Source organism: Carettochelys insculpta, chromosome 3 (assembly GCF_033958435.1).
Source record: "Carettochelys insculpta isolate YL-2023 chromosome 3, ASM3395843v1, whole genome shotgun sequence".
Taxonomy (NCBI): Eukaryota; Metazoa; Chordata; order Testudines; family Carettochelyidae; genus Carettochelys; species Carettochelys insculpta.
In genome coordinates this window covers 19,442,415-19,730,772 of record NC_134139.1, presented here as the reverse complement: position 1 = coordinate 19,730,772, position 288,358 = coordinate 19,442,415, and the positions used below count along the sequence as shown (strand labels likewise).

Genomic DNA, 288,358 nt, shown 5'->3' with positions numbered 1-288,358 from the left:
AGTTTGGCTTCAGATACTATTTAGTCAAAGGTTAGTTTCTTGCCATGCCCAGAGTATATGATTTAAAAAAACCTGATCAAAAATAATTACTTAGGTCATCATAGCCATAAAGTTGGTTGTGATTGTGGCAGGCCATCCAGATGGTGGTTGAAACTAGACAAATTGTTACATCATGCCTTGATAAAAAACATGCTTTCCATAAAACTCTTTTTCTCCCCAGATAATTTATCTATATTTAAAGAAAGCAGTTACATCTGCATAAGAGATTAATTTAAAATTAATTAAATGGATTACAAATTGGCATAAGGACTAGAGGGGAAAAAAACAATTCAGGAGGAAAATATAATTACTGAGTTACCAAAAGAGTAAGGTTAGATACCTTTTATTTAAAAAAAAAAGTTTATACATAAATGCCTTAGGGAATTATTATAGAAGGGAATAAAATAGTTGAAAACAGTAATAAACAATAAGAAACAAAATTATTCTATAGTAAGCAGTATGTAGAAAACTGGGCTATTCAAAGGTGGGGAAATAGTTGCAGAAGGATAATACAAGGCAAAGGTCACTAGGCACAAAATATGTGATATTGAGAGATTGTGCCACCTTTCCTTCAGTAGGCCTTTACTACACAGATAGTTTAGCTGATGTAAATGCAGCCACTTGCAGCGTAAATTGCAGATAATATACTACTATGTGCATGAGGAAGGGTGGCCCAATCCAACCCATGATGAGCACAAAAGGAAGGGCTGGTGAAAGGTTGAATTAATGAAGGTAATTTATATATAAGATTTAACAGAAAGGTCTGAAAACTGACTTTCTCAGCAACTCGACTATTATGAAGTCTCTTGCCTACTTGAATTGCACTGTTAAGTAGCTCATGCTTTTTTCGCTCATAACAATATCTGTAACCTTGCTTCATTTTAACAAATATTGGCTATTCTGTTTTCTGGCAATACTTGCCTTATATGATCTTGCATTTTATGCTTTTTGCCTTTGTATAAGCCTGTTTTCTGTGAACTTTTTTATATTTATACAAAAGTAATAGAGAAATGTGGGGACAAAATCTAGGCTACTTCACTCTAGCAGTTAGAGAGATTAGGTTAGATTCACCGATACAATCCAGGTGCCTAGTGCTGCTCTAGCTATATAAAGTTGTCGTAAGTCCTCAGTATCTTAACTGGCTAGCTCAGCTGGACTTAAGAGCTGTGTCTACACGTGCACGCTACTTCGAAGTAGCGGCACTAACTTCGAAATAGCGCCCGTCGCGGCTACACGCGTCGGGCACTATTTCGAAGTTAACTTCGACGTTAGGCAGCGAGACGTCGAAGTCGCTAACCTCATGAGGGGATCGGAATAGCGCCCTACTTCGACCTTCAACGTTGAAGTAGGGACCGTGTAGACGATCCGCGTCCCGCAACGTCGAAATTGCCGGGTCCTCCATGGCGGCCATCAGCTGGGGGGTTGAGAGATGCTCTCTCTCCAGCCCCTGCGGGGCTCTATGGTCACCGTGGGCAGCAGCCCTTAGCCCAGGGCTTCTGGCTGCTGCTGCGGCAGCTGGGGATCCATGCTGCAGGCACAGGGTCTGCAACCAGTTGTCGGCTCTGTGGATCTTGTGTTGTTTAGTGCAACTGTGTCTGGGAGGGGCCCTTTAAGGGAGTGGCTTGCTGTTGAGTCCGCCCTGTGACTCTGTCTGCAGCTGTGCCCGGCACCCTTATTTCGATGTGTGCTACTTTGGCGTGTAGACATACCCTCGCAGCGCCTATTTCGATGTGGTGCCGCGCAACGTCGAAGTTGAACATCGACGTTGCCAGCCCTGGAGGACGTGTAGACGTTATTCATCGAAATATCCTATTTCGATGTTGCTACATCAAAATAAGCTATTTCGATGTTGGCTTCACGTGTAGACGTAGCCTCGGCTGCTTTGCATAACCATAGCAGTTAAAGTGAAGTGGGGAATTTGGATCCAGAGTTTACAAGCCTAAAGTTGTGACCAACTTGTCACCTTGGAAAAAGGCTACTGTAGAAATTAAAAACAAGACGTCCTGTGGTGCCTTATAGACTAACAGATATTTTGGAGCATAAGCTTTTGTGGACAAAGACCCAATTCCTTTTGGGCAAAGATCCCAAAACTTATGCTCCAAAATATCTGTTTGTCTATAAGGTGCCACGGGACTTCTTGTTGTTTTTGAAGATACAGACTAATTCAGCTACCCCTGTGATACTTGTGGAAATTAAGTTCTCTAGAGCAAGCACTGTTGTTACCATATGTCTGTGTGCACAGCACCAAGCACAATGAGACCTCAGCCAGAGGACTGTAGACTGGACCTCTATGCAAATGTAATGTAAAGATCATGATGAGGAACAGATCTCACCCTTTGTTTGTGGCTCTGTGGCTGTCTCAAAAACTAAAGTTCTAGGGTCACCACTGTCAAACAGTATCCTGTATGTCTAAACAGCTCCTGGAGTCGGTATTGCACCTCTTCAAAATGAGGCCGAACCTACATGTAGGGATCAGATGTCTCAGTCTGCACCCACACCACTTATAGGTACCTTCTTTTTCTCACCTTTAGCCTCAGTCTTTGCACTGCAGTCACAAGCTTCCCATACCAAAGTTTTTCTCCAAGTTATGCTGCAGCCCTCATGTTTTGTACAGATGTAGAAAGCAAGTATGTAAATCTTCAACACATAACAGTGCCGTGATCTTTGCCAGCAGGACTGACTAGCATTAGGAATTCATTCAGGAAAGGTGCATCTCCACTAGGAACTAAAGTCGAACTTCGCTTCGAAATTAAGCACTACATCGAAGTAGCCAGCAGAGAGTCTACACACCTCTTCCCCTTGCTTCGAAGTTAAGTAGGGAGCCCAACTTCAAAGTCCTTACTCCATTCCTGGGAATGAAGTAGTGCCCTACTTAGAAGTTTAACTTTGAAGGAGGGTGTGAAATCCCTCCACTCAAGCATCTGACAAGGCTGCTCTTTGCCCACAAAAGCTTATGCTCCAAAATATCTGTTAGTCTATAAGGTGCCACAGGACTTCTTGTTTTTGAAGACACAGACTAACTTGGCTGCCTCTCTGACACTTCAAAGTAAGCAACTTCAAAGCCTTTTTTGTAGTGTAGACACAGCCTTAGTGTATCAGTCAAATGGGAGTGATGGGATCCCTGGGTTACAGTCTGGAACTGTAGCACCACTGTGCTCCCTTAACTTGCCGTCTTGAGCTGTCTCTCACAATGCTATGCCAGTGACAAACAGCAAGTGCCTGCCAGTCACACAGCCAGGCCTGCTGATGGTGGATGTAGGGGGGCAAAAGAGGCAATTGACCCAGGCTGGTGATTCAAAGGGATCTGGGGCTCTGACCACTGCCACTGCTGCAGAGTGGTTGCCAGAGTCCTGGGCCCTTTAAATTGCTGCTGGAGTGCTGCACCAGAGCACAGGACTGCGTACTCAGAACAGTGCTGAGGACGTGTGTAGGGGGAGTGGGGAGACGCTCTGGGCAATGCTGAGGGTCAGCTGCCCCATCCCTCCCCCTTCCACTCTCAGCCCTGCCCTTCTGGTAGTGCAGTGCCTCTCCCTCCTAGTCACACACACACCTCGCCCAGGGGCCTGTGGAGGCTGTTGACTCCACTGCACTCAGCCAGCAGTATATGCAGACACATACCCGGTAAATCTGCATGAGTGCTCGCTGTCGGTTACGAATCATATAGAGAGAGGTACCAACCAGTCGCCCCCGCTCTCCACCTTGCGCCCCAGAAATACAATGTCATAGGCTGCTCAATGCTCCCTGGGAGAGCGCAAGCTCATTAGTTACAGTAAACCCTCAATTTAAAGGACTAATAGTGGGAAGGGAGGTCCATTAATGCCAAAAGTCCATTAAATCCAAATGGTTACACTGTATGACAATGCACTGACCTTCCCAGCCCATCACTCACTCTTGTCATCTGCCCCACATCTTCCCTTTCCCCCTCCTGCCCCAGTCTTCCCCTCACACCTCCATTTCCCTCTCCCAATTACCGGGAGAGGAGCTGCACTCCAGCCTGGCTCCCTCCACCTCCCACAGCTGCCGGCACACTCAGTGCTGCAGCACCTCTGAGCCTCTTGTACGAAGGCAGAACATGGCTGCCACCCCCAGCCTGCCAGTGGGCTGAAGCCTCCGACGCCACAGCCGCTGCTCAGTGCCACTGCAGGCAGCGGTAGCTGGGCACCGACACACTCCGCATACGGGGGTGGAAGAGAGATCCTGAACCCTGGCACAGCCTCCCACCCACGTGTCTCCTCCAGTCCTGGAAGCCCCAGCCGCTGTAGTGGCTCTGGCTGTTCCAGGAAGCGGCAGCTCCTCCAGTCCTGGCAGCTGTGGCTCCGATGGCTCTGGTGAGTTGCTGGCATTTATTTGTGGGGGGAGGATGGACAGGGGGCTTGTGGACAGTGACCGTTATTTCCGAAGTCTATTAAATTGGGGTCCATTAAATCGATGGTTTACTGTAGCTCGCCACTTTATGAAAGGAAAGTGAACATGCACCAGCCTTTGTAATTTGAACTACCATTCCCCAAGCACTTCAGCCCAAAACACACAGTTGTAGGTCATGGATAAAGCTGGATGCATTAACTACAACAAGATATATTGTAAGCATTGGTAAGTGGAAGGCACAGACAGCAGGGTTTGTTACATAAGGAATAAGAATAAATGCTCTCTCTAAATTCTACAGACCAAGCCAGATTTGAATCAAGCCATCTTACAACATAATAGAGGTTACAGGCAGGTCATGGTTCTCATTGCACAGGCTGGACTCCTTTCCCAGCCTGGGATCAATCACCCCAGTTCAAAGTCTGTCTTCCAGGTGATCTTCCAGGTGTTGAGATGGGGGAACGAGAGAAGCCAAGTGATGATGTCACAGTCTCTTTTTTGTACTTTCTTCCAGCTGTTAGAAAGAACCTTGCTGTGATGGGGGGTTGGGCAGCCCCCTTCTTCCACCCCCTCAACCCCCCCATACAGCCTATTCGCCCTCTCTGAGGAGTCGCTGAAACTATGGGTTCTGCTTGATAAGCCATCAGTATCTATGTGCCCATTGCCAGCTATAGGTGTTCCCAATCTCCTCATGTACTTCCGTAACCCATAAAGGAATACCTCACAACTTCACATGCAATGCCAGTACATACAATTCAACAAGATAGTAAAGTTCAACAAAGGAACCCATTTAAAATGATACCTCACAAGGGCTACGTCTACACGTGCCCCAAACTTCGAAATGGCCATGCAAATGGCCATTTCGAAGTTTACTAATGAAACTTACTTCAAAGTTTACTAATGAAGTGCTGAAATGCTCATGGGAATAAGGGGACTTCAAGGTAGGCGGGGTCCTTTCGAAAAGGAGCCCCGTCGGGACGAGCCGCGCCAATGTCGAAGTGCCGCGGCCACCCGCATGCTAATGAGGCACTGAATATGCATTTCAGCGGTTCATTAGTAAACTTCAAAATGGCCATTTGCGTGTCCATTTCGAAGTTTGGGGCTAGTGTAGACACGGCCAAGCAGAGCATTCTGTCCACAGGATGTTGTGGGGCAGTTGCCCTGGGCCCCAGGCTTTGGGGAATGCTGCTCTTTAGGGGGGCACATTGCCTGGCCAGTGTGAGGGGTGGCCGAAGTGCCACTAGCCTCACACCATGCTCCTGCTTCAGGGGGATGTAGGGCCTGGCAGTGCGAGGGCCAGTAGCAATGCTACCTGCCCTGCTTCACTCCACCTTGCCAGCTCCCAGCCCAGTGTCACTCAGGAGAGTAGGGGGCAGGCATTTGGGGAAGGGAGTGGGAAAGGAATTGGGTGGGGCAGGGTGGGAAGGTTCAGGAGCTTGGGGAAGGGGTTGGAAGAAGCAGGAAGGGGCAGGACAAAAGGTGGCAGGGGGAGGGTGTCCCAGGCTTGGCACCCACTAGGAAAAGGCATGCATTGTGCAAAACATACCATAATCCATGAAACAGTGGTGAATACGGGGGCTGTAGGAGCTACTTTGAGTTACAGAGTATCCTAGAGGTCAAAGAATATATTAGTGATGATCACTTCTGTATTTTGTATTAAACTGATAAAGCAGTGTTGTACAAGAAGGGCTGCTCAAAGTGATTGAACTGGGATTTGCTACAGTGTTGCTTCATGAACAGTAGGAAACACACCATAGCAAACAAATGACTGGAAAAGTAATAGCTCAGTGGTTTGAGCATTGGCCTGGTAAACCCAGGTTTGTGAGCTCAATCCTTGAGGAGGCCCATTGGGACACATACATGCCAGGGATAGTGCTTAGTCCTCCCAAGACAGCTGGGGAGTGGACTAGATGACCTCCCAAGGTCCCTTCCAGCTCTAGGAGATGGGTGAGTACCAAAAGTAACTGTGAGACTAATATGAGCCATACCAAGCCTGAGTATTCCCAGCAAACTTTGGAAAAGAGGGCTCAGTGTTCCAATTGCCTCAGAAGAACAGTTTGTGGTTTCACTCTTTGGACTACCAGCAGAAGGAGGAACAGAAGCTAGTCAGTGGAATGTTTGCCAGTGTCTTCAATGGGGTGGGGGTTGGGTTAGTCCAAAATCTGTGAAGTGAATGCAGTACTTCAGACATGAGCACTCACCATGCAAACATTTACACACAAACTCATGTGCTTAATTCTAAGCACCCAGGTTAGTGGCTTAGTAGAAAAACCCAAAGTTTCCAGAGGTGTAATTTACTTGTCTCCCTTTTGCCCCCTTAGAACGATATACCAATTTATCTGGACTCACCAGGGACGAGATGGATGTTTAACAGACTGCCTCATCCCTAGACATCATCAACAATAGCTCTTTGGGAAATAGTCTTACCAAACGTACAGACAAAAAAATGTTCATGGGAGCACAAAAGATTTTTTTTTTTAATCTTTCAGTTAAGGGTTGGTGATTTGACAAGGAAGCATCACTCATATTGTCAGCTTCCTAAAACATAAGGCTGATTCCTGAATTTTGATTTGAGGTTTCAGGAATGTCAGCATTAGCGGCTATGATGCACCTCAAGAAGTAATATAGGAAAGAAGAGCTCTCGTTCTTACTCTTTTAGGAAGATAATGCATGTGCGATGGTAAGCAGAGAGAAGAATTTGTGTCTCTCAGTTAAAGGGCCATTAAGTAAGCAGCTCTGTGTCTTGTCACTGCAAGATAATTCCTTTTGGACCATGCCCCACTTATTTTGTCCATCTAGTTTTAAGAGTTTCAAATGATGAGGCTTTCACTACCCCCCTTTAGAGCTGTAAGTCCTCCCTCATCAGACTTTTCTGATATTTAGGCTACTGTCCTTTGCTTAAATAGTGTTAGCTCAGTCTTCCTAGGTCTCAAACTGGCTCTAGGATTAAGTATTCAAAGTTCTTGTCAAGAGAATGAGTTCGTATAGCCCTGTAACAGAATTCACCAGCATATTCAGCATGTTTTGCTGCTGTTGTTCCTTTTTATCTAAATATAAAAATTGTAGTCATCTAACCTTTTGATTTAGCTCTTCATCTGATTTACCCAAAGAAATAGAGTAGATTATTTATGATCAGAGGTGACTGGGCATTCATCACTGCAGACAGATGTGTGTTTTAGAGCACTCGCCTTTGAAATATCCAGAATGCAAGCTGCTTGATCCTTTTGTGGATGGTAAATTTCTGGAGTTGGGCTTCTTTGATCTTCTTGCCTGTTGAGGAATGTTTTATGATCACTATCACGTTATCTCCTCCATAGTACTGGTGAACTGGGACCCTTTTTTCTGGTCTGGATGCTTTTGTTTGTTTTCATACCAGTAAAGAGGTTCTTAGGCCAGGGTTCATCTTCATAAGCATCTTGAGAATTACATCTGAACTAAGAAAAGTGCTTTTCCCTTTGTATGACCAAAAGCTCAGAATATCAAGCAGCCTACATGCTTTGAATTTAAACCACAGTTTACAGTCTAACAGCTTTTTTATCACTTTCCATCAAGCGAAAAAGCCTCCAGGTGGATTAAGCTGTGTATGTAAGAAGCTTAGAAGGTAGCAGGTGTCAAGTCTCAGTAAAGGTCACTCTATTAGGGCTATTCTCTTCCCAGACACAGCTTTCCTTGTGGTCTTCTGTAAGGTGCCATAGAGAGCTTAATACCCTGCTACACACACACACACACAGCATCAATGTTTTGCAAAATGCAGAGGTGTGCATAGTGTATTTGCACTGGGGTTAGAGGCTGTAGCCTATCTTTAAAGTGTATCAGAGTGGAAAGGCCACCGGGGTGGACTGGGAATGGGAACAAGTTAGAGGATGTGTCTTTCATCTCTACACAATGCATCTATCTTCATATGATTGGTTTTCCAAACAGGTCAGAAATATACATGGGCAACTAGCCACAGAACTTTCCTAGCATGACATTTCCCAGAGTTCACAAAGACTGTCTGATTGCAGTAGAACGATAATCCAGCAATTCAGGATATAACCTTGTGTAATAAGGCATCCTAAATCCTTGCTAAAAAGCCATGTTCATTTCAAAATACATCACAGTGTCATCTGAGGGAAGCTTTATATTTAAGACTTTACCTCAGACTTGCTTTTCACCTTACTCTGTGTTCACAGTTCTGCCTGTCTCCCTTTCACTGATTTACGTCACGTGCTTGCTGAGGTTCACCTATTGATTTACAGAAATTTGACAAGAGAACACTCAGAAAATTAAAGTTCATAAAGAAACCTGGCAGCAGTGTGGCCACAGTCAGGCTGTGGAATGTAGGGCAGTCAGAACACAACCCCACGGGTTTTTTCAGTTCTTTTGTGCCAATGGATTTCGAAAATTTGCCCATACTAAGACCCAGGTTTATGTTGTATGGAATACAAGCGATTTCTTTCCTGTATCAGTAATATACATCAATTGAAAGAAAACAAACGTTGATTCAAAGGAAGGAGATTTCCCCAAATGTTGGGCTCTGTAGCATGTTTTCTTTAAATAAAAGCCACTGGAGAAACATAAGACCTCCTCCCAAAAGAGGTTTATTTGGATTTCTTGAAACCTAAGTGATTCCAGGGCTCAGAGTAGGCCCAGTCACATCACAGAAATGATTCACTATTTTTTGTGGCTGTCATCTTATTCTATAGAATCTTTTACCTCTACCCCTTATGGCTATGAAACAAATTTGTAACATGTGAACTAAATATGAACCAAAGATGTGTTCTCTGCCTGAGTTAGCTGAGAGCCTAAAATATGTATATTTCCCACTGCTCCCCCCACCACACTCATCTCAGTGTTAAGTGAGATGTCAGTCAATGGTAATTTGCATCTCAATAATGTGAAGTGGCTGAATGAGCATTTGCCATGGAAAAAATGGAATTTGCAATGTAACATTTTATGGAGTAAAATATACAGTACAACCCCTTTATTCAAGCCTCCGTTATCTGGCTATCTGTATTAAGCAAACCAGGGCTGACAGACCAACTCCAGGGGCAGGGCTTGAGCTGTCAGCCCTGGGCAGTGGGACTGACAGCCTGAGCACACCCACCATTACACGCTCCTGGAATGACTGTGAACGACATTTGAGCTAATGTGGGGTTCTTTTCTGTACTCAGTGCCAACCTCAGGAAGATGGAAATGTGACTGGAATTGCACTTTAACAACCAGAACTAGCTGAGATGGTGAGTAGTGTTAATACAAAAGCAATTTGTTCTTTATTTTTTGTATGCATGTGTTTAAAAGAAATCAGTTTTCTGAAAATATAGAATACAGATTGAAATATATGGTAGATGTAAGAAATACAAATTGCAAATGGATTAATTTTAATGATTGATGGTACTGTTGGCGTCCTGCAGAAGTGACTGCAACAATTACCATGGAATCTCCCTCCTGAGTATCATTGGTAAATTATTCGCTCGTGTCATCCATGGCAGACTCCAGAAGCTCGCTGAGAGGGTGTATCCTGAATCCCAGTGCGGATTCCACACCGAGAGATCTACCATTGACATGATTTTCTCCCTGAGGCAGCTGCAGGAGAAATGCAGGGAGCAGAGGAAGCCACTCTATGTCGCCTTCATCGATCTGACCAAGGCTTTCGACTCAGTCAGTAGGGATGGACTGTTCAAATTGCTCCACAAGATGGGTTGTCCACCACGGCTACTCAAGATGATTCAGGCTTTCCCCAAAGACACGAGAGGAACTATCCAATATGACGGCACATCATCGGATGCCTTCAGCATCAGGAGTGGTGTCAAACAAGGATGTGTCCTTGCTCCAACATTGTTCAGATATTCTCCGCACTCCTCCTGAAGCACGCCTTTGGATCCTCAACAGAGGGCATCTTTTTGCACACAAGATCTGATGGGAAACTGTTTAATCTTGCAAGGCTGAAGGCTAAGTCTAAGGTGCAGGAAGTGCTCATTAGAGACAAGCCATTCGCAGATGACGCTGCTGTAGTGACACACATGGAAGGCCAGCTTCAAAAACTATTGGATCAGCGCAAGTGATCCAACCTAGAGAAGACATGCCTAGAGAAGACAAATGTACTTGGTCAGGACATTGCTGAACCTCCATCAATCAGCATTGACAATTACACACTAGAGCTGTGTCTACACGTGCATGCTACTTCGAAGTAACGGCACTAACTTCGAAATAGCGCCCGTCGTGGCTACACGCGTCGGGCGCTATTTCAAAGTTAACTTCGACGTTAGGCGGCGAGACGTCGAAGTCGCTAACCTCATGAGGGGATCGGAATAGCGCCCTACTTCGACATTCAACGTCGAAGTAGGGACCGTGTAGACGATCCGCGTCCCGCAACGTCGAAATTGTGGGGTCCTCCATGGCAGCCATCAGCTGGGGGGTTGAGAGACGCTGTCTCTCCAGCCCATGCGGGGCTCTATGGTCACTGTGTGCAGCAGCCCTTAGCCCAGGGCTTCTGGCTGCTGCTGCTGCAGCAGGGGATTCATGCTGCATGCACAGGGTCTGCAACTCGTTGTCGGCTCTGTGGATCTTGTGGTGTTTAGTGCAAGTGTCTCTGGGAGGGGCCCTTTAAGGGAGTAGCTGGCTGTTGAGTCCGCCGTGTGACCCTTTCTGCAGCTGTGCCTGGCACCCTTATTTCGATGTGTGCTACTGTGGTGTGTAGACGTTCCCTCGCTGCGCCTATTTCGATGTGGTGCTGCGCAACGTCGATGTTGAACATCGACGTTGCCAGCCCTGGAGGACGTGTAGACGTTATTCATCGAAATAGCCTATTTCGATGTCGCCACATCGAAATAGGCTACTTCGATGTAGGCTTCACGTGTAGACGTAGCCTAGATGTCCATGAGTTTACTTACCTTGGGTACACCATCACTGACACCCTGTCTCTGGAGACTGAGCTAAACAGGAGGATTGGAAAAGCAGCCATAACTCTGTCCAGACATAGCAAGAGAGTGTGGAACAACAAACTGTACACTCACACCAAAATGCAAGTCTACAGAGCCTGCATCCTCAGCACCCTCCTCTACGGCAGCGCATCTTGGACCTTGTACGCCCGTCAGGAAAAGAGGCTGAATGTCTTCCACTTGCACTGCCTCAGGTGCATTCATGGGATATCATGGAAGGACAGAGTGCCCAACAATGTCGTCCTCGAGCAAGCTGGAATTCCAGCCATGCATACCCTCCTCAGGCAGCGGCAGCTCTGCTGGCTTGGCCACGTCCACAGGATGAATGATGGAAGGATCCCAAAAGACATCCTGTATGGTGAGCTAGCCTCTGGCAAAAGACCTCCCGGACGCCCCCAACTGCGCTACAAAGAAGTCTGTAAGAGGGACCTCAAGGAGGTAGACATCGACCCATGTAGTTGGGAAGAGCTGGCAGACGACCGCAGCAGCTGGAAGCAGGAACTACACAAGGGCCTTCAGATGGTGAGATGAAGATCAGACAGCTGGCAGAGGAGAAGTGAGCCCGTACAAAGGACAGCAAGGACCTGCCAGACACCCACTACATATGCAGCAGATGTAGCAAGGACTGTCACTCACGTGTGGGCCTCCACAGTCACAGTCAACGCTGCAAATGACGATCTTAAATGGAGTTACAAAGGGCGCGACCCATTGTCTACACAGACTGAAGGATGCCTAGAACCTAGATGGTACTGGTAAACTTCAAATTTGCTTCAACCATTGTAAATATATATTGTGGCAGGCCAGAGGCAGCGGGTTGTAGGAGCCTAATAGAAGGCAGATACACCAAGAGCCAGGTGATTGGTTTCTGTTTCCTGCGTTTAAAAAAAAAAGTTGATGCTCAGTAAGAGCTGGCTTGCAGCAGCAGGCTAATTAGACACCTGCAGACAGTTAAAGTGGGCAGGCTGGGCTTTAAAAGCATCCCCTCAAGAAAAGGAGGGGGAAGAAGAAGAAGAGAAACAGGCCAGGAAGTGAAGCTAGAGAACTGAGGTTTTAGGGAAAGTGGAGAGACAGCCAGGTACCAGAGAGAAGGTGCCAGAGGGTAACAGTGGGAGAAATGGCCCATGGAAAGTCTGCTGTAATTGGGGTACAGGAAAAGCACTCATCAGCTGCTGCTATTTAGGGTCTCTGGGCCAGAGTACAGATTAATGGGCAGGCCTGGTCTCCCCCATCCTTCCTCTGGAGAGCAACACCAGCAGAAGGATAGGGAGTCTGGGCCATTTGAGGAGTCTTGCCCCAAACTAGTGACTTGCCTATGATGAGAGTGGCTTGGTAAGTGGAGATCCTTGCCTCTAGAAATACCAGAGGCAGTGGAAGGATTACCATGAGCAAGAAAATTTGTAAGGAAGCACAGGACCCAGAAGGCGTGACAGGAGCTATGCCACAATGTATATCAGTAGAACATTGCATTCAGCTGATACTTGTATATATAAAATCACAAGGGAAAATAAAGTTCAACAGTTCATTTTAATTGTGGCAAGTTTCCAATTTTTATGTTTTTTTTTATTGGAGAATTTTAGGGCTTTTTTAATTATGGAAAACAGACTCCCTGGTAATGACGACATACAGACTCGTGTGATACAAGGTTAGAACATTGTTGAAGGCATATAAAAAAGTATACTTCAGTGCATAAATCAACCTCTGACTGACAGGTGCAAGAAAGTTTTTTGAGTGAGAAGGTTATACCATAACTGTTAACTACGGGGGGTGGGGTGTGTATGCTTTGTCTGAAACTTTTGGCATTGGCCACTGTCAGAAACAGTTTATTGGGTTAGGTAGACCACTGGCCTCATCTAGTGTGGCAATTTTTGCATTTCCTCCATGTGTCATATGATCACTCTTGGTTGGATTGCACGTTAGAGCATGGGACCACGAATTACTTGCTTTCACTATTACTGCTCTTGACATTTCAGCAGCTTCCTTGGCTCCTACACATGCTAAATTCTGCATTCCCAGCTGTGATGGTGGTGCAATTTTCCATATTTCGTCTGCACTTTTCAGCTTGAGCCTACTTGGCAAATGGTAGTGAGCTTGTGAGCTTGAAACAACTGGCTGGAAAACTGTGAGCTCTGAGCCTTTTTTTGTTTTAAATATTTTATCTTCCAGTCTGGAATTATTCAGTAGATTAATGTGTGAGCTGCTCCCTTCAGAAGAGATTTGGTGTGAGAGAACTTTTTTGGTGTTCCTTTCTGAAAGGAGATTGTTTTGGCTAGGAGATGGCAAGGGTTGGGGGTACTGCCCTGATCTTACAGCATGACTGGTTTTGTGAGAGAGTTTTCTCCTGAGAGGCACTCCTTGGGTAGGAGCAGCTGCTTCCAGCAAGCCCAGCTACACAAGATCTTGTCTTGAGTGCTTTTGACAGAGAGGGGACCTTGTTGCTGGTAACTGCTGTCATTGGAATAGAGCCAGATCAGTGTGACTCTTTCTGTGCATGTAGCTTCTGTTGCTGGTGGCTGGCTGACTGAGAGCCCATCCCAAGTGTCTTTAATTGAGTAGGACTCCTGTGCTGAGAGCTTATGCTCCTGAAGAGTGTGTCCAATGGCATCTCTCTAGAGAGGGATTTAATTGCTGGGATTTGCAATAAAGACTGTGGCTTTGTGTGTGTGGAGTGTTTGTTTACACTGCCTAATGATGATTGGTATCTCACGTACATTATGTTTGATTTAGTTCAGCCTCTGTTATTGTTCTTAGTATTTTAGTGTTTTTAATAAACACAGTGACGTCTTCACTACAAGCTCCCTCCATAAGATAGCCTTCTCTCTTAAGGAACCAGTATAAGGGATCCTGAAGGTTTCCCATGCTGTTCTGTTTGACCTTCAATTAAACACCATCTCAGCTAGGATAGGATTTCGCTATTCCCTTGGGTAAGTTATGTACGACAGTTTTCAGTCTGTTTCAGTAGTAATTGTGTGTCAGTGGTTTGTTTCCTATTTACTGCTATTGGTGTATATTGCTGTGCTGTTTGAAGGGATTTGCTTTTCCTTGCTCATCTTACCTCAATGACTTTTGGGCATTTGCCCTTTGTTTTGTTTTCAGTTCTATTTAGTGGCCTATGCTAAGATTGACAGAGACCTCCTGTTTCTGGCAAGGATAAATAAAAATTTAGTGCTACCCATTCTTACTATGCTCAGCACTCTCTTATAACATTTTGTGTCTTGCCATGAGAGCAGGTCCTGTTTTATTTATCATCTTTGCTACAGCCATGAATTACATCAGCTTCACATTAGACCTTGTAGTCTTGGCTGTCATTGAAGACTTTGCATGATTGTGCATGATGGCAAATCTTAGCTTTCCCACTGGTGTTTATAAATGTATTCTTTGACTCCAGTAGGAGAGGTTTCCCTCAGATTGTATTATTACTACAGGAGTGCCTCGAGACCCCAGCTGAGATAAGGGTCCTAGTTTGCTGGCCACTGTACATACAGTGATGCTGCTCCTCCTCCACCTTGGTGGAGCCCATGCTTTTAGGCAGATTAATTTCCTCAGATGCTCACAGCAGCCCTCACTTTAGGCACTTTCTCTAGGGCACCAGCTTGCTCTTTGTTTAGCTACTTTCATCGTTAGCCAGCCTGGAGAAGAGGGAAACCAAATTCCATCGTTTCTGTGGCCCATCTAAGTGGTACAGGGCAGGACAACCTGTTTGCTGAAACCAGTCCTGTTCCTGTGCTGTAATGGGGAGAGGGTGGTGGGTGGAGGCCAGGTCCATCCTTTCCTCCAGATTCCAGCCTAGGGACCCTGTGAAAGAACTGCCTGCCAATGTCTCCAGTAATGGTCACATGATGGCTACAGTTCCTTGGACCCCTTCCCTATGGCCTTCCCCAGCTCCCTCCTTACCCACATGTCCTTTCTGGTACCTGCTCAGGCTTGCTCCTCCTAGTTCCTCTACTGCACTTTCTCTCCTGAGCTCCTTGCACACAGTGAGCCACCAGAAAAGGAGTCCTTTTTAACCAGTCTCAACCAGTTCTTAATTGGTTCTGATTAGTCTTATTCACTTGCCTCTGAAAACCTTCTAATTGGCTACAGGTGTTTTAATTGTCTTGCTTACCCTGATCGATTTTGGCAAGTTCCTGCTAATTCTAGATTAGACTCTTTTACATCACCCTAGAAACAAGGACCTACTTAATCTGGGGCTAATACATTTCCCTTCTACTGCTCTCCTTTAGCCCTCTGACCTGAGTCTGTCAAAATAGATAGTAAGAACCAAACACCTTCCTTGTACGTCATAATCTAAATACATAAGACAAAAAGGAGCTGTCATTCCTATCTAATAAACAGGAATACTAAGAAGTAGAGAAATTAAGTGACTTTTCTTGGGTCACACAGTGAGTTTGTTGCAGAGCTGGAATTTGAATTTGGATCACCTCTGTGTCAGGACAAGCATTAGTAATAGGCGCCTCATAACCCTTTTTGTCTGGTGTTGCTAGTTAGCTGCACACTGCTGTTCTGGTTTAATTCTGTTGTTTGTATCTGTCCTTACCAGTTTAGTCATTGCCAGTTTTAAAGAGTCATTGTTCATTTGTAATCTAGAAAAAGAGGAAAAGTAAAACTAATATTAAGAAAAAAATATCTCCCAATGTACATATTCAAAGTTGTAACACGAGGCATTGTATAGAATACAATATCAACTATAGATGGGACCTCTCTGGTCCAGGACTCTCTGGTCTGCTAACATTCATGGTCCAGCAGGATGACAGATGTTGCCAAACCAGGAAGGGAGCAGGGGCCAGCCAGAAGGGAACCACTTTAACCTTTAGTACAGTGACATGGCATGTTACAAAGAGGAGGGATCTTAACCTCTGAGGGTAGGACAAGAAGCAATGGGCTTAAATTGCGTCAGGGTAGCACAGATTGATCATTAGGATAAAGTTCATAATTGTCAGGGTGGTTAAGCACTGGAATAAATTGCCTCGGGAGGATGTGGAATCTCCATCGCTCTTTAAGAGCGAGTGAAATAAACACCTGTCAGGGAGGGTCTAGATGATGCCTGTCAAATAGGCAGGGATTAAACTAGAGGATCTCTCAAGATCCCTTCCAGTCCTGTGAGCAGGTTAAGATTCCAGTTCTGGACCCTCTTGAGTATTAAGCTGGGGGCTTGATTTTTGGATCTGATGGCACTTAATGGCTCCAAGTTGTCAGGGTCTAGTACCAATGTTGTGTTTTGTGACAAGTACTAGAGGAAAGTGGATTCTGATTCTTTGTACAGAAACAGCAACGAACATCATGGGGCACTGCATAAAGGTGATGCTCCATGTTCCCCACAGCTAATTAACACTGTGTCAACAGGGTGGATTCTGGTCATGCTACCCGGCTCCCTCACCAGTGTTTGTATAGCTCAAAAGCACATGGACTGGATTTTGCCTTTAAAGATGCTCATATGAATTTATAAGGGGCAACCCCAAACCAATTGCTCTAGTAAAGTTATGAAATGCTGAAAATCAGGGATAATAATAAAATATGGCCCCAATCCTAACTATTTGGCCATGGCCAGTGACACAACAGTAATAGAAAACATAAAATGGCATCAGAAATTACCTCTCCCCTCTCCCCTCCCTCTTGATCTACATTAAAGTAGCCAATAAGCCTCAAACCTGAGCATACCCAATGATTAATTTATGTTATTTTGTGCTTTTTTCCCCCTAACATTCTACCATTTTAGATTTACGGCACAGCAAAATTTCACAATGTTGCAATGCTGTCTTCAATTCAGCTGCTTCATATTGAAATTTCACACACAATAATTGGCTGACCTTCACAGCTATAGCAGAAACTAATTAAAGCTGTAAGGCTTTGCTCGCGATGCTTTTGTGTGAAATGTGAAGTTTGGTGATAATGAAATATGGGGTACAGATGTTATTGTCTCAGATAGACTATGCCCTTGGTTCACACTAATGAAGAACAGCAATTATTAAACAAAAAGTATTTTAACCATTAATTATTTGTGTTGTGACAGAGTAAAAACACAGCAGCATCTTTTACCCCCATTCTTTAAAAAAGTCATTTAATGTCATTTTACAAGCTGATTGTAGAGTCCCCAGGATGTTTCATGACACTTTTAACTTTATTGCTATGACTGGTCTTAGACAGAGTTTAAGATGCCTTGCACAATTTACCATGCCAAAGAAAAGGAAGTTTTGTGTTGGGAGGAAATTAAAGTTTTGGGCTTTCTCTTCACTACAAAGAGAAGACGTTAGTAAAAACATATCCTGTTACTCTTACATCAGTCCCATGGGCAGGGAGGATATTAGTGTTAGTAAGCAAGGATTAAGAACAAGGCAATATGCTCTGAAACTGATACAGACATTCACCTTGTGAATTTAGCGCTTGGTGTTCTGCCTTGTGGGTTAACAATATAGAGAAGGGTATCAATTATTCCTTGAAGATGGCATCATTCAGTTTTGAATTATGGTCAATGGGACAGGGTATAACTTTAGGACTATAGACTCTCCTCAGTCCACAACGGAATGCCCCTTTATGTCTATGAGGCGTTTTCACAGAGATCAAGGAAGGACACAGCCTTTATGTGGTATTTAAGCTCCTCATTACTACTATCTATTTGTTCAGTGCTTTATTGCCACATAAATGTGTTGATCCTCTTAAGAGCCATCACAGTTTCAATTCTTTGTTTCTTTTCCTCCCCTCTGTTTCTCTCCCTTTTCTCATCCTTTGTGTCTTTGCTCCCTTCAGCATTTCCTTCCAAGAGGCAATTTCCAGTTGCTATCCCTTATGGGCTTTTTTCCCACTCTTTCCCCATTCCATCCACCAAAATGCTGTGCAATGAAATATACAATACTGACATTTCAACTGTCACAGTGGTATTTGAGAGTTAACACCCCAGTGAGATTAATTGGGTGAAGGACTTCACACTTCTCAGAGCCATTGTGTCAGGCTGTCTGAAGACTTGGGAAGATGACATTGCCGTCAGTTTACACTTGCTTCACGTTTTGCAGGTTTTCTTTTCAACAGTGAAATTTACATACTTTAAAAGATAGCCAACAGTCTGCAGAACCGGAATGTGCCACAAGAGCCCACAAAATAAGCTGAATGGGCTGGATGTTTGACTCTCTGCATGCATCTGGTACAGCCATTTGGGGACTTATTCTCCACTCATTGGGGGATGCATAATTTGAATAACTGTTAATGGCAACAGTGATGTGGCTAGTAAGTGGGAACTGGAACACACACAAGACTACATTTGGCCAGTGTATACAATATACCCACAACTGAGACGATCATGCTGTAATACATGATAGGAAGGAGCCTAATGGGTGCAGTAAAACATAGATATTTACTGTATTCATGTATGAATAAAAGGCATGAGGACAAGTCTGAGAACTGCCATAAGAAGTGTTGCTGCCAAGGTGTTAATTGTAGTGGACGGAATTTTCCAGAGCATCTCAGAGGAGTAAGGGTGTCCAACTCCCAATGAATTTCAATGGGACTTGGGTGTCTTACACTCTACAGCTCCTGTGAGAATCCCAGCCCAGAGATTTTGCTGAACAAAGGGGAGACTCGGGCTAAAAACATACGGAAGAGTTTAATGATGTACTTGGCCGGAGACAAGTGACCTAGCACAATGATTTTCAACATTTCTTCATTTGCAGGCCTCTAAAAATTTCAGCTGGCAATGTGGACCCCTTTGGGAATGATAAACATAGTTTAAGACATGTAGCACATGTATGTTCAGCATCTCAGAGAACAGCTCTGGAGTGATGAAACAGTTCTGAAATGCGAGAACATGATATAGTCCTGCCTAAATAACATGAGATAGGAAGCTACATGTGATGCAAGGGCATACTGCACACTCCAGGTTTGCTTTGCAGTCCCAATAATATGGAAAGACTGTTTTTGACAGAAATGACCACACCTCAAGTGCAGATGTGTATGGTCGGGGGGTTGTCTGGGTTTTCTGAGGGACGGCAGCTTTGCTTTATGGTGGAAGGAATGAGGTCAGAAAGTGCCAGAAAAGGTGAATGGCCACTGGCATTGCATAGCCAACTTAACCCCTGGGAATATGAGGTCTGAAGGCCATAAAGGTGCAGGCTTTGGTATGGGAAGCCACTTTTTCCACACAGCAAGCAAGGTAGCTTCCCTCCCCTGGAGGTGGTGAATATCAGATTGGGTTGGGACTTGCTGTGGGCATTCTGCTAGTAGCTCTCCTTTAAGGGAAGTTGGGAGGGAATTTCTCCTGTATCACCAGATTGGCTTCAGTGGAGTAAGGATTTTTCTCCATCTTCACAGCAGGCATCAGTAAGCGTGCGGTGGACATCCAGTGTGAATAATTCATAGGAAAGGTATCCAGAGCCCAGATAAATAGCCTGGTAAAAGACTTAAAAGGAAGTGCTCATATGACAGGGAGCCAAACCCTGCCTCCCACTTCCTTTCTAATAGTCTGCCTTAACCCTCCTACGAGGGGGGTGGCTGGAAAGATCCAAGCCATGGGTTGGCAGCGGCAACTAGGATGGAAAATGAGGTGCGGCAGGGGAGGAGGTGGGGGCTGGTGGAAGCCCTAGATAATTATATGTATAAACATGGATTTGCTAAAACTCTACCCTCTATCTACCAGATAGTGCTAGACATCTGTATAATAAAGTTGTAGCTGATAAAACCCAGATTAAGTGTCTCCTGTCCTGCTGCTGGTATACCCAATGACTCTTAGCCACCTGCTGTGAAACATTCTGTGTTACTCTTGTGTGGGCAACACTATCTGAAGATAAATTGTGTAGTACCGATTGTATTGCATTTGTGTGCATTGTTAAATTATTATTGTAGTCTGGTCCTGAAAAGAAAAACCTAAAACCACCTTCCTCACACCATATTTGAGTCTGGTCAATTCTCTTCAGCAACTTTGAGGGATATATTCCCAGGGTAAAACTTGGAGTAGGCTTTGGTACATACATAGGTGGGACTTTGGTTTGGTTTTAGTTTAGTTTGGAAGAAGATATGGAGACCTCGAGAGAAACACGCATTATTGTTCCTAGCAAACACAGAGTCAGCTAAGGATTCTGGGTAATGTAGTCCAACTGCATTTCTTGTGCTAATAAGTACTATAATTAGAACTAACACTTGAGTTTACATTAGTGGGCTTTAAATCATGCCCTTTATGCATGTGGTAATATATTTATTATGAGCTTTCAGTGTTTAGCTTAACAAATATAAAGAATTTCATCAGCCAACTTCTATAGTTAAAAGAACAAAAGGTGGGTACAGCAGGATGTCAGATAGTATTGTTAGTTGTGCTTAGTAGATTTTTTGCAGTCATGTCTCTTTTAGCCAACTATTGTGTAAAAGTACAAGATTACTATATTGTCGAGGTGAAATTACATAAAAAGATAGTTTCCAGTGACCCTTACTTCTGATGTGTGCTGTAACGAAGTTAAAGCTAGCAAAACTGAAAGATAATATGTGGTATGTGTGGGCAAGAAGGGATTTTGTATGTTGATTTGTGAGGTCGACTGTATGACATTGATTTACTGCATATTTCCAAGTGGCTTTTTTTCTGTAAGAGTGTCCAGTCTAAACTGGAATATAATGGAATAAAGAAAATGAGTTACTTGCTGCTCCTTTTAAGAGAAATACTTCTTCAATCAAAACTGTGCAAAGCCTTTAGTTTTACATGAAGGCTACGTCTACACGTGAAGCCTACATCGAAATAGTCTATTTCGATGAATAACGTCTACACGTCCTCCAGGGCTGGCAACGTCGATGTTCAACTTCGACGTTGTGCAGCACCACATGGAAATAGGCGCTGCGAGGGAACGTCTGCACGCCAAAGTAGCACACATCGAAATAGGGATGCCAGGCACAGCTGCAGACAGGGTCACAGGGTGGACTAGCGCTTCCAGGGCAACAGCTAGCCGCTCCCTTAAAGGGCCCCTCCCAGACACACTCAGCCTGCACAGCACGCGGTCTGAGGAGCCATAGGCACATAGACCCTGGGCAACGCAGGCATGGACCCCCAGCAGCAGCAGCAGCAGCAGCCAGAGGTCCACCCAGCCCTCCCGGCAGGAGCAGGGCTCGCCCTGATCCATGCCATGCGGGAGGCAGCTAAGCACCTCCTTGCTACACCGGAGGAGGAGCTGCCCCCAGGGCAGCACCCCGCTCCCCCCCCCGCCTCACACGCCGGCGGCTGTGGAGCTACCCCACCAGCACCGACTGGTGGGAGCGGCTGGTGCTTGAGGAGTGGGACGACGACCGCTGGCTCAGGAACTTCAGGATGAGCCGGCAGACATTTGTGGAGCTGTGCCAGTGGCTCACCCCCGCACTCAGGCACCAGGACACTGCCATGCGGCATGCCCTCCCTGTGGAGAAACGGGTCGGCATCGCTGTCTGGAAGCTGGCCACTCCAGACAGCTACCGATCCGTGGGACAGCAGTTTGGTGTCGGCAAGGCCACCATCGGGGCTGTCCTCATGGAGGTAAGAGGACCCACGGGGGGAGGGCCCGGGCAGAGGAGGGCAGGGCAGAGAAGGGCAGAGGAGGGGAGGGCAGGGCAGGGCGGGGGAGGGCAGGGCAGGGCAGGGCCACGCACACCCTGCTCACCCCTCATTGGTGCTCTCCCATGTGCTTTCCCTGCAGGTTGTGCGTGCCATCAACGCCATGCTCCTGCACAGGCTCGTGAGGCTGGGGGACCCAGATGCCACCATCGCGGGCTTTGCCACCCTGGGCTTCCCCAATTGCTTCGGGGCTCTGGATGGGACTCACATCCCCATCCGCGCCCCGCATCACAGTGGAGGACGCTACATCAATCGCAAGGCCTACCATTCTGTGGTCCTCCAGGCCTTGGTGGACAGCCGGGGCCATTTCCAGGACATTTATGTGGGCTGGCCTGGCAGCACCCACGACGCCCGGGTTTTCCGGAACTTGGGCCTGTGCCGCCGGCTGAAGGCGGGGACCTACATCCCCCAGCGGGAGATCCCTCTGTGGGACACCACCATGCCCCTCTGCGTCGTCGCAGATGCGGCATACCCCCTCCGGCCCTGGCTCATGCACCCGTACACGGGCCATCTCTCCGCTAGCCAGGAGCGCTTCAACCAGCGCCTGAACCACGCGCGCCAGGTGGTGGAGCGCTCATTTGGCCGCCTGAAAGGATGCTGGAGATGTCTCCTGACCCGCCTGGATGCGGGCCCCAACAACATCCCCCTGACTGTGGGTGCCTGCTGCGCCCTGCACAATTTGGTGGAGAGCAAGGGGGAGGCCTTTTTCCAGGGCTGGGCTGTGGAGGCCGGCAGGGCCGACGTGCAGCCACCCGCTGCCCCCAGTTGGCAGGTGGACCCCGAAGGGACCCGGGTCCGGGAGGCCCTGCGGGCCCACTTCAATCATGAGGCCGCGGGGTGAACTCTGCCAGGCCCCCCACTGCCCACCCCTTCCTCCACAACACTCCCTGCCCCAACGCCCACACCATGGAGCACCCAACCACCCCCCCGCCCCAACTTTTCCTGGACAAATGACAGCACGCACTTGTGGCTGAACTTAAACTGCTTTTTCTTTTAGAACTTTTTTTTTTAACTATAAATAAAACAAGAACAAACTATATACAACGTGTGTAACAAAAGTAATGTGTACAAATAAAACAATAGTAATAAAAAAGTTTGTTCAGTAATAAAAAGAAAACCAGGGATGATAAAGGGGAGAACTATTTACATGGGGGGACGGGGCAAACGGGGGGCACAAATTAATAAGTCACAACTATATACAAGGGGGGGGGCCACGTCCCAGGCCCCTCGCCCCTAAAGTCCGGCACTGGGCATGGGCGGCCGGGAGCCCCGCCGCAGCCGCAGCCCTGTCCGGGGCTGGCTGGGGGCGGGGCGGACCAGAAGATATGCCCGGCGAGTCTCAGCTGGCTCCAGGGGTCCCTCGGCGCTCCGGCCCTCAGTGGTGGGTGGCGGGGCAACGGCAGACGGGACGGCGACGTGCGGAGCAGCTGGTGGTGCGGCGGGTGGAGCAGGCAGGGTGGGTGCTGCAGCGGCCGGCGCAGCATGGGGGGCCAGGTAGTCCACCAGGTGGTTGAAAGTGTCCATGTAGGCCCCCCATGCCTCTTGGCACCAGGCCAGTGCCCGCTCCTGCAGTTCGAGGCGGCGTTGCTCCACCCGCAGGTGCTGCTCCGCCACCTCCAGCTGCTGATGGTGGATGGCCAGCAGCTGGGGGTCCGTCGCCGTCGGCTGTTGGTGGCGCGGGGTCCGCCGTCTAGCCTGCCATGGGGCCGGTCGGTCCTCGGCCGAGGGGCTTGCCTGGAGCGATGGCCCCGGAGGGGTCTCCAGGAGCACTGATGCCTCGCCGGCGCTCTCTTCCGGTCCTTCCGATGGTGGAGCTGCGGGACACAGGGGGGGGGGGGGAAGAAGAATGGAGACAGGCGTTAGTGTGGGCCCCGAGCCGTGGCCTTTGTCCCCCCAGCCCTGTGCTGCAGGTTCCCCATCCCCGTCCCCGGGAGATGCTGCTGTGATGGATGGGGTTCGGGGTCCCCCTGCACTGCACCCCGTCCCCTGGTGGGAGCGACTCTCACTTCACTCCGCAGGGTCTGACAGGAAAGGTTTCTTAGGCCACAGATGCCCAGTTTCTCCCAGGAGTGACAGCACCAGCTGTCAGAAGAGACAGTCCTTCCAACCCGTCCTGGGGAGAAGACCCCAAGGGGGGCCCCTCTGGGATGCAGCTTTCCCCCTCCTTAGGCTGGCTGCCTTCCAGCTCTCCCTTCCCCTAGCCTCTACCTGCGGCCCCCGCCCCCCACCCCCGATTCAAAGCCAGCTTGGCTCCTCCCTCCTCTTTGTTCAGGGCAGAGGTGTCACCTGCCAGCTGTAGCCCCACGATCATCCTTTGCCCCGGGAGCTATTCGGCTCTTGTTGCTCATATCTAGCCTGAGTCTCCCTTTTGCACTCCCCCCACTCCATCACATGCTGCTGCTGCTGCTGTTGCTGCTGCTGCTGCTGCGGGGTGTCCCACCCCCTCCTCCCGGGGGCCCCTCGAGGTTCCGCTCCCCCCTGCCCCAGGGATGGGGCATGGCACTGTCGTGCGGGGTGGGGGCGGGCAGGGGCTGATGCACTGCTGTGAGGGACATGGCCCTGCTGTCCTTGGGGCCATGGCCATGTGAGCATGTTGGGGGCCCTGGACACATATCTATTACCCCTGCCCTGCAAGCCCAGGGGTGTACACCAGAGGGGGGTACATACCTGTCGGTCCACTCCCACGGTCCGGAGATCCCTGGGGGGCGGAGGCCTGACTGCTGCTCTGGGATGGCAGGAGGAGGATCTGCAGCCCGGATTCTGCGGAGGAGGAGCCCCCCTCCTCCTCCTCCTCCTGCTGCAATGGCCCGGGGGTGGGCTCCGGGGGGGGGGGCCCCCGGGGTGTGGGGCTTACCTCCGGGGCGGACTCTGGCTGAAAGGCCTGCTGGGGCTCGTCGGCCAAAGTATCAAGGGTGGCCGGAGGAGAGGAGGTGTGCCGGGGGCCCAGGATGTCCCTGAGCTCCCTGTAAAAGGGGCAAGTGACGGGGGCGGCCCCAGATCGGCCAGCCGCATCCCGGGCCCGGGCATAAACCTGCCGCAGCTCCTTCACCTTACTCCTGACGTGATCAGGAGTGCAGGCAGGGTAACCCTGGGCAGCCATGCCGTCGGCCAGCCGAGCGAACGCATGTGCGTTCCGCCTCTTGCTCCCCATTACCTGGAGCACCTCCTCCTTGCTCCAGAGCCCCAGCAGGTCCCACAGCTCGGCCTCCGTCCAGGAGGGGCCCCGCTGCCGCTTGCCAGCCTGGCTGCCCTTCTGGCTGGGCTGGCTGCCCTGGCTCCCCTTGGGGGGGCGTCCCCTGGGGGCGCTGGGGGAGCTGCCGGGTGGCCATTGATGCTCCTGTGGCTGCTGAGGGCCGTGCAGGCTGGCCGCGTGTCTGGGCTGCTCCCTGCACGTTCCCTCAGCTTCCTGCACAGGAAGGGAGGGGGAGGGGACCTTTAAGGGGCCGCTCCACACGGCCACCATTGAGCTGAGGGGCTGGAGAGAGCGTCTCTCAACCCCTCAGCTGATGGCCGCCATGGAGGACCCCACAATTTCGAAGTTGCAGGACGCGCAATGAGTACACGGTCCCTACTTCGACGTTGAACGTCGAAGTAGGGCGCTATCCCCATCTCCTGATGAGGATAGCGACTTCGACGTCTCGCCGCCTAACGTCGAAGTTAACTTCGAAATAGCGCCCAATGCGTGTAGCCATGACGGGCGCTATTTCGAAGTTAGTGCCGCTACTTCGAAGTAGCGTGCATGTGTAGACACGGCTGAAGAGTGTTAGACAACTAGTGATGGGAATCAGGGCAGCAAATGAGAATCAGAACTTCATATCTGACAAGCACATAGCAAGCTGTTTCCAGTAGCAGTTGTTTGAAAGGTTCAAAGATAACAGAAAATAGTGGGGAAAACTTCTGAGTCAATAAAAAAATGTGATATTACAAGATTTCAAAGTATTATCTTGGTAATGTAAGAAGTTTATAGCAGACCAACTGAAAAATAATATTTTAATTTTGGCAAATTACCAGCTAACATATACATAATTGAATCTTTGCAAAACAGCAGATTGCAGCTTCAGTATAGATATTACCAGTTATTTGTCAGTCAGTTTACATTTATGTATTTTCAAAGCAATTTCATCATTTAGTCTGTATGGCCGTGTCCACACTTACTAAAACTTGAAAATGGCCATGCTAATGGCCAAATCAAAAAATACTAATGAGGCCCTGAAATGCACATTCAGTGCCTCATTAGCATGCTGCAGGCCATGGCACTTCGAAAGTGCTGCGGTTTGCTCCTGCATGGCTCAGCTGCACTAGGGTCCTTTTCAAAAGGACCTCACCAACATCGAAATCCCCTTAGTCCTATAAGTTTTCGAAGTGCCAAGGCTGGCGGCATGCTAATGAGGCACTGAATATGCATTTCAGTGTCTCATTCGTGTTCTTCGATTTGGCCATTAGCATGGCCATTTCAAAGTTTTTAGTAGGTGTAGATGTAGCCTATGTGTGAATGCACACATGCGCGCGCGCGCATACACACACACACACACAGAGGAGGAAATATACATGGCTTGTACTCACACCTCTCTTTCTCTTTCTCTGTAGCTACGTCTACACAGAAGTTACTGTTGGAAGGTATCTTCCAACAAATCTTTCATCAACAGATTGCAGTCAGACAGCAAAACAGATTGAAAAAATGATCTGCTCTGTCAACAGAGAGTGGCCGGTCTGCCCGGCTGCTCTCTCAACAGAGCAGCCAACTGGAAGCACAGCAGACAGGGTTGCCCAGTGACCTGGAAGCCTAGTCTGTTGACAGAGGGCCCCCCTGGAGTGTCCACACTGCTTTTTTGGTGGACAAATTCTGCCAAGAAAGGCATTCTACCTCATGGGGGAGAAGCAGAAGGCTGTTAACAAAAATGTTGAATTTACTGTCGACAAAACACATTTTAGTGTGGATTCTCCGCGAGTTTTGTTGACAAAACTCTCTAGTGTACACGTAGCTTCTCTGTCTCACACACAGAAACTAATAACATAAAACACACGTGTATTTCAACATATATTTCAGTTTAAAAACGTGTTAAATTTACGTAGATATTACATAGTCCATGTTCACATATGGAGCACTATCTGATCATGGGTTTAAAACCTGCTTGACTACCTCTGTTAGTTCAATAGTTTCAATCACTTACTCTCTAAAATTCACAGCATCTCTCACTCAAAGAGTTTTTACAGCTGTGGAGTTAAGTAATAGTATCTTCAGAAAGCTCTGTTGCAATGCTGAATTTTAGTAATTGACACCAATAACATAACAACTTTAAATCATCCACATTTTTATAGTGGATAAGCCAGTGTGCTTGTAAATACGTTGAAGGATCGCATGTAGGTGGCAGAAGAATTATGCTACAATTTTAACAGCTAATAAATCTTTATTTAAACAAGGGACCTCTAAAATTTAATTAGCCATATAAAAGCAAAGATCATTCCGAGGGTAAAAATATGCCAGTTCTCACAAGAAAAGACATCTGCTTCATGGAAAAAAAATTAAGTTAAATTTTACTCTTCTGTACTGTGTCAATACAAAAGTTTTCCTTGAGGGATTGCAAGTGTCTAACTTAAAAAAAATCATGGCGCATGCATGAGTATAGAATAGCAGTATCCTGTTTGTGTGCCCTAATCTTAATTTCCTGGCTAACGTAGCCATCATTACAGCCGCATTCTTGCTCCAGAAGGAGAAATGTTGGTCCCAAACCAAGATGAGGTTTGTGAGTGAGGCTTCTGTACTGCAGTGAGCTCCTTGACTATATTTTAATGAGACTCAGGATGATGATAATGGTTATGATGTTAGCTGTGCAATTACATGTCCCATAAAGCAGGCACTGCTAATTTCAAATCTCATGAACTAAAGCTAAAACTTTACACAGCGGATGGAAAGTTTGAATGAATTTTTCTGAGGCCCACCCCACACCTCTGAGGATCCTAGAAAAACTGGGCTCACCATGTCTGCAGGACTATATGACACAAGATGGTCCTGTGGTTAAGGGCACTCTTGTATGAAGTCTGAGATCTTTTTGGTCATTCCCCCATGCCCTGTTGTCTCTGAAAGACTATTAAGATGTTATTTTTAATATCTCATTTTAATGTGAACACTAATTATTCATAAACTTTACTATGAAGATGGAAAGTACCATGGAGAGGTAATGTGGCCTAGTGTATGACATCTAATATGGCTTTCTGATTTCATTTATCCTCCTATTGTTTCTCTGCCTTGTCTATTTAAACTGAAAGCTCTGGGGGCTACTAAACTCTGTCTTACTATATGAATGTCATGTATCCAGCACAATGAACCCCAGATCTCAACAGAGGCATCTGGAAACCATCCTAATACAATTATTAAACAATAATATTATATTGTGTTGTTCAATTAGGGAGGATTTTTATTTAGCTTTCCCTCCTCTTCCCATCAAACTGACTCTGAAGCCCAGTTGAATCTATTTTAGATAACACAGTTAGATATTTTAGACATACCATAAAGTCCGTGTGCAGTGAGACTTGGAATGTCATGAAGTGATTAGTACAAGAGACATTAGTTAGCTAAAATCTCTGTTTGAGGAGAAAATACATTGATTGTTTTGCAGGGCGAAAGATACCTCACCAGAAAGTCCATGTCATTTAAATGGTTTTCATTTCTGCAGTGGATGGGTTTGAGCTCGTCTTTTGGAACCCTCTGGAATTCAACAGAGACTTACAACTGCTATGCTGGTTTCGTAATAATTTGATTCTGTAATGCGACTCATTTCTGCACATTCACCAGTTTACTCTTTTGGCAATATTGTTACATAGTATCTCGCAATGTTCTTCCCCTTCCCCATTCCTGCCCCCTAAAAAACCATATCATTCAGTGATCTGCCCTCTCTAGGGCTACACAGATGTGGAATAATTTCACATACTTGATGTTTCCAATGTTCGGGGAAATGAAAAGAGTTTATTAGTGATACTTGTAAGATTTATGTGTATTACGTGTAGTGAGGACAATTCTTTCATGCAGGTATCTCTAGTCTCTTTTTTAATATAAATTTTGTGTAGCACTTCAAGGACACTGTTATTCTGCTTTATTTTCCATTGTCAACTTATGGATTTAAATAAATTGGCAATAGTGGAACTTTGTTCCATCAAGTTTCTAATTTACTTATAAAGCCTTGTGTGTGGGGTAGGCTGTCTGTGACGGTAGACAAAAGAAGACGACATAACAAACACACTAGATATAATGGGTTCACTTCTGCCTTCAGGATCACCTGCACAATTCCACACTGTCCCACTGGACAGATGGTTTGGTTCTGACATGGTGGATTGCAAAGTTTCTTGGTTTTATAAAGCAGTTGATTTTACTTACCAGAGGATTTAAATCCGTAAAATGCTAGCCAGATGTTGGATCCAGAAATGGCTCATGTTACTGGGAGCCATTGATTCAACTGGGGACAATGACTATATCTCTTATGGCTGGCAGCAGGAGACTTTAATGGGACCTATTTTATTGAATAGTGTGTTACCGCTATTGTTAATGTACACTACATTGTCTTCCTGAACTAAACCAGAGGTGGATCTGAAATACTATGTTAACCAGTCAGACACATGTTCTTTTTAGCTATATTTTATTTCATTATCGCTTTCATTTGTTCCATACCTGCTCCCTTCACGTCTTTTCACTGTTCCTCCTCTCTGCATATTTACCATTAGGGGGTCACACTTTCATGTGTACAGGAACTATCCCATTTCTGCCCTCCTCCCAAGCCATTATGTCAGCCCAATCATTAAACATCACCTTTAACGCTTTAACTCACATTTAGTATAGCTGTAAGGGCAGTATGGAAACATACTGTGCAGCTGTTTAAGCAAATAAACTCTAGTTTCCTGCTTCCAAAAATGATTAGTTTCCTGGAAAATCCATGGAGCAATAACTGACTCTTCTGCCGCGGGACTGAATGTCATCCCAGCGCTTCTTTACACACAATGTCAGGTAGGACATGATTGCCAAGTCCTCTGGCAGAAGAAGTCTGCAGGTTAACAGAAGCAGAAGAAGGCTAGCAGGAGGATACCGGCCTGAGCATCAATATTAGAACATGTAAGTCCCTGAAAGATCAGTGTGATTTGCACCTAAGAGAAAGAGCTTAGGAAAGTTATCAAAGATAGGATCTGGGAATTAAGGCACTGGGGGTGATGAGGACTGGAGCCATTGCTGTTAGAATGGAGAGGCAGGAGATTGAAAGTGTGGGGAGACCCAGGAAAGAGGAAGTCAGGAGCTGAAGTGGGAAGGTCAAATCTGGTAATTTTGTGAATGAAGCCTGGAGCAGGAAAGGATAACAGAGAAGAGAATCTGGAATGGTGAATTTTCAGGGTTCAGGGATCTGACAGCATGGTCACCATGGCCTTGCAGTTATGTTACTGTCACTAGATGAGCCTGTGTGCCAGGAAAGGTTCCTTGCAGAATGTGGTCAGTGGTAAACAACAGAAGCCAAGCTGGGGTTTGGCCAGTGTGAAATGTTATTTGGTTGTAGTTTATAATCCTTTAATAAACACCTGTTTTAAAATATACAGTGACTCGATGTGTCACAGAATTACTGTGGTGGAAAAATTCCTTTTTGTCTTCCTCCAGAGCTTTGATAGATGAGCATTGGGTTTGGGTTTTACTTTTTACACTGCCTATCTTCAGCAGTGAATTTTCTTTTACAGGTTACATTTCTTGCTAGGAAACCAGAATCTAAATATAGGGAAAGAAAAGAGATTGGTAGGGTGGGTGTTAAGTAACACAAAATAAGCCTCACTCCCCTTTTGCTGACAGCCCCTGCTGGCTAACAGGCAAGCAAGATATCCTGCATGCCGTCCTTCCATGAGGTCTGCCTCTTCCCTCATGAAGGGCAGCTGACATAAATGACAAAAGCTGAGAGCAGGGCTGTAACTGTAGTCCAGTAATGTGATCCTTTTACAAGTGTGTTTAATGAATACTTCAGTCGTTTTCCTTCTCTAACATAACAGAAAAGTTTATGTTTGCTGCACAAGTTGCCTTTTGATAAAGGAACAGGCATTGACAGTGTCTTTTTTGGCACCAAAAATAAAGACTAGAGTCTAATTCAGCCTCTCATTAATTTGTTGGTAAATATAATTTTACTATTCCACTGACACTAACAGATGTTTTGAGGGATGAAGATTTGACATTGTTTCTTTATCCTTATGCTACATATAAACAGTAATTGCCTAACTGGCAGTCCTATGACTGGATATAAAGCCCCTGTTTATATAATTTGGATGTCAATTTCTTTTCTGGTTTGTTTGCAAAATAAACAGAACAAAAAATGTGTCAGGAACAAAATTTTGCAACTCTGAAAAGGCAATCAGACCACTACACAAACTGCGGGAGGGACACTTCAGTTTACGTGTTTCTGGCCTTTGTCACATACAGCTGTGTTATAGCTTATAACAACTAATCCTTTTTGTGAGTATTAAAGGAAACTTCATGCTGCTGGATACATTTTGCAGAATTTTTTTCCTGTTTTTAATTTCTTTATAGAACACACATATTTACAGTTTTCTACAAGGGCGATCTGTGCTGCATTTTATTTAAGGGGTGATTTCCGGAACAAATTGTGTGCGAAACATTTAAAATCTGTTCACCAGATTTACAAAATTTATTATATTAGAATCTATATTTGCTTTCCCAAAGTTTTAGGCTTGCCAGGAAATCATTTGTTTTTCTGCATTTTGATGGTACTGTGTTTGTTTTTGTTTCAAATGTGATTACCATCTACTCATAAACACAATCATAGCTCCTTTGAAATTGGTGGGCTAGATTATGAGCTTTGGGGACCTTTTAACAAACCAATATCTTATCTGCACATGAAGATACTGATAGCTTGATAACCCTTTGTTTAGTCTCAAATGACCAGCCAAGTCAATTTTAAATATTTAGCATCACTAAGGGTTCAGAATACCATCTCATTTAGAAAATTTGTGATAATAATTAGCTGTATGTGTTCTGTGCTGCCTTGGAGTGTATACCTAATGGCTTATAAAGGTCTGGGACTTCACAGCCCAGCAGGGGGTAGCCATGCACTGGCAACTAAGAAAAACGGTATGGTATCCTTCATTATAAGGACAGCAATACAGAGCACAGGCTTGGTCAACAGATTTTACTTCCTGATGGCTAAGATTATTTACCGTATCGTAGTCATAATGTGCTTCATTTACTAAGTAGAACCCATGGTTTGTGAAATCTCAGTATAGAACATTGCAGTAGCTTATTTTTAAAGTTTTAGAAACAGCTGTTTGCTGATACACAACTTACAACACATTAATGTGCACAGCTAAATTCACAGAAGGAGAAGAGGAGGGGAAAATGGAGGTCTGATGAGAAATGACAGGATTTTCAGAAATTCTTAACTTGTTTATCCTGATTTTCAAAATTCTTTCTCTGATGTGCATATACAAATTGCCATGGTCATTCATGTATATCACATAGCAGTACAAACAAACTCCGGTCATTTGGGGTACCTCTTGGCACATACAAAATACTCATTTGAGGTATAGTCACTAAAATTGGAAATAATGTGCTGAAAATCATGGACCAGACTCTTAGCTCATGTAAACCAGTGGATTTATATTTGGATCTACAATTATTTACATCAGCTGAGGATCTGGACTCATATTTTTGTGAATAAGGGGCCAGAGACAAATGATGAGGTTATTGATGGAAGATATGAAGAAGAGATTCAGCTATCTGTGCTTTGTTGGAAAGCTACCGAAAAACATTCACCAAGAAAAATAACTGAAGCAAACATGGAGCCTGGAAAATAATATTATCATTAATTGTTTAGCTAACAGTGGCACCTGGAGATCCCTGCTGAGATCAGGGCCCCATTATGCTAGGCACTGAAGAGGCACATAATAAGAGACCAGACCCTTCTCTGAAGACCTTACAGTCTAAATAAATACAGAGTAAGAATTCTTATCCTTGTTTTTCAGATGGCAAACAGAGATTAAGTGACTTTAGTAGGGTCACAGAAGAAGCCTGTGTGAGCAAGGAATTGTGCACAACTCTAGAAGTCCCTTTCTCTACTAAAATTAGAATGAGAAATATCAAGCAGTACATCAATTTTTTTTTGAAAGAAGACAAAGTTACTCACTAAACCTACTCATCAAAGGAAACAGACATTGTCAATGCCATTGTACAAGCCTTGCTCACACAGATGTCTTTGTGACCCTATGTAAGTCACTTACTGAAAAAAAAAAAGCAACAGGTCACATTTCTTTATTGTGTACTCATCTTTTTGCCATCCTACCTTTGCCAGTCTGATTTCTCTTTGCTTTTCATTGTTCTGTTTTCTTCAGTGCAATGAGCCCATATATTATGAATTTCTGCTGTAGTCTTAACTGCTAATATACAATCACTACAGCTTATCTTGTCTCCTAAATTACACTAAAATCCAATTATGAAATCCTCTTTCCTTCAGTAGAATGCAACTTGCCACGTTACTGAAATGCTGGAGAGCTTGTCTTTCTAAATTAACAGCAACTTCCATTTTCTGTCTGGTTTCAGCATGGAAGCCTTTTGTATTGCCACATTGCTTCTCTATAATATACATGATAGTTCTTTTTATATTTTGCTTGTGTCAGAAAAGAGACAAGAAAGGGCTGCCAGTCAACTACTGTGTATTCAAAAATCTGAAAAAGATGAAAATCCTTTGTGGAAAGATTTTAACTTAGTACATAAGATCATTGATGGGAATCTACTGTAGTAAAATGGCAACCCAGCATTTTCAAGTATTAATAAATATCTTTGTTGGAGGTGTTGTTGCTATTCTAAAATATAACTTATTAATTTCAAAATTAGAGTTCTCGAATAATATATCTGAAAGAAAAACACTGCTGTAAATCAGCGTAGTTCTGCTGAAGTCAAAAGAACTACTCTGGTTTACAAAAGCTGAGGATCTACCTGAAAACTCTTGTTAAAGAAGTACCGGAATGTCTTATCATGATGGCTGTCAAATCTCTGCCTGTCTTGTGTCACTTGTGTTTTAGATGCATTATGAAAATAAGCATTAAGTGATTTGGAAGTTTATAAAACATGTTTTCTGATCTTCCGGAATGTCCTGTGTCCCTTTGCAGAATGCCATAGTGTCGATTCCATGTTCTATATGTTAATTGATCCCGGTCACTAAATCTTTTACTGCTGGAATATTAATGGTGCTGATAAAACGGTTAGTCTGTTTTAATAGACTCTCTGGTATCGGGAGCATTTTCTGAAACTCAAATGAAGATCCAGTGGTAAAAAGAATGCACTGCAAATTATGATGCTCAATATAGTTTGAGTGAGATACACCAGAAAGGCACACTAATCAGTAAATAACATAATCACATCAACACAACTTCTTCCATCCTATAATCACAGCCATGCAACAATCAACAAAGAAAGGAGCCCACACAAATGAAAGAAGGCTGACAGGGTTAGAGGTGTTTGTTTATTATATATATATATATACAATCACATAATTATGAGGTAAGTAAATCACAGGCCCCTACTTTAAAACCATGTGCTCACATTGAAAGGCCAAACTAGAGTTGTGTGTCTAGAGCAGATGCCACAGTAGCAGATATTAAAGGGAGTTTCAAAACTTGTGAAACACTTGGAAACAACAGTGATAAGTCCAGGATAAGAACCTACAGACAGAGATCTTTCAACTACATGTATAGTGTGTGGCCCCTCCCACTCTGCAGTCCACAGCCATGAAACACCCTTTGACCTTCACTGAGTTCCTGGTATAGACCCAGTTGTAGCACTGGGCACAACTGAGTGGTATGACTTCCATGGTGCTGGACTTAGCACACAGAGTAGAATTTCCAGATGAGGATATTTAGACTACCCAGGCTGGGCCTGTGCAAGAAGTCCTGGTTCAAGAGGGTAATATCAGGATTGCACAGGCCAGAAGGGGCAACAAAATAATACTGAAAATACTAATCATGATGGACCCTCCCTCTGATTCTTCTCTGTGTTATGTGGGGGCGGGCAACACTCAAGTGCCACGGCGCCTGCTGCCTTTAATATTAAAGGAGATCATAAGTGGAGCACTGGGAATCCCCTGTTCAGCCACTTTCTTCAATCCCCTAATAAAAGTATATAAAATGGCAGTGCCTCCGCCTGGCTAGCCCCTGTACACACTTAATGGTGTGCCCTGGGAATTTGCAGGAATACTTATTCCAGTAATAATCTGGGTTTACCTCCAAAACAGCAATTATAAATAATATGTATCTAACTGATCAAATTAAGATTAGTACACACCTTTATTTAACAATTTCAGGAAACAGAGTGATAGATTAAACTTGAATAAAATCAATGAACAGAGTACACAGAAATAAATGAAATTTATGTAAGTGGCATTTACACTGCCATCAGTTATCCCACTGCGAACTGTACACTCCTCACGTATCAGAGCTGCAGGCACCTGCTTGTATTGGTGCACTTGCAGGCCTTCATCTGGATTAGAGACAGCTTGGAGCAGGTTCTGTGTGTCAGTCCAGGCGAGACAATAAGCTGAACTGCATCTCTTACACTGGACCTGGCTCCTGAAGCATTTTAACAGGCACAGATAATTACAGCTCCTTTACTGCAGGGTTCCCACCCCCCTGCCCAAGACAGCTCTCACAAGCAGACTCCAGCTTCCAGAAACAGTTCATGGACTGCCCTGAAGTGGTCTGTTCAATCACAGGCTGCAGCCGACAGCCTCAGTAACAGGCCCTCACTTCCCAAAACATGGAGGACACTGTCTTCAATTCCTGGCTGGAAGAAAATCCACAGTGTCCTTCTTTTTTTCAAGGCATCATGGGAGTTGTAGTCTCTAGAACGAGATTGCAACACAAAGGATCCTCTAAACAGAGGGAATCTACAGGAGTCAATGGCAAAATGCTCATTAACTTCAGCAACCATACATCAGATCATAACTCAGGTCAGTTTTTTGTACAGCACAGCTAGTGCCATCCTCTGTAAATCTGTGGTGCTGATAAATATTCAAAGTGATAGGTTAACACTTATAATGCATTTAAAATACATTGGTTTGGTTTGGTTTTAAAGTTTACTTACTCCTTAACTGATTGTTCTTTGAGATTTAGAAATATTTTAGTCTGTTAATCATGGATTAAAATAAATGAACCTCTATTAGTACATATCTAGAAAACATTGTAGAGAGTCTCTCTGTGTCTCTCTCTCACACACACACACATTAAAGTTCAACATAACATTGCAATGAACATTTACTGTTTTTTTGACTTACATGTCAGCAATCACATATTAGTACAAACACTCTCTGTTTTGAATGGCTCATTAGTTGCTTTGTAGGGCTATACTGGTTTTAAGATTCAGATTCAAAATCTCTTTTGGTTTTTGCTGTTCAGTTTTGGCAGTGGGCCAGCTGCAGATATGCATAATATTTCACTGTTAGACCTTGCAAACAGAATATCCTGCTGTGCTAAAGAAAACATTGTGTTTCTTACCCCATGAAAATAATCCATCACTTTTCAATCAGCACAAAAAAACCCAAACCCAGCAACGCTCTACCTGTTTTTTCCATCAGACTCAAGAAAAATTAATGGCTACGATGTGAAAGGTGGACTCTTTGTACATGATCCATTAAAGTACAAACTAATCAAAATATATCTTGCATCTGATTTGCTAAACAGTATGGATCCAGAGAAGCATGCTGCAGAAGTAAACCTTCCATTGACCTTTATGACCTCATTCTATCAACATCAACTTTTTTGTTTATTTTAAATATTACATAGAGCTGGAGAAGATAAATAAAAGGCCATCTAGAAGATCAAGATAGGCACAACTCACAACAGCTATTATATAGAGTGTATTGTATATAAAATAAGTATCTAAAAGAAAGAGAGAAATAGAGATTTAGATGAGAAATGCAAGATGCCCAATTTTATTTTTTAGTAAATATGAACTGAAGAGTCACCTCCCTGCTCCCAACTTGCTGGAATTAGACACACAATAGTATGGTTGTCTCACTATGGTCCCGGATCAGCACAACCTACACCTCCGTTTCCACTCCATGTGTGTCAGCTGGGTTGAATAAAGCGAGACATCATTTTATTGAATTTAATCATGCACTACTCTGCATTTATGAATTTTCACTATGTAAAATTCGGATATAGCAATTACATCTTTTTTGGCATCTGCAGTATTTCCGCTTCTAACTGTAAGGAATACAAAACATACTGATTCCTACTCTAGTAAATTGTACAGTTCATACCAGCTTTGATTTCTCTCGTGTTTATTTTTCATATGCATACACAGATATAGACACACCAAATGGATTAATATATGTGGTGGTTTTTTTTTTCAAGTTTTCTAGTGCTGGAAAACTAGTCCAGTAAGCTGTGCCCTTTAGGCTGATTACGTGATCACCAATGGGGTTACTTACAGTCATGTCCTAACATTAGTCGCTTTTTTCAACCCATGGGGCTTTAGCTTTCCACTATAATCTTCAATTCCAGCCAATATTTTATATAATGTTGGTGAACAAGTAAATACAACAGATGTAGTGTATGGTCTTTATTTATGTTTTTAATCTAAGTGTAATATTTAAAACAAATAAAAAGGTTAATGCAGATAGGTAAGGTCGTATAGGTCTTGGGTGACTTTTTTTTTTTTCCAGTAAGGTCTTACATGTATCTGCAGTCCATGTATGCCAGTAAACTTAAATGGAGGGTGTCAGGCCTAGCAGTTGAAAGGGGAGGTCTGGATTTGTGTATGAAAAATGGTTCTGTCAGTGTGAATTTGAGATGAAAAATCTGGGAATGACAGAATCGCCAAACTTTGCAGTACAGTCAGGCTATTGGTTTTTAATTGCTGAATGTTCATCATTGCTCTCCTTTGAAGAATTTTAATTAGTGCATTTGTAGACCATTGAATTTTGAACTTCTGATCACCCTTTCCCCCAGTTGTGAAAACAAGGGCTTGTCAGTGGAAGAATGAGTTCTCCACAGAGCTGTCAGAGGGTGATGAGTGAAGTGTCAAAAATGAGAGCTCTGCAATATTGTCATGCTAGCACTCGCTTAGGATGACTTGCCAGTCCTCAAGTACACTGAGTGCTTTGCCACTCACGTATATTCCTTTTTTCAATCTAATTTTTTAGAGCAGGCTTGGGATGAGGTAAATGGATGTTACACATCTTGTAAAATTGTGCCTTCCTCCCAGTGCTTCAGGATAGTATGAGAGGGAAAGCAAACACTGGCCAGCTTTCAGGCTGTCATTCTGTGACGGAAGTGACTTCTTTTGGGGGTCACATATCTACTATCTTTCTTTTAGCCTTTCTCTGTCTTTGACACATGGCAAGCTAGGATTAAAGACAAAAGTCAAAAAACCAAAGGAAATTACAGTCTAGTTTGGGGTATGCAGTCATTTTGATGGGGGCCATTCCTAGAATGTGGTAAGTGATCAAGGGCTGCACTCTGATATTAATAGAAGAGGTGCAGGGTCTGGGATGGAGGCTGGGTGCAGAAGGGAACTTGAGGTAGAGGTTTGGGGTACAGGAGGGGACGTGGGGTCGGGGAGGAAGTTTGGATTAAGGAGGGAGTTGTGACCTTCAGCAGGGTATTGGGGTGCATGAGGGGGTGCAGGGTCCAGGAGAGGATTCTGACCTGGAGAAGGGATGTAGAATGGGGTATGAGGTATGGGAAGGAATTGTGACCTGCAGCAGGGGATTGGGGTGCATAGTCTATGTTGGGGTGTGGGAGCAGGAGCAGGGCTGCAGAAAGTTGTGACCTGTGCTAGGGGTGCAAGAGGTGGAGCAGAGGGCAGGGGGAGAGAAGGGAAGGTGCTAAATGTCGGCTCTGTTGGTGATGTGCTTATTTTGGCTGGCTCCTGATGAGCAGCCCAGTGGGACATTAAGACAAGCTCCTGGCCTGCCATGTTCTCGCACACCACTGGCTGTGGGGGGGCTATGTGCTTCTCTGCATGCCACGCACCCCTGGGTAAGGGTGGGGGTTGTGCACTGCCAGCGCCACAAGCACATCCCATTGAGCTACCATTGGCTACAATTTTGAAGTACTGCGTCCGCCTGCATGCTAATGAGGTGCTGCATATGTATTTCAGTGCTTCCTTAGTAAACTTCGAAATGGCCATTTGCATGTCCATTTTGAAATTTTTGGTGAGTGGAGATGTAGCCTTAGAGATGGAGTCCTTATTCCACTAACTGAATACAATGAAAAACACAAGAAAGTGTAAGGTGCTGTATGAATAAAATACCAGCCAGCCTAGTTATCTGGTTTTAGCTCCATATCATACCATATATATCGGATCCAGCTGAAAGACTAACATGGTCCCTCACTTTCAGGTGGCTTGGGCTCAGTACACAACAGAAACAGCTTGCTTAGCCCCTGTGGAATAGCCCCTTTAGCTGATTCAGCATCAGCACTGACAGTCTCCAGAGGACAAAAAAAGCACTCACTTTAAAGACTAACAAAATAATTTATTAAGAGATGAGCTTTCACGGGAGTGTGGGGGAACATACCCACTTCTATTGCTTCAGCATGGCTTCTCGAAAGCAACAGTTAACATGACAAAAGGGCCCTTGGGGTCATTGAGGAAGGAAGTGGAGAAATTTGTGAGGATGCTTGGGAATTATGGTCACAAAAATAGAAAAAGAAAAAAGCAAAGAAAATGAGCATGCAAGGTTAGATTTATTGAGAAGAGAGATAAGGACGGCTGAGGTGAAAAGAAGACAGACCCTGGTAAAGCATAATGAGGTGAAGAAAAGGCAGGGACACTCATAGAGACTAATGGAGCCAGCCGCGGAGTTTAAGAAACGGAAGGCAGAGAGATGAGCCAAACATAACGAACATTAAAGCAAAATGCAAACTTGTCAAAGCACTACCACCAGTAAAAGGGAAAGAGCCAAGCACAGTCAGCGAGCTATTCCAAACATCTAAAGGTGCCAGCTGGCAACCTCCAGAGGAAGCATCCATCAATAGCATGATAGGGTTTTTTTGTTTGTTCCTTCTTCATTGACCATGGCAATATTTGTCCAGGTATTTGCAGTGTCTGTTCCATGAACATTCGTCAAAAAGAGGAAGGCAGACGTGTTTGAAAGTCTGTTCTAAATTGCCTCATACAAAGGCACTCTCAGCAGTGGCTTTGAGAAAAGAAAAAGGGTAGCGTAACCACAGAAGGGTTTCTGATTGGAGGAGGTTGAACTACCAAAAAGCTGTTGATAATGAGGAAGGAGTTGAGAAAGAAAAATAATTGTGAGGGATAGTTCAAGATTAATGTTCACCCTCAACTGTCCCATTTCTTCCATGAATGTTGTTACTGCTTAGTCATGTGGCAATACTGGTAAGAAACTCATGAAGCATTATTGTCACCGTTTCAGGAGACAAAAAAAGGATATTGCATATTCTTCACTCATGCCAGTGTCTCTTGTGAGCAATTCCATTAAATAAATGGAATACACCAATGTGAAACAACTAAGAATGAGGTCAGAATCAGGCCTAAAGGAAAGCACAGAGTTAAAGGGCCAGATTCTGCTCCTAGTGGTCCTGACGTCAATCCAGAATAACGCTATTAAAATACGTAGAGCTATGCCAGACGTAATATTGAGTAAATGAGATCAGGACTTTGATTCACGTATTGAATGTCTTTAAATGGTAATAATGTATTATGGACACAGGACAGTTATTCTCATGGATGAAGACTCTGATAACTTACAAACGGTATGACTGTAATCCACTGACTAATCAGAAGTCTGACGCTTTTATATAGTCAACAATATTTCAAAGGACCCTACTAGACAGGCTGCCAATAACATCTTTGTAGTGCTCATAACTGAGCTGATGACGCTCTAGACATGTGTCTTGCCCAGATCTTTAAGAAAAATGGATGGCTAGAATTATCCTGTGATAGCATGTGACCATCAGGGTTTTATTTTCAAAAAAGCTGCCTACATACAGTTGCAAATTTATTAACATATTTATTAATAAATGCTACCCATCTAAAGCAGAGGGGCAATCCTTTGGTTTAGAAATTACATGGGGTGAAATATTTATCCATTTTTTTCAAGTTTATTGGAAACAATGCTACATGGTTGTACCATCACATGTCAGATGTAATGTCTTATGTCATGTACTGAGCAGTGTTAATCGTAATTTTTAAGCTTCCGTGTGTCTACCTTAAGACTAAAGCAAGATCAGGAACTGAAAAACTAGTGCAGGAAGTAGCTTTAGATTGGCATGAAGGCTGGGAAGATGCTCAAGTGTAGCTTTCACTCAGTGATCATTGGTGGGGGGCAGTTTGGTGGTCCCCCACCACAGCAAGTCCCTCTGGAGCAGCCTAGAATACTCACTGCACCCACTTGGGAAGATGCAGCATGAGCCTTGCTGTATATCCAGCTATTTCCCATTCCTTTCTCTCTTTGGGGTAGTTGGCTTGTGCCCTGGGGGACTAGTAAAGACTGCAACACTGCAGGAAGTCACCAAAGGATCTTCATGCACCCTCTTCCTTTGGAGCACCAATGCAGAGGCTAGTAACAGTGTAGTGAATATTTATCCACCCAAAGTCACTTTTTACAGCATTATTAGTCTACAGAAGGTAACTCGGTTTTATTGGTTATACAGAAAGAACCGTGGAAATAGTTTTTGTGTTGTACTAGGGCAGGGGTCAGCAACCAAAAGATCAAGAAGGTCCAGTTTTTTTCAAATTCGGTAAAAAACTTAACAATTCAAGAGCTGCAATGAATATACATATGAGATGGTCCTTACTAAATAATGTCAGACCATACTTTTTGTAACCTCTGTTTTAAGAACAGTGCACACATATCCCACAATGCACCCCACATATTAAAGGGGTAGTTATCCAACGTTTTACGACCACCTACCATTTGCTCTTTAGATGTACGTTGTTCATTTGTTCAGCTTTTAGACATTCACCAAAACATCAAAAATAATCTGGAGTTTTTTTTTTTATTATTATTTTGCAATTATAGCTTCAGGAGCCACAAAGAAGTGCTTAAAGAGCAGCATGCAACTCCAGAGCCTCAGGTTGCAGACCCTTGTACCAGGGAAATGTTCAAAGACCATATATTGAGGATGACCATTTCACCAGCAACTTATGCATTGTGCTTTAGGATAAGAGAGACTTTATTTTCTAAGGCTCATTTCCAGGTGCTGCAATGGCTGGTTTTTGGTCATCTAGGTCATTTCCTTAGTCAGAGTCCCAGGGCTTTACAAAGAGGTGTCAATAACACTGGAATGAGAACGAAAGAAAGATCAGCTGATCAGCCTCCAGCTGGACATAGACCTAGCCTCACCATGTCCCTCCACCCTGTTCTGTTCTGCTATTTTCACACTGTTTGCAAGTGGCCAAAATATTCCTTCTACATTTGGCTTCATCTCTTTCTGCTGCATCACTCTCAAGTTTCTGAATGATCAAATTAAAGTTTTAGGAAGTACCCTGGGAATTCAGGGGGTCTAAACAGATAAATACAATGTTTTTATGGCTAAAATTTTTTGTACTTTTGAAGGGCTATGGACTGCTTGCTACAACCTCAGAGTCAAAGGTACACATGAGCTTTTTTATTTTTTCAGTAGAGAGGATGGTATGTGTTTTTATCTTTCCATATTTTACTTTTCTCGCTGCAGTGTCAGAGGAGATGATTTCTCTCTCTGCAGTTTATTTCTAAGGGTCCTCTCTCTTTGTCTGTACTGGGGGCGGGGGCGGGCAGCTAAAATATTGTTCTTGCAGGTTGTCTTGTTTCCTCAGATGGTGAATCTGGTAAAAATTATGCTGCTGCTGAGCTCCTTCATTTTTCATCTTACTTCTATCTTACTTCCTTGATTTGTTGCTATTTTGAGTTTGGATTTGGATTTTTTTCCTCTCCTGTATTGACTAATGTCTCGGCAACCTACCACAAAGATTAACGTATTAGCTTACTTGTCCCTGTACATGATTCATACTGCATAGATACTAAACTACAGTATCTGAGGGTAGAAATGACCCACATGCCGAGACCAACAAAAGGGAATCTAAAATTCCACTGAAGCCATCAGGTTTGTTGAGATTTACTCCAGATTTACACTGATGTTGGTGAGAGGAAAATCAAAACCATAATGTCCTGTTGATCATTTGAGATTTTCCACTAAGCCACATTGCAACGCAAAGCTCAGCCACATTATAATGAAAATAATTTTACACAAGAATGATAAATGCTTCCTTTCCCCTCCACCTCACCCCTGACTGCTGCAAGTTGCTCATGGGTTACATTTGTTGCAGAGTGGCCTGTTGAATCCCCAGGTTAATATGTCAGTGATATCAGTGTTTCATTTACTGATTTCAGTCCGCTGTTGGGCCCTCCTGTCTCCAAAATATTGTGAAGTCTTTTCTAGATTAGAGACCGACGACACTGGTAGTATCAGCTTCTTTCTCTTTCCATAAAGAATTTCATGATGTGTTGGTATATGAGGAAATTTACTTGACAAGGCTGTATGGGACAGAAATGCCAATACTTTTAAAACGTTTGGTGATGCAGTGCAAACTTGATATTATGAGCCATCACATGATCTTTTCTTCTACCTTTTGGTTTATGACCATGAAATCACAATATTTTGTTTATGAGGGTAGCTCATTCTATGGTACTACTGCAGCAAAAAGAAGTTCATACTGCTGAACTAAAATGTGCTCAGGACTCAGATTAAGGGGAGATGGTGGAATGCAGTTCCCCGATGAAATAATGCAGTTGGACTAATAAATAAAAATGGCAGCAATAAGCTTAACAAATTGAGGGTCCCCATCTTAAATGGCTGCCTCTCGCTTTCTTTTGTCTTTGCAGTGTGAATTAGCATGATTCTTAGCTTGAAAACATTCTTTTCCATTCGCCAACACTGACAGCTTTCTGCTTTGAATATAGCTAAGGTAGATTGCAAATCAGTTTTTTTTTAACTCACTTTGTTATTAGCTTCGCTTAAACACTGGCACAGTGCAATGAGGCTCCATGATTCTTTTTAGTGAAAGCATTGTCACGAATCTGAGCCTCCAATGTGCTGATAACAAGTAAAATGTACAATATTGTTTTGTCTAATATATTGACATACAATTGGCCAAATTCACCTTTACTGTTGTAGGGTGGTGCAGCCTTTCTCTTTCAGTTAAAATTCGTCAATACTTTTTTGTTTGTTTTCATATGGGCTGAAAAACACTAATTTCTGTGGATATCCTATAAATAGCTAGAGCACACATTACGAACCTTTTACGTATATTGGTTAGCATTAACTCACAAGAATAGTCCCACTGGTCTATTGAAGATAGCCGGCTGTGCCAATGGTGCCAGCCTCTTCCGATTTCCTTCTGAAATAAATTGAACAAAAGGAAGTGTGAGATGGAATGTAAAGCAAACATAAACAGTGTGGTTAACCTTTCGGATCAATGTGACCACCTCTGTGAGTAAGCAGCATTCACTGTTGTGACTATGAGGTTGAGGATCTAGCCCATGGAGATTGAGTCCAGGAAATTCATTTCAGTCCCTGTCTGTGGTGCACAATATATTTTGAGGGACTGCATGGTTCAAGGACTTCAGTGAAGCCTTTCATATCTAGGGCACTGGTTAAAATACATCCCAGGACAGGTATGAGCAAAAAGACTCATAATCTGATGGCTACTCAGTGATTGATGTGAAATGAATTGTTTTTTTCTGGCCAGTTTTGTGGGGAAAAAATTGCACACAAATATCAAAGTTAGGGTCACAAAATATTGCAAAAACCAAACAGCAGAAAGGCCAAGAGCTCCTTTGGTTGCAGATCTTGCGTCTCTTCCCAGCAGTGCTTTCTTTAGCTCAAGGTTCTCTCAGAATTGCAGAGTGAGAAAGGAGACTGCTTCACCACTGCACAGACCGATATTGTGTCGGTGACTAGAAATTTTCTTTCTACATTTCTCTCAGCCTAGAGTCTTTCTCCAATGCTAATGTAAAAGGGCAAAAATACACCAGGCAAGTTCTCTGTTTTGGAAAAGTGCAGTCCATGTTATTAGAATGGAAAGGAAGGAGAGGATTTGAGCGCACTTTCTCTGCTGGGTCCAATAAGTACAAATCTGATCTGCTGTCGATGTAGGCAAAGTAATTGTCTTCATGAAATATCAAGCCACAAGTTTCCATCACTGTCATTCATCCAGCAAAATTCTGCTGCCAGTTAACTTCTGGAAATCCAGAGAAATTCAGCTCAAGTCAGTGGTGTTGCACCAATGTAAAAATCATATCAAATAAGATCAGAGTCAGGTACATTATTTCTACAGATAAAATGATTTATTTTTAAACTATGTATTTTTGTGTTTTGAATACGTGTAGTGTATGGGTAAGTTTACAAAAGGTTCACTGTGAAGGGAATAATTTACAACAAAAACATAATACATATAATCAGGGTGACCATTTGGCCTGTTTTCACCAGGACAGTCCCATATTTTAGGCAGGTATCCTGCCTTTTTTTTAACAAAAAAGTGAATTGTCCCATATATTCACTCCTCCTGCCACGCTGCCTTTCCCCCAAGTCAGCGCAGCTGCAGGTAAAATCAGTCAGGAGCTGGCCGGACAGCATGTGAAGCATGGACTGACCAGAAAGTATGGGCAGCAACGGGAGAGGGAGCCAGGGGCCCTGCCACAGAGGTAAGGCAGGGTGTATTGGGAGGTAGGGTTGTGTGTTTTTGTTTTGTCCCCACCACAAGATTTTAATGGGGACCTGGTGCCCCAGCAGTGCTGAGCAGCACCTCCTTTGGGCAGCTGCTCCTGCAGCTGGGGAGACCACTGCAGGGAGGTAGCCCAATCCCTGATGCTGGACAGCCTCCCATGTAACTGGCCCTCCCCCTGTGGGGCAGCCGCCTCCACAACTGGGGGTTCCCTGCAGTTGGGGAGCTCTTCTGCAAGGTGGTAGCACTGTTGCCAACACCCCAAGGCGTGGGGCAGCCACATTGCCGGTGTCAGGTGTGTGGCAGCCAAGGAGCCACACTCATGAGGCAGCCACCCACCACAACCAGGGAGGCCTCCCCACACCCCCCAGCAGGGTGACAGCCGCATTCCTGGAGCCTGGCGGCATATGGCAGCTGGCAACCCCACTCCTGTCCACAGGACAATTGCTTGTGCAACACAGGAGTGGAGGCAGCCCCAATCTGGCGCCCCATGGCATGGGGCAGCCAAGGAGCTGCACTTGCTGGGGAGCTGCAGCTGGGGAGCCACTCCCTGCCCCCTGGTGTGCCATATTTGGAATGGGGAAATATGGTCACCCTAAGCACCTTCAGGACTTGACCGGTGCCAAACGAGAGAATTTGCTGAACCATGGGATGTCATTAATGTCTAGCACATGACCAACACTTCCACTGCTTACTGGGCTCTTAGAAGACACTTAGTGGAAATTACTGCTAAATAACAGCACAGAACACTGAGATCCAGGACGGGTGGCTGTGAACAAACTTCATGAGACCATGGGAAAGTTAGAAACACCAGTGATAAGTGGACTAACTAAAACCATGCCAGACTATGGATGTCGCTGGGTGAGAGAGAGTGCCAGACTACAGAGAGGTTCAACCTCTATATGTATTCATATACACACACATACAGTATACACATTTAAACATTAGATGTATGTTTTTATTATAACCCACTTTATAGACTATACAAAACATTTAAAAATTACAAATTTTGATCTTCAATATTAGAAAACAAAATATTACATCTCGAGCACTGTTTTGCATCATGTTTATATGATGTAACTGAAAAGAAACGAAGACATAATGCATTTTGATAATGTACTTTTCCCGTTAACATATAGCTCCCAAAAACACAGTTGTTCCATGGTCATGTATCCCTGAAGTTCTCCATCTGAGGGGTATGACCCAGTCACTAAAGGCCTGTGAAGCGTTAGATAGTCACATCGTGCTGGCTTTCCTCCTAATTTTCATCTGAGGGAAACAGAATAAGTGTGTGTGTGGAAGGAAGAGCAAAAGTGCACAGTGTGAATGTGGCTTTCAAATATGGTAAAAACACCACGCTAAAGACATTCTCATGTATCTGTTCCATGCCATCAGGGCTTTATAAATAAAAAAACCAATATCACCTGGACTGAAGCCACCAATGTATAACATATAACGACTAACGTCACCTGTTAATGACTTTCATTCTTTATCATAGGAGCCAGAATTCAAACTGACAACCCCACCATGTATGTCTTTGTATCCTACTGCCAATATCCCGTGTAAACCCATTCTTCTGATACCCACCCTTTTTACTGAACTTAACTGATCTTCACGAGCTCTACTTATTCCTTATCCTAACCTGCTACTGAATTGGCAACTGCACATAGAAGGCTAGTGGGGTATGATGTTGCCTCACTGTCATCCAATGTTTCACCTGGAAAAAAGGTGAAACCAATGGGGATGATTCAGAGAAAGACACTTGGTTTTTAATTTTTATAGAGAAGGTATTATAGAATGTGTCATGTGGTTTGAAGAACAGAGACACACATTATAGAGATGTGGCTGCTATAATAACCATTATCTCTTAACAAACAATAGTACCTCATCAAATAGAACAGTAATTTTAGTGAAAAATCATTAGAACTCTTATACTGGTTAAGGAGACAGCAGCACACTGACTAATGCATAAAGGAGCATCCCCCCAAACACAACTGCATTATGTCTTTACTATTTTGCAATGATGTGCATGCTATAATAAAGCTTTTACTGTTATTCGATATCATGAATTGTATTAGCGGTCTGTTCAGAGTTGCTAGCTCGAGTGGAAAACAAAACAAAGACTATAGAGCTTGAACTTTAAGTTCTCAGTGGGGCTCAATCTTTGTTTATGTTCTTTGTTGATTACTAGATAAGGCTGTAAATAGAAGAAAGACATGAGAGGGAAGAAGAGAAAAAAATCTGATCAAGCTCTTATATTTGGTCGTCGTATAAAGTAGGTTAAATGCTTCTAAAGGTAATTAAGATGTGTCCAGTCATATTCATGTGAATATAGTACAAGCAAACAAAATGTAGTCTGCAGTCACCAGTTAGCATTTTAAAATGTTCTGTGTTAGGGTGTAGAATATCCACAGAAATTTATGTGTCACTTTAGCTGTTGTGATTAATTTCTGAATCCAGGGCTATTGTTAAACATAACATGGTTTTCTTTTTCTTTGGCTAAAAACTGCATATTACACTTCTGTCACCAAAATACCGCACATAATTTCTAGGGCAGTGTGTCCCTATTTCCCTTTAGATATTTTGATCATCAGCCTCTACTGTAAAATGATCTTTCTCTCCTGTTTGGTACACGTACCCTGCATTGTCTTAAATGCTAGAGGATCATTGCTTTGATCTAATCAGAGTTTATAAGGCAAATCTTGGATGTAAAGGAATATGGTAAAGCACTGATACTCAGTAGGTGGCCCATGTGGCAAATGTGGCCCACCAAAGATTCCTGTGTGGCCCGCAGCTCACCTTAAAATAATGGTTATAATTAAATTCACAAACAGTGATGGGTTTGCCTAGCATCTGTCTACAACTCTTTAGTAAGCAATTTGCTGGCAGTGTTTCATCTGTAGCAAAAAAAGTGCTGGGATTCAGCCCTGGCAAGCCCTAGTGCAAATTAAGCACTGTCTGGAAAGCTGAAGAGTGGTGCTGGCTGGGTGCCCAGCCCTAAAGGCAGTGTTGCCACCAGCAGCAGTGCGGAAGTAAGGCTGCATGGTATGGAATCACCACTCTTATTTCTGTGATGCTGCTGCTGCAGACAGGGGCATTGCCTTTGGAACTAGGTGGCCAGAGAGCAGAGGCTGCTGGCTGTGAGTCCACAAGTTCTGGAACTATGAACTGCCAACCTTAGAGATGTTGGGGATCAACTTAAGGACTGCTTGCTGGATCTCAAGTTTTCATGGGTATTATCAGCTATGATTGAGCTGTTTGGCCAGGTTGTTGCCAATTTTTCATCAGTGATGTAAATAAAGCCAAAAGAACATGTGAATGGCAGTAAATGTTGCAAAGTTGATAGCAATAACTGAGCTTTTAACACATATTGGACTGCAGATTTATTTTTATTATGCCACTGTGAACCATATGAAGTAAGTACCCTTGTTTGATTCCATGGCAGTGCAAAGGCCTTGAGGAAGTTTACAAAGATTGTTTGTCAGCACTGCTTTCCAATTAAAAACAAACAAACAAAAAGCAAAAAAGCCCATGTACATGTTTCTGGCATTGGACAAATTAAGCAATTCGTAACTTATTACACTGCCCAGCTATTGCTCTTTGTTAGATATCATGACTGTGAAATTTTCAAGGAAGAATTTTTGTGCTTAAATCAATCATAATCCTGCATCACACAAGAGATCATTATTGAAAAGGTAGACTATTGTGAAAAAAAGGTTTAAATCTGCAGAAAGTTAACTCACTTGTTACAGACAGAGGTCCCTCCATGACAGGAAAAGAAAAGGGCTTTGCTTCACATTTGGCAATGATATACCCTTCATTAAGTGCATTTAACTGGATTGTTCACTAGACTGTCATGTGCCGTCAGTTGTCTGGAGACTTTTAAATACAATGGGTATTGTTGTGAGATTAGTGAACTAAGTATGTTCAACTTCTAGCTTGCAACATCATCTTTTTAAAGCTCTTTTATAAGATGTTTGAGTCAATACAGTGACGTGGCAGCACAACAACATTTGCTAGTTAAGCAGAGGGCACATAGGGAGATTTTCTACTCTTCAAAAAGAAATAGTAGGGGTTTGTTTTGTTTTTTTCAAACCATAAGACCAATAACTGTTATGAGTTCCTGGCATTTGAGCGATGTGCCTTCTATGACACAGGTAACTTTTCAGTGCAATATTACTGGTCATTTGAATTTCCTCAGTGTGAGACTCTGAGGCCGTTGAAGAGGTGTCAGGGATCAATTTAAAAAAAGGTGCAGTTTTCAGAGGAATTTTGACATATGTCGCATGGATATAATAGGAAAGATGTTGCACTTTGCCACTCTGTGGCTGCGTCTACACGTGCACGCTACTTCGAAGTAGCGGCAGTAACTTCGAAATAGCGCCCGTCACGTCTACACGTGTTGGGCGCTATTTCGAAGTTGAAATCGACGTTAGGCGGCGAGACGTCGAAGTCGCTAACCCCATGAGCGGATGGGAATAGCGCCCTACTTCGACGTTCAACATCGAAGTAGGGACGTGTAGACGATCCGCGTCCCGCAACATCGAAATAGCGGGGTCCTCCATGGCGGCCATCAGCTGGGGGGTTGAGAGATACTGTCTCTCCAGCCCTTGCGGGGCTCTGTGGTCACCGTGGGCAGCAGCCCTTAGCCCAGGGCTTCTGGCTGCTGCTGCTGCAGCTGGGGGTCCGTGCTGCATATACAGGGTCTGCAACTAGTTGTTGGCTCTGTGTATCTTGCACTGTTTAATGAAAGTGTGTCTGGGAGGGGCCCTTTAAGGGAGCGACTTGCTGTTGAGTCCGCCCCGTGACCCTGTCTGCAGCTGTGCCTGGCTCCCTTATTTCGATGTGTGCTACTTTGGCGTGTAGACGTTCCCTCGCTGTGCCTATTTCGATGTTGGGCTGAGCAACGTCGAAGTTGAACATCGACGTTGCCAGCCCTGGAGGACGTGTAGACGTTATTCATCGAAATAGTCTATTTCGATGTCGCAACATCGAAATAGGCTACTTCGATGTAGCCTTCACGTGTAGACGTAGCCTGTGTGTTATTGCCGCAGGTGAAATTTCAATAAAGAATTCCTAAACAAGCTGATCAAAACCACTAAAATGCCATTGTAAAATTCTTCAGGATTTGCTTTCGTGTTTTTTTCTTGATGCATTTGTTGTCTTTTCTGATGGACATTGCCTTGTGAAGCTAAGAACATTCTTGAATCAATTGGTGAAAGTGTCATTCAGTTAGAAATTGCAAGGATCCAGATGTCAGATGTCTTCAAGGAAAGATTCAGAGAAGTGGGACTTTGTGATTTCAGAACTCAGTGGCCATGTCTACACAGCCCTTTAGCACAGCGCTGTGCTAATGATGGTTCTAGAAATTGCAAATGGAGGTCCATTTGCAAACTCCTGCAGCTAATTAGCATAGCTGCGTAAGATTTCACTTTCGCCAGAGGCGGGTACCGACAGTACAGAGGCTGTGTGGATGTGCCTCTGCTGGCTAACCCCCCACCCCCATCCCCCGTCACCAGTCCCTTATCCCTGAAAAAAATTCACATGCACACAGCCTCCGTACTGCCAGCACCCCCCTCTGCTGACAGCGAAATCTTGCGCGGGTATGCTAATTAGCCGCACAAGTTTGCAAATAGACCTCCATTTGCAGTTTCTAGAACCATTATTAGCATAGTGCTGCCAGCAGCAGTGCTGTGCTAAAGGGCCAAGTAGACATGGCCCATATGTTGACCAGTTTCTGAAGAGCTGGAATCTAGCCATCTATCTTTAAAGGCTGTTTGGATCAATGTACCTCTGCAAATCTACAGCTGAATAAAGAATCCTGATACTTGCACGTTCTACCTGCAGATCAGAGTGAGGCTTGATTTTACTAAGAAATTGCATGTCTCCTTAAATTTGTGAGAGTTGTCATATCTGGATCTGCAACAGAGAGGTAGCTATGTAAGTCTATATTCTAACAAAACAAACAGGCAGTCATGTAGCACCTTAAAGACTAGCAAAATAATTTATTAGGTGATGAGCTTTTGTGGGGCAGACCCACTTCTTCAGATCTGGATTTGTCATTATTTTCAGAAGCAGTTTCATTACAGCGGTCCTTCAAAAAGTTGTTCATAGTAGTTGTTATCTTCACTTAAGTACTTCTGGTCAAGTTAATTGAACTGTTTGCATAAGTATTTGCAGGAGTAGGCATATTGCTTAGATTTACCAATTTATCTCTTTGAATGTCAGGATAAAGTAGCACAATGAATATGAGTGCCACTGTGACAAAAATGATGTTCGTGCTCTCTAAGCAATATGAAATGTTTGCTTTTTATTTAATATAACTTTAATATATTATGTATATATTATATTACATAATATAACTTTAATATAACTTTATGGCTGTGTCTTCGAAGTTAACTTCAAAGTTAGGCACTACTTTGAAGTAGCCAGCACAGAGTCTACACACATTTTCCCTTACTTTGAAGTTAAGTTAGGGAGCCCAACCTTGAAGTCCTTACTCCATTCCGAGGAATGGAGTAGTACCCTACTTTGAAGTTTAACTTCAAAGGAGGGTGTGTGCAGATGCTGAATTTCGAAGTTATTTTTGTAGTGTAGACACAGCCTATCAGTCTTATGTCATGTATTTGTAATACTAATTAAAATATAATTGTGGACTTTTCAAGGGCTTTTGCCTAGAAGAGGGCCAGCATGGTGCTGATTTCATGGGAAAATGCTGGGATTTGGGTAGGGTTTTGTAATTTTTTTTTGCAGAACTTCTAAAGCTGTTTGTACAATAAAAGTTCATTAAATAGCACACATCCTGAAACTTTGTCTAATTGGTTATATTTGCATTTATGTATTTAAATAAGAAATTAAAAATAATTAAATATAAAATGGACTGTTCTCAAATTATGCCTCTAATAGGCTTACCAAAAATACTCTTTTTTTCCTGTATAAAATGTAGCCCTCATTGTCTGAGCTTTAAGGTCAATGAAAAATATGTAAAAGACTTCACTTGAGCGTACAAAAGAACATTATATAAAAATCAAAAGGGCTTAAGAGTTTCCTAAGAAAATTAAAGCAAAATGCTGTAACTCTTCCCTGCTTGAGTTTTAATAGGAGTTCTGAGCCCTCAGTATGGAACTTACAACCTTAGAGGATCAAACCCAAAATTCTCCCTAAGGGATACTTTTTAAGAGGAAATCTGTTTTGAAAGCAGAAAGCATTTGCAAACAAGAATAAGACCAAGGTCATCATAAGTTTAGCTCTCTCTACCCCAAAATTGCCCGTAGTCATAGATAGGTTTGCTAGCTTTATTGTCTTCTGGTCCATGAGTAATAAAAATTTCTGCTTATAATGCAATCATGAAAATTGTTATAGCCCCAAAGAATGCTGGTTAAAACAAATAAGTGCTGTAGTTTCCAGATTCCATCCCTAATTAGTAAAAGGGTCAAGTGTTAGGTCTGTCAATAAGATGTAGTCTTTCAAAGTTTTCCATCAGCAGAGGCCATTCGTTAGACATTCTAGAAATCAGAGAGGCTGGGAATTTTCTTACTGATATTCTGGTTTTTTTACCTTTTCAGATTGTCCCTATTGCTTTCTTTGGGAGTTTATTCTATATTTTAGCCAGTCTCTGGGTAATATTTTAGTAGCCCCTAAATCATAGGCTTTTTCGGTTGCTTTCCGGTAGAGTTCAATGCTTGATTAACCCAGTCTCTGCGTGCTGTTGGTATCATTTTTCTCATTCTCCTTCTTCTCATTCAGAAAGTGTAGCACTGTTTTGCCATTTTTTTCCTTCTTCATTGGGACTCTTTTTCTTCAATGTGAGTGAAGTTACATCAGTCTCAGAGTGAAATAATTAACTTGTTTTAGTCCTATGGTTGTTTAATGACTTTACAGCTGTGTTGGACTGCAGTCCATGATGTTTCAGAAAGGGCCAGATCAGACTCTGAAGTGGGATACTTTAAGAAAAATGCAGCATACTTACTCGATCTTTGCAGTGAACCATACCCTTTCTGTGTAACTATAACTCTTCACGTTGTTCTTGCCATCATTGAATTTACAATCAAATCTGCATTTTAACCAACCCTGCATAAAATATTTTAATTCCAGCCACATATTGATTCATCTAATTTCATAGGTGAATAGTCATAATTTATCAGATTTATAGAGTTCTAGGTGTTCAATTTATATGGTCTATTTGTTTTATAGTAAGGATTTTTCTTCTTCTCCCTTTTTTCTCTTTTCTGTTCGCTAGGAATAGCGTAACCATCTAAGATTGTGTCTTACGTGCTACAACATTTCTGCAGGATTCATGGTGTGACATGGCTTTGTATGGTTTTAATTTAATCAAGAGGAAGATGAAAGTGGGTGTGCAATACTTTCAACTCGTTAGTCATTTTGCCATCCATCTTAGTCAATGAGTGGTTGCCCAGGACACAGCATTAATGATAGCTGTCAAAATAATAGTCTGTGGGTCAGAGGTCAAGAAAAATATGTAAAATACTTCAGGGTGAACCAGATGATAAAGTAACTCATTTAGGCCATTAAATGCTAGAATAGTATGGACTTGATGGGTTCAGGGGTTACTAGAAGCAAGAAGAGTAAATGGGGACATCTTCAAGTAGTTTACTCTTGTTAAAGGATGATAATAGCATTACCAAACAAGCACACTAAAGGCAATTTTCTTAATTACAGTGCTGACCCAGCAGTGCATGGAGAGTAGTCTTGTTATTAGAATGAGAGCTTTTACTTTCAAACAATATTAACCCTTCTTAGTACTGTATGTCTTAATTAAGTTTATTCCTGGAAGTTCTGCAGCTGTCAACATTTTTACATTTTTGTGTTTGAAAACCACTGGTTTGAGAAACAAGGTGTTGGAAATCACCCCATGTTAAAGTGAATTTTATTTCATTTAACGTATTTTCTCAATAAGGCCTTTAGAACTCTTCAACTTTTGTAACGTTAACATTTAATTCACCTTATTCACACACGTTCTTATGAAATATTGATATTAGTGAGAGAAGAGAGATACCTAGCTTTACCTCCAAGAGTGCTTTTCATAACAAAATACATGTAATCTGCCCCATGCTGGTCAGGAAAATACTATTAATATGGCATTTTGATAAAAAGTGATTCATGAAAAAAGTGTTTTATTTCCAATTTTCTAAGCTGTTCTAATTCATTATTGTAAAGACGAGGTAAAATATAAATGTGTGGGTTAAACTTTGGAGACTAACCTGTGTCTCTTATGAATAATAATAATAATAATAATAATAATAATAATAATAATAAACAATTAATAATAAAGTAAGAATAACACATCATGGTAATTATTGTAACTTTAAGGAACTGACTTTTCATAGAAACCTTTGAAAAATAATTATAGAATTAGAGTTAGAAATAATAAAGTGTGAAGTTTCTTAAACGGTAAATTTTCAAGTGTCTATGGCTGTGACAAGTACAAGTGTTATGAAAGTCAGTGGGAATTGTGTGTCTCACTTCCTCGGGCACTTTTTGAAAATTTCACTAAGCATGAGCGAAGGTGGAAGAAGACATTCCTTGATGCTGTCATTTTCTGCCTGTCGAAGATCAGTAAGAGATCCTGCAGGCCTCCAAGGTGTCGTGACACTTCAACAGATGGAGGCCAGATGCCCTCTGTGGAAAGGGAAGAGAATGTCTTGACTGCCTTCTTGAAACGTTATTTCCTTCTTGGTAGCATTACTTTGGTCTTGCCTGTATTTAGTTTGAACCAGCTGTTACTTAGGCCAGGCATTGCTTTCTTGCAATCATTGTGAAAGATTTGCCGTGGTTTTAGGTGCATTTGTCGAAAACAGATATGAAAATGGGTAACATCAGAGTGTTCCTGGCAGCACAGCGCTTCACATCCCTTAAGCTCTCCAAGTGAACCCATACTGATATAAAAGAGGAGGGAGACAAGAAAGATCCCTGTAGGACCCCATTGAGAATTACTTTGGGAGAAGAGAAGTACCTACCATACTCTGAGTCCTGTTTCAGAGGAATGACTGGAGTCATTTTTTTCTTTGTACCATATACTTCAGGTCTACTACATGAGTAGGGCAATGGCATCCTAAAGTCAACTGTGTTGAATGCAGCACGAAGGTCAAGTAGTCTTAACATGGCTTTCATTCATTACACAAGAAGGTCATTTATTAACGTTACTAAATCTACATCCAGGAGAAAACAAAAGATGCATATGGCTCTCATAACCCCCTCAAGAGAATTAATTCTGGGCATAGCAGCTCTGGGACCTCTTCTTAAATACTTTCCTTTCTCTTTTTATCTTTTCCTCCCATTCTCCACTTTCAATGGGTAGTAACGCACTCAGTAGAAATGTTTCAGGAATCCCCTCCTTGGTCAGGCTCAGGAAGCTGAATAAAGTATTTGGAGACAGTAAAGATGAGAGAGCTAGACACCAAGTTGCTGGGATATTTCTCTGTGGTACTATAAAATTGTTAGGGTTTTATTGCTGTTTATTAAGTACATTACAATAGTCCTTAGGTACCCCTCACCAGTGTCAGGGCCTCCTATTGTTCTTTGCATTTTCATATTGTTCTTTGTATTTACATATATATAACAATATGCAAAGTCCTTGCCTTCTGAAAACTGGCAATCTAAACATTTGTTAGAAAGAGTGAGAGTAACAGAATATAGTATTTTAAACTCATTTTATATTCACTCAGTAAAAGTATAAATGATTGACTAGCCATTTTATTGGATTCTTTATTTTCATGTGCCTATATGGGGAATTGAACGAGGGACAGCTGTATTTTAGTACAAGCACCACTACAGTTTGAGCTAAACCATTCCCTCTTTTGAAGGGGGGAAACTAGTTACAGGGAAATTATATGACTTGCCCAAGGTCACACCAAAACCCTATAGTAAAACCACGATTTGAACAAACATTGCTTGAGTCCTATGTCTCTTCCTTAACCAGAGGATTACATTTCATCTCCTGTGTGTAGGACCCAGTGTTCCCTGTAAACTGAGTGCTTGGGCAGCCATCCAGAAGGGATTTAGGTGCTGCCTATGTAATTAGCACAGCACCCGCAGCCACCCACATTAAGCAGCATGTGATTCTATTGGAGGTGCACGTCCTTATGTGCCTTGGTGCACATAACAAAATTTAATTCACCCATAGATGGAAGAAGTTAGAAGGAACACTGGTAGGACCATCTCTTCATCTAGTTTTGTATTCTGTGGAAAGGAGAAGTATTTCAACTCTAATCTGAACCAATACAAGCACGTGCATATATATACACGCACATTCACACCCACACTATAGTTGCATTTGAAAATGGTCTAGTCCAACATTAAAGTCAGTTTAAAATCACACATGTTGTGATGTCTGGTTTGCAAAAACTGCTAGCAGAGCAGAGAGAGAGAGAGCATCACAATGGCTAATGGAAATTTCCTCTTCAGTCTAAATGGTGCAGTTGTCTAATTTGCTTAGCTAAACTACATTAGCCATACCGAAAGTTTTATTATCATGGTCAAAAGCAGGAAACAGGGAGCAGACATGCTCTATTTTTAAAATTGCTTTAATTTTAAAAAAACAAACCCATTTTCTTATTGATTAGCTTACTTGTTAAATTAGAGTCTCGTTACTTTTAATAATAGGTTCCTATGGGCTAGAATAGCAAAGACCAGTTAGATGACTCAGTCCATCCCCATTGCAAGGGCAGGATAGAATCACATATAACTCTGGATGTATCAAATATTAAAGGGGTCCTACAGAGTAAATTCTTCTGTTTCCTTCACAGAGTGCTGACACGAAGAACTTTGACAGTGAGTAGTTTCCCTCTTGAAAGCTAGATTCCAGCCAGCCTTTACACAGATGTATAGCAGAAAGGGAAGCACAGTGACCTAAAAAGGGCGAGGAGAAATGGGGAGTGGCTGGACCCATAACTCTCCATTTCTCCCCATCACTGAGCTGACCAGCAATGCAGGGAAGAATGCTGGGGCGCTTAGGGTATGTCTACAACATACTCTGGCAGTGTAATTTCCAGCATGAGTATTCATACCTGTGCTAGCTCTCATTGGCTGTGTCTAAACTAGCAAGTTCTTTTGAAAACAAACAAACAAACAAAAAAAAACCCAGGTCTTTCTTGATAGAACCCACGGAGCATCTACGCACAAAATGTGCTCTTTCGATCTGAAATAGAAAGAACACAGCACTTTTGCTGGTGGCCCTCTTCCTCTCCCAGATGAGGAAGTGCGCCTTTTTCCAAAAGATTCTTTTGAAAGCGGAGTGCTCATGGCATCGGATTTTTTGATCCCTAGCCCGTTCTTTTGAAAAAGCGGTGGCTGTGTGGATGCTCTCTATTGAAGGAGCAAATCGATTTTTTTAATCTGCTTTTTTATGTGTAGATGTGCTCTTTCAAAAGAAGTTTTTTTCAGAAGTGATCATCTGGAGGAACTTCTTTCGACAGATTGCTGTAGTATTCATGTAGCCATTGAACTAGCATGCTAAAAACAGAGTAAGAGGCAAGCAGGGCTAGTTGCTCTGAGGACATGCCTAATGTTTGAGGTAGGTATGTACTTACTACCTTTTAGGTACGCAAGTTCCTACAACAAGGCACGATCTAGCCCTGCGCTCTATTTTAAGGGTGAGACGGCACTTCTGTGTGTAGGTAATTCTCATTGTAAACCAGAGAGACTGGGTTTCATTTACTCTGCTGAGAAACATTTGTTAGAAATGAATGTTTGCTGGATGCTTTCAGGCTTTTTCTTTCTGTGTTGTTAAAGGCATTCCAGAGTGGGCAGCTGCCCTCCTTTTCCGGCTGAGCTCACTCTGTTCCATGTTCTGTACCTTTATGGACTGACTACCCTTTACAGTTTTTGATTTGTAGCATGGCAGATGGAAGACTATGGGTACGTCTACACAACAGACTTATTTCAAAAAGAGCTATTTTGGGAGAACTATTCCGGAATGGCTTGTTTCAAAATAATGCTGCTACACACAAAATGCACTTTGAAATAGCATTTAGGTATTTTGAGATAGAGCGTATAACACACAATAGAGCCTATTTTGAAATAGAACCATTGGATGTGCTATGCCTTATTTTGAAATAGGCTCTATTCCCCATCTGCGCAGCCCCTATTTCAAAATAGCTCTTTCGAAATTGGCGGTTTTCCTTCTGGAACAGGGCTTAACTAGTTTGAAATAAGCCAACCGCTATTTTGAAATTATTTCGAAATGGCAGTTGTGTTGTGTAGATGCTGGGCTACTTACTGCGAAATAAAGGTGCTGTGTAGACCTACCCTTTGAGGTCTCCACCAGCAGCCCAGCCAGTACCACGAAATCATCTTTCCCAGAGGGCTAGGAAATGGCCAGTTATTCACTTGCTGGCATTTTTTGTGTATTTCTGTATTGGTTTATGCAGAACTTGTCAAGCAGAGAGCCCATCACAGTTTCCAGATGCTGCAGAAGCATCACTGTAACCAGAATTGGAGTAGGACGCAGCAGATGCTTTCCATACTAGTCAGTCAAAACACTATTTCTCTTAAGTCCTGCATCCTGCCTTAGTTTAAATTAAGGGTGAGATGTGTATATGTTCAAAGCAATGTGCCAGAGGAAGGGATGCCGGCATGCCACACCCTGGCTGGCTTGGGTTAGTCTACACAGATTTAAAAAAACACCAACAAACAACAATAACAACAACAACAAAACCTGGAGATGAGTCTCAGAGCTCAGATTTGAGTTCACAGGGCTTGTGCTGTGGAGCTGAAATTAATTACATATATTTTCAGCCTGACCCTCCCACCTCACCAGACTTCAGAGCCCAATCTCCATCCACGCTGCTATTTTTAGCACCCAAAAGTGTAGCACCCTGAAGCCCAGGGCAGTTGATTCAGGCTCTCAGGACACGTCTATATTGAAATTAATTAAATGCAAACGTGCTACAGCAATTAGAACGGAAGCCTCAGCCACATGCAGAAGGGCCAGAATGCTCTTCTGTCCTGGATTTTTCAAACTGCAAGACTTTTTCCAGACAGATTCTTCCTGCAATTGTAGGACCTCATGTGGTTCTTCAAAATTTTTCCACTGTTACTATTATAAAGTGAAATCTGCTTAAAAAAATCATGTAAGGGCCTAACAGTTTTAACTCACAATGCTCTGCACATGTCCAGACAAACCTTGATCACTTCCAAATTTAAGGACTAATAAAAATTGAAAGTACGCCAGTAATTTTAAATTACTTTGCACATTGAAGAGTGATTTAAAATCATTGAAGTGATTCAATTTTTTTATATATGCACTTCAATTTGGAAGTGAGTCAGAGAGACAGCATCGCATCGTAGATGTGCAAGATTCCATTGAACTAGTTTGAACATATTTAATTCAGGAAGAAAGAGGATGAGGACAATGCTAATAGCTGGAGAACCCCCACCCCCCCACAAGTCATTCTCATTGGTCAAGAGGAGGCCCTTTACCATCTGGAAAGAAAAACCGGGTTTAAGTGCTCAAGTGCAGTTAGTGCTCACTAATAGCATAGCAGAGATCAAGATAAAGGACCACCAGTACTGGTGGAGTCAGGGCAAAGCACTCTGATTGTGTTGATTTTTTGTCTAAGGCTCCGCAACGGCTCCATTTGTGTTTTTTTTCCTTTTGGTGGTCTAACCTAGCTTCTAGTAACCTAGTAGACCAGCATCTGATGAAGTGAGTCTGTGCTCACGAAAGCTCATGCTCAAAACTTTTCTGTTAGTCCATAAGGTGCCACAGGACCCTTCGTTGCTCTAACCTAGCTTGGTGATAGAGTTAAACTAGCAAACAGAGCGCTGATTGGTTTGAGGAAAAATACCACCACACAGACGCACACAGCATGCTTATGTTGGCATTATGTAGTTTTACTGCACAACACATTCTACCTGAGAATGCTGCGTATGATAAAACAAAAACAAAAACTGGCATATGGATCTTTTGCGAACAGGTGAGCCTGATTTCTACCTCTATGCATGTATGCATAACATTCAAACATAGCTACAGCCGGCTTTCCCTGCCCACCCTACCCAAAGCAAATACACAGGTAACTTCTACAGTCAAACTGGCTAATGCTTCACAGTCAACATGTAAATATTTGTATACACAAATTACAAAAAGAGATGACATTTTTCTGTCAGAGTCTAATGAAAAATTACCATGTTTCTGCACAGAATATTCAGTGAGAATAGGTGGTATTCTACCAATAGAAGAGGGTGTTTCCAATGAGTAACAAACTAAATTCCTCTGTATAGTTAGTTTGTGTACAGACAACAAAAGTAATACTATAAAGTGGGTAAAAAGGGGATGGTTTTTCTTGATTCTGAGAACAGATAAAAATGTGGCCATGTTACAGAACCAAGAAGGAAATGTCAAGACAGAAATGTTTATGGGTGACACAGGTTTGAACATAAAATCACCTTCTCTGGATAGGGTTTTATTGCAGGGGCCCTGGTTTAATCCAATCTGACATCAGTTTGGCAATGATCTCTAGCTGTATTCCTTCTATGCAGCTGTACATGCTGTGAATTTGACACTACTACAAAACATTCCAAAAGGGCAGGATTTTCAAAATCACATTGTCATTATACAACTCTGCCCTCAATAAGGGAGTTTCACTGTCGACTTCAGTGAGGGCAGCTAGGTCGGGGCATCCAACATGTGGCCTATGGACCAGAATCTAACTCATGGAACCTTTTCATCCCACCCGCTGAGCCAGCAGCAGTGCCATTTTTAAAAGGTGTCTGGGCGGCTCCAAGCCACAGGTGGCTCTTTAAGGAGCCACCTGTGGCTCCTGCTGTGACTGCCAACATTCCCTCCTCCAGCTCCTGTTCAGCTCAACAGTGGCAGCTCCCAGCACTGTGTCAGTACAAGGTCTGTGACCCTCAGTTCCTTTGTATGCTTTTTCCAGGTCATCAGAGTCGTAGCAATGTGAGCGCACATCTATTCCAGGTTAAGAACTAATCAAATTTATTTTCCAGATCACTCTTAGCAAACCTGCATCTCCTCTGTAAATTGCTTGATTTCCTTTAACAGGAAGGCACACATTCTGTCCTTGCAGGATGGAGATCCAAAGTTTCTCCTGGCCACATGCTTTGCGTTGGGCCAACCCATGTCTTCTCAGGCAGAGAGATCAAATCACCAGTAGCTAATATTGTTTCTTCTGCTGGCTGAGTGCAGGCATAAATAGGTCAAACCAGGAAGGATGGCTCACATATTGCAAGATCTGAGTGCAACCACAAAATCAGTGCAGAAAGGGCAGTATGCAGACAGGCAATCAGGAATGCTTGAATGATACCTTACCTTTGTTTGAAGAAGACTTCAGAAATCTATAATGCTGTTGTGCAGTCTATTTTTATTCACCAACGGTACAGTTTTTGATCTTTCCTCTTTTGTTGGAGGGAATGGGTGTTTTCTAGGTCTCTTTCCCATTTTTTGAGCCTCAAGGGGTTTGGTGATTTTTTTTTAATTTATATCACATTGTAATAGGATAGCTTCTCAGCCACTACCATAATTATTGACTTCTATAATGGTTACTTTACTTCAGGCCATTTGGGACTGTTGCAGTCCAATGCAATATAAAAGAATGACCCACTGGCAGGCCTCAAATATGAAGCATTTAATGGTGGGAATATTCCTTTCTTCCATTGTCTGTCTGGTAGATACATTATCCATACACCCACCAACAACTTACTTGGCTTTTATAGTAAGTATTCCTCTAGCAAATATTTGGCAAAATTGTTCTATTTGCTTACAACAACAAAAAATTACTACTTTATAACAAAATACATTAAAGTTTGCATAGACTCTCCCAAGCAAGACTATCAGAGTTGGAGTGTGAACACCTGTATGTTTGTGAGAGTGAACTTTTTTCCTTACTGTTCTACAAGCAATCACTTTTGTAAATAGCAGTTTTGGCTTTCTTTAAAGATGTGTTCTCTGTTGCAAAGACAGCAAAACAACGTAGATGATGTGGCAACTATTCATTTTCATTTAGTGGATAAATCAATACTCACATAAAGCCTGAGTAACTTGTTGGCACTAATGTAGGCTATACTATTTTCTAAATTTGTCAAGATTCAAATTTATGGTCTTTTTATTTTTAAAAAGGATACATATTTTCATGCATCTTTACATCAAATCAATGCTAATAATAGCCTTTAATAATCTAATTAGTAGCATTTATCATATATTGTTGAGGGAAGGATTTAAAAAATAAACTGGTAGAATCAAAGCAAGAAACCTTTACGTGTTACTGAGAGGGAGAATTTTCCCTCTCCCCACTTTATGTCTGTGCTGTACTGTACACACCGTCTGTAAGCACTTTAGAAAATCCCGGATGCTTAATGTAGTCTTAAATCAGGCATATTGCCAATTGTGGATTTAAGTAGAGGATAGCTGGGTCATTTTCCTATGAGTTCCTTTACAGTTCAGTCTCTTTTCTTAGTGTTAATGTTTTTAACGCCATTGGGTGAAGGGAGGGAGGCTTGGAATACCCTGCCCGAGGGCCTCCTAAACTGTACATCTGTCATGGATCATGTCATGGAACAGAAATGTTTGTTTTTGCTCCCATTCATTTTAGCTGGCAGCCCGTTATTATTAGAATGAAAAATTAAGCTATTATGCAGTGGAAGCCTTACTGACTCTATCAAATTTATGGAGTTAATACAACAAATTTATCCTCTATAGCTGGTGTAAGCAGCTGTATGTATAATGCAGACCCCTTCTTGATCAGTCAACATACAAAATGGCAGCCTTGCGTACATTATCAGAATTAAAGCTCTCCGACAATGCCTATGATTCAGAGATTTCAGGAGAGAAGTTACTGAGTTCACACTATAATATTAATGAGTTGGCCAGGCATACAACACAGTGCACTACCTTGGATTTAGTGGTGTTAGCCTGCTTAAAATATTTTCAGTGTGAGGAAAAGCTATCACATTTCTTGTGATTTTAGTAATGTATGTTCATCTCTCTACAGGTGCACTATATTAACATCAAACTTCTTCCCCCTGGGTGTTTTTTTTGTTGTTGTTGAGTATATAAATCAGTTAACTGACCCTTCTATAAAAATTGGTGGTGGGTGAACAAATTTTATGATGTTTCAAATCTACTTTGGCATTTTGGAGTTTCAGAGTTTGATTCCAGTTCATATGGTTGTAGGTTTGTAGTCTGCTTAAGGCAGTGGGGCAGAGAAAGGAGAATAGATGAAAATGTAAAGTAAACTGAAGCTGTCAGTTGAGATGGAAGAAAGAAAAAAGCTTGGAAAGATAGAAAGGGGAAAGAGAGAAATGTTCTAAAGAAACAGAGTTACACAGAGAAAGAATGGCATGAAAGTGAAAAATCAGTCTCAGACTTCAAGGGGGAAAAAGGGACATCTGAGGAAAGCAGCATTTTATTCCACAGAAAAAAGATTTGCTTGCAAACTCAGAGTTCTTAAAACTTCAAATGTCATAGAATTTGCTATGTAGTATATGCAGTAATATCCCAGTAAACCAATGAACAACCCTTAGACCTGCCATTTGTAGAATCCTTCACAGATAAAAAATTAGCATCCACATCTGCAAAAATGATCTGTGGATATCAGCATCCGCACCTCCGGCTGTGGGTATCGGTGGGTATAAAGTGCATATCCTCAAATTTGCACAATTCTTGATACAAAATTTGTTTCTGAATTCACATCCATATCCACAAAAATGAGCTGTGAATATCTGTAGACACATCTTGGATACAGACACCTGCAGATATAAAGCGGATATGCACAGATTAGGAGAGCTCTAGCCATTAGCTCCTGGAAATGGTTTAAATAGCATTTATGTTTAATACATACTATAATCTCCATAATAAATAGAAATACAGTAGCAACATTGTACTCTGATTGCCAATTAATTTTGCAATAAATAATAATAAACTGAAGAATAGGATTTTCAAGCTGGTAATGAAATAGAACGTTAGTTTTTGCTAGAAACAAAAATGCATGGGGGAAAAGTGAATAGTGCTAATATCAGAATTCCAATTTATAAATAAAGTGGCTTGAGGGGACAATCTTGAAGGAAGGAAATCCATGATCCAATGGTTACAATGAAAGATCATTTGTAAAAAAGGCTTTTGTGAAATTTTGACCTAAAACCCAGGCTCCACCTGACATCAAGTTTGATTAGATCTTTATCAAACTCACTGGAGTCTGGGATGTAGCTTGGGTGTAGGAAGAGGCTGGGGTGGGGGTCGAATGCTGGACCGGATTTGATGTATGTAGTCTGGGAGGGAGCTTGGGTGTGGAAGAGGGCTCAGAGCAATACTTGGAAAGGGATGAAGGCTCTGGCCAGGCAGCACTTACCTCAGTTGTTTCTAAGAAGTGACCATCATGTTGGGCTCCTATGCTCAGGGGCAACTATGCTGCCCTGTGCATTGCCCCTACCTGCAGATACCACCACCATACCTTCCACTGGCTGCAGTTCCTGGCCAATGGGATCTGCGGAACCAACACTCCAGGCATGAGGAAGATGCAGGAACAAGGTGTGGAGGGCTTCTGTCCACCTCTGCACCCAAGAGCCATATATGCCAGTTGCATCTGGGAGATGAACAGAGTCAATGTATGTAGAGAGCTTGCCTTAGCCCTGCTGCTCTGCTAGAACTTTTATTGGCCTAAAGTCTCCTGGACTGGCTTTAGTAACTTCTGGGAGACTCCTGGCCAATCTGAGAGGGTTGGAAATGTGGATAATTATTATTCATATTATAATAAGTTGTATTTCTATAATAACTTTCACACCAAAAGATCATGTAGATTTTGATTCTCATTTACACTAAATCTGGCAGTGTACATGGGCCTTAAATTGCACTTAGGCTCTTCTTGGAGACCCTGCATTGCCAGGACAACATGAAGGGAGCTAGTGTGAATTGTTATCAGGCCCAAAGTATTTATTAGATTGAAGTTCAAAGCTATGCAGAGAGATCATTTCATTTATTGGTGAACAACAACAATGATCTAACAGATCAGAGCAAACTACACAACAGTTTAGGAGAAGAAGTGAAGAGTATTTTATTCACTTTAAACTAGAGTGGAAAATTAGGTTTTGCAGTTATTAAGATGGCAGTCACTCAGGCTGCAGTGTGATCAGTACATTAAGGCTCACATCTTAAATCTTGTGAAAAGCTCAGTGAGATCTTAAATGAGATGTTGAATCAGTAGTGTCTTGGGGAAATGTCATCCACTGAATTACGGACATCACTTCCTACCTTATCGAAGAGTGTCTTGAAGGTGTCTCATCCAAACACTGATACCGCTTGTTCCTGCATACTGAAAGCTGAGAGGATCTCACACCACAATTTCTCTTATCAGTGAAATGTAATCCAGAATGTATTTAGATGGCTGTTCAAGTTAAAATTTCTTAAAGAAATGTAGCTAAATCTTAGAATTGGGAATTAGTGACATTCAAGAGAGGAATGCCAGTCTTAACGCATTTTTAGAAATACATAAATCCTAAAGATTATATTACTTCTGACCAAGCAGTTTTCAACTTCATGTCTTGTTGGGATATGTTTTCATTTTAACCTATTAATCTCAGTTTATCTTTTTTTTTACATAGTTCTATTAGGAATTCTCGGGTCTACATTATAGACTCCAGATGCTAGGTAGTCGTTCATCTTTGTGGTGCTCACTTTAACTGATAACAACTAACACATTTATTTTATGAGCTTTCACAATTAAGACAGTATTAATATTCTTCCTGGCAGTTTTTTAGAGCTTTGATTTCACATTGTAAGGAGGAGTGGTTACTTTGAACATGGTTTTTAGTCGTTTCCCCACATCTATACGAGTGACACTGTGTACATTTCAAAAGAAACACACATGCACAACTGTGAAGGTTATATCCTTGCAGTACACTGGGTGGTAAAAATGACATTTATGTGGTGAGGCTCTGACTACTATAATCTGGACTTTTATATAGATTGTCTACCCAAACTTCTTTATAAATGGCTATTAAGCAGCGATTCCCCTCCTAGTTACATAACCTTTTCAGCATCCACCAATAAAGTACAACACATTGATCAAATCATTATCTCATCTGAATATCTGCCTGGTGCCTGTAGTACACCATCCTTGTAAAATAGTTCTTTCATTACAATCCCCTTTCATGGCAATTGGTTCTGCTCTCTGGGATTTCCAACTATTTCCCTTGTTGTAGTTCTCTGCGCAAAATATGTGTCAAATTCTACTCTTGTGTGCACTGGTGTACCACAGTTGTTATTAGTACAGTTGTCCTGGACTTCAGCATTTTGGAAACGTCTTTCTACTATCCCCGCCCTCTCGACTGTTTTTTGTGTCTTATCCTACATGTGCAGCTGTTATAATTTCTGAACTCTGACTGTGTGAGTGACACGCACAAGGAAAAGCAAAGACTTGTACCCATCGCTGAGCTGAACAAATATCTTTAGGCTAGAGAGTCTAAAAAATGCTCGATGTGCTTCTCACTCCCTCCTGCACATTGAGCCCATCCGATGCTGAAATGAAATACATATCCAAAGGCCCAGTCAAGCCATAAATTCAGCAGTGACGATCTTGTCCAGTAAAGCTGAGATCCCTGCTGGTTTTTTTCAGCAGCAGTTTGAGCAGTGTTTTGGAGGGGAAGATGTTTATAAAGCAGCATTGAGGAGAGCCTTGCTCCAGGTGACCTTATTCTTTTCCCATCCATTGACAGAAGTGATGGCATTGCCTGAACTCTGGATGCTCACCGACAAGTAGAAGGAAGGGGACAGCCAAATAGTTGATACTTTTTGTCTCTATAGAATCATGTTTGGGGTAAGGAAGCACTGCAAGGCCATGCCCCTTTGACACTGGCTGGCAGACCAAGAGGCCTTCTGCCTAGGGTGTGCACACAGGGCTGCCCATTATTATGACTTAAGGTTACAGGGACAGCATACTGTGCCCTAACGCAGGCTCAGTGGGGCCAACAGCCACTGTGGTCCCAGGGGCAATGTGGGAGTGGGGCCTGGCTCCATGCCCCCAGAAGTGGCAGAGCCAACAACAGAAAGGGCAGGACCTTTGGCAATGAGCCCTTAGTGCTGCCCAGATCCCAGTGTCCCACCCCGCCCCGCAGTCACACAGAGCAGCAAAACAGCGCTACTCTGACAGGTCAAAGGGGCTTGTAACTTTTGAAATGCTGGGTCCCAATGCTTTGCCTGTCCCTGTTGGCAGGCCTGCCTAGGCTGTAGCAGTGGTCACCTGCCTGTGCCATCTCCAGACGCATTGCCTCCCAGTAGTGGAGCTAGCATGGGGCAATCCAGCAGCAGCCATGACTTTGAAGGTCACAATTGTTCCCGGGCTAGTACTGTGTTAGAATCAGTACAGGTCTGTGTGTTCATTACAGTTCAGCTCACATCCAGGGATGTGACACATGACGCATTCACACAATGCCACTATTTTGACAGGACCGTACAGCCCAATACTTGCCCACATCCCACCACAGCTTCAGCTCTACAAGCTAGTTTTATAATAATGAATGGTACTTAAGGCAGTGCAGACAGAGTGCTGTCACACATGAAGAATAGATAGAGAAGGTACTGAGAAGTATGGCAAACAGAACGTGAGTGACTTTTGTTCTGAAGCTACCTCGGCATGCCAGATTTTACCCTCAAGGCACAGTGGCAGAGCAAGGCTCCCACCTGTTATCTCTCAGGCCTGGGGGTGGGTTACATCCTTCTGTTTAAGTTAGCTTAAATGTTTCCCCTTTTCCCAGGATTCAGAGCTCATCAGGCCAGCTGTGGTGTACGGTCTCAAAACACAAAACAGCTGGAGCTCTGAGGTGAACAAAGTTCGCCTTTTCTTGTTTAGATTTTAAAGCTGTTGCACTGTTTACTGGATGATGCATTTGTTTAAATGAATGTCCAGCTATTATTGATTTTCCTCTACTCGTTTTCTGGCTATGTCACTGCCGTTCTGCTGCAAAGAGCTCTCGCTGACCCACACCTGCACCCACATGCACAAGAAAAAACGAGGCCATGCTTTGTCTTCGGTAAAATTGGTGAATCCCCATGTAAGTGTAGAGCGTCTACTGGTGTAATAAGGGACATGGGGAATTGGATCTAAAATTTTTGGAGAACTTATGGCTTTGTAGATTTTCAGGCCAGAAAGCTCCTTTATGATTGCCTATTGTGCAACGAAGTAATTCCTTCATCAAGCCAATATCTGTGGTTCAACTATAGTCTGTCATTTCAGAAGGACATCTTCTGTGGATTTAAACACTTTAAGAGCTTGTCTACACTTGCCCCCAACTTCGAAGGGGGCATGTTTATCAGGACAACAGCAGATTACTAATGAAGTGCTGTGGTGAATATGCAGCACTTCACTAGGCTAATTCTCCCCCATGGAAACTTTGAAGCTTCAAACTTCAAAGTGCCAGTGTGTTTGTAGCCACAGGCCTGAGCTACTTTGAAGTCCCTTTAGTCCTCAAAATTTTGAAAAGTTTTGAAGTAAAGGGACTTTGAAGTAATGCACTTCGAAGTGCCCATGGCTACACGCATGCCGGCACTTCAAAGTTTGAAGCTTCAAAGTTGCCACAGGGAAGAATTAGCCTAATAAAGTGCTGCACGTTCACTGCAGCACTTCATTAGTAATCTCCCATCACCCTGATTAACATGCCCCCTTCGAAGTTGGGAGCAAGTGTAGACCCAGACTAAGTGTCTAAAAATCAGCTACTCCCCTCTTCCTAAGCTGCTGCATGGTTAATAACCTTATTTATCATGTGTGTCTTAGGTCCAGTTTGAATTTCTTAGCTTCAAATTCAAGCCTTAATTCAGTAAGATATATTTTTTAGGAGTACAGCAGACCCATACCATACTCTCATAATTGTGTTTCTTTTAACACCTATGTAAAACCAGAGTTTTATGAACATCTTAAAATTTGCATGTGTGAAATGAGTAATGTAGGAATTTCAAAACTGCTCAATGCGTTGATTCAAAGGCCAGTAGCCATCAGTGGCCACGACCATAGGCTTTAGAAGAAGTAGCAAGAAGTCACAAAGCAGACATTTATATAATAACTTTCTCAGAAGGGAATTTTCTTCTCAATTGTATTATCTGGAAGTTGGCTTATGTCTTAAACCATGGGGGTCTTATTGTCTATCTAGAGCATTTGCTGGTTTTGTTTTTTTTTAAGTCTATCTAGTGTAACTATAGTTGGTCTCAATTTCCATAGAAATGCCCAATCATTTTGTGAATCCTGCCAAACTCTTGGCAGCCTCTTGTGTCCGTGAGTTTCATAGCCTAATTGGACCTGATATGGGAATGAACTCACTAGAGATAACAGTCACATCCATCTGGTGTAAAGGCCCTTGTGCAACTTCTCCAAACTACACAAAGTTTACACTAGCACGTGATGCATATACTTGACCTGTCTCAAGTTTTGCTTTTAAGAATTAATCCTGTTCACCCTTATGGCAAATCAAGCAAATGAAGATTAAGAATCTTAAATTAATATTTCATGAAACTGTGAAGAGACATAAATACATTTAAATGTTGTTGGTTTTCATTTCTAGAAGTCAAGTCCAGTCCAGCAGGACGTATATCTGTTTGAAACCCTGTACTTATGTGAACCCCCATTGTTACTCATGAGTAGATTAATGGAGCTGTTTGTATTTGCTTCACATGAGGATCCAACAGTCAGACTCATTCAAACCAAACCCACAGACATTCTTAGAGAGAAAATGAGGTATTTTACACTGCCCTAATATTAGTTGTATGATCTTTCTTAATACAGCTAATGAAATTTCATTAACAATTCCTTGGTAAGCTCATTATTCATTTCAACTGTGCAATGTGTTCCTAAGGAACACGGATAAACTCAAAGAAATCAGTAACAGAGAGTAAGCCGTGCTAGTCTATACACTATCAAAACAAAAAGCAGTCAAGTAGCACTTTACAGACTAGCAAAATAGTTTATTAGGTGAGCTTTCGTGGGACAGACCTATTTGGCTAGTCTTTACAGTGCTACTTGGCTGCTTTTTGTTTTCAAAGAAATCAGTATGTGCATTTGTACGTAAATTTCTCACATCTTTTTTATGCTGGTTGGAGCCATCTCTGGGGCTGAAATAAGGCAAATTCTGGATTTTTCACAATGCTTTATGCCACCAAGGAACTGAAATGTTGTGAGAGGCCCATGCTTTATATTATTCTGGCTGCATAAATGCCTTTGTGTGGTGTTAAGGAGGGAAAATGTCTGTGGGGAAAATAATACCAAATATTGTATCTGAAGCATTCAGAGAAGTAAGAAGTCACAGATACACCCTTTATTCTCAGTTGCATTAGTCATGATTAATTCCCATAGCTGTGCTCTGAATACAAGTTCTGATGAAGGAAGTAATATTTATTTGTGGTTATATAACGCCATTTTCAGATATTAGTTACAGGTACTACACATTTACAGTGGTGTATTAACCACATTTAATTTACATGTCTCAACATAGGTGTGCGTGAAACTGGCTCTTTGCCATTTGTTACAATCACTATAAAATCATCAGGTCACAATCATATTGGTCCAAATTTCATAGGAAATTGCACACACAAAAAAGTAACTTGTTGTTTCATATCTCATGGTTTTAATTTATCTGCTATTGCCTGGCAGAGAACAAGGTAGATTCTAGTCAGCAGAATTCTCAAAGAGCAGCACTAGTAGGTTAATAAATTATGTCTGAAAAAGAAGTCTGAGTTTTCATCTTTTAGTGTTTTAAATTAAAAAGAAAAAAAGGTTACTAGAAATATGCATTTGAAAAGTTGCATCCCTCTCTTTCCTCAGCCATTTCTGCGCCCCCCAAGCCCAATATGGCTGAAAGTATCATTGTTCAGAAAAGGTTATTTGACAATATTTTTTCAGTTTTTCTTTAAAAGCACTTTTATATCATATATTTTCTAGTAAGGTTTGAACTTTCAAGTTATTGTTTCCCTTGAAACAGCATTTAGAGGATACACTTTTATAAGAAGGCTCTTATGAATGAACTTAGTTAATTTCATAGAATTGGGGGAAGAAATCAATAAACCAGCCAAGGCATTTAAAGCTCCCTCTACTCATTCTGGTGGCTCAAAGACATCAAATAGTACTGAAAACAGTTATGACAAAATTCCTTATATTTTTAAATGTGTCCATAGGGACAAAGAAATGCACAGTGAGCATTTTTGGGGGTGCACTTGTTTTATATGTCACCTATGCACTTCCAATTAGATTAAATTTATGCAGAACTCAATTGGCTGCATATGTAGAAAATGGTTATTTTGTAAATCTGAAAATATAGGCTGTCACAAACAAAAATCTATGAGCTTACTCCAATTTTTCTTTTGAAGATCTGTCCTTCGAGAAAGACTGTTGAGAAAGGGCACTGAGTAAGGATGGTAACAGTTTGGTATGAGGAGGGTATTTGGGGGCATGTGTAATTAACTTTACAGTTTTATGTAGTCCCTTCATAAGATGCTTTGCCTACTTGACAGTAACTTTAATATGGTCTTCTGTGGAAGGTCTGGAATCATTAAATGAGATTTATTAAAGCTTGGCTGACTTATTGACAGTGTTTTGGGTAAAAATCCATTTTGTCTGCTTTTTTAAGACTTAAGGCACAGGTATCACACACTTTTATGAACGCTAGTAGTTCTGTGTTGCGTAAGTGTTTGCAGGATTAGGGTTTTATTTGGGAGAACTCACACTAGTATTGATATGCTCAAGCTATTAGTTATACTCTGAAAGGAATTTTTGTATATACTGATGTTGTCAGATGTCAATAAATATAAATTGGTGACGTATGCCACTTACTAGATTATATTTTTCATTATAAAGCCATGTGTCAAATGCATTTTTCCTTTTCAGTAGTCCACCCAATGGGATCCAAAAGGCAAACTGATTTTCTACACATAATACTTTTTTTGTACATTTTTGTTTTAAACATACACACACAAAAAACCTTACCTAAAAGAATATTAAGGCTTCAAGGTCAAGCAGTGAAATATGTTAGGAAATGACAGTCCCAGTGTATATGCAGTCTTTTTTCCCAAATAATATATGATCCGATATGTATTGTCTTAGCATGGCAAAAAGCACATCCCAGATTATTTGTTACCTCCTATTCAGATCTCTGCTCCAAAGCATGAAATTGCTGGAGCTCTTCAGGGAAATAGTTATGAGAAGTTTTTGTTTGTTTGTTTGTTTGTTTTTTTAACATTGGCAAAGTAAGATATTGTTCCTTAATCCTGTTCTGAGAAACAGCTGAATAGTTTTTGCACAATTCTTCCAAAAACTCAGACTCAGGCAGAAACCTAGCATGGAAAATTTCAGCTTACATGATTATAAGCAACCAAAAAGTAGATTTTTTAAAAAGGAAGGTGTCAGGCAATCTTAGCTATAGGAACTACAACCTGCACCATCTAGAACCAGGGCTCAAATTATGCCAGAATGCTGTTCTGGCACTCTTGGCCAAAGCTAAAACTATGTTGCACCAAGAGCATTATTGTCACTTAAGAATGATGGTATCTGAATTGTGTTCTGGTACCTCTTTTAAAGATGTGGGCACTTCTTATTAGAGAAGGATTAACTAAAAATACTATTGAACAGATCTTTAAACAGTGGTAAAGAGATCACTTACATGGGTCTTTACGTCTGTATGTAGTCAAATTGATTTCAGTAGGAAGTTACGTGAGACTAAGGATCCTCCTTAGCAAATCTCAGTGCAGGACTAAAGCCTAAACGTTTGCCCTCCCTCCTCCTCCAGTCCTTTTTATTGCACACAGTTGTTAGCTAGGCCAAAATACCTATTGAAATTTCATGGTTGGAAACTAAGTCCCCAGTCCTGCAAACATTAATACACGCCTGTAAATTTAAGCTCGTGGATGATCCCATTTACTTCAGGAAGAGAACTCATGAACATACATTTAAGTAAATATCTGAGTGTTTGTAGATTCAGAGCCTAAATTTTCAAAATCCGTCATGAATTTAGGTGCATCAAGTTTTAACCGCCTAACTGTATGTATTACACAGTTAAAAGGATTGATATTCAAAAAGAGCTGTGTATCCACATTCTGAAAATCTGGCCTGCTAAGGGGTCATCAACGTGAACATTCAAACAGAGGTACCCCAAATCACTGGCCCCTGAAGAAAATATAGTCCTTACAATCATAACTTTTCTCTAAGCATGCTAACTGCGTTTTTTTTGGATAGGGACCAAGCACTGTAGGGAAGTGTTGACTTTTGCCTAAAGGCTCAGACGACATGCTTTCTCTTTTAAGGTGGTTGGGGCGGGGGGTGGGAAGAAGTGGGGTCAGAAGGGAGGAGGGAAGGAAGTTCACATGATAAGATGACCTTGGAAGGTTTTTGATTACTTGATGCTGGGCCTGCTCATGCCATCCCCATCTCATGAGCATAAACTTCTAAACTAACTATATTCCCATATTCCCATAATCAATAGGAAGAATAATAGAATAATTTATTTTTAGAAACATTTAGAATCTGTATCTCAATGTGATGTGATTACACTTGTTCCATTCCAGTGTTCACTTTAAAATCAATCAATACCAGTTATCAGGATTTGTTCAAGGGATGGGAATGGGGAAAGGGCTGGAGGTTGTAAAATTGCTTACAAAACATATCTACCAAGTAATCTGGGAGCTGCCTACTAGGTGATTGGCAGACATGACCATCAAACTTGAAAAAATCAGTACAATATGAAAACAATGGGTGTTTATATTGTAAATCAGGTGGGAAACATATAAAATAAAATTATACAAATTTGAACAGAGTCTTTATATATTGATAATAATTGGCATCTTTTCTTGACAATGTCAGCTCTTTGAAGCAATCCTTCTTTAGGTCTGCTTGGCCCCCAAACCCGCACCAGTAATTATGTACGGGGGACATATTGAAATTCTCATGTAGTACCATGGAGATTTGTATTAAAAGAGAAAGGAGTAGAATGAAAATTGGTTTATGTTGATTCTTTTGAATAGATTTATTTTAACGGCTCGTTACTGTATAAAATGCAGGAGGAGAGTGTGACTAGCTCATGAGAGTAGTGAGATATGCAGTTCAAGTGGTTACTTTCTTATCACACTTAAAGTTAAAATCACATCTCCCCCTACCTACTGTTACCGGGTAAGGTACTTCACTACGAACACTGGAACATCACAGTACTAAGTAGCCTCATTTTAGGTAGGAAATACTCTTCTTAATGCAAGACGTGCACCATAAGTCCAGAGCATCAATTAGAAAAGCAGACATAAAAGCTGGGTCTACTGGTGAACACCCCGTTGAAAGGGCAAAAATCGACAAGGAGAGGTCGAAATCGTGGCTGTTAAAAGGGCGTGACTGCACGCTAAAAACAGATCAATGAGTTGATCCACCCTTTTGTGGTGCCGCTGTGGTCTTTCGAAAGGGAGTGTCCACAAGGCCCAAACACTCCTTCAAACGAAAGGAGGTAGGAAACGCCATGGATGGGCCAAAAAGCCCTTCCGGGGCCGCAGCCAGATGCTCCCTTAAAGGGCCCCTCCCTCCACTCTCCACCCCGCATGAGCTGAGTGCTGCCCAGCTGTCCCCACCCTGGCAGAGCCCACTCATGCCCCAGGATGGAGGCAAAGCAGCAGCTCCTGCATGAGGACACCCTCATCCTGGAGACTCTGCTGTCAGTGCTCTGCACTGTTGCTGAAGCTGCCCCAAATCTACTCGGGTGGCTGAGCAGCCCCCCGGGACTGCTGGGATCCCTCTGGACCCACCCCAGCAACACCGACTGGTGGGAGTGTCTGCTGCTGGGCGAGCGGGATGATGAAGGATGGCTGCAGAACTTCCACATATCGAGGCAGACGTTCGACGAGATCTGCCACTGGCTCGCCCCTCACTCCAACCCCAGGACACCCACGTGCGACTTGCTCTGGAGAAGCAGGTCATGATCACCATCTGGAAACTGGCCACCCTGGACTCCTGCCACTCCGTGGGACAACAGTTGCAGGTGGGCAAGGCCACCATTGGGGCCATACTCATGGAGGTAAGTCAGGCCTGGGTCACATGCCCCCCATGGGTGGGTGGGGGGCTGGGATGAGGTGAACCCCTGGCTGAAGGGGCCAGGCAGCCAGGGAGCAGGCTGGGAGGAAGTGTAGGGGCAGACAGGGGTCAGGCAAGGAGGAGGCTCAGAGGGGACAGGGGGCAGGCTAGGGTTGGGAGCCGGGGGGATGGTCTGCCATGCCCTCATGGGAGCACATGTTCTCCTCCTCCCCATTTAGGTCATCAGAGCTGTCAACACGATGCTGCTGCACAGGGTCATCCACCTGTGCGATCTGGATGCTGCCATTGCAGGCTTCAAGGCCCTGGGGTTCCTGAACTGCTCAGATACTTCAGTGATGACTGCCTCTCAAGAAAATAGACTAGAACAAAGAGAATGGGTGCTTTCTATTGAGCAGTGCAAAGGACAAGGAACAAAATAATTAAAAATAATTTTTTGAAAATCCATACTGCAGAAGCTTAAGACCTGGATTCTGCTATCTTTCTTGTGAAGAACAGTATCTCAATGAATGAATAGCTCCACTGACTTCAACATGAGTAAGGGCAGCAGCTTCTGGCCATCAGAACCTTTAATTATCTGAGCTTCCAGCTCTGTACCCCACAGTTTGCAAGAACTGTTCTACCTGCCCAGAGGGGAAAAGAGAACAGCTCTGTGACTCGTAAGAAAAATGTGATTGGTCATAAAAATAATAAGTTTTTATTCTTCACTTCGTACCAACAGATTAAAAACCTCCCTCCCAAAACAGACAGTAATTGTCCTCAGATTTCTATGGGTGAGTAAACGTTACATAGGCACTTTCTTGAAAAAACAGTAGTGGTCCTGCATTCCTCAGAACCAATATCCCGCTTTCAGTTCTCACATTTGAGTCTAATAATTGTCTGGGCCAGATATAAAACAATTGCCGTTGCCCAAACATTATTGACAGATATTATTTCTGGGAGTGCAAAATAATCTTAAAACAAACCAGAGGCCATTTGTGTCCTTTGTTTGATTTATTTTGGCATGAATTTTCAGGGAAGAAGAAACAATGTCCTATCTTCAGTATGGCCTTCTAATCTAATAAGGTTTGCTCTCCTGTTCATACCCAGAGATCAGCAGGCAATGGGAAAGTCTTCCTGACAAGAGGATTAGACTGAGGGGAGTGGCACTTGTTTGCCATTTATCTACTTTGCTTGTTTTGCTGTAATCTTTAAACAACTAACCACTCGAATCTGCAGAGAGAAATTGCCATTTTTATGGCAGATAATTTAGTAAAGCTGGAAAGAGAAAGAGAGAGGAGACAAAGAACAAACTGGCTATATTTTACAAATATCCAACTTGTGCTATCAGATCCATTAAATATTTATCAGCAAGCGTCTGCCCATTGAGTACTTTAGTATATTTAATTTTTTTTTTTTAGTGTTATTGTCTGTCTGGACTTGGAATTATCTTCTTGGCCAAGAGGAAAGATGATTTGTCTCTTGAACGTAGAGAGTGAAGGACAGCAGTAGCCTCTTTCTGAAATTCACTTAATGGAATGAAAAAAAAAAGGGTGCGGGTATAGGAGACCCACTTATCTGCATTTTAATTTTGTTCTATGTTCAAAAGTGTAGCTATAATAAAAGATGTTTGGTTACAAAGGGTACTCTGTCACATCACCACAAGTAGCTGTTGCTCATGGTAGAAAAACATTAAGGACAGCCAAATGTTTAGTGACTGTTTATTGAATGAATGGCAATGGGATCTGGGAGGTGTATGTTTTCCAGTTTGCCGAGGGCAGCAGAAAGCATGGAGCTAGTGCTGATAACAGGCAAATGATAACACTAATGCACTTTCACTTTTCTATAAACTATTAAAGCTGGCAAGCTGCAGACTGTTTGTGACACATGGTAATTTGTTGAAAATCACTATTTGCTAAAAATGAGAGTCCATTACATTAACGCGACTGACAAGAGAATAAACGTTTTTGAAAAGGAAGCACTTGGAACAAGGGAAGATAGATGCCATGTTGGCTATTATTCACCAAATCAAACTTATTTAAATGCACTGTCTTTGGTACTTAATAAATGTTATAGTGTGGCTTTTTCGTGGCTAATAAAACTTGGTTTACATTACACCCCTTGTCTGCTATGATTTGCCTCCTAGGGCTCACTTAGAGTGCATTAAGAAGCTGCACACAAGATCAGGGCGATTTGCTGCAAAACTTAAATAATTCATTTATGCACCACTGCTTTCAGACAGTGTTTTTACAAATGCAATAATGAGACAAGCTGTGAAATGTTTTACATGGGGAAGACACAGGCAGCAGCTGAAGGAGCGCCCTTCTGCCTGGTTTTTATTCTGTAAAGTTCACTGTAGAACTTTCACAGCATAGTTTGCTGTTGGTAAGTCTATTTACCCTACCAAATTAGTAATAGTATTTTGCACTTCCATCTGATGAACTGAACTGACTGGTGGGATAATGGGACCGATGGGGAGAATTACAGTTCTCTGGGATGAATAATACTATTGGGAGTCAGGATGTCGTAAAGCATTTTTTTTTGTAATTGTAACAAGCTGGTCTGCTGTGGTGTTATCCTTGTATAGTCTGTTAGCCTATTACACTGAGTTAATTTTTTAAGATAGGCACAGGAGGAGCATTTTCTACCTATGTTTTTTTTAAAAAAACTGCACTAAATGTATGCAACTAAGGCTGGAAAGTCAAACAATGCCAGAGTTAAGATTTCCAGTCTCTGTTGCCCACTTCCATGGCTTTTATTCCGAGTCTTGTGATAACTGATGTTTTTCTTAAAGCCTTGTCTCCTGGAGTCATGTTATTTGGTGAGCCTCTCACTGTTCATTTTTAAAAAGGGTGCCATTCCAGCTGTCATGGGCTATGTCTACACTTGCCCCCCTTCTTCAAAGGGGGCATGGTAATCAGGGTGATGGGCAATTACTTGGAAGTAACCGCAGCTACATGGCATGCCAGTACTTCGAAGTTTGACACTTCAAAGTTTCTGTGGGGGAGAATTTGCCTGATGAAGTGCTGCATATGCACTGCAGCACTTCATTAGTAATCTCCCATCACCCTGGTTACCAGGCCCCCTTCGAAGAAGGAGGCAAGTGTAGACATAGCTGTGATTGCAAAGCAAAACTTTAAAATATGACCCAAATATGCCTTGAGGACTCAAAAACCAGAAGGCCAATTAAAATAATATGTTTTAAATTTTCATAGTTAGCTTAATAAAATCTCACAATTTTTGGGTGTGTGCACGTGACTCATGATTTTATAATGCTTGTGGTTGATGATACTGTATAATCTTAACTCTGTTCCTTTTATGTGCTAATTATGATAAAATATTATTTGTTCTACAGATTCTGTTCCGGCTGTGTCTACACTACTACCTTCCTTCAAGGAAGGATGGTAATTAGGGTGTTGGGAGTGTACTAATGAAGTGCTGCTGTGCATAGGCAGCACTTCGTTAAGCAAATTCCTCCCCCGCCCCTGCCCCGCGGCAACTTTGAAGTTTTAAACTTCGAAGTACCAGCATGCGTCTAGCCGCGGTGCATCCGCCAGTACTTCAAAGTGCCGGAGCAACTTCCAAGTCCCCTTACTCCTCAAAATTTTAGTGTTTTGAATTTTGAGGAGTATAGGGGACTTTGAAGTTGCCCTGGCACTTCGAAGTACCAGTGGGTGAGCTGCGGCTAGACGTGTGCTGGTATTTCAAAGTTTTAAACTTTGAAGTTGCCACGGGAGGGAATTTGCTTAACAAAGTGCTGCCTATGCACGGCAGCACTTCATTAGTAAACTCCCAACACCGTAATTACCATCCTTCCTTCAAAGGAAGGTGGTAGTGTAGACACGTCCATTCAGTGCACAGAATAAAATCAGTAGAAGAAGACTCTTGCTATGAGTAGCTAAGAAAGAATTAAACTAAGTCCTCACTATGCCCCTAGAAGTTAAGAAGAGTGATTTGTTTATAGTATGTGGCTGACTTTACCTAGGAATAATGTATAAAACCTCCAATTCTGCATGAGTTGCTCCTGTGCAGAGCATTGCTGATTTCATTAAGACTCTGTGTGGGAGCAGGGACCCTCCCATATATGTCTCCACATAAGAAGTGAAGCTTAAGACAAGAAGCAGTGAAGAACACCATGTCTAATTGAAACTGTAGTATAGGTTTAGGTAGGCAGAATGTAATTTCTTGAGCTGGAATCTGGCCAGGACACTAGCATTATTTCTCCGACTCTTCTGAATAGGACTAAATAATTGCTAATGAACACAAGTGATTGAAACTTTCATTTAAGATCTCATTCACAAATGGTAACCAGAATTATTCCTGTAATTTTTTTTCAATAATATGTAGCCTTTTTGAAAAAAAGCCTTGTGGTGTTTTCAAAATGCTTTATTTTGTAACCACTTTTTATTTACTGGAATCTTGCAATGGAAAACTGTAAGTTTTTTGTTTGTTTGTTTTAGTTTTCTGATTTTGTTTTTTATATTACCACATCACAAACTTGGATTGGTCGTTCCTGTCAGAGATTGGGATTTTGTGAAAATCCATGAATTAAGGAGAAAAATTATTCCAGTGGAAAAGTCTAAAAACCAGAGTCCTGGAGGCTTACCAAACCCATCCTAATTTGCTTGTTTCTGTGCCTATTTCCTCCTCCACTCCCCACATTTCTTAACCAATTTTTAAAATGAAAGACTTGAGATTTGTGCAAAGATATGGCTAAATTCACCAAACAAACATTTGGATATGAAATATTTCTGCAGCTCAACTACTACTTCTGCGACACAACATACACGGGCCCAGATCATCTTCTGCTTACTCATCTGCAACCTTATATAATATATGTGTCAAATGGGAAGAAAGAGTATCTCATATTAAGTTCAAATTGTCCTCCACATTCTCTAGGAAACAATGCTCCTTTGTTCCATTCACCACCCGGTGAGCAGCTCAATCAGTCACATCAAGACCCAGAGCAAGTCTCCTTCCTCCTCTTTTTTCCTCCTATTAAATAGGACCCTGGCATGCAACCATATACTGCATATGAGTGACCTGGTCCATGTGCTGCTGAGTCCTTTGAAAGGACTCCCTTTGACTTCCCTGGGGCTTGAGTCAGTCTCAGTGCCCTGAAGTGGTTCAGACCCATTAGCCATCAGATATGTTTTTTCTTCCCTTGTGTAAGCCCATGATAATACATAATTGTTTCTGGGTTGCAATTGTTTCTGGGGTGGGGGTTGGGAGAAGAACATATTTCTGTCAGTTCTCATGTATTTGTGACTGGACATACATCAGTAACCACATAGGTCAACTGTTTCCACTAAGCAATGCAAGTGCACATAACCTGCAATTCCTAAACAGGTTCATTTGTATTTTTTCCATCTGGTTCATAGATTCTTTATTTTAAATTCAGTGTAAACTGCCAAATGATAAAGTCAGTCAAATTCTTTATTCTCACAGAAAGAGATTCTAGCAGTATTTTGTGTAGTAAATTAGGTTGGCTATTTCAAAGCCTCTGACAGCTAGAGGAAGATCTAAGATTTAAGAAAATTAGAAGATTTTACAGTATTAAATCAAAAAGTTGTGATCTGAATTATATTTGTTCTCTGGCAGGCTACAGAAATCTTCCGCTCATCAGTGTGGGAGAAAACTGTCATTGCAGGAAAGGCAATCCTCTGCATATTTTCAATGGGAAGGAGTTTCTTCTGCCCAAGTTTCACCACATCTAAATATAAGTCTGAAAGAGGATGGAGTCCTTCAAACAGAAGCTGACTAGAGGGTTCCTTCACAGAGTTGTGGGTGGTTTTTTTTTATTATTTTGTGACCTTAGAGGGCAGTATGCATAGAGAAGGAAAGTTGGGACCAGACCACGTCAAAAGATTCAGACCAGATTAGAAATTGTTCAGAAAATCAAAATATAGACCAGAGTGGAGCTACCTTTGGAGGCCTGGGAAGGTGCTTGAAAGTATCAGGGTGGAGAATGAGAAAGGAAACCTGTAGTGCAGCATGGCTGTAAGATTTTTGTGTGACAGGTGTGGTAGTATGAATTCTGCGTGTGGGAGGTGTTTACATTTAAAATTTAGCTTTTTTTCTTATGTTCTTGTAAGGCTGCACATATAATAAGATTACTTGATTTATTATTAGCCTCATTGAATTGTTAGTGGCATTTTTAGAGTGATTTCAGGAATTCTTGCTGTCTGAGGAATGGGTAGGTTATGCATATAAAATTAACACACATGCACACAAAATTGAAGAATTGCAAACAAATGTAAGAAATATAGGCAATCTTGTAAGTCAAATATTGGGCCTACCAACCTTTAAACATTTAGCCTTTTATTTCAGCACCTATGAAATCTTGCACTATGCTTTTTCTAGTGTTACTGGAGTGACACAGGAAAGGAGTTACATTTGAAAATGTTCATTTTTTTTATTAAATACCTCTTCCCATTAACATTGTTGAAAAATGAATCTTCCTTCCAGCAAACCAATTTGAGCCAAACACATATAAAACAATGAAATTGATTTTGTAAAAACAAGCCCAGAATATTTATGCCTTTCCTGCTAGTTATCATTCTCCTTTCCAACAGTGCAGTGAGTCCAGTAGTGGCAAGTGGACCAGAAAAGATATGGAGAACTTGAACTGCAAATAAGAACTTGGCCTGTTAGTGTCATTGATGACCTTGTTTTAAAGTTATATGGAATTATTTTTTAAACAGGCACCCAGACTTATTGTCCTTTATTTTTCTGGTTCTAAGGTCTGTTGGGAGCCAAGATAACGCACCAAATTGTCTACAGTTGGTGCACAGAGGAGTGAAATACATCCCTCTGGTATATCGTGTTCCAGCAAAACCCTTTGTACCAAAGGAGAGATCCATTGCTGTGGAGAGTATGTGGCGGTGCCAGCCCTTTCCTATATTTACACTGAGGACAATGTTAACTTACGCCAGGTTTCCAAATTAAATGCACTTCAGAGGGGTCTAGCCTCACAAATAAGTCTCCAGGATTCCCGGGGGGTTTGTACAACCAGCGCTGCTGGGGCTTCACTAGTGCTGGTAATTGCCCTTGCTCAGGTACGTCTACATCTGCAGGGTAGGCAGTGTATGTTCCATCTGGCCTGATCACTTCCTCTTTTGCTGTCTTCACATCTATACCAGTTCTACCCCATCTCCACAAGGGCAGATGCAAAACCACTTCTAACCAAAGAGCCTGATCTGCAATAACTCAGCTAATGACTATTTTCTCATAAATCACAAAGTCATCACAAACCTTTTCTACCAGAACACCACACCCTCATGCAGTCCCTGGATTCTATGTTATGCTCAGTGCTGCAGAAAAAAATAAAGGCGATCCTTAACCCAATGACTGACAGTCTAGAGACAAGACACAGTGGGAGTAGGGGGAAGATACGAAAGACACTGTTAACTTCATTTTTATTTTTCTTTCCTTTTAAGCATTCTCTCTATTCTTTTGTATGTTGTGGGGGGTGGAAAATTGCTTTGTCTCATGTGGGCTATTGTTTGTGACTTCACAGGAGTTGCTATATAATAGGCATTCTGACTCTGGTTATTAGAATGTCTTTGGTAACATCTACATTCAGTTTCCTCCAGCTTAAATGAGCATTAGACTTCATGTCAAGAAAGTCCTCAGGAAGGTGTGACTGAGAATGTAATGTATAGTGCATACACTTTCCTACACGACTACGTTTCCTTTGCCATATAAAAATGCTGTTTATAAAGCTAAAAAAATAAACATGGTAACAGTTGGCTAAAATGTTTGTTTTTGGAGCCAATGAACATGAAATTTATGAATGAGCTACAGCTTTACACCTTTTCCATTAGGAAAAAAAGAAAACCAAAACAAAACCAGAAGTATTTTCACTTCGATGCAGGCAAAAGATGTGAGCTAGTTTTTGCTTTATGCAATTGTGTCATTAGTTGTTGTTGCTTTTTCAAAAAATGTTTCGTTTCAGGACCTCTTTTTTCCATCATCCGCACATTCTAAGGCTGGAAGGACGCAGGGAAAACAGTTAGAAAACTAGGCTGAGTTGGGCCCCATTTCTAGTTTCAATAGAAAGAGATTTTCAAGTTTACTTTGCCAACTCTTTTTAATCAATATATAGGTAGATATGAATAGCCTGACCTTTGAAATCTGAACTGTGATTCAGACTTAAATTGTCAAATGATATTTATAAAGGGCCAAACCAAACATGAAGTTCATCTATCTCCTTACTGCTAGCATGTTTAGCATTCCAGTGCAGATTCATATGTAATGGCTTGGGCCTCTCTATAATTAAGTGATTCTGTTATCAGTTGTTTATATTTTCTTTTTAAACAGAAACAATTTATTTGCATGAAAAAGAACTATCAGCAGAAAGCTGAGGTTACTGTTCTTTATACACTTGCGGCGGCTGTACAAACTGAATGGGCTCTACAGGCATTAGTTTCTTTGAATAAGTATCTAGTTACTTCCAATAAACACTGTACATTTGATGTTGAAGTGGCTACTAGTAACTAAAGTGACAGCTGCTCAACTGCTAGCCACAAAAGGGAGCTTGTTAAACATGAAGATGTCGCATCATTTTCACAGCAATCTTCTAGTTCTAGGTGAGTGGAGTGCCCTATTTTCTAGACAGAAACAGGTAGTCAACTAGGGTGTTTATTCATTGAAGGTCAGGCTTTTGTGTTATGAAACTTCGAGCAGATGTGATAAGCAGTAAATTGCAGATCTATCACTTTTTTTCCCAGTGACCGTGTATGTGAAATCAGCAGAATACTGCCTGTATTTGATTTATGGCCCACTTTTGACCAACTCTTATCAGGTTCCCACAAGCCCGTTTCTGATGCAGCTCATGTCTGAATGACAATAGACAACCAGTGCTATTATGCTCCAAAATCCCTCTCTGCATTCTAGACACCTAAGATTACATCTAGGCTATTGATTTATTACTGCCTCTTTTCCCCCGCCCCCCATAGGGACCTGTTTGTTCAGCCTGAACAAGATAGACTATTATTAAACTGAACAAACAACTCCATGTGAACTTGGTAAAGAAATAATAATTCGCAGCCACCTTTATAACAACCTGGGTACATAACAAAACATAGGTGTTGAAATATTAACACTATTTATATCTGTGTCCCACCATTCATGTTTGTTCAGATTATATATAATTTATAAACAGGTAATGAGATACAGCAGACATTTTCTTGTGTCGGGCATTATAAGCCTATTGCACAGAGCATTCTGGCATTACAACTAATGTACCATACTTAGCTTCGAATAAAACCCAGATTATGACAAATGTCTGTTACAGTATGTATTTCTCTAACACCTACAGTATCTGCAGAAATTAGGTTTTATGATACCTTTTAGCATCTCAGCAAAATTTATTCCTTTCACATCTAGCTTTTTTTTTTCCTTTTGAGGGTAGATGGGGAGGAGGAAGCTATAAATTTTACAGTATATTAGATTTTTATATCTCCTAAAAATGTACTGTGTGAGATTCACATTAAATATCCCTCAGCTATAGTCATCTGTATACTTTAGTTTCTAAGTGAAAATGTACAGAGATGGTTTCTAGTTAAAATAATCATTTTTCTTCCTCTTTTGCTTTAGGAAAGTATTTCCTGATTTTGGGTGTCCAATTTGAGCTACGTTAGGACTTCTTAGAGTACCAATAACTTCAGTGGGAGTCAATGCATGCTGCAGTCGCTCAGCTTCTTTATAAAACACCATCTCAGGTGAGGAACCCAGAAATATATGCATCTAAGATCAGTGCCAATTTTTAAAAAGTTCACTGTCACGTCCTCTGTCTGCTGTGCATGGTATCAGATACATCGGTGGAAGTGTTAAAGCTCCCATAGAAGAAATTATGGATATGACCCTTCTTGACCTTAAGTAGGTTGTATTTGGCTTATGCAGGGCACAGTAAGGGTTAATATTTCTTGCACATTTTATTCAATATAATGTTTAATTATTCCTGTGTGACTATCTAATCATTATTTGAATTATATTAGATTCTTTGCCTCAATAATATCATGTGGCAGTGAGTGCCAGAGGTTAATTTATGTCTGGGTAAAAAAGTATTTTAGGTTAAAAGTTGAATTCATTACCTTTTAATTACCCGTGGTATTTCTTAGATCTTGTATTGTGAGCAAAACCCTAGGGCAGATTCTAAGCTGATGTTAATTGTTATAGCCCCATTCATGAACAATGTACATGAGCTGAGATTCCACGCTCATACAACGAGAGAAGGCCCAATTTCATGCATTGTTCCGTATCTCTCTATCAAGTCCTCGGTTAGTTAATAATCCTTGTTTTAAACAATACCATCTTTAAGTTTTGCCTTGATTCTACTAATGTAGGTGCCCTTCTCTAGGTTTTCCAGTTCTTTATGTTTTAGGTGTAAACACACTGGTCCTGATCCAGCAAAACACTTAAGCATATGCTCAACAGCAAATATTCTGGCACCTTTTAACTAACCGGGCCATTTAGAGGGTGCCCATCATGGTGGTTTCTGGGTGTTTCTTGTGCTGTTGTTCCCTTCTAAGATGACAATAAGGCTGCATCTAGACTGGCCCCCAACTTTGAAGGGGGCATGATAATTAGGGTATTGGGAGATTACTAATGAAGCGCTGTGGTGCATATGCAGCACTTCATTAGGTTAAATCTCCCCTGAAGCATCTTTAAAGTGTGAACCTTCGGAGTGTTGGCATGCATGTAGCTTCAGGCACCTCAAAGTGCCTGTGCTACTTCAAAGTGCTTTTAGTCCCCAAAATGTTGAGGATATGAGAATTAGCCTAATGAAGTGCTGCATATTCACCATAGCACTTTATTAGTAATCCCCCATCAGCCTGATTGTCATCCCCCCTTTGAAATTGGAGCAAGTGTAGACAAGCCCCTAAGGCTGTTTCTACACTACAAAGCATCTTCGAAGTACAGCATCTACCCACAAAATGCACCCTCCCTTACTTTGAAGTAGGCTCTCTCTTACTTTGAAGTTACACATCTACACACAAGTAGCCACTACTTTGAAGTAAGCAGGCAGGAAATGATGCAGGCATGGGGTCTCATGGCCAACAAGCCCTTCTGGGCTTGCAGCCAGCCAACCCCTTAAAGGGCCCCTCCCAACATCCACAGCCTGCATGTGATGAAGGCTGACGGGCTGCAGCCAGCAGCAGAGCACATGCAGGGGGGAACAGCTGGAGACCATACAAGCTACCAGCTCCCTCCTTCCCCAAGGACGATGCCCTCTCCACCCTGGTCAGTCTGCTGACCATGCTGGTCACCCTGCTATGCGCAGCAGTGTGGCCGAGTTGCCTGCATGGGACCCAGCCTTGAGGCCCTGGCCATGACCTTGCTGCCTCTCCCGTCTCCCCAACCCCCACGAGCTGGTGCCAGTGGGCATATGCCACCAGCAGTGAATGGTGGGACCAGCTGGTGTGGAGGATTGGGATGACAAGCAGTGGCTGAGGAATTTCTACATGACCCACCAGACATTCGAAGACTTCTGCCACTGGCTCATCCCAGTCCTCTAGCACCAGGACACCCAGATGCAGCCAGCACTCCCGGTGCAGAAGAAGGTGGCCATTGCACTATGGTGGCTGGCCACCCCAGACAGCCACAGATCCATCAGCCACCAATTTGGAGCTGGCAAGGCCATCGTCGGAGCAGTTCTGATCAAAGTATGGCCAGACCTCACCATGGACCCACAGGCCAACTCATACCCTCCTAGGAGCTGTTCAATGCCTGGCTCACCTGGGCCTGGTACCCAGCTGACTGCGCCTTCAGCCATCTGAAGGCACAGTTCAGATGTCTCCTCACGTGCCTCGATGTGGGGGATGGAGAACATCTCGTAGGTTGTGGCTGCCTGCTGCGCACTCCACAACCTCATTGAGGTGTGGGGGGCGGGAATCTGCCCCAGGGCTAAATGGTGTAGCCGGGTCCCAAAAGGCAGCTCAGCCGTGATGGGATCCACATCCGGGAGGCGCTCTGGGAGTCATTCACCTGGGAGAACTAATAATCCCCTCTCCACCACATGCCCCCCCACATGCCCTCCCCAACCCACTACCTCCCCCCACAATAATCAGGGGCATGGTGGGTGTCCCAACATCTGGTCTGACACGCCCATGGCCACTGTGCCATGGGGGCTGGGTCCGGTCCGGGCCTGGCTGATGGGCCGCTGAGTCCTCCAGCCTGGACAGGGCTAGTTAACCCCGGACTCCTCATTCAGCTCCCTGGCCCTCAGATGGTGCCACTGTAGGAGAGAGGGTTGGAGGGAAAGGGAGGGGAGTCAGTGCCCCATATGGACCCTGTGTGGCATAACCCCAGCTTCCCTGGGTGGTTACCCCCACCATTGACCCATGGGACAGCTGTGTCCTAGGGGATGCTGCCATGTGGGCTCCCACACACTCACCATGCTGACCCCTGGGGCATGGTGCTGGAGCAGAGGCACTGTCCGTGGTGGGCCCCCCAGCAATGGGCTTGTAGGCTGTTGGGGGCCAGCCATGGGGTGGGGTCCCTGCCCAGGGAGCAGATTGGCTGGGTGCAACCATGCCACCTGAGGGGCCCTCAGCATGCTTGGGGGCTTTCCACTGGGGAGGGAGCCGGATGTCACCCATAGGCATGGGCACATCCCGGGCCTTGAGTGGAGATGGGCCATCTGGGGTTGGAGCATGACACTGGGGTCCGGGTGTGCCCAATCCCGTGCGGCTTTGCCATGGTGTGCACTTACATGAGGTAGCCTCAAACAGGTCGGGTGATGCCTGACTAGAGAGGGCCTGGCTGATGGAGGAAGAGGGCAGCTCGATGACGAGTGAGCCATCGGACGACTCCCCATCGGATAGGAAGTCCTTGGTGGCAGGGCCCTCCTCCCCCTCTGGTGCGGCAGGGGGCTCGTGTGTGGCCATCTCCACAGTGACCTATGGTGGTGTGGCATCATCCTCAGCCAAGAGGTCCTGCAACTCCCTGTAGAAGGCGCAGCTGTCTGTTCCAGGCCCGCAGGTACACTTGCCGCAGCTCCTTAACTTTACACTGGCCCTGCTCGAGGGTTTGGGAGGGGTGGCCATGGGCAACCAGGCCCTGTGCAAGGCAGGAAAAGGTGAGGGCACCTCTTCATCACAGCAGAGCCCCATGAGGTCCTGGAGCTCTGGCTCTGTCCATGAGGTAGCCCTCCGTTTGGGAGACTGATTGGGGTCCTGGCTGCCTTTGTCCAGGTTCCCAGGGCTTCCCTGGCTGGTGTGGGGTGCTGGCGTGCTTGTCATCTCTATGGCTCAGGGCCTGTCGGCACTGCAGGGGCTCGGTGGAGTGTGGCTGGCACTTGTTGCCTGTCTCCACACTCTCAGCTTCCTGCCATGGGGTCTCCAGGTCCTTGCAGCTTTAAAAAGCCAAAGAACCGGGGACCATAGAGCCCCACGGGGGTCACCTAAAACATCTCCACTCTCCTGCAGGCTGCCGCCATGGTGGACTGCTTCTTCCAGAAGATGGTCCATGAGCATCTACACATGCTTTCTTCCAGAAGAAGGCACTCTTCCTGGTTCCACAGGGGAGTACTGAATCCTTCCAGAAGAGTGCCTGACATGTATAGATGGCACTGGTCTTCTGGAAGATCATGCATGTGTAGAAGCAGCCAGAGACTTTAACACCAGATTACAAAGGGAGATATCTGAATCAGAGTTCATTTTCAAGTTCGGTAATTTACACCTTGGTCTGAACAAAGATATCAATTATCTTACACATTACAAGGACAGTTTCCCCATCTTTGATATTCATAGTGATTTCAGGAAGCCCAGTTAGCTTAACATATGCTTGCAGTAAGTAATTTTCTTTCCCCCTCCCCACATTCTTCTGTCCTATGTAGCTGATTCATCAGTTTTTATTTCATTTTTTCTATCTTTCTATTATATTCTCTTTCTCTGAGTTTTCATTTATCAGAATTTTCTGGATCTGAAGAAGTGGGTCTGTCCCATTAAAGCTCATCACCTAAGAAATTATTTTGTTAGTCTTTAAACTGCTACAGGACTGCTTTTTTGTTTTGTGTAGAATTAAAAAATATATCCAAGCCAAGTGGGTTTAAGTCTCATTTTCACTTGTGTGACTATCATCAAAGGTTTGAAGTATTTTCTTTCATAATCCCTGAGTCTGTGCTCTGTTTGTCACTTCATTTCCTTCTTGGTGCCAGCATTGCTAGATGGAACCATGATAGGACCCCACTTCCTGGTGACTTCACATTTCCAACTCTTTTGGCTTCTTGGAGGACCTCTCATCTCCTATGCAAATGGACTGTTCATTTATTGCAGTTGACCTAACATCTTGATGTAGCTGTCTTAAGGCATTTCCCATGTTTTGGTTTGTTTTAGAGAAGAAACCCACTTTCTTCCTTTAGCTCCTGGTATGTTCTTAGCACAAAATACAGAATGACCTGAGCAAGCATTGCATTGCATAATGTGACTTCAAATAAAGGTCATAAATGCAATTTATTTGGAAATTAATCCAAATAAAATGAGTGTGCCAAATTCAACCCTCTGTGAGGCATATTAATAATGTCACTTGTTTAGAGAGTATAAGTTCATTGCCAGAGGACATGCTGAAGCATCTGCTGTTGCCGCAAGTGGCTGGCCTGGGCTCTCCCTTATTATGTAAGGATGGAGAGTCCAGAAGTCAAAAGGAGTCTTTTGGAACATGACTCCCTGCAGATCTTTGTTCATCTTCTTAGAGTCTGGGCTGGCTCTTCAAAAGATTGATGCTCTTAGGATTCAGATATGGAAAAAAATGCAGAGGACTAGCATCATTCTGGGAGTAATTCCAGTGCATCCATTGGAGTTACACGGGGGATTAATTTGCATGCACTGAAATCCCCAAGTTCCATTTTACCATAAGGAACTTGAAAGAAACCATTGCAATGTCAAAATATAGTGAACCTGTTCACGGACCCTGTATTTGGAGACTCTGCCAATGGGGAGCATTTCCTAGAAGAGCCTAGCACCAGGGTCAGTTAGTTCTCTGGCAGGTGTATTTATCAATTCAAATTCTGTTTTTAGTCCATATTGTCCAATAGTTGTTAAAACATGCAGTATTTCCATGAACATTCCTCCCAGAAACACATTTGCTAGAATGCTCCCAGAATGCAAACACAAAGTGGGGTACAAAGACACAGTCAAAAAGTGGCCATTTAAATGTCCATGATTATTTCCAGAAAACCGTTGCCTCCTGCAGCTATTGTAGCCTTTCATGCACCACCCCATACTCAGGACTAAGCTTGAAGTTAGAACCGAGCTCTTTGTAGCCAATGCCCAGTGCTACAGCTTGCCCTGTTCATTCTGAACAACCACACTGAAAAGTGCTTGACATATAATTCCTGTTTTTTAACCTAAACAAACAGGTAACAAAAGAAAATAATGAGAAGCAAAGAGCCAATTTGCTTAGGTCACAACCACATAGCAGATGGTTGCTTTAATTCTGAAATTAGCGGCAACCCAGTCCATTTGCCCTTGGAAAATGACTCTTTCTTTCTCTTACATAGAGTGAATAAGGAGCAGAGGATATTTAAATATTTTGTCAAAGTCGCCTGGGTTTAGTTATCAATGGAAAGTAGCATTTGTGCTCCATTTTGTATGCTTGTCAACAGCTCCTTGTGTCAGATTCTTTTTTAATACAAGTTGTCCTCAAGAAAGTAGTGAAAAGGAGCGAACTAGCCCTAGCTGTCATAAAGTGTTGCATTCACTTTAGTATAAATCATCATTCTGAAGTTCATTAACCTTAATACAATTTAGTCTTTATGTGTCATCACTTGAGTTCAAGCCTGCTGGATGAGTCATTCGCTATATATTGAATTTGTGAGAGCAAGCTAACTTTTGAACATAATGAGCATTAGCTAGCACAAGACTTGCTAATTCTTTCCTCCCTTGAGCAAATCTGTATTGCTTTTGTTGAAGTAGGAATATGTTACAGGAAAAGCAGGGCTGTGACAATCTAAATAAATATGAAAAGCTATGACTCTGGAGAAATCGCTTGGAGTTTGGATAGCAATATGACAAGGGTTCTGCTAAAAGATTTACTAAAGTTTCAGCCTGCATAAGTCAGGAGTAACTCTGCTAAAGCCAACATAATCACATAAGCGTAAACCTGGTGTGAGTATAGAATCAGAGCCTAGATCCATGTTCTGTTCAATATCCAAGAACTGTTTTTATTCCAGATAAATCATAATCTAAAACAGGCTGCGTTAGCACTAAAGAGCGAGCCTGCGTTGACCTCCAGATACTAATGAACCCAAGCAATTGAGAAGTTCTGATGTGGATCAGAAAATCTGTGAATTACACCAATTTCTTTGTAGCTGACTTCCAGTATTTCTCCTCCCATACATGGCAGGACTTAAGGGAAGCATAAAGCTAAGTGAGTAGAAGGGATCACCACAATCACCCAAAACTAAGTCAGTGGAAGGAATGAGCTTCAAAGGGGCAAAAAGTGGCAAACAGGAAGAGGAAATGGAAAGGAAGGAAAATAAAAAAGCACATATCAAAGCAGATAATCCATCTGTGGGAAATGTGGCTGGTTTCTGGGTTAGTGTAGTGGCTAGATTATTTTCTGTCTAATCAGTTTCATGAGGTGGTGGTGAGTGGCACCTCCTCCTGCTCCCCGTCTTTTAGCCTGGGAGTCACACAGTGAGGCACAGTCACAAACGTATGAACTACAGTATCATCATCATGCTGATGGCACCCAGGGATGCCCATATGATGGCTGCCCATGTGTTCTTCTTTTCATCTGACCCAACACAGCAGTCTCCAGTGTCACCCACCCTGTGTCTACACGTGCCCCTTCCTTTCGAAAAGGGCATGTTAATGAGTGGGTTCAAAAGATGCTAATGAAGCGCTGCAATGAATAGGTAGCGCCTCATTAGCATAATGGTGACTGGTGGTGATGATTTGAAAGTACCGCTTTTCGAATTCCGCGCCGCCCATGGAGACGGGACCTTCTGAAAGGACCCCCCCACAGTTTTCAAAAGCCCTTCTTCCGATCACCAGATAGGAAGAAGGGCTTTCGAAAACTGGGGGGGCGTACTTTCAGAAGGTCACATCTCTACAGGCGGCGCGCAATTCAAAAAGCTGCACTTTTGAATCGCCACGGCCGCCATTATGCTAATGAGGTGCTGCATATTCATTGCAGCACCTCATTAGCATCTTTCGAACCCTCTCACTAACATGCTCCTTTCAAAAGGAAGGGGCACGTGTAGACCCAGTCCCAGTGTCTGGTAGGAACAGGTAGCTGGATGAAAGCCATCTGGCTATATCTGAAACTAGCAGTTCTAATTAACAAGAAAAGCATGTGGAGAAATCAGCAAAACAGCTGGGAGCGCATGACCATGCATCACAATGGTGGCCCACAATCTCAGTGCTGGATTAGCTTCATCATCATCCGGGGACTCAGAGTGGTAATCTTACTTCTACAGCTTACAAGACTGCACCTTTTCCTGTTCAATGTGGAGCTCATTTCAATCATCCACGCTTTTGCGACTGCTTGGACTGACTTGTCGCTAACCATCCAAGCCACATCAAAGTAACAGCTGGTACGAAAGTCAGCTGCCTACTGCCAAAGTGGGATGGGCTGACAATAATATATTCCACTTGGGCTTCACTCTTTGATGTGATCTCCCTTTCAATGAAATGCAGAATGGTGGGAACTGTTTGCAGTGTGAATCAGGATTAAGCCTGGGTCACTCCAAAGAACATGCAAATTCAGCATTCCAAGCATGGGAGAAATGGAGGCTGGGCATTTTCAGTACCTTGACATATTCAGAAAGAAATGAGATACCCCTCTGTGCTGGGCCTTTCCCATGAGTTTCCTAGTAAGCTTAGCTTAGCTAGTGATTGGAGGAGACCTTTTCAAAAACACAGATGTTAGGTGGCCAATTCTCATTCATTTCCATGAGGACTGAGTATCAAACTGCCCTTTGGGCCTTGGAAAGTCTCCCAGCTAAACAGTATCAGAGGGGTAGCCATGTTAGTCTGGATGTGTAGTAGCAACGAAGGGTCGTGTGGCACCTTATAGACTAACAGAAAAGTTTCGAGCATGAGCTTTCGTGAGTTAACTGAAGAAGTGAGTTAACTCACGAAAGCTCATGCTCTAAACTTTTCTGTTAGTCTATAAGGTGCCACAGGACCCTTCGTTCCAGCTAAACAGGTCCATATTTGGCCTCCATCTTAGAAATGACACAATTTGCACTGTGGGGAGTGCATCCAGGTCTTACCATGATGCCTATCCTATAAATGCATGTATCAGTATAGTGTAAATAAAATCCCTTTCCTGATTATTTGCTTTTGCAAATGTGAAATAGGCAAATAAGCAGTGCACCTCAGTCCATCAGCATTGGCTTGAGGATGGGCATCTTGTCTAACTAAATTGCAATTTGGCTGTTTTCATGCTGGGGCTGAACTTGGTCCACAGCTGGGAAAATTTATCTCCCAGTTACCTGATATCTAAATGCATGCATCACAGCTGTCATGTACAAGCGATTACTCATTGACAGCATTCAGACAATAAACGCTTTACCATTGACTTCTGATTTGGCTCACGGAAATACATAGAACTAAATTAGTTCTTCTCTTCATCTGTCTCGTAGATGAAGCTCTGAACCCTGGGCAATAAATACCTTATTATTTGTGTTGTGGTAGCATTTGGAGGCCACCAACAAAGGATCAGGTCCCCGTAGTGCTAAATAATGTGCACAGATCTGACAATAAGACTGCCCTTTCCCCAATGTGCTTGTTATTGAGCATAGGATGAAAGACAAAAGGTAGAGGAATGCAAGGAGAGAGAGCATTGTGATTAGTTTAATAAGAAATGGTCTTGTCATATCAGCTGCTTAATCATCGACTTGTATTTTGTAGGCATAATGGCAATGGTGGGTTTTAGGGAGCGATTTAAAGGAGAATAGCTATGTGAGTCCTCCGTGTAGATTTTTACAAGGAGTTCATCCAGCGCATTTCAGGTGGCATGACAGAAAAGCACTTGTTGGAAAATTTGAGAGATTGATAATCTGAGCTGGCCTCATTTGTGGAGTGGAGGCAGAGGTGAATGTCTCAATTGTGGGTAGGAGATCAGTAATAACAGGGCAGGGATAGGTCAAGAAGAATATTAGTTGTTTTGCTCTGTCCCAATTCTGATAATCTATCCTTTATCTCCTCCAGAAAATAGAGGGCTACTGATATGACTCGGATCCATGTTTTTAAGCAGCACTAAATAAATGAACCACTTAGTAGGTTAAAAACTTCTGAGAAGTCTTCAAGTCCCTGTTCCTTTGGCCATATGAAGCCTATAAGATGACAGAAGTGAGCTACCTCCAGCTGATAGTTCTTCCTAGCCACACTCTGACAGTCTGTCATCTCCTTCCCTGATCTCTCTTTGAAACATTACGCACCAGGTTAACCTAATGGTTAGCAAGATTTGTAGCAATTCTGCCAGATTCTCTTTTACTACTTAACAAGACAGTTCTGTCCCACTGTACTATACGTTAAGGGCACAGTCAGGGTCTTGATTTATCTCCCTCCTACAATAAACTGCATGGAGTGCACCCTGGAATCCCACTGACTGCATTCAAAGTGCTTGAGTCAGACACTGCTAAGCTCAAGGCTCAGTAAAGGCATGAGCTGATCTAAACACATACGTCTTGTTCTGTTCCAAAAAAAAAAAAAATCAATGCTGTCTCTGGCTAAATTCCTAGTGGCGTTTCAAATGGCTGTTTCTTGGCTCACCTCTTCTCTCTCAAACATTGCTGAATAGCCACTCCACATTCCCTCTACACCAAAGTGCGTGTGTCCTTGCAAATGAAAATAGCGTTTGCTCTCTCTCTCTCTCTCTCTCTCTCTCTCTCTCTCTCTCTCTCTCTCTCTCTCTCTCTCTCTAGGCTCTAACACCCTCCATCTTTGATGTTGATTCCTGGTTGATTGGGTGCCTTCTTCTTCAACACCCAGCATGAGTGATGCAGCTGCACCAATTCAGCATGAATGAGAGCTGCAATATCCTGTGCTTATCGCCAGGAGAAGATGGTTCATATAGATTCTGTCCCCTACACTTTTGGGACTGGTGATAGACCTTTTTTACATAAACAAAAGATTACTACCACACACCATAGGTGAGATTTAAAGGCACACTGTCAGATTTGGACATAGTTGATACATATGTTTATTTTCTCTTCTACCCTTTTGAACTTTTTCTTACTCCATTAGGGCCACAGTTTAGCAAAACAGTTAAACGTGTGATTACTCACAGATTTAAAGCTAGACATGTGCTTTATCTGATTCTTTGTGCGTAGGTTTTTCTTTTAAAGCAAATGTGCTATACTCTCTTTCAGGAAAAAAAATGTAATTCTTGTCAAGTAAGCTTGGGTCCGAGCATAAACAAATAAAAGTCAATATAATGAGTGCAAAACTCATAAGCAGCCCTTCACTAACAAATCAACATGCACATATGATGAATGGAGAAAGAGAATCCATTCGTAAGGAATGTAATTGTAAGCTTCCATATAATTCTTATAAATCATGATGCCTTGTGTCTATCGCAATTTCTACTGTACTGAAACCTTTTCATTAACCAACTTTGACTCATTACTGATTTGGTGGAGGCACATAATGAGTCAAATCCCATTCTTGGTTACTTTAGTGGGAGCAAACAATGTCATCTTTGAAAGTTGTTTTGGTTTTTTTTTTTTGCTTTTTTTTTCAAGAAAAGTTTTCAAAATGCATCCTCAACTGTAACAGAGAAGCCATGTCTACACGTGCCGGCTACTTCGAAGTTGAAATCGACATAAGGGAGCGAGACGTCGAAGTCGCTATCCTCATGAGGAGATGGGAATAGCGCCCTACTTCGACGTTGAACAACGTTGAACGTCGAAGTAGGGCACGTGTAGCCGATCCGTGTCCTGCAACATCGAAATAGCGGGGTCCGCCATGGTGGCCATCAGCTGAGGGGTTGAGAGATGCTCTCTCCAGCCCCTGTGGGGCTCTATGGTCACCGTGGGCAGCAGCCCTTAGCCCAGGGCTTCTGGCTGCTGCTGCTGCAGCTGGGGATCCATGCTGCATGTACAGAGTCTGCAACTAGTTGTTGGCTCTGTGGATCTTGTGCTGTTTAGTGCAAGTGTGTCTGGGAAGGGCCCTTTAAGGGAGCGGCTTGCTGTTGAGTCCTCCCTGTGACCCTGTCTGCAGCTGTTCCTGGCACCCTTATTTTGATGTGGGCCGCTTTGGTGTGTAGATGCTCCCCTGCAGCGCCTACTTCGATGTAGGGCTGCCCAACGTCGATGTTGAACGTCGACGGCACCAGCCCTGCAGGACGTGCAGACGTTATTCATCGAAATAGCTTATTTCGATGTCGCTACATCAAAATAAGCTATTTCGATGTAGCATTCACATGTAGACGTAGCTAGAGGGAGCCGTGCTAGTCTGTATAGTATCAAAACAAGCAAAAGCAAAAAAAGCAGTCAAGTAGCACTTTAAAGAATAACAAAATAATTTATTAGGTGAGCTTTTGTGGGACAGAGCCACTTCTTCAGACCATAGCCATACCAGAACAGACTCAATATTTAAGGCACAGAGAATTGTCCTCCTTGATTACTATTTTTGGTTCTCTGTGCCTTAAATATTGAGTCTGTTCTGGTCTGGCTATGGTCTGAAGAAGTGGGTCTGTCCCACGAAAGCTCACCTAATAAATTATTTTGTTAGTCTTTAAAGTGCTACTTGGCTGCTTTTTTGTTTTGATACTCTCAGCTGTGTGAGGGAAAACAAAACATCGCAGTATTGTAGTGGGGTGGAATGGCTGCCCACTGACCCAGATGTGGAGAAGCCCCTCCAGGGGCCATTTTGGGCTGATCCTGACTCCCGCCCTCCCCCATCACCTGACTGGAAGTCAGTAGGCAGGGCCAGGACTACAAAAGCCCAGCCTGAGGGCTCAGAGACCCCAGAGGAACCAGAGATCTTCTCAGTGCTTCGTGCCTGGGAGTCTGAGGTCCTACAAGAACCACAGGACCTGCAGGCAGCTGCAGACTGGCCTGGACCCCCCTGGACCCCAGCTGATTCCAGATTACCTGGATGTCCCGAGGGACCAAGCCGAACCTGGGGGGTGACCTTGACCCTGGCCTGTACCCCACGTCTGGCTGGAACCCTGAGACCTGCAAGTGGCTGCAGATAGGATTGGAGCCCCTGGACACCTGCCAGTCCCAGTACCCTTGCACCTCCTAGAAACCAGCATGACTCAGAGGACTGGCCTGAACCCTGGCCCTGGCCTGCACTCCAAGTTTGGCTGAGGCAGTGAGACCTGCAAGTGGCAGCTGGACCACCTGGACCCCAGCAGACCCTGGAACCCCTCAAACCCTCGAGAGCCCAACCAGACACCAAGGTGTGTGCCAAGGGGGAGAATGGAAGTGGCCTAGAGGACAGTGAGGCCCATTAAAGGCCCTCAGGTCAGCATGTTGTGGTCCGGATCCCCACTGACCCTCACAGCAGGTTCTGCTCTGCTACAAACAGGGCCCTGGGACAGGATGCAGTAGAATGGGTGGGCCCGCGACACCCCTGCCACCCACCTATAGGGGTGGCAGTCTCCCACTCTCTGCCAACTCAGGTGAACCGCCTGCACCCCTCCTAACCAAGGAGACAGACTGTTGCTGGGCTCTCTGTAAACTGGGTTTGCCACCCTGGTCTGGGCTCCTTGAGCTATTATTTGTTTGCAGCCCTGTCCCGCCCTGCACTAGGGCCTGGGCTCCTTGAATTCTTGTTTGTTTACTGCCTGCTCTGACCGAGGACTAGGCCCCCCACCCTGGGCTTATTTCCCATGCTACCCACTTGAAGCAAGGACGGCCTTCTGAACTATTGCCCTGTGCCCACCTGAAGCAAGGCTGGGCTAAGAGAATAGTTGGGCCATGAGACTATTGACTTGGGGGGTGTTTGTTTTAGTACAGTAGTGGGGCAGAATGGCTGCCCACTGACCCAGAGGTGAAATAACTTGGGAAGCCTAACCAGCTACAACTATCCATGTTATTTAGCCACAAGTTTATAAGGTCACTCCTTACCAAGGTATCTGAGTGTCTTTCTTCTTCCCTTTAAGGATCCAGAGCAGGAATAGGATTCAAGAAGCACTGGAGAAGAGAGACAGAAATTAAGACATATGAAAAACAAACAAACAAACAAACAAAAGAGCTGCAGGTGAAACTATACAGTTGGAGGTAGTTTGCTGTTAGGAGTTATGCACAAACTAGAGTAAAAAGAATTTGTGAATTATAGGGAAGTAACAGGAATAAAAAACAGATGAGCCAAGATCTGACAAGTATATAAGCCTCAAGATTAAAATCACACCTTCAAAAACACTTCCTTTTAGTGAGTTTTCCTTGGGTAGTCTGGTTTTCAAAAGAAGTTCCACAAAGAGCATATGTCACAACTCTAACTTGTGGCAAATCTGATAAATTTCTCTTCATGTGTTTATTCAAAGAAAATTATCTGCAATCTGACAACTCTAAAGAGGATCTCTATACAGGATAGTCTTCATGCAAAAACAGCATGATGCAAACTTCGACTATAGTTGAAAAAACTATAGTTGTGGGGGTTTTTTTAAATAAAATACCTCAGTGATCATATTTGTGGATGCTCTTTCTGGGACACAATATACAATAAAGGCTAATGACTAGCAACAAGATCTGATAAAAAAGAAAAATAATGCAAAATTGGAATTCTCCTTTCCCTTTCTTTTCTTCAAAATGGAAGTAAAATTTTTCGTCCAAATTCTACCAGCTCTTTGGAAAACCCAAATCCTTTCAATTACAAAGAAGTGTGGGGCAGCAAAGAGGTTGAGTGTGCACAGTCATCATACGACAGGAATCTGCCATTACATCTGCAGCCTGTCTTGACTGGCTGGTTTGTTTTGAGGGAAGGGTTATTTCAGTTTCCATGCCCATTACATCTGTGACATATATTGAGATGTCTAGAGAGGTGCTAGTTGTGAGTTTGTTTATTCTGCAATGGATGTGCATATTTGGCAACTCCAGTTAACATCCTTAGCACTGAATGCCAGGCTCTGGAAAGGAGCAGGGTGAAAAGCCAATTGGGAATTTTTTGGTGCAGGCTTTTTCTGTTGGAAATGAGAAAAAAAAACAAATCTTTTTGTGGAATTTTTGTGGAATGTAGCTGTTCTGATGAAACTTTCTCAGGTCCAGGATGGAATTTCTGGTTAAAACAAGAGAGAACCACTGAGTAGCCAGGTGGCTGGGCCTGTGAGAATCCTGGGTTCAAGCTCCGTCTCTGCCTACTTCAGAGCAGGGAACTGAATGTGAGTTTTGCATAGCCCAGCTGAGTGCACTAACATGGAGTCATACACATCTTGTAGAACTGGAGGGGACCTTGAGAGGTCATTGAGTCCAGTCCCCTGTACTCACAGCAGGACCTATCACCATCACTGACTATTTTTAAATCTAACCTGCCCCAGACCCTTGGAAGGCCCCTTCAAAAGCTGAGCTCACAACAGGGCATTTACAAGGCCAATGCACTAACCACTGAGTTATCCGCGACCCACACTGAGCTATTGGCTGGTCTAGGGTGGCTCTTGTTGTCTGGTCTTTTATCAAAAGTTTAGTTTTCAGTACAATGGAAACAAAAACACCTGTTGAATCTAAAGCTTTTTTGAACCGCATTCTTGTTTTCTGAACTCTCTCTCGGTGGTCACTCAATAACAAGTAGGACATCTTCCTTTTAGTAAGTCCTTTGGTGGCTGACCAGCCTGATTCTGGAGCTGCTGATCTTATCACTTAAAGGACATGAGTTGATAGGGATTGGAGGGGCATAGTGCAGTTTTTGCCACTCTTTTCTTCTTTTCTACCTCTCCTCATCTGCACTGTGGCAGGACCCCTCAAATTGCGCCACCCCCTCATGGATTACCACTCTCCACTGGGAATGATCCAGGGCAAGGTTCCCCCAGGTGCCTTCAGCATGTCCTTATATTGCTTTCTCTGGCCAGCCATAAGAAGAAGGGAGAGAAGAGTGTGGTACAGTCGTGAAGTAGACATACCAGGAAACTGAGCTATTGAACTCCCTAAATTCATACAGGTGGAAACTGCAGCTCCTTGAAGTGAGGAGACGGAAAGCAAGGGTCTCTGGTGAGGTTACTTACCATGGGGAATTAAGTGTTTGTTATTCTGGTATGTCATATTCCTCTAAGAAATGTATGCCAATGAGCAAACTCCTAGTTACATGCTATTGAGGGGTAAAGAATTTCTGACAGTAGAATGGATGAGAAACTACTCAGTGTGCAGTCGATGACACTCCTTTAAGCAGCAATTTCCTCATCCCAGAGATCCTCCTTGAGGTTTGCAAATGACCACATATAATGATGTGGTTTCTTGTCACTAGCAATAGGTTTGTCGAGTAGCAAGATGTGCTGAAAGATGTTACTACTCAGTTAAGTGGAATTTAGCTGACCTGGTTACCCAAATGCTAATTTACTGGTCTATATATATCACCACACCTATTCGCAATCTAAAATGCTGTGGACCTCAATGAAATTGAAACCCCAAAAGCCAGATTCATCCTTGGAATAACCTCATTAAAGTTAAAGAGACTTACCCCAGGTATGAGTGTAGGCTTTAAGTCAATACTCTCAGCAGTGGGCTATGAGCTTTGGCAATTCTGCATCTAAGTTCTTTGCCTGTGAATACAGGCCCCGGTTTGGCATGATACTTAAGCATGTGGCCAACTTTAAACACGCGAGTCATCCCATTGAAATTAATGGAGTCATTCGTATTTTTCAAGTTGGCCACACATTTAGGTAGTTTCTTGACTTTGGGACTCACTTGCCCAATTTATGGTTGTTTTTTTTGTTTTTTGTTTTTTTTTAAGTGACTGGCTGAAGGTGTAGATGGTTGTTACAGGTAAATGAGTACATACACGTAAGTTCAGTTTTGGAGGCCAGCTTGGGAGTTTGGTCCAAAATTTTAGGAACCTTCCTGCTTTTGCTGGCACATGACAGTATTCAGCCAAGAATTTAATATTCTTTAATATATAGCTCCATCCTCTAAGCTTAAGAATTATTGTAAAAACAAACAAACTTGAAGATGAAGTTCAGAAGAGAGCCCCCTCAAGGTGAACATAGCAAAATGTTTATTTTCTAATTAAGAAAAACTCATTCAGTCATATGTGCTTCCTTCTTCCACAGAAGTAACTCCAACTGCTGACTATATTGATCATCTTGATTGTGAATAAGTACTCAGGACTTTCCTCTTGCCCATTAATTATGGAATTGTTTCAGAAAATTATGAAAATTAGAGATGGAAATTTTCTTCTTTATGAGATGACAATGTGTTCAATGTACGTTTTTTTTCTCTCTACAGTATATTCCCAAGTGCTTTGTCCAGTCTAGTTTTAAATAGATTAAATATGGTACTTTCTTACTGGCCTGTCAGAAACTGTCAGAGATGCTCCAAGTTAATTGACCCTGGCACCTTCTGAAGGTGCATTGTGGACCTCAGCCCACTTGTCATTCAGATCTGAATACAGCACTTTCCTCTGGCTGTCATGAGCAAGTTGGTAGTATTATTGTGCAGCCTTTTCATAATGCAGTCATACAAGTTTCTTGCAACATACGACCTTTTCACTTACCACCAAGCCTGAACCAAATAAATAAAAATATATTTTGTAGGCAGGTGTACACAAGGTCAATTTCTAACAGTGGCCTAGTGTTGAAATTCTGGGGTGTAGGTTTCCAGAACACTGTTGATGAAAACTGGGTTGATAGAAAGCTTTTGTTTATTTGTATTTTTTTGTTTTCAAAAATAGCATTTGATGCTAAAGGTATGCAGTGCTCCTGCAACAATACTGTAGATCTGTGTACACAAACACATTCATAGACACACAACATGTATAAGATGTGTTTTTCAAATGCTCTCCCGCTTCACCTGACATTGCTTCAACCGGAGTTTGGAGTTAGGCCAACAGTGAGTGCTTTTAAAAATCCCATCCATAATGTACCAATATAATCAAAGCAATAATAATAATGAATTGTGTTTATATGGTACCTTTTTATCTCAAAGGATCTCAAAATGCTTCTCTTACTTCACTATATACATGGTAATCATTTCTTCCAGAAATAAAGTGCAGCTGCCTCTGTGGTGAAATACTGCAACAAACTACACAATCTAGGAGCGGTAATATATATATATATATAAAGATAGATAAATAGATAGATATAGATATAGATAAAAATAACCAGGTGAATTTCTTTTGACTCATATTCTTAAAAGACTCCCCCGACCCCCACACCACCATTGGTGTTTTCCTTTCATACAGAAAAGAAAAGGTGTTAGTAAATATCTTGGCATGTCCTCCTCCTCCTCTTTATTGTTGCATCGCCACCAGACTCCTGATTTCTAATCTGACCAACTATAGTCCTGAAAGCCTATGAATCTCTGAATGCAATTTGCTCTTTGGGTCCCTCTCATTACTCATTTCTACAGTTTTAAAGATAGGGGAATACTCTCCCTCAGCACAGCCTTGTTACTTACGACTTCAACTGTACCTGTGAACTCTCTCTGAAGGTTCCTGAGACAGGTATTATTCATAGCACTCTGACTTGACGGTATCACTGCCACCAAGTTCATAGATCCCAAGCAGAGATTACTTCATGTAGCACAGCATTCCTTGGACGTTTAGCACCACATTAAAATGTCATTTTAAGCAATTAATATTTTATTTATAAATATTTATTATAAATGAGTTTTTAAACAGTAGCTCATGAGAAAACAATCTATTACAGATGTATTAAAATATGCTCAAATGTTTAATTATCAAAGAGAATCATTGGACAAGCCATGATAAAGGCATACCAGCTGAAAGTTCTTGGCCAGCTCATGTTGGGCTGCCACAGTGAGCTGAGAATGAGGGGTCAGTGCAGTGTCATGCCAAACAAGAGACAGCAAACAGCACTGTTGATGTGATAGCTGGGACTAGGAACAGGATTTGGCCCTGTGGGAATTTTGCCTAAGCAAAAAACATTGCTTGTGCGCCTAAACTAGCGTGGGGAGGGGGTGGTGGGGAGCTTCTTGCCAAGGTCTTTCATGATAATAGGAGTCTTTTCATTAATTTCAGTGTTCTCTGTATCAGGCTCTGGATGGGTAGTATCTTGCTTGGCCCAAAAGGTTGATGTCAGAAATCTGATTCTTAGCCAAATCTCTTGGATTTGGTAGGATTCGTCCGTGCCTGTTTCCGAACATACCCACATCATGAAGTATTCCCATTACACAGGCCAGTTCTCACTTTGAATATGATCTGTGTGGGAATGTACTACTGTATATCTTTTATGCCTTTAGACTGAAGCTGTTCTGGAAGGGATATGTTTGGTATGGATCAACCACAGCTCAGCACCATATTGCAAATACAACACTATATAAAATAAAATATCACTGACATAGTTTTTGTAACAGATATATCTTTACCTGGGATCAAAATGAACAAATATCTGAGATTAAGCATCCTACAAAACCATTTACATTCACTAGTTTTAATAGGTTTTAACAAATGTCATTGATAAGCTATTTTTTCAGTATGGGGGTCGGATATTTTTGGCTTATATTAATCTCTAGTGTATCATGTCACCTAGCCATATCCTGATCTGAACATGTAGTAAGAGCACTTTGTTATGATAATGTTGACTTACAAAAGGGTAGGAACTGGTGTTTACATTTTCTCATTTTATTGCTCTTAAGCTTGGTATAAGAAGATAGTGCAACCAAATTCTCTTAAATGGCTACAACTAATTTATTTCTGTCTAGGAGTGTTGTAGTGTACATTGATCTTAATTTTTTTTTCCTGGGTTACGTCACCATTTGATTGCTCTCTCTTTCTCTCTCTCTTTTACATTAAATCCACAGTATAAGCCCCTCTAAAGGACTGAAACATTTTATTTTTTTCTGCCTGAATTTAAGCAGAACAAATAATACACATTCACCAACAAAATAAATGGGTCTGCAGTGGTGTATTTCTGAGAACTTCTGTTCACAATATTTTGTGTTGTTGTAGCAACGTGTTCCTCGTCTACATTTAGTTTAATAGCTGCTTTTCAAATACTGTATCTGAGTATGGTATATTATCTGGTGGTTTTGAATGACATCATAACCTATGACTGTCTTCTCTTGTGGGTTATAAAATTCTCCAAAGCTCTCCATTTGTATTAATTCCCTGTAATATAATTTTAAACCAGGTATTATGGTTTACAGTATAAGGATAAAATTCATGCCTGCCTTGTGCTGTTGCAGTACAGCAAGAAGACGATGCGGAAAAGCTCTTTCCCATCATAGCTAGGCGGGACCAGGTAGGCATCTGGAGATAGTGCTTTATTATGTACTTGGCATGGGCTTTGCTCACAACGCTGATGATACTCAGTCTCTGACCTCTGTTATCAGCAACCAGCAGTGATGGGAGAACACGTTTTTCCTTTATGGGAGATATGTAAGAAGTGCTATGGTATGCATTGCCTTCTGGCCTCCATGAGCCATCCTGTGCAGCAGACTGGCTGGCTCTGGCACCCTCTGTATCTCTCCTGTACAAAGAGACTTGACAAAAATTACCTCAGTCAAGATGTGATGGATTTTTAGTTGTTTTAAATGTTTAAACCAGATCAGATGTCTTTCTAAAAATGAGATTGAGGCAGTATTTGCTTGGTGAAATTCCGGCGCACTAGAAAACCCTGACAGTTCCTTTTATCTCAAGCAATGTCTAGATTAGAGGCTTTTCTGTTGAAAAAATCCTGGGGAGCATCCTGATTCCCAAGCGCTTTCTGTCGAGAGTGAGTCAACAGAACCCAGCACTTTTGTTGACAGCCGTGTCCCACTCGCCACAAAGAAGAACGCCTCTGTTGACAGAGGTCTGGATGTTCTGGGGGGCCTTCTGTCAACGGAAGAGGCCTCCAGAGAGCCACGTAGGTGCCCCAGGGGACACCCTGTCCACAGCAATCAGAGCTCTATGGTTCCTGCCTCAGGGAGGGCGCCCAGGAGACCCTGTGGGAGGAAGCTCAGAGAGTGGAAGCTGAAGAGCTACCGGCTGCAGCCTCCCACACCCTCTCAGCTACTCCTTACCAGCCAGCATTCCTCATGGCACACCAGCGGAGAACCTGCAGCGCTCCTGGACCCTCGAGGGAATGGTCTGAGGAGACCCAGCAGCCACCCTGGAGCAGCAAGAAGCAGGGCCCCTCCTGGACTGGGGGTGAGGTCCAAGCCCTTTTGGGTCTGTGGGGGAGGAGGAGACCCTGTAGGACCTGAAGGTGAAATGCTGCAATGCCCATATATATACCTGGATGTCCACTGGCCTAACCAAATGGGGCCAACCTTCCTCACCATGGCACAGATCTGGGCAAAAGTAAAAGAACTGCCCCAGGGCTTTGTGCTGCCCCAGGGCACTGCCTGATGCTCAGGGACAGGACCCATCACCTGCCCATATTACCGGGAGCTGCACAGCATCCTGGGGAATGGGGGGCGGGATACATCCCTGCTGCACCACAGCATTGACATGATGCTCAGGGCCACCCCATCACAGCAGGAACCCTGGAGGAGGAGGAGGAGGAGGAGGAGGAGGAGGAGGAGACCTACTAGCCCCAACCCCTGCCAGAGCCAGAGAAGGGGATGGAGTCAGAGGCCAGCGGCAGCCTGTACATCAGCCTGGATCAACTCCCCACCAGCCAAGCATTCTGCTAGTCTTTGTCGAAGCTGGGCCAGGGTTCCTCCAGTGAGTACCCCATGCATCACACATCCCAGGCCATGGGAGGAGGATGCAGACAGGGCATTCTGCGAGTGCCACCTGGCCAGCTTGGGCAGTACCTTGCACTGCCGTCCTGCCATGTGGAACCACGTGCAAGGTAGTGTGTGCCACCCAGACCCAGCAGACAGCATCCGGGCATGGGCAGCATCCTGCTGCCAGCCTCACGGGAGGCCAGACAAGTCCCAGGCCCTGGGGCGGGGTGGTGTCTCCCAGCACCTGCCACAGCAGAAAGCAGACTAGCCACAAGGGCACCAGACTAACCCCAGACACACCGAGGAGTGCTGCACCTGGCACATGGGCAAGCCCACAGGCAAGAGGCAGCACCTGCTCCCACTGTCAGTGCCATGAGCCACAGGTGTGGGAGGCAGGGCCCGGCTGCTCCCGCCTCACCCATCACGCAGGAGGGGAACCCTCTGTGGCCAGACCCCCTCCTTGGCCACTAGCCCGAGGAGTCGAGGGGAGGTACTGTGGTCAGCCTGGTCCCGCAGGCACCACAGAGCCCGTGTGCAGAAGGGCCCATTATGCACGCCACACATGGCTTTGCTCCAAGGACATCCCTGTCCCTTGGACTGCAGGGGGATTGGCTGCTGGTAATGGTGGGAGGACAGGGCCTAAGAGGCTGTGTTGCATGAATGACTCACAATCCCTCATCCTTGTCTTCCTTACCATTGGACCTGCACTGTGTGAGGGCTGAGCCGCCCCCACCTTGCTGCCAGGCTGGGCCACAGCCAGGGTGAGTCTGCAGCTGGAGTGCCATTGGCGCATTTATGAGGCCCTCCAGTGGGACCACACTGCTGCCCTCTAGACGGTGATATGACTTATGGAGTGGTGGCTTCGGGCTGACACAGAGTGGTGGTTGCAGGGTGGGACCAGGTCAAGTCCCACTTTGACAGCATCACCGGTATCTGGTGGGATATGATGGCCCAGTTTCCCATGGCACCCCCTCCCAGTTCCTCTGCCGACCCTCCCGCAGGGTGTGCTGGACCTACTGCTGTGAGTGATGGCCATGGGCCCCACCTCTGCCCCTCAGCCCTCCTCTGACCCCCAGGCTCCCCTGTTTCCTGTTTCCATCCAGACCCTACTGCAACACCTCCTCCTCCATATGCCTCCTTTATCCCCGCCCCGATGGGGTCCCCAAACCTGTGGCAGGAGGGGATCCCAAGGCCAATGCCTTTCAGGGTCCTGCTCCCCTTCAGGTTCACAGACCCCCATCTCTGGCCTTGTACCCCCCCATTCCAAGCCCCCCATAAATTATTATGTACATCTTGTCCGTAGATAGTTTCTAATTCCACTGTTTTTGTTTTTCACTATTTTTGTTGAATAAAAGCCACTTAATTGTTCACACGTCTGTCTTCATTATGTGGGGGTCAAGGAGGAGAGAGAGGGTGAAGGGAAGGGTCACGGTGGGGATGGGGTAGGGCTCTGGGCCCGAGGTCCCACTGGGGGGCCACAGAGAAAGGTTACTGGGGTCTTTGGGGTAAGCTCTTCCTCAGGGCCTCACAGATCCACACCTCATCCTAATGGGCCTGACACATGGTGGCTGTGCCCGGCTGCTTGTAGGCATGCCGCTTGTGGATGGCATCCCCCTCCCAGAAGTCAGGCTTCCCCCGTCCCCTCCATCATAGGGTGTAATGTTGGAGGATGTTGTGCTCCCCCACATCGAGGCAGGTGAGCAGGCACCTGAAGTTTTCCTTGAGGCAGCCAAAGGCACAATTGACCTGCATCCTGGCGCGGTTCAGGTGGGTGTTGAACAGTTCCCATCTGGGGTTTAGCTGGCTGGTGTAGGGTTTCATCAGATGAAGGCATGAGGCCTAGACTGTGTCCCCCATGATTCAGAGGGGCATCTGCACATCCCAAACCACCAGCTTATGGTGGGAGATTAATGTGCCCACCTCCAACCTCCGGCACCAGTCAGAGTTGTAGACCACGAGGGTGTCATGTGCCCAGCCTGCCCACCCAATGTAAATGTCTGTGAAGTACCACAGTAGTCAACCAGAGCCTGCAGCACCATGGAGAAGCATCCCTTGTGGTTGATGTTTTTGACCACACCATTCTTTGGGGCTCAGACTGAGATGAGGGTCCCCTCGATGGCCCTGACACAGTTTGAGAACTCCAGGGTGATGAATCTGTCCATGACCTGGGCTGGGTCCTCCAGATGGAGGACCCTGTGCAGCAGGATTGTGTTGATGGCTGTCACAACCTGCAGAGGAAGGTGAATGAACATAGGAGGCCTCCGTGAGGCCACCCCCGTAGCAGCAGGATTGTGCAAAGGTGGGATGACACAGTCCCCTGGAGATGGGACTACCCCCCCCTTCCACCCCTCACACTCAACCCCACTTTTCGGGTGTCCCCCTTTGGTGGGGGGGATACACTGGGGGGTGTGGCATGCATGGATGTGACCATCCTGCAGCCATGGTGAGGTCCTCGCAGGTGTTCTCAGACTCCACCCATGGTGAGAGAGAGGAGGACTGCTCTCAGGAGGTTCAGCAGCTGCTTCAGCATCTCTATGTGGGGCCAACACAAGCCCCCTGAGGGCAGGTCCGGCAGCATATCTCCCAGGGACCAGCTATGTCACCTATCAAGACATAAAGTGTTGCTGTAACTGTCCTGTCCCTGGAGCAATTAGGCACACCCGCGGCATAGGCAGGGGACAGGTGTCTGGGGGAGGTCCCTTTAGGGGCACATCTCACCAGGGTTCCTGGAAGGAGCTGGTGACTTCAAGCCCTGTCTGTGGTGGTTCTGAATGGCTGTTTTGCTGCTTTTTCAATCCACTTTGCAGTCGGGACATGATCTGTTGGCAAATGTTTTGCCACAACATATTTTCTGACACAAATGTCTGCTGACAAATCTCTCTAATGTAGACATAGCCTTGGAGTCTATGGGTGAAACCTTGGTCCTTACTGAAGTCAATGGCAAAACTTCTATTGACTTCCTTGAGGATAGAATTTCATCTTATTGACCTATGAAACTTGTATTGCAAACGCATCACTGGACACTGATAAAACCTGGTAGGTCTGTCTAGTTTTTCAGGCTAATTAAAATCAGCATGGGCTGCTCAGCATCACACACAGGGGCTTCCTACATCCTGTCATGAGATGGACTACTGATGTCATTACTGGCCCCTTCTGCATGCCTGTCCCCCAAATTCCCTTCCTCCTTCCCCAGCTCATGGGGACACAATGTTCTCAATGCTAGAATGGAAAGTAGGAGATATTGAACATGGGTACGTTTCAGGTTAATTAAAAGAAAACCAGACTGTCATCTTGGCAAAAGCATACAGTACTTTGAGACAAGGTGGAAATATCTAAATTAAATTGTATACTACAGAATTATTTTTATCCTACAATGCCAAAGTAAATAGTGAAAATTAGCCATAGAGAAATGTTGAGGTCTGTAACATATCACAAGGCTCAAAAGCAGTGCTTCTCTTGTCTGTAGTAAAAACCTTGCCATATATTATATATATTTGCCAACATATTTGACCTGATCCCTGTGAAAATTTGAAAGCCAGCTTGGTCTTTTAGAAAATTATTTGCACATGTATATTTTTTTATTCCTGAGATGTTTGTCATAAATAGTTTATCTGCTGTAACATTCTGCCACTAAATACGATCAATAAAATGTTATTAAAATGTACAGTCCATGCATATCTAATGCCACTTACCCACATGTTACCTAATTACAGGTTTTAATCATTCTCCCTCCACTGCCCCCTCCCCTCCAAACAAAAAAGCTTAGTGCTATATATGTATGGAAAATGTGTGGGGGAAAAAACCCTTTAATTTTCAAATAAAAGAAAATAAAAGAGGTGTATTGTAGCTGTATGTAAGGTTAAATTTATCATGCTGTGAAAAGGAATCTGTATCAAAGAAGCTCTGGATATTTTTGGTATTCAACTTCTCTCTCACCCTCCTTCAATCACACCCAGAATGCAGTGCTTGTAAACTGTACTGATATGTCAACTATCCTCTATTTATTACATCTTATGCTTTAAATATCACCTCTGACAAACAAAAGAAAAGCAAATGTTCCTAAATTTCCTGAAGGGCTGAAACATCAAGCCCGGATTATTATTGTTTATGTCTCAGCTTTAGCAGCTCCAATGTCTCCATGGTCTGCTGTGCGCTGTGGCTGGCAATGATGGATGACCATTACGGCAGCTTATTGGAAATGGCTTGATTTATAACCTGTTCTCCCGCCTCAGTCTAATGGCTTCATTTCTTTCCCCTAGTGCGTGATGCCACAGCCAAGGTCGTTGAGCCAGTGGCCTTTTGTTGTTCGTTTGCTGATGACCAGCATGCCCGAGAGTCAGCACAGGAAAAAAAAAAGACCCAACCTTTACATTTTATTTTTTCCCCTCTCAGCCCCGATAACTGCAGAAGAACAGTAGATTAAATGCTGTCTTCTATTTGCTTCCCGCGTTGCCAGACAAGGGGCTGCTTTATGATCCTCACTGGGAAAGTCTATTACTCACATCTACTTTAAATGACCAACATCAAATATATACAGCTCCCATTAAAGCTGAGATCAATAAAAATGCCATTAAGATAGTAAAAGTTGCTGATATTAGTGAAGCCCCCAAACAAAATATTTGATTTTCTTTCAGGTTGTTAGTGAGATGGAATACGAACATATAAGAGAAAGGAGAGAGGGCCATGCCTGTGGTCAATAATTTATCTCTGAGATTCATTCAGCCTCTCACCCAATATTTCCCTCCTGTCTATTGATTCCTCATCATTATTTGTCATAAGCTGTCCTAACTCAAGGAGAAAATATGCCCTGCATGTCCAAGGGGAGTCATACCTGAAGAAATAGAAAGGAATTTCATTAAAAGCAAGAAAAGACTGCTTTGGCTTTGAGAAACTCCAGCAGAAACGTACACACACTTTTGTTATATGTGTCTGTCTGGGGGGTAGGGGGTGGGTTAAGCACCGTTTGTAGCTGATTAGACAGCAGCATGACAGAAACTGCCTGCACTTTGAAGAAAGTTGCTTTGGTTACACTTTGTTGTTGAGGAGACCCATTTGGCCCTGAATGAAAATGGTCTTTGTAAAACACACACACGGAGAGTGTGTGTGAGAGAGAGAGAGAGAGAGAGAGAGAGAGAGAAATTGTTATTCCCAGTACTGCAATCCTGAGCCAGTCCAAATGTGGAAGTGATAGGAAAATAAGTCTACTTCAGTAGATCACTAGTCTTTGGCACAAACAACATGGCCATCAGAACAAAATACTCATTGTTGTGAGATAGTCATTAAGATAAACTAGCCCAAATGGTAAAAGCACAAAAGTCTTGAAATAGAATTAAATTTGTAAGCATGGTTATTTGCTAATAAGCAGTTCAAACCGGGCCGTGTTTTACATTAATGAAACCCACATGTTTTATGGGATGTCATTCAACCTCTCTCTCTGGAAGTGGTTTGGAGCAATAGCTCTCATGATTACTTTGTGTCAAGAATCTAGAAAGGAGAGTGTACAGGGCATATTTGTCTGAGATAAACCCAAAAACTGTAGTGATGCATGTTGGTGACGTGTCATCTGTTCATTGGTATATTGGTACCTTGAGAAATGGTCTTAATATCTGGTAGAGACACCTCTAAGTGCTAGCAGTAGAGCACTTTTCTTCTCTTAGGGTTGGGAGGCTGTTACAAAAGCACATTATTTTAAGGGATGGGTTTTCCTAATGGAAGCTTTGCAAACCTCTCAAGTGATATGTTTTCACAAAAGCTATACATTTCAGAGTTGGAAGACTCCTTTTAAAGCTAGGGTTGCACAAATGGGATATTTATAAGAGTACCTCCATTAGAACTGGGTGAGAAATGGAGGGGTGGGAAGTTTCCACTGAAATTTTAGACACAAGACTGAAAAAATTCAGCAGAAAAAAAGGAAAAATTTTTAGTTTGGGATGAAAACTTTCATTTTGCAGGTTTTAAGTTCTCCGATAACCCCTATTACCATGCCTAGAAAGCTCATACTTCTTACAAAAATATGTTTAATGAAAAACCCAATTTACTGTTGAAAAAGATGTGATGAAAATTTTCATCCACTGCTGTTCCACACCTTGAAGAACAGAGCACTAAGTACTGTTTATTTTTTCACTACAATTGTTCTTTTCCACTCTACTGTTTTTGCTCTATCTCTCTTAATGGAAGGCATGCCATATAGCCTAGCCAGGTCTAGCCACCATGTTTGAATAGTTCTAAAGTTAGTTAAAATACTTTTGCTCATCAACAATATTAGAAGCAATCTGAATTTTATACATTTGGTCCCACCACCAGTTATGTCTCCATTATTTATGCTGCTTCATGACATAGCATAGCACCAAGGTCAGTTTTAACAGTAATTATTTATTCTCTTATCTGAAATGGATAGATTTCTGGTAATTTTTATCATTAATCAGGATACATTATTGTATTGCACATGGCTATTTTCACATAAATATTTACCTGTGACTTCCATTAATGCTTATCAATTTGAAATAGTTACAAAAATGTATGCTCTGGGAATACATGAGTCCAAACTATAATTTAGTCGAGGTTTTTAATGGCACATTCTTGACAGCATAATATAACTGGTGACAGAAGCAACACGGTTTGAATCCACTTAAAATTGTGATGCCACAATTCTTTTTGAGTCATTGAAAGACTGAAGTAAAAGACTACAGGTTTGTTTTTGTAAAATTTTCCCTTTCCATTTTGCACCCATGGTCAACTAAATGCGTAAAAATTGTGGGTGCAGATGATAGAATGCAGACATCTAAGTACTTCTTTGAGCACGATATTCAGGTAGCTAAATGTCTGTATTTTTGTTATTTTCAACCACAGTTGATGGAAGGTGCAAATTTATGGGTGCAAGATTAAAAGCGGACTGAAGCTTCTTTCAGAATATTCAACACACACTGAAGTTTCCTGTAGCCTGGATTCTGTGTGTAGGGGTAAACTGAACACTCTGCATTAGGACTCCTAATCTGTGTCATCTATTATAACTGAGATCTGCAACACACTGTCGTTCCTTAGCATGGTGAAGCACATGAATAAATATTAAAAGAGAGAGGGTAAGATATTCCTTTAGGATAAGTGGCTTTCATAGATTCCAAGGCCAGAAGGGAACACTGTGATTATTTAGTTCAGGAGTTTTCATGACACTTTTTGGTGGGCTCAGAGTTCAGTCACCAGCTCTTGCTGATGGCCTCTCTCTCACTTTTTGCTAAAATACGTAATTAGCTTTAGAAAAAACAAATATGCACATACACACATCAAAAGCATTGCAAATTACTCACTGGTAGTGTTACAGGTTCCCCTATTGGTCCCTAGTGGCAGTTCAGGTGTGCTTCAGAGACTCATGGTGGTCCCTTTTTTGCCTTGGGGCTTCCCACAGGCAAGGTCCTCTGCTCACTGAGCCATTCTCATCACAGGCAAGGTCTATGTGAGGGGCAAGCAAACCCCCCCTCAGCAGTCCTTGGGCTGCTGTTGTCTGTGCAGAAGGACAGGCTTCCAGGGGAAGGGTGATGGGAGCCCAGGCCCACCTGCTCCTCTGGGCTCTGGCCCGGGGACCCTAGGAGAGAGGCAACTGCAGGAGCTTTTGCCTCTGCCCCATGCAGTGGGCTGCTTCACTCACCACTTTCCTCTGGAACTATCCCCTGTACCTTGCTGGTGGTCTGGTCGTCCACATGCACCTCTCAACTCCTTCCCCTTCTGCTTGTGGGGTGTGGGAAACCTTTTTATGGTGAACCATCAGACCTTTCTCTGGCAACAGGTGTCTAATTGGCCCTTCCCTACAGGCTGGGCCTTAGTGAGCCACTGCTGCCTTAGCTGGCTGCTGGGCTGCACTCTGAGAACCTAGTTGAGAGGCAAGAAGGCATTAATCCAGTCCCCAAAATACCTCCCTTTGATCAGGCTGTTGCAGCCTGTTGGTTGTGGTCCTCCACACTAGCTAGTAAATGACAAGCAGTCCTGTAGCACCTTAACAGCTCACAAATTTATTAGGGTAATGAGCTTTCACGGGTAAGGCCCTCCTTCACATTAAGTGTGTTGTGAGAAGTTATCTTACCAAACATACTAGTATCAGCTTTCACAGCAGTCTTACTCAGCCCTGCCAAGACTAGGCACAAATTAAGGCCTGCATAAGAGGCCGCAGGGGGGCAGCAAGTGGCCAGAGCCCAAAGCCCTGTTGCTAAAGGAGACGCCCCAGAGACAAAGCTTCAAGCCATGTGGATGGAGCCTAAGACCCACCATTGCAACCCAGGGCTGGAGTCCAAAGCCCCATGACCAGAACCTGCTGCCTTACCACCCCTGCGCTGAAGCCCAGTGCATGAGCCCCCATCTCCACCCTGGGAAGGTGGGGAACGCACTGGTCACTGCTCCTGCAGCATTGTTCTCCAGGTTTCTTTGGGCAGGCGGGAGGTCAGCACCCAACCCCTACTGGTGCCTCAGCAGCCAAAAACAAGGTGATGCATCCAAGAGCACCAGGAAGGGAGATTTAAAAAGTTGTCAGTGATAAAGAATCAGCTATGACTCATGGTAAATTATAATCATTTTATACCAACTGAGGATCTGGCCCAGAGGGAATATTATTAAATTCTATATTAAATAACTGATACCCAAGAATGATAGTTTGCCAGCTGGGAGTGTGACTTCGATGAGTGTCACCTGTGGGGGGTTTCATCTCTGAGGAAGTATGAGGTCATATCACTTCTAGGCAGCAGAGCTGACAGTCACTGCAGGCGGTGGAGCAAGGTGGGAGAAGGGACTGGCTCTGCACCCCAGAAAGGCAGGGCCAAAGGCAAGAGGGGAGGGGCCTACGGCCATCAGCCTTTAGCACTGCTCAAATCACAGCATTGGGGGCCCCCTCCTTCCTTCTCAGCTGCATGGAGCAGTATTGCTCCCGCACTTCTAAGGGGCCTGGGACTCCAGGCCCCTTTGAAATACCTGGCCCTGGGACAACTGCCTTCCTTATGCCCAGCCTTGTCAGGCCTCTTTATAGGGAAGGTTGAAGGTCTTGGCACCTAAATGAGATAACAACAGAAGAAAACCTTTAGGGCTTGTCTACACTAGCCTCCTCCTTGGCATGTAAATGAGCCGAAGCAGAGAATAGCAAAGAGATTCTGTGCTGCACATGCAGCATCTCATCAGCTTAATTCTCGCTACAGGAGAACATTATGAGAGTAAGGGCACTTGGAAGTTGCGCGAGTACTTTGAAGCGCCTGCAGCTACATGGCTTGCCCGTGCTTCAAAGTTTGCAACTTCAAAGTTCCCACCGTGAGAGTTAAGCTAATGAGGTGCTGCATATGCACTGCAGCACCTCATCACTATTCTTCGCTCTGGCTCCTTTACATGTCCCCTTCGAAGGAGGGGGCTAGTGTACACAAGCCCTTAAGGTTTTGTAGGTGAAGAGGGGTTTTGTGACTCATATCTCTGGGTTGAACAGCTTTCATGGGTGTGAGGAAGTAAAATGAAGGGTTTCACAAAAAGCTGGAACTATTGGTACAGTGGGGCAGATAAGGAAACCAGAACAGCTTTTTGGGACTTTTGCTGATTTGCATGAGGCAAATTATCCTCTCAGGGGGAGAGGGGGAGAGCTCAGATTTGGTCTGATTTAGTTGCAGCTGGAATACTGTTTTAAACATAAAATATATTGTTTCTTCAGGTTTATATTCTTTGCTGTATGGTCCTATATATTGTTGGATTTCCCCAATACTTTGTGGAGAGCCCTTTTTGACTTCCTGAACAGAAATGGGTAGATTCAAAGATCAGCTGTTTCTGTAATGAAGTCAAAGAGACTCAGGTGGAAATGCCAACTCTCAAGACCCAGTTTCCATAAATGTGGAGAGCATATGAGCTCTGGCCATATAAAGGTAAAAGCAGGTGTTTCTCCTTGGTTGTGTTTGGCTTCTTTGAGACTTACACATGCAGAAGCAGCTCAAGATCAGTCTCTGTGTAAAGAATTATCAAAGCTGCCTACCTTATACATCTATTGTCTCGTAAAAATGAGAAAATAAAAAGTGAAAAGTATATGGAAAGGATTAGATACAGCACAACATGTTAGCAGAGAGCCATGTGGTAACTGTAGCATATTCCCTTACACTTCTCCCACTTTCTATCATTATCTTGTTTGTTATGTGTAGCTGAATAAGCGTATAACCTCTAAGGCTGGGAAACAGATCATTAGGAGTTACTGATTAACGCCACATTTCAGTAGCAGATCCTGAGTTCTTCTTTTTACAAAGTGAAGGGGTCTGGCTTTATGATATTTTAATTAGAGTGTAAATATTACAGCTCCATAAACTGCTTGATTTATTGCTGACAGGGAAGTTTGTACTTTGGATAAGGACACCAGGAACCTGAGGTTTGCATTTCTCAGTGCCCCAGTTTGCCTATACAAGTCCTACTGTTCCTTCACCTTTACATCCGTGTACATTTCCTAGTGAGGGTTTTGTGGATAATTATTTGGCATCAGTTTTGAAACTGACAAAACATCTGAAATTTCTTTTATTAATAATGGAAATTATTTTCAGAGTGTACATTTCTTACTAGAAGTCAAAAAGAGCTTTTCCATTGATTTCACTACCATCATTAGGAAACAAGGTGAATTTAAGTGTTCATGTCCTTTTTGAAGATTTTATAGACACAGGGCCAAATTTTTCACTCTTGTACTCTGGCATTCCCATTGTACAGTAAACTCTTTGATATCTGGCAGCCCCGGGACTGGGAGGTTGCTGAATATTCAAATATTCTGGATAATAGAGAGGTATACCTAGCCATGCATAACACTAAATAAAAACTAGATTCGACATTCAATAACTGAAAAGGCTTTATTTACCAACAACAGTACTATTGTGCACTGTAAACTTATGCTGTGTTTGCTGTATTTATTTGTATTTACTTTCACTTTGCTGTCCTTATGGAAATTGTAACTAAAATTTACTTACAGTTGAAATGACGGTTATTTGAGAGCTGTGGTGATAGAATGCCAGATATGAAAGTGTTTACTGTCAGTATCGTAGATGTGGCCCAGAATAGAAATCAAAGGCAGTAATGTTTTTTAGCAAACTTCTGCAAACAGCAGTTTGTAGAAAGAATTTGTTTAATGCTACTTCTTCTGGCTCTGCAATAGGCCCTTTTGCCAAACTCTCTCTCAGCTCCAGGAATCCACATAGGGATTACTCAGATCCTGGATATCTTTCTGCCTAGGAATCTGCTGGTAGCCAGCTTCTCCCTCATACTGACCACAGGAAGCTCTGTCTCCTGCTCCTCCCAGAAGGCCTCTCTCATCCCTATCATGTGCTCCCTCTGGAAACTTTCCAGTGTTGCCAGAACTGGCAGTGTGATGGTATCATGGTTTGGGGCTGTTTTTAGGGAGCACTCTCATGATATAAAGTGCCACCTCAGGAATTTTGCTCAAGACACCTATTGCAGCTCTAGGCCTGTGTCAAGTCCTCTAGGGACAACAGCTGCCTGAAATACCATGGCAACCCTCTGGGCTCTAAGCAGAGACTCCCTGGAGCTGGCGGATCATAGAGACCACCTCTCTCAGCTTGGGTCAGGGACCACACCCTACCAGACTGAATCGATCAATAGATGTTGGAGCCCAATTGAAGCCCCTCCCCACACGACTCCTCACAGCCTGTAGGTAGTTTGAGGGAGGGTTTGAAGATGTTACGTAATTTGCTTCCAAATGCATGGAGTTTAATGAATTTCTTTATAATAGATTTCTTTGTAGTTTACATCCACAGTAACAAATAATAATTACGCTATTAATGACTAAGCAACAAGAACAACATTTACTTCTGTGGCCAGGAAACAGGTATTGTATTGTCTCCTAATATGTAAAAATTAACCTAAAGAAAGACAGGCCAGCAGTTTGAACAGGTTGAACCTCTCTTGTCCGGCATTCTCTCATCCAGCGACATCTGTAGTCTGGCCTGCTTTTAGTTATCCAGATGACCACTTATCATGGGTGTGGTCAAGCGTCCTGTGGTTCTGTAAAGTTTGTTACCAGTCACCAGTCCTGACTGTGAGTGTTCTGTGCTGTTATTTAACTCTAATTTGCCCCTATTGCCTTCTTAGAGCCCAGTAAGCAGTGGAAATGTTGGTGGTGCTGCTAGACAATATTGACCTTCTGTGGTCCAGCCTAGAGAGCTTCAACATGTATTCACCAAAAGGCCCAGTACTGAGTGGTTCTGAGCTCTCAGATACTTGAATGAAGCACTTAGAACTTTGCAGAAATGGCTCCAAGGTTTAAAGAGGGAGAGAGGCATTTGAAATGCAGAAAGGAACCAGATTTGGGTTTTTTTAACTCAGCCACATGTCTAATTGTCAATAAAGTGAAAATGGAAAACTTTTGAGGGGAGAAAGTTCAGCAGTCTTTGAATAAGGTGATTTCTCGTCACTGAAATCCACTACACCATATATTTGTGGTTTATTTCCTTGGCATTGAGTGTTTTGAGGGAGATTCATTTAGCACTAGGTAATTTCACTGCCCTGAAAGGCAAATTTCTCATTTAAACTTTTTGGAGGCAATTTTCCCATTTAATACTTTTCCGCCACTCAAGCAGAGAGACAAAATCATAGGATCACTGTTACCAGTTCACCTCTTCAATTAGGCAAGAGACAAGACTTGCTTCCAGATGAACAGCAGATGCAGAAGAGGAAAATATGCTGGAAAAATCAAAATGGATTGTCTCTAGGATCCAAGCCAAAGTGTGACATATCCATACACCCCATATTTAGAAAAGTTGGGCCTTGGACCCGAGAACCAGAGCATGTTCATGATATAATCTTGGTAGCAGTATCAGAACAGAATAAATACTTTGCTAGAGAAAGTGACAAAGCAACATTTTGCCTCATTAAAATAAATTAATTTGTATGTATGTAAACATGCAGTTTAAAGTAAAATAAAAATATTAAAATAAAATAAAATAAAGTAAAGTAAAATAAAAAGTGTTTGCTGCCAGGAGTATTATTTGATACTACACAATTGATACTGCTACCAAGATTTGGATGGCAATCCCCTATACTGGCACAGATGAATATACAAATACACAGCAAAAATGTTTATAGAAAGTCACCTTTGGCAGCTGAAAGATTCTACAGTATTAAAATAAAACCTTAGTGGGACAGAATGAAGAGCTGTACCAGTTCCCAGATTTCTGTTGGGAAGACTTTCATGTTTGATTAATTGATTCCCAAAATACAGTAACTGGAGAAAATTGTGGTGTAATCCACAATAGAAACAATATGTTTCTTGCAAAGTAGAGGAAGCACTTTTAAAAAAATCCTTCCAGAACAAAACTTTTTTTTGTTCGTATCAGGTTTGCAAGGTTTTTGAATGTAGTTTAGAATGGAGCACTGTGTCTTCAGAATGTAGCTTGCCAAGACAGTTTCTGAATTCACTACATTGAAAGGGCCATACCATGCCAGGCCTTCCTGGTCTGTTGAGACCAGGAAGATAATTTTCTGATTCATCCCAGCGTGGGCTTTGTTTTTCTGTGAGTGGACAAGAGACATATCCTCCCTAACGCAAATGCATACAGCCAGCAAGGGTAAGGTGCGACCACACATAAGAGAGATTCAATATATGTAAGGGATAATCTTCAGTCTCTGTGTTGGCTTCCACTGCTTTCTTCCATTGGGGAGGGTATGAGGTTATTCTAGAATGAGGAGAAAGAAATGTCTGAAGTAAATCCAAAGTTTTGGAGACTCAACGGGCAGCCCTAATCTACCTTGTCACCAGTCATGACCTGAAACCATAGAAATGGAATACACTCATCCTAGAGAACTGGAGATGTAAGAAGTTCCTGCCACTTAGACTCAACTCTCCCATCCCTCTAATTGGGGTTTGGCCAAAGGAGCAAATGTTTCATTGTTTCGCTCCCTCTGTGGCAAAAGTCAGAGAAGATGTGAGCCCTTCATTTTCACAGTAAGTTGTCTTGGACATAATGCTACTTTTCTTCCCCTTCACCACACTGCAGAGTAACCAAGTGAATAAATTTTTTCAATCATATAAAAATAAAAAATTAACATTACTTTCATACTGCTAATTTTAAGGAACATTTGGGGAATATTCATGTAAAATGAATCTCGTGTTCAACATCAGAAGCACGCGTACCAGAAATATGATTCTAAGAGATCAAGAAAGCAAAAAACAAAAAACATAACATGTGGCTTATGAATTGGCTCCCTTGCCCCATTTTGGCTGCTTTGTGGAAGCATTTCGGGGTAGTGTACAGCTTCTAAGTTGATGTTACAAAAACTCTTGCAGCCCCTGGAATGGGGCACTGTTTGGAACAAAGATGGCAGCCCTCAGCCCTAAGGTAACATCTGTGCTTTCTTATCTCCAGCTGTACTTAATCTATTGTTTAATCTCACTGTACTTCAGTTCTCCACCTTCAAAATGGGGATAATAGTACTTCCTTACTCTATGGGAGTGTTGATAGAATAAATGTAATCAAGTTTGTGAGGTGCTCAGGTACTACAGCGATGAGGGGGGATAAATACCTCAGAAAGACTGATGAGATCTGCAGAGCTTGTCAAGTAATGAAAACCAGATATTCATAGGGAATGTATTGGAAGCAAGTGGGTAACATTGTATGGAAAATGTATTCCAAACATAATCCCATCAATTTTTAAAAGACATGATACTATTGCTGACAATTACATGGGGATAGACTGTGGCCAGACTGTTTCCCACTGAAGGGACAGTGTGTCTGGTACATTACCTAAAACAGCAGGGTCCTGACCCTATACCTGGGGCTCCCAGGCACTGGGCTAATACAGATAATAATGACGTATGACAGGGATGACCAAACTCACTGGCCCTCTGAGCCACATACAACTATCTTCAGAAGTTCAAGAGCCAGAGCATCCCAGCTTCAAGCTGGAGGTTGAAGCTTCAGCCCTACTCCTGCTGGGACCCCCAAGCCCCAGCAGGTGTGCTCCACAGGGATGAAGCCCTAAGACCCTCCTCCTTACTGGGCAGAACACCCAACACTCTCCTCCACACAAGGCTGAGAGAATCCCTTACTGCACCATCCCACTTCAGGGCAGAAGTCTTCAGCTTCCTTCCTGTCTTGTGGGTAGAGAATGCGAAGGGAGAAATGAGGAGCTCTCAAACTGTACTTTAATGACTAAAAAGCCACATTTGGCTGGTGAGCCATAGTTTGGCCGCCTCTGATGGCCACCTGATGCATGACAATAAGAAGCCTCCCTTATGCTCCTACTTGCACTAACAAATAAAGGAGTCTGGGAACACAGGAATACATGGGATTTCTCAACTGTATCCACTCTCCCTGGAGCTGGTAAGCCAAGAGGGCTTGGACACCAACAGAGCCTGGGCTCCACCCCTCACTCACTGATCAGGACAGCTTGACTGATGTGAGGGGTGTCCTCATTTCCCATTGATATATGCCAGCAGAAAACCACTTCCTCCCCAGAGCATGGAGAAAACAGGAAAGGCTGTAACTCAGAGGAGTGTCACGGATGACACTGCCTCTTTGGGCTATTCCCAGGATGTGAAGTTATGTTCCTTCCCTTGCCCAGGGCTGTGGCTCGTCATAGGCTGGCCATAACGATCTGAAAAGTTTGTTTCCAACTTCACAACTGAAACTAAGCTGTTAGTATAAGATTGAGGTATTTATTATTATATTATTATATTATTATTATTATTACTATTATGTAGTCTAAATTTAAAAAAAAAATCTGTATCTTTCCAGAGAAAGAAAGCTAGTGGTCTCACGTAACACTGTACTCACAGTGGACTGTACTGATGAAGCACAGCAGATAGAAATGTAGTAATTGAAAGATTTCATGTTCTTCAGTTGTAAATCCTTCTTCGTCAAGATAAACTGCTTTACAGTGATACCCTATTCAGTTATACTGTACTCCTGTAATATTTGCTTTAACTATGGTTTGCTTTGTGCAATTCATCTGCTTGGTGAGTTTCACGTCCTTGGTTAGTTGTACTTGCACAGATTAATGACAGTTGACATTTATATATACCTAGTAAAGAAAAATGCACTGTAGTCTGCTATATTAACTGAATGTGAAATAATGTGATGACTTAAAATAATGTGCAATAACATACATAAACAATAGGGTGAGGTTAGAGCTCCCTTGGTCCAGCAGTAGTGTGTGGCCAGATTCTCAGCTTGTGTAAATCACTATAGCTCCGTTGACATCAAAGAAGCCACACTGATTTACAGCAGCAGATCTGGCCCATAGTTTTCTGCATGTTTTCTAATGATTTGCTTAGTATCCTTAAATTATGAGCTCATATGTTGGCACTTATAACCACCTATGCCAACTGCTTAGACGATCACTTTTGCAGAGGTTAAAACTGCCAACTTGTCAGGTGTTTCCTGAAATTAGCTGCAGTCCCTTAAGTGTAGCAGAGCCACAGTATTCAGTGTGTTCAGCCACATGACTTACCTAGTTCTGATAGACAGCTTCTCTGTGTGGTGTGCACAATATCTCTGCCTTGTGCAGAACTGGCGTTATCTAAAGATCACTATATGTGCTCTGGCCCATTCACCTTTGCAAATGCTGTTTAAATATAGCATCCATAAATATATTTTAAATAATTCATGAACATAATTTTGTAAATTCTGCTAGGCCACACCTCTCTGGGGGCATATTTATGAACATGCGTCAGCCTAGAATCAATGCGTCTGCCATGCTCCCCCCGCTCCGAGGCAGAATTCCCACATCTCGCCCAAAATGCTGCAAACGACTCCGATTCCACTTCAGTAGTCATCCATCATGCTGTCACTTTAATTCAGATGCTGCTACTTGTTTTAATAACATACATCTTACACAAAGAATATTGCTAACACAAGAATCTTGAGGTAGATTTTTACAACCTCATAAAACGATATTAACCCTTTGATCCCTGATATTCTTTTCATGCTGCTTTTTTATGCTTATCAATAACCTGTGTTCAAGGGGCCCATTCATGCGGCAGAATCTGACATCAATCACTGCAGTAAAAATATTATTTCTCCAGAATTACCCTAAAGAATTATGGAAAGAATAAAAGTGTTATTGCAGGAATTATTTAGCAAACAATAGATGGATAAAGTGTATTATGGTAAGTGTTAAATTATATCACCTCATTATCAGGAAACTACCTGAGATAGCACAGTAGGTAGTTCAATATTTTTTTTTCTAAGTAGTTCAAGGAGAACAATAGAAAATCCCACAAAAGATTTAACTGTGAAACCCAAGACTGACAAGGCAAATGATGTATTACCAAATAAAATCATGGCTTAGAAAAAAGAAAATCTTTGCCTGCATATTTCTAATGTTGCATCTGGGGACTTTTGGGGGCAAAGCATGATCATTTACAATTACCCATTTAATATTAGATTATTTAAGAACAATGTGGCTTACATTTCTTATGTAGCTTTATAAATATATGTACCTACTTGTGATGAAGTTAAACATGGAGTTTGCCTTGATTTTATTTTGTTTCTGTTTTTAATGAGGAATGCATTTGTTTGGGCTTTTTTAAATGTATGCCAGCAATTTGCAATAATGTTGGTGAAATGCCAGATAAAGCCTTTTACTGTAGTCACACCCATTTTTTGAATATTATTAGGGGTACCTAAACAAGGTTTGGAATCGTGATTTCACCATTATTTCTTATCAGTCAATGCAGTTTTTTTTTTAAAGCATAATGTTACACTGAGCTCATGGGATTAATTTGATCAACATGATTAAATTATTTCCTTACTCAGCTAGAAGGAAATTACTAGTAGCCAGACATTATGTATCTGTTAATTACGTGCAGTACGGTTCTCTCCTATCACAGCAGTTTCTGCAGTCATGTTCTCTGTATTTTAAGGCATCATTTTTAAAAATTTAAATATTAAAAAGGAACCACTATAATTTTGTTTTCCCTATTTAATAAATACATAATTTGCTAAATCGGTTGTATGAAGCAGCCATATGTTCTTGATGCAATCAAAGGTGACGCTGTAGAGACTGTATATTATTTCACAGTTTTTACCAAAAGGATTTTTACATTGCCATAGTTGATTTTAAAAGCTGGGTCATTTATTATCACAGGGAAGGTGAAAGAGGGCTTGCCAAAAAAACTAATATTGCATGAAATAAATAGTTAATTCCCTATCACCTCCCCCTGTAAGTTTTGTTCACCTATGCATCGTCTTGCTACCAAATGAACATTCTGCTCTGATGCTGCTCAATCTAGGATTTCAAAAGCATTTTTTTTGTTAAGGAAGAAACAGCATATGGTAGAAGAAGGGCATTTTTTTTCTAATGAAATGATGTGCTTCTGTTTCACATTAAAGTGTTAATAGGTCTGAAATTAGGTCTCAAAAAAGAGAATAGTGCTTTTAAAATGCTTAATATGATTCATTATCTACAGTCAAAACCAGATGACATTTATTTTTATCAAAAAAAGGAAACTGGAAAAAAAATCCTGGATTCAGGCACTGATTTATTGAACAGAAAGCTCTTTAGAGTCAGAGCTTGGGCTGAAGGCTAGAGGTTTTGTTTGAGTTTGAGAACCTTCATATGTTTATGAAATCTAAACAAATATTTCAAAGAAGGCGGTTTCACATTGAAGTAAGTGATCCTATTAGACTCTGGGATATGGCTGCTTTGTTGAAAGACTGGGCAGCATTTTATGTATGATAGTGCTGTATGTACCACTAATATACCGAGACGTTACTTTCAACTGAAATGCCGATAGGACTGAACTTCTCTCATGCACTTTGGCTTTCACTATTAATAATGAATGAATAAAGTTCAGAGGATAGAAGCTAAATGGATATTGTGCTTTAAAAGAATGACTTAACTAACAAGATGCCAAGCTAGTCAGAAATGAAAGCTAGCCAACATGGTACATATATAAATGGGAAATGTGACAATACATTCATATGAATTACACTGTAATAATTAAAATACTGTAACAAGTTCCATGATTGACGCAATGGTGCACATATTTGGGGGAAGCTGGGGAGATATTTCCTACATTTCTTTGATTCAGAGATGTTGTCATGTTTACCTGCTAATGTAAATTCATGCTTCATTCACCCATAGGTGTCAGCTTTGCCTATCCATGCTCATGTATCACCTCCTGTCATCAACTGGAAAGCCCCTCTGTATTCAGGTAATCAATGCTACTCTCTTAAGGTATTTTTCTGAGAGGTAAGAGGAAGTGGAGGAACATTGGACTAACATCTGTGTCTTGCAAAGTAGACACAGTAGAAAATACTTATAGTCTGTGGTGGTTTTAGTGTTCCTGTGATATCTTCTGGCCTTACTTCTTTATCTGATAGTCACAAATTACCATTTGCTAGTGCACCTTGAATAATGGCAGCTGAGTAGAGGTCCAGATTCTCTATTGGTGTCAATCAGCTTGGAGGGAAAGGCACCAGTTCACTCCAGGTGTGAATCTGGCCCCTAACAGTAGGTAGCAGGATCATGCATAGTGGAATTGGGGCTAGGCCATGACTGAGTGGTAAATGTCATCAGTTTATGAACAAACTTGTCTATAGTTCTGACAATGTCATGAAAGAACTGCTCTCAGCACTTTTTGAAGGAGAGGAAAAAAATTATATAGTGAAGTTCTAATCCCAAAATGATGTGCATGTATGTGAAGACGTACTTCTGACATTCACATTAATACCAAATGAGTTCATCATGATTAATGTTATTACATTAAATATCAAAGGAATTAATAATGATTAGGCCATTAGTTTAAAGGGTTACCAACATGACACCAGCTCATTTTTAACAGCTGCAGACAGTTGATTTCAGATCATTTTTTTCTGTCTCCACACTTCCTATTTTCACATACTTCTACCACATAAACATTCCTTGAATTTATTTTAATTCCACTTCTGATGGCACATTTGTGCTTTCTGCAGGGCTCAGTCCTGGTCTCCGTGGCATAAATAGGAGTTCTGACATTGACTTCAGTGAGAGAGAGATTTAGAGCATGATCAAACACCTACCGAAATTAATGGGAGTATTTGGATATAGACCGTAACTCCCAGTGAAGAATGACCACTTGAATGATTTTTTTCATTAATTTATTTCAATATTTAATGTATGGAAACAAGTTCCTTTCTCACCTTGTGATAGATTAAAAGGAACAGTTAATCAAATAATGAATAAATTCAACATTTTGATACAGTGGCTCTCAAACTTTCCAGACTACTGTACCCCATTTAGGAGTCAGATTTTCCTTGCATACCCCCACTTTTCATCTCACTTAATAACTACTTGCTTACAAAATTAGACATAAAAAAACTGTGTCACAACACACTATTACTGAAAAATTGCTTAATTTCTCATTTTACTATACAAAGCAAACCCTCGATTTAATGGACTAGAGAGGGGAAGAGTGTCTCTTATACCCAAAGGTCCATTAAATATGAGGGTTTACTGCCTACCCACCTCTGCCAGGCTCCCCTAGCCCTAGTCCTCCTCCCATGAAAAAAGCCAGGGACTCACCAGACCACCACCACTGGCATCACTGGACCCTGCCGCATGGCTAGAGCTGCCCTGCCGTGTGCAGCTGGGATCGCACCACACAGCTGGAGCTACCCCACCATGCATGGCTGGAGCTGCCAGACCCTGCCTTGCAGCTGGAAGAGCCACTGCCACCACCACTAAAGCTATGAAGACAAAGAGCCATCACATTCTCCTCCCACCAGGGGTGAAGCGCATAACTGAGTGCCAGCTGCCCGCATATGTTCCCACTCCTGGTGGGAGGAGGGCATGGTGGCTCAGGGCGGCAGCACCACCAGGCCACTGTGGAAGGTTCAGCTACAGCAGGCCACAGCAGCTCGATACAACCTCCCCTCCCCCAGGATGTCCCTTTACTTTTTGGGGTGGTGGAGAATGGGCTTTCGGATTTTACAGGCCTCGATTAAGCAGGCTTTGGGAACAACAGGGGGGCTTGCAGAAGTCCATTGTTCCTGCACTCCACTGAATCAGGGTCCATAAAATCAAGGTTTTACTGTAATTGTAAAAATAAATCAATTATAATATAAATATTGTACTTACATTTCAGTGTACAGGATATAGAACAGCACAAACAAGTTATTGTACATATGAAATTTTAGTTTGTATTGACTTTGCTAGTGCTTGTTCTATAGCTTGTTGTAAAACTAGACAAAAGACTAGATGAGTTGATGTACTCTCTGGAGGACCTCTGCGTACTCCAGGTGTACACATACCCCTGGTTGAGAACCCCTGGTCTAATACACCAGCAGTCCCCTCAAAGCCAGGCCAAAGAAAACTTCCCTCCTCTCACAAAACTCACTCCCCCTCTTTCTGCGTCTTCCCCAGAAAGCATACAGAACTGCTAAACCTTGCAACACACACTGAATTTCAATGCACCATTTCCAAAGGTGATGGCCACACATGGAGATCACTCTGCTGCAAGAGTCTTCTCTCTCTTACATTGAAGGGGTGCTATCTTGAGTTCTGCTGATGATTAAGGCTCTGGTAGTATGTCATAAAGAATAGTCTCCCATCACAACCTGAGCGTAATTCCTTCCTAAGAGGCTTGTGCATAGCTGGGGAAAAGAGATCCCATGTTTAGTCTCTTAGATTCGCATTAGACCTGAAAGTTGATCAAGATAGGCAATACCAGCTACGACAATCATGTGGATGGCATCGACTTTTCTAGGATTGACTTACCTGGCTGTTCTCACTGAGGGAGGTTGACAGGAAAAGCAGTCCCATCAATCTACCTTACTTCTTGCAATAACAAGGAGTTCAGGGCAAAAAAAGCAGTCTTGTAGCACTTTAAAGACTAATAAAATGATTTATTAGGTAATGAGCTTTTGTGGGACAGACCCACTTCTTCAGATCAGGAAATTCAGTACAGGGGTTGATTGTGAAGCCCTGATAGTTTGATTTTGCACGTCACCTCTAGGTGCATGAAATCAAACCCTAGAAAATTAATACTGACCAGGTCGACCTCCCCGTAAGGGCAGACATACCCTGAGTTTCAGCTTTTCCATTTTTATATCAAACTTACTTTTATATTTTAAAACAGCTGCACTTGGTAGAACTACCTATAACTGCACATTTTTTTAAAAGTGATGCCTTTGTAAAAATTAATAACAAATAGTAATTATATATGTATGTTTTAAATAAGTTTGGCACTACTGGAAAAATCACTAAGATGCAGGCTCAGCAATTAGGGAAGTCTCTAAACCAGATGGTTGAGGGATGTGCATTTTATGGCAACGGCTGTCAAAGTTTGGCTAATTCACTGTTGCATGATCCACAAATAGCATTGTGTGCCATCCTACACTTATAACAAAATTAAGACCACCAAAAGTTCTCTTAAATTATCTATTCAATAAAAATCCCTAAAACCTACTAAATCTGTTTTGAAATGCAAATATATCATATGAAACATTTTAAAATATTGTATATCAGTATGTGTGTGCTTTATAGAGGAAAACCAGATATTTTTTTCCATTTCTAAGTTTTAATTCTCTTCATCATTATTTGGAACTTTGTCTTAGTACTCTTTAAAACTCTAGCCCATGATTATGATTTTGTCTTCATATCTCCATTGTTGAAAGTTTAGAATAATGTAAGCTTTAGAAAGGTTGCCAATAGCCTCTGTATTGTTAATGTCTGTAATCTTCAAAGAGTGTGTATCAGAGTCTGGATGAACTTGTGATACAGTTCCAAAACTGAGCTCAGAGTTAGGATTCATCTTTTCTGACTTACGACACCTGTGATCTGAGTTTCAGAAATGACAGAAAGCTTGGAGCAATAGCAATCAGTGGCAAGAGTTAATGTTCAGGATCTCTGAACATCAGGTCATAGGTGTTTAAAGTTGGACACCAGAAAATAAAGGCATTCAATTATACTCCTCTGTTTAGGTCAGTACGTGAGCACTTGCATACATCCAATTATGCCAATGAGTTATTAAGTATGTGCTTAAGTGCTGTCTTGAATGGGGAAAAGTTGGCAGGCATTAGAGCTATTCCAGAGGTGATTGGTGCTTTGAGGGAATGGGCTCCTAACTATGCTGGCCTTATGGATGGGACTCATGTGCCCATAGTTTGTCCTTTTGTGGAAGAGGAGTGGAGGTGAAAGAAGGAAGGCAGCACAGTTTTTAGTTGCCCTTACCAGCCACTTGTGAGTCCTGAATGCATGTTTTACCCCAACATGGAGATGTGCAAGCAAATGCTGGAGTCAGGCTACAGTGCAAAGTGAGCAGATTGTGGTGTGTGGGAGGCAAGAGAAGCCGGTATCTGGTAGCTGAAGAATTCAAATGTGCAGTGACTAAACAGCATGAAATGGTGGGTGGAGTGGGCTAGTCAGCTACCCGGGGACCTAGGAAATATGTTCTTTCCTGCAATGTAACTAAATAGCTTTTGTTTCTGCTTCAGGAGAATTTTGCAGATAGCAGCAGCCAGTACTGGGTCAGAATCTATGAGGGAATTAAAGTGATGCTGTTAGCTCACATGTGGATTACTGACTCTTATTGCTGCATCCAAACATGCTAAAATCTGCAGCTTTATTTCCTTCTGTGCCCAGCACAGTTCTGTGCAAAAATGACACCCCCCTTGTACTGTGGCAAAATGATTGCTTACTTCTCCAGATACCATTTCCCAAACTCATACACTCAGCTCACAGTTTCCAGGCAGCTCCATAGACCCAGGAGGCGTGATTAGAGAGTGCAAATTGCTTATTACTGAAAGGAAACTAAGAGTGACCCTAGCAAACATGTGTCATAACAGTTACAATAACCTCTATAGCTGCTGCTGAATGCTTGAAATTCTGAGTCCACATGGTGAGGAAGATGGGAGGAAGGAATGCCTAGGTGCTGCAATACAGACAACCATTAGTGACCGACTGCTGGTGCCTGGGGCTTATCATTTTTGCATTGCTTCTTACAGCAGATTACAGCCCATTGCTGTAATAATAAAGCTTAAATTTGAAGCATATGCTTACCAGGCTCATACACTTACTCTAACGAGTTCTCTGCGGGCTTGGGTGCAGGCTGATCACTGGGAGAACAATCAAACCGGTCTTCTCATGAGGGATCAAGAACTTGCTGTTGATCCTGATCCATAGGCTGCTCTGGGACTGATTTAATCACAAGAGTCACTTCATACTCCTCACTGGGAGCTTGCTTCTGCCTCCCATCTGTCACCATGCTGCATTCAGGAGCTAGCAAGGCGCCAGCCTGACTGACCTGTCCTCAGATCCAGAACCTGGTTCATGTCATCATAAAACGGGTATGCTGTTGGTAAATTGAGGTTCTTGTCTCTAGTCTTCTGGTACATGCTCTTTATCTTCTTAATGTGCTCCCTGAACTGATCACGCATCCAGGAAATGTGCAACGCTGTCAGCTTTTAGCTCTCTGCTTGTATGTGTGGTCATTCCTAGTGCTTTTACTGAACTCTGCAGTTTACAGACTCTGTACCAGATATCCACCACAACTCAGCTGTGCTCCCATGACCAAAAAGCATCTCTATTTTGAAAAGGTGTGATCAGTTTGCTTTCTGATTATGTGCTTGCCAACAGGTGATCAGAAGAGAACAGCTTAACCCTGACACAAGCTGCAGCTGTTCCCTGAGGCAAGGTGGCATGTGGGGATGTCTACCATTTTCAATAGAGTAGATTGCAGATTGTTGAGACAGAGTGAACTAAGCAGGTTGTCCCATGGAATTGGGGGATACATCTGGTTTTAGGCAACAAGGCTCAGGCCCTGAGTCCATTCTTAACTGAAGCTTGGACAATTCAGGCCTGAAGATTCCCAAGACCCTGGGTTCAAGCACTGGGTCAGTGCAACTGCAGTGTAGCTACAAGGATGGTTAGGCTTCAGCTTGGGCTAATGTTGCCATGCAGACTTACCCGGAGTGTCTGTGTGGATCCCGCTGCTTTGCACTAGCAGTTACTTAGTGCACTTTGATCTGTCCTGCTTTAAAACAGGAGTAGATTAAAGTGCACTAGGAAACTTCTAGGGTATTTTATCAGTGTCTGCACAGACACTTAGTGCATGGCAAGTTGGGGGTCGGGGGCAGAGATTTGAAGCTCCTTGTGTTGTGCAGAAAAGCCCTAAGTGTTTTCTATACCCTTGGTAAGTATAGAAATGCTATTTGGAATTGAAAGAGGTTAAAATGCATCAGTTGGAATCTTCACGCTCAGCTATTGTCTGAACTGGACTGTTGCACCTCCTCTGTTAGGAAGTAGGAAAACTCTTGCCCAATTCTTTCATTTTCTTCCTATTCACAATGAGTCTTTGGGTTTAAACCCAGGTCTCCTGTTTGCTCAGATGGCAGAGGGAGCATGGTGCATACAAGTGGCATGGCAGTGAGACTTATAGCTATCGAAACTGGGAGACTGTTACCTATTTAAACTGTTTTTTTCTGACTTAAGAATTTTTCGTCTACAGCAAGCCCTTTTAAAATATTGTCTATACACAAACAGTCATTCTGAATAATAGGCCTGCACGCAGTAAATGTCAGCTCTTTAAATCACAGAGGGCCTCAGAAGCAGAGTGGAGAATGCTTCATAACAGTTTAAACTTCAGCCTCACATTTATTATGTATGTGTTTATAAATCTCCAAGGGGTGCTTTTTTTCCTTCTGGGAAACCCAAAACAGCACAGTTGTTTATCAGCGTAACTTGCTAGAGTGGATGTACACTGGTCATTCTTTTGCCTACTGCCTCCATTTGCTTTCAAGGTTGGTATCCAATGTTGTTACCCAAGGAAATGTTTCTTTTCTAATGAGCACCATATGGGTCTTTGTTTCTGGAAAAGTAATACACTGTGAAAAACACAAGGAGGGAGTCAAGGGTGTGTTGTTGTGTTGTTCCATTTTCTTTCTGCGTATGAATGATCATTACCTTCAGGAAAGTGCTTTTGCTTTGTCACATGAGAGGAGTATAAGATATCTCACAGAGTTATGGCTCTGAAAAATTTCTTTGCCATTCCCATCTATCTTGGTTAACATTAAGTGGAGAAAAGGAGAATCCATCAATAGTTAATAACTGACCTTAAGATGGGAATTCAAAGTTCACTACAATTAAACCCAAGTGTCAGCAGAACTCGCAAGGGAGACTGTCAATATATTTGACTACACATAACTTCAGATAGCAAACTTAAATTCTATAAAAGAGAGAAGCATGCATTATTTCTAAGAAAAAATATTGTTATACTGTCTTGTGTCCCAGACAAAGCACAGAAGTTCTGCAATATGAGTGATAGAGGGAGAAAACAAACGAAAGAGCAAATGTTATTCTGGATGGAATTTCATCACGTGATTCTGTTGTAAACCAGATGTTTGTCAGATTCAGTGAGAGAATGTATCCATCTTGAAATTTTTAATAAGGTTACGTGGAAGATTAAAAGCAAACATTTATAATGTAAGGGATTTAAAGATAATTGTATTTCTGTTAAATTTGTTATTTGCTGGCTAGATCATTAAAATATTTACATAATCTAAGCCTGGTGCGATACACCTCGTGTCTGGCTTCCTTCATTACAATAGTATGACGTGCATCTCTAACATCACAAAAGCAAGATATGAAAGGGCTGTTGCATGGAAATAAACAATATTTTGTGATATAAAAGCATGCAGATAAAATATTTGTAGAGTTCAGCTGAGTTTGGAGACGCTGGGCAAGATTCCCTAGCGCTGGCATTTGGAGGTGTAAATTATACCTCCCTGCTCTAGCAATGCCTACCACACCACAGGGAAACTCACTCTGGCAGATGGCAGGTTCTGTCGTTGCTGCTGCTTCCCTCAGGTTTTCTGTAAAGATGGATAGGTTTGGAATGTAGCAGGGGGCTTAATATGAGGCGGTTGAAGGAATTCAGTGGCTCACCCTAGTTTTCTTCTGAAGAAATACTGGCAACTCTGGGGAATGCACTGGCCCTGCGTATCCCCAACTTGGAGCAACTAAAAATTCAACTATCTTTCACCCAGGGGCCTTTCTGTTGCTGGGAACACAGCACAAGGTTCTAAACCAGCATAGATCCATCAAAGTGTATCAAAGGCACAAATTATATCAGAGATATCACATAGGCAAAGACAGAAGGCAGCAATGCAATGGAATTAAACTAGTCTGGAAATGCTAAAAACAAGAGTGAACAAGCCTGCCAAAATGCTGCAGCTTTATGTTGCTTCTGTTGGTGTGGCCAATAAAAAAGTGATGGCTCACCAGGGTTAGTCCCTGCTGGGCTGCCTCTGCTGCATTTATCTTCACAGGTATCAGGAGATCGCAGCTGTCATTGGCTGCACATCACCATGTGTGGCCTATGGGAGCAGCAGGAAGTGGCACAGACTGGAATACCACTTCCTGCCATTGGTCACAGATGGTGATCTACAGCAAATGAGACCTGTGATTGCTAGATATTTGTGGAGGTGCCAGTAAATATAGAGGTGAGGACCTGCCACAGACTAACTGTGGAGGACCAGATCTGGTCCATGATCCGATATTTGCAAACTCCTGGTGTGGATGAATCCTACAGGCAGCGATAGAAGGTTTCATTCACTTAGCTGCGTCTGCACTGGGGTTAGTTCAGCTTGTGAATTTCTCACACACGAGCACTTTATCTATGTTGACCTTATGTATAAGTAGAGACCAGATCTCAGCCTCTCTTGTGGTGGCAGGAGGAACAAGCAAAGGAGAATTTAGTTTGTAATGCCTGAATATTCAGTACAGCCACTAGCTCAGGATCTGAAACGGGTATCTGTGTCATTTAAATCAATTCAGTTAACACTAACATTTTCAATACTAAAAGCAGAATGAATGCACTTTTAGTGGTGAGAATTCAAGGACTTGCATTTCAGGAAATTATAAAAGTTTACATTTTCCTAATGCAACATTACCTCGGCTGTATTCCATACTGCATCCATTTAACAAGGACATTGTGAATGTAATATATAGCAGAAGGTCAGTATGACCAAGTCAATGTTGTGGTAAAACCTTGGACCAGATTTTCTCCTTCTTCTGGCCAGTTTGCACCAGACTGATGGGACAAATTGGCTGGGAGCAGCTGGCTCTCACTAACTCCCTCCCCTGGTGGGAGAGTACTCAGAGATTACATTGATGTTCCTATATGAGCTCCTGCTCTTGAGTACAGGATGTGGATAGAGCACTATTGCTCTAGTTTTGGCTCTGCTTCCTTCTAGACTGCTATAATCTATCCTCAGATTGGGTCTGGTGTGGAATCAGGCCAAGTTTCAAGGAACCCTAACCAAGTCACTGAGTACTTCTGTTCAATGAGGCTACTCATATATATTAAATTAAGCATGTGAGAGGTGTTTGTAGGCTCAGAGCAATTAAAGATAATGCCCACTGCTAGATTAGTATGAAATTCCATCAGCTTCCAAGTTGAAGACTGCAAAAGCTATAATTTAGAATTTTGTGGTTTTTATAAGGTAGAACATCTCGATCCTTTTTAATCTTTACCTCCAGCTCTGTGTGTGTGTGTGTGAGAGAAAGAGAGAGAGGTGGATGTCATAGATATTTTTCAAGTTATGAAAATTTCAGCAAACTCTGAACTTTTCTTCATCTTCCCTTTCATAGTAGAGCTGGGCAGATTACTTTTCTAGTAAACTCTCTGCATTAAAATATGTGCCGTTATAGACAGTCATTAATAATCTGGATTTCATTTATATTTGGCAAATAACCCCAAAGTTGCCCATAGAAAAAGTATCTCAAAAAGCTGAGGCATGATGTGGCCTGACAAGTATTTCTTTTATCGAATAATGCAATTTTAAGGTATTGAGACAGTCTGAGAGAACAGTACTAAGTTAAAAATATGTCAACAAAGATCAAGGCACAGTTGAAAAATTTACCACTGAAGCACAGAATCAAAGCAGCAAGGTCTAGAAGACACCTCATAGGATGCCGTGTCTAAATGCTGCACTTAGTTTATCCCTTACACCATTCCCCTGAATGTGTTGGCTAAATCTCTTTTTGAAGATACTGCAGAGGAAAAAAATAAACAAGAAATAGCTAAATCTGAGTTATGTTTAGCATCTGCCAAGTTTCCTGTCTTTTAAGTTCTAAACAGAGTTCTGTACTACCATAAGCTCCCTGACAGCTCAACATAAATCAGAAAGCAGTTTGGGAAAAGGTGCTCTCGCAGCCAACTTGCCTATTTCATAGATTCCAAAAGTGCGTAGATAGTTGTGTTGGGTAACTTGAACTCAGCAATTACTACAGAGAGTCACTATTTTGTGGCAATTTCCCATCGGAGCTATCAAAAAATATTTACAATACTGACCAGATTTACAGGGTACAACAAAGCTTCTCGTCTATAAGTGAATAAATAAAAAACTAAATCTAAATAAGATGTAATCTTACCCGAGTGGGTGAAATATTCCAAGTTAATTTACCAGTAACAGGCCAGATGTCACAGGTGCCAGCCAGTCTTAGAATAGGGGCTCTAGAGGAGACCCTGGCAATTATAGACCGATAAGTTTAACATCAGTACCAGGCAAATTAGTAGGAACACTAGTAAAGAATAAAATTGCAAGGCACGTAGAAGAGCACGAATTGTTGGGCAAAAGTCAGCATGGTTTCTGCAGAGGGAAGTCGTGTCTAACTAATCTATTAGAATTCTTTGAAGGGGTTAATAAACATGCGGACAAGGGGCACCCAGTGGACATAATATACCTAGATTTCCAGAAAGCCTTTGACACGGTCCCACACCAAAGGTTTTTATGTAAATTAGGTGGTCATGGGATAGGAGGAAAAATCCTTTCATGGATCGGGAATTGGTTAAAAGACAGAAAACAAAGGGTTGGAATAAATGGTAAATTTTCACAATGGAGGCGGGTAACTAGTGGTGTTCCCCAGGGGTCAGTCCTGGGACCGATCCTGTTCAACTTGTTCATCAATGATCTAGAAAATGAGGTAAGCAGTGAGGTGGCAAAGTTTGCAGATGACACCAAGTTGTTCAGGACAGTCAAAACCAAAAGGGATTGTGAAGAACTTCAAAAAGATCTCAGCAAACTGAGTGACTGGGCAGCAAAATGGCAAATGAAATTTAATGTGGGTAAGTGTAAGGTAATGCATGTTGGAAAAAATAACCCAAATTACACGTACTACATGATGGGGTCAAATTTAGCTACGACAGATCAGGAAAGGGATCTTGGAGTTATAGTGGATAGTTCTCTGAAGACATCCATGCAGTGTGCAGCGGCAGTTAGTAAGGCAAATGGGATGTTAGGAATTATTAAAAAAAGGATCGATAATAAGACAAAAGATATCATACTTCCCCTATATAAAACTATGGTACGCCCACATCTTGAGTACTGCGTGCAGATGTGGTCTCCTCACCTCAAAAAAGATATATTGGCATTAGAAAAGGTTCAGAAAAGGGCGACTAAGATGATTAGGGGCTTGGAACGGGTCCCATATGGGGAGAGGCTAGAGAGACTGGGACTTTTCAGTTTGGAAAAGAGGCAATTGAGGGGTGATATGTATATAAAATCATGAATGGTGTGGAGAAAGTGAAGATAGAAAAATTATTTACCTTTTCCCATAATACAAGAACTAGGGGACACCAAATGAAATTGATGGGTAGTAGGTTCAAAACTAATAAAAGGAAATTTTTCTTCACACAGCGCACAGTCAACCTGTGGAACTCCTTGCCCGAGGAGGCTGTGAAGGCCAGGACTCTATTAGGGTTTAAAAAAGAGCTTGATAAATTTTTGCAGGTTAGGTCCATAAATGGCTATTAGCCAGGGATAAAGTATGGTGCCCTAGCCTTCAGAACAAGGGCAGGAGATGGATGGCAGGAGATAAATCACTTGATCATTGTCTTCTGTTCTCCTTCTCTGGGGCACCTGGCATTGGCCACCGTCGGCAGATGGGGTGCTGGGCTGGATGAACCTTTGGTCTGACCCAGTATGGCCATTCTTATGTTCTTATGTTCTTATCAATGCAATCTATCAATATTTAAGCATGTAAAAGAGAACTGATATGCAGGCACTGGTAAATATTCATTGAACAGCATGTGATAGAGATGATGGGTGGATGTCTAACACTTGTATTTGTGAAGGGCTTTTAAAATATTATATGCTTAGCTTTAATTTCACAGTGACAAAATAGAGTAGTTTATATTCAGAAAAACTATGACGAATGCAATTTAGAATCACTTACGTCAAAAAGTACTATGTTTATTACTGGTGGCCTAGTTTTAAGAAAACAAAGGTCCTCTAGTACTTTTAGAGTCAAATTGGACCTGTGTCAACTTATGGCATCACTTACTACACTCCGTGAATATTTCAAGAAATATCTTTTTTTGGTTCAACTCCTTTTGGTGAGAGACAAGCTGTAGAGTCACATAGAGCTCTTCTTCAGTTCAACCACAAGGAGATGGAGAAATCTATTGTATGAAAGGTATTCTTGGAAGTGAGGACTGTATGCATCCTTTGCCCTACAGTATCGGATTTTAGACTGAGGTTGTTTGGGTGATGGAAATGTTTGAATGAGTTCTGTTCTCAGTTACTGTACTGTCAGTCCAGAGTAACATGGATTTACACCAAAGTCATGGAAGAATATGAACTTTGTGAAGTTATGCTGCCATCAGTGTTAGTGCTGGGCTTACTCAGGGATTCATTTTCACTTTGTCCTGCTAAACTTTGTAGTTCAGCCACCATAACAAAATGACACGTGGGGAAGAAATATTCAACCCCATCACCACAACCAAACACACCCAGTTTTTTTGTTGCTTTCTCAAGCCCCATGTTATTTGCTTAGTTACATTCTACTTCCAGGGATATGGTAGATAGCCTGAGCTGGGTAGAATGCTACAGAAGTTTCTTCACTACCACCTCATTTCTCTTCCCAGCTTTTGTCTCAGATGTCCATTTATATTTTAAGTTTGTTTCTGCAGTGCTTATCTCCTACTATGGGTCAACATAGTGCCCGAAGCAAGTTTCACTGGAGCCTCTAAGTGCCATCATCATACAAATTACAAATAATTATGCACGAAAACCATCAAAAAGAAAATTATTAAGATTGCAAAGGCAAGCACACATAAAGATAGGAAATGCAAGAATTAAAGTTGTCAACACAAAATTAATTTGCTCTTTGTGTTCCTTTGTGTTACAATTCAGCATTTAATTACAAGATTACATGTATGACACACACTGTTTTTACTATAGGGGTCTTGCCTTACTAATGTCCTGTAGTGTAATGAGTTATTTTCATTATGTGTGTGTGTTTTTATATGTTTTCAAAAGAGCAAACTGAAAAACCCAGGTATTCTATCATGTGGCATCATACTGACACCCACATGTTTCATCAACACAAGTAAAAGTTTCACATCCGCAGTACAGATCACTGCCTCTTCAGCTAGTAAAGTAGCTAATGACTGTAGTAAGTTGTTATTTGCCATGTGGACTGGATGGAGATGAGACAAATACTTTCCCATGGGTTTCACAGGAATTTGCTGATAGCCCAGGAATGGTGAGACTCAAGATTCCTGGGTCCTATTCCAGCCTCCAGAAGGGTGTATACTTTAGTATCTTGTTTGTTCCCGCCAAACTTGACCACTTCTTCCATGTCCCCTCAAACCTGTCCTGGTCTCTGTCCTGCCTGTTTTCCACTCTAGCTCCTCATTCCAGCCTCATTCCCTTCAGCTATCTAATCCCAGTCTCACTCCAGCCCTAGTCTTTTTGCCCAACAAGTCCTGGTTCCTTCTTTTGAACTTCCTGTCCAAATCTTACAACTTCCAGTCCCATCCTTCCCCTCCCCTCACTCCCAGGCCCAAGCTCCGTTCCATACAATGCCAGGTTTTCCCCACCCAACTCCCAGTTGCCCCCTTCCAAGCCTCATTGTCTCGTTCCACTCCCTCACTCCACCCCAGGCCTAGCTCTCATCCCTTATGCGTTCAAATCTGGTAGCACCCTCCACTACGAAGCCTGGGTATAAGCATGGGGTTAGTGGAGGCCACTGAGCACACAGGTGGGACTGGCTCTCTGCTTTCAGTTCCAGAGTCTGGACCAAGTCCAAACACTGTAGCTATATTAGCCCTGTCCAGGCCCTTGCAGCTTCAGGTGACTGCTCGTTCAATTCAGATGGAATCTTTGAAGATTGTAGCGGTGATTGTCTAACAAGTATGTACTCAGCATGCGTGAAGTGAAATTTCAACAGCTCCTAGTGGCTAGATTTGGATAAATCTTCACCAAGCCAACAAGAGACACATCCTTGACGTTAAAGCCGCACACCCTCAAACCACCTTGATGCCAAATTTCAAAGCATGAGAGTGCTAGAGCTTCAGAGACTTAGCTTGCCAGACGTTTTTAACACGGCAAAATAGCACATGTTTCTGAAGCCTTGTTCTCAGAAATGGCTGAACTGATTTGGTTGAAATTTGTCAGTCAACTTTAACTTGAGGCAGACATGCAGCATGCAAAATCTCACCCCAACAGTTAGCATTTGGAAAAATTTCTGGCAACTGAATACAGTGTTTTATAATGGGAAATGTCAGAAACATTACTATAATAGACAGTGTTACTCAGACTCAGTGGGTATGGACAGCAAAGGTTTCTGTCACAGCCCCTGTTACTGAGAGTCCCCCACCTAACTGTGTATCTATAAAAGGTTCCCTGTGGGCCAGCCTGCCCAGAGGGAGGGCCATGGTTCAACTGTCCTCAGAGAACTGGAATGGCTTTGCCAAGTAATCTGATGGCCTACTAACTGAATTACAATCCACTGTTGTTTGCCAGGTCCCTCTAGTCAGGTAAAGGACAGGGAAAAGTGGCTAGTGGGACCAGTTCCCTTGCTATCAGGTCCTAGCTGAGGGTCCAAAGTGGGAGGGGTGAGGACAGTCTCAGCCCCTCTAGCTGGTGAATCACCCCAGCCTCCACAAGGTCAATCTCTGCTCCCTCCTTTCCTCTCTTCAGTCTGGGTCACAGTCATTGTGCTCAGCTTCCCTCTCAGTGGAGGATTTCTCCCATGTCCTCAAAAGGTCAAGCAGTCAGTTGGGTCTTCCCAGTTTACTTTACATTGTTTATTTGCTCCCCCTTGTCAGGGAGAATTAGGTTGTGAATGGGGGGTAGGTCCATGGCCTCTGGGTTGGGCCTTACCCACAGTCCAGACTCTTCCGTTGTAGATCCCTCTGTAGCAGAGCTACAGCCTAGCTGTCTGGCTGCCTGCAGCTACACTCTCCTTCACTCTCCCTCACTTTCTCTCAGTCTAGTTTTAAGCAGGCTTGCCTTCCAGACCATGCTCTGCAGCTTTTGAGAAGTGGGGCTTACCCTTACAGCTCTGTCTTAGTGAGCTATCTTCAAACCCTGTGATGGTATCATACAGCCAGATAGCATCATCATGGGGTTCATACTCTGAAGAAAGCTTTGAGATGTATAACTGTTCTGAAAGCCTGCAAATGGTTTATTGTTGCAGCCCCAATTATGGCTGGACGTCTGATCAGGCTAAAATTAGTACTTACCATTAGCCAGACTGATGTTAGGTTGGATTTGGTAGCCCAACAAGGTAACTATTACCTTTTCTATCTCTTTTACTTCTCCCTTTGTGTTTTTTATTACAAAATTTAGGAAGCTAAAGCTGACAGACATTATTTTAATTTTATACTGTGTTTTTCTATACTTGCAATTGTGAAAACTGATAGAACTTCCTCAGGAGTCCAGAAGAAATTTTTCTAAACCTCCACACTTTCAAAAGCTAGAAATGTTTTTTCTGCCTCTCTTCTTTCCCAGCCAACTTTTGTTGGTCTGATGTATGTAGAGATCATAAACTCTTCAGGGCAGGAACAGGCTCTTATTGTGCTCCTAGCCCATTGATCATCTTTCAGGCTGCAGTTACTATTCTGTAATAATCTCTAATCCAGAAGTCTCTCCTCCAGCAGCAGCCATAATCCAGTATGATTTTATTTATCTGGATGACCACTTATCATATGTGTGGCCAAGTTTCCTATGGTCCCATAAAGTCTGCTTACAGCCACCAGTCCTGCCTCTCAGTGTTCTGTGCTGTTAGCTAGCTGTAATCTACCCTTAAATGTGTTCCAAGAGCCCAGTAAGCAGTGGAAGTGTTGGTAATGGACTGGACAATATTGCCTTTCTGTGGTCTGGCAAATTCTCTCATTTGGCACTGGTCCTGTCCTGAGGGTGCAGGATGACACAGGTTCAGCCTGTAGTAGCAATTCTTGTAGATTTGATACCTTACACTGCTTCCTTTTAGGAATAATTATTGAGGTAATAGTTCTAGCCCAGCCCTTCACTTCTTAGTCAATGAATTTCCATGAAGACAATGGAGCTACTCACAAGAGGAAAGGCTGTTCACATAAACAAAGTTGAAGGCTCAGACACAAAGTAGCCAGCATGTAGTCTACACGTGCCATGTGCTATTTTGACGTTGAAATCGACTTTAGGCAGTGAGACGTCGAAATCGCTATTCCCATCTGAAGAAGTTCAATGTCGAAGTAGGGCATGTGTAGATGATCTGCGTCCCACTACTTCGAAATAGCGGGGTCCTCCATGGCGGCCATCAGCTGAGGGGTTGAGAGACGCTCTGTCCAACCCCTGCAGGACTCTATGGTCACCGCGTGCAGCAGCCCTTAGCCCAGGGCTTCTGGCTGCTGCTGCTGCTGCTGCAGCTGAGGGTCCATGCTGTGTGCACAGGGTCTGCAACTGGTTGTCGGCTCTGTGGATCTCATGCTGTGCAGGCCGAGTGTGTCTGGAGGGGGCCATTTAAGGGAGCGGCTTGGGGCTTTGCTGGCCCCTTATTTTGACGGGGAGCACTTGTGTGTGTGGATGCTCTGCATTTCCTTCTGGGGCGGCTCCTTTTGACGTTCTCTGTCACTACTTCGACATTGAACATCGATGGCACCAGCCCTGGAAGATGTGTAGACAATACGCGTTGAAGTAGCCTATTTCGATGTTCTTACTTTGACATAGGCTACTGCGACGTAGTGTGCTAGTGTAGATATAGCCAACATTAGTCATTGGGACAGTGGTAATGGGTCAAAATCAGAAAAGGTGGTGGCAGGAGGTAGTAGAAGTAAGGCTGGCAGCTTTACTCCCAGTGATAAAGGCCCTTCTGATTTTTCTCCTCTCCATTTGTGGTATAATGCAGGGAATAGGTTGGACCAAAGGACCAGACTTGGCTTTGTTAGGTGATGTACATTCATAAAACTCTCTCCCATTTTTTTGCCCTTGCTTCCCACACGCGCAGAGATGGATTTCATGCTAGGTCTGCCTACTTGTTTTGCCAAAGTGACCAATATGGACACAAGGCAGAAGGCAAAGGAGACTTGCAGAGTGGATAACTGTCTATGAATGTAGTTTTTTACATGGTTGAATTGCAGCATGGCTATGTTCTGGGTCTTTCTACCATCACATATAGAATAGCTTGATTATGGTAAGTGTTATGTATCACCACTCCAATGAAAGAGGATAATTCCTTTTACATTTAGACAAACACCTATGGTAGTCCAAATGGTGCAAATAAATAGTCTTACTTGTATTAACTGCAGTTACCCAATGTCAAAAAGTTCATCTCTTTCTGGGCCATCCATTATTTTCCTCTACTTACAAATCCAATGAGCACCAGGATAGCTCCCCAGGATGAATCTGATGCTCCAAATATCACAAACATTTCTGGATGACTGGCTAAGCAATCTCTAACTTCCCTTCCACTAATCTGTCCACGATAGTTCTAACTCACCCTCTGCCTCTCTCCACTAGTATGAATCTGAAACTCATTTGCAAATAGAAAGGGCTTGGAATCCCACTTAAAATCATACAAACCCCACACAGCAGTTCTCACATGTGACTAGTCTGTATTTTTTGGTTCTTGAGCTTACAGACCCATTGCCCCAGAACCAAATGAGAAGGCTCACCCTAGCTCCATTCAGTCCTGAGACAAGAGCAAGCCATCTAGCAGACAGAAAAAAAGAGGGGGGGTTCTGCAGGGACTTGAGTAGTGTCATGGATTCAGGTTTACAAGCACGCTGCTCTTTTGGACTTTATTTGAGTTTCCTTTAAGGACAAACATACACAGCCATGGAAGGTATTTTTAATCCCATAATGTTCTTAAAAGTTAGACAAGTAGATTAAACACTAGATCTAGCAAGTTTGTTCCCACATATCTGCAAAGTTGTCAGGATGGTATGGAAATAAGTATCTGCACTGTGGCGAGTGACTCTGTAAAAAATATCTTCATTAAGTAACCATGTTTTATTTTATGGCTGTTTCATTTGTAAAGCTGTTGTCTTTCATCAACTCATTTTTGCCTTGAGTTTTGAAAAGCTGTTCAGAATTGGCTAAATATGTGAATATAATTGGCTTTCCAATTACACAGCTTATCCAAAGCAAAAAAAAGAGGAAAGCGGGTAAGAAACCCCTTTTATAAGAATATTTCAAAGACAATAAGTAAATTTAATGTAATGGTCTATGATTTTGTCTTCTGTTGTTTAACCCAGGATTGAGAAAACAGATGGTAAGATTTTCTAGGAAGCTTAAAACAGAAGCCAAGCTAATACAAAACTGCTCAGCTATCAGACAGGGTAATCCATTCTGTCGCGTTCTTTTTTCCAAAGCACAACCCATCAGAAGAAAGGTTTAGCTTCATAAAAGGATATTTACCAGGAAGCTTTGTGCAGAGGAGAAGGGCATGCTTTGTTAAGCCAGATGCATTTTATTTTTCCTGGAACCAAGATTTATGGAAGCAGTATGCTCATATTTCTCCATACACAGTAATTGGAACTCATTATGCTAATTGTATTTCCATTATCACTAATTAACAATCATAGTGACCTGGCCCACAGTCTAATTTGTCTTTAATCTGTTTTTGTATAGGGAGTTTTACCCTGTAATTTCAAGGTGATAATTCCATTCAGCACAACTTTATTGAATAGAAGAATGTAATACTTTTAATATTTGGTGGTATTCCCATTCAGCTAGTTCGGAGGAAAAGGGACGTGAATTTATATCTGCTTATTTAGTTGCATTATTATGTCTGTCTTTATATTGTATTTTGCAATGTATTTAACCTGCATATGTTATACTTAACCTGTGTTCTGTTTAACTGGAGAAAATGGAAGTGGGTCAAAATCTGCTCTGAGATTTGTGAGGAGAGAAAGCTGGGAAGGGGTGTTTATCGATGGATAAAATTGAGGACCTATAATTTTTCATTTCCTGACTATTCACATGCAAAAACCGGGATTTTCTTTCAAGTGCAGTTTTCTAGTTATAAGAACCAGTCACCTGTTTTGAGGGCAAAGCCGAGCTCAGAGCATGAAAAGCATTTTGTTCGTTTACTTCGAGGCACTAAAGGCACGTTTTGTTTGTTTGCTTGTTTCCCCAGAGTTTGGGGCAGTAAGATATTGTTTTCACACAAATTTAGTGCCAGGAGAGGAGCAACATGGCAGAGGCCACAGGTTTCATCATTGAGCTTGCACTTCTTTGAGCTTTACAAATATACCGTCAGTGTTTTATGTTAGACTACCCTTATGGGTTTCCTTTTCTGTATCTTCCTGCCACTCTTCTAGGCTACATCTACACTTCAGAGATCTTTTGGAAAACGCCCTTCCAGAAGATCACTTCTGAAAGAACTTCTTTCAAAAGAGTGTGTCCACACGCAAAAAAGCGAATCAAAAGAGCAATCTGTTCTTTTGTAAAAGAATGTCCACACAGCCCCTGCTCTGTTCAACGAATTGGTCAGGGATCGAAAAATAAGGCCCCATTAGGACTGCTCTTTCAAGAGAAAGGGTCTGCAGAGCGTCTACACGTGTTTTTTTTTGAAAGGGAGCGCTCTTCCTGAAATGGGAAAGGAAGAGTGATTTCAAAAGGAGCATCACATTCTTTTGATTTACTTTCAAAGGAACACTTTTTGTGTGTAGACGCTCTGTGGGAGCTTTCAAAAGAGCTCCCTTTAAAAAAATCTTTTGGAAGAACTTTCTAGTGTAGATGCAGACCTACTGTTCTTTCCTTTTCTGGCATGTTTGCTGCCTCTTCGAGGCTGTGTCTACACTAACACAAATCTTCAAAATGGCTGTGCAAATGGCCATTTCGTGGATTACTAATTGGGCACTGAATTGAATATTCAGTGCCTCATTAGCATGCCGCCAGCTGCGGCACTTCGAAATTGCCACTTTTTGCTGCTGCACAGGTCGTCCAGACGGGGGTCCTTTTCAAAAGGACCCCGGGAACATCTAAATCCCCTTATTCCTATCAGCAGATAGGAATAAGGGGATTTCAAAGTTGGCGGGGTCCTTTCTAAAAGGACCCCTGTCTGGATGAGCTGCGCAGCAGCAAAAAGCAGCAATTTCGAAGTGCCACGGCTGGTGGCATGCTAATGAGGTGCTTCATATTCAATTCAGCACTTCATTAGTAATCTTTGAAATGGCCATTTGCATGGCCATTTCGAAGATTTGTTTCAGTGTAGGCATAGCCCTCGTATCATATCATGTTACCCATTGACACTTTGATACCTATAATCGCGTGCCCTGCAACTCTTTTCTCTGAATTCCTGGGCGTTAGTTCTCGGCTTCTCATCTGCAACAGGTGGCATCATTTAATTCAGTAGTAATTGAAGGTACTTTGATAAATTTAGTGCTGGATGGTCTTTGCATAGTTCTTACTCACACTTATTCTTCACTGGTTTCACGTCTATTATTTAGCAGTCCCTTAACTTCTAATCTGATTCATTAACACCACATTCACTTCTCCCCCCTCCAGCTCATATCATTTCAGTAATGGGCCAGGTCCTCGGCTGATGTCATGTGGCATAGAGTGAAGTCATGGGATTATATGAATTTACACCAGTTGCTGATCTGGTTCCACGTCTACTATTTTTTGGCAGAAGTGATCACTTACACTTTGCTCTTTAATTGCAGAATCTCTCCTCTTGTTTTGAATGGTGTTGCTGCTTTCAGGTCTTTCCTCACAATTTACCAGTGTCCCCACACATCCTGCTTCCTGTTTTAGAGAGATGTGAATCACTGCACTGGTCTGCCACAAATTGCAGCAGTTTCTTCTGCCTGGAATGTGAGGCCTTCCTTTTTCCATAAGTGACCTCTGCTTCTGCTTAACCCTTCCTACCAGCTTCATGAACAGAATTTCTGCAACTCCCAGGTTCAGACTCAGTTTCGACTTCCTGCTAAATGCAGTTCTTGCACTGGAATGTTAGCTGCTCTTCTTTCACCAGCAGATAAATCGAAGAGTACCACCTAATCAAGAAAATAATCTTAATCAATGCTTTCACCGTCTGGTTTTCTCTAGCAATTCTAACTCCCTGTTGACGTTTTCCATCCTCCCTTCTGTTATACCAGATGGCATATGTTCCAGTCTTTTTATGATCCTTTCCTGACCATGACTCTTCACTCAGCCCTGAGATCTCTATACAGAATAACTGAGCTCATTCATCAGCAGCTCTGTCCTGCCTTCTGCATCTTGATGTCTGAAGCATGTTGCACTAATTTTCCCCCTCTTTGCATTGATATTTTCAGCAGTAATCACTCCTATAAACTGGGCAACAGATTTCTGTTAGAACACATGTTGAACCATCACACATCCTAAATGACCTTCCTATGCCATATTAAAATCAGCAGTATACAAGCTGCTGGTATTTTTCTACATGTTATATCTCATGTTAATTACCCTAATCTTATTGCCCGATGGGATAGCTTAATAACAAAAGCATCAGATTATAATAGCTAAGCTTCCTGGATCAACAGGTTTGACTCACCCCTTCATCTTTCATGAGTAGTTAATCTGAGAACTGAGCTGCATGTGGTTATTTATTATAATACGGAAACTCAGAGGCACCAAATTTCTGGAAAAAGGTCACAGTGAATTGGAACTGAGTATTAAGTGGAACACATATTCTGCATCACTCAAAATATACTGCAAACCCTGACCCAGCAAAGTTAATAAAAGTGCTATTATTCCTGCTGCTGATGTAAAATGCTTTTGAGCCAATTCTGATCTGGTCACTCAAGTGCTATGGTGATGTAATCCCATTGCTTAACATATGTATATATGCAATAATAGATATATTTTAAGTCAGTGGAGTTAGACCATGATAATACTTGAGTCAATAAGGTTATATGTGGCTTCAGAGCCTTTTACAGCAGCGGGAATGAGACCTAGACTCAGCTAATACTTTGGTTACAAATTCCAAATAGCTCCAAATCCAACCCCAACAGCCCTGGTTCTAAACATTTCAGTAGAGAAACACAATCTCCCTGGGCTATCTGGTTTTCTAGGTTGTAATTCCGGTCTCCCCAAACACATGCTCCCTTAATACAATTTGTAGCAAATGTAATAGACATGTAGAGTTGAAAGAGAGGCTGAGTATCTAAATTGCAAAGAACACAAATCAGTCACTGAGTGGCTAGATATGCTGGGTCGATGTCATTTTTCTGTAGTATTTGGCAGAAGTGGAAATCACAGAGCAGAAAGATTTTATCACAGAGGATTTTCAATTTGTTGTTTAGAAAAATAGGTCAGTAAGCACCCTCTTTATCCTTAATGACTAAAGGATGTAAATAATCTTGTTATGTCCATTTTTCATGTAAATTTTGTATCTGGGTAAAGTAGATTACCTTCTAAGTACTTTTTTTTTAACCATTGAGCATAAGATTTTTTTTTTGGTCCGTCTGTTAGAAAGAAGCAGAGCAGTCTAACAACTGTTTCATTTGTCATAAAGGTTGGTGTATCATTTTCAATGATGTCATAGACCAATCATACTTAATCCCATTGTTTGGGAATTCCTGTGTAGAAAATACATTTTCTTCCTAAAAGCAGCCTGTAGGAAAAAGGTAAAGATGATTTAAATGTTAATCCAAAGCACAGATTGTACATCAGGTACGACAAGAGTTACACCAGCTATTTATTCTAAAATAAAAGTCTAAACTTTTCCTTATAACTTGGCATGCTTCTTATTTAGTTTATGAAGATATTTGTGCTTGCTCTGATTTGTCTCAAATTCTAACTCATGGGTTCTTAATCAGGGGAGCAGAGTTTCCCACTCTTTCTTTGTACTAGATATGAGGGACGTTCTGATGTATTTTTGTAGTGGAGAAAAGAAAGAACCACTGGTCTAAACAGCACTGAAACTGAAGTCAATTTAATTGATTTTGAGGCCAGAAGGGAGGATTGTGATTGTATAGCCTGACTTTCATCATTACACAGGGCATAAGATTTCCCCGAATTAATGCCTATTTCAAGTCCAACAGCTATGGTTGAAGGGTATATCTTTTAGAAAAATATCCTATCCTGACTTAATTGTCAGTGGTGGAGAACCCTTGATAAAGTGTTCCAAGGTTTAATTACCCTGTCTGTCAAAAATATCCATCTTATTTCTAGTCTAAGTTAGTCTAGCTTCAACTTTCAGCCTTCCAGTTATAACTTTGTTGGCTACGTGAGACGCGCTGTACGATCAGGTTGCCTTCCCCCATCATGAACAGAGAGGCTGTGTAACTTTGCAAACTGTGATCAAGTCATCCTTTAACCTTCTCTGAGTTAAATCAATTGAGTTCTTTGAGACTGATATATAAGGCTTTTTTTCAGTCCTTTATTCATTCACATGGCTTTTCTTTGAACCCGCTCAAACTTTTCTTGAGAAGTGGACACCAGAACCAGAAAAGCAGCAAGCGGTAGTGGCACCACACACAGAACTTCCTGCCCTGGCCCAAGCCCCTGACAGAGCCAAGGGCTGGTTTTGGCCCCCACTTGCCTGATTTGGCATGCGAGGTTTGGGGCTCCCCAACATCCAGACGACTGTGGGCCAAATGCTGGGGAGGGAAGCCCTGAGCCTCAGGGTGTGGAACCAGCAAGTGATGGTCTGGATCCACACTGCATGCCAGGGGTTCCCCACCCCTGTTATATGGTTTGCTGAATCACAGATATAACCACTGGTGCCTTGATGTCTTGGGCATCCACAGGAAAGGCTTCTGGGTGGGATGAGATTCTTCAATGGCCCATTGTGGCAACTGAGTGTTCTTAATGGGCCATCAACATCCAGCTCTCTAAACTTGATGTATCTAGGGAGTGTCATCAAGGTTTTCTACACAGGGTTTGTGACACATAGCCAGTATTCATACCTTCAGATATACAGGTGATATATGCTTATAGAAAGGATAATCACACCTAGCAGATCATAACTTTTTATTGATACCTTACATGATATACTTTGTACAACATTTAAGGAACTTGTGTTACAGTAGTAATAACAGTGATATAAATGGTCAGCTTTTTTACATGAAAACATCATATTGCATGTGAAGTGTGAATTAGTGGTTATGCTGGAAGACAAGGTTTGCCAATTGGAAGTACAAGTACTGAAACTGCAGATCATCAGTGAGGCCAATGTATACTTGGACAATCAGATTCAGGAAACATCCCCACCCTAGGTTCAAGAAATAAAGGTACTGCTAACCAAGGAACTATTGGGAGAAGAAATCAGAGAGCTGAGTCTTGTCAGCTCATTATCATAAGAGGGAAAAGCATCAGGTAGCATTTTATGTGACTTGAAGCAGAAGAAGGTGAGAAGGCTATGCTCAACAGCGAAAAATGTATACGGAAGTATCCACAGAGCTAGAAGTATCCACTCATCTTCAGATTATCAATTTATAAAGAGCAGAAAATGGTTCTGAAAATCTAGTTGATTGAATGAAACAAGAGGTTGTAAAGGACATATCTGAGAATGGTTGTTTGGCTTAACTCACAAGACTGTCAGGCATACCTTATCAAGGAGTGCCAACTATTCAAAGGACCTAGATAGTAGTTTCTGGGGATTGTATGCTAAGAAGAATGGAAAGAATATTCTGTCGGGGACAGGTGTTCTGTCAGGATGGTGTGTTGTCTTCCCAGGGACATGACACAAGAAGGGACTGGAAGATTGGATAGTCTTCTGAAACCAACAAGGCTTTGCTGATGCTGATGCATATTAGCCTAACAGCACTATTTCACTTGTTGCCTAGCAGATTATAGACCAGCGGTGTCCAATAGGAATGCAAAGCTCACCACACTTGTGGCCATCATCTTTCCACATTCACCACATTATATTATACAAAATTTTATTAAATAATATTAGAAAATAAATACCCTCTGGCCTTTGACTTCGCACAAAACTGTGAGGTGATATAATAATCATAGACACAAGTATGGCAACATGACTCGTTGCTGCAAAGAAAGGCTAGCTACAGAAAGGCTTTGAACCCCACGTAGCCTGTAACTACCACCCACCCCCTGGCTCAGCTTGGAGTGGCACAGCTGCAGCTATTCCCTGAGAGTAGCACTCAGACAGCAGTGCTGTCCCCATGCGTTAGAGGGCGTGATACCAAACCCCCATACTTGCCATGCCCTACAGGGCTGTCTTTCAGCACGGTTGGCAGGCTGCCTCACCTGTATGAGTGCCTGTGCTAAATATCTTGAGCACGTGTGATGAATTTGAAGAATTATTATTTCTTATGAGACAGGTATGCATGCATTCATCACAATGCAGTGTCCTATTCGCCACATGTGGTGAGCGGTGAATGTATTGGACATCACAGTTATAGATGTCTTCAGAAAACTCTGTAGGGGTTGAATGAGAGACTCTCCAAGCAATCTCAGAGATGGCTCATGTCCCATAAGTGAGGGAAGACAGAAGATTCTGGATGTGAACTGCCAGCTAGATAAGTGATTTAAAGTAAAAAAATGTTTTTGGCTTTGTGGAACATTGACAAACCTACTTTGCGTAGAGAGAGCTGCATAGTTTTTTGCTTCTATCTCAGTCAAGGCAGGACAGATCTTCTCAGCGACAGGTTGGACAAACTAGGAGGGCTTTAAGCAAACCACAAAAAATGTGTGCAAAGGGGGAACAAAGGAATATTCATTTAGTATAAAATCAAGATGTCAAAGAACAAAATTAATCAAGCCCAAGAGAAATGAAGAGAAGATTTTTTAATTGTCTATAACCCAATGCAAGGAGCCTTGATAATAAACAAGAGGAATGGAAATTGCTTATTTATGAGGATAAATTCAATCTAGTTAATATTATTGGTGGAGAGATTTACATTTTTGACTGTCAAAATCATTGGTTATCACCTATTTAAGAAGGATTGAGTGCACAAAAGGAGAGGGGGAGTGGCACTCTGTCAGAAATTATATTACCTGTTTCCAACTCCCTGACAGCAAAGAAGCAAATGATGTCAAATGCTTATGGATCAATGTTCTAACAGATAAGGCACAAGATGAAGTACTAGCCAGTAATTGCTAGAGACCACCAAATCACACTAAAGAACAGGATGGCCATCTCCTTACAAACCTTTCTATGATGTTGAAGGGAAAAAAACGGCATATTTATTGGAGACTTCAATCTCTGTGACATATGCTGTAGGTCTCATGCTGCCAATACTAAAACATCCACGGAATTTCTAAAAATTATAGATGACAATTTCCTTACTCAAGTGTTCTGTGCAGCACAGGGGAATTCTATATTAGACCTCAACTTGACAGATAAAGAGGAATTCATCATAGGACTAAAAGTTAGTGGTTTCTTAGCTGCAAATGATCATGACTTGGTTATATTTTTTGTGTGCAAACAGAATAAAATCCCAACTAGTAATATGTATGTATACTTTGTGTCTTACAAGCATCATTTTCACAATGCTGAAAACAATTATGAGCCACATATGCTGTGAGCATGAATTTCAATAGAATAATGTGAATAATTTTAAATATTTTAAGAATATTTTACTATGTGTCCCAAATCATCAATCTCATAATCAAGAAAGAAGGCTGAACTAGTTAAAAAATGTGTTACTTAATGGGGAAGTAAAAACAGCAATAAAAACAAAAGGCTGTCTATAACAAATGGATGAGGAGAAAGTTGATAGTAAGGAATACGTGTTAGAAGCTAGAATAAAAGCTAGAAACGGTAGAGAATTGCTAAGAAAAGTACACTGAAGAAGAAAAAATTCTATGGTGAGAATGAGGTATTTTGAAATGTATCATAAGCAAAAGAAGCACTAACAATAGGCCCATTCCTTAATGAAAACAGTAGCATTATCAATAATAATGCAGAAAGAAGCAAAAGCGTTCAATAAATAGTTGTTTTGTATTCAGAAAAAAGCCAGATGGCACATCATATAATGTTGACAAAATAACTTTCATTCCAACATTAATGTCTTCAGATCAGCAGGTCTAGATAACTTACATTGAGGAGTTTCAAAAAAGCTGGTTGAAGAGATCACCAGGCTGATGAAGTCATTATAGTTTCCCAAACTGCAGGTATCTGCTTATTCTACTGCCCTACTGCACATTTTGAGGCCAGACCCTTAACTAGTTAAATCAGTATGGTTCCATTGACACCACCAGCTTATACCAGCTGACGATCTAGCCCATTTGTCATGAATCCCGAGGCACATATACTGAAGACGTCTATTCCACTTTTCCTTTCCATTTCTTGGGTTTTCCAATCAGTTCCAAGCCTGTATATTATTTACTGGATTGAGCCAATGATCACATAAGATGATCCAATCAGTCCAAATATAGGCCTGGTGGCAATATAATAAAGTATAAGAAACAAGAGCTTAGTACTCTTCTGATTGGGCGTTCTAAGTATTCAGCATTTTTCTACTTCCATTGACGTCATGGGAAAACTCTCATAGACTTTGAAGGGAGCTGAATTTAAATTAGCTTGAAAATCAAACCCTCTCACTCTTATCAAAGATATGACAGTATGGTCCAGTGGATGAGGAATTGGAGTCAAGGAGACACCAGAGGGTACATTCTTAGTTCTGTCACTATCCCACTATATCAAGTTAGTCAAGTTTCTTTGTATCTTCCTGATATTGTTCTTTGTTCTGCCTGATATTTTACGATTGTAGGCCCTTACAAAGTGTATATTCCTGTAATACAAGTTGATAATAATGCATTAGAATCCAAATACAGCAATATCTCATTATCTCAGACCATCAGCATTCACAAACTACAGCATATGTAGTATCTTTGGTTCTCAAATATAACTGATAAATAAATTCCAAGTTCCTGCCTTTCCTAAATAATGAAATTATGATGATTTTGATATGTTTAGAGGAGTTAGTTTTGCTCTGTTTTTGCTTGTTTTCCTCTACCATTTAGAGACAATTTGCTAACAGAAAGGAACTTCTGAGAATATTATACAAAATTCCTTAAACTATGCATCTGTAACTCTGGTACACACTGCTGCACAGATATAGAAAGCACACATCTAACATCATTCAAATTTCCTGTTATCATTATAAGTTTAGCGGAGATTAATAAAACTTGCAATCTACACTGTAAAACTGTGAGGTGAAGAGAGACTTTCAATGATTTCCACTATGTATGGTTACTACAGACACACAGCCTGATTTTTACCATTTAAGAGGCAAGTGCCTGGATCTTTCTTAGGGCCAGGTTGCCTCAATTTTATAATCAGCTTGACTTTAAGATGGTCCCAAGGAAATAGTTGCCAATGAATCAGCAAAGAACTCTGGTATGCAAGCGATCGGGGAGCAAACTAAAAAATGTTTCCCTGCCCAGAGCGCCATGGTTAGAAAATACATTACTGGGATCTGAATGCAGATGGTATCCTAGCTGCCAGTCTGGAGTGTTAGTCACAGAACTAATTGGTGTTTGGGGAAATATTTTCCAGGATTTTGAATGTAAGTTTTGTGGCTGCCAGACAACTAGTTGTCTTTTGACCAAATTGTTTTTGGAAAATATTTTCCAGAGCTTTTAATAGTACACTTATAGTACCCACCAAAAATTAGCTGCAGTCAGGGATGCCCTACTGTTACTGGAAAATATGTTTCAGAACATTAGATGTGAACTGCTTGTGTATAAGGAAATGGGCCAGATTCTGGTCTCCACAGAGGCTGATTTGCCCCAAACTGGAGTCACAAAATCAGTCCTAAAGTTGGCTTCACTGGCTTTTGGACTGTTATCTCTTTGCACCTGGGACTAGACTTTTGTATCCTAAAAGACCTCAATGTCAGAACAGTTGGAGGATTGCAAGGATAATGCTACAGCAGCTATGAAGATGGATGAAGGCTGCAGTGGACAGAAGACTCCCAGTCATCATGGATCCCAAGACATTGGACCCAAGCCCTCTAACTGTCAAGAACCATGTGGTGGCTGCAGTGCAACAGTCCCCCCACCATTAAAAGAAGTCACACACAGGCATCTTCCTCTGCATACCACTTTCCGAAACTTAAGCCCTACAGCAACTGGTGAATGGTAGTGGGAGCAGGATTGTGAAATCTGGAAGCTTTTAGTCATGGACCAGCATGCAGGTGATGGATGTATGTATCACTCATTCCATTTCACAGACAGAGGTGGTAGAACAGTCCAGCTGCCGCAGCCATGACTGAGCAGCCCTATTTAGGCTCCATTGTGCTCACCCTATATAGGGAGGGGGCTAGAAAAGATGCCCTAAGCATAGTCCATCTCAACCCCCTGACTGGATAGCTTTATCCAGTGGGTTCACCTCTTTCTGGTCAAAATCAAACAGTAAACTTTGGGACTCGAATGGACAACCCAGACAGTGAGCAACCTGGAAAATGTATGGTGATTATTGCCCATGAGCTGCGATGATTCAACATCAATATAGCTGCCCTGGCAGAAAAGTGTAGACCAGAAGAAGGACATCTAAGAGAAGAAGGCAGGGGGTAACACATTTGTCTGGAATGAATCCCCAAAGGAGGAAAAACAAATTCATGGAGCAGGATTTGCCAACAAAAACAAACTGACAGAGATCCTATCTGAAGTCCTTGTTGGCATCAATGAGTGCCTCATGACTCTTTGCTTATGCACCAACTCTAGATGCCAAAGATGACATGAAGAAGAAGTTCTGCACCCAACTGGACACAGTCCTGACAGACAATCCCAAAGAAGACCAGACTATTCTCAGGGGATTTCAATTCCAAGTTTGGAAGAGATGCAGACCTGTGGCAGACTACCATGGGGGAAGAAGGAGTCAGCAACAGCAACTCCAATGGAGTTGTCCTCCTTATGAAATGTGCAGAACTTAAGCTCATCATCATGACCACTCTCTTATACCAGAAAAACAAATTTAAGCCCTCAGGGTAACATCCTTGATTGAAGTACTGCCACCCTATAGATTATGCCATCATCTGGGCTTGGGATCAACATGATGTCCGTCTCACATGTGCAATGACTAGTGCTGATGGCTGGTGGACTGATCACCAACTTATTCAATCCACAATGGTGATTAGGATTGTCACAAAGTGGAGAAGTCAGAGGAAACAGGTCTCACAAAAGATCAACATACATGGCTTGAAGGACCCCATCAGAGTAAATAACTTCCAAATAGTGCTCCAAAGGAAGCTGCCGACAGTACACCCTGAAGATGTGAAAGGACACTGGTGTCAATTGTCAAATGCCATCATTGGTGCTTGTGGAGAAACCCATTGGCTACCAGTCCAGGAAGCATCAGGACTGGTTCGATGAGAATGATGTGGAAACTGAATGTCTGACTGAGGCAAAAAGGAATGCCTTTAGGGCTTGGCAAAGCAAAGAGAAGTGCATACCAAGGCAGAAGTCCAACGTAAAACAAGGACTATGAAAAACCAGTGGTGGACTAAGAAGGCAGCAGAACTCTGGAATCGTACAAACAAGAGATTTCTTCAATGCTACCAAAGCTGTTTATGGACTGAGAAACCATGGAATCAGTCCCCTGAGATCAAAGAGCTGGTACCTAACTCTTGAAGGACAATGAAGCCATTGCTGATCACTGGAGGGAGCACTATAATGAACTCTTGAACTGCCCCTCCAGCTTGGTCCTAGAACCCCTTGACCAAATCCCTCAGCAACCACCTAGGGACAATCTTGCAAGACCTCCTACCCTGAGTGAGGTCCAAGCTGCCATCAGATCAATGAAGTGCGACAAGTCAACCAGACTAGATGGAGTCCCCACCTAAGACTTCAAAGAAGGTGGGCCAGAGCTCCACCAACAAAAGTTGAATTTTAAGCCTACCAACCTTGACCATGTCTCTTTAATAGAAAGGAGGATTGTACATTTCTTGAAAAACCTGTAAAGAAAGTGTGTAGGTTTAGTTATTTTCGAGCTGTAATTTTAGTGCTTCTTATAATAATAGTTCTGCTCTAATCTACACTGATTAGGCCTCACCTCAAGTACTGTGTCCAGTTCTGGGCAACACATTGCAAGAAAGAGGTGGACAAATAGGAGAGGGTGCAGAGAAAAGTTAAAAAAAAACTGATTAAAGGTCTAGAAAACATAACCTGTGTGGGAAGATCTGAAAGAATTGAGTTTGTTTAGTCTAGTCTGGAAAAGAGGAGACTGAGTGGGGACAGTACACCAGATTTCAGGTACCTAAAAGGTTGTTATAAAGAGGGAGAAAAATTATTCTCCTGAACACCCCAGGATAGAATAAGCAGGAACAGGATTAAATTTCAACAGTAGAGGTTTAGGTTGGGCATTAGTGAAAACTGAACTTTCAGGGTGTTTAAGCATTGGAATATATTGCCTAGGAAGACTGTGGAATCTCCATCTCTGGAGATTTTTAAGAGCAGGTTAGATAAACATCTGTCAGGGATGGTCTAGATAATACTTGGTCCTTCCAGGTATGCAGAGGACTGGAGCTGATGCTTGTTAATGTATGTCACGTAACTCTCTAGGCAATCTGTACAGTTTTAGGAATGATCCTTATATTGAACAGGGATAAAAAACAGCAGTGTGTGTGCTTGATATATATTTAGCCTTGAGCTCTGCAATGACTTGTGTTGACTCTATTGGCTTCATGAGGTGCACAGTAAATTAGCCAAGTTAGTATGTTACACTAGCCTTTCAGCATGACTGGAGTTGGTCATCTTTTCATAAGGCTGAGAGGATTGCAATTTATTTTCAAACAAAAAGTTGTTGGAGCCAGCAGAAGTGCTATCCAGATGCACCAGAGTATTCTATGACCTACGTTTGATGGGACTATGTTGGGACTGAGCACCTTGCAGGAGCATATGCATATGTCTTGCTGTGCTAATGTGACTCAGGCCTTGTCTACACTTACCAGCACTGCTGATCTACTTCCACTATTCAAATAAAGTAGCTGAAGTTGAAATACCTACTGTGGCATCTTGCATGCGATAAGGTCGACAAGGATTGCTCTCCCGTCAATGCTGGTGTGTAGACAAGGCCTTAGATCTCAATCTGTATTTTGTGCAGAGAACTATGAAATAAAGGCCTGGATTCATTTACACAAAAATAATGCTAACAGGATCAGTAAGACTACAACTCCCTTAACTTCTTCTGGTCTGATCAGTGAGAATTCCCAAAATATCCTTAGATTTCTTTACCCTGTCTCTGATATCCTAAGAAATGTGCTGCAAATTTGCCAGTGCATTAATGACACTTTGTATATGTTTGTTGCTCCTGTCTGTCAAATCAGTTTGCCTGACTCGCCTCTCTTGTATGCCATTGATGGCAGTGGATTTATTCACAACTGACACTTGTTAAAGTGGAAGAGGCCTGTGGCAAGTGAGAGCTTTAAAACAGTCCCAGGCATTTTACATTGTTAAATTAAGCAATTGCCTCTCTAACACATTCAAAGACCTCCCAGAGTCAGTCATTACTGATTAGATCAGCTGCACTCCTTTGGCTTCAGTGCCCAGAAGGCACATGCTGGAGGCACAGACAATCTGTGCAATGGAGGTATTGCTGTAAGTTTTTTACATATGGTAAAAAACAGTTAAATGAAATAGAAATGTGACATTTGTTCCATCTATGACTAAAGCTATATGTCTACACTAGCCTGGAAAATCAACCCACTCAGTGTTAATCTTCTGGGGTTCAATTTCACACATCTGGTAGAGACATGCAAAATTGACCTTTTAGGGGTTGCAGCTCAACCCCTGCACTCCTCCTGAGACATGAGGAGTAAGAGAGGTAGCTAGGAGAAACTCTCCCATTGACTGACCTTCCTCAGTAAGCACAGCCAAGTAAGCCAAGCACAGATACATTGATTCTTGCTATGCAACTGCCTTGGCTAGAATTGTGTATCTGCAATTGATTTACTTTGCCTAATGTAGTCATGGCATAAGGCAACTGGCAAACTAATCAGTGATTCAGCTGATAGTGGCCTTCTGTATGTTCCAGATCTGTTTATTGAGGAATATATTTTCAAAAGCACTCTGGATCAGCTAGCTGAGAGGTGCTAAGGCTGCTGAAAATCTAGATCAAATGTGTGTAGTTCCAAGTAGGCTTATAAAAAAAATAGGATATTTGTATGTAAAACCCTTTAATCTTTTCAAAGGGATTTAATAGTTTTTCAATTATATTTGTTTGAAAAACTATATAGATGAAATGCTCCATTTTCTACTCTCTTCAGTGGCCACTTATATGCTAAACATATACCTCAGTTTTCCCACGCAGGGCTCAGACTCTCCTTGGCAGGGCCAGATATTGAAAGGAGTGTGGGAAATGTAGCCCAGGGACCTAGGGTAATGTGGGTAGGCTTAGTCTGGCGCCCTAAGATGCGGTTACTAAAGCCTCTTCACGCTGCATTCCTGGCCAGCCCTGCCTGGTGGGGACAAAGAGAGGAAGGGAAGGAGCTCTTCAGGCTGCTGTTCCCCTTCCCTGCTCCGTGCTAGAGCTGCATCGCCATGAGTGCAGGGTAGGTCTCTATTCTTGCGCTCACATGCAGCCTTTCCCCTGCTGCTCCATTGGCTGGGAATCACAGCCAAGGGGAACAACGGATGAGCCACAGGGCAGTGCAGAACCACCTGTTCTCTCCTGCCAGATGGGAGTTATGCTAGGTAAGCACCCCAGTTCCCTGCACCCTCTTGCTCCCTCCCTTATTACCTCCCAGACCCTGCACCCCCAGCCCACTCCTACACCCTCCTTCCGTCCCAGACTCTGTACCACCACCCCATCCTCTCCTGCACCCTACCTCCCACCCAGGCACCACACTCCATACCCCCAAACCTTTCCTGCAGCCTAACTTCTCCATAGACCCTGCACCTCTCTCCTGCTCAGTGGCAGTCCATGCTGCACCCTGAACCCCTCATTTTTGGCCCCACCATGGAGCCTAGGAGTGCTCCACAAAATCTAATAGCTTTGGGCCCCCAGAAAAGTTACTCTGGCCCTGGTCCCTGACTCTGCTTTTAGTTTGCTGGATGAACTTGGGTAATATATTTCACTTCTCTGTGCTTCGGTTTCTCTAGCTGTAAAACGGGGCTAATGATATTGTTCTTTGTAAAATGTTGTGAGATCTACCAATGAAGAGCAGTGCTTAAGAACTCGATATTATTGCTAGGTGTTATTTATTTGAGCAACAGCTTTTCTCATCTTCACAGTTAATATGTGAATAAATATTGCCTTGGATTGGAACTGGATTTTTTTCCAGCTATGCCCTTCCAATTATTTTATAGTTTCTCAGAAGCGGATTCTCCTCCTTAGATCTCCTAGAAATGTATATTTACTTAAATCTCTAACCTAAGCAGAATTTCTATTAAACTATAAGGTACTTACTTTAGATATATGAGTTTAAAGGAACCATTAAATTTCATGGCTCTGTCAATACATAGTTATCTCCTAATGCTCTGTGTGTTTAATATATATGTAAATAAGTGTTATTAGCAGAGATTACATGTTTGGGTCTAACTATAGGTTTCAGAGATTAACCAGGGAATCCTTTAAACTATTCTGTGTTTTATTTCACAAGAGAGAGATAAGATTTTTATTGAACTGAATTTAGTTTTATCTGAATTATTTTGATATGCACCAAGAAACTATCCCTTTAAAGGCAAATATATATCATGTTTCAAAGGCTCAAAATTGATACTTCTCTTGGTTCAAGAGGGAGCACAAGAGGTACATATTTTTAATTTTGTTATTACTTTAAGTAAAAGCTGATTTGGAAAATATGCAGAGCCTTGTTATTTGATAAGGACTTTTCCCTATCTTTCAGAGATAGTCTGTACTGAGCTATAGCTCTTTACTGGTACTTGGCAAAAACCAGCATAGCTTCCTGGTACTGTCATTCATTTCTGTTGTCCTCAAATTATACTTTAAATCAAATGGGTGACTTGTGTCAATCTTTATTTCTTTGAATCAGTGAATATTTTCATCAACAGCTGGAACCCCTACATGAGCTACTGTGCCTGTGCTGGAAAGAGGGTGAGGTTCCACAGGATATGCGCGACGCTAACATTGTAACGTTGTATAAGATCAAAGGAGACAGAAGTGACTGCAACAACTACCATGGAATCTCCCTTCTAAGCGTCACTGGTATACTGTTCGCTCGCGTCATCCTTGGCAGACTCCAGAAGATTGCTGAGAGGGTGTACCCCGAATCGCAGTGTGGATTCCGCGCAGAGAGGTCTACCGTTGACATGGCCTTCTCTCTAAGGCGGCTGCAGGAGAAGTGCAGGGAGCAGAGGAAGCCACTCTACATAGCCTTCATCGACCTGACCAAGGCCTTCGACTTGGTCAGCAGGGATGGTCTGTTCAAACTGCTCCACAAGACAGGCTGTCCTCCACGGTTACTCAAGATGATCCAGTCGTTCCACGAAGACATGAGAGGAACCATCCAATATGATGGCACATTATCGGATGCTTTCAGAATCAGGAGCGGTGTCAAACAAGGATGCGTGCTTGCTCCGACATTGTTCGGGATCTTCTTTGCACTCCTCCTGAAGCAAGCCTTTGGATCTTCAACAGAGGGCATCTTGCTGCACACAGATCTGATGGGAAACTGTTTAATCTTGCAAGGCTGAAAGCTAAGTTTAAGGTGCGGGAAGTCCTCATCAGAGACATGCTGTTCGCAGACGATGCTGCTGTAGTGTCTCACACAGAAGACCAGCTTCAAAAACTGCTGGATCAGTTTTCCAAAGCGTGCAAGGACTTTGGGCTTACCATCAGCCTAAAGAAGACAAACGTACTCGGTCAGGATGTTGCTGAATCCCCATCAATCAGCATTGACAACTATACGTTAGAGGTCGTCCACGAGTTCGTTTACCTCGGATCCACCATCACTGACACCCTGTCGTTGGACACTGAGCTAAATAGGAGGATCGGAAAAGCGCCCACAACTCTGTCCAGACTTAGCAAGGGAGTGTGTAATAACAACAAGCTGTACACTCACACCAAAATGCAAGTCTACAGAGCCTGCATCCTCAGCACCGTCCTTTATGGCAGCGAGACTTGGACCCTGTATGCCCGCCAGGAAAAGAGGCTGAACGTCTTCCACTTGCGCTGCTTCTGGCGCATCCTTGGAATATCATGGAAGGACAGAGTGACCAACACCACTGTCCTCGAGCAAGCTGGAATCCCAACCATGCACACCCTCCTCAGGCAGCGTCGGCTCCGCTGGCTTGGCCACATCCACAGGATGAATGATGGAAGGATTCCAAAAGACATCCTGTATGGTGAACTAGCCTGTAGCAAAAGACCTCCTGGATGCCCCCGGTTGCTCTACAAAGATGTCTGCAAGAGAGACCTCAGAGAGGTAGACATTGAGCTGGACAACTGGGAAGAACTAGCAGACGACCACAGCAGATGGAGGCAGGGGTTACACAAGGGCCTTCAGAAGGGCGAGATGAGGATCAGACAGCTAGCAGAGGAGAAGCGAGCGCGCAGAAAGCACACTAAGGACTTGCCAGACACCCACCACATCTGCAAGAGATGCAGCAAGGACTGTCACTCTCGTGTGGGTCTTCATAGTCACAGTAGATGCTGTAAATGAAGTCCTCAATTGAAACTATAAAAGGCGCGATCCATAGTCTATGCAGACTGAAGGATGCTACTAGCTAGGATATATCCTGTATATCCTAAGCACTCATAATTCAGAAAAATATTGTCACTCTTGCACTCCTTGCAAATATAAGAAATGGATTTTATGAGTTAAGCACTGCTTACACTGCGCACACAGCCTTCATTTTGCTTTTACTAAACGGAGCCAAAGCACAGAAGTGTCTATCCTCAAACAACCCTTTATGGGGTGGTCATGGACAAGAAGTATACCGTATTGTGTAGCACAGAGGTATTTCCAGATCAGTTTCAGACATTTACATTTCTGTTGTCTTACACTAGTGTGAAAAGTGCATAAGTCTGATGGCAAAAGTACACAAACGATCCACTGTAGTTTTTGCATTATTCATAGTTTTACTTTAGAAACTGATTTAAGGAGAACCTGCTGTCCAAGGCTTCTCTTTCAAAGACGGGTCATCTCTATTATTTTTGTCTTCTGGCAGGATTTATCTGAGGTTCTTAGAAACTCCGTACAAAAGGATGTTTTGTAAAATTGCAAGAGACATTAAAAATGACAGGACACAAAGCTCTCCCACCCCCACTCCCATATTAACAGCTATATTTTCATATTCCAAGTAGCTGAATGAAGAGTAGATCACACTCTAGGTAGTGGCTGGGAACTCCAAATATACTGCTCAGTAATTTGTTAAAGGGGATATCACAGAGGTCCAAATGAATGATGCTCCAGACAACGTTTAACTGGGACTTGAGTGTTGCATAGGCCTTGTGTGGCCCTCTGCAGAGAGGTGAATTTCACTCATTGACTGGGAATACAGGAACACTATTACCCTTGTTAAAAATCATATGGGATACTGATTTACAGTTCATTGGGTCTTATTTTTGTGCTGCAGAATACGTGTTCCTTCCAATGAGATTTACATGTTTCTTAGATGGTAGAACAAGGTCCCCAGTGTTTTTTCTCTTAGTTTATTGTGTCTTACCCACACACTAACAGTTTGTTTGAACTATGCAGAATGTTTTGAGAGGTCCCACATCAGTGTACATATTTCCATAGCATTCATGGAAAGGAACAGCTGGGGGGCTGATTTTATCCTTATAGTTTCCCATCACTTATTGGTAGAATTCTGTTAGCATTCAACAGTCTCTTATTACCCATCAATACCATTCTAGATATTTTCTATAAGAAAAACCTGAAAACATTACTTCAAAAACCCAAAGTTTTTATAAGATCAGTTTTAACCTCTTAAGTAGTAAAATTCAGTAACAAAGCCAACTTATGAAATATTTAGCCATTCAATGGCCAAGTTAGGTAATATTCTTCTAGAGTAACTTGAACCATTTTACTGTACTTGGACTGGAACCATATCTGATTTCAGTCAGATTCATGGGCCAAGCCAACTCATTGTATAATTCAGCTGGCCAGCTCTTTTTAATGAGGTTAGTGTTTCTTTTAGCTTGTCAACATTGGTTGGTTTTAGTTTCTTCAAAACTGGATTTTTCCCCCTTTATTGGTCATGGGACATGTCTGTGAACTTACTGAATCCTAGAGAGAGCAGATCAGAAAATGGAACTTCCATTGCAAAATTTGCTTTATTTGAAATTGGAATAAAACTGAAATTTCTACATGTACTGCAGATTACACATACCAAAAAAAAAAAAAAAAAAAAAAAACAACAGTAGCGCCTGCTACTTAAGTCCCATTTAAAACATTACAGACAAATTTTACTCTGTTTATTACTAGTTTATGGTAGTATAAACTGCATAATTCTGGGTACTACCATGGGTGTGCATAGATATAAGGCTATGTCTACACTAGAGAGTTTTGTCAACAACCACACCACCCATGCAAGGTCCCCTCTGTGGCCAGACATGCCCCCTTTGTCCACTAGCTCCTCGAGGGGGGATGGGGCCCACAATGATCAGCCTAGTCCCTGAGACACTGCAGAGCCCCTATGTGCCAGGGCCAACCATGTAGTCCACACATGTCTGTGATCCCAGGACATCCCCGTCCGTTGGCCTAGAGGGGGTGATGGTTGCTGTTCACGATGTGGGGCAAGGCCTTAGGGGCTGCATTGCATGAATGACTCACCATCTTTCCTTCTTGTCTTCCTTGCAGCTGCACCTGTACCATCCAAGGGCTTGTCCAGCCCCACTTCTCACCAGGACCAGCCAGCCCCCACCCCAGCACCAGGGTAAACCAGCACCCCACCACCACAATGCTGGGCCCGTGGCCAGAGGGGATGTTGCTGGGCAGAGGACGACCTCCAGAGGGCCCCCACTGCTGCTCTCTGGAGGCTGACCAACCTCCTCAACCAGCGGCTGCAGATGAATGGGAGTGGCAGGTGTGGACTGGGAGTAGTAAACAGGGCCCTGGGATCAACTGATATTCCACTTTGATGTTGCCACTGGCATCTGGCATGATCTGTTGGCCCAGCCACCTGTGGCTGCCACCTCCACTGCCCCTGCCGCCCCCACTGCCCCTACTGCCCCCGCTTTTCCCTCCACCCACCCTGCCCTCCCCATCCCTGACACACCAGCCATCCTGCAGGCTGTGCTGGATCTGGTGTGGTGGGTGCTGGCCATGGCCACCCCCTCAGCCATGCCAGCCCCTCTGCTTCCCAGGCCCTGCCTGCTTTCCCTGCTGAACCAGACCCCACTTCAGCCCCCCTACCTTTGTACCTTCCATACTCCCAGCCCCAACAGGGACCCTGAACACATGGTAGGAGGGGATTCTGAGGCCAACACTGCTCAGGGTCCTGCTCCCCCATTGGGTCACAGGCCCCCACCTCATCCATGGATTGAGGCCCCCCCATACCCTGTCCCAAGCCCCCCCCCCCCCGCCCACACACAGTATATCGGTAAATAATTAACTTTTATTATACCTCGTAAATAGCTTTTCATTTTGAACACTTTTATCTTTGTTAAAGTGAAAAACTTATTTCTATACCACCCCCATGTCCCTCTTTGTTGGGGAGGGGTCAGGAAGGGGCCAGGGGGCAAAGGGAAGGGTAGTGGTGAGGTCAGGGGAGGGCTGAGGGCTTAAGGGCCTGGGGATGCCCTGGGGAGGGTCATTGGAGGACATGGGACAAGGTCTCCCTTTGAGTCTCCCAGATCCACAACCCACCCCTGTGGGCTTGCTGCACCAGAGCTGTACTTGGCTGTTCATAGCCATGGCCAGTGTCAGCCCCCAACCCCAAGACAAAGGCCTCCCGCTACCCCTCCACAGGGTTGTGGAGGGCACAACAGGTGGCCACTACATGGGAGATGTTGTGCACCCCCACGTCCAGCCAGGTGAGGAAGTACCTGAAGTATGCCTTCAGGCAGGTGAAGGGACACATGCCCTGCAGGTGTTCAGCTGAGTCAGGAATTGAAATGTTCTTGGCTCAGGTCCAGGTTCCTTGTGTAGGGCTTCATACACCATGGCATGAGGGGGTAGGCGACATCCTCCACAATACGCAGTGGCATATGCATGTCCCCGACTGCCAGCTCCTAGTGGGGGATGTAGGACAGAGAATCCAGCCCCAGCCATATCCCAGTCTGCAAGACAGATAACCCTCTGCAGCAGAAGCATGTTGATGGCTGACACGACCTTCAAACCTTGTCTTAGGTAGGGAATGGCTGTCTGAGAGGGGCCCTTTAAGGGTGTGCCTCACAGGGGCTTCCAGAAGGGCTTGCAGGCCATGAGACCCTGTCTGATAGGGTTGCATGGGCCATTCTGTTGAGAAGGCAGCTGGGCAGTCTGGCTGCTCTCTTTTGACAGAGCAGATTGAAAGAGAAATCTGCTTTGTGTTTGGCCACGGTCTGGTGACAGAAGTTTTGTCGGAAGATCTCTTCCAACAGTAATTTCTGTCAACAGATCGCTCTAGTGTAGACATAGCCTAAGAGAACAGAATATGACCTTCAATATGAAACTTAGTGTGGAGGTCTTAGGTGTGAGCACTCTGCAAAGGGGTCGAGATCATCATCTCCAAAGTTCAGGTCCATTGTGAAACCCATCTTCACATAAATTTTGACTTCACAGGGACTTCTTTTGTATATAAATACTCAACAATACTTAGCAGAACTGTATAATGTAGTTGCCTCCGTACTAAACTATACTCATGTTTGTAAAATAGGAGACACCTAAGATAATTCAGAGGCTCATTTGGAGTCACATAAATGCCCAGAAGCTCAAATGCTTCTTGAGTCTTCACAATCTCAGTTAGAAATTGTGCACCAATAGCTCCTGTAGCAACTTGTTGACACTTCTGATTCTCTTTCAGCTGGATGCATTTTTCAAAAATGAAAAGTAATATGGGACAGTATGGAAGGGAGTGCAGGAGTGGAGGGACTTTTTCCAAAATTCTTTTACAATTAACAAGCTGTCCTGTGGCACCTTAGAGACTAATAAATCCATTAGGTCATTAGCTTTCTTGAGTAAAACCCTTTTCATCATATGAAGTAGGTTTTACTCCAAAAGAGCTCATGACCTAACAAATTTGTTAGTCTCAGGCTACATCTACGCTAGAGAGTTTTGTCGACAAAACTCACAGAGCATCAACACACAAAATGTGTTTTGTTGACAGAAACCATCAATAAAAAAACCATGTAGATACTCTGGGGGGACCCTTTGTTTGACAGAGCAGATTAAATGATAAATCTGCTTTTATGTGTAGAGGCGATCTGTTAACAGAAGTTTTGTCGGAACATCTCTTCCAACAGTAACGTCCATCGACAGATGCTTCTAGTAGAGAAGTAACCTAAGGTTTTACAGGACTGCTTGTTATTTTTGAAGCTACAGACTAAAGTGGCTACCCCTCTGAGACAAAATGTGTTAAAGTATTAAAGAGGTTCAGATTAAGTTTTATTCAAATTTTTCAATGGATATTTAGGTCAGTCTGTGTTTATCTGAATACTTCCACACTTCTCTTAAGTGTATAATTTCTTGTGCAAATCCATTTTACAGAAGCCAGACTTGGATGCCATCTGTGGAATAAGTTATCATTAAACTTGTTTGATGTCTTTTCTATTAGGTAAAGAAAATTTCAAAGCAAATTCACCAAGTAAAACAGTTATGGGGGAAATAAGGAAAGTTTTATTAATTATACTTTTAAATTATTTTATTCTGAAGATTTATTGGAACAAGAAAACCCCCTAAAGTTCTGAAGAAATATTAACATAACATGCCTGTAACTCAAGCTGTGTTTAATGAGAGGTGCTGTTTTTTTCTGCCATGAGGGCTATAGTCCAATGAATGATAGCAATGAAAGAGGTCACATACATATTCATCAAATTCGACATGCACATGTAAACTGGTTTTAATAGGCCATGACAGCAGAAGTTGTGTCAGGCAAATCACTGCACATGTGCTCATTCCCTCAACTGGCATATTTAGCCATTAACGCTCTGGTATCCATGGATGAAATATTAGCTTGTTAACTTAAGACCATCAGTTGTTGCTGATGCTTAGTGGCAACAAAAGCACAGATTCCCTCGGCAACTTTATTATGTGCAGAGCTAGAATTGAATTATTACAATTGTACCATAACATTTCCATTTTCCCTGCCTTATTTATTACAGTGGATATTTGCAAGTGATAAATTGGAATGCAGATATTTTATAAATAAAGGGACTATTGATTTTTGTGTATGGCACGATTGGGGCCTACTATTTCCAGGGATTCCTCATACCGTACTCTGAATGCACATACAATGAGGCAAATGTTTTTACAGCATTCATTTTTCCATAGGCATGGAGCAGCTTATAAGGAAAAAGTATAACAAAAGAAAATATGAACTAGCAGAACTGTTCTTTCTATTCTTCAAAGGATAAACTATCAATGTGATGCACCAGATCTTCAGTGGCTTCTAAATTATTATAGCTCCAGTGAAGTCAACAGAACTACGCTATTTTATGTCAGTCCAGGATCTAACCCCACAAGTGAATTCAGTGTGTCTCCTTTGTGTGTGCTGTTATAAAGATAGATACAAGGGCTAGTTAATAATGGCGTTTTCTTTTTCAAGGAATAACTAACACATTTTCCCATTTAAAATGAGGAGAGGCAGTACATAGGGAAGCAAAATACTACTTGTGAGAAATCTTTAAATCTTGATGGTGGAACAATGTTTATGTATTGCAATGGTGGTTCCCCATAAAAACTTTAAATGCCCACAGTGTTTGACTGATATATGATCTGGCTCTGAGCATTTCTTTAAGGAAGTGGTCCGGATCGCCAAAGCCGCATATTTACCTTTGGTTGATTTAGTTGCTGTGGTACTTCATGTACATGTTTTTAATACAAGGTTAAGAATCCTGTAAAGTGAACCCCCTGTGATTTTTCAAGTTATTTAGTCCGTGGTTGTAGTACATTGCCCAGATTCCTCTTCAAAAATACATCCATGTACTTCTTGGAGAGTTGGGAATGCATCTTTGTAAGTGACAGGGGGCAGTGAGGGCAGACATCATCAGTAGATTTAACCATGCTCTGGCTACTTCCTTATAATTGTAAAATAACAAAACTAGAAGTTGCCTAAAGGCAACACGTCTTGGCAGCTGAAAAAGATGGGGAGAAGAGCAGATCACTTCAGATACTGCTGGTCTAACTCTCTATTTCTTCATGTCTTCACTCTCCACTGCCCCACATTCATGCTCATATTCAGAAGAGTGTAAATATCAAAGCCACATCAGCTAAAACCCACTAGATCGAAATCATGAGAATGTACCCCTGGATGTGGAAGGCAGACATAGGGCCAGGTTATGTCCTGGCCAAGAGGATCCCAGAGCAGAAACTGGGAGGAGCCCATGTGCACTGTCCTGTATCTCTGCCCTGCACTTGTACCAAGGAACAATAAGCCAAATGTCAGCTAGTAGTATGCACAGTATTGCTGCCAAGATTGGGAGTGGAGAGTGCCATAGATGTTGGCTAAAACTGAGAATCACTTGACTCACTGGAGCAAGCCTCAGATGGCCGGTTCCAACCAGATTATGTTGCATGAAGGCATTAATTCAAGAGGAGAGGATCTGACTTTTAATAGTATTTCCTTCTCCTTTCTGCCAGCAAAGCTCTGCTCCCACAGTCCTTCGCCAGCTGCATAGCATGGACTGATAGTGTTCCACATCTATCATGCCACATGCCACAGGATCAATGGCATTGTCCATCAAGGAACCCAAGGGCAAGGAACAGCAGTGTGTTAAGCTGCACTCATTGGGGAAATCTTGAAGTGAGTTAGCCAGAGTAAGGGAAAGGAGCAACAATCTAACAGGATGAGTTTGTGTTGGATCTTGGTCTGCTCCACGTGGCACCTCACTTCTGCACATTGTACATGTTAGGCTATCTGCCATAACATGAACTCCAAGGCACCATCCAACATTACATTCCTTAAGTGACTTCTAGGCACCTAAGTGCTCTCACTTTCAAAAGTGCTCAGCAGTTTCAGCTACTGTTGTCTTTGCTGGGGAGGAACCCACATAGTTTTTTCCAGAAGATGCCCTTCCTTGATGACTTGAATGTCAGAACCCCAGAGACCCACCCATTAAGTGCAGAGTCTGTGATGACAAAGGCAGATGAAAGAATGTTGGAATCACAAATTAACAGGGTTTGGAGAACCGATGGGCACAAGTTGTCAGTTTGATGGTAGAGTTGTAGGCTAGAGCTACACTGTGGGCCGATCTCAACATAACTTACGCATTTTGCATTGTGCAAATTGAATAAGTTATTTGGAGGCAACTTATTTTGAACTTGGTGCTGGCCACACAGCACCAATATTTGCAATAAGTGCCTATTCTGAACTTCCCGCTATGTATCTCACAACGAGGAGTAATGGGAATGAAGTAGCCCTACTATTTTTAGCCTGGTGTTTGGCCATGGGATTTCTACAAATATATCCCAAAATAGAAACCTCGGTGTAGCCTTACCTGTAATGATTGACATAACTGAAATAGTGTCTTCTGTAGTATATCTGTGGCTGAAAATGTATAGTTAGGTAGTTAGTTGTTTTAAGACCATGAACTGCGTCCTTGTTATACTGTTGTTTAATCCACTGCCCAGTTAAAAAGCCTGACATAGGCTAGTTCATTGTAATTCATAATAGCACTCACACTTTAACAAATGGAAGTGTCTTTCTCATGTTGCTTGGAGAGCTAATATTGCTCCTGGTGTCTTCCTTTTGGCCCCAGTTTACAATGGCATGCCATTGACCATGCTTCCTGGGCAGTAAGTAAGGAGTTAAGATCATCCTTTATGTAGCCACTACACAGCTGCTGCTGGCCTGGCCCAGCCCAGCTCCAGCCCCAGCCCTGGGCAAAGCCAGGTAGGTCTTCTATTACCCTACAAATGTCCAGCGCCCTTATGCATCTTGCTATTCTTGTGTCACTCTGCTGCTGGTTTTTTGACTATCAGGCTCTGATCCCGTAATGACATCTGTAACCAATTGTTTTAGTTTATTATCCCTTTATTGTTTGATGCTATGATTAATCAACATATGACACCATATACCTTCATTGGATGTGAATTACAGTTAATTTGTAGGCTTAGAGAAGTAGAAGATTGATCAGTATTAGATATGCGTAAAATGAGCTGAAACACAAAAACCTGTAGGCTCAGGCCTGCAAGAGTTTAGCTCACCTATTTTACGTCCTACGGACACAAAATGATGGTGTAACTCAAAGACATAGAAACAGTCTGAAATACTGTGTTATGAAAAAAGAAGTATCAACTGGTAATATTGCAGCAGTGTGGCTGGGAAGATTACATTTGAATTATAACATGCTGTGACTACAAATATTGTCCACAACATGTGCTGTAAACATAATATAAAGCTGGTACATTAATGTTAGTGGAAACCTACACAGCCCATTAGAATTCAGGGTCCCTTGTGTTTCTAGGGACACAGACCAGTAAGAAAGAGAGAGCTGACACTTGCATGTGCATGCGCAAAATACAGGTAAATACAGATTCACAGTATTAGAAAGGGTGCCCAGAGCAGGAAAGTTGAGCTTCATATGAGAAACTTCAGCAAGAATCTTGTCCATATTGATGATCAATCCATGAGAAGGACAACAAACTCTAACATCATCCAAGAGGACGTGATTAATAAATCTGTAGGTATAACTGGCACATGGTACTTATCTTTCAGAATTGTATACTAAACTAACTGATTGGGCAACAACATGGCAAATTACTTTTAACGTTAATAAATGCAAAGTAATGTATATTGGAAAATGCAATTGCAACTATGCAAATAAAAGGATGGGGACTAAATTAACTGTTACCACTCAAGAGAGAGAGAGATCTTGGAGTCTCTGTGGATAGTTCTCTGAAAACATCATCTCAGTGAGCAGTGGCAGTCAAAAAAGCAAACTGAACGTTGGGAATCATTAGGAAAGGAGTAGAGAATAGAAAAGGGATACAGAACAAAACAGAATATCTTATTGCCTGTATATAAATACATGATACAACACACCTTTACTACTACATGAAGATGTGATCCCCTCATCTCAAAAAGATATGTTGACACTGGAAAATAATCATATAATCATTGAATACTCGGGCTGGAAGGGACCTCACAAGGTCATCTAGCTCAGCCCCCCTGCCTAAAGCAGGATCAACCCCAATTAAATCATCCCAGCCATGACTATGTCAAGCCAGGACTTATAAACCTCTAGGGATGGAGATTCCACCACTTCTTTTGGTAATGCATTACAGTGCTTCACCACCCTTCTGGTGAACTAGTTTTTCCTTATATCCAACCGACATCTCTCCCTCTGTGACTTCAGACCGTTGCTCCTTGTTCTGCCATCTGTCACTATTAACAGTCTCTCTCCATCCTCTTTAGAGTCTCCTCTCAGGAAGTTGAAGGCTGCTATCAAATTGCCCTTCAGTCTTCTCTTCTGCAAAGTAAATAAGTCCAAATCTCTCATCCTCTTCTCATAGGTCATGTGCTCCAGCCGCCTAGTCATTTTTGTTGCCATCTGCTGAACCCTCTCTACTGCATCTACATCCTTTCTGTAATTGGGGGAGCAGAACTGGACACAATACTCCAGATGTGGCCCCACCAGTGCTGAGTAGAGAGGAATAATAACTTCTCTGGATCTTCTGGAAATGTTTCTCCTAATGCACCCCAATATGCCATTAGCCTTCTTGGTTCAGAAAGGTGAACAAAAATGAATAAGGGAATGGAACAGCTGCCATGCGAGTTGAGAATCGTAAGATTGGGACTTTTGATCTTGGAAAAGAGACAACTGAGAGAAGATATGATAGAAGCCATTAAAATCATGACTGATGTGGTAAAAGTGAATGAAGAAGAGTCATTTACTCCTTCCCGTAACACAAGAACTAGGTGTCACCAACTGAAATTAATAGGTAGCAAAGGAAGGGGAAAACAGGGATAGAGTGTCAACCGCTGGATTCATGGTGCTCCAAAAGTGCTTGGAGGGTAGGGGAGGAGTAGGTAAATGCAGGGTTCCAGTGTCTCGTTTCTCAAGAATCCTAGGAGAGAAGGAGAGAGAGTGTATATGCAGGCCACAGGTTGCCCACCACTGATCTAATGACTTGCTGAGTTCATTATTTTTATGTTTTTGTTGTTGTTGTGTTTTGTGACTGGGTGGTTGTTGGTTGCAATTGTTATGGTACCTGAAGCTTCTTGTATAGGCACTTCTTATCTACCTCTAATGAAATCAGTATAAAAACCAAGTTACAAATTGTCTCTAACTTGCTTACTGCATGGAAAGTTTTTGTGCCAATGTGGCAAATACCCAAACCATTTAATTTGAATTTGGTAAGAAGCATGCTTTTCTGCATTTTCCCTCCACACCTTTAAGGGGATCAGTCATTTTTTCTCAAGTTTTGAATGTAAACCCCCTCAGAACAAAGCCATCTCTTTGTAACCATTATCAGCATATACATCTTCCCAGTCCCAGTGCATTGGCTCAAGTAATTGATGCGACAGTCACAAACAAATACGTACATTCCTGTAATCTAGTTTTGATCACTTTATGATTGGCTAAAATATGGTATGGATTTTCTTTAAATATAACGGGACCGGTTTCCAGGGAAATGACACTTAAAAATAGCCTTGGGCATCTTCCCCTGCATTACTGCTTCTTGGGGCTGAACAGACACAGGGTACTATACCTGAATTCACACTTTCCTGCCAAATGTGTCTCATACAGAAAATTTACTCCATAAATAATCTGTGCCTTGCACTTATACAAACAGTGCCCAAATGAACTTCAGTAACCAGAATACTTGGTGGTGGCTGTTACAAAACACTTGTACTGAACTGAGGACAGTCAAAATATATCGTGCAACTTTAATTCATGCCAGACCATAGCTGTTTTGCAGGGTTGGAGTCCTGATGGTGCGAGGTGCTCAGCCTCTCAATGCCCATTGAAATCAGCAGTGAAAGAGGCTGCTCAGCATCACAATTCAGGGAAAACACACATGTATTTCCAATCCAGGCAGGACTCCCCAGGATTCTATAGTCCCAGCTCAGGCCTCTCTTGGGCAGAGATTTGCATCTTCCATGGGGATAACAGCCACCACTGGCCCCAGGGCAAGATAGGAAGGGAGCCCAGGCGGAAAGAGTGGGGCCCAGGGCAGTCAGCCCTTCGTGCCACTTGTGTTGCAGTACTGCCCTTCCCCCAGCTGCATGATGCAGCGCTGCCAAAGCTGTTCAAAGAGGCCTTTTGCAACTGCCCCTTTTCCCTCCCCCCATCAGTGGGCCTGCATACCTTACTCCATTCTGACCAGGGAACATCTAGTCTGAGCAGTTCCCTATCTCCACTGTGTATTTCTCAGCAAAGAAAGTTTGCCTAAGCAGAGCTGATGGCTTTCTGTTTGGAAACTGGTATCAGAGTGGTTGCTACAGGTATAACGCACCACACAGATCTTCCTAAGCAAGCCCACCTTACTCTTTAGATAAAAAGTGTTACAGGAAAGAAAACATTTCAATAATAAGAATATCCACATGTGCGAAAACAGTCACCAGGTATTTCTCCATCCTAGAGAGTTCTTCATAACTGTGTCAGAGTTTCATCTCACAAGCACATAGTTTTCCGAGGAATAGGGAGGCCAAATTTCTAATCCTTCATTAAGGAATGGGGTCCTCTGCAGATCAAGAGTCCAAAATGGTTGCTAGACTAGTAAGGTGCTGAGCCTGTTTAAAACCCCACTTTCAATCCAAAAGTCTCTCCACTGTCTGTTGCTTTCCAGAGAAACCAGTTTGAACCAGTATATACATATCTCCCTGGGATGTGGCTTCAAAAGCTGATATTGGAGGAATTTCATTATTATCCCCCTCTCCCTATCAGGGAAGGTATATACAGTACCACAACAACACACACAAGTATCTGGATGGTTTAAACCCTTATTCAATAAGGTATAACTCAATTCAGTAACACTTATCTGAATTCCATAATATTCAGAATATTGTTAGGCCATGTCTACACTAGACTTTAAAGTTGATTGTAGATACACAATTCCAGATATGGCAGTTGTGCAGCTGGATTCAACTTATCTACAATTGACTTACTTGGTTGTCCTCCCTGAGGGAGGTCAATGGGAGAAACTCTTCCGATGACCTCCCTTACTCCTGGCAAGACTGAGGAGTACAGGGGTTGACTGTTGACACTGGTAGTTTGATTTCATACATCCCCACTAGGTGCATGAAAATGAGCCCTGGAGATGGACCCTGACCAGGTCGATCTGCCACAGTGATTCCCAAACTTTTTGGTATCATGCCCCCCTTTTGATTTTTTAGAAACCCTCATGCTCCCCCACCTCTTTTACCATCATCCAACCCCCCTTTTAACAAAAAATTCAATTCACAATTTGAAATAAACACACAAGCTTGATATAAAATGTTATTTAAAATTAAAAATAAGCACAAATAATTTTTCTTGGCCCCTTGTAATTGCCTGCTGCAGCCCCAGCTGGCCAGCTGCCTGAGCCCCATGCCAGCCTCCAGAACTGCCCGCACCAGCTACCGGCCCACCTGAGACCTGCTCTGCCAGAGCTGCCTGCCTGAGCCCCATGCCGCCAGGTCCAGCTACCCACTCACCTGCCAGCCACCAGGGCCAGCTGTCCACCCGCCCGAGCCCCGCACTGCCAGGACCAGCCACCCGCCCACCAGCCACCCATCCTAGCCACGGGCCAGCCGCCCGAGCTTCCCACCGAAGCCCCATGCTGCCAGGGCCAGCCACCCACCCCGCCATCTCAAGCCGCCCAAGCACCATTCTGCTGGGGCCAGCCTCCCAAGTCCTGCTCTTCTGGGCCCAGCCGCCTGAGCCCCACAAGTCCCACAAGCTGGTCAGCTGCCCAAGCCCCATAAACGCTGCAAACTGCCTACCTGAGCCCCTTCCCCTGCCCTCCTGCAAAGCCATGCACTCCCTAACCCCCTGTCTAATCCCATCCTCCTCCTCCTCCTCCTCCTCCTCCTCCCCTGACCAACCCCCACTCACTCTCATTTGCAGAAAGCAGCTAGCTCCATGTGGGTCTTCGCCAGCTGCCTGCTTTTTATAGTGGCTGTGCTGGGTCACCCATGTAAAATGGCAGGGGCTGAGAGCTGGAAGCAAAGGCCAGATCTTTCTTCAGGTGGGGGGAATAATGGGGGGACTGGGTCACCTCGTGCCCCCCCTGGAATTTCAGCACACACCCCTGGGGGGCATGCCCCCTTTTTGGGAAACTAAGCACCCAATAACCATGATCAGTATCTTGCAAGGATAACACTGTCAGCTGTGATCCTGCCCAGCACGCTTAGCTTTAAACACGTGAGTAGATTCATTAACTTCAATAGGATTATTCACCTGCATAAGTTAAAATTTAAGCACATGTGTAAGGGCTTGCAGGATCAGGCCTTCATCTATCTCTAATTTTTATTTGCATGTCGCTGTTTGACTATGTGTCCAATCCTAGTTCCTGGTTTATTTGAGGCTCAATGTTACTTAGTGTTTTACCTCATTCCCTGCTTGGATAGTCTTGGCTCTGAACATGTAACTAGTGCCTAGGATTTAAAGGAATTTATTTACAATGTTCAAAAGACTGTTTGAATTAAGTTAAAGTATGCACACAGCAAAAAGAGTTATTGGAAAGACTAACACAGCAGGTGCTGATATTCCCACAAATTCCCTTTGAAGGAACAATGATGAAGGGAGGAAGGGAAGGGAAGGGCCTAGAGGGGAGGCTGGAGGAGAACGGAAAAAGCAAATAAAAATGTTCTGAACTATCAGTACTTGGTCCCGGGGAGGGTACAAATCCTGCTTGAAACAGCCCTGGAGACACCTCCACTTAAAGGTCAGAGAAAGAGTTCTGGTGAGGTGACATTCAAAGCTTTAATAGTTGGCAGTCAGTTTTGACAACAGTAATTTTCCTTTGCTGATCAGTAACCTGTCCACAGAATTCTGGATGGAACAATAATCTAATCTAGTTTATTTTATTAGTAGGGGGGAAAGGCATCACCTGTAGGCCTCCCTAGCCTGCCTATAATTATACCAAAAGCAGCAGAATGCTTCAGGTTGCACATTAGGCCCTTGCTGAGATTAGTAATCATACTACCAGTTTCCTCCAAATAAGTCTGACAGAATGGCTTGGTAGCAGAGGTTACTCAAAGTTTGGTAAGTCTTAGGAAAAGTTTACTGTCTCCTGCTGCTTTCTGTCCCACAAATCTGGCCTCTCTAATAACCAGCAGTGGCCACTAGCAGTAGGAACCCTTTTCAGTCACTATTAGCAGCATTTCTTTTCTGTCATATTTGACCCCCTCAGGCTGCAGCCCAGCAAAGCACATTCCTTTCCAAAAGTAACCAGACATCCTAGTAGAATGGGTTTATTCTGTGACAAATGACATTTCTAGCAGCCTCTAACAAAACTTGGATGAATTATCCATTTTCAGGGCATAAATCTAGAAGTCTCTTCCCTGAGGAATCAAGGAAGGGGAAGAATGGAAGTCTGACTTCTCTTTCTTGTTGGCTTGAAGTAAAAATGACACTGCCCAAATACTGAAAGAATTGACATTGCTGTTAGCCCATTGGCAAGGATGGGTGAAGTGCTTCAGCTCCTCCCCAAGCCTTTCACTCATTCCTGGGCTTGAACTGAACCAGAATCATTTTTGAACCTGCAGAAAGGTTAAGGATCATCAACAATCTCCAAAGGAAACAGGGAAGGTTCTAGTATGGCCCTTACAGTATGGCTCTTCCATCTCTTTTCACTTCTTATGTGGCCTCATGTTTCCTGAGGGTTGGGGTGGGGAGAGAGATGTCAACCACCTATCACCCTCTTCAACTTCCACATCTCTTTTTAAAATGTCCTCAGGTGACTGGCCAACATTATCCATTTGTGCATGGGAGGGAGTACATTTTAAAATAATGATGCCTAGCTTGTATATAGTGCTTTTCATTCATAGGCCTCAAAGTGCTTTACAAAAGGGGAAGCTTTGTCCCTATTTTAGAGATGGAGAAACTGAGGCACAGAGTGCTGACATGACATAATGAACTCATACAACAAGCCAGTGGCAGATCTGGGTCTCCTAACTTCCAGTCTATCACCCTATTACTTAGAGACCACAAAAATTTACAAGGCTAGTTGAGTATGGTCGCATAACTGAAAACCTAGGGGCTCCAAGGAATACAGTACTCTTGTTTTTTAACGTCTTATGTAAGTGAGAGATGTGCCCTATGAAGTGCTGGTTGTTGTTCTGATTCTCAGGCTATGTCTACACGACAGCCTAAACTTGGCATAAGCTAAGCAATTTGCGCTACGCAAATTGTGTAGCTTATTTCGAGTCAGTTTCAAAAAAGGCTACTTCAGCATGTGGAGTCTAAATGGCACCACATGTCAAAATAAAGAGCTATTTTGAGGCACCCCTTACTCCTCCTGCGATGAGGTATACAGCGATGCCAAAATGCTGTGTCTGTTATTAAAAAAAATATTTCAAAATGATGGGCGTGTTGAATAGACACTAAGTAGAATATAGCCTCAGTAGCCTCTTATCAGGTTCCGCCTGTCAAAATCAGAAGCGTCTTACCCTGCAGATATCAGAGGAGTAGTTGTGTTAGTCTGTATCTGCAAAACCAAGAAGAAGCCCTGTGGCACCTTATAAACTAACAGATATGTTGGAGCATAAGCTGTTGTGGGCAAAGACCCGCTTCGTCAGATGAAGAGGGTCTTTGTCCATGGACGCTTATGCTCCAAAATGTGTTAGTCTGTAAGGTGCCACTGGACTTCTTGATCTTACCTTGCAGTGGCCTGAAATACAAATAGACTGAATTAAACTTTCACACAAGGCAAGACTACCATGAGGCTGTTTGTGACAGAACTAATTCAGAGGAAATGAGTAAAGCTGGAGCTCATGAGTGTGGTAAAGCAGCCTTAAGAAGCATGCATGTGAGGGGCAAATACTACTTTAGTCTCAGTGTAGGACTAGGAATAGGTTGAGTGAGTGTAATGTATATGCTAAGGAGCCAGAAGAAGGTATGGGAAGGTATAAATTAAATGAGGGATGTGTGCTTTAACATACAGCTTATTGTCTGTATAGATACTCAGAAGGGAGGGAAAAAGCAGGTAAGGTTCACTGCACATTTGTGTGTACTTCAGGCTGAAAGCCAAGCATTCTCCAGAGTCTTTGATCCATAACTTGGCATTTTACTGAAGAAGGCCAAACTACACTGATTAGGCAAAGGCAATGTGAGGAGGGACCAATTAATACTCACGTCATGCCACATGAGACTCCCTCCCAGACCTTGATATGCTCATATTCCAGAGAAAATAACCTAGGAGTGGTTTCCTTGATGATGGGACTGTACATATGGAATAAAAAGTAATATTGTGGCTATCAAAAAGCTTGCTTAATAGGGTATATAAATTTGATTCCATCTTTATGGCATCTGTGTGCATAAAAATATACAGAATCTAGAATAAAGCAAGAGAGTGAGAACTTTCTCAGGTAGGACTAAAAATATTGGCTATCACTAAGGCTGGTCTTGTGGCAAAAACAGTAGGCAAGGCCTTGTCAACTTTGAGTTCAGTTCTTGCCTGTGCTGTAGACTTCTTAAATGACCATGGGGCTGTCCTTTGGTATTTCTGTGCCTCAACTCCAATCTTCTGCTTGCATATTATACCTCTATCTCACACCCTACGTCTTCTCTATTTAGAGAGAAGTCTCTTCTGTGGAAGAATTTCTTCTTAATTACGTGTAATTTCTAGCAGAATGGGACCCAGATGTAGGTGGATGCCTCTGTGTATGTCAAGATGAAAGGATAAGTTTCAATTTGAGAGGACGTGTTTGCTGCCCTATGTAAGAGTACAGCATCCTGAATGGGCACATTCTCTCGGTCAATAGTCCCTCCTGCCACTCATAGTTCCCTGTGTCTATTTTTAACATGCTAGCTTGATTGTGGCTAGCATGAGTATGTCTCATTTAAGCTGTGGAGCTGCAATTACACCACAGGCTCAAAGAATGGACATACCCTATGGGGTACTTAAATATAAATAATGAGAAGGGAATACTGTATTTGTCTTGAACAAAGAGCTCTGCTTCCTAAGAAAATTCAAAGTATTTGTGTTTGTTAACTTGCTGCAGTGTTAATATTTATTACTGAGGGGAAGGAGGATTGTGTGGAAGTCTGCATCTTAAACCTTCCAGTAGCAGTCCAGTCCTGACAGAGTTAATAAAAGGCTGGGGCGGATGGATAGATGGCAACATGCCAATGTTAACAGCTAGGGTACCAGAGGTGACTCAAAGTTTAGCAAGACTTAGAGAAAGTTTACTGTCTCCTGTTGCTCTCTGTTCCACAAAATTGGCCCATTTAAAACCAACATTGGCCAGCAGCAATGGGAATCCTTTTCTATTGCCATTAGCAACACTTTTATTTCCATCATACTTGACCACAGCAGGCTGCAAACCCAGTGAAGAGCATTTCTTTGAAAAAGCAAGCAGACATTCAAGTGCAATGGATTTACTGTGTGAAAATCAGCATTTCAGGGGCTTCTGAAAATGTTGCAGTGAATGCTTTTTCTTCTTTCTCACAGCTTGACTGTCAACTTAAAAAAGCTCCTACATGCCAAACAATTTTGGAGCAGTGTATAGATCTTAAAGAATTAGGATGATATTCTGAGTGTACATAACTTATTGTTGTCGTTTTCCTAACCCCTGATTATGAGCTAAATTTAAATTGTTATCAATTTTGTTTCAAGTGAACAACTATGGTCTTCTGATACATATTATGTGCAAAATTTTGAAGTCAACTGCAATCGTTTTTGTTTGTGTTGAAAGCTGTATAAAATTTTGCTGTAATATTTTTAAAAAATCAGTTTCATAGTAAAGTCACCTTCCATCACACAGCTCTGTTAAATACTGAATCCTTGAAACTAGCAAAACTGCAAAGCTTTTCACACTTCCCCGATGAAAAGAATAATTTAAAGTCAGTAAAAGAGGCAGGCAAGTGACTTAACAGTAGAACCAGGTTTGTGAAGACAACCAAACAATACAATCTAAACTATATTACAGGGTTAGTGAGCCAGAAGACTTGATTGTTTTAAACAGAGTTACAATTTGTAGTATGGATGGAAATTCCCAGTGCCTTCCGAACCAGGTAAAAGTGGCTTTCAGGTTCCTTCGGTCCACACATATTTCTGGGGCTCATTCAGTGCTAACTGAAATAAAAGAAAGTCTTTCAATTTGCTTGTGTTTACTTGATCAGGTCCAGTGTTTGGTACTCAGGACCATGCATACAGTGCAATTATATGCCTGTGGAAATGGCTGTAAAATTTAGATTTTTGTTAAGTTGCCGCACAAATCTCTGTTTGTACTCCTGAATTTACAAACTGTTGCCACCTTCTTTTCTGGGGAAGATGAGAAATTTCCATGGCTAACTGAATTGAGTGCCAAAGCTGGATTTTTTTTGAAAAGCAGCCAGTAAACTTTGCATCTGTAGTTGTTCGTGTGCCATTTTGGGTGCTGAAATAATCCAAACCACAGCTGCCGACCTAAATAAACATTTCATGCACAAATGTAGCTCTCACAGATCTGAGATTATGGGGATGCAAAGGGTGTGTCTACACTTGCATTCCTCTTTCAAAAGAGGCATGCAAATGAGGTAAATCAAAATGCAAATAAGGTATAAATTTGCATATTCCGAGCCTCATTTGCATATTCTGATTTCAAAAGCACTTCTTTCAAAAGAAGAAAGCCAGTGTAGCCGCTGCTCTTTTGAAAGTAAAGCCCATCTTTGAAAGAATCCTTCTTCCCATTAAAGAAAGGGAAGAAGGGTTCTCTCGAAGATGGGTTTACTTTCGAAAGAGCAGCGTCTACACTGGCTTTCTTCTTTTGAAATTAGAATATGCAAATGTGATGCTGAATATGCAAATTTATGCCTTATTTGCGTCTTCGATTTACCTCATTTGCATACCTCTTTCAAAAGAGGAATGCAAGTGTAGACACACCCAAAGATATGTAGTTGCTTAAAATTGTGAGTGAAATAGAAAGATTGCATAAAGCTGTGGGTGTAAAGTCAATGACTGGTTATGGAAAATTTTAAAATCTAACCCCCAAATCTCAGGCAATGAGCAGTCACATAAGACTTTTTTTCTGACCTGTTTCAGTACCACTCTGAAAATACATAGATTTGTTATAGCATGTCATTGAAAGCATGGCTCATAATTTATGATTATGCATTCTGGTTGATCTATTGTCCCTAGCCGCTACCAAAGTAGACCAGACCTTACATCCACCGTAGAGAGCAAGTGGTGTGATAATCTCTCTCTGGTGTTTGCAGATGTCCGACTTTGATGTCCAAGTTTTGTAACCTGAGGATAGCCTCTGTATCAAAGGAGGCTAGGAGTTGTAAATTGCTCTCCAGATGTTCAGTTGCACACTCTTCCAACACATGAGTATTGTCTGAAGTGCTTCACAATGGGGGGAAGGGGAACAGGACAAGGCCTTCTGGTGCATAATTGCAGCAGTTCTGAATGACCTTGTGAGTAGCCTACAGAGCTTTGTGCAGGATCTGTAATCAAGTAACAGAGAGATAGCCGGGCTGGCCTATATACAATCCAAACTAAAAAAGCAGTCAAGTAGCACTTTAAAGACTAACAAAATACTTTATTAGGTGGTGAGCTTTCATGGGACAGACCCACTTCTTCAGACCATAGCCATCTGTTCTGGTAGGGCTATGGTCTGAAGAAGTGGGTCTGTCCCATGAAAGCTCACCACCTCATAAAGTATTTTGTTGGTCTTCAAAGTGCTACTTAACTGCTTTTTTTGTTTGTTTGTTTTGTTTTGATGTGTGATCAAGGATATTCTGGTGGGCTCCTGAAATTAGAATCTCTTTTCCACTGCTACTCCCACTCTGTAAAGATGTAGTTTTAAACGCCTAAGCAGCATTGATCATTTGTACGTGTACATGCCATTGCTTTAATACAAGGCTTAATGAAAATCAAAGGTAATATGCTGTCCCCGGGAAACCTTAAATGACATGCCCCAGCATGCGTCACATATGTCTGCCTACCCCAGATTAGAGTAACAGGCAATACTTAATGAATTGACTATTAAAGGAAGTAATTGTGTCACTCACTAGAAGGATATTGTCCCCACTAAATTTAAGATGGTGCTTGTGATGGACTCACATATCCAGTTTCTCCCTGTAAATTGTGCATGTCCAGTTCTGAAGAACAGAAAATAAAGGCATATCAAAGGCAGTAGGGAGATGGAGTTCAGTAGCTCAGACTCTGGTGGTTTCTTCTGAAGCAGGCGAATATTTACCTGACTATTACACTGATACCAAAGTATTTGCCATACCATTTGTGCAATTCTATTCACACCAATATTCTGTAAAATGGGCATCTGGATCTTGCTAGTACATCTAAATTAATGCATCCACATACTTTATAGATACAGTTTGAACTTGTAAAATCTGTGACTCTCTGGTCTGGTAACATCTGTGGTCTGACACGACCACAAATGTTGCTAAACCAGAGACTCAGTGGCCTGGAAGGGAGTCAAGCTGAGAGTCACCAGCTGGGAGCCCCAGCCCAGGCACACCTGAACTGGTGACATGGGGCATGGTACAAGCCAATAGCTGAAACCAGGGCTGCGGAGCAGCGGATTGTGATGGGGGCCAGAGAGTGGCAGCCAGGACGGGAGAGAGGCAGCCCTGGTGGGGCTGGACAACAGAAGCCAAGAAGTGGCGGCTGGAGCTGGATCAGGAAATGAAGGACAGGGAGCTGTGGGTCGCTGCCAGGAAGTGGCTGACAGCTGGGACAGGAGCCTGGGAGTGGGGCCAGAGGCCAACAGGGGTTCATTGACCTCCCCTGGTCTAACAAAATCCCTGGTTCAGGACCACTCAGGTCCCAAGTGTGCCAGACCTAGGAGCTACAACCTGTAGTAAGCTACTGTGCTTCATTGCCTATTCATTTCTTTAAGGGGCAGTCTAAGGAATTCCAGTGCTCAGGCTGCATATGCATTAGGCATTTGACATGGTTGCACATGATCTTCTGATCAATAAACTAAGTAAATACAACTTAGATGGGGCCACTATAAGGTGGGTGCATAACTGGCGGATAACCATTCTCAAAGAGTAGTTATTAATGGTTCTCAGTCATGCTGGAAGGACATAACACATGGGGTTCTGCAGGGATCTGTTCTGGAACCAGTCCTATTCAATATCTGCATCAACAATATAGATATTGACATAGAAAGTATGCTTATTATGTTTGCATATGATACCAAGCTGGGAGGAGTTGCAACTGCTTTGAAATATGGGCTCATAATTCAAAATGATCTGGACAAACTGGAGAAATGGTCTGAGATAAACAGGATGAAGTTTAATAAGGACAAATGCAAAGTACTCCACTTAGGAAGGAACAACGAGCTTCATACATGTAGAATGGGAAACAACTGTCTAGGAAGAAATACTGCTGAGAGGGATCTAGGGGTCATAGTGGACCACAAGCTAAATATGAGGCAACAGTATGATTCTGTTGCAAAAAAAAGCAAACAAGATTCTAGGATGCATTAACAGGAATATCATGAGCAAGAAACGAGATGTCATGCTTCCACTCTACTCTGTACTGATTAGGCCTCTGTTGGAGTATTGTGTCCAGTTCTGAGCACCACATTTCATGAAAGATGTGGAGAAATGGGAGAAAGTCCGAGAAGAGCAACAAGAATGATTAAAGATCTAGAGAACATGAGCTACGAGGGAAGACTGACAGAACTGGGCTTGTTTAGTTTAGAAAAGAGAAGACTTAGAGGGGACATGATAACAGTTTTCAAGTACAGTAAGGTCTCAGAGTGCACATACTCAGAGTGCACAACCCCCCTACTGGCTCACAAGCCGCGCCGCGCTTGACCCCCACCCTCAACCCGAGCGGCTCCGGTGTGGTCCCCCTGATGGCTCACAAACTGCCTACCAGCCTGCCTGCTCAACACCCCTCTGCCCCGTGCAGCTCTAGTGCAACCCCCCTTCCCCTGCATCAGCTCACCACACAGGTAAGGCTCTGCTTCCGGCTCAACTCCCCACTCCCCCGCAGCCCAGCTCATCACTGGTGCTCAACTCCATCCCTCACCTCCCTGCAGCCCTAACCCACCCCAGGCTTAACCCTCCCCAGTTGCCACCCCCAGCCCAGGATTTACCTTCTGTTGCTTCCCTGGCTGCAGAACCTGTGTTCTGCTGGAAAAAAGCCAGACCCCAACTTTCACGAAATCCAGGTTTACACGAGGGTGCATGGAACGGAACCCTCGCATACTCTGAGCCCTTACTGTACGTTAAAATGGGTTACAAGAAGGAGGGAGAAAAATTGTTCTCCTTGGCCTCTGAGGATAGGACAAGGAGCAATGGGTTTAAACTGCAGCAAGGGAGGTTTAGATTAGACATCAGGAAAAACTTCCTAACTGTTGGGTTTGTTAAACACTGGAATAAATTTCCTAGGGAGAGTGTAGAATCTCCATCACTGGAGATTTTTAAGAGCAGGTTAAATAGACATCTGTCAGGAATGGTCTAGACAGTGTTTGATCCTGCCATGAGAGCAGGGAACTGGACTTGATGACCTCTCAAGCTCTCTTCCAGTTCTAGTGTTGTATCATTCTGTTATTCTATTCTATGATTCTTTGATTCCATGAAAAAGTCATTACAAATAAGTCAGTCTTGTTTCTGCCAGATAACACTGTTCTTATTCTGATTTCTAGTGTAAGCACTCCTTACTAGATTACAGGTGTAAGAATCAGATGCTCAGAAAAGCTAAGCTCTCATTTAGGCTCCAAAGTCAATGAGATAATTTGAAAATCTAGCACCATCTGTGTTCAGCTTGCTCCTTTTGGAGATGTTACAGCTGTGTAACAACTGTGAAGGATTTACAGTTAGGATCTGATCTATAAAGCCACGTCTACACTAGCCGGCTATTTCGAAGTAGCCATGCCAACTTCGAAATAGTGCCCGCCACGTCTACACGTGGCAAGCGCGATTTCGAAGTTGAAATCGACGTAAGGCGGCGAGACGTCGAAGTCGCTATCCTCATCAGGAGATGGGAATAGCGCCCTACTTCGACGTTTAACATCGAAGTAGGGTACATGTAGACAATCCACGTCCTGCAACATCAAAATAGCAGGGTCCTCCATGGCGGCCATCAGCTGAGGGGTTGAGAGACGCTCTCTCCAGCCCCTGAGCTCTATGGTCGCCGCGTGCAGCAGCCCCTTAAAGCTCCCCACCCCCTTATTTCCTGTGCAGGAAGCTGAGAGCTCGTGCAGGCAGCATCACAGCCACGTGCCCAGCCTGCACGTCCTTCCACAGCCCCAAACCACCATCCTGCACCCCATGGCAGCCAGCCAGCTCCCCAAGTGCCCACAGGGCACCCCCCCAAGGGGACCCAGGGCTACCAGCCTGCCAGCCAGAGGGGGAAGAGGCAGCGGGGCCCCTCCTGGACGGAGGCCGAGATCCGGGACCTTCTGGGGCTCTGGGGCGAGGAGGAGGTGCCCCAGGTAATGGGGAGCAAGAGGCAGAATGCAGATGTGTTCACTCAGCTAGCCGAGGGCCTGGCTGCCCGGGGTCACCCTGCCCGCACTCCTGACCATGTCAGGAGTAAAGTGAAGGAGCTGCGGCAGGGTTACGCCCGGGCCCGGGACATGGCCACCTGATCTGGGGCCACCCCCGCCGCTTGCCCCTTTTACAGGGAGCTCAGGGAAATCCTGGGCCCCCGGTACACCTCCTCCACCCCGGCCACCCTTGACACATCGGCCGACGAGCCCCAGCAGGCCCCGGAGATGGAGTCCGCCCTGGAGGCCAGCCCTGCACCCCAGGGCCCCCCCAGGAGCCCACCCCTGGGACACCAGAGGAGGAGGGGGCCTCCAGCGACAGGGGGCTCCAGATTGCCCTCCCCTCCCAGAGCTCCAGCAGGGCATCCACCCGATGGCTGTCCCCCAATTGTGGGAGCAGAGCGTCAGGTATGTACTGCCCTCGTGCACACCCCCGGGGTTAAGGGGCGGGGACAGGAGACATGACCAGGGCCCTCCACACACCCAGATGACCATGGCCCCGAGGACAGCAGTGGCATGTCCCTCAGAAGAGTCCATCATCCCCTGCCCCCAAGCAGGACAGCGCCATGCCCCATCCCTGGGGATGGGGGGAGCGGAACCTAGGGTCCCCCGGGGGGGGTTGGACACCCAGCAGCAGCAGCAGCAGCAGCAGCATCTCTGGGGGACGGGGATGGGGAACCAGCAGCAGAGGGGTGGGGGGACAAGGGCCACAGGTCAGGGCCCAGACTAACAGCTGTCTCCACTCTTCTTCCCTGCTCTGTTCCGTAGCTGCACCATCGGAGGGCCCGGAGAGCACCTGCGCGGTGTCAGTCGTCCCAGAGAGCCCACCGGGGCCATCCCACCAGGCCAGCCCCTTGACGGAGCATGGACCACCCCAGGATGAGTCCGACAGTGGCAGGGCCATCTGCGGGCGTCCACGGACCCCCAGCTGCTCGCCACCCTCCGGCGTCAGCTGGAGGTGTCCGAGCAGTGCCTGCAGGTGGAGGAGCAGTGGCTCCACCTCCAGGAGCGAACGCTGGCCTGGCGCCAGGAGGCTTGGGGGGCCTTCATGAGGACATTCCAGGACATTGCGCGGCACTTGGCCCCACCCGCCACTCCGCCCGCCGCTCCACCCGCCGTCCCTCCACCATCGACCGTCCTGGGGCCTGCCACCGAGGGGGACCATGGGCCTTCGGACACCGCCCAGCCATGTCTGCCAGTTCTCCCGGCCCCCACGCAGCCTCCATCAGGCCTCCAGCTGAGACATGGGTCGCGCCCCCCCAACACCAGGTGCAGGACAATAGGAGTGCATGGCCGAGGACATTGCCCCCCAAAGCCCCCTCCTTTGGACTCATTCCCTCCATGTTGGTGTAAATAGTTTTTGTTCTACCCCGTTTTGTAACTGCCCCCCATGTACATAGTTCCCCCCTTATTCTTCTGTTTTCATATTATTAATAATACAAGGGTTGCAGGGTTTGGTTTAAAAAAATTCAATTTTTTTATTGTACAGAAGTGTGGTGGGGGGGGTGTGCTCTCAGGTTCTCTGTGGTGTGGGCGTGGGGCAGGGAGTGTTGTGGAGGATGGTGGGATGCAGTGGGTGGCTCACCTGCAGCTGGCCCTGCCAGCGTTCACCCCGCAGCCTGGTCAAAATGGGCCCGCAGGGCCTCCCGGACCTGGATCCCCTCAGGGTCGACCTGGCGACTGGGGGCAGCGGGTGGCTGGACGTTGGTCCTGCCAGCCTCCACAGCCCAGCCCTGGAAGAAGGCCTCTCCCTTGCTCTCCACCAGGTTGTAGAGTGCGCTGCACGCGCCCACAACCTGGGGGATGTTGGTGAGGCCTGCATCCAGGCGGGTGAGGAGACACCTCCAGCGCCCTTTGAGGCAGCTGAAAGTGCGTTCAACCACCTGGCGTGCATGGTTCAAGCGCGTGTTGAACCGCTCCTGGCTGGCTGCGACATGGCCCGTGTAAGGGTGCATGAGCCAGGGCCGGAGGGGGTATGCCGTGTCTGCGACAACACAGAGGGGCATGGTGGTGTCCCCCACAGGGATCTCCCACTGGGGGATGTAGGTCCCCGCCTCCAGCCGGCGGCACAGGCCCAAATTTCTGAACACCCGGGCGTCGTGGGTGCTGCCAGGCCAGCCAACATAAATGTCCAAGAGGCAGCCCCGACTGTCCACCAAGGCCTGGAGGACCACGGAATGGTATCCCTTCCTATTGAGGAAGCATCCTCCACTGTGCTCTGGGGCACAGATGGGGCTATGGGTCCCATCCAGAGCCCCAAAGCAATTTGGGAAGCCCAGGCTGGCAAACCCCGTGATGGCAGCATCTGGGTCCCCAAGCCGCATGAGCCTGTGGAGGAGCAGGGCATTGATTGCGCGGACAACCTGCAGGGGAAGGACATGAGAGAGCACCAGTGAGGGGTGTGCAGGATTTGTCTGGCCCTCCCCCCCGGGCTCCCCCCTGGGCTCCCCCCGCCCCGGGTCTTTTTACCTCCATGAGAACAGCCCCGACGGTGGCCTTGCCCACGGCGAACTGCTGCCCTACGGATCGGTAGCTGTCTGGAGTGGCCAGCTTCCAGACAGCGATGCCGACCCTTTTCTCCATGCTAAGAGCACACCGCAGGGCGGTGTCCTGGTGCCTCAGTGCAGGGGTGAGCCACTGGCAGAGCTCCAGGAATGTCTGCTGGCTCATTCGTAAGTTCCGGAGCCAGCGGTCATTGTCCCACTCGCCGAGCACGAACCGCTCCCACCAGTCCGTGCTCATGGGGTATCTCCACAACCAGCAGCGTGGGGGGCGGGGCTGGGAGGGCAGCAAGGTCTGGGGCTGCTTCCTCATCCCCCGAGGACAGCTCATCTTCCTGAAATAAAAGATGGTCAGCTGCCTCCTGCATGGCACTGAGCAGGGCAACCACTGCTCCTCTGGGGCGGGTGTGTGGGCCTCTGGCTGCTGCTGCTGCTGCTGGGGGTCCATGCTGCTTCCACAGGGTGTGCGTGCCTGTGACTCTGCAGACCGCGTGCTGTGCAGGCTGTGTGTGTCTGGGAGGGGCCCTTTAAGGGAGCGGCTTGCTGTTGCCCCGGAAGTGCTAGTCCACCCTGTGACCCTGTCTGCAGCTGTTCCTGGCACCCTTATTTCAATTTGGGCTGCTTTGGTGTGTAGACGCTCCCCTGCAGCGCCCACTTTGATGTAGTGCTGTCCAACGTCAACGTTGAACGTCGACGGCACCAGCCCTGGAGGATGTGTAGACGCTATTCATCGAAATAGCTTATTTCGATTTCGCTACATCGAAATAAGCTATTTCGATGTAGCCTACAAGTGTAGACGTAGCTTAAGAGAAAAAGGAAAAATCATCTTCGTATTACGTTAGGTGGCTTTATATTTAAAAAAAAAGCTTCCTTTATTTCTTCAATTTTTCTCCCTCACTGCTCTGTTTGACATGATGGGCATAAGGGTTTTCTTTTTACAAAATGTTGTAGGCTTTAGTAGCAAAAGCAGCCAATGCTTGTAGCCTTATTACTGAGCCAGTTTTTGCCTCTCCTTTAACTTTGGAATCATTGACCTTAACTCAGTTCCCAGTCAGGGGAAAAAGAGCATAACTGAATAATAAATACAAAATTTACTTGTATCACTTGTTGACATACAGAATATCTGGGGAGACCTACTCGTCTTCTCATAAACAGGAGATTCTAACTTCCACTCCTAAACAGCCCTCTTTTTTATTCTCCTACACACATCCAAAACCGATATGTCCCTCTCCCCATGGTCCTCCTAAACCTTGGCTTCTACCCATCCCCAGTCCATCTCTCTGCCCATCTTGTCACTGTGGCTGAAGTTTGTCGTCATTAAAATCAATGGAAGCTTTGACTTTTTATCTTTCTATAGCAGAATGAAAAGCGACTTGGCCAGTGATGCAGGAGGTATCAGTTTCCCTTTGAAATGCCACCACTTTGGTGCTACAAAGGAAAGAAAGTGCTGTGTCTGTCAGCCTAGCCAGCGTGTCCAACCCACATAAGAGAAATTGCTAGGCTGTGGGTAAAATTACTTGGGAACTGGCCTAAGGCTTGCCCCAGTTCTGTTTCTTTGGCCAAACTCTTTAACAGATGTGGGCTAGAGGAGCAGGAGATAGGCAAAGGGATAAATGGAAGAGACTAGAGAGGAGAAAGGAAGCTTTAAATGTTCCTCAGTCAGAATCCTAGCTAGCCTTTTCAGCGGCAGCTGCTGTTCTTCTGATCATTTTTCACTCACATTCAATGGAATATGCAACTTTTTCAGGTTAATTTTCTTCTTCAGTCAATAGAAAATAAAGTATATGACGCCAGTGGGCCTATAAACAGTTACTAAGAAGGATTCTTGTTCCCTGGGACAATGAAAAGTACCAAAAAAAGTAAGAGAGAAAAGTTTCTCTTAAACAATTTTGCAATAAATATTTGTGCATAATAATACCAACCACTTTCTCCCACTATTTTACCTGCTTTGAGCCACTCAAGACACTAAAAAGTCCAGTTACAAAACTTCTCCCCAGATTGATTTTTAGATTTTTGTCACATTAAAATTGAAGAGCTAAATACTAATAGTTTTTAGCAACATCAGGTTACGTATTGTCAGGCAACTTTTGAGTGCTTAAACACATGAGAAATATGTAACAGTATTTTGCTTATGCTAGTCCCCACTGTGTACTAGAGGGGCTATCTAAATAGGCAGGAAAGACTGCCCCTGCTCAGACAAATACAGTGTGGTTAGAAGTGGAACTGAAACAACAACTTCTAGAAGTCAACTAGGTTCAGTCTCCATCACATCAGCAGTGGGCTGTAGGAGATATACATATAGGAAGGGAAGGTCCTGATTGTGGTGCCAGAGATGGGGGATCTTGAAATGTTGTACAGCAGAGTTTCTGTGAGAAGCTGACAAACTTGTGTAGGAGGCTGGGAGGACGTGCAAAGCAGAGGGGATAAGGGAAGATAACTTGACTTTTGATGAGAGAGCATAAAAAGAGGGGCAGAATTGCAGAGGGTTTTAAAGTGAAGGAAAGAAACTTAACTCTATTGAAATAGCAGGGGAGTCTGGGGAGAGTTTTGAGGAGCGGAATTACTGAACCAAGTCAATGGCCAAGACAGATGGGTAGGGAGTGCATGTGTTTGGAAGGCCAGAAAGAAAAGAAGGAAACATGGAGCCGATGAGAAGAAAGAAGCAGCAGAATTCAGGCATGGTGAGGGAGGAGTCAAAAATAACCTTGGATTGTAAACCTAAGCAACAGGGAGATGGGTGGAGTTGGCATGATGATACAGAAGAGGGAAGATGAGTTTGGTTTGGTCATGTTCAATTTACAATGATGGCAAGAGGAAGCATCAGAAAAAAGGTGATGCTGGATGGAAGGAGAACAGCCCTGCAGGGAGGCTTTCAGGTGCAAGTCTTTGTAACATAGACAAGGTTACAGCCTATATGTTCAACAACTCCAGACCCTCACTTCCCTCCTCCTGCAATAAAACTGCACTAGCTCCAATATATGAGGGCCCTCAGTGCTTGCAGAGGAGGAAACAGGACTGGCCTTACAATGAGCAGCAGTCACCAGAGCTCCAATGTATCTGTAACTCCCAAATGAATGTTAATTTAATTTGTGTATTAATGGTTATGAGGCTCTTCCTCCACAGGCTATAAATCACATTTACAGTATTAATTCATGGGCAGTGATTAAAGACTCCTAAATAAGGATTCACAGATAATATTAGCAACTTGATTCCTGTCTCATTCTGATGTTATAGTATACGTAGCAATGAGTTCATTTTTAGCATTCTTCTTCATTAATAACCTCTTTCTGAGCCTCTCAAATCTTTGCAAGGAAAGGCAAGAAAATTGTTTGTCCTGAGAATGTGTAATTAATGATTAATTTTTTTTTTCTTTTAGATTGGGTAGAGCACTGCATTCTGCGCTTTGAGTGGTACTTTTGTATACTATTGTACTATCACAAAACAGGGAATAATCTGCTTTTGCCTTAGTTGGGGTTTATTTGTGGCCATGGCCACAATGTTTTTAGAAAAGTCAGGGAGCTGGTTTGCTAAGAGAGTATTGTTTTTTGTTTATTTATTTTGAATCTGATAATACTTTATGAATTTCCCATGTAAATAAAAAGAACTAGAACAGCTCTGTATAGATGTTTTAGTGCTACATAGAAAATACGGTGTGTACAGCATTTGTTTTATTTGCTGTTTCTAGTGTTTGTCAAATTTGAAAAAAAGATTGGTAATGTCCTTTCAACTAAAAATTTGTCAAAACCCCCCAAAACACTTCTTTTTTCATTTTTGATTCTCAAGCAGGTTCAGAGGCATGTTATGTTAGTTACTGCACAAGTACAAAGGAACTCAGTGCTTTCTGTGTCTTTCAATCTAAGAAAATGCGCTACATAGAATCATAGAAGTGGAAGGAACCTCAAGAGATCATCAAGTCCAGTCCCCAAGTACCATCTAGGCCAGTGTTTCTTAAACTTTTTGAGACCATGGAACACCAAACAATAATATTTTTAATGAGGAACACCTATGAAAATTTTCTTCAAAAATTTGTTGTCGGACCAAATAAAACAAAACAGCAACAGATAAACAAAACCAAAATGAAGTAATTTAATCAGGTATCAGTGCAATGAGGAAGTAACATTGTACAGTAAGTCTCAGAGTACGCGACTCCAGAGTACGTGACCCCACTCTTACATGGCTGACCCCGATTCCTACAGTAAACCCTGGAAATGCGTGATTATGAGTTGAGCTTATCTCACATTAATGCAAGTCAAATGCAACTCAAAATCTCGCTCTCCCGGTCCTGGCTCAGCCCCGCAGCCCCACTTACCACCCACACACAGCTCCAGTTCACCCCACACCACCGTCTCGGGCTTCAGCTCACCATCTTTCAGGCGTGGCTCCAGCTCAACCTCCCCAGCCCCAGTTCCACTCCTCTGGCAGCTCATCACCCATGCACGGCTCCGGCTCAACCCCCACCCTCACGCCCAGCTCTGGCTGTGGCTCACCACCCCTCATGCGTGGCTCCAGCTCAACCCTCCTCCACCCTGGTTCAGACCCCCCATGTGCAGCCCCAGTTCCATCATCCTGCCCTGTTTCAAACCTCCTGTGCTCCGGTTCAACCTCCCCATGGTCCAGTTCAACCTCCGCACGTGCAGCTCCAGTTCAACCATCCTGCGGCCTGGCTCACCTCCCAAGCAGGGCTCCAGTTCACCACCCCTGCGTGTGACTCTGGCTCAACTCCACCCTTCGCCTCCCTGCAGCCCTAACCCATCCCAGGTTTAGCACCCCTGCCCCCCGCATGGCCCCAACCCACCACCAGGCTTAACCCACCCCAACTGCCCTCAACCCCAGGACTTACCTTTCTGCTGCTTCCCCAGCTGCAGAATGTGCGTTCTGCAGGGGAAAAAGCCAGAACCCCACTTATGTGAAATTCGGGTTATGTGCGGGTGCATGGAACAGAATCCTCACATAAATCGAGGGTCTACAGTATGTGGTTTGAATAACAGAAAATATATACTACCAACACATAGTTTAAGAAACACTGATTTAGACCATCGCCGATAAGTTTTTGTCTAACCTGTTCTTTAAAATATCCAATGAGGGAGATTCCACAGCATCCTTAGGCAATTTACTCCAGTGCTTAGTCACTCTGACAATTAGTAAGTTTTTACAAGGGTCCAAACTAAACCTTCCTTTGCTTCAATTTAAGCCCATTGCTTCCTGTCTTCACAGAGATAAAGGAAAATAATTTTTCTCCCTCCTTCTTGTAACAACCTTTTAGGCTCTTGAAAGCTGTTAGAATGCCCTCTCTCTGTCTTTTCTTCCCCAGAGTAATCAAACCCATTTCAATTCAATCTTCCCTCTTAGATCACATTTTCTAGACCTTTAAACATGTATGTTGCTCTTCTCTGGACTTTCTCCAATTTGTGCACAACTTTCCTGAAATGTGGTGACCAAAACAGCTCACAATATGACAGAGGAGGCCTAATCAGTACAGAACAGAGTAAGAAAATTACCTGTTGTGTGTTGTGTATTGCTTACAGCACTTCTGTGAATGCATGCCAGAATATTTGCTTTTTTGCAACAGTGTCACACTATTGACTCATATTTCATTTGTGGTGCACTATGACTCCCAGTTGCTTTCCACAGTACTCCTTCCAAAGCAGTCATTTTCCATTTTGTATGTGTGCAACTGAGTATACTCTCCTAAGTGGAGTACTTTGCATTTGTCCTTTATGAATTTCCGCCTGTTTACCTCAGACTATTTCTCCATTTTGTCTAGATCATTTGGATTTATAGCCCTATCCTCCAAAGCCATTGCAACCCCTCCCAACTTGGTATCATCCACAGACTTTATAATTGTACTCTCTATGCCATTATCTAAATCATGTCTGTCCTACATCAGGGAATCTTTTTCTGTCCCAGCACCCCCCACACACAGCATACCGTTCTGTGGTGATCTAGAAGCCTATTTTTGCTGTCTGTGACTCAGGCAATATTTCCAACACACCACTTAATATTGCAACAAGATCCATCCTACCTATACAACTAGAAGATTTCTCTGTGGACTCTTCCTAACAGTCTGGGTTTGTACATATGTGCACAGGCTGAAATTGTGAACACACAGCATTGCATGCCCCGTAACCTCAGATGTGCAGAACACAATGGCATTCACAGCTTCAAAAACAACTCTGACACTATAATGAAAGAGGCCGACAAAGACGGTGTTGTAGTCATCATGGGCTTGTCTACACTACCACCTTCCAAATTTTGAGGAGTAAAGGGACTTGGAAGTTGCCCCGGCAAATCAGAGAATCCAAGATAAGAGAGGTTCAACCTGTATTAAAATCCTGGACAGCTTTAGATATTTAAAAAACCTGGCTGGCTGGAGATTTAAAGAAGAAACACTACAGCTCTGCATCTTAGTTTATTTATTAATAAAGCTATCGTACATAGGGCTATTAGTAACTTTAAAAAATATCATCAGCACTTGGACTGTACATAGAGGTCAAATTTGGGCACTCTGCCTCAGAAAAGTTGCTGAACCCTGATGTAGAAACTCTCTACATCAATATTCTACACAAGGCTGGGCTAGAAGGTGTCAGGAGCACTACCCCGAGGATCTCATGGAACACGTGGTGGCTAAGCTTTGTGACTTTGTCCTCACACACAATCATTTTGGATTTGGGGACAATTTACACCTTTAGATCAGTGGCACCACTATCAGTACCTCAGCTAAAACCCCTCTAATAACAATTGACAATGGACAATCTGTCCTGGGAAATAATCCCTCACTCTCACAAACCTTGAGATACAAGCCAGTCCTTGCCTACAGACAACTGTCCCCCCAACCTGAAGCAAAGTCTCACCAGCAGCCACACACCACAACATAGAAACACTAACCTAGGATTGTATGCCCTGCAACAAACCCCAATTGCCAATTCCATCAACATTTTTATACTGTCTATACAAACAACACCATCACAAAACCTAACCACATCAGCCCCAGGTTTCGGGGATGCAGGGAGGGAGAGACTCATCTACCTGCACATCTACTAATGTGATATATGGCATCATGTGCCCCCCTGCCATTGGTCAGACCGCACAGTCTCTGTGACGAAGGATACAGCAACAACAAATCAGACATCAAGAAAGGTAACATACAAAAAACAGTAGGAGAACAATTTAGCCTCCCTGGACAGTCACAAAACAACAACAACAACAACCACAACACATCACCACCACAAAGAGAAACAGCAGAGCTGCAGTTCATTTGCAATTTAAAGTGATTAAATTAAGACTGATTAAGGATTTAAAATGATTATCGCAATACAAGAGCAATTTTACCTCTTGGTATTCACACCTCTCCATCAAGGTTGGGACTGAGCCACACCCACCCTGACTGACTTGGCCTAGTTAAAGCTGTTCCTACACTTGATGAGTAACACCCTTTTTTGATATACCAGTACATATATATCACTACTTTTGTAATTTCCACTCCACGCATCTGACGAGGTTTTTACCCACAAAAGCTTATGTCTAATTAAAGTTGTTAGTCTTTAATGTGCCACAAGACTCCTCATTGTTTTATTTACATCATTAATTAAGATATTGAACAGATCCAGTGCCAGAAATTATCCTAGTGGAACTCTCTCCTTATGCCCTTCCAACATGACTGACAATCATTGATAACTACTTTACATACCACCTCTACTGCTTCCCCCTTTTACACAAGGCTGTTATAAGGTTTAAAAAAAAAGCTATCATGTTAGTTTAATTTGTTTTTGATTTGTTTCTTTAAAATCCATGCTGACTGTTACTTATCTTCTAGATGTTTGCAAATGGATTCCTTAATTATTTGTTCCATTGATTTTTCTAGCACAGAAATTAAGCTAACTGGTTTATAATTTTCTGGGTTGTTCATATTTACCTTCCTGTAGATGGGCAATACGCTTGCCCTTGTCCGGTTTTCTGGAATCTCTCTTGGATTCCACGACTTTTCAAAGATAGTAGCTAATGGCTCAGCTATCTCCTCAGTCAACTCCCTGAGTATTTTAAGATGCATTTCATCAGGCTCTGGTGACTGATTTAATGCATCCTAGAATATGTCATCAGGCCCTGGTGATATACTGAGAGTGAAGGAGGGAAATGCAAATATAAGACACTTATAAAAGTTTTATTGACATATTTAAATATTAAACATACTAATACAACTGTACACAACTTCTCCTCAGCCACTCCTTCACAAGAAGAAGTGGGTCTTGAGGCGGGATTTGAAGAACAAGGATGTAATGCCCTTAGAGATCAGTATAGCAAGTGTAGTAGGAACGGAGGAAGACAACATGGTTGTGGGAAAAACAGGCAGGTGCCTCCACTGAAGTCAATGCAACAGAAGAGCCAAACTATATTCTAATATCAGAGCGGTAGCCATGTTAGTCTGTATCCGCAAAAGCAACTAGACATCCTGTGGCACCTCATAGACGAACAGATTTTTTGGAGCATAAGCTTTTGTGGGGAAAGACCCACGTATTTTGCCAAGTAAGCAATCAATTGCTGTAGTTGATACATGTTGCATGACCTTGAATGGGACAGGAAATGATCTTGTAGATTGAATGTATCCCTATTAAGACGTAAGAGCATTTGGGAACCCGTGGGCTACATTACTCATTGGCCTCCCCTTCCAAATGACTCATTGATATGAAGTAAAATATTACAAGAGAGAAAGTAAAAATAGTGTGGTTTTATTTAAACTTTGAGAGGCAGTTCTAATATAGTGCTTGGATAATCCTGATGAGGCAACAGGGAGGAGTCATGTCTTACAGGAAATATAATTATTCATATATTATTGTAAAAATGAGAGTTTCAAAAAGTGACTCTACTCCAAGAAAATAAACAAACCCTGACATAATAGAGTGGTTGTTTGCTTTGAAAGCAGGCCACATTCACTCAATTAGGAGAACTTATCATGTTCCTGTTCGAGTATTAGCTTTAGGAATGCTTTAATGTTATTTTTTCTATTTTCAGATTTCACGCTCTAAGAGTATATGGGATTCTTAGTAATGATCTTTAATTTTGTCAGACTCTCCTTTCATATTTTTAATGAAAGACAGCATCATGACAGTGCTGGAGAGAAGTTTTATTTACACAAAAGAAAAATTTTAAAGGGCAACGTTAATTTTTGGACATTCATGGCAAATTACAAATAACATTCTTCTAGCCAAGAGATAGACTTCTCATTCGGATAATAATATTGTATTTGAGAAAAAGAAATGCTGAATCTTAAGTATGTCCCTAAACCTTTTGTTACAATATTGAGGTTGATTATGACTCTGTACAAAGCTGTCTTTTCTTTACTCCTATACATTCATCTATATCCATTTTTTCATCAGTCAATAAAAAACACAGTCGAAAACCAGTAGACCTGGTCAAGAATTTTTTTAGCAAAACATCTTTTCATTGAACTAATGCAGGTTTGTTGAAACCAAAACTCTTTCAGGAAAAGATTGAAGTCACCTAATTTCCAATTAAGTAAAAGTGTTTAGAGTTTTTTTAAAAAAAATTGTCTATACATCCTGTTTTGACATATTTGAAAATGAAAAGTTCTGGTTTCCAGGTTGAAACAACTGTTAATCTAGAATTTTATTTTATAATAACAAATGTTAAAAGGTCAAAACTGAAACAACGTTTTGATTAAATTTTCTTTGCCTTAAGGGCTCATGAAAATGTGAGAGAGGTTGACTTTTAGGATTCAACCTTTTCCCTCCCAACTCTAAAACACAGTGTCATTTCTGTCTTTGGATTCACACAAGTACCTCACATTGATTTCCTGGGAGTCAGGTATGCAAAACCAATGGCTGAATTTGCTCCCATATATTTGTTTTCGATGATGCATCAACATTCTGCCAAGATCCCATTGTGAGATGAGAAGAAGAAAAAGCCATCAGGACATAGGCCAGCCAAGTCCTACCTTCTGCAGGAAATTGACTATGTAAAATACTCCAAGTTGCTCTCAATGGCTACGTCTACACGTGAAGCCAACATCGAAATAGCTTATTTCGATGTAGCAACATCGAAATAGGCTATTTCGATGAATAACGTCTACACGTCCTCCAGGGCTGGCAACGTCGATGTTCAGCTTCGACATTGCGCGGCACCACATCGAAATAGGTGCTGCGAGGGAACGTCTACACGCCAAAGTAGCACACATCGAAATAAGGGTGCCAGGCACAGCTGCAGACAGGGTCACAGGGCGGACTCAACAGCAAGCCGCTCCCTTAAAGGGCCCCTCCCAGACACAGTTGCACTAAACAACACAAGATACACAGAGCCGACAACTGGTTGCAGACCCTGTGCATGCAGCATGGATCCCCAGCTGCCGCAGCAACAGCCAGAAGCCCTGGGCTAAGGGCTGCTGCCCACGGTGACCATAGAGCCCCGCAGGGGCTGGAGAGAGAGCATCTCTCAACCCCCCAGCTGATGGCCGCCATGGAGGACCCAGCAATTTCGACGTTGCGAGACGCGGATCGTCTACACGGTCCCTACTTCGACGTTGAACGTCGAAGTAGGGCGTTATTCCGATCCCCTCATGAGGTTAGCGACTTCGACGTCTCGCTGCCTAACGTCAAAGTTAACTTCGAAATAGTGCCCGACGCGTGTAGCCGCGACGGGCACTATTTCGAAGTTAGTGCCGCTACTTCGAAGTAGCGTGCACGTGTAGACACAGCTAATAGCTGCTCAGTTCACAGGTATATTGTTTTCCCGGCTCTACTTGGTAATCAGTTTAATTCTGAGGATGAGGGTGAGACTCACTGTAGCTCAGCGTCTAATTAAATTTCTACACTAAATTACTATTACTGTCCTGTTCTCCTGAATCCTTGTAAGGGGTGCTACCAGTGTCCGATTTCCATAAATTTCCCTGTGGATCATAAAAAGTTCTCCAATTTAATTAACATAAACCGTGGAGGATGTTTATTTTGTTTTGTTTCTTTCTCTCTCTTTGCATTAGAGGGGAGTCCTCATGATCACCTCTTGTGGCCTGCTTCAGTGGAAAGTCTCCCCTTGATTTTAGCTGGATTTGGATTAAACCTTTGCTTCTTAGTATGAATAAATCTTCATGGCTGCATCTACGCTTGCATTCCTCTTTCGAAAGAGGCGTGCAAATGAGGGAAATTGAAAATGCAAAGGAGGTGCAGATTTAAATATATGGCACTTCATTTGCATATTCTTTTGAAAGAAAAATAGCAGTGTAGACACCGCTCTTTTGAAAGTAGACCCCATCTTTGAAAGAACCCTTCTTCCCTTTTTTTATGGGAAGAAGGGTTCTTTCAAAGATGGGGTTTACTTTCGAAAGAGCAGTGTCTACACTGCTTTTCTTCTTTCAAAAGAAGAATATGCAAATGAGGTGTCAGATATGTAAATCTGCACCTCATTTGCATTTTCAAATTCCATCATTTGCATGCCTCTTTCGAAAGAGAAATGCAAGTGTAGACGCAGCCCATACATGTATTAGCACTTGGTATACAAGTAGTTGCACAGCCCTAATGAAAATCTCTTAAAGGTGCCTCATTTCTAAACAAAGTAGGTTGAGACTAAAGAGCTTACTGTTTCAGCTAAGACATCCTGTACCATTTTATCAGTTTAATAGCTCTTCATAACTCTCTAAACCCTCCAGAAGTAGGGTTCCCCCAAAGGAATGTAAGGCTGTGTGAGGCTACTCCATGTATATGATTCAAATCTCAGCAAACTCATTGAGAGTGCTTGCCTTGGTTTGTAGGGGAGTTAAAACAGTTTTTATAGCAGGGCATTGGTAGCCAGTCCCGCTGATGGTGGTAGGGGGGCACAAATGGGGCAGCATCCCCGAGGCCCAGCATTTCAAAGGGGCCTGGAGCCCCTTACATTGTGGGCCCCACCCCTCCCTGAATGCAGAGCCAGCCCCCACCCCCCACCTTTCCCCAGGGCTTGCAGCAGCCATCAGCACTGCTGCTGAGAGCCATTCAACCAAATTGTGAACCCTGCGTATAATGGAAACCACTTCAACCCAGGATGAGCTACAGCGCCCCCCATGCTCCTAATTCCAGCACCCATGTTGGTTTGTGTGGGCTTTGCATCAGGCTCTGCGCAATTACATTGTGGCAATATTCCCTGGTCATTTTTGAGATCATCTGTCTGTGCTTTATCTGAAAAACTATATTTCCATCTTGGTGTTAATGTTAAGTTGCTAAGTCCTTTTCATTATAGGTTTGCTCCAGGTTTTAATTAATCTAAAATTTTTAAATGACCATTTTTTTACATTTGCACACATTAAAATACAGCTGACATTTTGCAGACTCCTTTTTTTTTTTCTGAAAAATGCACACACATATATACAGTTTCTGTGGCTGGCATTGTCAGCAAATTTCAGACACAGCTCTGCCAATGTTTCCTCTAATCTCTTCCATCCATGTTCAGAATACGTTTTTATGTGTACCAATGAATGTGCAAAAGTGCACCACTAGTAGAAACAAAAAAATCTAGCTGCAGGCATTCTGCTAATCAACTGGGCAGCATTTGAATCTCTCCTGAGCAGCTACGCAAGTGTGCAACTTATAGAGAACACTGCTCTACTCTCCTGAATTGTTAATAACATTTTAAACACAAAGATCCTAACAGCAGTGAGTGCCTTCCTTGTAACTTCCTTCCACTCAGCTCTGTTGGTATTAAATGAGAAACCTGACTTCTTAAGAGAGGTACAGTGGAACAATTGTGTTCCATTCCCACCCAGCTATAGCTCTTGCCTTTCCTTCCCTATCATGGCCTGTTAGTTCAGATTCACAGGGAAATTCCAAACAACCCAGCACTGATCTTCCCTGCGTTGCCTTTTAGTAACTGGCAGTCAATCCCACCAAACCCGGAAAGAAGCTGCCATGTTGTGGTGCTTCATTGCTCCTTTTCTTACAACATGTTTCTTCTCATTTGCTTCCTGGAAGTTCTCTCTCTAAGTTTGAGGCTTTGAGTCTGTCTATTCCCCAAGGATACATTCTCTTGCAATTAATGGTGCTTTTGAACACATGTAAGCCAGTGGTGTACAGGTTGATTACCACCAGCTCTCCACTCTTTTGCATGAATTCTTCTGGTGGGCATACATATTCCCCAATATAATAATGTCCTTGTGCAGCTTTTGATCTCATTCACATACTGGTAACATTTATAGACAATGGGCTCAGCATGCTAGTTAGAACAGACTTTGATTTCACTTATCTGCAGCCAAAGTCCCTGGCCTGTGGTGCTCAGTTGAGCCATGTGTAAAAAGGTATTCAGCTCCGAATGAAATCACTAACATCTGTTTGCTGCACATTATATTTAATCTTCAAACATGAACAACAAAAAGAGAATCTATTCGGAACGAAGAAGTGAGGAAATATGGATGTGTGGAGAAAAGCTTTTATTCCTGCTACCCACGTTGATGCCTCGTGGAAATGGGGCCAAGTTCTCTTCACAGTTACAAGTGCAATGTTCATGCTTTCAGTGGGATTGCATAAGTAAAATGGAGAGGAAAATGTGGCTCACCTAACACTTGCACAGAAGAGCAGCACCAACTGTGACCAGATCCCTAGTATTTGTAGCCTGAATGTTCCATTGGTACTTCATAATCCTCTCACGTGCTTGTTCACCAGGCATGGATCTCTGTGCTGTAGTTATAACCTTATTCAAATGCTAGTGAATCAGAGAGATGTTGAACTGGTCAGTGTTGTGCCCCACCTGGGCCAGAAGGGGTTAAATCACACAGGAGGAGGCCTGCACAGAACCCCAGTCCATGAGAAAAAAGCTCCTAGGGAGCCAATCAGAGGACAGCTTGCTGGGGCAGCCGTGTTTATAAAAAGCAGCTCAGCAATGCAAAGGGTGGTTGGATCCTGATCAGGGAGGGTGCAGGACTGGTTTCTTGGATTCCTGAGGAGAAGCACCTTGCATCAAGTAGTGCTGGGCATGCTCAGGGGAACTAGAAAGAGAATCTCTGGCTTGACAATTGCCAGGCTGTAGGCCTTGATACAAGGGCAAAGTAGGTGCAAGAAGTCACGGTGAAGTGGCCCAGGGAACAAGAGGCAGTAGAGGGGAGTGAAGGATGGGAGGACAAGGCTGCAGCCAAAGGGTCAGGTTGGATCAGGACCCAGAGTAGTGAGTGGGCCTGGGTCCCCTGCTCAATCTCTTGCAATGCTTCTAGACACCACTGGAATATGAGCTTGACAAACTGCAGCTTGCTCCTGAGTTGAGGGGCCAGACCTTGTCAGCAGTAGGCCACTGTGAGATCTAGGTTTGAGCTGTAGGACTGCTAATACTCCTGAAAGGAGGCAAGAGACCATAATAGAGTGCACTGCCAGAGGGAAGATCCTGAAGAGGATGTATATGGTTCTGGGAGTGACGTGGATCCACAGCGAGAAGACGGAGGGAGCACAGAAGGATTGACAACACCCCCAAGCAACCAGCCTCCACTCTGTAACAGTGCAGATTGTTTGCTATTGAATCTAAGTATGGGCATGGAGAGAGGCAAGAACTTTCTTCACACTTGTGAAGAAAGTGTTGTCAAAGTACTGAGGATAAGTACTACATCTAGCACTACCAATTTCTGTCAGAAAAATTTATCTTGACACCCAAAAGTCAAGAAAACGAAAATCACTCAAGGGATTTCACACTTGCTCCCTCTGTCGACAAATTGTATTCATGCTGAGGCACCATTATCAACAGTGTGAACAATGCACTCTGAGTATGTATCCCACAGTGCAGTGTTGTGGGAAGCCAGAAGTGATCCCTGTGGCATCTTGGGATTCCCTCCCAGTTCTCCCAAAACATCCTCAGCTGCTTGAAGTGGCACCATGAGTAGCTCTGTGAGCTCTCTGTGCTGAGAAATATCAAACGAGCACAGCAGTATGTCTTCATCACTGTGCAGCAACAGCCAGCCTGCCACTGTCTTCCTAGTGCAGAGCAGGAGCAGTCCAATGAGCTACAGCTACACTAGCATTCCTCTTTCGAAAGAGGCCATGCAAATGAGGGAAATTGAATGAGGGAAAGAGCTTCTTTCAAAAGAAGAAAAGCAGAGCAGGTGTGGCTCTTTCAAAAGTAAACCCATCTTCAAAAAACCATTCTTCCTGTATTTTTTTAAGAAGACATGTTCATTCGCAGATGGGGTTTACTTTCGAAAGAGCCACATCTACTCTGCTTTTTTTCTTTCGAAAGAAGACTTTGCAAATGAGGTGCAAATATGCAAGTCAAAGAATCATAGAATACTAGGACTGGAAGGGACCTCGAGAGGCCATCGAATCCAGCCCCCTACCCCAATGGCAAGACCAAGTACTGTCTAAACCATCCCTGATAGACATCTATCTAACCTGTTCTTAAATATCTCCAGCAATGGAGATTCCACAACCTCCCTTGGCAATTTATTCCACTGTTTGACCACCCTGACAGTTAGGAACTTTTTTGTAAGGTCCAACCTAAACCTCCCTTGCTGCAGTTTAAACCCATTGCCTCTTGTTCTATCCTCAGAGGCCAAGAAGAGCAAGTTTCCTCCCTCCTCCTTATGACACCCTTTTAGATAGGTGAAAACCGCTATCATGTCTCCCCTCAATCTTCTCTTTTCCAAACTGAACAAGACCAATTCTTTCAGCCTTTCTTCACATTCTCTAGACCTTTAATCATTCTTGTTGCTCTTTTCTGGACCCTCTCTAATTTCTCCACATCTTTCTTGAACTGCGGTGCCCAGAACTGTACACAATACTCCAGCTGAGGCCTAACCAGCGCAGAGTAGAGCGGAAGAATGACTTCTCGTGTCTTGTTCACAACACACCTGTTAATGCATCCCAAAATCATGTTTGCTTTTTTTGCAACAGCATCACACTGTTGACTCAATCTGCACCTCATTTGCATTTTCGATTTCCTTCATTTGCAAGCCTCTCTCAAAAGAGGAATGCAAGTGTAGACACAGCCATGGTGTGCTCTCTGTTGGTTTCTCAAAGGTAGCAGCACGTCCAGCTGTCAGATACTTCCTGGAATTTTGAAGTGAGGCGGGGTGAGTCTGAGTATATGCTGGAAGGGCAGAGATCATGACACAGAGAACAGCTATCAGGTCAGGCATTGTGGGATATTGAAGGAAGGCGGTTCTGTTGATGAAACAAACATCAGTATCTACACTAGCTCATTTTCAACAATAAAGGGAGGGAAAAAGAAAAATAACCTCTGAAAGAGATGGAAGATTTTTTTTCTCTGAAACTGGGTATTTTCCTAACAAATGTCATGTTGCAGTGTGCACGTTCTCACTGTTTTGTCACCAAAAGGCAGGTTTTGGCAACAAAAACTCCATAGTGTGGGGAAAGCCTCATGTTACAGCTACCCAGAGTAAAGCAAAACAAAGCAACAACCACCACGGCAGAGTCTCAGGGCTTGGATCTACAGACTTGGGCTCATGCTATAATGCTAAAAATAGGAGGATGTGCTGGCTCATGCTGGAGCTCAGACTCCAAAACCTGGAGATGGGAGTGGGTTTCATAGCATGTATGTGGCTATTTTTAGTACCACACCACAAGCCCAGCCTGAAAATCCAGGCACTGAGACTCACTGTTGTGTGTTGGGGAATGGCGGGGGGCTTGCTGCTCTGTAGATAACACCCATAGTAGGACACCTGCTGAGCACCTTTTTGTCCACTCCTTATAGGAATGCTCCACAGAAGAGCTAAGCTACGACACGTCTGAGGAAGTATAGTGGCCAAAACTGCAGAAATCAAATTTAGGTTTGAATAAACACTAAACTGACGAAATTTGAATTGTCGCCAATTACTTCTTTTTAATGAGGCTCTGTGGAAACCAGGGCCTGGCACTACCAACCTCCAAACCTGAACAAAATGTCTTGATCCATGACTAACTAACTATAATTTTCAGTTGCATGTTTGACACCTGGGAGACAACTGTGATTCAACTCATGAAAAGATCTAGACAGTTTTAGAGATGTAAGTTTGTAACTAATTTTTGTCTCTCCTTGCCAGTGTAACAGTTTGAATGTTAATTTAATTTTGCAGAATATCATTTATGTAAATGTAATTAGAAGGGAAACATAATCGGGAGACACACAGCACCAAAGAAAATTTATTACTCCAAGGGGTATTGCTCTAATCATTCAACTGCAGTATTGAGTTTCCTCAGATTTAATCTAAAAGCAATAAATTACAAAAGGCTAATGTCCTGCCCAACAAAAAGCTGCCATAAACACAAGTTGCTGGAGGGGTGGGGGGCGAATTCAACGTCATTTCAGCAACAGGCTCTCCTTGTTTACTCATTCCTTTTATGATTCCAGTCAAGTCAAACTAAAGTGAATACAAATTTGAGACTTTCTAACACTTTCCCTGAATACGTATGCATGTCTGATGATTGCAATATTGCAATTAAATAAGTTGGGACTCTAATATCTCCAGCAGACTAAGAATGCAGTCCCACAAAGATATTACTACAAACTCTTCTCCCTACCTTTCAGTGACCCCTTGATTTATGGGGGTAAAAACTTGACTCTGATTAATGCCAGTACCCATATGAAAGTCTATTGGTAACATACCATGGTTTCCGTTCTCTTACATTCACTCCACTGCCAAAATGCATTAGGATGCACTTTTCCTGCTATCTCCACTTCCCTGCATATGGAATGTGTGTTGGTAAGATCCTGAGCTTTTTAGATCTATTCTATAGCTTTTCTGAAATCTATTGACTGTATATGGAGGTACCACCTCTGATGTTGGCCTAAAATTACTAATCATGTACTTACAAAGAATGGAATTAAGAATAAACAATTAAATGTGTCATACAATATTATTGTGCTTTTTTAAAAGCCCTAATTTGAATTTTTGGGGGACTTATGCTTGCATAGAGATACCTCTTCTTGACAAACAAGTAAATTGAAATCATTCAGCAAATAGATCCTAGGCAGGGAAACTGGTCATTCTTGAAAACCTTGGCTGATCTGCATGTTAAAACATTCCAATGTGCTGGTATTAAGCTGCACAGTTTGGAAAGAAGGCTGACTCCCACACCGGGCTTCTCCAAAAGGGGTGCAGTCAGAGCAGGAAATTGGTTTCTTATGCTTTATTAGCCAAATTCATCCCACGTGTCACTCCGCTGTAATTTCTGGATGTTCTTCTGCGTAGTTCTGGATAATTTGTCATCCGTCTCCATGCAGTGCAGTTTTGTGACATAATAAATAATGATACTCCTGTTTCTGGAAAAATCAAAAGAGGAATTTGGAACCAAGAAGTAGCCCTTCATGTTTACACATTGCAGGTGAATGCTTGTAAGGGGAAAGTTATTTCGAGAGTAATTCTGAGGTGACTTATGTGCTTGTACTGGGGAGCGAGTAAACACACATCCCTGTGTGGGCTACCTACACAATGGCTTTCAGTGTGGTGGAATGTATGTGGCAGATCCTGGGCTTCACTTCCACAATGCACTGCTCAGCCATCGCAGAGGTGGGGAAGGAGTTGTCTCAGTTACTACAAACATACAGCCAGGGTGAAAGCAAGTACTAAATTACACATACAATGTCTAATTTAGACCATATTGCAAGATACCACTCATCTTTCTTTCTGTCAAGGATACTTTTCATTGCTCCATTCATAACATCACATTCATCCATGATGTTCAATTCAATGTCATTGGCTTGCCTGTTAGGCAACAATCATACATAGGCAAAACTCTAGTATCGGTTGTGCTATAAATGAGAAATGTCCGATTTCCCACACATATCTGCAAAGGGCAAATTGGCAGATACATAAAGTGGCAAATACACACAAATGTAGTAGGCGTAAAGAGAGAGAAAAGCCTTGGGGCAGTGCTACAAAGTTGTGGAACCAAAAGGAGAAGAGGAACAACTTTTAAAACTACTGTGAAGGAATGAGAGGATTGCTGAAAACAGATACAAGTATTGGAAGCAGACTGTTAAGGCTTCCTGTTCTCTCAAGATAGCAGGGTTCTCTATTGTACAGCCATCACCTTCTGACAACAAAATAACCACACATACCTACAAGAGGGGGCTAAAGCCTGAGTCAAGGTCCAAGGGCCTCAGCCCTAAGCAAAGAATCTATAACCTGAACCTTGCCATTCAGGGCTGATGCTGTAATCCCCAGGTTGTGGGGTCAGTCTTCAACCCTGGGCCCCAGCACATCTAATGCCAGACCTGGCAACCAAAAGGGAGTTGTGTGACCTACTTTGTGGTGCCAACCCACAGTTTGAGAACAGCTGTTCCATGGGGTTTAATCACAGTTACTCTCTTCCTCTGAGAAGAACAGGCTCCAAGGATGGAGCTCAGGAAATAGTAGAAGTATAAAGATGAAGGGTGACAGAGACTAAAACAATTGGGCCCTTGGAACATGAGCAAACCCACAGGCCCATAAAATTTGGCAAAACTGTGAAGTTATAGAACCTAAACCAGAATCTATCCCTGCTTGCTAATCATGCTCTTAAATTGAGCAGCATAGACTACACATCCTGGGAGATACACAACTCTAGTTCCCAGGTTGAGGTCAATGACATTTTTAAGGCATATCTTCAGAAGACTAGACCAATAGGACATTGGCTGTCTTTGAAGAGCTGTTGGAGGCAGCCAATTTCATGGTATGGCTTGTGCTATAGAAATGGATTCCTGCACCATAGTGTGGGGAACTGTGACTTTATGAGTGTCTTTCAAGAACTGGTTGGAAGTGCTTGTTATGTAACGCAGATGCTCATGTTACACAACGTGGGCATTTAGAACTCAAGACACTGAATTAAACAGACCCCTGCCAGGTTCCTTGGCCCAGAGTGATCACTAAACACTACAATGGAGTCTTCCCTGACTAGTTTCCTGTTGCTGGTCTTTCTAGGGGTCCTGTCACAATTCTGTAAAGTTGTGTTGAATTTCATCCAACACAAAAATAATTTATAATCACTTGTGTGCCTCAAATCTTGGTAGGAGTGAAAGGGAGTCCAAATAAATAGGTTCAGAACAACAAAAAGAGTGGGCTGTACTCTGATCCATGGTAAAGTGGGGCAAATCTGCATATCATTGTAGTGCTACATATACAGGAATAGCCCTATGAGTACCGAGGGAGGCAAAAGATAAAGTAGCAAACCACAGGCCAAAAACAAGCACAGCAAATTTGTAATGACCTCTGAATGTATACGTAACTACACGCAATAGATCATGACTTTCTGATCCACCCCACTATTTGTAGTTGAGCTAAAGAAGCATCTCCATCCTCAGCTATGAGCAGCAAGGCTTATGTTGTCTTTGTAGGCAAGTCAGTGCAAAGAGAATAAATAATGGTGAGAGACATTTACAAAGAGTTTATATATTCTATCCTCAGAAGAACAGTGGCATAGGTATATACACTCTGGACAGGACATAAGTCTAGAAGATCTGTGGCACCAAACAGCGAATAGCCTGAGAAATAAATGTTCTAATTTGAAAATAGTGTTAGCAACAAACAAACAGCCAATCAAACAAACAAACAAAAGATATCTGGTTATAATTTAGTATGGGAATAATTCAAACTCAGTATTTCTTTTCTGAAACATTCCTTGAAACCATAAAACAAAAAAGAAGTAAAACATGAACTTTTTATTTTACCAAGTCTTTCAAGATCATTATTATGTATTACAGTTCTTTCATTATTCATTCCAGTCAGATTTGTAATTATAAACTGGTAATTAAAAAAACTCCATGCTGCAATTCCTTAAGAATTCCACTGTAAACTGACATTAATTAACAACCACTTATAAACTATGATATAACTTTTTTTTAAAAAATGGCACATGAATTTCATATCTCATTATAATGAAATATTAGAAGGAATTTTGCTCTTGTGCAGCTGCAACCCTGTTTCAGACTTGTCAGTTTTACAATGTATGATGTGGATATTTTCACATCTGAAAGAATGTATGGAAGAGCAGGTTGCACGTGCTAAGAGTGTGAAAGAGTTATCCTTATTGGAAGAGGCATCTGTCGATCAGAACTTTGACATTTTATCATGTCAATAAGTGTGATTTTACTTGACTCATTATGTAAATTATACTGATCTAATGCATCACTGGTATGCCTAATACTAATCTTCCTTGCCATAAAAGACTGTAAAGTACATTTTCATTAAAGATAACTGATCAGGTAAAAGAGAAAAACAGCCACTGTTTCCAATCAGAGTATATTCAGTATGGAGAAGACCTGATACTAGCCTAGAAATATAAAATACAATAGTTTTGATATTCCTCAGCCTCCTGTGTTAAAGATCAGATATCTAATAGAATTTTTGTTTGCTTTAGTGCCTAATGGGGGCATGCTATTTTGAGTGTGGGGGTACTAAAATGCCTGCTACATGTGGGCAACCAATAATCTCTCTTGCTTTTTTGCTAGAGAAGGTGGAGACACTGACTCTAAATCATCTTTACCATCTTTGGTAGCTTATTACCCAAATCCAATATTTGCAAAACCACCTTCAGGAAAACAGGCAAAATAAAAGGAAAGAAACTTTTGCATGGAAGAGATCAGGAGCTACATTTTCAAAGTCATGTGTTGATGATTAAGCAGCACAACCTGCTAAGGTTAATGAAAATCATGTGTGTCACTGACCATTCCCTAGCATCCACCTCAGCAGGCGGGTTTAGAACTGATTCCTGGACTCTGCCTGACTTCTTTAATAGAACCCCCCAGCTAGGGCCACTAAAATGTGGTCTGTGGTTTGACTGAAGTTAAACCAAACTTTCTCTTGCTCACAACCCCCCGCCTCCAGCCTAGCCACGTCAGGGTGGTGGTAGGAACTGCTACATGTAGCTACCAGTTCACTGCTCAGTCAGCTACTTTGCACTCCTAGCTCCAAGTCAGTGGGCATTCTTGTAGCTTAAGGTGTCCTGGGAAAAACATGATCGGAGGGCATAGCCAGTTGTGTGCTGATGGAGTTAGAAATCCATGCCTTCTCTGGGCAAAGTCTTCCTTTGCTGACCTACTGCGTTCCCATGAAGGCACGGCCTGCACGGACCATCAAATGCTGAGCGCTTGATCATTTCAACGGTGCACATCCTCAGCAATGGCAATTTGTGTTGTGGTGCCCTCTCGCTGTGGTTCTGCTGCCGCGCTGCTCCTACTGTCTGCCTTGGAGCCTCTGGCCAGATGGGAGTCTCCTGCTTGCGCTGCAGACTGGGGAGAGGGGCATTGATGTCAAGGTGTTGCCTCCCCCCTGCTGTCCTCCACCAATGCCCCTCATCCCTACAGAGCCATGTGGCTGGGGCTTGGGAGAAAGATGAAGTTCCTGGCAGCTGCTGCTGTTTATGAACAAGCTGTCAGACTGGTGAGCACTGCTCTACTTAAAGTGGTAACAGACTGTCCCTCATATGGTCCCCCAAAACACACACACTCTCTGTCTCTTGCACATTTTACACACAAACACATATACTGTCTCCATCACACACACACACACACAAATATTGCCTCCGTTCCTCTCACACATATACCCACAACTCTCACTCTTTCACACACATGCACACACACACTGTCTTTCTCACAAATGCCTCCCAACACATACTTGTGGTGTTGTTATTGTGACTTCTTGGTACTTCCTGCATTGCGTATATATTCTCTGTAATTTTATTCTATGAAAAGGCTCTTATTTTAGTTTGTGAATGGTCCTGGCATTTCATAATTTAATTTCTTATGCTTAAATTAAATTCTTTGAGTAGTGAGTTCTAAGTCTAAGCTGTCCTGGCTGGAGGAGGTATCCCACAGTAACATTCTGTAAAATACATAGTAAACTTAGGTTTTTGTTTCTATGGGTAGTGCATATATGCACATTACCATGAGATTGGTGCATGTAACAAAATTCATTCTGCATGTGGATGGAAAATATTAGAGGGAACATTGTCTACATACCCACAGTTTCTTAGTGCAGCCAATATATCCATTCTACAAACAAACCACCTGCCAATGTCAATGCATCTTCCTTTGTAGTTCTCTCTCTCTCTGCTGAAATTAATGTGGTTGCATAGCTGTAACTGAGGACAACATTTAACTCTGAGCTCTCACCTTCTGTTACAGTTAACAATAGGGTCTAGCCTTGAGCTAATTAATGTGTTCTTATCATTACTTAAAGCCAAATGAATTGTCCCAAATCCTTGCTCCCACCAGCAAACTTGATCAAGAAATGAAGATTTGCCTTTTCATTTCTTTGTGGGTACATATAATTTTACCTAATCGTGTAAGAGATATTTTTAAAAACTAACATGTCAAGGTAAAGAAACCCAGAAAAATCATATGTTTGTACAGCATGTCTGAGTTGCAAATTCTGCCATGGTGTCCCTTCAATGTCTCTTAGGTGAGTTGAGGTGGAAAACAAAAGAATAAATAGAGGAACCTTAGAACAAGGAAATGTTATGAGCATTATAGGACGTACCCAGTCAGATCTTCAGCTTGTATTAAGTGCTCCATAGGGTCCACTGTGTTTAAAGGGACTGTATTTGATGCTTTCACCTGTGAGTAACTCTATGAGTCACAAAAAATATTCAGATCTGGCTATGTGACATTTCTAATAGTAAATATACACCAGACCTTGATTCTATGTCTGGGTGATATTCAATAGAATTTTAAGAGACGTTTCTCATTAGAACTTTGTGATCCAAAGTCAAAACTAAGTTCATAGTAACTAATATACTGTCAGTAAATCCTAACGTTATAAATTTAACCTACTTTTACAAATATGTTTATCATGTCTGCACACATTCAGCTCACAAGCTAGGATTCTGTTTGGATTATAGGGCAAGGTGGAACTAGACGCAAGATCAGTAAAAGCAATAAAAATTATCATGATGCTTTCTTTTAATCTCACTGATCTAATAGCTGCTGAAAGGGCAGATGAGTAAAATAGGTATTATATTTCAAGGAGAAATATTATAAAAGTCTAAATTGCATTCAAAGTATATTTTACTCCTAATAATTAGTACTGGGTGAATAGCTTTAAAAAATATGAACCTGCCCCAACTACATTGGTTCAGAACTAACTGATCTAATGCAGTTTTCCAAAGAATAATTGATATTATATAATCATAATTGCCAGTTTATGTCACAAAAGTGACACTTGACTCTTTCCTGCTAACTAGTTTAACATCATCAATTAAAACATCACTTGTGTAATGACATTTTAGTAACCAGTTTAACATAATAAATTATGACATCATCTTCTTTTATGGCATCAGGGTTGAAGAGAGAGTTTTTGAAAAAATAACATAATTAAAAGCTAACGTTTTCCATCATTTTGTGCTGACAAAAACCTGATGGGTTTCTAACCACTTGGTTGATAAGATTATTAGGGAGTATAGAAGAACTGAAAAGCCAGAAACAATATATTTGATGAAAATAAGACAAACGAATTGTTTCTATGTAATATAGAAGTACAGTACCTCTCTAGAGTAGTCGTGTGTCATATCCTCATTGCAAAACAATAGTGGAAATCATCTGAGAGCAGGAAAAAACAAAACATGGACTGAACAGTAAAACCCACTGAACTCAATTATAGTAAAACTCTACTTATGGAAAAATGGAAGGAAAGTTTGAGATTGTATCATTACATTTCAGTAACTGTTCTCTCCTCTTAGGGGACTGTACTTTTCAACATAATCTAGGTTGTATTTTCTCTTGTGGGTACTGAAGTTTAGCATTTTTTCCCAATCAAACCAGGTGGCACTATGAGTGCTGCTGCTGAAGAGTTTGGGCCCAGGCTTGCAAATAGAGCTACATATAGGTAGTTTTGCTTCATCATGGAGTCCTGATGGCATGAGGCAATTTCAGTGGGATTGTGCGTGAATTCAGGGTTGTGTGAGCAGATATGTTTGCCAGGGGCTAAATAGATGTAGTTTATATACATAGGGTTGGATTCTGAAGCACTTTGCTCCCATTGACATCAATGGGAGTTTGACACTGGATTTTAGTGGGGAGTAGAACTAGGTCAACAGTGAGCACTCTGAAAAACATCAATGGTAACTTTTTCTCATGGAATGGAGTAATTATCTAATTCATCTGTTTTGGAATCAGTGCAGTTCTGCATTTGGGATAACATCCATCATGTCCTTAGGCCCAGATCCTGCAAACACTTAGGCCCAGAGTTAACTTTAAGCATCTAAATAGTTCCATTGTAAACATGTGCTTAAAGTTAATCCCATGAGTGAATGTTCGAAGGGATGCCGTTTGCATCAGAGCCTTTGTGTGTCAAAAGGAAATAAATAAATTCCGATCATTAAATGAAATTGAGCAAGAGTTGTTTATTCATTCAGGCACACATTTCCCTGAAATTAATTAACCACCAGATTGCAAGAAAGAGCTTACGAAGTGCAGTTTAGCATGCTGCTTGTTCTTTAAGAAAGGGCCTGGTATTCCAGGAGACGCCAAGACCAACAGGTGATGTCTCAGCTGGTGTGATAACAGTTCGTAAATAACAGGTAAAATTTTTAAGCAAATCCATGTACATTGTCAGTTCAGATCTTACTGGTCTCTGGAGGATGCAAAGATTTACCTACCCTCTTTCCTCAATATTTCCAAAAGTTTTTTCACCATGAATATTTATGTCTATACCTTATTTATTGACTGAATTTCCACTCTGCTGAAATTATGCATCCCCATAGTATACCCATGAAAGGTGAGCAATCAGAGGTAAGGAAGAGATTTCATGACCTTTAGAAAAGAGCAACTGGCACTTTACAGAACAATTGCCCTAACGAGTCATCGAGGCAAGGTGCTGATGATGATACCGACTGAGAGACTAAGATCACAGATAGAAGAACATATAGCAGACGAGCAAGCAGGGTTCAGAAAAGATAGAAGTACCATACAACAGATATTGGCACTAAGACTGATAGCGGAAAAAGCTCAACGACAGAACAAGAACATATACACTTGCTTCGTCGATTCTCAAAAGACATTTGACAGTATAGATCAGAAAGTGACTTGTGCAGTGTTGGAGTCGTATGGAGTGGATAGCAGACTGATACGGTTGTTGAAGGGTATCGATGACAACGCGGAGGCAGCGGTGAGAACACGTGAGGAGTTGGGAAATTGGTTTAAAACAAGTAGAAGTATGAGACAAGGGCTACATCTACACTAGCCCGAAACTTCGAAATGGCCATGTAAATGGCCATTTTGAAGTTTACTAATGAAGCGCTGAAATACATATTCAGTGCCTCATTAGAATGCCGGCAGCCGCAGCACTTTGATATTGACACGGCTCGTCCAGATGGGGGTCCTTTTCAAAAGGACTCTAGCAACTTCGAAATCCCCTTATTCCTAACAGCAGATGGCCATTTCGAAGTTTTGCATGGCCATTTCAAAGTTTTGGGCTAGTGTAAACATGGCCAAGGAGATCCAATATCACCAAGTATCTTCATCGCACATGTGGAGAGAGCGATGGACAAGATCAAGGAAGAGGTAGAAGTATATCTGTGCATGGGAAAATAATTAAAAACTGGAGGCTCGCAGATAATATAGTTATCATTGAGGAAGATGAGGAGAAGCTAGTGAAAACGGTGCAGGTGTTAAATGAAAAAGGGAAGTGGTATGGACTGATTATGAACATCAATAAAACAAAAACAATGGTATTTGGAGATAAGGAAATAGGAAGAAAGATCAGTGTTGATGGTATTGAACTAGCAAAAGTAGAGAAGTTCACATATCTGGGGAGCAACATAACATATGATCTTGACTGTAAGAAGGAAATAGCAACTAGAATAGCGAAAGCAAGAGAGAGTTTGAAGGCAATGGATAAGATCTGGAAAAGCAAAGTGATTAGCTTAAGAATGAAGCTGAGCATCTCGAAAATGTGTGCATTTAGCAGCACATTGTACGGATGTGAGACATGGGTGATAACAAAAGATTAGAAGAGAAGAATATTGGCGTTCGAAAGGAGTTCTTATAGAAAGATTCTGAGAATAGGATGGATGCTGAAGGTCACCAATGAGGAATTATGTAGAAAGATAAATCCAAAAGAGAACCTGCTGCAGAAGGTTATAAAACAGAAGCTACAACTATTTGGGCATATTTTCAGAATAAAGGATAAATGAAAAATCAAGACCCGGGTATTTGGCATAATGGATGGTTCGAATAGGAGAGGCAGACCCCACAGAGAATCAGTACATGATATAGTAGATTCGTGCAGAGCTAGTCTACAGGAACTAAGCCACTCTGGACTGGACAAGGAAAGATGGAAGGAAATAGTGAGAGAGGCATCAGACACCAACGGGCACTGAGCCCCCGCTTATTGATGAGGATGATGAACTGGCACAAAGGAAAACTATTTGTGAGGTTTCATGTGTGCATTGGTGGGTCATAATTACCAAACATTTCTGTCTCTGAAACAACAAGCTTTGTGTAGATACAGATCTAAATCACTGTAGCTCTGATTTTTTCCCCCAGATTGACTATGCCCAATGCTACTCTTGCATAGAACATAATTTTTACAACAGGAACAAATGTTATACATCATATACTTCTACTTATATGCATGGACTTAGTATCACAGTTGCCATCTTGGAAGTGATTTGTAAATTTTAAAGGCGATTATAACGAATATGTTTCATTGGAGAAGGTGCTTTGACTAAAGAGGTTAGCTACCCATGCCCTTGTATACGCAGGTGAGAGATGATTCACACATTATGTTATGGAAATCCTGTTTAATATTGAATTCTCTAGGACTCATGGCTGAGAAACATAGAAATCCAATCCACAGCTGCTTTTTCTTAAAACTGAAATTTTGGCACAAGCTTTAATACCTTACAAAAATGTGCATTTTTAGAAGTTGTTTCACTTCCTATTTGCTCTCTACAAAACTCCCTTCAAGTTTGGAGAGTTCTTTTATTTAATCTTACAATTTCTCCAGAACTTTCACTGGATTTTACAAGCCAAGCTGCTCTCTATTACAAACCTGGAAGAAATAAGTTGATGTGGGCAAAACATGCAGTACAATGAATACATGGAATTAGACATTGCTGACGCTAAGATTTAAAGCAGCAATTGATTTAATGGTGAAACAATTAGGAAAGAAACCTCTGTAAAATAGAGGAGTAAAGATGGGTTTAGAGGCAGACAGGCAAGCCAGAATGCCTGATTCACTGGCCCAGATCCTGAGTGCCCCATCAATACAAATCATCTCCCTGAAATCAGTGGGAGAAATCCTGCTGAAGTCAATGGGAGTTCTGCCATTTTGTCAATGAGAGGACTCCTGAGAATAACGCAAGGAAGATTTGGCAGACCATGTGATGCTGGGCAGGTGACTTGATATATTTTTGCCTCAGTCTACCCTTGTGTAAAATTACTTCTCACCATCTCATGCACTGAGTGAGCCAGGGATCATGTAAAACCAAGAATATGTGGCCACCATAATACATTCACACACTGGGGTAAAATGAAAGTTGCTCTGCCAACTTTCATTCTGGCATACCCTAGTTCATGGGTGCTTGCCTTGGCTTCCATAACAGTTTTATAGCATGGTACTTATGTAAGTTACAATACTAAGGTACAATGCATAACAAAGAAATCCCTACTGGAATGCTGTTACAATTGAAGTGCATAAAATAAAAGACACAACAAACACGGGAAGCACAGTTCAGCACAGTAATAGCTAGACAGGCATGGGCAAATACCTAGAGTTACCATATAAAAATGGACACCCCTGAGAGTGTATCTGTATCAGTATTTACCAAATCACATTGTATTAATGTGTTGTAGAATATATTGTACATTAATACTGTGTGAGTTGGTAGATACTGATACAGATATTCTCTCTCTCAGGGGGTGTCCTCTTTTATGAAAAGTCAAATATAGTAAACCCTGAAATACTGGCCCACAAGCCATATCTACTTCAAGTCGGTTAGTTCCTGGAAAGCCCCTACCTCTATATTTGCCTGCGTTATCAGCAAGTATGGGATGAAAGCAGCTGTCATTGTCCGTGGATCGCAATTCACAGCCAACAGGAGGACCTGGAAGTGGTGTCCCAGTCTGCTCCCTTTCCTGCCACTCCCATTGGCTGTGAATTGTGACCTGCAGCCAGTGAGAGCTGCAGTTACCCGATACTTGTGGAGGAGCAGGTAAATATAGCAATGGTATCCACCGGGGACTAACCCTAGCAGGCCGCTGCTTTTTTATTGCATACCCCTGAGCTCAGAAGGGTTGTTCAATCAGCAAAGCAGCAGTCACAGCACTTCAGCTACCTAAATATTTTCACATTTTTATATAGAAATTATATCTAATGGTGTTAGACACCCCGAAAAAGATCAGGGCTTTATTGTGCTAGGCTTTCTACAAACAATGAGTAAGAGACAGTCAGTACCCCAAAAGGTCTTACAAACTAACTATATAAGGCAGAGAGAGGGAGCATTACCTAATTTCTATATTTCATGGGGCTCAGACACCTAAACTGTGTCTACACATGTCAGATCTTCTGGAAGTGGATCTTCTGGAAGGTCTGTTCAGGAAGATCATCTTCCGGAAGATCATACACAAAGCAGCATCCAAAAGATCTGCCCAGTCTTCTAGAAGATCGCGCCACACATGCATGGACACTATTCCAGAAGACCAGGGCAGGAAATGCCTCAGACAGCGGTGCCAGGATGGAGAGAACTTCCGGGGCACCCGCCACACAGCCTGTTAAAGGCCGCCCCCCCAAAAGTCCCGCCCTGCACTAGCTGCTGAGGCCTGTCGTGCTGCTTCCAGCATAGCTCACTGTCCCACTGCTCTCACTATAGTCCATGTGCTGGCCATGGACACTGAGGTCCTTCAGCAGCACAAGCTCGCCCTGACAAGGGTGCTGGGGAGCTCCCTAGCCACCCCCCTCAGCCTGCTGCATGAATGCAGCATGTGTACCAGGGGTTCTGATCCACCCGTGGCCCTGGCAAGGTCCCAACAGCCCGTCCGCCACGTGTGGACCCATGCCACCAGCAGCAACCGGTGGGACCGGGTGGTCATGGCACAGTGGGATGATGAACAGTGGCAGCAGAACCTGTGCATACAGAAGGGCACATTCTGTGAGATCTGTGCCTGGCTGTCCCTCCTGCTTTGCCACCAGGACGCGGGGATGTGGCCAGCCCTCCAAGTGAAGAAGCGCCTAGCCATCGCTAGCTGGAAGTTGGCCACCCCGGATAGCTACCACTCCATGGGGCAGCAATTCAGGGTGGGTAAGTCCACCATTGGGGCTGTTTTACTGGAGGTAAGCCAAACACAGGGCCCCAGCCTGGCTTGGGGAGCAGAAAGGGGAGTGTCAGGCAATCAGGACCCTTGGGACCCAGAAGGGAGCCCAAATACAGAGGCTAGAGGCCCCGCCACAGGGGACCCCAATGCCCCACCCATACACAAGGCTGATCCTGGAGGGTACCCTACCTGGGGGCGGGGCATAGGGATGGCAGCCATATCCCCATCAGGGCCTGGTAGACAACCTGGCAAACCCCCTGCAGCTGTGACTGCTACACCCCTACATGGGGCACCTGACCCCATCCCAGGAGCTCTTCAGTGCCGAGCTGGGACATGCCTGGAACTCAGTGGAGCGTGCCTTCAGGCACCTAAAGGCAAGGTTCAGATGCCTCCTCATGTGCCTCATTGTGGGGGGTGGAAAATGTCCCGCAGCTCATGGCTGCCTGCTGCGCTCTCCACAGCCTCATCGAGACATGTGAGGGGACACAGCAACATGGTGGGCTGGCCCTGCCACCTCAGGAGTATGAGCAGCCACCCACAGCCCCCAACCAGCAGCTCTACTGGGACGGGGTTCGCATTCGGGAGGCTCACTGGGAGATCTTCACCCACAGAGACCTCTGAGCTGGGTGACCAACACAGGTCCTCCTCCACCCCCCAATAAACGGGCACAGAGGTGCCAACCAAAACTGTATTAGGTAAATAACAAATTATAGTAATGTATATATAAAAAAATATAACTGCTTTGCTATAACACAAGGGAGTGGGATCAACTATTTGCAAGGGTGGGGCATCTGGGCAGCGGGGCTGTAATAACTGGGTGTGGAAGGGGATGAGGGGAAGGGGCCCGTACTGGAAGGATGGGGTGGAGGGCCATGCACTGACATGTCCATGGCTGCCTCCCCCACCCCAGGTGTCTGGTCTCTGTTGGGGCTCTGATGGGGCAGGGAGCATGGGGAGGTGGTGGTGGGCAGCCAATGGCATGTCCTTGGTGAGGGGGCTAGGGAGAAGCTTCCCAGGGCAGGGGACCTGCCATGGGGCCTGCCATGGCCAGGATCCAGGCTCCCAGGGCTCAAATGGCTCGTGCAGGAAGATTCCATGGAAGGAGAGTAGTTAGGGCCCCAGGGCCTGGAATGGATCAGGCCTCAGGGGCAGAAGGGTGCAAGAGGGCAGCTGGGGTGCACAGGGAGGAGGGGGCAGTGGGGGCAGTGGGAGGAGAGGTGGCGGGGGAGCAGGGGGAAGTGCCATGAGGGCCCAACACACCTGGTGGAGCATCCCCATCACCTCCACCCACATGTCCTGGTGCCACTGCAGGTCCTCTGCCTCCAGTGCCAGGCACCTCTCCACCACATCTTTTTGATGGTGGAGGGCTGCTGCGCACGCCACTGCCTCCTCTGCCAGGCTCTGGTGTTGGACCCTCTGCACTTGCCAGGCTGCAGCCACATGCAAGGGTTGTGCCCCATCCAGGGGACTGCCTGCATCTCCAGCCTGGATGCGGCCAGCTAGCCCTGGATTCCTCCAGCACCTGTCCCATCCCTGGGATAGAGCTGCTGTAAGACAAGGGGAGGGGAGGAAAGAGGGGTTAAGGCCCCCTCCAGGCCCTGTGTGGCAGTCCCCTATTCCTCCTGGGCATCTCCCCCTGGGACAGACCTAGGATGCCTTTGTAGCGCAGGCCATGGCCCTGGCACAATGGCATGGGCAGCCCCTCACATTGGGGATGCTGCCGCCTGTGAAGGGCCCCACTCAGGAATGGGGCGCCGGGCAAGAGGGATGTGGTTGAGCACAGAGGGCCCTGTGCCCAGAACATGGGTAGTCTGGTTGTGGTTGTGCACCCTGGGTTCCCCCCTGCATGGACCTGCGCGTGCAGGGACTCCTGCAGGGGGAGGGGTGCATGCAAGGTATCCAGCAGCTTTCCTGAAGCCCCAGGGTGCACTTTGGTGTGGGGCATCGGGGGACATGGTAGGGGAGCCTGCATGTGCCCCCACCGGAGGATGCCCCATGCTGCGCCCTTACCTGGCATGACCTCATATAGGTCTGGGGATGCCCAGTTGGATGTCACCCAACTGATTGGCCCCAAGGCCACGGCTATCACCAGGGACCCTGTGGGAGAGGAGTCATTCGAAGGTCCCTGGGGCTGGCTGGTGGGTTTGCCCTCCTCCCCAGCCTCTTCAGAGGAGCCCCCATCATCCCCCGCCAGTGTGGCGGGGTGTCCATGGCTTCCATATCCATGGCATGGAGAGGTGTCATTGCCCACCAGGGTGTCCCGCAGCTTCCTATGACAGGGATATCTGGCTGAGTTGGCCCTGGAGCAATGCCTGCTGTTCCTGGCCTGCACATATCCCTGGCACAATTCTTTCATCTTGCCTCAGACCTGGTCTGCGGTCCAGGCTGGATGGCCATGGGTGGCCAGGGCTGTGGCCAGGTGGGTGCAGGCAGGGTTGTTTTGCTGGTACCCCAGCATGTCCCTCAGGAAGTCTTCCTCACACCAGAGTGTGAGGAGGTCTCACAGCTCTGGCTCTGTCCAGGCAGGGGCTTTCTTCTTCCGGGACTGCTCCCCCTCTAGGCTGCCATCCTCCAACTCCCCAGAGCTGCCCTGGGGGGGTGCGGGGGGGCTGGCTGGTGGCCATCCAGCTGCTGGCTGTCAATTCTGGGGTGGCAGTAGGCTGGGTGCTGCAGCCCAGCACATGCTGCCAGCCTCACAGGCCCTGCTTCCTGCTCTGAGGTTTCTATGTCCTTGCAGCTTTAACTGCTGCTGGAAGCAGACACCGTATAGCCCCCAGGGGCTTGCTAGAGTGTCCCCAGGCTCCAGTGGGGAGCTGCCAAGGCTGACTGTAAGAGTCCACACGTGCTTTCTTTTGGAAGAATCTTCCGGAAGAAGGCATTATACCCCTTATGGAACTGGCGTTAGGGATCTGGAAGAAGTGTTGTGTTCTTCCAGATTCCTTCCGGAAGAGAAACTTACACATGTGCATCTGATGAAGTGAGTCTGTGTTCACGAAAGCTCATGCTCAAAACTTTTCTGTTAGTCTATAAGGTGCCACAGGACCCTTCGTTGCTGTTACAGATCCAGACTAACACGGCTACCCCTCCAATACTTTACACATGTTGACGCTCCCCAGATCTTCCAGAAGAAGCCGGTGTTCTTCCAGAAGACCTGACATGTAGACACAGCCCAAGAGAGTAAGATTTTTACCAAGGATCCCAAAGGAAGTCCATGGAGGAACTACAAATTGTACCTAGTTCTCCTGGCATGTGGGCAGCTCCTTAGCGATTATAACACCCCACCTCCCTAGCTTCCTTTTCCTGTTGAAGGGAACTCTGCAAGCTTCCCTGTGTATGGAAGGCATCTCAAGAAATGGTATTACAAAGCCTGATTACTCATAGTAAAACATGGATATGAATTTTCAGTCATGTGTCCCTGTGGTTTACATTTGTAAAAGAGCTTGGATTTCTTGGAAAGGATTTAAATTAATCTGGGCTAGAAGGGATACTGGCTTAGTTTGTAAATGGCAAACTGTTCTATACCTGACATTCTTGTCTTAAATTATATTAAATTAGCTACCTAACTCACTACTAGGCATAAATTCTATGTACTGGCACAGATACTCTGCTGATGTTAAAATAATAATAAAGGTTTGGGGGAATGTATTAGTTTAAAGGACCTGTGTACAGTAAGGGCTAAATTAGGGGTCTGGAGGACAAGATGATGGACACACCTTTGATCTCTGAGCACATCAGATATTGGTTGTGTTTTAGCATAGGGAATAATATGCCTTGTTGCTGGGGCAAGCAAACTGGGTACGAACTTTTTTGATACCACTAGAGATTTATAGGAAGCTCCACCCTCAAGAACTACATGCTGATGTTGCCAAGGCTCTTGCCACACCCAGGCAGATGTCCTCTGGACATGGGCCCTGCAAGGGAGCCTGACTGTCCTTTTCCCCTTCTGCCTCCCACATGCACTGTGTGGCAGAGGAGGCTCCTGGCTCCTGCTAGTGCACTCAGGTGGCTAGCCAGCAATATGTGCTCCTGGAGGCCAGCTATACTCTGTCCCTAAGCACACACTGTCCGCTTTTGGAATTGGAACCATGACATGTCTGATGAAACTCAGCTGATTAGGCCCAAAGGTGTTGAGGGCTGACTCAGATCCCTGCTGGAGCTGATTTTTGATTCACTCTCCAGAGGAGATGAAGGTATAGAGTGACAGGCAATTTTGCAGAAACCCATGCAGAAGCTACCAACATTACTGACCTTAGCCTGTGATTTGCATGTGCTTTGCCATGTGGCAACATACACTGCACATTTATTTGAAGAACTACGTCACTGGCTAGGGATGACTGAAAAGGTAAAAATCTTTTGCTTCAGCCTCAAATTGAGTCAACATCCTGCATCTGGTTAGGCTCCAAAATGAAGGAGAGGCACAGGATCTTCTGTCATCAGTGTTGATGTCTTTGGATTTTTCTGCTAAGGTTGTCTTTGGATTTTCTGCTAAGGCCCTGACCCAGCTTCTGCTAAGGCCATTGCATGGATCATCACTATGGCATTATTTTTCTGTTTTTCATCTTCTCTGTCTTTTGGGAGGGCCATGAAATTGGGGAGGTATTGTTTTGTCAATGGCACTAGCAAAAGATATTATTTTCCTCTGTTTCAGCTTGGCTTAGGGTTTTCCCCCCATGCCGTTTTATTATTCTTATAATTAGACTCACATATTTCCTGCTCTCTTTACGCTGCTTAAATACACTACCTTCAAACATGATAACACCGAAAAATGTACTTGTTTCTTTCTAACTCATATCTGAAAAAGAGCCAGCAGTATAGTGCTGCCCTAATGATTACTGATTTTGCTGCTTAAACTTCTTTTGTCTTAATATTTCCTTGTTTTTCTCCAGCTCTCCAAGCTACATTAACTCCTCACTCGCTGAACAATCCCACTTATGAGACCATGTGTCACTGAGCACATCCCCCCTGCACACCTACCCTTAATGCCTTGATTCTCCAATGTGGTTGTTTGCCTCAATTTCTAGGTGTTCCCTAAAGGGACTTCATTTGTAGAAGGCATTACAGATTCACAGTCTGACAATCTTGGCCATATAGTATATTTTACAGAGGGCCATTTCCTGGGTGAAGGTTGTTCTTCTAATTCAGGAGTGATGAGGAAATTTTTCCAGACTGAAGAATTTTACAGAAATGGATTAACATTTTAAAAATATTTTGCCATGAATTGTTATAAAAACCATTACAGAAAGTCTGAGTTCAGTGAAAATTGGGTTCTTCAGTGAATCCTTCAAGTTGTACACTCAATCAGGGCTTGCATACTTCTCAAACCAGATTTTTTCTAAAGACACAACTATTTTGAAATACATAATCTGCACGCATAACACTTATTTTAAAATAGCACCTATTTCAAAATAGATAATTCAAAAGAAGTGGGCCGTGTCTACACTGCCCCTCTTTCGGAAGGGGCATATAAATGCAGCAGTTCGAAACTGCTAATGAGACATTGATATGAATATTCAGCACTTCGTTTGCATAATGGCCACCACTTGCCACATCAAAAGTGCTGCTTTCAAAATGCAAACTAGCCATGTAGATGGGGTTCCTTCACAAGGAAGCCCCACTTTTGAAACCGCCCTTTTTCCCAATTTTTTTCAGGAAGTAGGGTGCTTTCAAAAGCGGGGCTTCCTTTTGAAGGAACCCCATCCACACAGCTATTCTGCATTTAAAAAGTAGCGCTTTCAACGTGTCGAGTGGCCAACATTATGCAAATGAGACACTGAATATTCATATTGGCACCTTATTAGCATTTTTGATTCACTGCATTTACGTAATCCTTCCAAAAGGAAGGGGCAGTGTAGACACGGCCATGATGTTAAAACAGGGAATAGCGCTTATTTCGAAATAGCTGTTTCTAAGTAAGTGCTAGTTCGTGTCTTAGGAGCACCTATTTCAAAATATCTATTCAAAACCTCATGCAATGAGGCTTGCCAATTTTGAAATAAGGCACCCACTATTTTGAATTCAGACGCCAGTATATGGGTATTGTAGGTGCCAGCAAAGCTATTTCAACTTAACAGCTGTAACTGCAAAATAACTTTGCTGTGCGGCCATAACCTAGAGACTTGCCTACCACTGTCTGGATTTGAGGATTCTAGCCTCAAAGTATTTCCATAGCTGTCAAGATGGCAGAGCCCAGAGCTCCCATTGTAAAGTGCTTTGTAGCTAACTGCAGTGCCTGAGCTTTACATACTCTCATTCAGCTTCCTCAAGTAGGCATCGTAATTGCAGGCTTAACCATGGCAAGCCAATGTGCCCACATTTTGATGCTCTTTTGATGAGACTACTCCTCTTAAAGGACATATTTTAAAGCGTTCGTTCAGAGAAATACCTAATTCTTACAATTTGGGGTTCAGTTCCTTTCAAAGTCTCTGTTCCTAACAGGACATTTGATATTCAGAGGCACAGGGAGGGAATCTCTTTTCTGTGTCCCTCTTCTGTATTGTCAAAAAAAAAGTACAGGTGGTCCCTGACTTACGAACACATCCACTTATGACCATTCATACTTATGATCAACCTCCAGCTCACCCCCCCACACACTCCGTGTGCCCCAGCTACATGCCTGAGTCTCCCCACCTACCCCCATGGACCCAGCGCCATCTCCTGTGCCCCAACCCCACTGCACACCTGGGCCTCGACCCCCCACAGCCCCTACCCCCACAGACGCAGACCTGGACCCACCCCCACCAACCCCTATGTGGTCCCAGATCACACCCCCGCATGGCTGGCTAAGCACATGTGGGGCTCCAACCTGGCCCCCGCAAGCACCCTGCCCCAGTGCACCCCTGTTCAGCCCCTCACCCACCTGGCTCAACCCCCCTCCACATGACCCTAGCTCACCCCCATGCATGGGGCTCCAACTTCAACTCATGCCTGGGACTCTGGCTCCCAGCCCCTGGCAGGGATCCAACCCCTGTCCACTCAACCATCCCACCCCGTGCACCTCCTGTTCAACCACCCCTGCCCAGCTCAACCCCTTCCTCCCACAGTCCCAGCTCACCCCATACCCCGCACTTGGGGCTCCAGCTGTCAGCCGCCAATGGCGTGCGCAGGGGCTCTATCCCCCTGCCAGCTCAAACCTCCACCACCCCAGTTCACCCCTGTTCAATCCTCCTCCACCTGGCTCAACCCCCCTGTCCCCAGCTGACCCTGCCCCACCGGCACATGCTGGGCCGTCAGCCGCCAGCACATGCAGGGCTCCAGCTGTCAGCCACTGTAGGCGCATGAGGCTCTACCCCCCTGCCCCAGCTAGTCCCCCTGTACTGGTTCACCCTGTTCAACCCCTCCCAATCCCCCATGGCCCCAGCTCACACTCCCCTGCACATGAGGCTCTGGCTTCAACCTGTGCCTGGGGCTCCCAACAGCTGGTGTGTGGCGCTCCCACTCCAACCCTCCTACCCACCACCCCAACAGCCCTGGCTCTAACCCCCTGGCAGGGCTCAACCTCTGCTCCAACCCCCTGCTGCCCAGGTGCAACCTCCTATAAGCCCTAGATCAACTGCATGCTCCCACCACCCCTGCCGCCCTAACCTACCCCAGGTTTAACCCCCTGACCTCTCTCAGGGCCCCAAAACCAAGACCTCCCTGACTTACACAAAATTCAAGGTACATCAAGGGATTACAGTATAAGGGTATTTCCTCCTTAACGACCAAATCAGGTTATGACCAGGTGTTCAGAACGTAACCCATTCATAAGTCGGCGACTATCTGTAAGCTGAGCCAGAACAAACTCTATCTAGTTCACTTCCACATAGACCTGCAGATATACAGAGATAGAGCAGGGAGAATTTGGCTGTCATTAAAACAGCACAACTTATTCTCAAAGGGATGGTGAGTAAATACTAGTACAAATTTGGAAGATGGGAAAAGTCTTGAGGAGATTATTTAAACGAATCCTCAGTTGGAAATCAGAATAAAGCATGCCACAAAGTTCCGTGAGCCTGTCAATGTCACTCAAATGAGTTTCAGAAACATGAAGCCCTGTGGGCAGCTCTAGACATGTTGATGCTGGAGGTGATCCACTGCAGTATGGCACACAGCTCAAACCTTTGCCCAAACACCTATTAATTCATTCCCCACATTCCCCGAAAGCAGAGGCACATGCCAGACATACTTTTTCACCTCTTACTGCAGAGATATTATGTGTTGTTACTTTTCTTCTTTGTGGTTTCCAACTGAATGTGAGGCAGGAGAGGGATTTTACATCCAACAAACTAAATGCACCCACGTAAAATCCAGGATGTGAACCCTAAATGCAACACTGACAGTAATCTCACCCAGAGATTTGACCCCAGTAGACCTCACCTGGCATTTGCTATTAAAAGAATGCCATAGGTCATGTTTCAGGTTTGCTTTTTTTAAAAAAGACCATTTCTAGTATAAACCTTTTGATGTCCCCAGGGGTTTTCACAAAGCCCTTTATAATGCTAATTGCAGATGTGAAGGAGGAGGAAATTTACATCTGTCCTCTCCTAGATGTCTTGATAAGAAGAGCCATGGCAATCAGAATGCATTTCAGGATGCAAAGATATTCAGTGTCTTTCTTCAGGACTCTGATCAACACAGCAAAAATTCATCTAATCTTGCGACAAACAATTCAGCACTTATGGGTGATCACAGATAGCTGTGTGGAAGAGTTCATGGTTCAGAAGAAAGGAAGCTGAAGATTGTATCAGCTGTTCATCAGATCTCTACGTTCAGTATGATAACACTAAGGTCACTGACAAAATCTACGGGGTATGCAAGTTTCATGCACGAAGAGGTCACAGGCACTCATTTCTATAGGAGGTGCATGTGAAATGTCATGCTGTCTGCCCAACTAGCTCACACATGCACTAAATTTCAGGGTTAGTGTGAACAGGAAGTAATCCTTTCCCTCCACTGAGGATGGATACCTTATATATTCCTAAAAGATCACCCTACCTTAGAATTAATAAGAACTGTAATATTGGGTATTTTCCTGCCTTTTCAAAAAGATCTCCTAAGGCAGGATCTGATAGTGCATTGCACTTTGGGTGGATAAAGTTTGAATGTTAGAAAAGATCATACTAGTTTGAGCATAAGCCTGCTAAAACCAGGGTTGTGAGTTCAGTCCTTGAGGAGGCCATTTAGGGACTGGGGCAAACAGATGTCAGGGATGGTGCTTGGTCCTGGTAAGAGGGCAGGGGACTGGACGAGATGACCTCCTGAAGTCCCTTCCAGTTCTAGGACGTGTGTGTATCAAACAATACTCTATCGAGGTCAATGAGACCCTTATTCAGCACCCATTAAAATCCAGGAGAAGACTCCCATTGACTTCATGGGGTACTAGATCTAGCTCTGAGTGCATGTTGATATCCAAGAAAATCCTCTTAATAAAGTCTTCTAAATTCAGACATTGATGTGAGGCAGAAAGAATTAATCAAAGAACATGAAAAAAACCCAGACATATTTGTGCATTTCTTTCAACAGAAAGAGATCCTCATCTTACAGCTGAGCACCCAGAGGATTCAGATATCTGCCTTCTCAAACATAACTTATGTCAACAAACTAGGGTTCATTTCATCCCTCCCAATAGTATTAGATTACTGAGAGTGGCTTTACTTATAAATCCCCATTAGGATTCCATAGATTTTCAACATGGAATCTAATATGGGTATTTGCAAGTACTAAGAAAGCTTTCCTATAAGCCCTTTCTAAAGGTTTCCTAATATTTCATAACCATAAAGTAGCATGCTTGGTAGTCCTCCTAACCTTGGTTAAAAATAATCACGGAACACAGCACCTTATCTGCTGAAACCCAATATTGCACCATTCATTATGACAATGTTGTGCTAAAGGAAGGCCAAATATGCCTGCCAAAGATTAACTCTATAGTCCATTGGTCACGAGATATAATTCTACTATCCTTCTGTCTGCACAGAAGCATTGGAAAGAGACAGAGCTTATGTTTTATGTCAGCTATCAGGGATTCCCCACTGTCAGCATCTCTCGCCATAAATCTTTTCACTACAACTGTAAGGTTGTTACCTCTCAGAGTGTGGCTTTATTGAAGCCTCTTCTACAGACCTCCTTAATTACTCGTGTAATATCACACCTCTCACTGTCACACTCCAGTTTGAATACTTCACCCTATTGTCATCCTCTTCATTATTTCCCTGACTCTTGTCCTCTTGCATAAACATTTTTAGTACATCGCATAAACTTTTCCCCCTCAGTTCTCAGCAGTTACGTCTGTATCTCCTGAACTTTCTTAGCAACCACAGACAGTCATATTATTCTTTAAAAGTGAACTGTTTATCTGTTGGAGGCATCTTTGATTTCTCTTGCTCTCCATTTGCTCCAAAGAGGGTGATCAAATAAATTCCAGATTCTCTTTGGGGTTTCCCCCTTTTCAGAAAAGAACACATCCACATGTGTGTGCAAAATTCCTTCCTCTGACACCGGCACACTAAGCACCCTTTTCCAGTGCTGTAAAAATGGAAAGTAGAAGTGATATCCCTTACAGGAAAGAGATATCTAATACACCATCAGCATTGTCATTATGATGTATTAATGCAATGCATCATCAGAGACCTGTCAGGGAGAAGATTTATTACTCAAAAATACATTATAGTATAGGAAGGCATCACAGACAGAGTTGACTGAAGGTTTATTTTTCTAAATTAAGGAGGTTTACAGTAATTTTAAAAATCTCTTACCTTTATGAAGTAGGAGAGGTGGAGAGATCATAGAAAAGAGGATTTGATTCAAAAACAATAGATAGGCTCATGAGGCATCATAGGTGCAAGAATATTGTATTTTTTCCCCAAATGTGGTTTGTATGATGTCTTGGAAGCTTAGAGTTTCATATAATTCAAGCTCCAAGTTTAAAAGAGTATTCAAGTCTACTTTAAGCTGCCTGAATTAGGTTTTATTCTAAAAAAAATAAATTCACTAAGGCATAACAATTATCAACTGTGTGCTAACAAAACGTTTTCTGTTAGAAAAGTACATTGGTTTTGGCCAAGTGTAGCCTATTTAGGAATAATAGACGTGATCCAAAGGCCATTAAAGCCAGTGGGCACCTTTCCATTAACTTCATTGAATTTTGGAATAAGAATAGAAAAATAGCCAAACTGGGTTAGATGGATGGTCCATTTATCACAGTACCCTGTCCTCCAACAATGACCATTATCAGACACCTCAGAGGGCATGAATAGGACAGGGCCATTATTAAGTGTTCCATCCCCTGTCCCATCTTCTGGCAATCACAGGGTTAGGGACACCCAGAGGTTGCATCCCTGACCATTCTGGCTAACAGCCACTGATGGCCTTTCCTCCATAAACGCATCTAATTCTTTTTGAACCCAGTTTTGCTTTTGGCTTTCACACCATCTGCTGGCAACAGATCAGGGCCCATATGTCCCATTATAAAGTATGAAACTTGGCAGATCTCTGAAACTGTAACGTACAGATATCAGACTGGTAGGACAAACTTTTCTTCCTTGCCAAAAGTGCTTAATGTAATTATAGTCAGGCTGCTTCTCCCTTGCTTAGTTCATCCATATGTCTGAATATATGGAAATATTAACTGGTAAAGAATCCCACAGCATGCAGCTGTGATGATCTGCCAAGGTTCTGTTGATCTGCAGAGTTTACTCTGGTTTTGGTTGTTTTTTGGGGTGAAGGGGCTGTTGCTATTATTCATGCAAAAAAGGGGAGTTTGCATTCTGCTTCATGCAGAATGGTATTAATGTTATAAATTTGCCTTTTGGGAATTTAAGAAACACACATAAAGTTAGATCCTGTTTTAGGGGGAAAGAGACAATTCAATATCAGTTATAAACAGAGAGACGCCAGAAACTTATGGGACTTTTCACATTCTACTTCTGTCCAAAAGCAGCTGCAAAATATCTGCTTCTCTCACATTAGTCATGATTTCTGCTGACATTTTATATATAGCTGACAGTCTGCTTTGTCCTGTCGCATTTACTTGTACTGCTTATTTTATCAATCCACATCACATATAACTTTGGCACGTAATGTTTTAAATGGTGAATTTAATGACTATCATGAGTGTGAGTTAAACACTATATTTCCTTATAGATTACAGCATACTTTGCTTGGTATCACATGACTTAATCATAGACAGCGGCTTCATTAGGCCTTGATTCTGCTAATACTTACACTTTAAATTCAGCTTTACCAAATAAGACTATTTAAATGCTTAAAGTTAAAAATATATATAGTAACAGGGACTAAGTTACTAGGAAAATTGTAACAAGAAGAAAAAAAGTGGAGGGAATCTGAATTAGCACAATATGTGCCACCACCCCCAACACCCCCGCAAAAGTTCCAGGCACATCATGGACAAGAGAAAACGTGAAAAAATTCAATTTTGCCAGCTTTGCAAATAGGAAATGTTTTATTGGCATTCTTCAAACTTTCCCTTTTTTCCAAAATAATTGCCAAATTTAAAAAAAAAGAAAAATAAATGCAAATGCTAGGGGTGTTCTAGTTAACGCACCATTCTTTCACTGCTTCAGCTCTTGGTTTTTGCACCCATCCAAGGCAACTGATAGGCATCACGTTTAGCCAGGGTAAAGGAAACTTTGTCATCAAGTTCTTTGGATACCTGCAGAGCCAGGGTGTGTCTACACAGCAAAGTTATTTTGAAATAATGGCTGCTATTCCAAAATAACTTTGCAAACATCTACACAACCAAGCCATTATTTTGATGTAATTTCTAAACAGCAGATGACTTATTTCAAATTCTGTAAACCTAATTCTATGAGGAATAGCACCTACTCTGAAACAGATATTTCAGAATAGGGGCTGTATAGACAGGGGCTACGTCTACGCTACAGCAATATGCTCCGGACTGTCACCTTTCAAAAGAACATGTCTACACACCAAAGCTTTCGATTGGCTGTTTCAAAAGACTGATCCATTCTTTCAAAAGAAAGCATCCACACAGCTCCAACCCCTCTTCTGAAAGAACGGGTCAGAAAATGCTGCGGATGGCGTCGCATGGCTGACAAGCCCTTCCAGGACCCTCAGCCAGCCGCTCCCTTAAAGGGCCCCGCCCCAACACCCTCACCCTGAACACACTCAGTGTTACCAGGCTATCCACAGCACAGCAGACCCCATGCAGGGACTGGACTCATCCTGGAGACCCCTATGGATCCCCAGTAGCTCCCCAATGGGGAATTCCTAGAGGCCATGGTCAGCCTGGTGGCCAAGGTTCTCATTGCCACCCTGCAGCCCCTCCAGCCAGCCACCTGGCTGCCTCCACAGGGCAGCCTCCACAGGGTGACCTCCACAGCCTCCTTCAGCAAGCTGCCTCCACAGGGCAACATCCATGCCCCCTCCCTCAGGCAATCCAGCAAAAGTTTTTATACCAACTTCACACACAGTGTGGGATACTGTCATCTGCCTTTTGAAGTCAAGACTGGGGTCAGACAAGGATGTGTCATGCCCGCACTTCTCTTCTGCTTTCATTTTAATGGCATCCCCTGTTTTATGTCCCTTTAGCTAGAAAGAGTCTGCAGAAGGAAAAAAAATCCTGTGTTTGGTGGTCTTTTGGATGGCAATAGTTGAACACAGTGAAAAGAGAAGAAATTACCTCAGATAGGCTGGAGCAGTCATTGTTAGTCTGATCCCATTTCCTAGAAGGTAAAGCAAGCAAGACTACACACAAAAAGCGAGAGAAAAGTTGCGTGAAGACAAGAAATGAGGCTTCTGTTTCTGTTGTTGACTTTTACTTGTGACCTCATTGCTAGAGAAACACAAGAATGGTGCATAGTCTTATTAGCCTCCTTGAGACTTTGCATACTTGTACCAACGTCAGACTATTTAGGGCACTGGTGGGCAGCCTGGGCCCTCAGGCTGCATGTAGATCTTCAGGGTAATCTGACTGTGCACCTCAAGATATTTTGCAAATACTGACTGTCCACAGGTCCGATCTCCTGAAGCTTCCAGTGGCCATGTTTCTGTGTTCCTAGCCAATGGGAGTTGTTGGGGTGGTGCCTGCAGGTGAAGGGTCCACAGAGATGTGTTGGCTGCTGCTTCCCACAACTGATTTAGGGTGTTGTTTTTTATCTGCCTCCTTGGTCACAGGCTTGCAGCAGCATGACAAACAGTCTTGGTTAACTAAGACAGACTGCTCTTCAACAGAAGAAAAGAAGGGAGAGGGACAGGAAAGAGACATAGTAAAATATGGAAGAAAAAGAACACATGGGTGGGAAAGAGAAGGTCTCTCATGCCAGGTGGTATAAGGGATTTTGCTGAAGCCAAAGGACTTGGTGATGATGTTTGGTTCCCTTTCTCTGACCCACTTGGGTCAGGAGATCTCCCAGAATCAGGACAACAAAGGTACAATGCTGTAGCCCAGCATCCTGGCATTCCAGCAGATAGTGGAGTTGGCAGCCAGACTAAGCTCATTCCTTTCTTTTTTATCCTTCAGTCAGAGAATATATGATAGTAGTCAGCTTCTTCCTCCCCAGAAGTCTCTTTTTGAACACCTCAGAAGATAATGATGGGTGCCATAACCAATCCTCTCATTATTTTGTCTACTAATTAGGGCTAATTTCTGATACAGCAATTTTGATTTCTGGTCCCACAATCCTCTTGTTTACCAGTCATATTCTTAACACAGTCCACCATCATATTAATATGCCTTCTTGTTTATACTGAAATGGTCTTTTGATCTCCCTGTCCCAGTTTTCCCATCAACTTTGGTGGTGACTGGTTAACGTGACATTTTATGAACTTTCACTCACTTTTTACAGCTGAGCACACAATTAAGGGTTACATTTGTGTGCCCAGCTATCAGAACAGCATCTAACAGACTATTCAAATACAACAATCACCAATAACATGCCAATTCTGCTCATGACCGTGATCATTGCACAGCCATATCTGAAATACTGGTTATTTTTCCCTCAAGAACAGAGGTCTAACATGGTGGTAAGGTTTCTCTGTTGACTCACTGTCACATTCTAGACTACAAGCAGTACCAATAAGGGGTGATCAGAAGGTGTCACTGCAGATTGCTGTGCAACCCTGGTTCCCTTGCGTACTCTGCTGCTGTGGCTCACAACCTGGGTACTCACAACCAGCAGACAACCATGCACTGAGCATTTCTGTGTTTAGCAGCTCCAGTTCAGTGACTCTCCAGCAGCCTGTTTGTGGCATCTGACCTTATTCTGATTTTCAGCAACTTTGGTTATACTTGACAACATAACCCCAACACTCTCTCTCAATATTTTCCTGAAAACACATGCTTTGCAAGGTCCAGGATTTCCCCGGACATCCACAGGAACAATAGGGTTCCTATTCTCATCTGAAGAAACAAAATGCACACCTCATCACTTTAACTGAAGTTAACCACTTCAGTTCAACTATAGCACTAGGTTGGTTTAGATCAGAGGCCTCCAACCTGTGAGTGTGGCAGACTTAAGGACTTATTTGTGGCTCCTGATGCTATAATTGCAAAGTAAAAAAGACAAAAATCCCTCCTTATTGTTTTGATAAATGGTGAAAGTCTAAAAGCTCAACAATGAACAACTCATATCTAAATAGCAAGCAATATGTGATCTCCAAATGTTGGTTAACTCCACCTTTAATGTGTGCAGTGCATTGTGGGATATGATACACTGTGTTTTGTTCGCGTTGCTAATAAAGTCTTATTTGCATGCATCACAGCTCTTGAATAATTGACTTTTTTACCCAATTTAAAAACAAGGGCTCTTCTTGCCATTTTGGGAGACGCCCCCTGGGCTTGATTAAATTAAAGCAAGTTTATTGAAAAAAAGGAGAGAGGGTTTTAAAAGAGTTCAGCTATAAATAAGAGAGTTAGAAATGGTTACAAGTGAGAACGTGAAAAATGCTTTCAAGGTTAGGGTGACCACCTGTCCTGTAGTAGGATTGTCCCATATTTGGGACACCAAAATGTCATCCTGACTTATTTTTTAAAAGTGACTTTTGGACCACCCCCCTCCACACACACACGCATGTGCACGCGCACACGCACACACACTTCCCAGAGCTTTGGGGAAGCAGGGACAGCTGCCACTTCTCCAGGGCTCAGGGAACACCAGGGGCTGCTGCTTCCCTGGAGCTCCAGGGGAGGGCTGGCAGCTGTGGCTTCCCTGGGGCTCCCGGGGTTTGCCAGCAGCTGTCACTTCCCCGGGCTCTCAGGGAGCACTGGCAGCTGCTGCTTCCTCAGGGCTCCTGGGTATTGCAGGCAGCTGCCGCTTTCCTGGGGTTCCAGGGAAGGGCCAGCAGCTGCTGCCTCCTTTCTGGCTCCCCGGGGCTTGGAGAAGCTACCCTTCCCCCCAATATCTCCCTGTCCTGTATTTGGGACAAGGAGATATGCTTGCTCTATTCAAGGAAAGACTCTCATCTCATTTCTTTCCAGCACAATGACTGACCTTGCCCATCTCCTGCATAGTCAGCATCTCCCACAAAGTCCAAAAGTGCTCGGGTCCTTTAGTGGCTTCCGTGAAGGTTAACCTCGGGTTCTATGTCCTTCTCTTTTAGGCGGCATCTACACTGTAGTGATCTTTCAAAAGATATCTTCTTTTGAAAGGGCACCTCCACACATAAAAAGGCGGATCAAAAGAGCAATCTGCTCTTTTGAGAAAGAGCATCCACACAACCCCCAGTCTTTCAAAAGAACGGGCCAGGGATTGAAAAATCCGGCACCATGAGGACTGCTCTTTCGAACAAAGGGCCCCCAGAGCATCTACACATGCTTTTTTCTGAAAGAATCTTTCAGAAAAAGGTGCTTTTCCTCGTTTGGGAGAGGAAGAGGGCTTCTGGAGAAGCACCGCATTCTTTCAAAAGAAATTTGAAAGAGCTCATTTTGTGTGTGGATACTCCACTTGTCCTTTTGGAAGAGGGCCTGTTTTTCCAAAAGGACTTGCTAGTGTATATGTGGCCTTATAGTCCACTGAAGCTTTGAAAAGGATTTTTCTGAAGGTTACTACTTCCTGCAAAAATAAAATTCATTCAAGCTCTGAGGAAGGAGACATAGAGTCTAGTAGTGAAATAAATTCCATGCTTGTTTCTTCCCATACAGTAAACCCTCAAAAAGCATGATTTCAAGTTGCGCTTAACTCGCATTAACACAAGTTAAGTACAACTCAAAATCCTGCTCCCCCCAGCTCTGGCTTAACCCCCACCCCATCCCACACAGCCTGATTTAATCCCACCTCCTGTGCCCCAGTTCAATCCCCTGCAGCCTGACTTACCACCTGTACATGTCTCTGGCTCACCAGACTCCCCTGCAGCTCTCGTTCACCACTCCTACTCTGGCTCACAACCTCCAGCCCAGTTCAACCCCTCCAACCCTGATTCAAATGCCAGGTGCTCCTGCTGCTTCCCCAGCTGCAGAACATTCATTCTGCTGGGGAAAAAAGCTGTCCCCTAACTTACACAAAATGCGAGGGACAACTGTGTTGGTGTTTGCTAAAATTGCAAATTGATCTTTTTTCTGCTCTCGCCAATTGCCAAGTGATTGCTATTTGATTCTGATGACGCCTGGCTAGAGGTGGTGTCTTGTCCATTGTCTGAAGGAGTCCAGAGTAAACACATTTTAGTTTCACATTTCTGTGGTGCTTTGGGTGATTACTTTACATATGTCATTCAATAATATTAAAGCTCAATATGTTTTCTTTTTTCTACTGATACTTTATATGATACATAGACACAGATTATGATATTGATGAACTGGGATAAACTGAACTGGTCAGGCTATGCTGAAACTCACTACCAGGCACCAGTGAGCCTCTTGCATGGCCTTCTAAGGCAGAGGGAATTAGGATCTGTAACAAACAAGCCCAAGAGGAGCAACTTGAGAAACACCAGCCTTCAGGGAAAAGGCTTGGGCTGAAATATATATCCTAATGTCATTAGCATCTTTGTTAATAAAGCAAAACCTATGGAGGGAATGAGTTTGGCTCCATACCATGTGCACAGACTTTGTGTACAGAGTGAAATTATCACATTCTCACAAGGTGGTAGCACTGCCAAATATTCTCTTTCTAATAGCAACCAACGAATCTTATTTGTGCATGCACTTTGGATATTTGCACCCCATAAAATAGGAGCGCATAAATGTTGATGAGCAATTGCACATAGCTAACTGTTGAAATAGTGCCACTGCGGACAAAAGAGCTGCTCAGGTTTCAGTTTCCTATTCTATTCATTAAGAGCCCCGAGTTATATTTTTGATGCTGCCAAGTAAGTTTGTATTGAGTTTATGGCTTTCTTTGGTAGATTGTCACATATGTTACAAATCAGTCAACATTCCACTGAGTTCTCAAACCCAGCTGTTTACATTATCATTTGGAGGTATACAAACTTCCCCTGAAATGCCGTATCACTGATACCCTCTGAATAACATTTAGTCCAATCTTGCAGTCATCTTTTATGAAGTAGCACAGCTTTAGTTCAGTAACTTTTAAAGGAAATTATGTCTTAAAAGGCTTCTTTTCAGAAGTCTATGTTGGTAAAGCACTGATAATGCTCCATATCCTATGAATCCTAATTAAATATTTTCATGGGAAACCACAGTTCTACGTACAGTTAAGATGACATAAGCACACACACTTTGCTCCACCCAAAGAAATAATCTCTTTTCCAGATTTTCAAAAACTCTATTTTATTATTCTTTCATTCATGTGTTCATTCACTTTTTTTAATTCTTTCTTAGAATTTATCTTGGGTTTGCTACATATTTAAAAACATGTATTGGAGGAGGGACGTTTCTTACTATCCATCCTTCAAATTACATGCATGACCAAAGATAAATATGTTTTTTTTTTAATTCATAACTGTGGATCAATGCCAACAAAAGCTTTTTCATATGATGCTGCTGTAATGGAGAATGACTTAAACTAGGTCTAGTTTGTGCTCTATGGAGTTTGTGTTGTACAGAAAAGTGACTTTAACAACCATCTACAAAGGGAAAGTTCGGAACTAACATTCATATTCAAATTCAACACATTAACACATGGTTTGAACAGGGCCAGCAATTACCTGACCCATCACAAGGATTCTTTTACATACACTGATGTTCGATCTAGCACCTTCTTCCCCACCCCCACCCCACTCTCTTGCTCTTCTATCTGATTTGCCAACAATAACAATTTTTTCTAATTTATCAAGCGTGATAATAATTTTTGGACCTCTGTGCTTTATATATTGTGTCTGTTCTGGTAGGGCTGTAGATCTGAAGAAGTGGGTCTTTCCCATGAAAGCTCATCATGTAATAAATTATTCTGTTAGTCTTTAAAGTGCTACATGACTGCTTTTTTGTTTTGATAGTTCCAGTAAAGTTAGGGCCCTACATTTTTCACATTACTTCATGGGAAAAGGCTATGCTCCATTTTCTTTTCTTATGAACATCTTTAAAGGTTACAAGTGCAAGGAGTTTAAACCATGTCACTCTTCTTTCTGTTTTGCTGAAATGGCCTGAAAACCATGTCTAAACATGGAACATATCAGCTCCAACACACTGCAAAGGAGGTTTTTTATAGGCCACTTTTTTTTCCTGGCTGGTGACAGTTGGATAAGGTTATGGGAGTTGGGGGTAGCAACAAATCTGAATACTCTTATAAGTTTGGAATGAATGGACTCTGACAATACTATTGAATAGGAACACTCACAGATCTAATATAAATAATTTATAATTGTCAAGTCTAAATGTAAAAACATGAATATAAACTGTGTGTAGGATGGCTTTATGTCAGCTTCAAATGATTTAAAAGTCTAGCGTCTGGATCTGCAATTTACCAGTCTGTAAAACACTGCAAAGCAGACTTATAAAAGCATATGAGTGTGTTGTTCATTCCATGTGTATTTATTGTAAAAACTTACCTTTTGTCCGTTGACCGGGGACAGTGTTTCAGGACAGATATAAAACAAAACATTCGTAACCAGGAAGAGAGGGACTTTCCCGATTTTAAATAGAACAAGATATTTGTCCGGGCATAGCAACTCCTTAGTAATTCCCTAGCAGCCTAGTCGTTACACAGAGAGTGACAGGGTAACAAGGGGCTAATGCAAAGTACAGCACCTTTATCATCAATGGACTACTGCTGTGCCAGGCTTGGGAACTGGATCTGTAGAGATGTGACCAAAGTTTGCAAATGATCCAAATTCATCCATCCTAAGGGAAGGAGCATAAGAATGCGTCCTCTGTTACCTGGAGCATAGCATCAGCATGAACAACCCTAACTCATTATCCTCTGATATCTGCAATATACAATGACCTTTGATGACACTGCAAAGGAAAAGCCTTTATTGTAATTCCAAACGTGGCAGCTTTTTTTCTTCTGTCTCTGCAGTTTGGATTAAAATCTGAATAACTCGAAGCAGCATTGTTTAGTTTAGATGTTTGGATTAGTTTCTGATTCTGTGATCAATGCATCTGTTTCCCTTCCACTTAGAAATCAAGTGTAGGCTGGAAGCAACTAATTTACCATGTAAGAAGATAGGTCCCTGTTAACACAGTCGAGGGCAAAACCATTAAGCCATTAGGGCTTGTATTTCCTCATTTTATAACATTCTGATGCAAAGATATGCCCAGGGCCTTAGCTGTGTGTCTGACCTTTTGGGATTAAATTTCTTGCCAGCTCACTGTTGGTGCAGTGCATATTGCTCTGTTTCTTTCAACTTATTTCATGTACATTGATCTTTGGCCAAGTGCTATTTCAAGGCTTTATTACTGCCCCTACAGCCTTTATTCAACCAAGTTGTTCCATTAAATTCAATGGGACTAATCATAGACTGGCTTGTCACAGCCTTTACTTGGCTGTTTTGGGAGAAAAGGGGAGTAAATTTCTCGCACATACACCTCTTATTCTACTGCTCATCCTTTCCTAGAAGGATCAGATACAAACATTTTTAAAAGGCATCCGGTAATATCCAAATCAAAGGAATATTCACTAAAGCTTGGAATATCATCTGTTTTAATCAAGAATGAGTTTCTGGTGCAATAGTATCTATATATCTTCAGCACAGGAACTATGACTGTGTACATACCATGGGAATACCAATAATAAATGGTAATTATAGACAGTGTATGCTTTTTTATATTCTGTGTGAGAATGAGAAAGAGATTACTTCTGTTTTACTGTTCATCCTTTTCTGAGATAATGTAACATGGATACTTACATATGAATATATTTAACTGCGGTTCAGATATGAAAAATAGATAAAATCTTAATCCCACTGAAGATAATGTGAATTTTGCCATTGGCCTTAAAGGGAAGGGAATTTCATCCACTCCGTTTAAATAGTTTCATATGATCTGTTGAATTTTGGCTCCTGGAGGTAGCAGTCAGCATTAGAAATTGCCTGTATATCAACAAAGTAGTGAGAAGATATTTGATAATGTAATGCAGTTCTGAATCACAGCTGATTGGGGGAAAAAACGGGGAACAAAAACTAATATGTCATGAGAATTTTCCAGGTATTTTTCTTGCATTTTGAAATTTCGTGAGCATATTATGATTTTCAGGCAACTCAATTCTGGACCTAACTACATTAATTACAGGATTAATTACTGTACTTCAACCAATGTTATATATGTCATCATCTGCCAGCAATGCCCCTCTGCTATGTATATCAGACAATCACTTCACCAAAGAATGAATGGACACAAAGCAGACATTAGTAATCTGAATACACATAAACCTGTCAGTGCACATTTGAATGGAGTGGGCCATACTGTTAAAGACCTGAGAATAAGTGTCTTGCAACAAAGAGACTTTAACATCAGATTACAAAGGGAAATGTGTGAGCTGCATTTTTTGTTCAAATTTGATATTTTGAGCTTGGCCTTAATAGAGATAGCAATTACCTCATGCATTACAAGACAGCTTCCCTCTCTTTGATATTCCTAGGGATCTCAGGCAGGACACTTAGTGTTTCGGTCCCCTTCTTCTCACACTTTGCCCCCTGCCTTGCAATCCTATGGATCTGATTTGGCAGTTTTTATTTCTTTTTTTGTGTGTGTTTGTTTTGAACCTCTGTGTTATAAAACTGTCAGTGCTGCACTGCATATCTCCAGATCTGAAGAAGTGAGTCTGCCCCACAAAAGCTCATCACCTAATAAATTATTTTATTAGTATTTAAGGTGCTACATGACAGCTAGTTTGTTTTGTTATCATCTGATGTGCTTATCATCTATCCATTTAATATGTGATATTGATTTTGTATAGTGCTAATTTTTAGTCAAAATGTCATTAGTACTTAGTCAAAAACCTTAAGTCAATTATATTAACACATTAACACATTTATCTTATAATCTCAAGAAAAAATATAGTTTGACAAGATCCAACTATTTTCAAAATAGTCATGTTGATGAGCTCTAATTATGCTTTAATTCTCTATTGATTTAATCCCTTTGAATTTTTTTATTATTGCTGCTTTCATTTCCCTTCCCAACCAGGATAGGTTACTAATAAGTTTCCTAAGCAATGTAGGAGAGTTATTATTCTGGGATAATTTTTGAAGTGTACATCCGATGATGGCATTTTTGCCTTGGTTTCGTTTCTTCATGAAACATGATCAGGTGCACAATGAATTATGGGAAATGTGGAGAATCCTTGGAAGAAGATCTCAAGAAAGTGTAAATAAGGGGGAGGTGAAATCACCCTTATGCAGGGAGTCCTATCACAAGGCTTGTCCCCTTAATTCCTGTGTACCTAATTTTGAGGGGTTAAATATGACTGTAGCCAATAAACTTCATACTCATCACCAGCACTTGTGTGACTGTAGTAACCCCATGTCAGAGTATGTGTAGCGAATTGAGGGGAAGATGGGGGGCGTTGTTTGCCTTTTGAAATAGCTTTATTGATTTTTAATTAATAAACAGGGCTGTCACCCAAAATATGAGAGACAACTAGTTCAGTCTCCTGCTCTGCCTGGTGAGGAAAAAGAATTTGAATAAGGATCTTCCACCTCTCAGATAAGTGCCTCAACTCCCCCTCATAGCTTTCTCACACCCTGCCATCAAGTGGAATTCACAAGCCCAGGCTTCCTTTGTAATGCATGGAGAGAGTTAGACACCTTAAAAGGGGTTCACAGAAGCCATCCAGATAAGTGAGTAGCAATCAGAGCTTCCCAGTAGGAAATGCTGATGAGCGGCCTGAGGCCTCAAAGGGAATTAGATAACAAATTCAGGGTCTGAGAGATGTGCTTTTCTCCATTTGGAATTCATAACTGTGAATCTTCTCCTGAAGTTGGGAGCCCAAGCCAGGTCAGTACTCTCCCAAGAAAAATTGAGGAGGAAGCAGTGATGGTGCTACTTATGCCCAAGAGGCCGGCAGTTACAACACTCACTAAGGTTCAAATCCCTACAATACCCCCAGTGTGTAGCAGGGACTGAACCCATTTCTCCCACCAGAACAACTTCAAGACTGAAAAAAACCCAGCCCAGAATACTCTCTGCCGAGTGGTCAGGGCACCCATTGGGGAAGCAGCAGACCTGGTTTCAAACCATTGCCCCATGTCATGCACAGTGGGCATCTTAACCCATCCTTCCTACATCCTGAGCAAATGTTCTAACCACTGGGCTATTGTTTTCTCTGGGGCCCAATTCAAGAGATGTGCTTCAGGGCAGCCCCTGAACACATTTAGCAAATGGAACCCTACAGATGGGCTAGGAAGAGGGAAGCTTAGTTTATGAATCCCAACAGGGCTTAGGTGTGGGCTAAGGACTGAGCTGCTGAGCAGGGACACATGCCCAATGACAGAAATTTAGTCACCTCGGGATTTTTTTCAATCAAAGTGAGAGTGCAAAGGCAAATTAGGCACCTGCATGGTTAGGCAGCAGCTGAGCATGGATTTTAATTTAGACATAGGAGCCCAAAGTGGCAGTTAAGTGCCCCTTGTGAATCTGCTTTCAAGTAAAAAGAGATATTTTAGCAACATGTCTGTCTTACAGATTCACCATAGCTCTGGAAGTCAGGCTTCGTGCTTTCCTCTTCATGGATCACCAGCTGTAGTAAAAACTGTGTAAGAAAGATTAAGCTCTCACATAGATTTGTTCAGTTCTGTTGTCTTCAGGGTGGATTTCATATGTACTAAGTGCAGGCTGATTGCCATCTTGGAAGAAAAGTTTAGCATACTTGATGTGCAAATATCAACCCTTCCAGTCCATCAGAGAAGGTGAAGACTTCTTCAACAGAAGGCAGCATTTAGTACTGGAGGCATGGAAGGCTGAGGAACCCATAAGGGAAATATAAAGCAAAGAAAAAAACTGGAAGCATGTAATCTCCAGGAGAAAAAAGCCACTTCAGGTATCTCAAATCCTAGTGGAGGTAAGCAACCACTTTCAGGCTCTCTGCACAGGTGAGAAGGTGGAGAATAGTGTGGCAAAGACCTCTCAGGGAAAGGATCAGAAGACACCCCAATGACTGGAAGGCAGAGGATGCATAGACCCAGGGATGGGAGTTCTACTACCACCACTCCCAAGAGAAGAAGATAGGTGGTAGTTGTCGGGGACTCCCTCCTAAGAGGGACAGAGTCATCCTTCTGCTGTCCAAATCTGAAATCTCAGGAAGTTTGATGCTTACCAGGAGCTAGAATCCAGGATGTGACAGAGAGACTTCCAAAAATCACCAAATCTGCGGATTATTACCCCTTCCCACTTCTCCATGTAGGAACCAACGAAACAGCAAAGAACAGCCTTGAGCAGATCACCACAGACTATGTAACTCTGGGAAGGAAGATCAAGAAATATGGAGCACAAGTAGTGTTCTCATCCATTATCCCTGTTGAAGGAAGAGGTCCAGCTAGAGATCATCAAATCGTGGCCATAAATGTGTGGTTGCACAGGTGGTGTCAGACAGAGGGATTTGGTTCCTTTGACCATGGGATTCTGTTTTGGTAACAAGGATTGCTAGGAAGTGCTGGGATCCACCTAACAAAGAGAGAAAAGAGCATCTTTGTGGGCAGGCTTGCAAACCTAGTGAGGAGGGATGTAAACTACATTCATCAGGGGACGATGATACAAGCCCTGAGGTAAGTGGGGAAGGAAGAAGGAACAACAAAGGAGGACCCCTGGTTTGAAAGGAGAAAGTAGGCCAATCAGCTAATTATATAAGATGTTAGAACACAAATACAAGAAGCCTGGGAAACAAACAGGAAGAATTAGAGGCTCTGGCACAGTCAAAGATGTATGAGGTGATTGGAATAACAGAGACTTGGTGGGATGACTCAAATAACTGGAGCATTGTCATGGAAGGGTTCAGGAAGGACAGGCAGGGAAGAAAAGGAGGATGAGTTGTGATGTATGTGAGAGAGCAATATGATTGCTTAGAGCTCCGGTATGTGGAGGGAGAAAAGCCAGTTGTGAGTCTTTGGGTTAAGCTTAGAGAAGAAGCAACAGAGGTGATGTTGTGGTTGGTGTGTGTTATGGACGAGATCAGGTAAATGAGGTAGATGAGGATTTCTTCAGACAACTAAGAGGAGCTTCCAAATCACTTCTTCTGGTTCTCATGGGAGACTTTAATCACCCAGACATTTGCCGGAAGACCAATACAGCAGCACACAGACAATCCAGGAAGTTTTTGGAGACTATTGGGGATAATTTCCTGGTACAAGTGCTGAAGGAACTGACCAAGGGCCATGCACAGCTTGACCTGCTGCTCACAAATAGGGAAGGACTAGTAGGAGAAAAAAAGTGGGTGGCAACCTAGGCTGCAGCAGTCATGAGGTGGTGGATTTCAGAATTCTGACAAAAGGAAGAAAGGTGAGCAGTAAAATACAGACCCTTGACTTCAGAAGAGCAGACTTCAACTCCCTGACAGAACTGATGGACAGGATCCCCTAACAAGCTAATATAAAAGATAAAGGAGTTCAGGAGAACCAGCAATATTTTAAAGAAGTCTTACTGAAGGCACAGGAGCAAATCATCCTGATGCACAGTAAGAAGAGCAAATATGGTAGGCAAGCAGGTTGGCTTACAAGGGAAATCTTTGGTGAGCTTAAACTCAGAAAGGATGTGTATAAGAAGTGTAAAGTCATTGGACAGATGACTAAGGACGAGTATAAATATAATGCTGGAGAATGCCAGGGAGGTAATCAGGAAAGGGAAAGCACAATTGGAATTGCAGCTAGCAAGGAACATGAAGGGCAACAAGAAGTGTTTCTACAGGCATGTTAACAGTAAGAGGGTTATCAGGGAGGGTGTGGGGTGATTACTGGACGAGGGAGGTAGCCGGGTGACAGATGATATGGGAAAGGCTGAAGTAATCAATGCTTTTGGTGCTTCAGTCTTCACGGACAAGGTCAGCTTCTAGACTATAGCACAAAACAATGGAGTATGAGAAGGAGGTGAGCAGCTCTCAGTGGGGAAAGAACAGGCTAAGAGCTATTTAAAAAAGCTAGGCACATACAAATCCATGGGTTGAGATTTAATGCATACAAGGGTACTGAGGGAATTGGCAGATGTCATTGCAAAGCCTTTGGCTATTATTTTTGAAAACTTGTGAAGACTGGAGGAGGTCCTGAATGATTGGTAAAAGGCAAATGTAATACTCATTTTAAAAAAAGGAAAGGACAATCAAGGGAACTAGAGACCGGTCAGCCTTACCTCAGTCCCTCGAAAAATCATGGAGGGGATCCTCAAAGAATCCATTCTGGAGCATTTGGAAGAGGGAAAAGTGATCAAGAGTAGTCAACATGGATTCACCAAGGGCACGTCATGCCTGACCAATCTGATTATCTTCTAGGAAGAGGTAACTGGCTCTGTGGACATGAGAAAGTCAATGGATTTGATATACCTTGCTTTAACAAAGCTTCTGATACAGTCTTCCACAAAATTCTTGCCCATAAGTTAAGGAAGTATGGATTGGATACATGGTCTGTAAGATGGACAGAAAGCTGGCTAGACGGTTGGGCACAACAGGTAGTGGTCAATGCCTCAATGTCTGGCTGGTGGTCAGTTTCAAGGATCAGTTCTAGGGCCAGTATTGTTCAACATCTTTATTAATGACCTGGATGAGGGGATGGATTGCACCCTAAGCAAATCTGAGGATGAAACTAAGCTAGGAAAAGAGGCAGATATGTTGGAGAGTCCAAAGTGACCTAGATAAATTAAAGAATTAGACCAAAAGAAATCTGATGAGGTTCTACAAGGACAAGTGCAGAGTCCTGCACTTTGCATGGAAAAATCACATTGTTACAGACTGGGTGTGTCTACACTTGTATTCCTCTTTTGAAAGAGGTATGTAAATGAAGTACATCAAAATGCAAATGAGGTATAAATGTGCATATTTGGTACCTCATTTGCATATTCTAATTTCAAAAGAGCTTCTTTCAAAAGAAGAACACCAGTGTAGAAGCTGCTCTTTTGAAAGTAAACCCATCTTCAAAAGAATCCTTCTTCCCTTTATTTAATGGGAAGTGCTTCAAAATGGATTCTTTGAGGATCCCTTTCATGATTTTTCCAGGGACTGAAGTAAGGCTGACCGGTTTCTAGTTCCCTTGATTGTCCTTTCCTTTTTTAAAAATGAGTATTACATTTGCCTTTTTCCAATTATCCAGGACCTCTTCCAGTCTTTACAACTTTTCAAAAATAATAGCCAAAGGCTTTGCAAGGATTTATTTAATGGGATTTCTTATTCAATGGGAAGATGGATTCTTTCAAATATGTTTACTTTCAAAAGAGAAGCATCTACACTGGCTTTCTTCTTTCGAAAGAAGCTCTTTCAAAATTAGAATATGCAAACACGGTGTAAAATATGCAAATTTATGCCTCATTCGCATTTTCAATTTACCTCATTTGCATACCTCTTTCGGAAGAGGAATTGACATGTAGACACACCCACTGTGTGCCAACTGACGAAGCAGCAGTGCAGCAGAAAAGGACCTGGGGAATTATGGTGGATGAGAGGCTGGATATGAATCGACAGTGTGCTCTTGTAGCCAAGAAGGCTAATGGTATATTAGGGTGCATTAGGAGAAGCATTTCCAGTAAATCTAGAGAAGTTATTATTCCCCTCTATTCAGCACTGGTGAGGCCCCATCTGGAGTATTGCATCCAGTTCTGCGTCCCCCCAGTATAGAAAGGATGTAGATGCATTGTAGCAGGTCCAGAGGAGGGCAATACAAATGATTAGGGGGCTGGAGCACATGACCTGTGAGGAGGGGATGAGAGATTTGGGCTTATTTACTTTGCAGAAGAGAAGACTGAAGGGCACTTTGATAGCAGCCTTCAACTTCCTGAGAGGAGGCTCTAAAGAGGATGGAGAGAGACTGTTCTTAATGGCTACGGATGGCAGAACAAGGAGCAATGGTCTGAAGTTACAGAGGGAAAGGTATAGGTTAGATATGAGGAAAAACTGTATCATCAGGAGAGTGGTCAAGCACTGGAATGTGTTACCTAGAGAGGTGGTAGAATCTCTATCCCTAGAGGTTTTTAAGTCCCAGCTTGACAAAGTCCTGTCTGGGATAGTTTAGTTAGGGTTGATCCCACTTCAGGCAGGGGACTGGACTGCATGACCTCCTGAGGTCCATTCCGGCCCTAGGAATCTGTGATTCTACCCTTAGTACCACTTCTTTGACATCTGACAGGTCTCTCCAGATGCAAGCTTGGGATATGTAAACGTGGAACCACATCATACAGGTTGGACCTCCCTGGTCCCAAACTGCGGATAGCTTTTCAACAGTATTAAAACACCATCAGTGAGGATTCATTGAATGCCCAAGTGCTCAGCTTACGGGGAGCACTCTGGTCCAGATCTTCAAGAGCATTTAGGCGCTTAACTCCCATTGAGGATTTGGGCTTCAGCACTTTAAGTCGCCCTGAAAGTCAGTGGGACATAGACCCATAAGCATTTAAGTCACTTTTGGAAATGGGCTGAACCCATCTAAATTACAGCAAAGCAAAGCCTCAGTACGATATGTAACCAAAAGACATCTAAAGAATGTCAGCAAAAACCTGCATTACTGGCCCCAAACAAGGGAATTTGTTGGACCAGGGGAGATCCCCTACTACTGGCCCTCCAGCCTGCTGCTGGCTTGGCTTCTGGCCTTGGCCAAGCATGCTGCTGCTGCAGCTGCCACAGCCCCAGCTCCTGGTTCTGCCTCAGCTGCTGTGGTCTCAGCTCCCAGTTCTGCCATGCCTGTCACTGCCCCAATTCCCAGCTCATCTGAGCTGCCAGCCTACCAGCTGCCTGACTCCCAGCTACTCTGAGCTTGAAGCAACTGTGGTCTGGTTAGCTCAGTGGATTGAGCATTTAACCTGCTAAACCTGAGGTTGTGAGCTCAGCCCTTGAGAGGGGCCTTGGGCAAATAAATTTAAACAAAAATCTATCAGGAATGTGATAGGTCCTGCTGTGAGACTGGACTTGCTGACCTTTCAAAGTCCCTTCCAGTTCTGTGAGCTAGGTTGCTGGACCAGAGAGTCTGTGTTTACGGATATGCAACCTGTACTCAATTCTGTGAATTCAGCATAGAGTCACACTCTAAGGCCATATGCAGGAACTATTCTCTTGAATAGCTAAAAGACCTAAGGCACTGTGTGTGTCCCATGATAAAGAGAAATTGGTCTCAATCTTCTAATCAGAATTTTTAAAACATATGGACAGTCCCAAAAGATATGTGAAGGCCGTCATTGATATTGCCAAATATGTGTAAGAGCAGAGTACACGAGAAACATACTACAGTGTAGATTTTTTCTGGTATTCATTAGATGTCTGTTGGTTACATTAAGGTATATTAAAATGATGGGGTTTTAATACTGTGAAATTGTTACCAAAATATAGCCTGTTCTCAGGCTGAGAACTTTGCCTGTCAAATTTCAGGTGTAAGTGAATTTTTATTTCCAAGGAATAATGCTCATCTGTGTTATGGTACACTGTCTCAGGAATTAAAAGAAACATAGACATTGTTTCACTCACATTACCACACCTAGTGATCTCCGTAGTCAGAAATCCATTTTCAAAAGAGATTTACACATTTAGAGTTCAGATCTATGTTCCCCCCAATTCTTTTTCTATCCATGAGCAAGGATGTGTGCACCAAGTCATGTGCACCACTAATAAAAACACATGAGGAACACTGTGGGTGGCTGCAACTCAGCTAATCAGCTGGGATGCATTTGAAACTCTCTTGGGACAGCTTCCCAAGTGCTCAGCTTACAGGGAACACTGGTTCAGATCCTCAAAAGCATGGAGGCACTTAACTCTGATTGAGGATTTGGACTTCAGCAGTTTAAGTTGCATTGAAAATCAGTGGGACTTAGGCCACTAAGCATTTAAGTCACTTTTGGAAATGGGCTGGACCTACTGAAATTGTAGCAAAGCAATCCCTTGATATCTTTAAAAATCTTGGCCTGTGTACATGGACATCTGCCATTAAACCCAGAATGGAATACCCTGCTGTGCTTGTGCAATAGCCTATTTTTCTAATTTTTAATAACTGTTATTATGGGTAGTTTCTCTTTTTTAAAAGCACTAACAGATTATTTCACATGATCTACCATTTTCCAGCATAATTTCAGTCCAAGAGAGGAAACTACGTTTGACGTAAGCAAATGGAAAAAGGAGGAAAAAAAATAATTGTGCTCTTAATTAATTTCCACTTTGCTTCTTTATATTCCTGTGACTTTAAATACAAAGTGATGAATTTTGATGATGTGAGAAGGGAATTTGTGCTAACCAAAGTTTTGCTCTCAGAATTGCGTATGCCAAAGCTGGTCTGGAAGGGATACTTAGGGCTGAATAAATAAACTTTGAGAGAGAGAGAGGTTTAGAACAAAAATCCTGGTAGACCTTTAACTATAGCAATGCTAGCAGGAATCACTATCCTATCAGCTGCTGCTGAATACTACCAATCTGTGAACAAAGTTATGCAAAAGGTTAATATGCCAATTTTATTTCCTTCTCTTTACAGCTACAATTTAAATAAGTTGCACCTATAAGTGATGTTCTGTGCATAGAATTTTGTAATAAGTTTACAGCATCAGGTTTGTTTGTTTTTTTATCAAAATCATGTTTTAACGTCTTGCCCAGGGGCTCTGTTCTAGGGAGCAGCAAGCTGCTGGCTGAGTTTTAAAGAGATACTTTCCATTTGCCATGAACTTTCAATAGCAGTTTCAGAGTTCAGAGCAGCATGTTTGGTTTAAACATCACACTATGCCACAAATTTACAATTAGAATTAATTGCTTAGTAACAGAGGATTTACTCTTGTTTGACATGATTGGCATGTGACCTTTTCAGATCCTATAGTGGTTGGCAAAGTCCCCCTTGCCTCTCATGGGGAAAATTTCTTGCTAATGTTCTGGAGGTCTTTTACAATGTTATTGTTCCTATTCTGCAATGTTAACATCACCCATAAACCTAATAGTCACATAGTAGTTAATAACAGTTAGAAAGTTTTATAGTCTTTCCCACAGTTGTTAAAACACTGCTACTGTAATTTACTCCTAGTCACACAAAACCTATTGGTATTTGGGAATAATAAGACACCATTTATTTGTATATTCTTGTATTCCAAGGAGACCATTAATCCAGGCCCACAAACCAAGGGGGACAAAGAGGGCACTTACCCTGGACCCAGCGTTTCAAAGGAGTCCAAAGCTCTGTCTGCTACCACTGCTGCTTTGGCAGTGGAAGCAGCCGCAGTTCTGGGCCCCTTTGAAATGCAAAGGCAGTGCTGGATTGGCTGTGTGCAGCTGTCAGCGAGTGGGGAAAATGCAGCACCATGGTCTGGGCAGCGCTGAGGGCTGACTATCTTGGCCCCACCCCTTCCATTCTCAGACATGCCTCTTCCAGGGCATGAAACCAGGACTGCTTCCCACCTTGCCCCAAAGCCCACAGTGACTGAATGAACAACAAGAAGTCCTGTAGCACCTTATAGACTAACAGATATTTTGGAGCATAAGCTTTCATGGGCAAAGACCCACTTCGTCAGATGCATGAGTGGTGGTGGAGGGGTGGGTTTTCAGAGGAGTATTTAAAGAGGGGAGTCCCAGTAAAAGGGAGGGCCAGAGGTGACAAGGTCTATTGAGTTAGTGTGGAAATGGCCCATTATCAGTAGTATACATCAAGGGTGCGTCTACACTAGCCAGCTACTTCGAAGTAGCCGGCACACCGTCGAAATAGCATGTGTCGCATCTACATGCACCGTGTGCTATTTCAACATTGAAATCGACGTTAGGCGGTGAGACGTCGAAATCGCTATTCCCATCCAAAGGTGGGAATAGCACCCTACTTCGAAGTTCAACATCGACGTAGGGCGTGTGTAGATGATCTGCATCCTGCTACTTCGAAATAGTGGGGTTCTCCATGGCGGCCATCAGCTGCTGGGTTGAGAGGCGCTCTGTCCAGCCCCTGCGGGGCTGTATAGTAACCGCATGCAGCAGCCCTTAGCCCAGGGCTTCTGGCTGCTGCTGCTGCAGCTGGGGGTCCAAGATGTATGCACAGGGTCTGCAACCGGTTATCGGCTCTGTGGATCTCATGCTGTGCAAGGCAAGTGTGTCTGGGGGGGGCACTTTAAGGGAGCGGCTTGGGGCTTTGCTGGCCCCCTATTTCGACGGGGAGCACTTGTGCGTGTGGACGCTCCACATTTCCTTCTGGGGCAGCTCCTTTCAATGTTCCTCATCACTACTTTGATGTGGAACATCGATGGCACCAGCCCTGGAGGACGTGTAGACGATACGTGTCGAAGTAGCCTATTTCGATGTCCTTACTTTGAAATAGGATATTTCGACATAGTGTGCTAGTGTAAACGTAGCCCAAGAGAGGAGAAAAAACAAGTCCGGTCAGTCAGGGGGGATGTGGCCCATTGTCAGATTCTAATGTGGAGGTGTGAACATCCAGAGCAGAGAAGCTGCTTTTGTAAGGGGCCAGACACTCCCAGTCTCTGTTTAATCATTGGCTGATGGAGTAAAATTTGCAAATGAATTGCAGCTCAGAGATTTCTCTCTCCATTTTATTTTTGATTTTTTGTTTGTTTGTTGTAGGACTGCTACTTTTATATCTGTTACTGAGTGTCCAGGGAGATTGAAGTGTTCTCCTATGGGTTTTGTATGTTACCGTTTTGATGTCTGATTTATGTCCATTTACTCTTTTACATAGAAACTGTCCAATTTGGCCAATATAAATTTCAGTGGGGCGTTGCTGGCACATGACGGCATATATTGTATTGGTAGATGTGCAGGTAAAGGAGCCCCTGATGGTATGGTTGATGTTAGGTCCTGTGATGATATTGCTGGTGTAGAAACGTGAGCAGAGCTGGCAGTGAGGTTTGTTGCAGGCGTTGGTTCCAGGTTTAGAGTTACTGTGTTGTGGTCTATAGTTGCTGGTGAGAATTTGTTTAAGGTTGACAGGCTGTCTGTAGGCAAGAACAGGCCTGCCCCCCAAGGTCTGTGAGGGTGAAGGACCATTGTTCAGGATGGGTTGCAGATCACTGATGATGGGTGGAAGAGGCTGTAGCTGGGGGGTGTATGTGACAGCCAGTGGTGTTCTCTTGTTTTTCTTGTGAGGTCTGTCTTGTAGCAGGTGGCTTCTGGTATCTGTCTGGGTATCTGTCTGGCTCTGTCAATCTGTTTCTTCAATTGCTTAGGTGGGTATTGTAGTTTGAGGGAAGCTTAGTAAGGGTCTTATAGATGTTTGTCTGATGGATTGGAGCAAATGCGGTTGTACCTTAGTGCCTGGCTGTATACAATGGATCACGTAGTGTGCCCTGGATGGAAGCTGGAGGCATGTAGGTAAGCATAGCAGTCTGTGGGTTTTGGTATAGGGCGGTATTTATGTGACCATCGCTTATCTGCACAGTAGTGTCCAGGAAGTGGATCTCTTGTGTGGACTGGTCCAGGCTAAGGATGATGCTGGGGCAGAAACTGTTGAAATCACAGTGGAACACTTCAAGACCCTCCTCCCCATGGGTCCAGATGATGAAGATGTCATCAATGTAGTGAAGGAAGAAGGGGGTTCTAGGGGATGAGAACTGAGGAAGCATTGTTCCAGGTCAGACATTAAAATGTTGGCATACTGTGGGGCCATGAGGGTGCCTATAGCAGTGCCACTGATTTGAAGGTATAAATTGTCCTCCAATCTGAAACAGTTGTGGGTGACGACAAAGTCACAAAGCTCCACCACCATTTGTTCCTTGGTCTCATCAGGGATAATGTTCCTAACACCTTGGAGTCCATCTTCATGTGGAATATTGGTGTAAAGGGCCTCTCCACCCATGGTGTCCAGGATGGTGTTTTCAGGAAGGTCACCAATGAATTGTCATTTCCTGAGGAAGTTGGTGGTGTCTCGAAGAAAGCTAGGAGTGTTGGTAGCATAGGGTCTAACTACAGAGTCCACATATCCAGAGAATCCTGTGATGAGAGTGCTGATGCCTGAGATGATGGGGCATCCAGGATTCCCAGGTTTATGGATCTTGGGTAGAAGGTAGAATAAACCTGGTTTGCGTTCAAGGGGTGTGTCTGTGTAGATTTGTTCCTGTGTTTTTATATAGAGGGTCTTGAGCAGATGCTGTAGTTTCTTTGTGTATTCCTCAGTGGGATCCTGGGATAGTGCGTTGGAGAATGTGGTATTGGAGAGTTGCCTGGCAGCCTCCTGTTGGCAGTCTGTCCTATTCATGATGGCAACAGCACCTCCTTTGTCAGCCTCTTGGATGACAATGTCAGAGTTGTTTCTGAGGCTGTTGATGGCATTGCGTTCTGCACAGCTGAAGTTATGGGCAAAGGGATGCCACCTTTCCACAATTCCTGCCTGTGCACGTCAGCGGAAGCAGTCCATGTATAGGTCCAGTTTGCGATTTCGACCATCAGGGAGAGTCCATGAGAAATTCTTTTCCTTGTACAGTATGTGGAAGGGTGCCTGTGGGTCAGTGCACTGTTCAGTGTCGTGCTAGAAGTATTCCTTGAGTTGGAGATGGCGAAAGTAGGCTTCCAGATCACCACAGAACTGTATCAAGTTTGTGGGGGTGGTGGGGCAGAAAGAGAGTCCCTGAGAAAGGGCAGACTTTTCTGCTGGGCTGAATGTATAGTTGGATAGATTGACAATATTACTGGGTGAGTTAAGGGTACCACAATTGTGGCCCCATGTGGAAAGTAGGAGTTTAGATAGTTTACAGTTCTTTTTCTTCTGTAGAGAAGAGAAATATGCATTGTAAATCTCCTGTCTTGTTTTAGTAAAGTGCAGCATGTGGAGGTTTCTGTGGAAGGTTGTTTTTTTTTGTTTGTTTGTTTGTTTGTTTTTATGAAGAGCTCTTTTTTGATGTTTTCCTGTTTGCTGTACGGATACTTATCAGGTGATTCCTCCGATTCTTAGAGAGGGTGTGGTGCAATGTCTCACTATAATCTGTGTAGTATGTTGATTTCAGTGGGTTTTTCACCTTCAGTCCTTTTGGTATGATGCCCTTCTGTTTGCATTTGGAGAGGAAGATGATGTCTGTCCTTATCTGTGCAAGTTTTCTCATGAGGTTGATGGATTTCCACTCAACACAGCTAAATGCAGTGCCTTGCATGGTAACAAGGATCAGTGAGGTAGCCGCGTTAGTCTGTATCTTCAAGAACAACAAGAAGTCCTGTGGCACCTTATAGACTAACAGATATTTTGGAGCATAAACTTTCGTGGACAAAGACCTGTTCCGTCAGATGCATGGGGGGGAGGTTCAGAGGAGTATTTAAAGAGGGGGTTCCCAGTAAAAGGGAGGCTGGGTGGGTGTCAGGCAGAGCTAGGCATCTCCCATTCCCTACATTTTGTAAAGGGGCCCCCAAGAAATAACTCCACCTGCTGTTCTGCAGGCTGTGAACATGCTGAGTTATTCAACAGTATAACAAGCAGTGTCGGGGAAAACGCCAGTGACAAAACAGAAATAAGGAAGGAACAAAGCATGATTCCAACCCATTATACTTTAAGTAATCCTGTTAACCCCTCAATTACTGTTTTACTACACTGCCCCTCCTTCAACTTCCTACCAAATTCCTGCCCACATGCTCCAAGGAGGGTCTAAACAGGTGTTCTGAAGTAAACCCATTTTTTCAGAACTTAGGACAGGACACGCAGGAGTAATTCCAGTAAGGTTGGTTCTTATTTTTCTGTCAGGTGTGCAGGCCAAGTTACCGTCTAGCCCACTGTAACTATTGTACAATGTTCCTCATATTAAATAAGGTACCCATTCTCTATCACCATACACAGAAATTATAATGTTATAGTTTTAGATGCATAATTATGTACATCTATCTATGGGGTCCAGAACACATCAGATAAAGTCATGTTAAATTGTGTTGTGTAAAATTTTTCCCTTAGAAATGTACTGGAGCATGATGACAGTGTAAATATGCTATATATGGATGTCATTTCAGTACACTCCAAAGGAATTAATTAATTAAGTGTGGAATTCTTGCCACTCTTCATGGAAATTCCATGCCTAAGTATCCATACACTGCACTCGGAATCTATGTCTCCATTCAGTTTTCAGGTGAACCAAAAAAAGGTTGTGCCACCACACCAAACTCATACATTTTAGCCCATACAGTTTCTTTGATAATTTCTCAAAGGTGCTGTTGAGAGCCTGCTTTGATCAAGCAAGAAGCCGGTTGGCAGCTTCACTAGAGAAAAGGCAAAGACTATGCACAAGGCAGCATGAGGATGTCCACCCTTGTCTGGGAACATACTTGGAAGGAAAGAAAGGTAATAAAGAGACTCTAAGGCGTTGTCTGAGCCTTCAAGTACACCAATGCCAGTGTTTTTGAGGGTATGTTCCACAGTGTAAATGCCATTTAGATAAATTTCATGGACTACTGTAAACTGTATTTGTTAATTGATTTATTGACCTGCCCACCCTTGCTTATTTAAATAAGAGATGGTACTTAATCTCAGTCTATTATATCCTGATTTCTTAATTTTTTATTTAAACCCATTGCACAAATCATCTCAGGTTTATTCCTGGGGTCTCCCAAGGCATGCCTTTGAGTGAGTACAGGGCCCAGCTAATTGGAGACACAGCCAACTAAAAATTCCTTTAGGAGTAAAAGGACTGCAGCAGAGGGTTGGACAGAGGATTCCTACCTATCCAACATTGGCACTGGGATGCACACGATCCACTTCACTGTTAACAACATAAGGCACCTGGGTCCACAGGCAAGTTTTGCCTGCTTGCTGCCCAGTAACCATGGGAGCAAAGGGTGGTGATACTTCAGTGGGTTGGAGATCAAACTCTACTGACTCATCACAAGATCTTAAAATGCTTTAGAAACGTCTTAAATTCATCAAGTAAGATGGTGTCCACCTTGAATAAGGATGACAGGATGGAGTTTTAAATACCTTAGAATCATCCACGAACAGTCTTACTAACCCCATTTAACAGATAGCAAAACTGTGCCATGCCCAAAATCACACAGCAGTTCTGGTGTAAAACCGAGGAGTGGAACCCAAGACTCCAGTTCAGTTCTCTAAATATGCAGCTTTCCATGCTTGAATTTGGACATTACCTTGTGAGGAAAGAGTTCAGAACTATTGGCAGTTGTCATTTTCTTTTCCAAATAACGAAGTCTCATTCTAACAGAGCAGAAAAGCTAGAAATGTTTCCCGTCGTATTTTTTTTATTATTTTTATTATTTCGTACTTGTAAAGTTTAAACATGAACTGTTTTTAAAATGAATTATTATAGAAGTACCGAAAAAAGTAAATGACCATTTTTTTACCAATGTTTCATTACGGAAGGTATTGTTCTTAAATTCAATATACTGAAAGTTAACAAATGAAATGGTACAAAATTTTCAAAAACGCCTACATGACATAGGAGCCTTGCCATCGTGAAGTTTCAAAGGAACCGAAGCATCTAAGCTGAACATTTTATGCAGGATTGTATAATCAGGTCTAAAAATCTCTCCCAGTAGATGTCTGAAACTCTTTTTTCACAAAAGATGGAGGGTATCATCTTCTTCAGAGTCCTAGTATGAAGCTACAGACTAACACAGCTATCTCTCTGATACCAGTATGCATGTGTTTGTCATCATGCAAAGGTATTTTCAGGAGAGTTTGATTCATGTAATAATTTACAAGAAGTTCACATGTAATTAAAGATGTTCCCATTGACACTAAGGCACAGTTAGAGGCAGCATTTTCCAAATGTAGCAGCTAGTTCAGAAGACCAATGCTACAGCACTAGCAGTTGTCAGGAAGACTGAGTGACGGTTCTAATTACCAGGGTCTGTATGTTTCCCATAGGAAGAGACAAGCTGTCACAATTCCTTAGTAGTCACATGACAGAAGACCTAAAGAAACACAAACTGAAGGTGAGTATACATGTACAATAAATTCAGACCTCATTGCATTACCTTGGTTTTAGGATTATCCTTGGAAAAGACTCTGCATATGATAAAACCTTAAGCTTAGTGATGTTTATACAGAATGGTGATAACTTTAAAGTGGGTTTGATATCCCCTGAGATATGAATCCATAATACTTGAAATATGACTTTATAGTGTGCTTTTAAGAGCTGAGGGAACATAGAATTCCTTATTGTGTTCACAAAGGTAGGCAAGTTGATGAGATAATAATATATCTTATTGGACCAAATGCTGTTGGTGAAAGAGATAAGCTTGCAAGCTCCACAGGGTTCTTCAGGTTTGAGAAAGGTAATCAAAGTGTCACAGCTAAATACGAAATGGAACTGATTGTTAAGCATAAGGAGTGAACACAAACTGTAAGAAACCATTCAAAATTAAATCGGCAATTAACATTTTTGCAGTCATTGTAGAATGAGGTTTACCATTTTCAAAAAAAGCCAACCACTGTTTCAAAATTACTTGATGAAGAAGGTTGCTTTTGAAAGGGGAGCTTCCTTTTGAAGGCACCCCATCTACACAGCTGTTTTGACTTTTGAAAACAGCACTTCTGGAACGGCAAGGGCTGCTATTATGCAAACAAGGCATTGAATATGTAAATCAGCACCTCATTTGCATTTTTGATCAGACATGTTCACATGCCTCTTTAGAAAGAGAGAGGCAGTGTAGATAAGGCTTCAGTGAATTACTGATTTCTCTAATGGGACATATAACCAATGTCCTTGTTGGTAACATGATAATTTTCTTCTAGCAGAGCTAGAATGAATTAAGTTTCATCTTTTGAATGTATTGTGCAGGTTTTATTTGAGGACATTTTGTCAAAAGTGTGTGACAGGATACTTTTGTCTTTTATCTTTTTTCTGTGTGAGTTCATTGGAACATGAGTTGTTTGTCTAGTTTCACCCACATAGTGTTGACAGAGTATTTGATACACTGAATGAGGTACACAACATTACTATAGGCGTGTGTAGTACCCAGGGATTTTTGAAAGGTGTGTTGCAAAGGGTTTTGATCCTGTAGCAGGAGAGCTCTATCTGCAGTTAAGGACCTGTTATTCTGTCTAATAGTGGGGCTTGTTTGTGTTGATGTGGCTAGGTCTATAATAAGCTTTCTTCTGATTATGAGCTTGGTGCAGTTGGGGGTCATTTGAGACAGAAGAGGAGGTTGGGGACAGATGGGTTATGAGTTGTAGGATGGTAACTCTCATGGTTTCCAGTGTGGGTGGTAGGAGAGAAGTAGTGGTAAGTGGTCAGTGTTTTTTTTTGTTTGTTTGTTTTGTTTTATGTAAAGAGGTTCTTTCAGGAATTAGAGTGGCCCATTCCGTGATGCAGTTTGTTTCCCTCGTTGTGTCCTTGTTTGGCGAAGGCATTTTTAAGCAGGTTAAGGTGTGCATCTCAGACTTTCTGCTCAGAGAATAGTCTGTGGTATTGGAACACCTCATAGTGAATAACAGATTTCTTGGTGTGTCTGTGGTGGGTGCTGGATCTGTGGAGCTAAATGTGGTGATCTATAGGCAGAACCACTAATGGGGGAGCAAGATCAGCAATTGCAATGAGGCACAGTGCTTTAAAAGCAGCAACATCTGTAGACCTGGGCCCCTTTGAATTGCCACCAGAGCAATGTATTCTGGGTGGCTGTAAGAACTGACTGCGGTTGAACCTACCCCTTCTGCAGAAGGCCCTGCTCCTTCCAGGGAGTGAAGCGGGGTCCCTCCCACAAATTGCTTCAGGGCCCTCAGTGGCTGTCAGCCCTGCTGCCTATAAGTTCTCTTGTGTATATTAGTCTGTATGGTTCCACTGATGAAACCAATAATGGTGTCCAGAAAGTTAATGCTGGAGTGGGAGTATTCCATTGAGAGTTAGACAGTTGTACGGTAGTTGTTGAAATTATTATGGAAACCTGTGAGGGAGTTTGTCCAGAGAATGAAAATATCATTGATGTATCTCAGGCATATCATTGGTTTAATTTTTCATTTTTCCAGAAATTCTCCCTTGAGGTGACTGTGATAATGGGTGTACATAACTATTAGGATGACCAGAGGAATGGAGAGCCTAGAAATGTATGAATTTGGCAATGTGTTTGAGACGTATAACTGAGTGCTGTCCGTTGTCTTGTAGATATTCGAGGCATGCAGCAATGCTGTCCTGAGGAAGGACGGCAGTGTTAGGGAAGTGACATCTATGGTGTTCCCTATGGTGTATAGGGAAGTGACAATCATGATGTTCTGAGGTGAGTTGTTGATGTTGTGGAGTGTCTGAAGGAATTTAGTTGTATCCTGGCAGAAACTTGCACTTAACCTGGTGAGTAATTTGAGGACATTTTATGAAGCCTGATATTCCTTCCAATGAGTGCTATGGCTAGATTTGAGGAATCTGCATGTGTTCCTTTGATTTTGTACCTTGGAAGACATGAAGAGTAGTACTCTGAGTACTCTGTGGAGTAGCGTAGCAGGGGACTGTGGTCTCCTGCCTATATTGATGGAGAAGGACCCATGATGGCAACTGGTGGGCAGAAACCGGACATCCCCAGCCATTCTGCAGCAAACAGAGGGGTGGACCTCTCAAAGACCAGCCATCTAGCTCACAGGGAAAGAGCTGCCAGAGGAGCAAGATGTCTCTCCCCTTCTTCCAGAAGAGGTTGGAGATGACAGAGGCTGCTGCCATGACAAAGAATTAGAAGGACTGCCCAAGCTGACAGACCCCAAGAATCCTGACAAGCTGGTGCAGCTGCATTTTCTGTTTTCCCAGGCAAGACCGAGGATAACACCAGAATGCAGGAACCCCAGGACTGGGAGGATAGGAAGGAACCTAGGACAGTCGAATAGGGTTCGGCGATGGGACTAAGTGTAAGAAGGCCAGCATATTATGGGCGGTTCCACGCTGACCCTGGGCAGTGGAATGGAAGGTCTGTGTCTTATTATCCCAGCCATGCATCCCTGAGGGTAGACGCCTGCCCCATTATGCCAAAAGGCTTATATTGGCCTGGTACCCACTGGATTTGGGACACCAGGCAAATTGGGCTATTGCTCCCCTCGGAGAGCAATTCCCCATCCCATGAACTACTGTGTTGCTTTGAGTATACTTGGACCAGAGCTAGTAAATGTTGGCTGCCTCACCCTGACTGAGGGACCTTAGCAGATAGATTAATTGTGGCTCCATCTGAATGCCAGGCAGGACCATTGACTGTTGAATGCCCAGCCCTGAATGAGGGCACTAGGTAGATAACCTAATTGCTTCTCTGTCAGCCAGGACTTTGCACTCATGGCTACCTGACCATGTCTGAACATCTGGGGCTTGTTGGCTCTCTGCCACCCACCCCGACAGTAGGATAGAGCCTGTGAACAAAGAGCTAATTCCCCCATGATTGAGTTGGTCCCAGAGGGATCATTCCAAGGGGTCATCCAGACCCGTGTGAGGAGACCCATCATAGTCCTACCAGTGAGTTCTTAGAGAACGAGGTTGTAGATATCTTTCTTGGAGTTGTTTGGAGAAGGTTTCCTAAAATTCTTGTGTGAATTGCGGTGTGGTGGGTCTGCTTTCAGTTTATCTTAATATGTGGTATCGGAAAATTTGAAGTTGACCTCACTGACAGAGCTATCACAGTTGGAGACTATAATGGCATTCCTTTTGCCTGCTGTTTTGAACATTGTTTCATACAGACAGACCATTTATACAAGAGAGGTTCTTTTGAACAAAGAAAGTTAGAAAAAATATGAACTTTCTTCTTGATTTACATTGAACATGTGATTTATATATGAGATGTTTCCCAAGTAATGTATGTTGAAGAACACTGCATAGATATCTGCATATAACTGATATGAATTGCCCTAATTTACCTTTGTACGTTGAAATTATTAAGAACTTTGTTTTGAACATAGTTTCAACAATACATAAGTCATAAACAATGATGAATGAAAGAAAGAAAGCACCAGAAATGCAAGCTAACTAGACAGGTAGACCCTCATGGGCATCATACTGTGCTCCATAGCTGCAATAACAATAATTGAGCTAGACACATGGATTTTAAGTGCCTCCTAAGGAGGGCAGTTAGGAAGAGAGATACTGCTGAAAGAAAATGACATACCAAAACTTGGTGTCACAGTTTGGCAGCTGCCAACCTTGCTCTGTCAATAGCTTCAGCTGCTGTCTTTTCTTCCAGTATTAGAAGCTTATAGCAGAAAGTAAAGGAAGACAGTATACATTTCTGTCTGCAAGAAGACTCTGGTTCAAATTCTTAACTCATTTGAATATTTCTAAAGAAACCCTTTACTTCCACGTAGATAAATATTTCATTGCGTAGAATGAAGATTACACTGGGGGCGTATGTATGTCCTTGCTGAGTGACTAATAAAAAGTGAACTCCTCAACAGCCATTATTTGTGCTGGTTTTCATTTCGGTTTTAACCATATTGCCTCTTCAGTTTTCTCATTCTTTATTAGTCTTCTAATTGCTGAGAGAGACACTTGCATTCAAAGAGAGGAGAAATCAACAGCTTCTGTTTCAGCTGCTAACTGAATATTCTTCATTGGTACATTCACCTCAACCTAGAAAACAGACCATATGTATCTCAAGTTTATAGTGATAAGTTTATTACTGACATATAAAGATCCTGATCTCCATGTTGGCAACTTTAATCCTGAGTCTTGCAAGGTTTGGTGTTTTTCTCAAAACCACAGCTCTTAGAGGATTGTGATTAACGGAGAATCTTGACTTTCCTTTGTAAAAAGCTAATTTTTAGAACTCTTGTTGCAGGAAAATCTTGAAAATATGACTCAAGTGGACCTTAGGGACTCAAAATCAAGAAAGCAAATAAAAACTATCCACAATTAAATGTTTAAATCATTAAGCTGATATTGTGATTTTTGAGGTCATGACTCGACTTTTGAATGCTTAGGCTTAGCAATGCCATGATTATGCTAGGCAGTAAACAACTACAGGTAACTCTTCTTAACTTTGAGAAGTTGAAGGTTCATAGCATTTGCAAAGGATAGTCTCAGTTATGGTGCATTGTCCTGAGTGTACTTTGTCAACTACTGGTTGCAAAGTAGAGAAAATCTTGGGCAGTATATGAAGTTAGGAGTTTGCTGCGATAAACTTAAAATAATTCAGCATGGCTTGGATACAATATAATGGAAATATGATTAATAAAATCTGACGATGTTGAGATCAAGGACAGAAATAAAAAGGAACCTTAGACTGGTTGGAGATAAGGAGAAAATGTAGTCAGATAAACTAGAACATTGATCGATAACTCTTATCTCCTCTAACTTCTTGAGCAGTTGTGTCTTTTGGTCTTCAGCCAGGAGATCTCAGCTAAACTGCATTCCTCCATGTAATCTGAATCATCCTGATATGGTACAAACCCTTAACGTGAGAAACATACTGGCAAGAACACTGGAATTTCAAGGTGGAAAGATTAGGGCATACGCTGATTTTTAAGATTAAAAATTCCCATTTATTTTGCAGTATAAATGCACTTAAATTTATGGTCTCTCTGTTTAAGAACAAGCAAGTCTATTCTACAGTTTAAAGAGTAGGAAGAGCTCCTGAGAAAGGGGTTTTCCCTGGTGGATTCAGTATCCCTGCCTGGATTCCTCCAAACTACCTCAGAGAAATATATTTTACAGTTCTCTGAAGATACTGTATCACTAATGCATGAATAGTCAGGAAACGTCTCAGCAGAGATGGAATGCAACTTCAGAAGAAACAGAAGTAAACTGATTCTTAAATGTTTAGAAACTTTTGGATTCCATTTTGCTTAGCATAAGGAACTGACCTAGTCCTGTATTTTGCCCCTATTTTATTATAGGTAGATCTAGTACAATGACATATAGCTGAGGTTGTCTCTCATATTTTCCATTAAGTGACTTTGTTTTCATTTGCTTATAGCCATGCCAAACATTAACTGTTGAAGGTGAAAATTGTATATATATGAGAATAATTGATGTGTGACTTTTTGGACAAAAAAATAAGAGCTTAGAGAACATGACTTACAAGTGTGTCTTTATTATTTTCTTCTCCAAGTATCAATCCAATCTGAAGCAAGCTTCTTAATTTTCTATGACCTGTTTTAAATGTGAAAGAAAATAGGTTCTGTGTATTGCCTCCATGAGTAGCATTATGCTATAATACTTACAAAGCATTTTTACACTAAGAATGTTGTTAAGTAAATATAAATAAATGCACACTTTTATAGGAATTGCAGACAATTTAAACTCTCAGAACTTTTCAGAATATCCACCACTATATATATGAAATGTTAGGTATATCGTAAGGACACCATTATTTCACCCAGTCTTGGGTGACCCGAGGTCCTAATATTATCAGGCCTGTCCTGATTTTAGGAACATTGTTTTATATAGGCAACCATATGTTTCTCTCCCTCCAAAAATAAATCTATCCTGATTTTTCACACTTGCTAACAGGTCACCTAACCTTCCCCAGTGAAAGCTGGAGGAACAAATCTGCTCATATTTCTCAAGACAGAAGATGATCTTTGGAATTGCTAATATTGTGTCTGTATTTGTATTTGTGAAGTTCCATACTGGATTGTCATCCAATGTGTTCTATGGAGAATACAATTCCCATACTGATGCAGAGAGATATTATATATAAAGCAATAGTTAAGACAATATTGACAATGTCTTTAGTATTAATTTTCATATCTTCTTTCCACTTTTGAACATTTCTCAGAGTTCTTGCTGTGAATATGGATGAAGTATTCCAAAGAACTGAGAATACCAGCTCTTTTTATATGTTTAAAGGCATTATAGCAGTTATTATTCCACTGCTGGGGCTAGATGTATTCAGAGTAGGTGGAAACGAATGCCTTTAGGTGTGCAAACTTCAGCATAGCACAATGCCTGAAATTAATCAAAGGCTTTGCTTTTGTTTCACATGTTAATATCAGGTAAAAAGTTTGTTCACTATACTCTTAATCTTGCTAAATATGGTGCTTTTTATAACAAATAGCTGTTACATAAATCCCTGGTCACTGTAACCCAGTAATGCAAATGTTTCGACTCTGAAATTTGCGATTGTGAACTTCTGATGGTTGGCAGTAACACACACTGATGCTGCCAGGAAAAATGTAGGCCCGGCACAGTCATGCTTAGCGCGTTCTTCACTGAGGTCTTTCAATAACCTTGCCTTGTATGGCATCAAGAAAATTGAATTCTCCTTCATTTTAAACAGTCATCTAGTCTCATGACTGTCTCTAAAGCTTTTTTCCCATAAATGATTAAAACTGTTGGTATGCAAATTTGGACTTGGGGGACATAACTAAACCATCCATACATATGAACTTCATTTATTAAACAACTTGATGGCTGAAAGAGGGGGCAACATTTGTTTTGGTGGGGGGAAGTTCTGAGGGTGTGTCTTGTTTTAAAGAGCAGTCTGTAGTCTACAAAGAGCACACATCACATGTTCTCTCATTTGTATAATTTAGAAAATTTATCAATGTCATGAACCAGCTCTGTCTAAAAGCCTCCTCTCTCCACACTTAATAAAACAAGAAGAAACCTGGAATTTCCCTGCAAATGCTTTTAGTTAAACAAGGCATTTTGTGTACTTACAGTAAGTGTTATATTTACCTTTCATTATTCATGAGCAACGTCAATATGCCTACTGCTTCTTCTGGTAGACTGTTCAGTTCCAACATATTGGGGCTCATGCTGTGCTGTAGCTGAAGATGTCATCCACAATAAACATGAGTGGCTGTGACAATAGGATCGTAGAAGGTGAAGAATTGCTTTTCTTGTGCAAGGGTGCATGTATGGGTGTGTGTGAGAGAGATTTTGATTGTGTTTACAAGATGCATTCACAGCACAGCAGGCAGTATTCACACTGTAATATTCACTCTAACACAGATAATTTGATTTTCAACCTGGTTAGCATGCATTCAGACATAGCGATACACGAAAATATATGCTTTAACAGTGCATTTTAAACAAGGTTGCACATTTGCAGTCAGAACATATTAGAGGTGCGTATTGATGTTAGCAATTGTAGGAATCCTAGAAAGCCCCATTCAGCATAGGGCACGTGTTACAAAATTACTTAAAACAAATCCTCAGTTGTAAGTCGCAGCATCTGCCAACATTTCCAATATGAACCAAAAAGGATGGACTTTATTGAACTTAAACTTGTCAGGGTGTTGCAAATAGATGGCAGCTTACAGTACATGTGACTGCACGTTTAGGATGATCTTATTTAAATCAGCATTGAGACTCAAATGTAAGCAAGTAGGCTCCACATGTCCCCATTTTGCACATTTTGTCAGTGGAGCACGTTCTCACTGGCAGGGCTTGCATCAGCTCGCAGAGAGGTGCACTGTGGGTAGCTATCCTGAAACATTTGCACAGTTAGTTGTGGGAACATGGTGTTAGCCTGCTGTGATGCACTTACCTCCCTCCCTCCCTCTCTCATTCTGTTTCCATTCCACCCTATACTCAATAGCAAACAAATCAAGCCCTTTTCGCACCTTTTTTCCCTAAGCCTGGGTTCCCGAAGCAGTCACCATTGCACAGCAAGCCTGGATCCCGCTCAGCTGTACACTATTGAGAGCATGGCAGATGCCTCCTGCCTTACCCTGTGGTATTTGCTCAGCTGAAGCAGATGCTGCAATGCAGAACAACGTGACATCATGCAAGCAGCCCTGCTGTAATCTGTGGAATGGAGCAATTCGCAGATACTGATAACGTTCACCCATCACCTTGACAGGATGAATTGCCTCTTCGGGGCCTGGGAAGCAAGTACAGGCTGCTGAGACTGCGCACTCATGCTGCTATGGGACCAAGAGCAGTGGGTGCAGAACTTTCAAATCACAGAATCACAGAATCATAGGGCTGGAAGGCACCTCAGGAGGTCATTTAGTCCAGGCCCCTGCTTCAAGCAGGATAATCCCCCACTAAGTCATCCCAGCCAGGACCTCGTCCAGCCAGGACATAAAAACCTCAAGGGATGGAGAATCCACCACCTCTCTAGTCAATGCATCCCAATGCTTCACCACTCTCCTGGTGAAGTAGTTTTTCCCCATATCTAACCTACAGCCCTCCCTCTTCAGGTTCAGACCATTGCTCCTTGTTCTGCCATCTGACACCACTGAGAACAGTTTTTCACCCTCCTCTTTAGAGCTACCCTTCAGGAAGTTGAAGGCTGCTATTAAATCACCCCTAAGTCTTCTCTTCTGTAAACTAAACAAGCCCAAATCCCTCAGCCTATCCTCATAGGTCCTGTGCTCCAGCCCTTTACTCATTTTTGTTGCCCTCCGCTGAACCTGCTCCAGCAAATCCACATCCTTTTTCCACAGGGGGGCCCAAAACTGGACACAATATTCAAGATGTGGCCTCACCGGTGCCAAACAGAGGGGAATAACTACTTCTTTAGATCTGCTTGAAATGCTTCTCCTAATGCACCCTAGTATGCCATTAGCCTTCTTGGCTACAAGGGCACACTGTTTACTCATATCCAGCCTTTCATCCACCATAACCCCTAGGTCCCTGTCCATCATACTTCTGCTGACCCAGTTGGTCCCTAGCCTGTAACAATGCTTGGGATTCTTCAGCCCCATGTGCAGGACTCTACACTTCTCCTTGTTGGACTGCATCAGATCTCTTTTGGCCCAGACCTCCAGTTTATCCAGGCCACTCTGGATTCTCTCTCTACCCTCCAGTGTATCTACCTCTCCCCCTAGTTTTGTGTCATCTGCAAACTTGCTGAGGGTGCAATCCAGTCCCTCATCCAGGTCATTAATGAAGATGTTGAATAACACCGGCCCCAGAACCGAGCCTTGCAGCACTCTGCTTGAAACCAACCACCATCCAGATATTGAGCCATTGACCACTACCCGCTGGGCCCGACCATCAAGACAGCTTTCTATCCATCTTATCGTCCAGGGATCCAATCCATATCTCCTTAACTTATGGACAAGAATGTTGTGGGAGACCAATGCATAAGCCCACTTCCGTGGAACCTGTGAAGTGCTTTCCCCAGCCCTCACGTGGAGCAATACCAAATTGAGACCTGTTCTTACAGCTGAGAAGTGAGCAGTGAGAGCTCTGTGGAAGCTTGCAGTACCAAACTGCAATTAGTCAGGGGGAATCAATTTGAAGTGGGTAAATCTACCATGTGAACTGCTGTGATCCAAGCAGTCAGGGCAAGCGTGACACTTTTGTTAAGCGGTAGTGATTCTGGAAAAGATGCAGGATATAGTGGATGGTTTTGCCACATTGGAGTTCCCTTACAGTGATCAGGGGATAAAAAGAATCCATATCCCTATCTTCCCACCCGACCACCTTGCCAAAGAGTAAACTGCAATGGCTGCTCCTCAATGGTGCTGCAAGTGCTGATGGATCACAGGAGCCATTTCACCGACTTCAGTGTGGGATAATTAGGAAAGGTTCATCACATGCACAACTTTAGACGTTTTCTTTCCAGGCTGCAAAATAGCCATTGAGGATGTTGAATTGCCAATTGTCAGAGGGGGTAGATGGGTTAGTCTGTAGCTGCAAAAACAATAAGAAGTCCTGTGGCACCTTACAGACTAACAGATATTGTGGAACATAAGCTTCCGGGGCCAAGACCCACTTCATTGGATGCAATATGCCTCTGACAAAGTGGGTCTTTGCCCACAAAAGCTTATCCTCCAATATATCTGTTTGTCTATGAAATGCCAATTACTATCCTTGGAGAGCCAGGCTGTTCCTTGCTCCCATGACTCATGAAGCCATACAGAAGAAGCCTGGACAGCAGTAAAAAGCAGTTTAACTGCAGGCCAAGCAACATGTCAGCCTCACCTCAGTCCCTGGAAAAATCATGGAGGCGATCCTCAAGGAATCCATTCTGAAGCACTTGGAAGAGAGGAAAGTGATCAGGAATAGTCAGCATGGATGCACCAGAGGCAAATCACACCTGACCAGCCTGATTGCCACTATGATGAAGAAACTGGATCGGTGGATAGGGAGAGGGTGGTGCATATGATATACCTGGACTTCAGTAAAACTTTTGATACAGTCTCTCACAGTATTCTTGCCAGAAGTATGGATTGGATAAATGGCCTGTAAGGTGGCTAGAAAGCTGTCTAGATAGTCGTGCTCAGCAGGTAGCAATCACCAGCTCAATGTCTAGTTGGTGACTGGTATCAAGCAGAGTCCCCCAAGAATCAGTCCTGGAGTCAGGTTTTCTCAACATCTCCATTAATGACCTGGACAAGGAGATGGATTGCACCTTCAGCAAGTTTACGGATGACAATAAGCCAGGGGGAGATATGGGCTACGTCTACACATGAAGCCAACATCGAAATAGCTTATTTCGATGTAGCAACATCGAAATAGGCTATTTCGATGAATAACGTCTACACGTCCTCCAGGGCTGGCAATGTCGATGTTCAACTTCGACATTGCGCGGCACCACATCGAAATAGGCGCTGCGAGGGAACGTCTACACGCCAAAGTCGCACACATCGAAATAAGGGTGCCAGGCACAGCTGCAGACAGGGTCACAGGGCGGACTCAACAGCAAGCCGCTCCCTTAAAGGGCCCCTCCCACACACAGTTGCACTAAACAACACAAGATACACAGAGCTGACAACTGGTTGCAGACCCTGTGCCTGCAGCATGGATCCCCAGCTGCCGCAGAAGCAGCCAGAAGCCCTGGGCTAAGGGCTGCTGCCCACGGTGACCATAGAGCCCCGCAGGGGCTGGAGAGAGAGCATCTCTCAACCCCCCAGCTGATGGCCGCCATGGAGGACCCAGCAATTTCGACGTTGCGGGACGCGGATCGTCTACACGGTCCCTACTTCGACGTTGAACGTTGAAGTAGGGCGCTATTCCGATCCCCTCATGAGGTTAGCAACTTCGACGTCTCGCCGCCTAACGTCGAAGTTAACTTCGAAATAGCGCCCGACGCGTGTAGCCGCAATGGGCGCTATTTCGAAATTAGTGCCGCTACTTCGAAGTAGCGTGCACGTGTAAACACAGCTATGATGGAGCATAGAGATAAGGTCCAGAGCAACCTAGAAAAATTGGAAGATTGGACCAAGAGAAATCTGATGAGGTTTAGCAAGGAGAAAAGCAGAGTCCTGCACTTAGGATATAAGAATCCCAAACACTGCTACAGGTTGGAAACTGACTGGTTAAGCAGCAGTTCTGCTGAAAAGGACCTGGGCATTACAGTGCATGAGAAGCTGGATATGAGTCAACAATATGCCCTTGTAGCCAGGAAGGCTAATGGCATATTGGGCTGTGTTAGTACAACCATTGCCTGCAGATCTAGGGAAGTGATTATTCTCCTTTATAGACACTAGTGAGGCCACATCTGGAATATGTGTCCTGTTCTGGGACCCCCATTACAAAAAGGATGTGGACACATTGGAGAGAGCCCAGTGAACGGCAACAAAAATGATTAGAGGGGCTAGAGCACATGACCTATGATGAGAGGCTGAGGGATTTAGGCTTATTTAGTCTACAGAAGAGAAGAGTGAGCGGGGGATTTGATTGTAGTCTTCAACTGTCTAAAGAGAGATTACAAAGAGGATGAAGAGAGGCTGTTTCTAGCGGTGACAGATGACAGAATGAGGAACAGTGGTCTCAAGTTGCAGTGGGAGAGGTCTAGGTTGGATGTAAGGGAAAACTATTTCACCAGAAGGATGAAAGCGCTGGAATGTGTTACCTAGAAAGGTGGTGAAATCTCCATTCCTAGAGGTTTTTAAGTCACAGATTGACAAAACCCTGCCTGGGATAATTTAGTTGGGATTGGTCCTGCTTTGAGCAGGGGGTTGGACTTGATAACCTCCCAAGGCCTCTTCCAACCCTGTGATTCTATGATTCCTCCCCTGTTCAACTGGGCAGAAAATGGCATAGAGTGGGTAGATCTTGGGAGCTGATCCAGAACAGCCTGGCATGTCTGCCCATTGAAGCAAGGGAGGAGCCAGGAGAACTAGTGGGGACTGGAGTGTATTAGTACTATATGATACTTCACTCTAACAAGTTAAGGTGATTTCTAGGCTGAACAGTACATGCAAGAAGCTTAGGTAGGTTTGTGTAAGCTTTTGTTGAAAGCCCAGGGGCATATTCACAGTTTACATAAGAAAGTATAATTCTGTTGAAATCAGTAGAATTGTGTCTGCCTACACTAGAAGTGCATTTTCCTGTAAACTAGTTGGAGTCATTTCAGTGTGTCACCTCTGACTCTTATGAGGTTTTTTTAAGTATCATTTGTATTAAGACTATATGATCCCTCAAGTAATTATCCTTATTCCTTGGATTTAGACCAAGAATTGCTTCTGCAATGTGTTATCTCATTAATAACTGGGGAAAATGGAGGTGAAAGCAGAAAAGAGAGAATAAAAAATACTTTGGTCAGAATCCTCATTTTGAGTAATTCAGGGTAGCATCATTGACTTCAGTGACGTAAAATCCATTTACACCATTGGAGGATCTGGCCTTTATTATTATTGAAATATGCCGTTGAGGATTTCATCACCACCCCATGCTGAGCAAAGCAGCTGGTGAAAGTTATGTTTATGTACTACAGATGGATCCACAATGGCAGCTCTATGTATCTGGTAAACAGGTGTTTGATTTTGTATTTGCCATCTATCCACAAGAAGCCAATTATTTTTACAGGAGATAGGGGAAGGATGTCACTGAAGTTTTTGAAAAGGAAGAGACAATTATTACTGACTCTGCTTTTTTCAGAAAGTGAGAGGGAGAGAGAAGTATCTTATACCAATCCTCTTTTATAACTGATCAGGGCATTGAAAAAACATTGGCACATAGGAAAACACTATAAATTTTCTCAGAGAAGGATTAAATTTAATTTACACGTTGGCACATTTTCAGTGGAAGCAGCAAGCAGTGGATGTGTTTTCAGAGCAAGTGGGTGTTCCATATCAGGAATAGGAAATTGCCTAAATTCTGGAGACACCTTTCTGGAGATTCAATACAGAGCAGGACTACTTGAAACCACATTATCCCTCTCAGATGTGGGAGCTGGAGCCAATCTAATCCTAAAAAGCAGAATTAGTGATTAACACTGTCCTCTTTCTGATTAACAAATGTCTGTACACCATCCATGATAACTGTGAACAATATTCATTATTTGTAACTATCCAATGAATAGTTAGGAAAACTAATTTATAGCATATTCATAAACCCTTCACATGGACAGTACTGGTTTTATTTATCATGTGTGATTGTTCAAATAAGGGACATTGCTCTCTGATTCAATGACAAACAATTTTAAACAGGAAAATTATCAGCTATGAACTTTGGGATGAGTAATCATTCATGCTAACATTCATTAATCACTCAAGATTTGTGAGCATTTTCACAAATAGCCATCAGTGGTCTGAATATTCACTAATAACTAATATTTGTCCTCCATGAATCATAGTGATCCAAAATCAGCACTTTTATTTGCAAACTGGGTAATTATTTTAGCCTTTGACCAACTCTGGGGAGAGCTCTTTATTACATAATTCAAAGAGGTACTATAAGGCAAATGTAACACGCTGTCAGTGTTTGTCTGAATGACTCCACCCGCTTCACAGCTATTGATCCTGTTGGGAAAAGCTTGAGTAGGCTCTGCTGACTTCCCAGACATAAAGGAAGTTGGAGTGACTCTCTAGAGAGAGATACTCTAGCAGTCTAGAATGAAGAAGCTAGGAGGAAATAAAGCTGGGGAGAAGATTTAATCTAAACATTGCTGGTTTTGTTTTTAATGACACCAAACTTCTGGAAGCGATGAGTTTGGACTCTGCATACTTTGCTGAAAAAAATACTCCTGGTCATGCATTGTGTTAGCAGAGGACTTTTTAACTATTCCCTATTGTTGTGGATGGGATAAAAGACGGAACAGTGACAGTAGCAACAACAATAGGTTTTACTGGAATTTGTGTGGATCAGCAAGTCCACACTACAGTCTCATGCAAGAAGCATGGACAGTTCCAGAAGCAAATGTTCCAGGGAACTGTTAATCCATGGACACAGCCTAAGATGGGACCAGAAGATGGCTCCAAGCCCAACTGCGCAACTTTGACTAAGTAATAGCTGCAGCTGAGGAACAGAAGGAAGCATGGGTCTCTTTTTTTTTAACCAGAGGTCCAAGCTGCATGTTGTTGTGTGAGCGAGGATGCTGTTGCTGACTATGAAGTTGTCAAAACTGGCATCCTGGACTGGTTGGGAACCCCAGAATAGAAGTACTAGCAGAAATTTAACTACCCAGGCATCTACTGGGTAACAGCTGCACAGGCATCACCACACAGGTTCCTAAATTATGTAGAAGAAAACCTTAGGATCCCAAAAACACAAACTCCCCAAAAGAAGCCATCTTAGGTCTACATGAGCATATTAATGACATTTGCAGATGTCAGGAAAAAGTATAGAAGGGTTATACCACAGTATCAACATTGCCACAACATTTCTTGTGTTTGGAATGTAGCATATACCACAGCAGAATGTTTTTAACTCATCAGAGTAAATGGAATTCAGATGGGACTCCCTTCCCCAGATCTGTTTGCACCATCCACAAATGCCAAACTCCTGAGCCATAAAAATGATACATGCAAATATCAGAGTTATATTAAAAGGGACAAGAAGAGATTAGGAAAATGGGCAGAAGCCTACAAAACAAGAATTGACCTGAAAAAATGCAACCTTTGGAGAAAAAAAAACATAATTTAAGATAGATATTGAATAAGACAGAGTCCTAGAAAAAAGTAATGTTGAAAGGATAACAATGATAAGCAAATTAGGCATCAGTCTGCAATTGGAACATAAGAGTGATAAGGGGTCTATAAAATTTTGGACTGCAAACAAAGAACTATCACATCATGAAGCAAGGTGGTAGCAGTCCTTTCTGCTGGAAATTCTCAATGGAAAAATTTAAGTTTAATTTCAAGAGAATTTTTGGGTGGTGAGATCTACTAGTTTGTGGGAAAATCCCCCAAAGAAAATGGCATGAGCTCTGTTTGTCAAACTCTTTTTTTTTTTTAACCAAAGACAGAAAATATTTCAGTTTCAGGTTTTTCTTGAAAAAGAAAATTTGTGTACAAATTTTGAAAAAAAATCAATATTTTTCAAATGTTGCTGAAAATGACTAGCATTTTTTATCTCAGTGTTTGCTCTGCTGAATCCTTGATATGCCCAAAGAAACACTCGTCTTATCTCCTTGAAGTCACAAGGCTTATCCAGCCATGCACTATGGATATATTTAGCAACTATTAATGACTTTCATCCTCTGGTGAAAGAGAACTTCTTGGTTTTCAGCCATCTCATAATAATAAGGCTCCTAAAAGTCATTGTCAGCACACTGCCAACTATATTGAATCGTGGCCCTGCCTGGGACCTGAACTTTATGTGATCAACACCAATGAACCCAACATTTGAGCTGTTGACTTTTGCTCTCTGTAGCTATTCACAACCCTCTCTCCTTCCCCTCTGCTTTGGATTCTTATACAGGGTTATTTTTGGCAGAGTAGGCACTGGAGAGGTAGTTAGTCTGTGCCACCCCTTCTATCCAGCAGCTGGGGGTAGAGGGAGGAGAAGGGCACAGGCACAGCACAATGAACATGGCTACTGAAGAGTTTCTTGTCCTGGTTGGATGGAGCATATCTGCACCCTGTAAATACCTACAGGGGCTGCCCATCTCGAAGAACTCCTGGTGAATAATATTCCTTTAATTTTAAGAGAGAAAAGAGAAACCTTCAGAATGCATCATCGCTAGATATACCACAGCCTGTCAGCAGGGGGCCAACAGTCTAGCTCCATGATCCTGGAAAGGGTAGGGCATTAGGAAGAAGGGCTGGAGCAGGGGCAGCCAGCCCTCAGCACCACCCATGCTATGTTGATCTGGGTTCCTCCATCCCTCTCCCTTCAGCCAGCCCCCACAGCCCTAGGTCCTTTAGAATTGCTAGGCACCGGGACAGTTGCCCCTTTATTCCCTACTATTGTCCAGCCTGCTGGTCAGAAGTGACAAAACCAAACAGTTTCAACAATGACCAACTGAGTAGGAGGCATACCTAAGGAAGAGAACCTCCAGCAAGAGAGAAAATATGTATTCTGTCTCAAGTGCAGGATCTGCTTCCTCTGACATGGACACTAACCAGGGTAAGGATCGCACTCTAGCTAAGGGACATAGTCCGTATGTAGTGCAACCCAGGTAACCACTATGGTTACAGCCTTGAGGCAAATTGTTTGGCTGCTGTGCCTGAAATTAAATGAGTCCTGACATTGATCCCTTGCTCTGCACAATGGAGGGTAAAATGTAACCAGGCAGCCTGGTCTGATAACGTCAGCTTATTTAAAACATGAGTGACAAAGGGAGCCAAAGCATCATTGTTCACCACATGTGGTATTGCCAGATACCTGTTCACATAGAACAAAGTAAGATAATCCCCACATGAATGGTCATCATGTGGGTACAGGAGGAAAACTGCTTTGTTGATATGCTCCCAGAAACACCACTTATGACCCCGGGCAGGTCTCTTAGAAAATTCCATCTATCATCTTATGCCAACAGTTCAGGGTTAAGATGAAATAAGAAACCAGCCCTAAAACAGAACCATATGAGACAATGAATATTCTCCTGAAAAAAAATAGGCCCTTTTGAAAGAAACCACTGGACTGGGAGTGCAGAAGTGTTAGAATTTTTTCTTTCGAAACTCTACAGAGACCCCAAAATATCATGGGTTTCATCGAGGGCTTTAAACACAATCAAAAACAAATGGCCTGCAGGGACACTGACCTATCTATGGTCTTTCATAGGCCAGTTAAAGATGATTCCTGTCCTGACCAAATTAACGTTCGAGTTACACTCAGGCTGAAAAGAATGGAGACAAACTTTCTACCAACAGAGCAATAAAACAAATACCTTTCGCACCACATTATGCACCACTTCACTGTGTTCAGGAGATTCTTTGAATATAGTGTAAGGCTTATAAACACCTGCCTGAGGGTTATGTTAACAGTTTTAGATATAGCCTGGAAATATTGTTTGCTCTTTCAGCTTCAGGTAAAAGTCTTACAATCGACCATGCAAAAACTCCAACAGAAGGGAGTGCAGAACCAGAAAAAACAAAAAACAAAACAAAATAAAAAAAATGAAGGACCATGCCTCCCTCTACATCAAGTTGCACTGGCAATAAGCTCCCGTTGTTACATTCATGCAACCATGCTAAAATTACTGATGGCAGATTTGGGCCTCTAGTGTGGAAAGGACAGATTAGCTTTCTCTCATGGCTCCCCTGCTTTTTCTGAAGAAGCCAAAATCCCATGGAATGGGTCAATCCTCAAGAGTGCTTACTCAGAGTACCCTGAGGTTAAAAGTATTCCTGCAGATGGAATCTATATCACCAAACACTGCTTACACTGGGTCACCAACAAGGGTCCCTCTAATTTTTTTCATCCGTGAACAGAATAAATTTTATTACATGCACCAAGGCAAGTGTGGATGTGTACCACCAGTAAATGCACACGCTGCCAGTTGCGGGTGTCTGTGGGATCTCTGCAAATCAGCTGGTGGCACATGAATCTCTCCTGGGTGGCTATCCAAGTGCTCAGCTTACAGGAAACACTGGTCACCAACGATATTACTGACACAAAAGGCAGAAAGACATTTCAATAACATCTACCCCTGTGGTCAGCTTGACAGTTTTCTTTGGATGTTGACTTTTTAATTAACAAGGTTATAATAATAAAGATTATTGAGTCAGTCACCTTCCCATCACTTGGCACAAGATATTCATATGAAAACAGAAGGTTTTTTTCCCCCCCCTGTGGAAAGTGAAAGCAACAAATGGACAATATTGAAAGATCATAGATTTAACTTGGATGTAATCTTCCAATCTTTGCATAATTTACTGTATGCAATGCTTTATAAGATGAGTTTAAAAAGGAAAAAAAATGGTTTTATCCTCCACTTATGGAAACTGGCATTGCTCCATTGATTTCACTGATTTACATTCACTGAGCCTTGGTTCACAATGCTTAAAAACACCAAATAAAATGATCTACGAGATAGCTACAGAGAGTGTTTGTCTGTATGTTCACAAAACAAACCAGCAGTCCTGTAGCACTTTAAAGACGAACAAAATAATTAGTTCGGTGATGCACTTTTGTAGGGCAGATCCACTTCTTAAGATCTGGAATTAGTGTTGAAAATAAACTGGCATAATGAATATATAACAGAGAAATAGAAAACAAAACAAAAAAATTAACTGAAAACTGACAAATCAGCTGCGGGAGGCTACAGGTAGGGAGGAATTTATTTACTGCAAGTGTCTGTTAAGTGACTTGCCTAAGATCACTATGGCTATGTCTACACGTGCATGCTACATCGAAATAGCTTATTTCAATGTAGCAACATCGAAATAGGCTATTTCGATGAATAACATCTACACGTCCTCCAGGGCTGGTGCCGTCGACATTCAACAACGACGTTGGGCAGCACCACATCGAAATAGGCGCTGCGAGGAAACGTCTACATGCCAAAGTAGCACACATCGAAATAGGGGTGCCAGGAACAGCTGCAGACAGGGTCACAGGGCGGACTAGTACTTCCGGGGCAACAGCTAGCCGCTCCCTTAAAGGGCCCCTCCCAGACACACGCAGCCTGCACAGCACACGGTCTGCAGAGCCATAGGCACGCACACCTTGGGCGACGCAGTCATGGACCCCCAGCAGCAGCAGCAGCAGCAGCAGCAGCAGCAGCAGCAGCAGCAGCCAGAGGTCCACCCAGCTGCCCCTGTAGGAGCAGTGCTCGCCCTGCTCCATGCCATGCAGGAGGCAGCTGAGCACATCCTTGCCACAGAGGAGGAGCTGCCCACAGGGGAGGAGGACTCAACCCCCAACCCTGCAGCACCCCGCCCTCCCCCGCCTCATATGCCGCCGGTTGTGGAGCTACCCCACCAGCACCGACTGGTGGGAGCGGCTGGTGCTCGGAGAGTGGGACGACGACCACTGGCTGCAGAACTTTCGCATGAGCCGGCAGACATTTCTGGAGCTCTGCCAGTGGCTCACCCCCACACTGAGGCACCAGGACACTGCCATGCGGCGTGCCCTCCCTGTGGAGAAACGGGTTGGCATCGCTGTCTGGAAGCTGGCCACTCCAGACAGCTACCGATCCATGGGCCAGCAGTTTGGCATCGGCAAGGCCACCGTCGGGGCTGTCCTCATGGAGGTAAGAGGACCCACGGGGGGAGGGGGGAAGGCAGCCCTGGCAGGGGAGGGGGGCCCTGGCAGGGGAGGGTCACACACACCCTGCACACCCCTCATTGGTGCTCTCCCATGTGCTTCCCCTGCAGGTCGTCCGCGCCATCAACGCCCTGCTCCTCCACAGGCTTGTGAGGCTGGGGGACCCGGATGCCACCATCGCGGGGTTTGCCACCCTGGGCTTCCCCAATTGCTTCGGGGCTCTGGATGGGACCCATATCCCCATCTGCGCCCCAGAGCACAGTGGAGGACGCCACTTAAACAGGAAGGGCTACCACTCAGTGGTCCTCCAGGCCTTGGTGGACAGCCGGGGCCGTTTCCTGGACATTTATGTGGGCTGGCCTGGCAGCACCCATGACGCCCGGGTATTCCGGAACTCAGGCCTGTGCCACCAGCTGGAGGCGGGGACCTACATCCCCCAGCGGGAGATCCCTGTGGGGGACACCACCATGCCTCTCTGCATCATCGCAGATGTGGCATACCCCCTCCGGCCCTGGCTCATGCACCCTTACACGGGCCACCTGTCAGCCAGCCAGAAGCGCTTCAACATGCGCCTGAACCACTCACGCCAGGTGGTGGAGAGCACCTTTGGGCGCCTCAAAGGGTGCTGGAGGTGTCTCCTCACCCGCCTCGATGCGGGCCCCACCAGCATCCCCCAGATTGTGGGCGCGTGCAGCGCCTTCCACAACCTCGTTGAGAGCAAGGGGGAAGCCTTCTTTCAGGGCTGGGCTGTGGAGGCTGGCAGGGCCGATGTGCAGCCACCCACTGCCCCCAGTCGCCAGGTGGACCCCGAAGGGACCCGGGTCCGGGAGGCCCTGCGGGCCCAGTTCAATGAGGCCACAGGGTGAACACTGGCAGGCCCCCCACTGCCCCCCGCATCCTCCACAACACTCCCTGCCCCTACGCCCACACCACAGAGCACCCAAGAGCACACACCCCTCCACCTTTCTTGAAAATAAAAACAGACATTTGTTTGTAAAACCAGATCTATATTGAACTCTCCTTATTAATATCTTAACTAACTATTTACAGGCCGAATAAATATTACATATATATATATATATTATAAGTCCGATAAGATGAAAGAAAAAAAGGGGAAGACAAGGAAGGGGAGAACTATGTACATGGGGGGGCAGGTATCAGCATCATAACAACAACATAACAACAGGGGTCTAATAGAAACTATTTACAAACGAACATAAAACTGAGGGGAATATATACAAAGGGGGAGGGGGGGCCACGTCCTGGGCCCCACACCCCCTAATGTCCAGTGCTGGGGGTAGGCGGCCGCGATCCACGCCTCAGCCTCAGCCCTGGCCGGGGCTGGCTGGGGGCCGGGCGGACCAGGAGATAAGGCCGGCGGGTGTCAGCTGGCCCCAGGTCCCCCTCGGCGGAAGGGCCCTCGGTGGCGGGTGGTGGTGTGACGGCGGGTGGAGCAGCGGGTGGAACAGGCAGGGCTGGCAGAGCGGCGGCCGACGCAGCATGGGGGGCCAGGTAGTCCGCGGTACGCTCGAACGTACGCATGATGGCCCCCCATGCCTCCTGGCACCAGGCCAGCGCTCGCTCCTGCAGCTGAAGGTGCCACTCCTCCACCCGCAGACGCTGCTCGGCGACCTCCAGTTGCCGATGGTGGATCTCCAGCAGCTGGGGGTCCGTCGCCATCCAGTGGTGGTGCTGGGTCCACCGTCGTCCCTGCCGTGGGGCTGGTCGATCCTCCGCCGAGGGGCTGGCCTGGAGTGATGGCCCTGGTGGGCTCTCCAGGAGCACTGACACCTCGCCGGCACTCTCCGGTCCTTCCGATGGTGCAGCTGCGGAACACGGGGGGGAAGAAGAGTGGAGAGAGCCGTTAGTGTGGGCCCCAAGCCGTGGCCCTTGTCCCTTGTCCCTCCACCCCTCTACTGCAGGTTCCCCATCCCCGTCCCCGGGAGATGCTGCTGATGATGATGATGGGTGTCCCACCCCCTCCCCCCGGGGGACCCTCGGTTCCGCTCCCCCCAACCCCGGGGATGGGGCATGGCACTGTCGTGCTGGGGGACAGGGGCTGATGCACTCTTCTGAGGGACATGCCACTGCTGTCCTTGGGGCCATGGTCATCTGGGCATGTGGAGGGCCCTGGTCATATCTGCTACCCCCGCCCCTCAACCCCGGGGGTGCGCACCGGGGGGGTACATACCTGATGGTCCACTCCCACGGTCGGGGGACACCTGGTGGGCAGACGCCTGGCTGGAGCTCCTCGAGGGCAACATAATCCACAGCCCCCCATCACTAGAGGAGGATGCCCCCTCCTCCTACTCCTCTGGTGCCCCAGGGGTGGGCTCCTGGGGGGGCCCCCGGGGTGCGGGGCTTACCTCCAGGGTGGACTCCACCTCCGGGGCCTGCTGGGGCTTGTCGGCCGATGTATCAAGCGTGGCCGAAGGGGAGGAGGTGTGCCGGGGGCCCAGGATGTCCCTGAGCTCCCTGTAAAAGGGGCAAGTGACAGAGGCGGCCCCAGATCGGCCGGCCGCATCCCGGGACTGGGCGTAACCCTGCTGCAGCTCCTTCACTTTACTGCGGACATGATCCAGAGTGCGGGCAGGGTGACCCTGGGCGGCCAGGCCCTCGGCCAGCTGAGGGAATGCATCTGCGCTCCGCCTCTTGCTCCCCATTACCTGGAGCACCTCCTCCTCACTCCAGAGCCCCAGCAGGTCCCAAAGCTCGGCCTCTGTCCAGGAGGGGCCCCGTTGCTGGTTGCCAGCCTGGCTGCTGGTCTGGGAGCCCTGGCTCCCCTTGAGGGGGGTGCCCTGGGGGCGCTTTGGGGGCTGGGCGGCAGCCATAGCAGCGGTGGGTGGCTGGTCTGGCTGCAGAGGAGCATGCAGGCTGGCCGCGTGGCTGGGCTGCCGCCTGCACACTCTCTCAGCTTCCTGCACAGGAAGGCAGGGGGCGGGGAGTTTTAAGGGGCCACTGCATGCAGCGACCATCGAGCTCAGGGGCTGGGCAGAGCGTCTCTCAACCCCTCAGCTGATGGCCACCATGGCGGACCCCACTATTTCGATGTTGCGGGACGCGCAACGACACATTGAACGTCGAAGTAGGGCACTATTCCCATCTCCTGATGGGGGTAGCAACTTCGACGTCTCACAGCCTTACATCGATGTCAACTTCGAAATAGCGCCCAACACATGTAGCCGTGACGGGCGCTATTTCGAAGTTGGCGCCACTACTTCAAAGTAGCCGGCACGTGTAGACATGGCCTATGAATATCAAAGCTGGGGAAGCGGTCTTTGTAATGCATAAAATAATAGCTTTCTCTATTAAGGCCAAGGTGCAAAGTGTCAAATTTATGAATAAATTCCAGTTCAGGTGTCTCCTTTAGTAATCTCATGTTAAGGCCTCTTTGTTTTAGGACACGATTCTCAGGTCTTTAATACTATGGCCTAATCCATTGAAATGCTTACCAACAGGTGCATGTGTATTCAGATTCCTAATGTCTGATTTGTGTCCGTTCACTCTTTGGAAAAGTGATTATCTAGTCTGTTCCATAAACATAGCAGAGGGGCATTGCTGGCACATGATGGCACACTTAACATTAGTGGAAGCACAGGAATATGAGCTCCTGATCATATAATTGACATGGTTTGGTCCTGTGATGGTGTCTCTGGAGCAAATATGTTGGCAGTCTCTTGGGTCTGCATTCAGCAGCCCTCACTTACAGTAAATAGCGTCAGACTCTGCAAGTATTTTTGTTGACTTCAGCGTGACTGATTTGGAGCAAGATGCATCTCACGGTGGTTTAAAGGACTAGAAGCTGGCTCAGCATTCACCAGTCAGAAAAGAAAATATATGTATCAGAGTCATGGAAACTCGCTTCTAAGATCTATGGGGAAGGAGGGCTTTGATTTTGTATTTGGGAGACGTGAGGAGGTTTGGTTGGTTGGGGTTTGGTTAGAATTTCATCTAGCTTCTCTCATTCTAATCTACCACAGGTTCCAGGCTGTCAGACCCAAACAAGCATAAAGTCAATTGCATAAGAAGAGGGGTGTTTGTAAATAACTCTGGGACCTTGGATCTGCACTCTGTGTGGTTATGGTTTTGTGGAAACACAATTACAGCATAAAACAAAAGCAGACTGCACAATGAAAACAAGAAGAATGCCATCACCCAGGTTGGCTTATACTGCAAACCGCCTTGGTCAATAATCCGAGATGAATGGAGGTATCCGCTGAATAACCTCACTTTGCAACTTTTATGTGAAGGCTTGATGAATGAAGTCAGGGAGAGGTACAAGAAAGTGATTAAAACCAGCCTGCACAAAAGGGACTGATAACCTCCCTGAGCTTGAAACTTTTTTTCCTCTGCTTGAGTTTCTTGAATAATTAACCCTTTCTACCATCAGCCTCTGTACATAAATGTCTGTACATGTGCACTCTAGAAAAAAAGAAATAGTCCCTTATAAACACTTTGTCATTGGTTACAAATTCAATTTTTGAATACAGTATATACAGGGCAACTTTTTCAAACTTGAAAGTTGGGCACTGATCCCTAACCACCCCTCTAAAATAAGGGACCTGGTTTTCAGATGGTCCCAGCATCATAGTTCTTGAGTGAGTTCAGCTCAGCTGAACACAATATCATGTCATTAGATGCCTAGCTTTAGGCAACCAAGTTTGAAAACTTTCCTTGTACTGTATTGCATATGTGTTCAAAATTGGAACTAGTTGACAGTTTGCTGTAACTATAGGGCCTCAGTTTAAAAATTCCAGGTGAAAACTTGTCCCCATTTTTGCTCCCAGTGCTTGGAATTTGCACCCACAAATATTTATGGTACAATTACTGGCAGACTCAAGCGAAGAGCTGACTAATGAACAGCACCAGCATATTTGGCAGTTTGATGTCAATGTACCCTTATTTTTGCCTGCAGATAATTGTGCTCACAATTATTTCGTAGGGCTAAAAGGCTAGCTTAAGGCTATTTTAAAAATCACACCCCCAGCCTTTTAGACCACTAGTGGTCACTGATTGTCGATGACTCATTTTCTGGGGGGTCTAACTTTCAGGTATCTACAATTGAGACTATATCTGTCACTTCTCAAAATTTGGTTGCATGCAACTAGGACTGATGTATAAAGCATAAAGTTGCTGGATTGTATATAAATTGAACATTGGATAAAATATTGTGATGTAAAACTGCACTCCCAGTGCAGCAAAGAGGAAAATACAGCAGAAACTGCATTATGTTTTCCTAGCTTTCTCACTCATAGAGATGGTAGCAGCAGCACCATATATTAGTGAACAAAGCTATTTAAACATTTGTAGACGATCAAAATCCATGCTAGGAAATGTCAGGAGGCCTTTATGGCAGCCTGAGAAATGGCAATCCTCAATTTAAACATAATCTCTCTTGTATTACTCAAGTAGCTCTTGTGAAGTATCACCATCCTAGCTGGTATAGATGACAGTGTCTATGTCTGTTTACCACACCCACTGGGTTGAAAATAATCACCTGAATCCCCATTTCAGGGCATGCCCGAACTAGTCTCTTATTGAGGGTCAAATTTATGATTGTCTTTAGTAGATAATCTTTACAGGAAATGCTTGGGGGGTTGAAGGTCTAAAACTACACACAACCTGGGTGTCAGAAAAAGCGAGTTTCTTAAACATCTATGTTCAGAAAGAAAGGAGCTTGACGTTCCTGGTGTCATTGTATGACCTTTTCTTAAAAACCACCCTTCAAAAAAGGTTGAAAAGCAATTTTCATTGTACAGCTCTAAATATCTGTTTATCCCAGTGCCGTGGTTCTGAGCATGCCCAGTCAGAATGATTTAACACTCTATTGATGACTACCAACAGAAAGGCTTCATGTGAAAAGGTAGTCTGCCCCAGTTAATGGACTCTTGTTTCAAAGGGAGGCTCTGTGTACATTACTGGTGTATGGAGAAGGTGAAGAAAAACCTCAGCAGACATTAGGAATGGAGTGTTGTTGATGATGAAAAGGCACTTTGCTGTTGAGGGAATGGTGGGAGAGAAAAGGCTTATCTGTCTTTTTGATTAGAAATGCATGCTTCCTTTCATCATCTGAGCTGAAAAATTGGCTTCTGCTCTTGGTTTATGAAACCATTTTTCTTTTCCCTTTCTTCCCAGGTTTGCAAACCCTTTAATAAATTAGTTACTGTGAGGTGTACGGGTGCCACAATAACCTTAGAGGCTTTTCCCTAATGCATATTTAATATTTTATAAGTATTTAAATAGATTTATTCAATTGGAGCCGCCTGATTTATGAATGCTGGCACTTTGGTGTGGAAGAGGGGTTCAATACAAATTACATTGTGTCAGATGTTTTTAACAACTAGATCTCAATTTACCAGTGGATTCTCGGAAGTCAGGAAACAACAGGCCCGCCCTGCGTTAATATTTAATCAGGCATTGGTGCCAGATAGGAAAGTTGCTGAAAGGACCAGACGCTAGAACTGGGGGAATCCTATATTAAATTTAAACATGCATCATTGTGTATTCGGTGGTTATGGTTAGTTGGGTTCAGTTGCTATGTCAGGTAATGGGTTCAAGTCCAACACTGAATAGAGCTGCTTTGTCAGCTGCTGCTAGCTACCCCGATGGAAGTTAAAGGTCTCATAGTACTGTCTGGAAGGCCCTGGGGATGGTTTAGTGCTCAGGTCAAGCTTTCATCTCTCTTAATGAAACAGATTCTAATGTCAAATGCTGTCTACGAAGTACTCTTTTGTTGAACATGTAATGACTATGCCATAGGACTATGCAGGCATTACACTACAGAACTCTGAAATGTTGTAGATACAATAGGCAGTATAGTACATTAAATTATGTTCTGCTACTGTAAAAATATTGGCTTTAATTCCCCTCTACAAATGTCACTTTTCTGAGTTAGTCAAAAATCATTTGGGCATTGAAATGGTAGGTAGGATTGTTTTCTTTTAACTATGGACGTTATGCTTATATTCTCAAGCTATTTATGTTAGTACATGAAATGCAGAAAAGCTTTCTCATTACAAACTTTTGGTTATACATTTAAATGCACAAAAATGGGGAAATTAAATGATTAAGAGTTTTGCTATAACATTAACCACCCACATTGTACAGGTAACATTTTGTTTTGTTTTGTTTTGTTACTGGACTGTGAAGGGCAAGATTGTAACTAGCTTCATATATCCACATAGGTTGCCTGACCACCACACTGAGTGCACTGTTGTGCTGATAGGCTGGGAATGGTAGAACAATATAGCTGAATCACAGCAGACAGCAAAGTTAGCTGCTATTCGTCGGCCAAAAACAAATGAAATACTTTCAGAGCAATGTGAATCTTTCAAGCTTGTGAATCTCCAAGTCACAATTTTCCCCCCTGGACAACTGCTGAAATGGCACAGCCTTATTTACATGTCACTTCTACTAAAGGCCAAGAGTACCCAGTCTAAAGCCACAGTCTTATTGTCTATTTCTTGTTTGGAGTGTGGCTGAAGCTAGGAGACCTTGCAATAAGTACCATGCCATCCACTTAGGTGCTGTACAAACACATAAAAGAAATGTATACATGTATATATAGGACCACATCCTCAGACGATTTAAATTAACGTATGTTGTATAGGATTTAGAAGAGTTACATTGACTGACACCAGCTGAGGAGCTGGCCTACAGCGCATACAATGTCAGTGAGTTAATTTTTTGAGGAGAACATTACTATTTTCATTCAGAATCTTAGTGTTGCAATTTGTTGCATTCAGCTACCAGTGTGTGTTTGTTTAGAAAAAAAAAAAAGAGTAAAGGAAGGAACTGCCAGTGCTTAATTAATGTTATTATTTAAATGGCCCACAGTGGCTTTGAAGTTCAAACATCAGTGAGGTGAATGGGTTGCTGTGAGGAAGGTGTGGTGTCAAGCATAGAAACTGGTTGTATTACAATAGCTGCATGATCCAGATAGCATGTGGGTTTCATTGTTAAACTCAGTATTGGTAGAAATTGAGAAATGCAGCATGAATTGCACAGTCAGGCTTTTGATACAAATTAGATGGAGCTACTATAAGTTGTGCGCATAACTGGCTGGAAAACTGTTCCCAGAAAGCAGTTTACAGTCAAGCTAGATGAGCATATTGAGCTGGCTTCTGCAAGGGCTTTGAAGGATAGGGTTGAAATGCAAAATGATTTGGGTGAACTGAAGTAATCATCTGAAATAATAAAATGAAATTCAATAAGGACACATGCAAAGTACTCCACTTAGGAAGGAGCACTGTTTCACACATGCAAAATGGGAAATGACTATGTAGGAAGGAATACTGCAGAACGGGATCTGAGGTCCCAGTGGCTATGAGTCAACAGTGTAACACTGTTGCAAAAAAACCAAACATCGTCCTGGGACGTATTAGAAGGAGGGTTGTTAGCAAGACACTAGAAGTCATTCCTATGCTCTAGCCTGTGCTGATTAGCCTCAACTGGAGTATTGTGTCCAGTTCTGGGTGCCACATTTCAGAAAAGATGTGAATAAATTGGGGAAGGTTCAGTGAAGAGCAGAAAACTGAGAGAAGATGATAATTTTGAAGTACAAAAACATTCATTACAAGGAAGAGGGAACAATCTCAGCAACCTCTGATGATGTGACAAGAAGCTTAAATTGGAGGAAGGGAGGTTTAGGTTGGACATTAGGAAAAACTTGCTAACTGTCAGGGTGGTTAAGCCCTGGCATAAATTGCCTAGGGAGGATGTCAGATCTCTATCACTGGAGATTTTCAAGAGTAGGTTAGACAAACACCTACCAGGATGATCTAGATCAGGGGTCCTCAACCCCCCGCATGGCTACCAAGAGTGGCACACGAGCTGATTTTCATCACTGCATAAGGCAGGACCTCAGCTCTGCCCCTCCTTCCCCATGCAGCCAAGTGCTTGCTCAAAAACATGCCACCTGTGGGTTAACAAAAGACCAGATAAAGCTAGCAACCACCACGTAAACCATAAAGCTCTGCATCTTTATTTATTAAGGAAGATGTTGTAAGCAGGACTATTAGTGACTTTAAAAAGCATCACCAGCACTTGGACTGTACACAGAAGTCAAAATATCAAATTTCAGCACTCCTCCTCGGAAAGGTTACTGACCCTTGGTCTAGAGAATACTTTGCCCTGCCATGAATGCAAGGAATTGAACTAGATGACCTCTCAGGATCCTTAAGATTCTATGACCATTTTCATCTGCCCCAGAAGGTAATGCACATTTCTTGTGAGAATATTTCTGTGTGTGATTTGCTGATACAAGGAGAAGTGAAGATTGTTCTAATACCCCATGACAGTGATAGCTCATGGTCCTGTCAGTCTGATCAGGGTGAGACTCTAATTCTCCCTTTCCCCTGTGGATGGCATTAAATACTATTAACATTATTGATTGATTGATTTAGCTAGATTGTGATATTTTGATCAGGCTCAAAATGAGAAGCAGTGTATAATGCTGCGCTGGGTTCAGCCTGGAAGGGAGATGGTGACCCAGGGACATCATCTCCACTCCATTAAAGGAAGTGAGGGTAAGCATGCTGGCTGACATGCAAGCATAACTATGCTGTTCAGTGCATTGGGAGGTGACAGCGTAGGCCCTTCTCCCTCCAGGGCTTTTGTCTTGGTTTCCTGCCCACCTCCATGAGAGGTAGCCCTGCAAATCCTTTTACCCTCAGCCTGTGTGTAGGGAGGAAGGGGGTTCCCGGGGTAGTCGACAGACTTTTCCAGACCCTGGATAAACTGGGGGGGGTCTGTCCCCAAGCCTCCCAAAGGGGCAGCACGACAGATGGAAGATGGAATGTTGGGAGTTAGCTTCCCCCAGTCAGCTTTCAGCACCACTCAGTGCATGCCATCCAAATCTCCAGCAGTGATTTCAAGGGCAGCCGTGGCTGGATCCCTGAGTCATTTAAATTGCCAGGCCCCAGGGGGGCTGCCCCTTCTTCCCCCTCCCTCCATTGGCAGACCTGAGAGTTGCATTGCCTCCTTTGTTCTGAAGCACAGGCTGAACCAAGGCCTGGTCCTCATATAACACTGTTAAAGCATGTGGCAGTTTACTGGACACACTGAGCCAGCTCAGAAATATATTTTAAATCACTGACCCATTTTTAATTCTTATACCCCCGCCCTCACATTGTCTTCTGTGCAGCACATTATCCACATGGTAGGTGATTACTTTGCTAGACATTTTTTGACTTAGCAGTGAGCAAAAATGTTTTTAAACTGTTTTCCTGGTTTTTCCCCTAATTATACTAAATTCAAATACAGATTAACAGATTTTTCCTTAAATTAGAGATGAGCAAGAAAAAAAAGAGATGGGGAATGATTTTTTTTAACAAAATTTCCCTTTTTGCAAATTAGAAAAGAGGAGGAAGAATTTATTTTCCTCTTTTCTGATTTATTTTTTATTTCAAAATTACCTCAAAATTTGGAATTCAAAAAATTCTGCCAGCTGCACTAAAGTTATTCACCTTTGGGATGAGACTAGGCATGAATAGTTTTAGCCCTAAAAAGAGGCCATTCTGAACACGGGCACATAAAGGACCAGATTCTGCCAACCTTACAGTAAATTGTACCTTACTTGCATGAGTATCTTGCTGAAGCAAATGGGACTGGTTACAGAGTCAAGTACTTCTCAGCAGGAGAGTGGCAGGGTGTGGATCCAAAGTAACTTTGATAAATGTCTCAATCTGATCTTAACTGCACCTTTCAGTCTACATCTACACAATAGAAAGTCGACTTAAGCTACATAATTTCAGCTATGTTAATGGTGTAGCTGGAGTCGACGAACATTGAGTTGTTACCATGAGCTCTGCACTGTGCGGGGCGGGGGGGGGTCAATGGGAGAAAGTCTCCAATTGACTTCCCTTATTCTTCTTGTCTGGGGTATAGTAACAAGGTTAATTGGAGAGCAATATGCAGTTGATTTGGGAGGTCTTAACTAGACCTGCTAAATCAACCACCATCGGATTGTTCTCAGAGCATTGATCTGGGTTGTAGTGCAAATATAGCCTCATTACAGGCAAAGGCTGCAACCATGCTTAAAAATTAAATATGAAACTTTCTTGACAAGTGTTGTTTTGTAACAAAACTTATTTGTTAAGCTTAGTCATATGTGCAGTAATAAATGCACTTTGCTAAACTGTGATCC

General features: G+C 43.3%; 1 long non-coding RNA gene across 2 annotated transcripts; it reads right to left on the bottom strand.

Annotated features, from left to right (window-relative positions):
- Positions 1 to 61,979: 61,979 nt before the first annotated feature.
- On the bottom strand, positions 61,980 to 250,286 carry LOC142010207 (uncharacterized). Of its 2 annotated transcripts, none has more exons than XR_012644725.1 (5): positions 250,256 to 250,286; positions 212,903 to 212,957; positions 98,588 to 98,653; positions 64,990 to 65,121; positions 61,980 to 64,288 (listed from the first exon to the last, which is right to left on the bottom strand). It is a non-coding gene; the product is annotated as an uncharacterized LOC142010207 (long non-coding RNA). The 2 variants fall into 2 exon arrangements; XR_012644726.1 differs by lacking the exon at positions 212,903 to 212,957 and adding an exon at positions 245,296 to 245,450 and having other exon boundaries at positions 250,256 to 250,276.
- Between the last annotated feature and the right edge of the window lie 38,072 nt (positions 250,287 to 288,358).